The sequence below is a fragment of the Carcharodon carcharias genome, chromosome 7 (assembly GCF_017639515.1).
Source record: "Carcharodon carcharias isolate sCarCar2 chromosome 7, sCarCar2.pri, whole genome shotgun sequence".
In the NCBI taxonomy this organism is placed as follows: Eukaryota; Metazoa; Chordata; class Chondrichthyes; order Lamniformes; family Lamnidae; genus Carcharodon; species Carcharodon carcharias.
In genome coordinates this window covers 23,267,576-23,555,933 of record NC_054473.1, presented here as the reverse complement: position 1 = coordinate 23,555,933, position 288,358 = coordinate 23,267,576, and the positions used below count along the sequence as shown (strand labels likewise).

Here is a 288,358-nt window from a genome sequence, read left to right as displayed (position 1 = left end):
AGTCCAGTGACAATACCACTACACCATCACCTCCCCTTGTCATTAAGGTTAAGGATACACAGGTGAAGGACTTTGATTACTTAAGTAACTTGAGCACATATAAGGAGAGACCGCTTGGCTTAAATAGCCAAGTGGTTATGGTACTGGGCTTATAACCCCAAGATCAAGAGTTCAAATCTCACCATGGCAAATTATGAAACAATGTAATTTCATCTGAATAGGAACAGATGGAAACGTGTTTGTACTCAAAAGAGTTATAAGGAGAGACCACTAAGACACTGGGTTTTGGTTAGGGAGTTTTTGAGGCAGAAACTTGAAATGTTGCATTCTATAAATAAATATCATATTAAATAAAAGATTGGTATCTGGTTTTAGAAAATTTAATAGCTGCCATCCTAATTGGTCATTTAAATCAAAGAGTTAACAAGGCAAACAGCCGATTGATGCCCCTTGAAGACTTGACTTGGCCTGAAATCAGCAGAACTTTTAAAACAATAAATATTGAACTGCATAAGATAGCCGACATGCTTAATTCACTGTAAGAGGTGTCTTTGCAATTGACGCCTATGGCGATGACAAATGATTAGTGTCATTTGCCTGATATTAGGGTGGTTGTCCAGCATAAGCAGAGACGGTGTACATGGTGGGGACTGTAATAGAACCTTTGATGGGTACAGGATCTCAATTGTCATACTTGTATGGTGCATGCTGTGCACTTTAACTTTTCTCTGCATCTTTTAATAAAATGGTAATATGAAAAGCAGATTGTGCAAGGGTTTTTTTGATCATTGGGAGTGTTTTACTTTCTTGGTTGCTGAATGGTGGTGGATGTTTAAGTCAATACCCACATATGAAGTTCATTTATTTGCATTGTGAGTGTATGTAAAGCTTTTCCAAAAAATCTTGGAACCTTACAGCACTGAAGGGGGCCACTTGGCTCATTGTACCTTTTCCTACTCCTTGATAGAGCTATTTAATTATTACCGCTGCCCTGTTCTTTCCCCATAAATCTGCAATTTGTTTTCCTTTTCAATTATATATCCAATTCCCTTTTGAAAGTTATTCTTGAATCTGCTTCCAACTTTTCAGGCCAGACCGTAACAGCTCACCTCATTAAAAAATAATCTTCCTCTAGTCCCCTCTGTTTCTTTGCCAATTATCTCTAATACGCGTCCTTGCATTACTGACCCACCCACTAGAGGAAACAGCAGCTCCTTATTTACCCCAACAAATCCCTGATCCTGATAATTTTGAACAACTATATTACATCTCCCTTTAATCTTCTGTGCTCGAAGGAGAACACTTCAATCTCCTCTCACTGAAGCCCCTCATCCCTAAAATTGTTCTAGTGAATAATCTTTGCACCATCTCCAAGGCCTTGACATCCTTCCTAAAGTGTCATGCCCAGCCACAATATTCTAACTGGGGCCTAACCAGTGATTTAGGAGGATCTAGCGTAATCTGCTTGTTTTTATACTTTATGGAAGAAAACTTCATCTGCATAGGCCACGTAAAACGGCTTTACACAGCCCGATGATTCCCTGAGGCCCGACAGAGTCACGGGCTGCAACCTGTGCAGTGTGGTGCTTAGCAATGATATCAATGAGGAAACCTGCGTGGGTAGCAGCCCATGGTGCTGTCTGACCCCAGGGAGTCAATGAATGCAAACAAGCTTTCCCCCCCATGTCTCTGTTTAAAAAATCAAGGATCCTTTGTACTCTTTAACAGTTGTATCAACTTGTCCTGCCATTTGAAAGCTTTGTGTATGTGAATCCCCAAGTCTTTCAATTTCTGTCCTCCCTTTTAAAATGGTACCATTTTGATTTCAACTAAAACTGGTTGCATGTGGCTGGAACAGTGTTACTGTAGAAACATCTAAAACTCGTCAGGAATTCTTCTGCAATGGTTTTCCAACCTTTTTGGTTGAAGGACTTCTTTTCAAATGGATTAGTGTTCACTGCCCTCCATCTAAATTATAATATGAAATAATTCTCATAATAACTAGACAAACATATTTTTCTTTCTTTATGTCTAAGTAGTATGTCATATACACTAGTTAAATACTTAAAAAGTTCTCCTCTTTTAAACAAGGCTGAGCTCACCTGGTGGCCAGCAGCAGCCTTGGTAACTGTGGGTCTACTTGGCAATTTTCCTGCCTCTTGCTCTTCGCCCTCCTCTATGCATGCTCCCCTCTGAGGGGAGAGAGAGAGAGTCCACTCAGCATTGCCGTACCCCATTCCTGCCTCCCAGCTCACAAGAAGCCCGCCTCCAGCTACCACTCATTTGTGAACTTCATGACTGTTTCACAGACCACACCCCAACCCCCACACGGTCTCTTTGGACCTCCACCCCAACGGTGTCTGTGGATGACAACAGCATTCTAAATGTCTTAACTCGCGTATTTATTTTCCCCCTCAATGTAACAGCACTTCAAGAAAATGGTTTGTGGTTTTAAATCAGATTTCCCTGCAAGTACTGATTTGGGAAATTGAGTGGGGATACCAAGGCAAGTGTGTATTCCATTTAAATATAAAACAGAATCTACTCTTTAAAGTAAAAGTCTGACTTTTATCCTGTTCATGTTGGTCTTAACCATCTTGATCCAGGCTTACCCCTCACTTCAAAGTCATTACAATGCAATACTAACTGACAGTTTTCTCCCTTCAGGTATAGAGAAAGGAAATCTACAGCATTCAGAATCTGCGAGTTGACATATCTGTTGTGACAGTGTTTTCACAGCTGTGACCTCTCTGTATCAACACACAGTACATATTACACCTTCAGCAGAGAGCGGCGAAAGACACAGAAAATGTTATTCCACATCATTCTCCATCCTTTGTCATTCATTCCCAGAGATCAAAGCATCTTCACTGAACTGATCAGTGTGACTGACAGCGAGAGTAATTGTTGGGAAAACTCCATTCAAATCAGCAAAATTCCAGAATGCTTCCAACAAGCAAATAGAAACTCTCCAGTGGCCATTTTATCATTTCTTTTTTTAAAATGTCGTTTTCGAATGGTTGCTTGTGAAGTTGGTTGCTGTCAGAAAACTCCCCGGCTGCTTAAATGGGTAGCTTCACTCTGCGGCATGTCATGGAATCTTCCAGTCTCCAAATTAACCGCCCACCCACCATGTCCACATTGAGTGAACTGTTCTCCTCTGAGGTGCAAGTCAGGATGTTCCATTTATCTCTGCATTCACATGCTAGAGAGGGGAAGAATGCTCACTCTCCCCATGTTTGACTGTCTCATAGGAAATCAACAGAAGAGGAAGATCTTGCCTAATCAAGCTCCATGACATATTTTGTGTAAGAGACGTCCCAATTGTGAATTTGAGTAGAAAGGTCAGCACGCCCTGCAGAATTTTGCACCCGGGGAGAGGACTGATTGAAAACAAGTGTTGTTCATTTCTGTAATGAGGACAAGAGATTGAATGAGAGCCAGCATTAAGACAATAAAAGGGCCATCAGAGTTGACATTGAAAGAATGAAAAGACAATGAGATCTGGAACTGAAACAAAGGAAGGTAGACTTAAATCCAAAAGCTCTTCACACTGAGAGACCTTGGAATGCTTTGCCATAGGGATTAATTGAGATAGAGACAATTGCATCTTTTAAGAGAAAAGTGGATAAACATCAGAGGACGAAAGGGCTATGGGAAGAAAGCAGGGATGCGTGATTAATTTTGGACTGCTCCTGCAGAGCTGGCACAGAAACAAGGGGCTGAATTGCTTCCTTCTGTCCTGTAAACTTTAATAATTCTATATAGTGCATTATCACATCTTTCAGAAACATCCCAAAGCACTTCACATACAATGATATACTTCTGTATATCAATAATACAATTATTGCAGTTATGCAGGCAAGAACAGCAGCCATTGTACATACAGAAACATCCCATTAACAGCAAAGGGATAAGTGACCAGATAAAATTTTGTCCACGGTGTCATCTTAAAGTGCACAACTAGCTAGACTTTACAGAAAACTCACTGCTCTTCTTGAAATAGTGTCATGGAACTTGAACACTCGCCTGAACAGGCAGTCAAATTCTGAGGGTGGCAACTCCAACAAAACAGCACTGCCACAACTATGCCTAACTATTTGGCTGTCTAAGTCCTTCCTGGAGAACATGACCCGCAACTTTCTGACTCAGAGTGCTACCAACTAAGCCAAGTTGACATTCTTTGACACTTACTCCATGGATAGAGCTTTGTTAGCATTATTAAGTCATTCTGGTCTGAAGTATCTACTTAGTATGTATTTGGGATACCTGATTGGACTGTGTTTGGAACAGAATAGAGAAGGCAAGAAATGAAGAAAGTTTAAAAAAAAAATCAAGCATATGGACACAAGATAGTTTGCTATTATGTATAATGTACCAGGAATTATCAGGCAATAAGGATAATTATAAGAGCATTTTGCATTATAAAATCATAGAATGCATCACACGAGGAGACCATTTAGCTCATGCCAATTCTCTGCAAAGCAATCCAGCCAGTCCCACTCCCCTCACTTTCCACTTAGCCCTGCAGATTTTTTTCCTTCAAGTGCTTATCTGACTTTCTTTTTTGAAAGCCACAACTAAAGGCACCTCCATTGCACTGTCAGGCAGAGCATTCCAGATACTAAGCACTCGCTGCCTTAAAAAATAGCTTTTCCTCTTGTCACTGTTGATTTTTTTGCCAATCACCTTAAAACTGTGCCCTCTGGTTCTAGACCCGCTTGTCAATGTTTCTCTCAATTTAGACCCGTCATGATTTTGGGCACCTCAATCAACTATCCTCACAACCTTCTCAGCTCTAAGGAGATCAACAACACCTCTCCAATCTATCCTTGTACTGAAGTCCCTCATCCCTGAAAGAATTCTTGTAAATCTTTTCTGCACCTTGTCTAAAGCCTTCACAGACTTCCCAAAGTGTGGTGCTCAGAATTGTACACAATAATTCACTTGAGGCTGAACCAGTGTTTTAAAGAGGTTCATCACAACTTTGTTCTTTTTGTACCCAATGGACTGAATTTTCCTGACCCTGGCATACTTGGAGGCAGTGGGTCTAGGAGAATAGCACTGGGGAACTTCCCAGTGGTGGCCTGGGAAGCGAATCAGCTGCCTGCTCTAAGCAGGTGGCAGCCTATAACATAGTTAAGGCCCAATTATGCCGCCTCCCTGGCATTTTGTCAGCAGCGGAGCAGCTCCCATTGTGTGCAGAGATCACCAGCTCAATGGAGGTGGTCTCTCGAAGGTGCCTACCAACTTCACTCCTCTGAAATTTTTATTTAAATCTATGCCTCCGAGGAAGCCTCCAAGTTGAGACGCCCTCGCAGTCTCCAACCTGCCTCAGCAGCACCCATCTCTCCTGGTGGGACTGCCAAGGGTCTAGAGCTGCCGTTCCTCTGATTGGGAAACCTGGAAGCTTGCCTGCCACCCATAATAAGATGACATCTGCTGAGGCGGCCGATGAGGAGGCTGCATCTGGAAAGCTTGCACTGTCAGTCTCACTGTGGCAAGTGTGGGCTCAGAGCCCCTATTTGTTCCCGATGTTGGGATTCCAAAGCCCACAGGAAAATTCTGCCCTATGTCTCTATTTATAAAACTCAGAATGCCAAATACCTTATCAAGTATTTTCTCAACCTGCCCTGCCACCTACAATGAATTCAGATGTGCACAGCAAAAGTAAATGAGAAATCTCGAAAATGTGCCTGGAGAAAAAACATGAATTAGAAATCTTTCTATAGACTGAGCTGGGAGGCTTGGTTTCCAGACTCATTTCCTGATGCTTTTCTGAAACAAAAACCTTCATTTCCTTAATGACGTGAACTGACCATTCTCCAGAAGTAAGAAAACTCTTTCTTCCACTCCTTTCCATAGCTCAGCTTGTGATGATTTAATAGCAAACCTTGGTGTAATAATAAAAACGTAACATATTCAATTCATAGATGAAGTATGGGTTGTAAAAGGCAACTTTCAGTATATGTTGCAAAGCCCATAGCACAAATAAACTCAGATGCCAGTATCAGTTTAGTACCAAAAAGTAATTGAGCCCAGATCAGAAACATTTCCACATTTGGTCACCTTACCTCCTTTCACAATCCTACAGAGATAAGAGCATTTATCTCATTTCACAAAACAGTGCGAGTTTTTGCTCACAATCCTAAACAAGTAAAAACTCAACTTCACCATAATTCCAGACAGAAACATTCCTTCAGAATCCTGCAATAGCCAAGAGCTCCCTTCACAACCCTACAACAGGGACAAATGTATTTAGCTTATTCCCTAGTTCTATAAAAGCCAAGAACTCCTTTCACAATTCTACTCAGAGAAAAGAGTGCTCGGCTAGCTTCACAAACACAATGCGGGATTAGATCTTTATTGAGATATCATACTTCATAATTCCAGTATGAGTGTAGTATATAAAGTCTCGTTCTCACTTTTTATACGAATTCTACCTTTAGACTATAAATTGCATGCATATTACTAATAAATCATAGCAAAGCAAGTACAAGTATCAACAGAAAAACAACATGGAGCGAGCAAAATGCACTTAGCCCTTCTCAATCCATTCTAATCATCCCGTTATCATGGTTATACTGTGTTTTTAGGCTCTTCTCATTTTCTTATTACTATTGTTATACAGTCCTCACAAACTCTTTCCATTCCACATTAGCACAATTGACTAATCTAATATATTCCAGATCATCATAGGCACGGCTGAGTGACTATCATACATTCCGTCATGCTCTTTATGTTGAGAAGATAGCCTTGCCTTAAGCCCCCCAACATAACACTGCTTTAACTCATCATGTTCTGGTCCCACAGACAGCCCAAGACATCAAGGGACTCTGGTGGTGTGAACATTCATTCCCACAATCTGCTCCTTTCATAATCCTACAAGAGACAAGAGTATTCAGCTCCTTGCACAATCCAACAGAGGGAAAAGAGCGTTCCCATCCCTTCATGGTTCTCCAGGAATAGAAGAATTTAGTTCTATTTATAGTTCTACACAAGGACAAGAACATCCTGATCCATTCACAATCCTACAAGATGAACACGAGTCATTTCAGATAAAGTTTAGAAATGGGGTAATCGAACTCTGATCAGTACTGGTCCACTCAACTAAATGATGTGTGAGCAAGTGACTCAAAGGTGTCATTACCTTATCAGTTAAATCACCTAATTGTAAAACAAGTAAAACATTGTAGCAGTCAGTAGGAAAACCTTGAAAACAAATACCAACGTTGAAAATGGACGAATTTTTTTACATTGGTTTATAAATATGAAAGTGGCAAAGGCATCCATTAGAAAGTAATTAGTTCTAAGCACTCAAAACGATAATCTTGAGAAAATTAACAGGCAACTTAAATTATTGGGAAGAATTTCTGTACCTCCAAATGTGAGCCACCACCTTTTAAATCAAAGATGAGCATGCTACTAAGTTAAACTGAAAATGTATTCATGAATTTTACTCCAGGAACATGTTTTCTCCAGCATCTCCAGTTAGTGTCTCCATGGACAACAAGAAATAAAACAAAATAATGTAGGAGAAAAGGAAAATAAGAGGGTACTTGAGGCCAACAGCATTCATCAAACCCAGCAGCAATTGGTCCTTCCACATAAGGTTAGGATAGGGAGGGGGAGAAAAATAGCACAAAAAGAAAATAGAGAAATTATGAGATAAAAAAGGGAAAATGAGAAAGAAAGAGTGAGAAAAAAAACTGAGCGGTAAAGAGAGGGATGAGAGTAAGAAGGGAGAGCAAGTGAGAATAATAGAGGAGAGAGGAGGAAGAGACAGTACATGAGAGGAAAGAAAGATGAAGAGAGTGAGGGAGAGCAGCAAGAGAAAATATAAGGCAAGGGAGGGAACAATAATTTGCATTTATAGCAGCTTTAACATAGAAAAACCTTCTAAAGCTAAGGAAAAGCTTTGAAGGAAAATGAATGCTGAGCCAAAGAAGGAAAGATTGGGAGTCTTGGTCAATGTTTAAGGAAAGCTTTAAAGAAGAACAAGATAATGGAGGGTCAGCTGGATTAGGGAGGGGAATCCAGTGAGTGAGGCCTGGATGACAGAAGCCATGGCTGCCAATGGCAGGGCAAAGGGGGTAGGGATCCAGCAAAGGCCGCAGACAGAAGAATGGAGGATATGGGCAGGGATGGTTGTCGAGCTAAAAGAAGTTTAAGACATAGGTGGGGTGAAGCCATGGAGTGCCCCAAGCACAAGGATGAGAATACTAAATTTGAGGCAAGGGGTGACCAGGAGCCATTGTAGCCTAGCAAGTACAGGTGTAATAGGTAAGCAGGAATTACTGTGGGATAGGATACAGATGGCAGCATTTTAGAACTTGGTGAATGGATAGCTGGCCAGGCGAACGTCAAACTAACCAATTCTTGAGGTGACAAAAGCATGAATGAGGGTATTAGTGGAGGATGGACTGAACAAAGTTGAGGGCAGATGATATTAGGTGACATAGCCATGCAAACAACTTGTATTTACATATAACCTTTAATATAATAAAATGTCCCAAGACCCTGCACCGGAGCATTGTAAAACAAAGTATGACACCAAGCCACATAAGGAGGTGTTAGTATTGATGATCAAAAGCATGGTCAAAAAGGGAGGTTTCAAGGAGAAAAGTGTGGTAGAGATTTGGGGTGGAATCTTCTGGTCTGGTAGGTATAAGTTGGGAGGCAAGAGCGGAAGTGAGAGTGATTTCTGCTCGGGAGCGGGGAGGCTGGCCATGTACCATGGTCAGCTCATTAGATATGCATGTACGAGGAGCATGGTGAACCTTGCAGTGGGTGTAGGCAGGAAGTCGATGTCCCCTCCATTTCTTCTTCAGCTGGGCAATAGGTCATAGGAGTGAAGGGTTGCCTGGAGGCAGCATCATGTAAGCCTGAGGTGATCTGTGAACAAATTGCACTGATTCATCCAATTGGCATTTTCTTTGACATTGTCCCTCCAACCCAGAACATTTCAGCCAATGGGAAACCCTGTAGCTAGCATCTGTCCTCCCCTGGCCTCCCCTCATTGGGTGGATGAAGCGCATCCTGGGGATCCACAGATGTGTTCTCCTCTTGTTCATACATCCAGGTACATGGGGACTGCAGCATTGACCAGGGTAGTGAAAGCCATGTCCATGCACCCCCCCTTAAAAGCCATCACCCTCGAGTCACATTTCAGAGGCCCTTGCAATGCCATCACACAAGGACTACTCACCCCATTATTAGCCTTGGCCTTCTAGCCAGGATCCTCAAGGTTCTAAACTGGCATATTGGTGGGGTGGGTGATAGTGTAGTGGTATTGTTCCAGAGACCCAGGGTAATGCTCTGTGGACCCAGGTTTGAATCCCACCACGGCAGATGGTGAAGTTTGAAGTCTATAAAAATCTGAATTAAAAATCTCATGACCATGAAACCATTGCCAATTGTCAGAAAAACCCATCTGGTTCACTAATGTCCTTTAGGGAAGGAAATCTGCAGTCCTTACCTGGTCTGGCCTACATGTGACTCCAGACCCACAGCAATGTGGTTGACTCTCTAAACAAGGGCAAATGGGGATGGGCAATAAATCCCACATCCCATGAATGAATATTTAAAAATTGTTGAGGCCCTGTGCCTCAGGGGGTTAATCCATACCTCCTTCCCTCCTTCCCTTCCTCTGTTTATCAGCCCCCCACCTTGGTCAACTTGAGTTGCCCTTCAGCACAGTCTTTACTGAATCTTCTGAACTAACCGGGAGGGGGTGCAAAGGAGATTCACCAGGATGTTGCCTGGATGAAACATTTAAGTTATGAAGAAAAGTTGGATAGACTTGGGTTGTTTTTGTTGGAGCAGAGAGGACTGAGGGATGACCTGATCGAGGTGTACAAGATTATGAGGGGTATGGACAGGGTGGAGAAGGAACAGCTGTTCCCTTCAATTGAAGGGTCAGTCACGAGGGGACATAAGTTCAAAGTGAGGTGCAGGAGGTTTAGGGGGGCTATGAGGAAAAACTTTTTTACCCAGTGGGTGGTGACGGTCTGGAATGCACTGCCTGGGAGGGTGGTGGAGGCGGGTTGCCTCACACCCTTTAAAAAGTACCTCGATGAGCACTTGGCATGTCATAACATTCAAGGATATGTTCCAAGTGCTGGTAAATGGGATTAGGTAGGTAGGTCAGGTGCTTCTCACATGTCGGTGCAGACTCGAAGGGCCGAAGGGCCTCTTCTGCACACCGTGTGATTCTGTGATCCTGTGATCTTGATGTTATGACCCCCATGAGTCAGGGAGCAAGCCCGCTGCCATGTGGGCTTCAACATAGAGAGGAGAACACACCTGAGCATGGTTCTTATGCAGTTGACTCATGATTATTAGGGTGTCCCTTTAGTTGGCCAATTGTGCTCTTCTTTAACTCTACCCAACTGAAAAGACTCTCTTCCCACTTCAAGAATTTACACGTACAGAGTAACTGTGTTGTGAAGAACAGCCTTGAGAAAATGATGCGGATAACTTTCCAAACGGGCTCCACCACCATCTACCCTCCCCCTGTCACCCACCAACTTACCTCATCACCCTTGACCCACCCAATATAACCATTTGTCTCCCCTTTGTCACCCATGAAACTCCCTCCATTACCCTTGAGCCTATAACTATCAACTTCCACATGCCTTCTCTCGCCTCAGAGCCTATACCCGTTACCATCCCCATGCCCGCCCTGATCCCTCCCATTATCTGCACCACCTGTTTTGTCCATTTCTGTGATGCCACCCATCCCATGACATCATACTCCCTGACCATGGCCCTGGACTTGCCATCTTCCCGCATCCAACTACCCCTTCTTACTGTGACTGTTCCCTCCACTGCCCAGTACCTTCAGTTCAACCCCAAGACACCACCATTGACAGCATCAGTGCCACCCTTTAGGAATATCCTTCTCCCACCACACCTGCCTGGAACCTCACCCCCACGCCCCACGCCCACCCATTCACAGGGCCCTCACACCAAACATGCAAGGCCCTTCTCTCTCTCTCACATTCCTGCACCCTCGCCTTCCTTCCCTGGCTCCATCCCCGCTCTGGTATCCCTCCCTCCCTCTGCCAGCCTTCCCGCCCTGTGCCCCTTAGACTGCCACCAACCGATTATCGTATTGTTGAACAGCATTCCCCAAAGAGGAACAAAACTCACTCCAACTCCAGCAAGTTAAGTACCTCACCTACTGCACGCCGCTTACAGCAGTTGTAAATCTGAAAACATGTATTGCTTGCTCGCCGATAACTTATTTGGGAAGGGGAACTTAATTCTGGTGAGCTGGCTTTTTAATGAATATGCATGACATGCAGATGCATACAAATGCGCTTTCTGACGTTTGCCATCAGGAAGCTCAGCACACCTTCAAACTTCCCTGAATTTAATTGCAAAAGGTCATCCCGCTGTTGAGAAGCTGATTTTTGGCCTCCTGCTCAATTAAGTTCCTTTACCTGCATTGCTTTCCGCTCCCAGAAGCAGCACAAGATTCCACTTTTCTAGCGGGAATACCAGAGCTTCAGGCCCAGGCAGCTGAAGGCATAGCCATTCCAAATAGTCCAATTTAGCCTGAGACAGGAGTCAAGAATGGAGTCGTTAGCAAGGGTCAGGGTGGGGAGCAAAACCAGTCAATCTTCCCACTGTTTATGTCATGGTAGGTATGGCTCATTCAAGCCTAGATCTCAGACCAGCAGCCTGGTAGCACTTTGGCAGTTGAAGGGGTCAAGATATTTGATGGAGATTTAAAATTGGCTGTTATTGGAAATGTGGAATCCAGCTCAATGACTTTGAATGGCATCACCAATTGGCAATATGTAGGAGAAAGAGAAGGGGGGGCTATGGACGGATCTTTAGGAGACTCCCAATGGTGCACAGTGGACAGAGAAGACATTACTAGTAATTGTCTGGATAAGATCAAACAGGTAAGAGTTTAACTAAGTAAAGGTAATCCCATGGAGCTGGACCATGTAAGATTTGGAGGGCATATGATCAACTATGTCGAATGCTGGAAAGGTCAAAATGGATGAAGTGAAAATGCACCACAATCACCATCACTGAACAAGAGAGCAGGAAAAAGAGGAGAAAACATGAGAAGAGAAAAAAGGAAAGCAATTGGAAGAAAAAATGAAAAGGTTAGATTCAAAATAAGAGAACATAATAAAAAGGAGCGAACAGGCAAATGGAATGAATACAGGACTGTTTGGGAAGGGGTGAAGAATTGATGGACAGACTGAAAATGAATAATTTCCCCAATTCCTGAAGGATCTCAAGTTCTATTTAAAGAGGACCCCTCCCCTAAAGACCAATTCAAAATAAAGACGATGAATTGTGAGTGTTGAGGTAATTTCCCTGTATTATATTTGGAAAACATTGAGAGAAAGTAAAACTGCAGTTTATGTACAAATATTCCTACAGAAACCAAGTTATTTTGTAATAAGGAATTCTGGCAATAATATAAAGCTAGGATTTGGACTTCCTTCCACTCTCCTGTGCAGTTATGTGACCCGTGCCAGGGAGAAATGGGAGAACTTGCATTGAATGATGGAAAACCAGTAAAGTAAATTGCCCTAGTCAGCGCAACAGCAGGGCCTTGGAAACAAGTTTTCTGCTCTGGTCTACATTATATAAGCTACAGATTTTTCTCATCAAACCATCCAAACCTGCATTCCACTTTTGGGCCAATTGGCATGTTAAATTTATTTTCCATTTTCAAAACTTTTCTGTTTTTTATTATTTTTTGTGGCCACATTAAATTAGATTTCAGAAAATAATTACCTCTATAAAAACACATTACAAATTTAACCATTTTTAAATGGGACATTTGGATATTTTCTCAAAATTAAAAAAACAACTATTCAAAAGAATAATTATGCACAGAGTCAGAGCTGCTTGTGTTAAGTGCTCTTTTGCTCTGTTAGTGGTTCTAATACCTCAATTCTCACTCTAGGCTGTGGAGGATGTGAACCTTGCCTGGAAATGGCACACGCTGCTACTTTTTCATTTAGGCTGCATTTACATGACAGCTGTAGTGTCGTTGAGATGCAGTTAATGCAACCTCAATCTGGAATCAGTCTGATCTGTCATCAGAAGAAGGCATAAGGAACCTCAACAAATTCACTCCAGAATCAAAGAGGGCTTCAGCACCAGATTTAAATGGAAGTTCTGTAATTCTGGAATCTTAGGGAACACAGCCGAAGAATAACAACTACAATGTTGGAGCCCTATCTCCCTTCGATTATGCCTCCCAATTGGAAACATGCGATCTGACCTACATTTACACCTACACAGGTTTAGGCTCAGTGCAAAGCCAAAGTAATCTTTGCTCTGCTGCTAAATTTGTGAGGTTAGATTTTCCAATTCTGTGCTCTCAGGACTGAACCTCACCTGTCAGGAGTACATGGCAAAAAATTCCACGAGACAGCTGATGTTTTCCTATCCGTTGGAAATCATGGGCTGCATATGAGCAATTTCTCAATCAATGCTTCCAACTGAGAGCCAGAAGCCGCAATCTAAAAAACTGCATGTGACAAATAGCAACCAGTGTAAACCACTGCAACCAGTCTTGACGTCAATCTGTGTGAAGCACACTTTGCATTGCCTGTTGTGAGAAGTTACAAGTCCTTGTTTCCCCCTTTCTTAAATGTTTCAGAAGAATAGATGAATTACATTTGGTTGAGTTCAAGTTAACCTGGTTTGCATGACTGAATATTTCCATTCTGTAGAAACACATCTTTTATCGTCAAGGCCACAAAACATGGAGCAGCAGCAGCACAAAATACATTCCAATGCAATTCAGAATGGAATCCACAGAGCATGGAATACTAAGGCCCAGAGTTTTGTCCTGGGGTTGGGTGTGCAGAATCACGACATTTCCCAGCTCTGTGAACCCTACTTTTAAAGATGTCTGCCCACAGGTTGGATTTTTAGCTTGGGTGGGGTGGGGGAGAAGGGTTGGAAGTGGAAGGTTGAAATAGGAGTCAGGGAGGGCAACCCTGGAACTAGTGCAGAGGCTGCCAGGTGCAGAGATGGGCTGGGCACAAGGCCAACCTCTATGCACCAGCACTGTGTTTAAATAAATAAAAGAAAATATTAAAACAACAAACAGCTCTCACCCTCACACACACTTCCTATGTCCTATCCATACCAACCTATGCCTACCCATGCCCCCACTCACCACTCTTTGTCCTTACTCTCTCCATGCCAATTCACCTAGTACACTTGGATAAGTCCTTGACAGCTTTGACACTTCCTTGACAGCTTTGACAGTTTTGACAGTTCCTTGAAAGCTGGATAGTTCCTTGACAGCTGGACAGCTCCTTCACTGCTGGACAGTTCATTGAGAGTTCCTTGTCAGCTGGACAGTTCATTGTGACCTCTTTGTTAGATGGATAGTTCCTTGACAGTTGGACGGTTCTTTAACAGCTGGGATAGTTCCTTGACAATTGGACAGTTCCTTGACAGCTGAACAGTTCCATTAAGTTGGTGTGTAAAAAGTGCATGATCATGCTTAATTTTAACAATCCCAAAGGTTGCCTTACCCCCCCACCCACAAAGGGTGCCTTACCTCTTCCAAAGGGTGCCTTAACTCTCCCAAAGGTGTCCTTGCACCCTATCCAAAGGGGTACCTTACCTCTCCAAAGGGGTACCCTGGCTATCCAAACAAATTCACCAAGCCTAGACCTCCCCTTACTTGTTCTAATCTGCACATCCCAGATTCCACACTCCTGTTTTTCCAAAATCCCACTTCAATGGAGGCAGCTGGCAATTTAAATGACCAGTTGCCTCCATGAATCATGCATACACAAACCCCAGCGAGACTCCAGTCCTGTCCCCGTGAATATGGCAAGTGTTGGGTTTGGGGGCAGGACTTAGAATTTCCTGCCATTTCCAGGATTTTTGTCATAATGGCTAGCCTCCCCTCTCTCTTGTGATGAAAGTCAGGGCCAATGAATGCACATTTTATCTCAACTGAACTGTATCAACAGCCTCACAGGAGATAAATAAAGCTTTGGGAGAGGAGTTACATTTCGTAAAGCAGCAGGGCTGGGACAATTAGGACTTTATAACAGATAGAGAGTATAGTGGGAGAGGAAAGGCTTGTTTCCCATCTTGTTCGGCATCAGTTACATGCATTAAGTAGGATGTTTAACAGAAATTGAATAAGGTAGGGATTATCAGAGGCAAGGAGAAAAATATATGGAGGAATTCTTGATAGACAAAGTAGGCAGTTAAGAAAAAATTCTCTCTATCCCATTCAGGAATATTGCAAATTTATGAAAGGAACTAGAATCATGAATCATATGCAATATTGATATAGCAGCAATTACAGAAACCTAGTTGTGGCAAGGGCAAGATTAGAGGATGAACAATATGTAGGCTTGTCAGAAAAGGGGGAAAATGGAATAAGAGGGGATGACAGCATTCATAAAATATAATTATATAATAATATTGCACAAAGGAAGGAGCTGAATGAATGTAATCAGTAAGTGGAATCAGTATAAGCGCAGCTTAGGAGCAGGAAAGGATGTAAAGAGAATTTTTTACAGACCTTCTGACTGCGATGATTTAATAAAGGAATGTATCTTAATCAGTCCTGTAAGGCAAGTAAGAAGAAAATTTAATAATGGAAGATATTAATTTGCATATAGATTGGCAGATAAAGTGGAAAAAGAAATAAATTAAATGAGTGCATTTAACCCAACAAGAGAGATGATGATACTTTATTTAGTTCTGAGTAATCACAATGTTAATTAATGATTTGTTTAAAAGTGAATATCTTGGGAACTCAGAGGGGCAAAGCAGACAGCGACCTTGGGAATAGTGAAAGAATCATTCAGGCGAAGTGACACAGACCTGAAAAGTTAACTGTTTCCCTGTCTTTACAGGTGCTACCTGACCTGCTGAGTATTTTTGACATTTTCTGTTTATATTTAAGATTTCCAGCATCCACAGTCTTTTGCCTTTTTGACCATATTATGATAGAGTTCACAGCCCACTAATGGAATCTGATTAGTGGTTGATTGAATGGATCACAAAACAAACATATTTCTGAAATACATCATAGATACCTTTAACTTGTTATTATGGTCATCTATCAATGTGGCCAGGGCCAGTATTAAACAAAAGAAGGTTTCTGTAAGGACAAGAACAATGGAAAGAATGAAGATGGGACAGATTATAGGAACAAATAAAGGAGACCAAAGAAATAATAAAGGGCAGAAGCTGTAGGTTGTATCAAAGATAATAGCAATGCTTTACTCTTATAAAAGATCAGAAAAAAGGAGTAGCGCAACTGTTTTAATTTCATCACAGGATGTGACTGGCAAGGCCAGCATCTAATGCCCATCTGTATAAAACAGAATGGTTTGCCAGGCCATTCTAAAGGGCAACCACATTGCTGTGGGCCTGGATTCACATTTTGCCATAGAAACCAAGTAAGGACAGCAAATTTCCTTCCCTAAAGAACATTAGTGAACCAGAATCTGGTTAATGCATAAGTGCTAATGAACCAGATCTGGGAGTTTCATGGTCACCATTACCAACAACAGCTTTTTTGTTCCAGATTTTATCATTAACCAAGTCTAAGCCCTCCAAATGCTGTGGTGGGATTTGAACTCAGATCTCTAGACTGGATTCCTAGTCTAAGGAATAGTCACGATGCTACCTTCACCACTCTTGCAAAAGCTACTACAGAAAACAACTACTACAAGAAGAAAGGACAAACTAATTACTTCAAAGACATCACTGTGGGAGTTCCTCGGGGTAGTGTCCTAGGCCCAACAAGCTTCAGCCGCTTCATCAATGACCTTCCCTCCATCGTAAGGTCAGAAGTGTGGATGTTCACTGATGATTGCACAGTTTTCAGTACAATTCGCATCTCCTTGGAAACTGGGCAGTCTGTGTGAGCATGCCAGGAAAACATTCAGGCTTAGGCTGATAAGTGGCAAATAACATTTGTGCCACACAAATGCCAGGCAATGATAATCTCCAACAAGGGAGAATTTAACCTTCTCCCCTTGATGCTTAATGGCATTACCATCATTGAATTCCCCCACCACAACATCCTAAGGATTACCATTGAACAGAAATATAACTGGACCAGCCATATAAATATTGTGACTTCATGACCAGGTCAGTGGTTGAGAATTCTGCACTGAGTAACTTTGACTTGTCAGTGTCCATCCACCATCTGCAAAACACAAGTCAGGAATGTGTTGGAATGCCCTCCACTTGAGTGGATGAGTTTAACTCCAATAACACTCAAGAAGCATGACATCATTCAGGACAAAGCAGCCTGCTTAATCGGCACCCCATTTACCACTTTAAACAATAACTTCCTCCACCACCAATGCACAGTGGCAGCAGTGTGCACTATCTACTAGATGCACTAAAGCAACTCATCAAGGCTCCTTTGACAGCACCTTCTAAACCTGTAACCTCTACCACCCAGAACAACATAGCAGACATATGGGAACACTGCCACCTGCAAGTTCCCCTCCAAGCCACATACCATCCTGACTTGGAAATATAATGTGGTTCCTTCACTGCTGCTGGGTTAAATTACTGAAACTCCCTCCCTAACAGCACTGTAGGTGTACCTCCACCACATGGACTGCAGTGGTTCAAGAAGGCAGTTCACCACCACCTTCTGAAGGGTAATTAGGGATGAGCAATAAATGCTGGCCTTGCCGGTTATGCTCACAACCCAAGAACGAAGAAATAAAAAGGCTGGTATATTTGCCTTACTCTCTGATTTTTCAAAAAACTTCATTACATTCCGCATGGGAGATTCTTTAGGAAAAATGCTGCATTTCTTTTAAAAATTGTTCATTCTGTGATGCCTTAAATCACTTTGAAATAGATTATTGACTAAAATTTAACTGACTTCTTTGCAATTAAAATTATCCATGAGTCTCTGGGTGCCCTCCTCCACTTCCAAGGAAGACTTGCCAAATCTTTTATTCATGAAAATAGTGTCTCTTTAAATAGATGAAAATAGGGCCCACAAATCTTTTTTCAGAACACAAATCTATGGTTATGTCCTCTTTGACCACAGTATGGTTCTGCGCATAATGTATAATTTGTGGAAATTTGTGCCTGAAGCTCCTGCACTGAAGGGAATGATATGGAATCTTTCTGGATTCTCCTCAGAAGCAGTCCACCCTCAGCAAGCAGTAACTTTTCTGCACTGCAATTTTATTCTTTTCTCTGCAGAATTGTCCATGCTTTTTACGATGATGAGCTTCACAGCAAAAGTTGTCGGTGATGTTACATGCTCAAGAGGCCTTAGACAATTGATAAATTCTAGGAGACCCAATAACAGAGACTGTAATTCTTTGCACTGTGCCAATATATTCCATCCTTATTTAATGAAGATTGACATAGGAATGGTCTGTTCCAAACCATATCTGAATTGGAACAGCTGTGAATGGAGTTTGGAAACATAACCTCGGGGACTCATTGTTACCTCCTTAGGAATTCTATAGGAAGAAAAGATATTGTTGTAGCATGGATTAATAAAATATACGGCATTCCATTGTCCTTAATTTCATCACATGAAGCTCTCTCGGGGACACAAAAAAAAAATCTTTGGGTTGAAATATTCGTTCCTATCGATGATGGTTCTTTCCCGTTTCTATCATTGTAAAGTGAAATTCTCCTGGTGGAGATGTAATGATAATGGGCAGATGTTTTGCCTCCATCACCGCACAGCCAAACGGCAGCAGTGCACCTGAAGCACAGCCATCGAACTGCTGAAGTTAATAACATATAGGGAAAGATTTTACATCCCACAGGCGGGTGCATGCAAGACCTGATCGAGCGCAAAATAGCGGGCGATGAGGTCAGGCGAGTGTCCTAACATCATTGCGCACTCGCATGCTATTTCAGTCAGCGGGCATGTGCGAGAGATGGCAGCACATCTGCTGACAATTAAGAGGCCTATTAAGGCCATTACTCAATTAATTTAAACCTATTTTCCACTGCTTGTCTACCTTACGGTTAGCGGGTGGGCAAATCAGCCAGGTGGCCTTTGGATTTTTTAGGAAACCTCATCCTCGGGAGGGATGAAATTAATTTCTAAAAATAAAACATTTTTGACAGGATTTTTAAAATGTTTATGTTCATGTCAGTGAGTCCTTTGTGGGGACATGTTCAGAATCTTTATTTTTGATTTGAATTTACTTCAGCTCCCTGAGGCAGCTCCCTGCCCTCAGGAAGCTTTCAGTGTGCCTTCCCCCACGCATGCGCAGACTTTTGTGCTTGATCTACTCCCACCCTGAGCTCCTCAGCGCGCCTATCACTCTTGCTGGCCGTTAATTGGCCAGTCGGCGTGAAATCGCAGCCGGGGTCCGAATGTGGATGGTGGACTGCTTCCAAGCCACTCACGGGCCTGCTGGCCGTGCCCACCCGACAACCTGAAAATCCTGCCTATGGACAAAACTAAGTTATTTACACGGCCTTTGGCTATCTCGGCACAGGCACGGTTGTCCAGTGAGCCCTACTGCTCACACTATGGGTAGAAAATTCAGAGAAGCTGCCAATGGACATTGGCAGTCAGAAGGTTCCAATTTAAGTGAAGCAATTTGAATGGACGGACATCAGGTCTGTCTGCAAATCTCCAGCTTTCTCTGGGACCTTCATGGATCCACTTGCTGGCAGGGATCTAAGGTCAAGTTTTCTGGGTGGACCTACCCTAGGGCGTTCAGCAAGTGGGCAAACTGAACAATGAGATGAATGGCTGAGAAGACCCCATCCTGCCTCATTAATGCTACTTTCTTCCATTCCCTTCCCTGCCCCTCCATTCCAAGAAAAAAAGTTGGAAGTCCTGACACGCTGTCATTTCTCCTGATCTTAATTTTGGGGAAGTGGGTATGCCCTGGGGTCAAAGTCAGGAAAGTCCAGGCCCATATCACATGAAACAAAAATTTCAACATTTTACCCATGAGCCACTTATACCAGGTGTTGAGGGGGCTAACCAGAGATCCTTAAAGGAATTACTGAAAACAGCTCAGGAAATAGTCGAGAAAGCATTTAATTCTTTTTTTTGGTGGGCCTAGGAGGATCATGATCAAAACCTTCAGCCCACTGCCGACCTACTCAAGGCCATCTCTCAGAATTGTCTCACCCCACCTACCCACCCAGCACCCTCTAACCCCAACCTGTCAGCCAACACAGTATGTGAGCCAACTAATTTCCTGATTTATGCCAGATTCACTTTGGATTAAAGCTTGAATGGTCAATAAGGCTTCAGCATATTGAATAATTCAACAGAATAAAGAAAAATAGTTTTATTTCTCATCGCTTCTGTTATCATTACTGCACTTCCTTTGGATTCCTGCTCTATGTCACTCAAAAACTAATCAGCTGAGGCTCTGTTTAATTAGGGCATTCAACATTGCAGTATATTGAGTACTGAAATGAGCCAAATCTGACTACTGTATCTGAACATTGTGGCACACTAAAACTTTTCAAAAAAGGAGATTTCTACTAGTCGGTTGGTATACATTAGTCACAGGCTCCAACTGTGGTGTTAAACCAACAGAACAAACCAACGGTGCGTGGTTAAACAACGGCATTTGAACAACAACCAACAAATGTCTTCAAAGTGTTGATTGAGGGGTGAAAAATGGATTTAATGCAAAATGTATTTGATCAGATGGTTGTACCTAGCTCCACAGAATTCTGTATCCTCGCTGAGGGTCAAATCTAAAAAAATTGAATTATCTATTCAAGTTACAGAAAGTGATCTTGACATTTTTTTTCTCAACTGTGCCTTATCAGATTTTATGCTTATCCAAAGTCCTGGGGGCTTTCCTTTGTTTGGATTTTAAAGTTAAACATCTTAGATCTCTGCCTGGTGAACAGTTAAATGCTAGCATCAGTGACCCAAACACAGAGCTATCAGATAAGAACATTTTTTTCCACGGGCAGTTCCATTCTTCTTTCTTCCTAATAAAAATTGTTTATACAGATCAGCATACCATAACCTGAAAAATATTCACTTGAATGATCCAAAGGACCCAAGAGCCCTTCAAAAACACAAAAGCTGCTGAATACCAGAATACCTCCAGCCACTCTTCACATCTTATTACTCAGTAGCTATTTCTAATCAGCATAGATGATGTATAACTTATCAATGCATGAATTCTGCTCTTGTAAGATTACAGCAGTATAGTGTATATTAGTTTTATTTCTCATCGCTTCTGTTATCATTACTGCACTTCCTTTGGATTCCTGCTGCTATTGTACCGTATCCAAATCCAGACAGGATACATATCAGTTACTACATCTACCCCATTAGCTTCAGGTGTTGGCCAAGGAGAGTGAGCAAGCTGCCTGAAGTTTAGAAAGTTACATATTATCATTACATTGATCTTTTGTATGTTCTATTCTCTACAGGAGATTTCCAGTGTTTGTGTTTCTGCATAACTACAGCATTGTAGGCATATAAACACTGGCACCTTTCAACTAAAGCAGAACTTCTGGAGTATACCATCCTCCTTCCTAAGGACACAGATCAGTTCTTAATAGTTTATGGAAGATAAATCATAACTATTGCTAATTGAATATTCTGTGAAAACAAGTTCAAATCTAGAAACTTGAGCACATAATGTGGGCTGACACTCCACTGCAGTACGCAGGGTTTGCTGCACTGTTGGAGATGCAGTCTTTAGGATCAAAGTCCTGTCTGCCCTCTCAGTTGGCCTAAAAAGATCCCATCACACTATCTGAACAAGAGCAAGGGAATTCTCCCTAGTGACCTGGTCAATATTAATTCCTCCTCCTAAAAACAGATTATATCGCTATTTATCTCTGTTGTTTGTGAGACATTGTTGTGCACAAATTAACGAAAGTGCTCCTTACAACAGTGACTACACTTCAAAATTAATTTAAGTAAATTATATGTAGCCAGGGTATGTGATTTACAAAAATAAAAGCAGGTCTATCTTGATATAAAGATGCAGTGGTAGATCAATAAATCACATAAAATACTAAGTATAAACTACACAATATCAAATATCCAGAGCCATGTTAGCATGGTCTGTGGGCCTAGTGCCCAGGGACCCTGTGAACAGAGCTGAACAGTAACCCACCCACAAACGTAAACAATGCTGCGTATCCATCCTGCGAATTCCAGTAGGTAGAGATTGGAGCTAGTGTTGTGGTGCGGAGTAGCTGGTCAGATTTATCAGACTGTGGCTGGACCATTGCAACTGCACTTTGTACACCTGCACCTGGTCCCAGCAATGGAGAGATGGTTGAAGAAGATGTCAGTCTGTCAACAGACCAGGATCGCAGTGAAACCATAGAACACAAAATCAAGCAGCTTCACTTAACCATAGTATATAATGATATGATCTGCTATCTTATTAATGTTGTGTGCAAACATTCTATTTACATGCATCTTATTACACAATGTTTTATGGATGTTGGAGCTACATGGGGGTGGTGGGGGGGGGGGGTGCTGCCAGTGAGGGGTGGTTGTGGTTTGAGGGAGGGTGCGCAGGGCTGACCTGGGTTTTCTTGGTGCATTGACCCCAAGACTTATTAATGTGGCCCTGCCTGTTTCCATTGTATGTGTTGTGCCCATGTAACAAACCCAATGTACAGCTTAAATGTGTAGAAGATGCTGTTGAAAAATATAGAATCCTTGCATGCGTAAATCAAAACAGTCCTATTATGTTCTTAGTGTTCCATTTTAGAAAACAACCCTATAGCCACAAGAGGCTTGAATCTAAGTGCATCATCTATCCTGCCCTATGTCAATCATCGATCAAATTTAACATGATCTGAGAGGCAGGAATACCTAAGAAATGGAGCTAACTGTATAACCTCCTCATTCTCAATTAACTTCTGAATTTGCAATTCCCAAAGCAATTAATGCTTCGCATCACCAGCATGCAATTTAAAACTGCTCAGATTAGATTGTACGTAACTATCATTGAGATTTAGATTCCTGAACACTAAAGATTTAAACTTTATTATAAACTGCTTGCTCATGCTCCCGAGCAAATTATTAAGATCTAGTATTAAATTTGCAAGTAACTTGCTGTCTCTATCATGGAAATTGTCCTGTATATTGGCGGAAAAATACATGTGGTAGTAATTACATGTAAATAGCAGATATTTGCTACCGATTGTGAGTACAGTATGCTGCTCCATCATCGTGCATGGTAGTTCATTGCTGGAAGTGGATTAAGCCATTTAATGGTATGTTAGGTGCAATATTCTTTATATGCCACATTGACAACTGTAAATTTGGCATTTGATCTTTGAAAATGAACATGGTTTATAGCAAATAGGTAACAAAAGGTGTTGATCAAAACCGGGCGACATGTAGGAAGAAAGAATTGACCCAGTTTTTTGCATAAAAAGAAACACAAAATCCTGGACGAAATGCCGAAAACTGTGCAGCAAAGTAGCCAGACTAAGTTGAGCACAAAATTAATGTGAAATACTACCAAAGAGACCGAGTAATATTAGAAATGGCTGAAGGCTTTAAAAAGTAAGCTTGCACCAAAGGTCAGGAAATGAAGACCAACTGTGTTACTGTGAAACCCTAAATTGCTGGTCCTCTGTCGCTGAATCTGGTTTAAATATACGCAGATGCATATCTCTACCAAATTCTAAATTCCTGTATAAATCGAATTGTAAGAGCTGCAGTGTAAGTTGAAAATCTTTCCCACGTTATGCCTGTTGGGACCACACATGTAGGATTACAGTTTCTCTCACTCATATCCACTATATAAGTTCAGTGAATTGACCACCTCTCCTGTGTTACCAAATGCCACAGTAATTCATACCACAGACCCCAAAGGACGTGAAAGACATTGAATTCCAGCTCTGCTTTCTCTCCAAGTGCTGTAGAAAGTCTGAGAATTAACCTTGAGCCAAAATAAACCAATTCAAATCCTGAACTAGATCCCAGTCATCATGCCCTCACTATATTAAGCGCAAATTAAACATAGCGCAAAATCTTCATTAAAACTACCAGCTGTAAATCAAGTTTTCTGAGGCATGCACTCAGGGCTGCTGTTAGTCAATCACAAAGCGCTTGCCTTGTTTAAAATCTGCACTGTTTATTTTCTTATCCTCCTTTGCACCTATGCTGATAGATGTACAGTCAAAATAAATACAATGAAAGATTCCCTCAATCTTGAATTTATAACTCAATGTAAATATCAAAGCAATGGGGTCCTTTACTGGTACAAATATAGACTAGCGCAGTTGAAGAGCAATAGGGTTGGAACTCTCAGTGTTTCATGAACAATGATGTCCCAGGTATTCCTGATCCAATGCAACAACAGCTTGCATTTATATAGCACCTTTAATGCAATGGCATTGGTCACTTCTGGATTTCTGGTCGCTCTGTGGATAGGAGGTCTTGTGGCTCAGTAGGTAGTGCTGCTGCATCTGAGCCTCCAGGGTCAAGGCCTACTCCAAGACTTGTCAGCTATGGAAGGACTGTTGTTATGCCTGTGAATTTATGAAAAAATGGACACTTTACTTTTAAAAGCAGAATAGAAAATGGACAATTTAACTTGGAACAGGATGGAGTAAAGGGGTGTCAGGTGACCTCCCTCCTTGCCTGAAAATATAACATGAGATTGCCCAAGGCTGGAAGTAGCTTGCCTGTCTGGTCAGGATGTTAAAATTTAACAACCTTTCTGGGACATATTTCAGTGAAGAGACATTAAAACGCAACAGGTCTCTCCTGGGATGTTAACAACTACTGTTGTCCAAATGTCTACGTGATGAACAACAACCAACCAGACTTAGGCCTGGATTTTTGCTTCCAGGTCAGGAGCGCAGAGTCGGGGCATTTCTCAGCTCCGCAAATCTGACCTGGGAGAATGTGGCCTGGAAGGTCGGATTTTCATTTGAGGGTGCAGGTTCGCTGGGAGTCAGGCCAGGTGACCCTGGAATTAGTGTGGACGATGCTGGGTGCAGAGGGTCTGGGCAGAAGGTATGCCTTGGTGCTACAGCACTGGGTTGGATTTTAAGAAAAAAAGCCAGAAAAACATAAAAGAGCCCTTCAGCCCCCACCCCTCAAACCTGTTCACCCCAGCACATGCCAAATGCCCTATCCATGCCAGTTTATGCTACCTCATGCCTCCACCCACACCCCATGGTCCATATCCTCCATGCCAACCAATACACCCCTGCCCACCCCTATGGTCTCCATACCCTCAAGACAACCTATGCCCCTCTGCCCTCCCCATGGCCCCTCATGCCCTCTATGCCAACCTATGACCCCACCCAACTCCCATGGACCTTTATAGTCCCTATGCTAACTTAGTGCCATTTCATTTCAACCCATGCCCCTCCTCACCACCCTGTGCCTGTATACCTACCATGCCAACTCACCAAGTGTCCACCATGGGCAGACCTCAGGAACCATTCTGAGATAAAATAAAATAAAGGTCCGAATCTTCCGTTCAGACAAAAAGTACACATTTACCCTCCCCCTGATATTTCAGGGCAGTCTTACAATGAGGGATCCTTCCAAACGGACTCTGTGCAGGAAACCTCTGTGGGAGCAGTGGGGGGAATCTGTGCAGAAACCATGCCCCTTTTTTACAGTACTAGCTGCTTTATTTTGTAAGGAGAGTTTAAATGTCCCAAAGCTTCTTTGAAAAGCTGCAGAGAGAAAGTAAGTGGATAAGGGGGTAGGTAGAGTAAGGGGGTGGGTGGATAAGGTAAGTAGGAAAAGGGGTAGGGGTGAGGGGGTAGGATGGGTAAGGTAAATGGAAGACGGGGTGGCGTGGGTATGGTTAAGTGGGTAAGAGAGTAGGTTAAATGAGGGGTAGGATGGGTGAGGTTGTCGGTAAGAGGGTAGAGTGGGTGATGGGCTAGGATGGGTAAGGTAAGTGGGTAAGGGTGAGTGGGGTGGTAGGTGGGTCAGGTCAAGTCGAGTCGAGGGGGTGGAGTCAGGTGGCCAGTTGGGGGGTGAGGGGGTTAAGGGCTAGCCAGGTCAGGTCAGGGGGGGAGTTCAGGGGTGAGGGGCATGGGGATGGGGGGGGGTGGGTGTTTGTAGGGGGCTAGCCAGGTCAGTCAGAGTGAGTCATGGGGTTGGGAGGGAGTTGAGGGGTCAAGGACCAAGTCGCGAGATCAGTGTGAGTGATTGGGGGGGGAGGCGTTGTTGGTGGTGGTGGTGGTGGTGGTGGGGGGTGGCGGCAGTTGTATAGTACCCCAGGTGTTAAGCCAGGTTTTAATCTAACATTTCCTGCATATCTATTCAGGTAAGTAAGTCAGAACTGTCCAAAGTCTCTGAACCTAACTCAGAATTTTTTGGAGGGCCCCAGGAAGCAGGGGAATTGTCCATCAGAAATTCAAACTTCCCAGCCAATTCCCAAAAAGTCACTGTGCTGGGACTTCCAGGGGGTCCTGAAGCATGTCTTACCTCTCCCAAAGGGCACTTAACTGCCCCCAAAGGACACCTGACCTTCCCCAAAGGACACCTGACCTTCCCCAAAGGGCATCTGTCCTTCCCCAAAGGTGTCTCAAAGAGGTACCTTACCTCTCCAAAAGGGTCCTCTGCCCATCCAAATTAATCCACAAAGTTCAGACCTGCTCCTACCAGGTCTAATCTGCACTCATCAGATTTCAGACACCTCTCACACCAAAATCACACATGCTGTTTTTTATGGGCAGCTGCCTCCATGAAACATGCATGTGCAAATCCTGCCCTGGGTCATTCCTACCACCGCAAAAATGGCAGGTTCTATGTTCAGGGGCAAGACATCTGGATTTGGACCTCTTCTGCCATTTCTGTCGTGGAGAAAATTCAGGCCTTAGTGTCTGCAGATTGAAATTCCACAAAATGGGTGAGAAGAAAAACCATCTTCACACAAGAAGATGCAAATGGCCAAGATTCAAATCCCATTGTGTGTCAATGCTAACATCATCACTGACCATCTGTGTGGACAAGGGGAACACCAATACCATGGTCGCCTGACAGGAACCAGCTTATGAGAAGAAACATTTACTAACACACATCTTGAGCAGCAGTCTCATATCAGTCAGTCTGAGAGACAAAGAGACCACAGAGGGAGGAGATCCCACCCTAAAAAGGAGAAGGCCCTACCTAGAATCCTAACAGGCAGGGAAGTGAGGCTATCCTTTTACCTGCAGGTTTGCAGAACCAAGTCATATCATCAGAACAGGGGCTTGACTACAACTTCAACTAGAGCAAATCCAGAAACCTACTGTTGCAAGGAGTAGGTCACTCTGAATTCATAACAGAAACTTCCAACCTCCATTTTCTTCAGTAAACAAAAGGAAATCATCAGCCTGCAATGTTTCCAGCTTCCATCTCGAAGGACAATAGTATCGTGACTTTTTGGACTTTTCAAAACCCTAAGTGCGTGCTATCTCTTTTGTAATCACCTTTTATTGATTGTGTGCGTGTGTGAGTATTTGCACGTGTGTGTGTGTATGTGTCTCTTGAATGAGTAGGTGGGTGCTGTTGTGATTACGTTTTGGATGTTGAGAAAATAAACATTAATACTTTAATTTTTGAACTTACAAGAAAACCTGTCCTGTGTCTGTTCTTTAGAGTCACAGTGCTCAAGTGGTTAAAACACTTTTTTAAAATACATCTTGTCACGGTTGGGTGAGGGGTGGAAAAAAAGGGGGGACCATCCTACCATCTCTCCCCTGTCCGTAACATTGCTCATGACCTGGCCAAACCCGCTGATCCTTCTAACACACCCATGGTAGACAGTAAGAGGAGGAGAGATTCTTAGTCAGTCATACTGGATGCAGATTGGTGCCCCTCGAGCTATAACCATTTATTTCTCTCCAACAGAATGAAACTCTTACAGTTCCTCATGGACTTTGGCTAATTATGGATGGATGGAGTTGCTCTGAGCATTTTACAAGTTACATGCAGAGTGGTGAGTTCCCTTCTCTAAAAGTGATTTCTGTACCAATTGGGTTTTCACAGCTGCTGCTGGCCTGAAAATTACCCTGACTTACTGAATACTAGTTTGCCATGGTGGGATTTGGACATAAGAACATAGGAAGTAAGGACAGGATTAGGCCATTTGGCCCTTTCAGCCCGCTCTGCCATTCAATAGACAGTGGCTGATCTTCTATCTTGGCTACACCTTCCTGCACTATTCCCACATTCACTGATTCCCTTAATATCTAAGGGTTTTTCAGTTCCTGTCAGGGTCAGGGACAGAAGTGGGAGGGTGATAAAATTGGGACTGTTAGCTGGCATGCTGGTTCCCCAGTTCCAACTACTCTTGGACCATTCACCCAGAGGTGGGGTGGGGCTGGGCAGAGCTATCTGCCCATATACAGCAGGATTGACCCAACTGAAACAATTAAAGGTCTACTGAGGCCTACTGAAGGAGGCTGACTAGAATTTTGAAGTAGTTGCATGTAGCAGGGCACTGTCTGGAGGCAGCCACCCAACAGCAGACCAGGAGCCAGCACTCCAGGTATCCTTAGAGGCCTTTCCTGTCTGCTTGGGTTCAGCAGCAACTGCAGGCTGCTCTGTGGAGAGGTTCCCTTCTCACCACCACCCCACCCCCCAACCCCACCACAACACCCCCCCACAGTGGTGGCCCAGCTGCAAAGGCCTTGTTTACTAGAAATTTAAAAAGTTGCAGAAATGACCTCTGTTTTGGGGCGCCCTCTCTCTCTTACTTGCTTGTCATGGCATCCTGCTGCTGTTTTCAAACTGTAAGGTCTACTGACATCCCAGCTTCGAGAGCTTGTCCGCCATCCTTAATTGGACATCGAGCTTTCTCTCTGGTCAGGGTTCGGAAGCCCGCAGGAAAATCCTACCCCAATCATCTGCCTATCTCTGTATCAAATAACCTCAACAACTGAGCATCCACAGCTCACTTTGGTAAACAATTCCAAAGGTTCACAACCCTTTAAGTGAAGAAATTTGTCCACATTTCAGTCCTAAATGGCTGACCCCATGTTCTGAGACTGTGAACCCTGGTTCTAGACTATCTGGCTAAAGGAAACATTCTCCCAGCATTAACTGTGTCAAGCCCTTTAGGAATTATAATATATATATGTTTTATTTATCAATGAGAGCCATTTTTTTAAATTCTAGGAATTTTAGGATTAGTTTATTCAATTTGTATTCAGAGAACAATCCCCTAATCCCAGGAATCAGTCTAGTGAACCTTTGTTCTGCTGCCTCTAAGGCAAATATATCTTTCCTTAAGTAAGGAAACCAAACTGTACACAACATTCCAGGTTTGGTCCCATTAAGTCCTTATATAATTTCCATAAAACTCCTTTACCATTATACTCCAAGCTCTTTGTAATAAAGACTAACATACTATTTGCTTTCCTAATAGTTTGTGTACCTGCATGTTACCTTTCTGTGATTCATGTAAAAGTACAGCCAAATCCCTCTGAAACATCACCAGTCATCATCTGAAGAGAAAAAAAACTTGCAGGGTTGGAGGGAAAAGGCAGGGGAATGAGGCTGTGTCAGTTGCACTTGCAGAGATGCTAGTGCAGACACAATGGGTCGAGTGGCCTCCTTCTTGCTGTTACATTCTATGATTCTATGATTTCTCAGTCTCTACCAGTTAAAAAATACTCCAATTTCTACTATTCCTACCAAATGTTTCCACATTATATTCCATCTGCCACATTCTTGCCCACTTATTTAACCTGTCTAAATACTTTTGCAGCCACTTTGCATCCTCCTCCTTGACACCCACTTTCCCACTTACCTTTATACTATTTCCAAACTTAAATGCATTGAAGTCAGTCCCCTCATCTAAGTCATGAACTCATAAACTCTGGGCGATTAGTCCAATTCCAGAAGACTAGGCTCCTATATTTAATTCTCTCAGAGAACAGAATGACAAGAAGCAGGATTGTAACGTGGATGTGGAACTTGTTACAACATGGAATTGTTGAGGCAAAAGCATGTAGGGGAAGCTAGATGTTACATGAGGGAGGAAAGAATAGAAGGATATGCTAATAAGATAAGATAAGGTATTGTGGGAGGAGGCTTGTGAGGAGCATTAGACCAATTGGACCAAATAAACTGCTTCTGTGCTGTTAATTCTATGTAATTTTCTGTAATGGTAACAGAAAAAGAACAGTACAATCTATAAATAGCATAGACCTGTGAATGGACTTATACACTTATATATGTTCTTATCTCATAATTTTAAAGCTGAAACTCAGAAGGACTTGAATGGCAGGATGGTTGGAGTACAGCCTTGATGGTTCTTTCACAACTTGGTGTCATGTTCAGTCACGTCTTTACTGTAAGGTATAAATTTAGAACTAACTCAATATAAAACCAAAGCGCAAACATATAGAAATCTTTCACATGTGTATGCATGCACCCAGAGACAATAAACCTCTTTGCCATTGAAGGAAAACAATGATTCACACTGATAATCCTACTGCATATTGCAGAGATCTTATGGAACAAATACTGAAGTTTTATTTAAAGCCAGCATGGAACTACATTACAAGTCACCCAATCCAGCAGGCCAGAGTCAGCCCACAGGCCCCTATGATGTGGACCACCCACTCCAAGAAATGCCAACCTATAACATTGGAATTGAGTAGAAGGATTTTCAACTTCAGCCGTTCAGCCAAGCTGTTAAAGCAGAATAGAAGTAGTATCAGATTTAACATTGGACAAGAAGTACATAATATTCCAGTTTCTACATATGCCCCTTTATTTCTGCTTTTTTGGAGTTTTTTTTACCTTCTATTCAACATCCAGTCCAGATTGCATGGCTTGCTGTTTGATGTGTCTGGCTGTGTTAACCGCTGTTTGATCTACTGGTCTCCATTAATGACAGGACTGCAGATTCCTCTCTAATTAAAGGGAGCCATTCACTGTTCATTTCCTGACACATCTGCTGCTTAGTACAGAAATAAGTGCCACAAATTCTTCTCATTTTCAACAAAGGAAACAATGTAAAAGAGGAAGGTTTTTTGCTTTTTTTCAAAGTACAAAATTCTTTTTCTCATGGTGTCAGTAAAATGCACTGAAAGCTTCAATTTTATTTTAAAAATAGAGAGCAAAATAATTGATTGGGACATTCAGGCGGAAGCTGAAATATAAGCAATTTTTTTAAAAAGTCATTATTTTATTTTAAAACTATGTAAACTTTAGATCATCATGGAGAGATTTGATATTCCACAATTAAATAAAAATAGTTTTTCAGGGACGGTTGAGCTGTTCAGCAGTGATAATGAACTTAGCATGCTGTTTAAAAAGCCATAAGTTACACCTCATTCTACAAGGTGTAACCTTTACACAATTTTTTTACAGCAAGACTTAAAACGTAAAAGGATGAGTTGTGGTCAGTTCAGAGATATCTACTTGATTGCAGTCTGGGGATATTTTAGCAGTGCACCCTGAGGGGTAAGATCATTGACAGTGAAATAATGAAGACAAGCACTGACAGTTTCTTGCTATGATAAACTCTTGGTCAATGTATAAAGTTTAAAAAACAAATTACATGCCAAATTGTCCAAACTTTACAACCTCTATGATCCACCACGGAATTTTCAAAACAAAACTGATTCCGCTTGTCTTGTATGGCCCCCTGTGGTGCAATTGACCAGGATTGTCTATAATAGCTGTCACATGTCCTCTCCCACAATCTATGAAGAAATTAGCTCAGCCCTTCCGTGAGAATATGGGAAAGTCTTTTTTCAGAGGGATTAGTTACGACCACGTCTTTCTTTGATCTGAGAGTGACCCTGGGTGGTGTACTTAAAATGCAAAATGAAAATTGCAAGATGTGAGCACCTGAGCAAACATTCCGATTACTCTAAGTTAGCCCTTAGAACATTATAGTCAGTGTCTAGCTCCATTGTCTTTTGAAAATGAAACTCTCAGTCCTTAAATCATTGCATTGTCCTACTTGAAAATCATGATTTTGTCATGTGTCAAAATTATATTATTACTTTGACCACAATTGATTGGCAGCCCAATTTTCAAACAAGAGTTGGCTTCATAACTAGACAGAATCACAGAATTGCTGAATCTTTAGTGCAGAAGGAGGCCATTCAGCCCATCAAGTCTGCACTCGCTCTCTGAAAGTGCATTCTATCTAGTCCTACTCCTCTGCCTTATTCCCGTAACCTTGCACATCCTTTCTTTTCAGATAGCCTCCAATTCCCTTTTGAATACCTCAATTGAACCTGCATCTACCACCGTCTCAGGAAGTTCATTCCAGACTCCAACTACCCACTGGGTGAAAAAACTTTTCCTCACATCACTCTTATTCTTTTTGCCAACTATTTTGAATCTGTGCCTTTTGTTCTTGATGCTGTCTTGAGTGGGAACAGTTTCTCACTACTTACCCTGTCCATACCCCTCAGGATCTTGAATACCTCTTTCAAGTCTCCTCTCAGCCTTCTTTTCTCCAAGGAAAAGAGTCCCAATCTCTCCAATCTTTACTCAGAGCTACAGTTCTTTATCCCTGGAATTATTATTGTGAATCTTCTCGGAGTCTGGTAAATTGATTGCTTCATAAGTATAGACCTTTCCAGACTTGGCACAAAGCAGATGATTGGTGAGTGACAGATGAGTTATTATATTATACCAAACTCTAGTAAACACTTCATATGAAGATTAAGGTATGTCAGTGCAGCTCGGCCATGTTGAATGTGCATCCTGCAGGATGTGGGAAGTCATGCAGGCACAAAGTTCCCTCAATGACTGCATCTGCAGGAAGTGTCACCAGCTGCAAGAAACTTAAGCTATGGGTTGCAGAGCTCCAGTGGTGGCTGGAGTCACTGTGGTGCATCTGCAAGGCTGAGCATTACGTGGATAGCACATTTAAAGAGGTGGTCACACTGCATCTAAGAAGTACACAAGCAGAGAGGGAATGGATGACCACTGGAGTATCTGAGGGAAACAGGCAGTTAGTGCAGGAATCTCATGAGGCTGTCTCGCTCTCTAACCGCTTTTCCATTTTGGAAACTGGTCAGCAAGATGGTCCCTCAGAGGGCTGTAGCAAGAACCAAGCTCGTGGCACCACAGATGGCTGAGCTGCACAGGAGGGGAGGAGGAAAACTGGAAGAGCTATAGTGGTAGGGGATTCCATTGTTAGGGGAGCAGACAGGTGTTTCTGTGGTCATAGACGTGAATCCAGGATGGTATGTTGTTTCCCTGATGACAGGGTCAAGGATGTCACATAGCGGCTGCAGGGCATTCTTTGGGGAATGGTGACCAGCCAGAGGCCGTGGTCCATATTGGGATCAATGCCATAGATAGGAAAAGGGATGAGGTACTGAAAGCAGATTTTAGGGAGTAAGGAAGAGGATTGAAAAGCAGAACCTCAGGAGCAATAATCTCAGATTATTCCCAGTGCCACATGCTAGTAGCATAAGAAGAGGAAGATTGAGTTCAACATGTGGCTGGAGAAATGGGAAAGGAGGAAGGGCTGTAGATTTATGAGGCATTGTGGCTGGTTCTGGGGCAAATAGGACCTGTACAAGAAGGACAAATTGCATCTTAACAGGACTGGGGCCAATGTCTTCATGGGGAGATTTACTAGTCCTGTTGGGGAAGGTTTAAACAAGCTTGGCAGGGGTATAGGAACCTGAGGGAAAATTCAGAGTGGACAGGAGAAAACCTGTCATTGGGAAATAGAGAGGTATTAATTGATAAGGAGGATATATCAGAGCAGTATCAAAATTAATTGAATAATTGGAGAGTTTGATAGAATTGAAGAAGGCAATAGTAAATCATTAGATAGGGTCAGAGTAAGGGGGAAAGTAAAGACTAAATTAGGGTCAATGTGCATATATGTGAATGTATGGAGTGTGGTGAATAAGAATGGTGAACTACAGGCACAATTGACAAATGGAATTATGATATTATTGCTATAACAGGGAGCTGGCTCAAAGAAGGGCAGGCCTGAGCGTTAAATATTCCTGGCTGCAAGGTATTTAGGAGAGACAAGAAAGGAAGAAAATGGGGGGTGGGAGGTAGTGGCAGTATTGATTAAAGATGACATTACAGTACTGGAGAGAAAGGATGTTTCAGAGGGGTCAAGGACTGAAACTCTCTGGCTAGAGGTAAGGAATGAAAAAGGTGCAATAACATTGATCAATATAGTACATAGACCACCAGCTAGTGCAAGGGATATAGAGAAACAAATTTGCAAAGAAATTACAGGAAGGTGCAAGAATTATAGATTAATTATAATGGGGGGCTTCAATTATCCAAATATAGGCTGGAATAGGAGTAGTGCAAAGGGACAAGATGGGGGAGAGTTCCAGAGATGTATTCAAGATAATTTTCTGCTGCAGTATGTTTCTGGTCCAACGAGAGGGAATGCACTGTTGGACCTGGTTCTGAGGAATGAGTTGGCCTCAAGTGGATCAAATATCAGAGGGAGAGCATTTAGGGGACAGTGACCGTTGTATCATAAGGTTTAGGTTGGCCATGGAATAGGACAAAGAACAATCTAGAGCAGGGATAATTAACTGGGGAAATTCAATTTTGGTGGGATGAGAATGCATCTGAGTCGAGTGAGTTGGAATAAAATGTTGGCAGAAAAGATGGCAGCTAAGAAATGTGCCACCTTCAAAAAAAGGTATTGAACATGATGTCGAGGTATATTCCCTTGAAGGGAAAAAGTAGGACAAATAAATCCAAAACGCCCTGGAATGATGAGAGAGTTAGAGATGAAGATGAAAGGGAAGAAGTGCATGTACGACAGACGACAGGTAGAAAATACAATGGAGAATCAGACTGAATATAGAAGGACCAGATAGAAAGTGAAAAAACTAGTAAGAAAAGCAAGGAGAGAGCATGAAAAGAGACTGGCAGCTAACATTAGAGAGAATTCCAAGGTCTTCTATAAGCATATAAATAATAAAAGAATGGTAAAAGAAAGAGTAGGGCCAATTAAGGATAAAAAGGGGGCTTGCATGTGGAGGCAGGAGAAATAGCGAAGGTATCAAGCAAGTACTTTGCATCTGTCTTTACAAAGGAAGAAGATGCTGCCCAGGCTGAGGTGAGAGAGGAGGTGACAGGTGTTAGAAAGACTATCTTTACTTAAACTTGATAAGGTATCAGGACCAGATGAGATGCATCCAAGGGTGCTAAGGGAAGTGAGAGTGGAAATTGCAGAGGCACTCGTGATAATCTCCCAGTCTTCCTTAGACACAGGGGAGGTGCCAGAGGACTGGAGAATTGCGAATGTTATACCCTTGTTCAAAAAGGGGTGCAAGGATAAAAGTGACAACTACAGGCCAGTCAGTCTGACCTCAGTGATATGGAAACTTCTTGAATCAATAGTTAGGGACAAAATCAATAGTCGCTCAGACAAGTGCAGGATAATTAAGGAAAGCCATCATGGGTTCATTGAGGGAAAATCATGTTTAACCAGCTTGCTGGAGCCTTTTGAGGAGATAACAGAGAAGATTGACAAGGGCAACACTGATGACGTGATGTATGTGGGTTTTCAAAAGCATTTGATACAGTGCCACACGACAGGCTTGTAAGCAAAATTTTAGCTCATGAAATAAAAGGGAAAGTAGGCACTTGGATAATAAATTGGTGAGTGACAAATAACCTAGACCATAGTGTTCAGGGCATGATTTCAAAATTTGCAGATGATATGAAGATTGGAAATGTTGTTAACTGTGATGGGGATAGTCTTGAACTTCAAAAGGACATAGACATGTTGGTGGATAGGGCAGGCAAGTGGCAGATGAAGTTTAATGCAGAGAAGCATGAGGTGATCCATTTTGGCAGGAAGAATATGGAGAGACAGAGTATGAAATAAAGGGAGACACTCTAGAGGAGATGCTGGAACAAACGGACCTCAGTGTATATGTGCTTAAAACATTGAAGATGGCAGGGTATGTTGAGAGAGCAGTTAATAAAGCATATATTATCTTAGACTTTATTAATAGGGACATTGAGTACAACAGTAAGGAGGTCATGTTGAACTTGTATAAGACCCTAATTAGGCTTCACCTGGAGTACTGCATCCAGTTCTGGACACCATACTTGGCCTCAGTCTTAGCAGATAGAAGCAGTGTGTTAATATCAGAGTCCCCTATTTTATACTAATTTAACTTTGAATAATAATGAGTTTAAATAGAATCATACACTAGTTCATCCTCTGATGTGAACCATATAAGATTGAGTAAGACCGAGGGTAAGATACATGGATAAATACTAAAGTATCAATTGATGAATATAGAAACATAGAGGGAAGCTTTAACCTCAAAAACAGACAGGTTTAGGTAGGGTAGGAGATTAAATCCCATTCCCAATGTATCCACTTCTGGCTTTAATGGAGGAGGGATGAGGGTGGGGGGGGGGCAAACAAACAGCTCGCAGGAGTAAGGTTGGCAATTTAAATATTATAATGAGGCTGGCAGCCATGGGAAACCTGCTAGCTACAAGAAAGTGAGGGCTGCTGAATCCAGGAAGTAAGGGCAATTCCAAATCCCCCTCAACCCCTCTGATCTCCGCTCTGATCTCTGCAAGGGGCTTCTGATCTTACCCACAAGGCCTCTGATCTCACCATCCCCCATAATATGGTCTCTGGTCATACAAACCTCCGATTTCCAAGCACTCTCCCTTTGCCCTTACCTCCTCCATGCCTTCTTTGAATCCAACTTCTTCATAGGTGGAGACTAGGGCAGTAAAATGGACCCAGTTCAGTAGTGTGAAGCAGATAATAGCAAATCCGAAGCCCCTAATACTCCACACCAGTTTTTATTTTCCATTGACTTGAAAAACAGACTTTAAACTTCAAGTCCATTAAAATTGGCAGCGAAACTAATTGAGTCTCCAAAAAGAGGTCAACTATCAATCTAGGAACTTCAGTGGAAAGTAGATCAGGTACGGTGTGGAACTGGCTGCTGATTTGTATGCGCCCATTTTGGGTGCAGACCAATTTCTCCCCCCCCAACCCACTCCACCCCCGGGACCTGTGATGGGGCAAATTGATTTAGTTGTCCATCTACACAAATCATTAAAACCTAGAACACAAATACAAAAGCAATCAAAAAGCTGAATGGAATATTGGTATTTATCTCAAGAGAATTGAAATACAAAAGGAGGAATGATACTTCAGTTGTACAGAGCATTGGTCAATAGGGTCACCAACCCTGCAGGGCTGGCCTGGAGTCTCCATGAATTGAAGATCAATCTCCAGGACACTGCTGTGTGCAAATCTGGGGGAAAATCGTAGGCACATTAAAAATAATTTATTTTTTAATAATTTTCTTTGAACATTTCTCGTTACCAGATATAAAAATCAGGAAGCATTTTTTTCACATGTAGTGGAAATCTGGAACTCTGTCACATAAGGGTCAGTGGCTGTTTGGGGAGGTGGTGGCATAGTGGTATTGGCACTGGACTAATATTCCAGAGACCCAGGGTAATCCTCTGGGGACGTGGGTTTGAATCCCACCACAGCAGATGGTGAAATTTGAATTCAATAAAAATCTGAAATTAAAAGTCTGATGATGACCATGAAACTATTGTTGTAAAACACCCATCTGGTTCACTAATGTCCTTTAGGGAAGGAAATCTGCTGTCCTTACCTGGTCTGGCCTACATGTGACTCCAGACTCAGGGCAATGTGGTTGACTCTTAAATGCCCTCTGAGCAAGAGCAGTTAGGTATGGGCAATAAATGCTGACCTAGCCAGTGACACCCACATCCCATGAATGAATTTTTAAAGTCAATCAATCGATTGTTTTGTTAGGTATAGATATCAAGAGATGGAATGAAGGCAGACAAATGAAGTTGAGTTAAAGATCAACAATGATATTTAAAGAAAAGAAAACAAGTATTTACCTGCTGCTTTTCATGACTACCAAATGCTTCAAAGTGCTTTATAACCAAGTAAGTACTTTTGAAGTGTAGATACTGTTATAATATAGGACATTATACTTTCCCAACATTGAATTTATTTTGCCATAGTTTTAATCTGTTTCTTTGTCATTTCCTGCTCCTAATTTTACTGTACCATCTTATAACTTAATGTCATATGCAAACTTGGATAAACAGCTCTCTTTTCCTTCATCCAAGTCATTAATATATATATGGTGAAAAGTGAAAATCCCTGTAGAATACCACTTGTCAAATCCTGACAGTCAGAGAAAGTTCTATTTCGACAAACTCTGTCCCAATCAATTACCACCCCACATCACAAGGTTGCCTCCAATTCCATGCATTTTCATTTTTACTTATAATCTCTTGTGCGGGATTTATCAAATGCCTTCTGAAAATCCACACAGACAACATCCATAACAATCGACCATGCAAGTGACCTCAAAAAAATTCAACTAGATTACTCAGACATGACCTAGCCTTCACAAATCCAGGCTGACTCTTTAATCAGCTCATGCTTAATCAAGTGCTCAGTCATTCTATCCCTAATGATAAGATTCCAGTTAATTTCTCCACAAGAACCGATGTTAAACTGACAGATCTGTGGTTGCCAGTACTTAGTTTCTCTGTCCACCACCTCCCCACCCTCCCAACCCCCAATCTCAAAAGTAATAGTGACCTTTGCAATTTCCCAATTCATAACCACAGTACCTGAATCTAGAAAGCTAACAAAACGATGAATAAACTATCTTCAATTTTCTCTTTTATTTATTTTACTGCTCAGAGGGAGAAACTAGCAGGATGATGATGTATTTATCTTAAGTCTCATCATTTTCTCCATTACCTTATCTTTTACTGATATGTTCACTTCTATCTTTAAATTATCCCAAGATATAGAAAAGCATGTTTATACCAAACTCTTAGAAGCTACATTTGAAGTAGATTTAATCTGGTCACTCATTCGGCATTTTACAACATAAATAGAACAATATAGCGCTTTTAATGTAATAAAACATCCCAACTTCACAAGAACATTATAAAGCAAAATTTGACACCGAGTCACATAAGGCACAATTAGGGCAGATGGCCAAAAGCTTGGTTGAAACACATATGTTACTGGGGGTGGATAAAGCCATAATGCCCACAATATGCAAAGAATCTGGGCTTCAGATGCCCATGTCTGAACTACATTATGTCTTGTGTGCTTGGACCCAAGCCCACACTAAATAATGTCAATGGGGTGCTAGGGCTCATAAATTCCATTCCCAACACACTGAGTACACAAGGAAGCCTTTTCTCGCATTACACATGTAGAACAGCTAGTTTGCCAGAGTACTAAACTAACATTACTTGCTGAAGCATGAGAATACACACTAAGCATGTACTCCATATTATGAGTAAGCTTCACATATTTGGAGAAAAAGATGTGACATAAATAAGGACCAGTAGTAGATACTTAACTTGCTTTGTGTGCTATAACAACATTCTCTCCTATACTGCACAATGCTATGTCTGCAATCCATCCATTGGTGGGAGCCCTATGGACTGTTATTCAGGTTCAGCTGAGATTTCTGATGGATGAGGTTTAATCATTTATGTACTTAAGAAAAATCAAACATTCCCACTGTGTTTCCATGTATATAACAATTACTGTATCTTCTAGGAAAAGTAATCTTTATGAATAAAGGCAGAGGATAATTTGGAAAGATAATACACTGTCACCTCTCCAGTCTGAAAATCAATTGCTCTGGAACACAAGTTGTCCAGAAATTTTTTGAGAAATGTGCTAATGACCCTCAAAGTCAAGGCATCATTTTAATTCAGTAATTTGGGAGTGGAAACATGGAAGATACAGTATTTGAATAAGTTAAACAATTTTTATTATTGCTTTGTAATTTTTTATCATTGTCTTATGTTTCGAGTAAATATTTATATCTACGGTGCTTTCCAGTTCACACGCGTGTGCTTGGGCATTCTAACTTCATTCTATAATCCAGAAAATTCCAAAATCCAGAAATTGTTTGGCCCCAAACATTCTGGACTGGAGAGGTTACAGTGCAATTAGTGTAGGATAGATTACAGTGTAATTAGAATCAGATAGGTCAGTATTTTGTTGCTGCGCTCCATGTGTGATACATAACAAAACCATTGGATCTTCCATGTTAACATTAATAATACACTTAAGTTGAACTCTCGGCATAGGATGTCAACATCTTGGAACTCCTTTCCTAACAGCACTGTGGGTGTACAAGAAGGTTCAAGAAGGCAGCTCACCACCACCTTCTCCAGGGCAACTAGGGATGGGCAATAAATGCTGGCCTAGCCAGCGAAGTCCACATCTCGTGAATGAATTAAAAAAACACTGCTGGGAGTTTGCACTAGTGGAAGTCAGCATACTAGTGCTGTTATTGCTTTATGGCTGTTAGGTTAGGGCATGTAAGGGCACCAGCAGCCATTTAAACAGATGTAGGCAGTCAAAGGGAAGTGGCTGCATGTGGGCACGAATGTCTTTAAAGGTGTTAAGTATCAATGGAGGGCAAAAAGTCATAGGCAACAAAAAGAATTTGGAAGTAAAAAATGAAAGCTGCCAAAAGTTTATCCTAATGCTGCCAAACTCATAGTTATCTAATACTTAAGACCCTTTGTAACCCAATTCTAAGCAGGACTTAAACCCTGTCCACTCTTGTTACTTTACCAGTTTTAAAGGTTAAGATTGAGAAATGCTAAGAAAGCATTTTATGAAAATAATTCATTTACTTAAAGGTCTGCAGCTAAATCTTGGAATTAGAGACTAGGGTCTTATACAGTCTAGCATAAGCTCCCTATTCTTATATTCTGTCTCTGCTAATAAAGGAAAGTACCCCATGTGCTTTCTTAACTGCCTTATCTAACTGTCTTTCTACCTCAGGAATCTGCGAACATAATTCCAAAGTCCCTCTGTTCCTCTACACTTCTCAATATCCTACTATTTATTGTGTATTCTCTTGCTTTGTTTGTCTTCCCAAATGCATTATCTCACACTTCTCCAGGTTGAATTCCATTTGCCACTTTTCTCTCCAATTGACCAGTCCATGGATCTCTAACTGCAGTCAACAGCTTTCTTCCCCACTATCAAACACAAAACCAATTTCTACAGAGATTGCCTGGAACAGGCAATATCTATACAATGCTAACAAAGTGGTTAGGCTATAACGTCATCATATAAAATAGCCTTGAATAGTTCTAATCTTTTAATAGATACATCTATGTTTTACTAATTTTTGTACAAGCAAATAGTTAATATAGATTATGCCAGCTCATGAAATCATACTATGGAGCATTTTGGAGACTTGGTATGTTGAGTTTGGCAATAATGACCAGGTTACTAGGGACGGGCTTTTGCTGCCAAGCTTGAGTCAGGAAATTCCCAGACTTGGCAGACCTTCCTCAGTAGAATGGCCCCTGAAAGTCATGATCTTCATTCCAGAGAAGTGAGTGTGGCAGGGGTGGGGCGCAGGATGAAGCTGGACCTACCGACCCTGGAAGCAGGACAAAGGGGGCCGGGGGAGAGGGGTTGGCTTCTGAATGCCGAGGCAGGCTGATTGGAAGGCCCACCTCAGTTCTCTGGGACTTTGTTTCAGTTGCACTAAAGGCTATTAGGTCGCCTAGCCGTTATCCCTATCTCCCCACCCAGTGCCTATGCCACCTCAATGCCAACACATGGCCTTTCCAAGACCATTTAACCAGAATACTCTATGTACAGAACCAATGAGCCATATAGAAATAATAGCATGCATGGAATGGCTCAAAAAAATACCCATTCATAAATCTTCTTTTGGAAAACAACTGCTGCTCCTATAACCCTATAAAATTTCAATCAAACAGACCAGTAAAGTAGCAATAACAGCGTCTTCAAACATTTCACACCTCATAATATTGTCCAAATAAACATTGAGACATTGACAAAAGAAATCACAGAATGAACAACTTGTTATAACCACTTAAAGATGTCGATCAAGGAAAGTCAATGGTTCTCATCAGTTGTCAAAACAGAATCCCCTGCTGAGATAATCCTTTAATGTATCTGGGCTCTCAACAAGCATGGCAAATGAGACCATCCAGTTCTATGAAAGAGTTCTTACACCTGTATCGGCAATGCTGTGTCACCTCCTTTGGGTAAGGCCTGCTAGAATTAAGTGTCAAACAGGTACTTAAGCAGCGGGCCTTTCCTGATATTAAGTACCAGGTTGGGTTGGGGGGTGGGGGCAGGTGGTGGTGGCAGAGGTGGAAATTTCACACCACAGAATTGCCAGCCAATCAGAGGCTGGCAGCTGTCCACTGCTGGCAATGCCAACAGGAACAATGGCAGCTGCCAGCAATGCAGCCACCAGAGGCCTAGGATCACCAAGGGATCCAGGCCACAGGTGAATGAGGGCAGGATTGGGGCTCGTGAAAGGGGCGACAGCAGCAGCAACAGGGTGTGGCTTTCAGCAATGCCCCACTTCCCGATGTCGTGTCCCACAATCAGCCATTGTGCCTTTGAATAAGGGTGCCCTGACGGGGTTTGCTTTCCAGCCTTCCTGCATGGTGACTGCCCTGCCCGCCTGCAACAGACCAGTACCAATTATGTAAACTGTGTCACCCATTAGGTACACTGAGCCTGCAATAACTTCTATAATATAACTCTTGCCCTAACATTACACATTAGACAAAGATCTAGATCCATATTAGGAAGCACACTGCAGGCCAATTAAGCATGTTGAGCCCATGCCAACTTGGAACTAATGGGGACAATCAGATTTTACTCATGGTCCTTGGCAATTTCGCCTAAATCTGGTATGATTTCTTAACTAACTTTGAGAATGGGAAGTTTTTATGTTTATTCTTTCACAGGATGTGGGCATCATTGGCTAGGCCACCACTTGTTGCTCCTTCCTAGCTGCCCTTGAGAAGGTGGTGGTGAGCTGCCTTCTTGAACTGCTGCAGTCCATGTGGTGTAGGTACACCCACAGTGCTGAGATTTTTCAGGACTACATAGTGATTAGTGCTAGGGAGTTATAGAAGTGAAGATACAATACTGGAGAATATTCTTTCATCCCCTCACCCATAGAATATTATGTAAAGCGTATTCTAATCCTTCAGTTACCTTAATAAAAGGGTTATCCAATAATATCAACATGTAACAGGTGGTAAAATCTGGCACTTACATCAAATTCAGCAGCACCTACATTCTTCAAACCTCATTAGAAACAGATGTAGTTTCCTCATAAATGCTGTGATTGAGGCCCTGTTGTCTCTGTTAATAAAACTTAATTCTTCATGGCAAGACACATCTTGCCCTGGGATGAAACCTTGAATGGGTGTAGAGTTAGTATTTATTTCTCTCTACATTCTTATCAGGAATGTCCCTTGAGGCCAATTCTTCTTTTTGACTGGTGAGAATCTCTGAACTCCACATTCCGCAGTTATTAATATACAACACTCCAGAACCTGGTTTATTCTCTAACTAGTGCAATTCTGGGGTTCAATTGTAAAGTATGCGCCATTTCAAACCTCACCCTCCCACACCACAGCCAAAATGTTTTCAGGCTGGCCCTGTAATGGGGCTTCCCCCTCCACAATGGTGTTTTTAAAGTTTTTTTTAAAGTCTTCTGAGGAGCCTCCATCTTGAGGCGCCCTCTCTTTCCCTACCTACAGCTCCCAGCTCTGACAGTGGAACTGTTGAAATGTCAATCCTGGAGGGGTCTGCTATTGCATGGATAGGTAGACAGACAAAGAGATAGATATACAGCCTTCCCTACCTCAGGACAGGTTATCCCAAAGCCAATGAAGTTCTTCTGAAAGGTCATTGCTGTTGTAATGTGGGGAAATGTCAGATTTGCGTACCTCCGATGCCAAACTCAAACCTTCCTACCATCCTCTCCTGAACCTATTCTATGACCATTCTACATCACAGCTGGTTACATGGCAATAGGGGGTACCAAGAATTGATGCTATCCCAAACTCCTAAGCATTATTGAAGGAATCAGTATAATTTCACTTAAAGAAGAAAAAGGAGACGGTCCAGCCTATCTCTCTATTCCAAAGCAAGAATGAGAGGAAGCAGCAACAGTAAGAAGAGGGAGGTAAATGGAGAACCATGGAGCTGTGATTTGAAATAGGCTTTGGACAGAAGTCTTAGAGTGCGGCACAAATACAAAAGAAGCTGTTATCCTGTAGTCATGGAAGATGCAGATATAAAACATTAATACAAAGGAGATATGGCAGGTTGAAAAACAATAGATAGGGTAGAAAAAGTGGCCTGAGTCATTATCATTTTTACAATTGTAAAAAATCATCAGCTCTTTAGGAGCAGTTGATTTGTCCTACCTGCAGTGACATGCCAATAGAAGAGGTAATATGAGAATGTTGCTGAAAAAAAGCACGCTGTCAAAGCTTTTCGTCTTGCACTCAACAGGACAATTTGCAAGTACTACAAGAAAAAGGAAGTCTTGATACAATTGTATAGGGCTATGATCAAACCATACCTGGTTTCGGCTTTGGTCTCCATATTTAAGGTAAATATACCTGCGTTGGAGGCAATCCAATGAAGGTTCACTAGATTGTTTCCTGGAATAAGGAGGTTGTCCTATGATGAGAAGCTGAGTAAATTGGGCCTATATCATCTGGAGATTAGAAGAATGAAACGTAATCTAGTTGAAACATACAAGATTCTGAAAGGGCTTGACTAGGTAGACACTGAGAGGTTGTTTCTGCTGGCTGGGGAATCTAGAACATGGGGGCGCAGCCTCAGGATAACGGCTTGATCATTTAGGACTGAGATAGGGAGAACTTTCTTCACTCAGAGGCTTGTGAATCTTTGGAGTTGTCTACCCCAGAGGGTTGTGGATGCTCCATTGTTGAATATATTTAAGGTGAGGGTGATAATTTTTTGATCTCCCAGGGAATCAAGAGATATGGGGAGCAGGCAGGAAAGTGGAATTGAGGTAGAAGAGGGGTACAAACCAGAGAATGGCTGTCGCATATTTTGTTTAGTTGAAACAGGTGCAATGTGTGTATATGTTCTTTCTGTCACTGCTGGTGTGGTGCTAAGCATGTAGGCCATACGTCTCAAAGGCTGGTGGATTGTATCAAACATCAGGTCCTTTTGGCTGTTCGCAACAGGCAAGGTATCAGCCGTACCCAACCAGCCTGTGCTTGCAAAACTCAAATCACAATGTCCAACATTTGGTAAACAATCCTGAACATGCTAAAAATTACGTTGACTACTAATTTAAGATTATCAATCAAGCTTACAGTGTGACATGCTTACACGTGCTAGAAGCTACATATATTAATACACAGGGCCCTGTTCTTTGCAGATAGAAAGAGCATGTACAAACATTGTGCCTGTTTCAACTAACAAAATATGCGCTAGCTTTGACAATGTATCTTTTTTCAGCAATATATATTCTCTAGGGCAATGCCTTGACCGGAGTCAATATGCCAGGTTTTAATTTAAAACAAAGCTTGGCAGTTAACTATCAGTCATCAGTTAAATGGTGCATTCTCCATGGGAACACCTCAGCCAATCAGATTCCACTTGCCAACATATCAGCACTCTCTTCTCATGAAGTATAAAATGTTGAATGTCAGTGCATCAATTCTTAAGGAAAGAAAAAAAAGTACACTCACCAGTCATGCCATTTTTCAGCAGAATCAACCCTTATGACTCATCCATGAAAGACTGTGGCCAGCACATAGAGCATTTAGGTTTTTATTTCATGGTAAATGAAATAACAGCAGAGGAGAAGCAGAAAGCAATTATTTTAAGTGACTGTGGTAGCGAGACATATAGCCTCATCCGTAGTCTGACCGCCACAAACCCGCCCAATTCTAAATCTTTTAACGAGTTAGTAGACCTCATAAAGATGCATTTTCAGCCAAAAGCATCTGTAATTATGCAGAGGTTTAAGTTAAACTCCAGAGTAAGGGCCCTGGGTGAGTCCATCACAACTTATCATGAAGTTGAAACAATTGACTGAGCACTATGACTCCGGAGAATCATTCAACGTCATGTTGCAAGATCATTTGGTTTGACATTCAGCACCATTTACTTGCAGAGGTTAATATTGATTTGAAGCATACCATGGAAATAGTGCTATAGTGGAGAGTGCTGAGAGAGACTCACAGGCTTTGCAGAGTGCAACATAGTGCCATTCATCAGCTGGTGCGGGAGCCTACTGCTGGGCATGGCATGAAAACCAAAGAGACAGCGGAGAAGCAGAAGACAGTCTCTACGGCTCAAAAAAACAAAAAGGCATAGTGTAAACATCTCACCAGTGATTCAGAAATTAATCTGTTACCAATGTGGGGGTAACCATGTACCAAAACCCTGCAGAATTAAAGAGGCAGAATGCCACCACTGCCACAGAAAAGGGCATGTAATAAAACAATGCAGGGTGAAATCGAGACAGCAAATCAGACAGCAGATCCAGATGATTGAAATGTGTTGGAAGCAGTTCAGAGAAGGTTTACCATGCTAATACCTGGAATGGGTCGCTTGCGTTATGAGGAAAGTTTGGACAAACTAGGCTTGTATCCGCTAGAGTTTATACGAGTAAGAGGCAACCTGATTGAAACATATAAGATCGTGAGGGGTATTGACAGGGCAGATGTGGAGAGGATGCTTTCTCTTGTGGAAGAATCTAGAACAAGGGGTCTAGGAGTCACCCATTTAAAACAGAGATGAGGCCAAAAAAGTTTCACTCAGAGGGTCATGAGCTTTGGAACTCTCTTCCTGAAAAGGCAGTGGAAGCAGAGTCTTTGAATATTTTTAAGGCAGAGGTGGATAGATTCTTGGTAAGCAATGGGATGAGAGGTTACCAGCAGTAGATGGAATGCAGATTTCAGGTTACTATCAGATCAGCCATGACCTTATTAAATGGAATAGCAGGCTCGAGGGGCTGAATGGCCTACTCCTTCTCCTTGTTCGTATGTTCATAGTCCAATTTTTGGAATGGGCAGCACCCAAAATCCATGTGATGAAACCAGATCAAACTATTTGCATCAGCAGAGGCTACAAATTAACTGTGAACAAGGCTGCTAACTTAGATAAATATCCTATCCTGAGGATTGAAAGTTTGTACGTTAAGCTTGCTGGAGGAAAGTCCTACACAAAACTGCACATGAGCCATGCATACTAACAGCTACAGCTTAGTAGCACATCTGGAGGGTATGTAACCATCAACATGCACAAGGGCCTGTACTTTGGTGTATCATCTGCCTGTGCAATCTTCCAAAGGACCATGGAAAGCCTATTGCAAGGACTTCCCTACATAGTACTGCACCTGGATGATGTCCTGATCACAGGATCAATGGATGCTAAATATTTGGCCAACTTAGAAGAGGTTTTATGAAGATTTTTTGAAGCTGGTATACGACTGAAGAAAGAGAAGTGTACTTTCCAAGGGACAGAAGTCACTTACTTGGGTCATCGAGTGGATGCCCAGGGGCTGCATCCAGTAGAGGAGAAAGTCAGAGCAATCAAGGAGGCGCCCTTTCCTACCAGTGTTGTGTCACTGAGCACAAGGGCATGATAAATTATTACAATCGCTTCTTGTCAAACTTGACAACAGCGTTTGCACCGTTACACCTACTATTGAAAAAGAATCATTGTTGGTTATGTGCAACAAGAAGAAACCATCATAAAAGTCAAGAAGCTATTACACTCATCATGTCAACTTGTACATAATGACCCTGCAAAAGGATTAATATTAACTTGAGATTAGGAGTAGGAGCTACTATGGAGTAGGAGCTGTCTTGTCACACAAGATGGAAGATGGTTCCGAAAGGCCAGTCGGTTATGTCTCCAGAACCCTCTCTGCAGCTGAGAGGGGTTATTCACAACTTGAAAAGGAAGGTTTATCAGTAATATTTGGATTGAAGAAATGCCTTCAGTATCTGCATGGTCAACATTTCACCATGGTGTTGGATCATAAGCCACTCATGGGTTTATTTGGTGGAGATAAAGCCATTCCGCTGATAGCCTCAGCCAGAATTCAATGCTGGGTTTTGATTTTATCAGCATATGAGTACACCTTTATGCATCATCCTGATGCACACATTGCAAAAGCAGAAGCAGTCAGTTGTCTTCTGTTACCAGATAGCATTGAACATGCACCAGTGCCACAAGAAGTTGTGATTGTGTTGAATTTCTTGGACTCCTTTCCAGTCTCTGTGAAGCAAATAAGGAATTGGACAAACCAGGATCCAATTTTGTCAGAAGTCCAAGACCAGGTATTGCAAGGATGATCGAATTCACCAGTGTTCTGAAGAGATAAGACCATACTATGCCCATAAAACTGAGTTAAGTTGTCAAGATGGGATCTTGTTGTGGGAATCAAGAGTCATCGTTCATTCGCAAGGAAGAGAACCACTCTTGACAGAGCTTCAGAGCGTGCATCCAGGCATTTTGAAGGTAAGATGCTTGTGCGAAGCTATGTCTGGTGGCCAGGTATAGACAGTGATATAGAAAGAATAGTCAAGCACTGTCTCCAGTGTCAGCAACAACAGAAGTTGCCTGTTTTAGCATCTGTGGGAGTAGCCTAGTCGACTCTGGGTTAGACTGCGTATAGACTATGTAGGTCCATTTTTAGATGCCATGTTTTTATTGATCATCGAGGTGCATTCTAAGTGGATGGATGTGTATGAAGTTAGATCACTGACATTGTGTGAAACTAATGAAAAGTTGCATCAATGTTTGGTATACATGGCCTACCAGAAGTCATTGTTTCGGGTAACAGTACTGTAAGGACCATATCTTTTTATTTCTGTTGGACTGTTGTAAAGAACATATCTTTTTATTTTCTGTTGGACTGTGGAGTAAAATTACAATGGCTGCAGTTTGAAAGACATGTCCACTGGAACAGGATGAGAGATATATACAATGTTGCAGTCCTGGAACAGAGTGTGCCATGAAAGACAGGATAGTGCCAGAAAGGAATCCTGGATAAGGGGAGCTGCCTGGTAACAACATTTTAATTGGCTCCTGACCAGGTTTTCTGTGAAGGCAGTGCAGAAGAATAGCTCCTAGCCTGAAAAGAAAAAGACTTAAAAGCTCTTGCTCCTGTGTGTGGAAGATTCCAGTATTTCCACAATAATAACTAGCTGGCTTTTTCTCCTCATAAGTCTATGACCTGCTCTCTCTCTGAAAACCTCTCTCAAGAGGCAAAGGGGAAAATCACTGTTAGAGGCATTGAAAGACAAGTGCTCAACCAATGAATTAAATAATGAAGGTGCTGGAAGACCACCTCATGTCATCAACAAGAACTGAAAGGAATTTGGAAGATATCAATCAAAATCAACCCATCAAATCCTGTACTCCGGAATTGGTGCTAGTGAACTGTTTTATCCCAGGCTTAATATCTATGTTTTTTGTGTGTCTTATGTGTTTTGTATGTGTGTGTATAGGGATTTAAGAAGGGGTAGAGTTTAGGTTTTAGAGGTAGAAATTAACAGTTCATATTTCTTTCTCTTGCCACTGGTGAATGAATGTTTGTTCAATAGGCAGTTATTTACTTATTAAGTTTATGAACCTGGTACTCCTATTCTGTTAATCTAAATTAAACAGGTAGAATTGGGACAACCTGGTGGTTTAGTCAAACTTTTCACATTTGTCGTGGCTTGGAGAACAGTGGGGTTTCATATTACAGCGCACTATCCCCAGTCAGTCATGACAGTACAACCTTCACTAGTATGGAATTGCAGAAATCCATGAGTTTAAATGGAATTAAACATATTAAAACAGCACCATATCATCACTCACCAAATGGGTTAGCAGAAAGAGCAGTGCAAACTTGCAAATCAGGAATGAAGAAGTTATCCAAAGTTACCATTAGAAACTCGAATTTCCCATTTTCTTCTCAACTATCGTACGACTTCCCACGCAACACCATTTGAATTACTGATGAAACACCACCTTCGTACAAGGTTAAGCCTAGTGTTTCCAAATTTAGAGGGGAAGATAGAGAAGAACCAGAGCAATCAGAAACTGAATCATGATATGCATTGCAAAGCTGGAAAATTTACTGTGGGAGATGGATTTCATGTGGAATCTTGGAAATGGTCCTAGTTGGAATCTTGGTATAATTATTTCTGAAACTGGACCTTTGTCATACCAACTGGAAGTGGAAAAGTGGACTGTTTGAAAACATGTGGATATTTAAGAAATAGAGGGACATTCCAACAACCAGCTGTTCCGCCCGTAATTGATGTCGAACCTTTAATTCCTGTGGTGACAGATCAACCCAGAATAGACATACCTGACATCTCTGTTGAATTATCTAATACTGAACTGCCACATTCTAAGGATGTTTCTGATGCTGCAGTTCCTGACTGTGTCGATCCAGTGGGAGAATCTGATGCTGTAGAGCTACATCTCTCTAACCAAATCAGAAAACACCTCAGAGACTTAATCTTAAATTGCATGACCTGTGTATATATGTATATGTTATGGATTAAGATATTCTTTTAAATAAGGAATGTAAAAAAAAACTGAAGGGGGAGAGAATGTAGTGATTGTAGGGTAAAACTTTTCCAGCTGACCTTTAGGGTGTCACGTGATTGTACTCACGAATGAGCCCTAAGTGTGGGTAATCTTAGGGGTGGTGCTTTCTAGTCATGGACCTAGTTGAAACATGTGGCTTCTACAAGAGCCCTGTAATAAAGTTATCTGTTTCAAGTAAAAAAACCTGTCCGGTACATCAAGTTTATTACACCTATTGTCTGCTTCCTGTTCACAAATCAATCTGCCACCCATGCTAATATATGCCACGAGCTCTTATTGTCACGAAAGCCGACCTGATGTTGGAGTGAGAGTGACCTACAACCTACAACTTCACCATGAACATATTGAACTGTTTGAAGAAGACCTACGTTTTAAAGAAATATAAGAAAAGACACTGATCAAAAGATGGCTAATACTGTGAAGTGACCACTTTTTGGAAAATTCCTTTGTGGATTGTACTGACAGACCTGTCCTGAGAGGATATGGAATGTCACACTTGAAGAATGTCAAGGCCTACTTCAAACAGAAGCACTTAAAAGATGGCATGGAAAATGTAAAAGGCTGGACTTTAATCTTTTGTATTTGTGAGGACAATGGAAACTGTCCACCAGCCAGCTACATCCTATCAGACACACAAAATCATGTTGATTTATATCTCAGAATGTGTCAAAAACTTTCTGAGATGAAAGCAAAATGGCCTTTGGATGCAAGATATGCCTATTTCCCCTCCCAGGACTGCAAAGAGAAATGAATGAAAACTGACTCTGAAGACCGGTGTGGGCAGTGGCAGAGGAGAAGAAGGAGAACAGGATCTCTCTCTCTTACTGCAGGCAAATGTGCTTTAGCAGTGACAGACAACAAGCAGGAAGGAGCAGAACAGCCTCCTCAGTCATCTCTGAAGAGACAAGCAGCTTATCTTTCCCTATGGGAACAAGCCAACAAGTGTCTCCAACAGACTGCAAAACTGCCAAAGTCAGCTCCAGAGTTCTACCAAATCACCCAACTAATGGCTGCAACGAACCACCGTCTACTCCTCACGGTTAGCCAAATACTGATTTGCATATTCTTTTTAACTTTTATTTGGACTCTTACCTTTCTTATTTCTGATCTTTGTGTGTGTGTGTGAGTGAGTGCGTGTGTGTGTGTGATGCATCTTTTGTTATTTTTCCTTGGGTTTTAGTAACTAATAAATTTGCTCTTTCATTGACTCAGAAAACCTGTTTGAATTGGCTCCTTATTAAAAGGTACATACATTTGGATTGGGAAATGGTGTCGACAGGGAAGAATTTTAAGCCAACCTTTGTTGTGACTAACTGAGGGGGTTGAATAAAAAGGGGAGCAAGCTCATCCCCCTCACCCGGTCATAAGCTTATCTTGCATATTAACCTTCTTTGAACAGTGTGTTGATGATTGTAATTTATCCTCCTGCAATTCAAATTGACTGGTTTAATATATATGTGTGAGTGCAAGGCACAAGTCAGGGTTTTGTATCCCCAGAGAAGTTGAATTAGAACTAAAGCCATCTGTCAGTTTAAAGATAGCACATGAATGGCGCATTTGTATACGTGTAAATATCCATGTCGACATGTACACTGCTCTTAAACCCCTTGAGAGAAGTTCACAGGCGCCACCACCACTATCTCACAACTTGCGGTCAATCCAGCAACACCTGATGTGTTTAGGGGTAAAAGCAAAATCCCGCGCGGATGCTGGAAATCTGAAACAAAAACAGAAAATGCTGGAAAAACTCAGCAGGTCCAACAACATCTGTGGAGAAAAAAAAAAACAGTTAATGTTTTCAGTCCGTATGACTCTTCGTCAGAGCCAGGGGCACATTCGGCTGGTTGCAGCAGAGGCCATTTGCAGCTACACATAGTTTGGACATCACTGTGTCAACCAGCGGTCTCCACACCCGAGCCTCTCACTCCATAATAGGCAGGAATCCCAAAATAAAAGCAAAATCCTGCCAATGCTAGAAATCTGAAACAAAAACAGAAAATGCTGGAAAAACTAAGCATCCGTGGAGAGAAAAATAAACAGATTTAACATTTTGAGTCTATATGACTCTTCTTCAGAGCTCTGTCAGAAAAGTCATACAGACTCAAAACTTTAACTCTTTTTTTTCTCTCCTCAGATGCTTTTTTTTGGAAAAATATACTTTATTCATAAAATATCTGAAAGAACATTGCAAAACATTTCTAAATGGCCATCACAAAAAGTGCAATCAGATTCAACTTTTACACTAGATCACGAGGTGCTTCAGTACAATCAATTAATATTACAGTCATTTCAATATAGTCATTAGAGACAGTCAGACAATGCAATGGGATTGGAGTTATCAACATACATCATGTTGCACTCTGAGGTGCTTCAGTACAATTATAGTACAATTAGTGTTCAATGCATACATTTATTGTGAGCTTTACAGCCTGAGGGGTCTATATCTTTCCCAGCCCCTCGGTGCACTATGGCAGAGAGGTCTTAGACAGCAATCTTTCCCATTACGCCTTTGTGGCTGCTGCCCCGAGCTTTAGTGCGTCCCTCAGCACGCAGTCCTGGACCTTGGAATGTGCCACTCTGCAACACTCGGTCAAGGACAACTCTTTGCACTGGAAGACCTACAGATTTCGGGCAGACCAAAGAGCGTCTTTCACCGAGTTGATGATCCTCCAGCTGCAGTTGATGTTTGTCTCAGTGTGTGTCCCTGGGAACAGCTCATAGAGCACAGAGTCCTGTGTCACAGCACTGCTCGGGATGAACCTCGACAGAAACCACTGCATCTCTCTCTCCAGACCTTCTTTGCAAAGGCACAATCCACAACGAGTTAAACAACAGTCTCTTCCCCACTACAGCCAGCTTGAGGGCAACATGCAGAGGGGGTGAGACTCCTGGTGTGTTGGAAGGATCTGACAGGGACAGCCTTTATCACCACCAGCCAAGCTACATCTTGGTGCTTGTTGGAAAGTTCTGGCAATGAGACGTTCTGCTGGTTTTTTTTGAAAAATATACATTATTCATCTGGAAGAACATTACAAAAAAATTTCTAAATCGTCATCTGCTGTTAGATCTGCTGAATTTTTCCAGCATTTTCTGTTTTTGTTCCAGTCACCAAAGCCTGGGTTTGAGTGAGAGTGCACTGTTGTCACCTTATTATGAGACTTGCAAGGAGGATTTGCATAATAGTGCTATTAGTGTGTGCAAAACTCAGCTAACAGCTCAATCCCGCGGGGATTTTTGAGAGAATAGCTAATTATCTTGCAAGTACGATGTCGAACTGGGAGAGTGTGAGATGAATCTGGAAACACTTGTTTATTAACCACACGTCAGTGAAGGAGGCTCTTTCCTGTCTCGCTCTCAGTTTGATCCAGCACAGCACAATCAGGACCAGGCTTAATTTGGTAACGAAGTGAAGACGGAATAACGGGAGTTTTATTAAATGTTTTTACTTTGGGCTTCACTTCATCCAGTCAATCTTTGCTGCCCAGGAAAAATACAAAACGAGTTGATGTCGCCCAACAGCAGTTGTAGATACAGATATGACACATGCCGACCTTTGAAAGTTTTCTTAGAGACATGTTCCTATTTAAATTATACCAGCAATCCGAAAAACTGAATCCGGGTGTAAAATAGTAGGAGAAAGAGGAGCGTAAATAATTTGGGATTTTTTAAAAAATCAGTTTCACCCAAACCATGGCCACTCGACCAAACAGCTCAATAAAGACGCGAACATGAGGCAAGACTTGAAGAAAATACGACTGCCTGAAGGAGACTTCATACATGCTCAATTAAAAAAAGGCAGCCAGAGGTGAGGGGTAACGATCCCTCACGATGTTACACATCACCCTGCTGCTGTCTAAAACAATAAACCCTTCTCTCACTGAGGGCTGACCAGGAATTCCATTGTCTGGTCAAATTGCTTTTCCATTTAATGGCTGCTCAACTTTAAAACCAAACGATGATAAACCAAAGGAGATTATTTATAGTCTCTGAAGCGAGAAGGGATACCGGCGGCCACTGCCATTTGTTGCATGTCAGCTGGACTTTGGAAAATTCTAAATATCCTCGCGATAATATCTATTGGCCATCTATTCAGTGGCTCAAGACATTTCGACAGCTATCAATTTATAGCATTGATGGTGCTCCAATCTTATTTAAACCTTCCTTTAGTGCCTCAAAAGTTTGGGCAATGTACAATAGCCAAAAGCCATCTCCTTCAGAAAAGGTCGTAGGCACCACCAACATCTCACACCCCACTTATAATGGAGCATAAGGCGGGCTATTTAGGGGAGGAGAAACATTAACTCTATTTCTCTCTCCACAGATGATGTCAGATTCTGCCATTTCCAGCATTTTTTATTTTTATTTTTATTTCAGACTTTCAGCATCTGCAGCATTTTGCTTTTATATACATACCTTCTCAATTAATGTAGTGGAACCCTTTTACACTGCACAGTTTATCTGCGTGATATTCAATGGAATGATTATCTTTTAACAGAGAAATTGAAGTGATTACTACACTAATCATCATAAATTAATGAAATAATGTGATGGTACATGGGTTCTGGGTTTGGAAAACAAATTCTGATCATTTTAAGTGATGAGTATAGCAGGATTCTGCTGCAAATCTTTTAAAATTATATTTTCTGACACGGGGATTTTAACTACTCAAATATTAAATGGGATCATTTGTGCAAGGTATGGAGGGAGCAAAGTTCTTAAGTTCCATCCCGGAGAACTTCTGTAGCCAGTACATAGAAAGCCAAACAAGGGAGTGGGCAGTTCCGGACTTAATATTCAGAAATGGGCCTGGGCAGGAGGGAGGCATATCAGTAGGGGAGCATTTTGGAGATAGTGACCATAATTCAGTTAGATTTAGGATAGCTATAGAAAAGGATAAGGTTGGGCTGGGAATAAAAGTTCTAAACTGGGGAAAGTGGACTGGGAGCAGCTACTTGCAGATAAAACCATGTCAGAGCAGTGAGAGGCATCCAAGGAGGAAATAGCGAGAGAACTGGGAAAATATGTCCATATGTCCCCGTAAAGACAAAGGGCGGGGGGGGGGGGGTGGAGTGGGAAAGGGGGGTATCAAGCCTGGAGAACCCTGGATGTCAAGGGACATAAACGTTAGGATTAAGAAAATAGAGAAGCTTATGGCAGATACCGAGGGCTCAATACGGCAGAGTCCCTAGAGGAGTATAAAAATTGCAGGGGGGAACTTAAAAAGGAAATTAAGAAAGCTAGAAGAGTACATGAGAAAACATTTGTGGGTAGAATAAAGGAAAACCCAAAGGGTTTTATTAAATATGTAAAGAGCAATAAAATAACTAGAGAAAGAGTGAGGCCAATTAGGGACCATGGAGGTAATGTGTGTGTGGACCCAGAATAGTGGGTATAGTCCTCAACAAATACTTTGTGTCGGTCTTCACACTGGAAAAGGACAATGCAGGTATAAACATCAGGGTGGAGGACTGTGAAACATTAGAGGAAATTAACAGAAAGAAAGAAAGAGGAGGTACTAGCGGGTTTAGCAGCTTTAAAAGTGGATAAATCCACAGGCCCAGTTGAGATGTAACCCAGGCTGTTGAGGGAGGCAAAGGAGGAGATATCGGGGGCCTTGGCAGTAATTTTCAAATTCCCTCTGGCTACAGCTGAGGTGCCAGAGGACTGGAAGATTGCTAGCATTGTCCCATTATCAAAAAAAGGAAGGGATAGACCAGGAAATTACAGGCTAGTCAGTCTAAACTCACTGGTGGGGAAGTTACTAGAAAGAATTCTGAGGGACAGAATATATCTGCACTAGGAGAGACACAGATTAATCAGGGATAGTCAGCATGGATTTGTTAAGGGAATGTCGTGTTTGACAAATTTGACTGAATTTTTTGAGGAGGTAACCAGGACTGTTGATGAGGGTAATGTATATGATGTGGTTTACATGGACTTTGGCAAGGCTTATGGCAGACTGGTCAAGAAAGTAAGAGCCCATGGGATCCAAGGCAAAGTGGCACATTGGATCTAAAATTGGCTGAGAGGCAGGAAGCAGAAGGTGATGGTTGAGGAATGTTTCTGTGACTGGAAGTCTGTTTCCAGTGGGGTTCCACAGGGCTCGGTGCTAGGGCCCTTGCTGTTTGTGGTGCATATAAATTACTTAGACTTAAATGTAGGGGGTATGATCAAGAAGTTTGTGGATGACACAAAAATTGGTAGTGGTAAATAATGAGGAGGATACCATAAGCTGCAGGAGGATATCAATGGACTGGTCAGATGGACAGAGCAGTGGCAAATGGAATTCAACCCTGAAAAATGTGAGGTAATGCACTTGGGGAGGGCTAACAAGGCAAGGGATTACACTATGAATGGTAGGGCCCTGGAAAGTATTGAAGATCAGAGGAACCTTGATGTGCATATCCACAGATCCCTGAAGGTAGCAGGGCAGATAGATAAGGTGGTTAAGGCAGCATATGGGATACTTGCCTTTATTAGCCAACGCATAGAATACAAGAGCAGGGAGGTTATCCTGGAACAGTATAAAATGCTGGTTAGGCCACGACTGGAGTACTGCATGCAGTTCTGGTCACCACATTACAGGAATGCTGTGATTGCATTGGAGAGGGTGCAGTGGAGATTTACTAAGATGCCGCCTGTGCTGGAGGGTCTGAACTATGAGGAAAGATTGAATAGACTGGGGTTATTTTTCATGGAGCAGCAAAGGTTGAGGGGGACCTGATGGAGGTGTAAAAGATTATGAGGGGCATAGATAGGGTGGATAGGAAGGTACTTTTTCCATTAGTTAGAGGGGTTAATAACCAGGGGGCATAGATTTAAGTTAACAGGTAGAAGGCTAAGAGGCGAATTGAAGAGAAATTTTTTCACTCAGAGGGTGGCAGGAGTCTGGAACTCTGAAAGGATCAGAAACTCTCAATATTTAAGAAGTATTTTGACATTCACTTGTGTTGCCATAGCCTTCAGGGCTATGCGCCAAGCGCTGGAAAATGGGATTAGTGTAGTCAGATCCTTGTTGACTGGCATGGACACGATGGGCTGAAAGGTCTCCTTCTGTGCTGTAAACATCTATGAGTTTATGAGAGGCTCATCAATGTCTTTTTCAATACAGGATATACAATAGTCCAATCATAATAGCACTGGGATCACTTTAATCTATACAATTTCTTCTGGCCTGTAATATAATGCCCTTTAGATGCAACAAAAGACCTATTAATAATTGCCTCACTCTGATCAAATGCTTTCAGAGTATAGTCAATTATCATTCCCCAAACCTCTTTTCCCTATTTTTACCAATGGAGATCTTTTCATGTTCAACCACTAAGATTTCACATGTAATCATTATCATTTTTATGTAAGTTGCTTTGGTCAAACCTACTTTGTATTCTCTGAAAGTTTAATGGTATAACCCATTGGGGAGGGAGCTCTTAAAAACTCTGGGGTCGTCTTTAGTCAATTCACGATTTGCATGACCTACCTTAAAAACACATGCTTGAGCCATATAATTTTTTTGAAAAGCACAACAGGGAGGGGGTCAGGACAAGAATGGACTTTAGTGACATCAACAGTTTATTAGCATGGTGTCAACCTTCCATGCAGCCTGGCCCAGCCAATGGTCTGTTATTGCTGTCAAAACAAAGATAATGCAACTACTGCATTTACTGTACTACTGAAGAGACTCGCAGGCAGAAGGCATCTTTGATGTGGTGTACCTGAAAATATCAGTGAAATTTTACCTCCAGCTCTACAGCATGACAGCATTTCAACTGCTACATCAATCACATTAATTGGCAAGTGAATTGGTGCACCATGGAATGCTGAAAGATGCAACGTCTTACTGCAAACATTTTCCATCATTGTATTCATTGTTCAGGGACCTTCCTTTATTTCAGTACCTTAGAACTGTTGTGTTGCTTGGGAGGTTCTGGTTTTCTGCTGCTTTCAGATAAATGAAATGTGATACATCCCAACTACAGGCTTTTTTCATCTGATAGCGACTGGTGTTTACATTGCATTCAGCCTCATTTACAATTCATCTCAAATTCTTGGATTTCTGAGGCTTTTCTCCACACAGCCTGAGTTTACCTTCTATTACTCCCTTTCTCAGGGATTTAAAATATGGTCCATTAATGTTCATTATTCCACATTCATGGACAGCAACTGCATTAACCCATTACTCCCATCACCATCAGCAAACTGTTAGCATTTCCCAGGTGAACTGGATACACAAACGCTTTAAAATTAGGGTGGATAAGAATGCTGAAGAAGTGGCTGATGCTCAGTAAACAATCTACAATGTGACGGAAATAGGCACATGGCTCTTTTAGTGGAATTCCAAACATTTTTTTTTTGACATATGTGATGGATTTAAATGTGCTGCTTGAGGTTTGTTTCGTGATTGAAAGCAGTAGGCAGCAATGAGATGAATCAGATGGAGAGGGAGGAAGGCGGTGGACTTCTGTTATCAATGTATTTGCAGGGACTCTGATGCAAATTAAAACCAGTTTAGACAAAACATTCCCTTTATGTAAATAAAATAGTTCATGAAAGACTGATCAATTTAGACATAAAAGCACACCGAATACAGCAACAGCATGTGGAAAACAGAACCATAGGATGTGAGGTGGAATGAACAGGAAAATAACTACTTAAGCAGAGATATACATGGAGGTGGCGATGGGTGGAGGCGGGGTGGGGGTGGTGAGGGGAAGAGAGAAGATGGAGTTTTATAGTTCATTTACAAGACTGTAAGGGAGGAAAATAGAATAACTTAGCTGCTCTGCAAATAACATATAGAGTAACTAGGAGGTGATGGTAGGAAATCACTGCATTTAGGGGACAGGCTACAGGATGAGATACACAAACAAACATATCCACTTTAGCAACTCCTCAGATACTGAAATAGTTCATGTCCATGTTCAGCAAGATCTAGACAATATTCAGGCTTGGGCTGATAAGTGGCAAGAAACATTCGTGCCACACAAGTGCTGGGCAATGATCATCTCCAACAAGAGAGAATCTAACCATAACCCCATGACATTCAATGGCATTACCGTTGCTGAATCCCCCACTATCAACGCCCTGTGGGTTACACTTGACCAGAAACTAAACTGGGCCAGCCGTATAAATACTGTGACTATGAGCAGGTCAGAGGTGGGAATTCTGTGGTGAGTTACATACCTTTGTCTGTTCACCATCTACAAGGCACAAGTCAAGAGTGTGATGTAATACTCTCCACTTACCTAGGTAAGTGCAGCTCCAATAACTCTCAAGAAACTTGAAAAAGGATGAAGAGCCTGCTTGATTGGCAACCCATCCACCACCTTAAACATTCACTCCCTCCACCAATGACACACAGTGGCCATGATGTGCACCATATACAAGATTCACAGCAGCAACTCGTTAAGCCTCCTTTGACAGCACCTTCCAAACCCACAACCCTTGCCACCTGGAAGGACAAGAGCAGCAGATGCAGGGGAACACTACCACTTGCAACTTCCCCTCCAAGCCACACACCATCCTGATTGGGAAATATATCACCATTCCTTCACTGTTGCTGGGTCAAAATCCTGGAACTCCCTCCCTAACAGCACTCTGGGTGTGCCTACACCACACGGGCTGCAATGGTTCAAGAAGGCAGCTCACCACCACCTTCTCTGGGGCAACTGAGGATGGGCAATAAATGCTGGCCTAGCCAGCGATGCCCACATCCTGTGGAAATTATTATTTTTTTAAATCAGACTAACTAGATGACAAAAGATAGTGACTTTAAGAACTCTGTGAAATGTTACAAAGAAATGTTCTGAGTAGTATGGCTGCAAGGCATTCGACTTTAGGCTCTCAACTAGTTTAGTTCCAGAGAGCGTTGAAAGAGGTTCAGTCACAGGCAATCTGCCTGTCTAACCATCAATAGTAAACTGATACATTGGTCACATTGCTACTTCAGTTTTTTTAGTGCATAGAAGTCGTTGGCTAGCTGGATTGATTTCATTCAGGACTCTGATGCAACAGTGTCCAAGAGGCAATAAGCCACAAGGAAATCAGGCATCAAAGAACCCAGGAAAAGGAGGAAGGAGGTCTCAAAATTTGGTGGGATTATCTGCCCTAGATGAAGAAAACTTTGATGACAAAAGAAAGTGTTTGTGTAGGTACAAATAAATAAAATCAATAGCAGCATAATGCATTTATTCAGTGCCATTGACGGAGAAAGATGGGTTAAGCAGAATGAGTTGAGTCTTGAGGTCAGGAACAGCTTATATCCTTCTGGTGGCCACTTAATTATGGTGAAAGAGCAAGACAGTGATACTAATTGGTAGCTCTTTTAAAAACAAAAACAATCACCTGGAAAAACTCAGCAGGTCTGGCAGCATCGGCGGAGAAGAGTTGACGTTTCGAGTCCTCATGACCCTTCAACAGAACTGAGTGAATATTAGGAGAGGGGCGAAATATAAGCTGTTTTAAGGTGGGGGGAGAGAAGTGGGGACGTGTGGTTGTAGGGACAAGCAAGCAGTGATAGGAGCAGATAATCAAAAGATGTCACAGACAGAAGAACAAAGAGGTGTTGAAGGTGGTGATATTATCTAAACGAATGTGCTAATTAAGAATGGATGGCAGGACACTCAAGATACAGCTCTAGTGGGGGTGGGGTGGAAAGACTAATAGGGCATAAAAGATATAGATTTAAAAATAATGGAAATAGGTGGGAAAAGAAAAATCTATATAAATTATTGGAAAAAACAAAGGAAGGAGGAAGAAACGGAAAGGGGGTGGGGATGGAGGAGGGAGTTCAAGATCTAAAGTTGTTGAATTCAATATTCAGTCCAGAAGGCTGTAAAGTGCCTAATTGGAAGATGAAGTGCTGTTCCTCCAGTTTGCTTTGGGCTTCACTGGAACAATGTAGCAAGCCAAGTATAGATATGTAGGCAAGAGAGCAGGGTGGAGTGTTAAAATGGCAAGTGACAGGGAGGTTTGGGTCTTTCTTGCTGAAAGAGTGCAGGTGTTCTGCAAAGCGGTCGCCCAGTTTACGTTTGGTCTCTCCAATGTAGAGAAGACTGCATTGGGAGCAATGAATGCAGTAGACTAAGTCGGGGGAAATGCAAGTGAAATGCTGCTTCACTTGAAAGGAATGTTTGGGCCCTTGGACGGTGAGGAGAGAGCAAGTGAAGGGGCAGGTGTTACATCTTTTGCGTCGGCATGGGGAGGTGCCATAGGTGGGGGTTGAGGAGTAGGGGGTGATGGAGGAGTGGACCAGGGTGTCCCAGAGGGAACGATCCCTACGGAATGCCGCCAGGGGGGTGAAGGGAAGATGTGTTTGGTGGTGGCATCATGCTGGAGTTGGCGGAAATGGCGGAGGATGATCCTTTGAATGCGGGGATGATCCTTTGAATGCGGAGGCTGGTGGGCTGATAAGTGAGGACAAGGGGGACCCTATCATGTTTCTGGGAGGGAGAAGGCGTGAGGGCGGATGCGCGGGAGATGGGCTGGACACGGTTGAGGGCCCTGTCAACCACCGTGGGTGGAAAACCTCGCCTTGGGCAACTGCTTTGCAGAACACCTGCGGTCTGTCCGCAAGAAAGACCCAAACCTCCCTGTCGCTTGCCATTTTAACACTCCACCCTGTTCTCTTGCCCACATGTCTATCCTTGGCTTGCTGCATTGTTCCAGTGAAGCCCAACACAAACTGGAGGAACAGTACCTCATCTTCCGACTAGGCACTTTACAGCCTTCCGGACTAAATATTGAATTCAACAACTTTAGATCTTGAACTCCCTCCTCCATTCCCACTCCCTTTCTGTTTCTTCCCCCTTCCTTTTATTTTTTCCAATAATTTATATAGATTTTTCTTTTCCCACCTATTTCCATTATTTTTAAATCTATATATTTTATGCCCTGTTAGTCTTTCCACCCAACCCCGACAAGAGCTGTACCTTGAGTGTCCTGCCATCCATTCTTAATTAGCACATTCGTTTAGATAATATCACCACCTTCAACACCTCTTTGTTCTTTTGTCTGTGACATCTTTTGATTATCTACTCCTATCACTGCTTGCTTGTCCCTACAACCACATCCCCCCCACCACTTCTCTCCCCCCCCCCTCCTCCCCACCTTAAACCAGCTTATATTTCACCCCTTTCCTAATATTCACTCAGTTCTGTTGAAGGGTCATGAGGACTCGAAATGTCAACTCTTTTCTTCTTCGCTGATGCTGCCAGACCTGCCGAGTTTTTCCAGGTAATTCTGTTTTTGTTTTGGATTTCCAGCATCTGCAGTTTTTTGTTTTTAGCTCTTTTAAAGAGCTGGCACAGACACGATGGGCTGAGTGACCTTTTGTGATTCTGTAAAGCACCATGTTCGCATTCAAAGAGGCTGTTCATTAATATGTTTAGGGCCGGTTTAATGCTTTGGATATTTATGGCTGGTATGCTACAACCAGCTAATGGATGATTACATTCTTGGTGAAGTATTAATGACTACAATATAATCGTTAAGTTTATTAAATAGTTTGAAGTCAAAAATAAATAATACATATATAAAACTAGCAAATCACCCACACTTTCCTTGCTAGTCAAACGATATGCTTTTCATAAAGGACAAGAAAATTATACTATGTAAAACATAAAGGGGCATAATTTGCTGCCGTTTGGCACCTGTTAGTTGGACTTGCCCTTGCACATTTATAAGATGTTTTTTAAAACTGCTGAAAATGTGAGCTGGCATTATGTCAGTGAGGAAACAGGGCAACTGAGACCTGAGTGAACAAGGCAAGCAAATGTGCATTTCTGTAACCAATCAGATTGGAGGTTTGGGAAAGAAAGATTGTAAGGAATGAGAAGGAAACATACATTAGGGTGGGTGAATTCAATGTCAAATCAAGTGCAGAAAGAGGAGGGAGAGATAGAGAGATCCGATTGAGAGAGAAAAAAGGCAAATATAAATTTAAAATTTTACAATTTTAAATCTCCAACAAAAATTAAGACCTGAAGGAATGAGACTTCACCTTTGTAACAATGCATCTGGCCCTTGCTTGAAGTTGCCATATCATTTGAACATAAACAACAGCAAAAGCCATTAGCTTCACCATTATTTTGATAGCTGGTTGTGGCACATAAATGTACTATTCTGCTGCTAAAGTGTAGGAGTGTGTTTGATGATGAAAATTATTGTAATGAAGTGAATACTCATGTCGAGGAGGCATGAAGAAAAAAAAACTTGAAAGTGCTTCTCTTTCATTTTCAGGTTTAAACTTTTTTTTAAACAAAATGGACAATTGCTGGATTGACAAAATGGCCACAGTTGGTCACATGCTAATTGCCGTGGAAGATCCTAAGCCATTCCAATGGACAAAGGCTAACTCATCATCCTCCTGGAATGCGACAGCCCCTTTGCATTGTATGAACATTCCAGCCAAGCCAACACAAAGGACCTAGTAGATGAGACGCCTGCCCCAGCCAGCTCTAGACAAAGGCAGAGCTGTTTGTGACTCATCTCTAATATTGTGCTAATGATTCTACAGTTACCTGCTCAAAATACTATGGGGTTTCAACGAGAGTCCTTAAAGAACATCATTAGCTGAATGGTTCAACCCAAACCCACCCTGTCACATGATCAAAATTTGAGCTGTTTTAATTGCTTAATTACACAGCTTTACAATTCTGTTTTCAGTTTTGGTTTAACCTAAGAGAAAACCCAACTCCAGGATAGCAGCCTGCCTCTGACCTACATCTCTCTCAAAGTCTGATCTCCAGAAAGAACCCTGTGTTTTGCTTACATAATGAACTAATTCCCAAAATACAAGAATACTTTGCTGCATCTTCAACTGCCTTGACCAAGTTCCAAGGACAAAGGCCAGGAATTCTGCCATGCAAAGCCATCTGAAAGAACCTTCATTGGGCATTGTCTTACTGGACTCTACTCACATGAATTAATGTTAAGACCTTTTTGATTGTTTTTAAGTAACTCAACTTGTAATTCTCTTTCTTTCTCTGCCTTTCGGGCTTGAATGCCCGTGAGTATGAATGTGTGTCGCAATCCATCCCTCAGGTTTTGAATGTTAATAAATCCTAGTTTTGTTTCACCTTAAGAGAATTTTCTGTGGGGTTATTTTTAACATTGGATCTCATAAACCAGGGTTTGGGAAACACACCACGGCCCATTTCAACAAAGGAAAGGATACTAGGGGAACAAATCAAATTAGAAATTAAAACTATCGCTCTCATGGGCAAAAGGGGAGAACAGCAATAATAATTCAATTCACCTCACTGTGTTCATAACAATGCATTTAAATGCATGCCTGTTGTATACATACTTGATTGTGTATATAAATTGAAAATATCTTTTTAAAAGAATATCCCATCAACCTCACAGTATATCTTCTTAAAAACACACAAGTGATTTTTCATGGGTTATTGGTCTCCCTCATGTGCACTTGTGCTCATTTTAATCACTTCTAGGCTCAATTGGACTTGTCAAGGAAGCACTATGACCATATTAGTTGACTATCAGTACAGTTTTGGTGATTGAAACCATAAGGGTACTCATTTATGTTAAATGACTCACAACACCGGTGCATTTAGATACAAACAGGAGGGTAGACAAACAATTTTATTGATCGATAACAAATTTCAAAAAAGATACAAATCAATGGCTTCCATTAGCATAATCAATATTACCCACGATGCATTGCATCCATACCGAGAGCTCAGAACTGCTTACAGTTTAGTGCAGTCTTCATAAAAATTAGCAGAAAGAACACAACACAAGGACTTGCAAGGGAAGATGTTTGCTCAACATAACACAAATACCACACAACCTCTTCTCTCCCTATTTAAAAAATAGATTAAGCTTAACTATTAAGAATAAAAAGAGTACCAATAACAAGCAGCGAGTGACTTTTAATACATGTGTTGATTCAGTAATGAACAGGTAATATTGTGTCTAACTGCATGAATTCCCAGAACTCTTAAAGCTCACTACCCCACAGAATTTCCAGTCTATCCCCCCTACACTTAAAGTCTTGTAGCCTATTTTACTCTTATACTCCATTATGCATCACATTCATCAACCCACCACCCAAGGCAATCTACCATTATTCATCTTATATTGCCACTGCTTAATTCCCCCGTTTATTTGCAATATCAAGTATCTCCCATTTGGTAACTCAGTCCTTAATCACTCCAAATAGCTTTGTACTTACTCTGATTGTTCACTATCGCTTCCTGTATCAGTAAAATTCCAAATCATTTATGTACAATGTGAATGGTAGAGGCCTTAGCACTTATCCCCAATAATCACTTAATTCCATCTGAGGCAACTAGTATAAGGGTTACACACTGAGTATGTAGGTAAATTTTACACTCGTGTTTGATCGACTTTCAGAAAAGCAGTGCCACTTTGTCAGCTCCTCACGTGTACTAAGAGCAGTTATATAATGGCGGGAGAATCACAAAAGAAAACAAAGGTCTATATTTCTGCTGCCAGGTTATAGGATCTGATACATGGATGGTAATCTGAACAAATTAATTGCAATGTAAGAACTTCTTGCGTGAAGTTTGTGGCTGTTTACACAGTAAGAGTTCATTTGAATGCTTCACAGAATGTGCCTATAAGATAGATGAAACTGATGAGTTTCAAAGAAATTTAATTCTTCTATTACTAATTATAGTCTCAGAATACAGAAACATGAGATCCTCAAGGGGAAAATGCAGGAAAGGTACATCCGCTTACTTATTTAATCCATTTTTTTTGTTGTGAAACAACAGCGCTACAGATTCCATTAAAATGCTGCAGTTTTATGAACTATCAGGTCCTTACACTCACTACCAACATTGAGGCAGAGTTTCAGGAGCAGCTGCCTTTATGGACTTGTTATTGGCTTGTAACACTGTCTGGCATGCAGGCCTGTTACTGAAGCTTTCAACAATAATTCAATGCTACAAACTTTTTCGGTTTATCAACTATGTAACGAGCGTTCGCAAGTTCTTTTGTTATCTCATTGACAAGACCAACCGAACATGGATGCTCACCAACAGTCTGCCACGGAGGCACTCACGTTGGACTATTTCGACATCTTCTATAGAGTGGACACACCCTGCACCAGATCCCACAAGTTCATCTATGCCCATGACATAGTACTGCTGACGCAGGCATCAATGCTAGAGCAAGTGAGTAAGGTGCTCATTATTGGCCTGGACCTACTGAAAATGCTACTTCTGCAGTCCTGGCACCTCCACCCTAAGCCAGAAGACAGTTTTTCAGCATTCCATCAGAACAACGAAGGCATTGGGAAAGAATCCAACCCTTTCTTCTGAAGGAGGCGACTTGCCAATGCCTTCATCCAAAATACCCGGATGTCACTACAGACAGGATCCTCACCTATTCACCTCATCTCATCAGCACTGGCTAAAAAGTATAAACCAGGGTGAACCTGGTCCAGGAACTCACTGGACTGTCATGGGGGAGCACACCCAGAACACTTTGCACTGAACTGTGGTTCCATTCTATACTGCTGCAGAATACTGCTCTGCCTCATGGTCTTGAGGCTGCCATAAAGCAGTTAAGCACTGTCCTGGGGATGGGGTAAGGAATGCTTTTGCCCTCTCCAACTGAGTGGCTCCCAGTGAGAACCCCCACTGCCCAGCTTGCCATTCACTGCCATGTTATTCTGCTCGGAGAGATGGACAAAAAACATGAGCAACAGCGACCTTTCTATTCACAAAGACTTGAAACAACCCACCACTGCAAGTGCTTAAAATTGCACCAAGTATTTTTAGGAAACATCAGCTAATGTTCATACAGCTGGTATCAACGCACTATCCAAATGGACAGAATTGTGGGATGCATGCAGCATAAAGAAACAAGCTGTCATCACTGACCCAATAATAGAAGTCCCTGGTTTTGATCTCCCTTGAAGATAGCGCACAACTGAATCTGCATAGGGTGTGAGTGACATAGCCATCTACTCCACAAGTGGAAGATGAGGGACAACCTGAACTGCAACTGTGGCCATCCCATAAACCTGTCCACCAAGACCTGTGGTGGGACACACCTCATTTCTTTGCCTGGCATCTCAAGAGGCCATCGAATGGATAGGCAAACAAGACATCCCCTTATGAGCTATTCTCATCATTTAGTACGTATTAGATAGGTGGTTTCTATTATAAATGTGCACACTGAAATTTATAAGGTGCAAAAGTAGACAAAAATGTTACAGCAGGAAACATGGTTTTTGGAAGAACATTAATATATCATAAATGTTGGCAATGGTATCAGACTGCATAAAACTGACCATGCATTCTGGGAACCAGTACAGCCATAGTACTAAGGTGAAGTTACTACATAATGTCTAGTGCCTGTTCCTCTAGCGCTAGAAACACTGCTGACAGCCAAATAGCCATTTATAAACTAATATACTGCAAACTGAAGGATAGGATTGGAATCAATTAGCAAACCACGGTTAACAGCCCTTGCTGCAATGAATCAGTTTTTTGAATTATTGTATTTTTGGAATTAAAGTTATGTTTAGCGAGCATCTTCCTTCAAGTATTTTAACACAGAAAGCTGGAAATTTGCTGAAATATATTACAGCCCATCATGCAAAGAGCTGCCAAGTTCATACAATTTTTTAAAAATACAATGCGACTCCAGCTGTTACAACCACAGGACATGATACCTCAGACTGAGCGGTGGGCAGAAAGGAGAAGTGAATGCACTGCCAGCTGTTTCACAAGTAGAGATGGACTGAGGCTAACAGGACAGTCACTGTGAACACTGGTGAGCAAGGAAGCTGCTGTGACCCGGCACCCACCAACCCCTATCCCGAATACAAATTGCTGATTGTCAGCAAAACCCTTCCACACCATTATACTGTTATACACACCACTCTACTCAACATGACACAACACGAACAGCCTGTACAGAGGATCTACCATGATGCAGAGAGCATGATATTTAACCCGCCCATTTGGTGCACTGGGATATTCTATCAAATACACTGTGTGAACACAAATGCCAGTCACTAAAAGTCCGATCAACAGCTGAAAATGGAACGAAACATAAAAGGGTCAAACCAGCCTTTACCTTCCATTTTAAACTCTTGTTTAATTCTTTTATAAACGACTAAAATACCCTAGAGACTAATGTTGGGGACCCTATTATTTTCTTGTTAGAGCATCGGGTAATACATTCCATTTAATCATTGCTATTTCCTGTCTCGTCTCGAATCGATCTTCCAGAGTATCGCTCCACCTCAACCTCAAGATAATGAACTGACTTTACCATTCGCACTTTGCCCCGAGGTACCATTGCTTTCCTTGCTGCAATAAATGGTAATGGCTTAAATGCGCAGGATTTAGGCCCTGATAGGGGGTGAGAATGGAGGTGGGCAGGCATTTTCTGGTGCCAGTCGGCATGCTGGTTCCCTGCCCCAGTCCCAGCTCCTGGCCATTTTCTGGAGGCCAGGTCAGGCGTGGAACAGCTACCTAACAGCAAGCAGTGGGCCCTCCCTGCAGTGTCAGGAACATGGGAGATGCCCAGAGGCAGCCTCCCTGTAGCAGACAGAGGGCCCAGCGCACCAGGATCACCTCGAAGCTCTCCATCTCCCCACCGGCCTACCTGGCCACAGCTATATCTGCAGGTCACCCTGTGCCAGGGTGGTCCGGCAGCTGTGGTAAATATACCTTCTCTGCTAGAAGGCTTCTTATTGGCCCTCCAGCTTAGAGAGCTGCTCACCCACCACACACCCCCTCCCAAGCCAATTAGATGGCCTCTGGTCAATAATTGACCAATTCAGCAAAAATCAATGTCGGGTTAGTGCTCCTGACCTGGTGTGGTGTTGCGAACTGCATTTGATCCCAACCTAAAACTGAAATCCTGCCCAATATCCTAAATCAATGGCGTTATTATTTTTACCTGTAGTTTTATTCTCACTAACATCTATTGCTATCAACTGCACTCACTTTTTGTTTTAAGCTAGGGAGGGGTAGCTCAAGGCTGAATTTCAATAATTCAATAGCAAAATACCATGTTATTTACTGAAGTAAATCACCATATACTAGATGCAATGATAACAGCCTCTGAATGGTACTTTAATCGAGGCTTGCCAACAAACAGCAACAGTGGTCTTTGGAATAATACTGTTGCATTTTCTAGTATTGGCTTAGCCCTGCAGCCTGACACACATTGGCTTAATAGCCAAGGATCTGAAACAGAAGTCAACTTCAAAAGGCAGGAAATACAGCCACATCGCACTTTCACAAGTTGGTTCAATCCTTTGCTATGCCCCAAGGTGGGAAAAAGGGAATTCTTGACTGTCCTTTCCATTGAAACTACTTCCAAGGTGACCAGTTTTTCCCATGCCCCAGGAGTAAAAGAATGGGACAAGATATTGGAGTTTTGGGATTGGTGGAATGGATCTGAATTCTTATATTTGCTTTGCCAATTCTAAATAAACAAAGTTTCTAAGCCAGGCCACAGAAGGGATGCATAAGGTAGTGCAGTGGCTATATTACTGGGCTAGTAATCCAGAGAATGCAAGTTCAAATCTAGCCATGACAGTTTGAGAATTGAAATTTGGCTGTATATAAAAAAAATCTGCAAATAAAAAACCGCCAGCGGTTAAAATAAAAATGATCACAAAGCTATCAGGTTGTCATAGAAACACAACCGGTTCAGTAAAACCATTTAGGGAAGGACACCCGCTACCCTTAACCAGTCTGGCGATATATGTGACCTTAGGCTCCCATCAATCGGCCTGCTAACATGGCCTGACAAGGAACTCAGATGCATCAAACCATTACAGCAGCTCAAGTCTCATCACTCCGTTGTTAGGGGAACTAGGGATGGGCACTAAATGTTGGCCTCGCCAGGTGATGTCTTGTGAATGAATAAAAGTAAAAAGCAAATTTTTTTATTGATGTTTTCGAAACCACTGGGCACCGAACAACATTTTTTCCTTTTTATTCTGTCATGGGATGTGGGTGTCGCTGGCAGGGCCATCACTTGTTGCCCCTCCCCAATTGCCCTTGAACTGAATGACTTGCTAGGCTATTTCAGAGGGCAGTTAAGAGTCAACCACATTCTGGTGGGTCTGGAGTCACATGTAGGCTAGGCCAGACCAGGTAAGGATGGCAGATTTCCTTCCCTAAAGGACATTAGTGAACCAGATGGGTTTTTACAACAATTAATGATAGTTTCATGGTCACCCTTACTGATATTAGCTTTATATTCCAGAGTTTAATTAACAAAATTTAAATTCCACCAGCTGCCTTTGTGGGATTTGAACCCGTGTCCCCAGAGCATTAGCTTGGGCCTCTGGATTACTAGTGCAGTGACATTACCACTTTTTCCCCCATGACTGGTCCAAAATGTAGACAGGTCACAAAGGAAAACAGTTTAGCAGAGTTGGGAAACATTGGACTGAAGAAAGACACTAACCTGCAGTTTATAGTCCCAGTTAATTGATAAGAATAAAAAACAGAAAATATACAGCAGACCCAACAGAATAGAAAGGTCCGATTAACATCTGAGATGTAAAATCTTTGCAGCCATAACACTGGCTTCTGAAGAAGTGTCATCAACAGAAACCTTTCCTTATCATAGATGCTGTGGGCCTGCAGTGTATTTTTAGAATGTTCTGCTATATCGCAGGTTCCCAACAATCCAGTTTTTTCATTTCATTTCTACAGAATTCAAAATCTACCACAAAGTCAAATATCACGTTAATTTTGTATCACCTTAACATCATACGACCTGCCCAGAAATCCACTCGAATACAAGCAATTGGTTACCAGTACATAGCAGGCGGTTCAAAAAACCATGAGTCCAACCTACCAAAGTAAAATAGGACAAGCCATGACTGAAGCTGTAAAGCCAAAGAGTCCCAGACATTGATGTCACAGCTTTTGGTGATTAAACGAAACAGGATGAATGCCTCTTAACCCATAGTGTTGTAAGACTAATTTCCAACAGTACAATACTGGTTTGTACTAATTGGCATAACCAGCGATCATGCTCAGCATCTGAACAATGGAAGAATACTTCAGTTGTGATTGCAGTACTCAGGTTCTGCTTTCTTAGAGTAGGCTGACTAAATGACAGATTATCCCTCAATAAAGGATGTAGAAGTAGTTAAAAGTGGGAGATTGCCAGGCACCTCAGCATATAGGGAAGATCACACAACTGAGCTGTTTACAATGATATTCTGGTGAGACGTAACTTAAAGGTTACTCAAGCTCAAACCCAACAATCGCTTTGCTTTTGTACCCAAATTAAGTATCTAATTAGGACAAAAATCAAAGAGGGTTTAAATACCAATTTTAATGTGGGTGGAAAATTAGATGAAGCCCACATTACAACATCCATCCTAAAATCCAAATTTCCTAAGTAAACAGTTTACTATTTTATCTGACTTATGCTGGAGAATACACCCATTCGAATTTCCCCATTAGTTACCCTTACTAAATACCGATGGTCAGAATCTCCACTTATGCACCTCATGCCAGCGCTACAAATTGTGTGACATTACTGAATTTTAACTTTATTTGCTGACCAGTTGAGGGGCACAAGGCTAATAGATGGTGTTAAACATTCGATCAAATGTCAAACATTCTGAAATTTCAGGTAAAGACTTAGCTAAAGACTAATAGCTAATGGCAGCAAACCGAGAGAGTATGCACTGTAGAAAGCTTCACTGTTTTATCTTAACCTTAGGGCTTTTTTTTAAATTTATACTTCCAAAATCAGCTGTTTGCTGTCATTGGCTCATGAGCTCTACAATGTTAGATCGAATAGTTGCTTGGTAGTACAGAACTTGAATATTGCTGAACAAAAAAGACATGCTGTCAAAGTTTTTCATCTTGCACTCATCAGGACAGACACAAGAATGCCAAATTTCAAAGGGAACAATTTATATTGTATAAGAAAAGGGCATTGATTGGTTGATAAGTCAGCTCTGATTGGACAAGATGTTGCCATGGCCGAATAGTTTTTACGCTTGCTAGAAGTTACATATATTCACATGCAGGGATCTGTCCTCTTCAGGTAAAAGTAATATGTCCAGACATCACACCTTTTTTGAATGAACAAAAGCATGGAGGGTCAATAGCTCCCTGGTGCATTCACCATGGCAATGTCTCAGCAATCATTTGCCAACCAATCAGCACCCCTTTTCTCATGCAGTATAAATTACTTTCCCCTTTGAAATTTGGTATTCTTGCATCTGTCCTGAGGAGTGCAAGGCGAAAAGCTTTGACAGCATGTCTCTTTTTCAGCAATACTAATGTCAGATCACCACAGAATTGTAGAGAAGGCGCCTCACTCAATAATGAGATTCACATTTCACTTATTTGGAGCATTAGAGGGCAGGCACCCACCCATAAAACTGTATCCATTGGTTTAACTCATCTAAACAAAAAATATTTCACATTTTCTTTTCAATAGTTATTGGAGTCCTTTTTCTTAGCCCCTGAGCACCGTGGTAAAGCAGTAGTGTGACTGACATATTGTTGAGGCAGGCTGATGTACGGATGGCGCTTTACTTGAAGTGCAACTGAGTCACTCTGGCAGTGTTACTGAATGCCAACCTGGGCCAGAGAAACTCCTGGATTTATAGGTTTTAGAACACAAAACAAACTCAAAACCGAGTCCTCCGTTATCGACAGGATTCTCTTGGTTCTTAAGCACCAGCTCTTTTGCTGTGGCGAGAATCCAACTTCCCCAGTTAATAGCATTACCTAATGTAGGAGATGGCACTGGGATTTGCCAGAACTGTAGAGTTCCAAACATAAAGTGCATTGGGCCCCTTTACCCAGTGTGTACTTGTAGCTGTATCAGAACTGACAGATGGTCACAGTGCCAATATGACAGCAATCTATTCAGATCCATCAGCTGAGTCACATCATGGTAAGTGAGTCACCATCATAGAAGATATATGATTTACTAATTTGCAAGCAAGAAGTCCAATCCAGCATTTCACAGAGCAGAGATGATGACAGCTGCTTTCCAGAAGGACTGCACTGCAATCTCAGAACAAGGTTTTGGAAGGAAAGAAGTCAGTTTGAATAAGTAGAGAAACTGGAGTAGGCAATGAATGAAACCCCTCATATTACTGATGTTTCTTTCCCCAAAATTGATCCTACTAAAGAAAAACAGAGTAGGAAATAGTAATCCCGGTTACACCACATTGTATGTGCTTGCATGTACAAATTGGAAAGGAAGTTAAGACTGATTTTTATCTGTATAACTCTATGACTTAGCCCTTCTTAGTATTTCAAACCTGCAAACATGCAATTTCATCAACTGATTAGAATTAAAACCATGTTAAACAATGTAAAAATATTCCTGAGCTAGGCATCATGTAGCTTTAGGAAAGGATTAATTCTCATGGAAGCAAATATCAAATAATTAAAAACGGAATGTAACAAATGTCACTGAAGTCAACATCTGATCTAATGAAGAGCACCTAAACAATGGTTAACCTCTTTTTTATCACCTGTATTATAAAGGTGCAGCTGGAAATCTAGGGGCTCTGCAGCAGCCAATCATATTCTTCTCATACCTTATCCAACATTCAGCTACAAGGATTTCGGCCTATCAGGATTCTTAAATGGTGTGTTCTACTGGAGATCCATAAAAAGGAAAAGTACAAAAGGCCCAATAAAAGCCACTATTTTTCTGTCTAAAATCTTTGAACTGAAAAAATTCACTGAGTTAATCAAATGGTACTGGTTGGCAAGTTTGAATAATTCCTATAGCAGCACAATTTCAAACAACTGTTAAAATGGCTCCTCGATCTGAAGGAGCATTAGAAGCTGGACTTCAAAACTATCCATTTATCACACAACATTCTGGCTCTTGCAGTAGAGGTTCATGAAGCATTTCAAGTAAGGACAAAGCAATGATGATCCAATTACCCATTTGGGTTTAAAGGTTCTAAAAAAACAGATAAGGTGTGATCACAGACACTCAGATGGATCATTTGTGACAGTCCACAGTAATCAAGCTGGAAAATCTGATGGCGCAGGAATCCAGATGTCAATGTGGTGGGGCTTGGTCCCGCTATAAGAGATAATTTGACTAAATTCTTCATATTTATATATACATACTCTCACAAAACAGCCTCGATATCAGGTCAAACCTGTGTGGCACTTTGCACGATACCTGGAACAATCCTCTAGATATTACAAAGAGGATTCAAAGTATCATCAACATTAAAACAACAGTTATCTATAGGGTGACCTTTGTACAAGGAATCATCATATAAAGGGAGAGAATGCAGGGTCAAGCTCACCTGGCTATCAGTGTCTGAATTTATTGAGCCCTTTCTTACTGATTTTTTCTGTTTGCTTTTATTTTTAAAACATCTCAATTGGAAATTTAAAATATTTAGATTCCTGTCCCAGCTTTTTAGCTGTCACAAAGATTTGACGTCGAACTTATTCTGTATTATCTCTCTGATTCACAAGTAATCAGTTTCCAGCGATGAAATTTAAAATGCAGGCCCTGATCAAGTTCTTATCACTCCCGAGTATCACTTGCACCATTAGCTTGCCCGTAGCACCCCCCTCACACCCAGAAGTAATCATCACACCACAGGCAGCAGTTCTACTGGTTCGACATTCTGGGGAACAGGAAAGTTTAAGAGCATTCAGAAGAGGCCCCAAGCACAAGGCTCTCAGGTAATATGTACTGAGAATGGAATGATTGTTACATTTAAAATCTGCCTCTGAGCCCAGGCTACATCATCAATAACCAGCAATGTTGATGGTCTTCACTTGGACTTAGACCCGGTTAGAGTAGTGGCAACTGTGAGAATGGTTGGTCAGCAAGTTTTGTTCCGTTTGTACTGGCGAATGTGGTGAGGGAAGAGGGCATTCATCACAGGGTGAACCTTGGAAAATAAATAGGATACTGTTACGGTCAAATAAGACAGTAAATAACTTGTAAGAGACCAGAAACAGAACTGCACCATCATAAAAAAAGCATGCGTGCTTTGAAAGGCCAACTGCCAGACCACAGAAAATCTCATATACATAGACCTACGTGAAACATAATGTTGGTCCATAAAGCACAATATACATGTAGCCCCCGAAAAATTAAAACTGTTGTTTGCGGACTCCACTGCCACATGAATAGAGTTGGTATAGGCAAACAAGAAACCTTTGAGGCTGAGGTGGCTTCACGAGAAGTTTGGAACTAGGTGAACACTCTGGCAGATTTGGTAATCCTGTATCTGAAGCAGGCAGGTCTGCAGTATTGCAGGACACTCTAGACGCTTGGCCAGCCAGCACAATTACCTAATGTGAGCTGGGAACAGTAAACAAGCCATTATGACTTGAATTTTTCTTATACAGCCTCAGATAACTCTAGCAGCTAAACCCTGACAGGTAGGGTTTCTGTTGCTGGACGAGCAACAGGAAGCTAACCAGCGCTCCATGATGATAGGTACAGTTTTAGCTAGTTAAATTCAAACAGTACACCACCTCAATTGGACATTCCAAGACTTTGACTCTGCCAATCTGCAACAAAACTCCCTGGGTTTATGTAAGGTGTGTCGTATGGGGAACAGCACATCCTTTCCATATCTGTGCAGAGACTCAAACTTGGCTTTCCACATCCAGCTGACCAGAACAAAAAAACTAAAGGGTGGGACAAAAATCAATACAATAGGCAGGTCTACCATTAAAGGGGGTTTTAAATACAGGACTTCTTTCAAAAGAATGCATCATATAGTAGCAGGGATTTTGGTTTCTGCCAAGCTAGAATGCAACAAGGAGTTTAAGCTCTACCCAAATCGACTGGCTTTTCAAGAATAAAGAGTTTCCCATTGCAGTGACTGCCTGTTTAGATGTGGTGATATAGTTGGACACAGTCATTCTGTATTGCAGACCTCCAAATAATAAACTAAAGCACACAAATACTGCAAAAAAATGTTCATGCAGCACATTCAAGCACCTAAAAGCAGAACTCAAAAAAAAATCAGTCCCCAGGTATTTCCTTTTATTTTAAGTCCTAACAGAGATTTCATCCCGTCCTTGGATGAGGTTTCATCAAAAATGTAAAGTCCGTCTGACGATTGGCACGTCCGCCATCCTTGAGGTTTGATGGGCCACGAAAAATCACTTTCGATGGGGCTGTTAATAGGCTTAATTGCCTGCTTATTTGTCGGCGGGCACTCTTCCGACTTTTGCGCACGCCCACCAAGCAGGACATCACGCCAGTGCGCAATGACTTTGTGATGCTCGCCCGACGTCATCTCCTGCGTTTGGGTGGGGCACGCACCTGCTCGTGGGACGTAAAATTCTGGCCCATGATTTTTCAATGACCAAACATGCAAAGCCATTGGCTAGTCAGCAAATGCTGTAGAATCCATTCTCCAATATTAAGAGGGCACAGATAATGGAGGTGAATGAATTTCCAGAGGCTAGGCTATACCCCAACCACACCTCTCCCCAAAGCCTAAACAAGTTGGAGAAGTGTACCTGAGCACAGGCGCAATCTGCAGCACATTTCACGTACAGTATCACAGCCTCACAAATCCTTACCATTTTTTGAATCTTCCCCTGGTACCAGCAGTGTCCCATGGCATGGACTGGTTGGTGTGTTCTGCACTGACCCTTCCTGACTGGTACCCAGTTGTAGTTTCCTCATGTGACGTATAACAGCCGTGGCATTAAAAGCTTGCTGTTGGGAGACAATGGAAATATCTGAGTGTTAAAATGGCGTTGGAGGTTGGGGGGTGAGTGGGGAGAGACGAAGAGATAAAGAGGAAGACACAGACATGCTGAAGAACTATCCACGGGAGGGTGAGGAAGAGTATATGTATGCCGATGAATGAGAAAATGAATGCATAAAGATACAATGCTGCCCTCATTCAGGTAACTTTTTATTATATGCAGTACTGTCACAGGGATAGATTCAATGGGCTGAATGGTTTCCTGTGCCATAGTAACTCTGTGATAAGGGGGCTTCTTTTCATTAATATCCCTGCAGTAAAACGAAGACACTGAGGACAACGACTCCATTCCATGTAGCTACTGCACCTTCCTGGAAATCTCACTATCCTAATCAGATTTAAAAATGACTTCATGCTTTTGGATAGCCGCAGATGAGACAGAGGTTCTATTCTACACATCTGTACAACGTATGTCATGTCATGTCATGTCCAATAAAGGTTCTGGAGAATGAAGATTTCCTGTCAGAATTTTTTTTTTTGAGGCAGTGGATCCAAATGCCATAACAAGAGAAAATAAAAGACATTTCATTTAAATTGTTCATTTCTAATCAACGGCCTAGAGATATCATTCATGCTGCTGGGCACATATTGCGAGGCAACTGTAACCCAGAGTTAGCCTTAATGATTAGCAGCATGACCCCCAAGCTTAAAGGATCAGGGATTAAATCTGTATTTGATAAATTGCTGAGTGTTCTGCACTTAAGGGGATACTGCACAAATTCAAAACATACCAGCGCTCCCAGGCACCTACCTTCCATTTACTCTTTGCAAAGTTCTTTTTGATTTGGGCACTGACAGATTCGTGGATGTTCTTGTCTAATGCAGTATCACCAGCAATCCTGCAGGAGCAAAGACAAGGTCAGTGTAAGAGAACAAACCAATGCAAACTGATATCACATATAATACAGGAGTACAATTGTTCAATTACTAAATGAAGGGCAATTAATTGATCTCAAGTCATCTTGAACAGATTTGTATTGTATGGTCCATTCACTCCTTTAAAATCAGGTTCACATGAAGATAACTTACAAAATATATGTGATCACACCTACAGACCAGCAGTCAACTGCTTTACTGTAGGGTTTCTGGGCCCAGTATAACCATACAATGGAACACAAGAATAAAAGATGAGAATGAATGTTAGTTCATCTAGATCGCTGCGATTTGGGCCCATGTGCAGGACTCATTTAGCCTATTTTTTTAAATCTCTCTCCTGCTATAACAAAGTCCTTTCAACATTTAAGTCAGCAACCACCCAAAGCCCACACCCCCTCTCTGCATCTTTTTTTCTGTTGAACTCTATTTATAAACCTATCAATAGCAGAACGGTCAAACACAATGCAGGTCAAATCTTACCAGGGATGCTGCAAAGCTTGGTCACAGGTGTAGCGTTTATTTGGGTCCTTTTCCATCAGATGTTGAATAAAATCTTTGGCTGGATTGAAACCAAATAAAATCTTAATGTAAATAGCAGTTATAAGACTTTTCGTTGTCTGTAACCCAGCTAAACATTCCCCACGAACAAGCAAGCTCAGAAGTTTGAAGAAGGGCTTTGGTAGTCAACAGATTGGCCTCTGATTATGGAAGAGCTGGAAAGTACTGTCTAGGGCTAAACCCACACAGACACTGGCACAGCAAACTCACACCCCAGAAAGACTCTTTCCACAAACCACCCAAAGAGCTTCTGATTTCAGTTGTGCTGTCAGGAGCGAGGGCGAGTGGAGGATTGCTGCTTTCCCACAGAAAGGTGGGGGAATTGATGAATGAGCCCCCTGCAGGTTACACACCTGCACCTCTCAGTAATGGAGGCAAAGGATCGCTATATCTAGAAATGATTGGCATCATCGCCATAACTCATGGCGAAGGACAGGACAAAATCTGCCGGAGATAACATCTGGAATCAGCTAGGCTTTGACACATCAGATCCAGGTGGTCTGTATCCCAGTAAAAACAGTTGAGGAAGAAGTAGCAGATACACTAAATCTTAAATTCCTCTTTCCAAGGATGGCTGGATAATATGTAAAAGAACTGGACAGCGACAAATAGCACACTCCTGTTCAATAAAGGAGCATATTGTTACCTCAGTTAGATATGATTATGGCTCATTATTAATAGGATGAAATAAACAAATACTTAGAAAAGGTAATTAGTATGGTTAGAATAGTTTTATAAATGCCATGCCATGCATGACTGATGGTTATTCCACACACTAAATATATATGTGGGTATTTGGGAAGTGTTAGATAAAGCACCACAGAGTGATATCGATAAAACGAAAGCATTTGTATTAAAGGGAATGTGGTTGCATAGAGATGGATCAGAAATAGAAAGCAAAGGGTACAGATAAATGGAAGATTTTCCAGATGAATGGCTATGGATATTGGTTTGCTCAAGGATCTGGGATGAGATATTTTTTGGGTGAATTGCCCTCCCCTTTAATTTAGGCATAGAAGAGAAATGATGCCCAAGTTTGCAGATAGGGGGCATAGTAAGCTGTGAGGAAACTTTCCAGAGATTGCAGGAGACGACAGAGAGGTGACAGATACAGAAAATTGAGAAGCAGGGTAGAGATTAAAGGTTAAAGATGAAAGATTAAAAGGCAGTATAACCCAGGAATGAAACACGAGAGGGCTAGTGTTGCAGCTAACTTGATTTTTAAAGGTGGGAGCATGGGAAACAAAGGCTGTAAAAAGGCAACAGGGATTCCCGTTTTTAGACACTGGGGCAGGAAATATAAAAACAAAAGGAAGTGATGTTGAATTTGTATTTCACATTGGTTAGACCACAGTTGGAGGTCTGCAAGCAGTTCTTGGCACTCCATTACAAGAAGGATATTAAAGATGGGAAAAGATGGGGAAGATTCACCTGAATGATACCAGGAATGGAAAGTTACTACGAAAACAATCTCAAGAAATTAGGACTTTACCCCACCGGAATAGAGGAGTTCGAGATTACAGTGAAGCACTTTGGGATGTTTTTCCGCGTTACAATGTGCCATAAGACAGTTGTTGTTGTTGATCTAGTATAGAATTGCAAAATTGCAAAAGGTCTTGAGAGGGCAAACAAAAAACTGTTTCCACTAGCTGACAAAATCAATAAGCAGGGAGCATAAACTCAGAATTTTCCCCAGATTATTGAAGCAGAAAATTGAAAGCTTATAGGAAAATGTAATCCTGCACCACAAGTTGCTATTCAGCTGCAAACTCTGAGGTCATTTAAAATTGAATTGGTTAAGTATTTGAAAAGAAAGAGTAATTATTTTTTAATCCTTCCATGGGATGTGGTGGGGGGTGGGGGGGGTGTGTGTGTGTGTGTGTGTGTGGTGGTGGTGGTGGTGGTGGTGGGGTGGTGGTGGTGGGGGGGTCACTGGCCGTCCTTAACTGCCTTTGAATTGGGTGGCTTGTCAGATCATTTCAGAGGGTAGTTAAGAGTCAACCACATTGCTGCGGGTCTGGAGTCACATGCAGGCCAGACTGGGTAAGGATGGCCAATTTCCTTTTGAGAAGAATGTTGGCGAACCAGATGGGTTTTTACAATAGCTAAAGATAGTTTCATGGTCACCATTACTGAGACTAGCTTTATATTCCAGATTTTTATTCACTGAATTTAATTTTCACCCATGGCGGGATTTGAACCCATGTCCTCAGAGCATTAGTCTGAGCTTCCAGATCACTATCCCGGTAACATTAACGCTACACCACAATTTCCCCTGGGAAAGGATAGAGAATTAAGACTAGAGTATAAGGTCTAGTTGGAAAGCCAGCAGCAACATGATAAATCCATTGACCTCTTTCAGCGATTCCAGGACTCTCGGCACCTGGATTTCGATGGGAGCAGGGTCGGAGCAAGGGACGGGGCTTGTTCGGAGCTGGGGAATGACCTAGCATACTGGGAAGAATGGCAACGCTGCTACTTCATACTCTTGCGCTGATCTCATCTCAGAGGAGAAGCTGGTGGCTTTTTCTACACAAGTTCCATTGGTCTCAGCAAAATTGGCCCAGGAGCTAACATGAAGAAATCCAAATGCAACCTGTTCTCTCTCACTAGTAACGATGATACGTCACAAGCAGACATTTTGTGGTAAAGAAGTACAATGGATCATTATAAAGAAGGAGAGGGTGGGGTGACAGCTGCAAGGGAGGGAGGAAAATGAAATATCTGTGTAAGAGGGAGGTAAAAAACTGGAGCTAGCTTCCTGCAGAACAGAATGCAAACTGTTTTACTGCCCCACACGTATGCTCATTGGAGATAGTCCACTGAGTGAGTGGGAGAACCTGGGTACGTCAGGATAATGTAGTGACCAGAACGTACCCGAGTCTGAAATATCATCCCAGTATGGAGAATCAAATTCATATTCAGCCTTTAGAATCTGCTCAAAGAGCTTTGCATCATTTTCATCATAAAATGGAGGATAACCACACAACCTGCAGAAGACAGAGAAAAATAGCAAATGTCAAATGAACAACCTTCAGGAAGCCCACATGGTCACTAGGACCAGAACTCCAATGATATGGTGAGGAAGGAGAGTGACAGGTATGAAGATGCCCCTCCAGCACCTTTATTTTCTCTGAGCGTTTTGAACAGTAATAATTTTAAATTTAATCTGACAGTTCTAATGAATCTTTCCACTCATTGCAGCAAAAGATCCCAAGGCTGGTGAATGGAGCGTCACCTCCTATTATTAGGTACTCGAGCCAGCCGCAGAGTTAAAGTACTGTATTTCTCACCCACGTGTGTCTCCATCGTCAAAAAGTGCATCCCCAACTGCATTAGTTTCTCACACCAAACCTTGGACCCTCTCGGTAAGATTGATAATTTAGAGGCAAACTGGATAGTTTTTGGGAGCACAGAACTTCTGAACCAACTGGGTAATTGTCCCTGATCCACTCCTCAATCACCGCAGCCACCTCTTCCCTTCCCACAGTTCCTTAACTCTTCTCACCCTCCAAGGCCCCAAACACTCCTTCAAGGTGAAACGATGATTTAATTGGACTTCTTTCAACGTAGTGCACATTATTCACTGCTCACTATGCGGTCTGTTCTCCACTGGGGAGACTAAACACAGATCAGGTGATCACTTTGTGGAACACCTAAATTCAGCCCACAGGTATGACCCAAGGGCAGAATCTTTGGGTCAGCAAGCAGGGGCGGGGCCTGCTTGAGGAGTGATGTCAAGCGTGCATCCTGATGTCACTGCGCGAAAGCCTATAAAGCAATTAGCTGAACTGCCCGTCCAACCTTAAGGCTGGTGGTTTGGGGGGGGGGGGGCAGGTGAAGAGCCCAGGCGGCCTTTGCATTTTTCATGGAACCTCATCCACGGGCAGGATGAGGTTTCATGAATGTTTTTAAAGTGTTTGAAGCATTTTTATTAAAATTAATGGACATGTGACAGTTTCACATGAGGGGACATGTCCTTAAACTTTTTTTTAAACCGTTATTCAATGCTTCAGAAGTGAAAGTGATCGCCGAGGAACAGAGGTGTGTCAGCGCTCTTTCACGTGCATGCAGGAAAGAACGCACTCTCCGACTCAGGCAACCCCCCAACTCCCCCCCAGCCCCCGCACAGGGAACGCTCAGCCCTCCCACGTAAAATGGCGGCTCCCAGCCAATCGGCTACGCGCCTGTCCCTCACCCCCCGACAGGGAGAAAATTCTCCCCCAAGTTTCCGGTGTTCAGCCATTTCAATTCTCCACCTTGCTCTCGCGCTGACCTCTCTGTCCTTGGCCTGCTGCAGTGTTCCAATGAAGGTCAACCTAAGTTCAAGGACCAGAACCTCATCTTTTGATTAGACTCTTCTGGAATCAATATTGAGCTCAACAATTTCAGACCTTAATCTCTGCCCCATTTTGTTTCCTTTCCTTTGTATGGTCTGGTCTCATTGCTTTTTTGTTGTGTCTGCTCTCAGATGGCAACTATTCTGCCATTCACACCTCCTCTGGACAAGTCTTTTGTTTCTTTATTTGTTCCATTACCACTCCCTTTTGTCCTGTGCCACCAACTCTTTGGTCATTTAATCTCTCCTGTCTTCCAACCTCTCAGCCCTTTCCTTCTGTACTTTTTCCACCCTCCATCCTTTCACGATTATATTTTAACGATATCTGAGAGTTTCGAACAGTAATAATTTTAAATTTAATCTGACAATTCTAATGAATCTAACATTTTCACAATAACTTTCATCAGAACTAGGAAAATTTATCGACCTGAAATGTTAACTCTTTTTCTCGCTCCACAGATGCTGCCTGACCTGCTGAATATTCCCAGCACTTTCTGTTCTTATTTCCGATTTCCAGCATCTGCAGTAGTTCTCCTTCCTCACTTCCCATAGGACCTTCCAGCCAGGAACGCCAAGACATTCATCCCATTCATTTTGGTTTTAACCCTGATTCATATCCAAACCCTTCAGAGAAGATTCAAATCCTAATCTGTGCTGGATGAGTTTCTCTCAAGCCACCCTTAACCGATTTGTATTCCATGGTCCATTTACTTCTTTTCAAGATAAGATACTTACAAAATATAAGAGATCACGCCTATGGACCAGCAGTCAACTGCTTTGCTGTAGGGTTTCTGGGCCAGAACCTCAGGAGCTGAGAGAAAAATCAAAAGATAATGGATGAGCAGAACAGACAGCATGTCATCCCTCTGAGTGACTGCAGGCATAACTGACCCCTGGTGACAACACATCAAATCTAGCGCAAGTCTAAGCTCGTTTCTCATTCAAGCAACTTGCCCATTTCCATTAGTTCTGTTCTTGTGTGTTTGTCCTTTGTTAACAGTTTATTTCATTCATGGGATGTGGGTGACGCTGGCCAGGCCAGCATTTATTTCCCATCTCGAATTGACCTTGTTCAGAGGGCATTTAAGAGTCAGCCACATTGCTGTGTAGGCCGGGTGAGAACAGCAGGTTTCCTTCCCTAGAGGCCATTAGTGAACTTGATGGGTTTTTACAACAATCGGCAAAGGTTTCATGGACATTATTAGACTTTTAATTCAACTGAATTCAAATTCTACCATCTGCCATGGTGGGATTTGAACCCAGGTTGCCAGAGAATTACCCTGAGTCGCTGGAGTACTAGTCCAGCAACAATACTACTATGCCATTGCCTGAATTACATCTTAATGGAAATTCTTATGGATATGCAAAAGAAAAAGGTTTGGTCTATCCAAGGTAACCCTGTTATGTTTGTAGCTGTCTCACTCCACAACACAACACCCCTTCCCTGAGCCACACAGTTTACTGGAAAGTGGAGGGGAGGTAAAGAGAAGTGAAAATAAACCTTGGATTAATCTTCAGGTAAATTCTTCTCTGAGCCCTGAAGACAATCAAAAAAGCAGCAGGAAATCTCAGCAATTGGATAACTCATTCACCCTTCTTAAATACACAAATTCCCTGAATCTCAAATGGTTTTAATGCCTGACATACAACAATCCCTGGTGAAAATTTTTATAAATAGGAGTTTCTTTCCATTTGTTCCTTCCTTAAATTACAAATAAAATTCTCTTCTCACTTATTTTGGAAAGTTTTGAAGCTGCAGAAACTGCTGGTCTGAAGAAACTTGCTCCCCTCTGATATTCTGCCTTCCCTCTGAGCACCCACCAAGGCATCTTCCTGTTCCCACATCCCCACTACATTATAATCCATGTGGCACACCCACATCACACGTGGACCCTGTCTATCCTGCACTGCACATCATCTCTGTACAATGTTTAATAGCTAAAAGCTTTCATCAACTTAGTTTGTGCACTTGTGACTCTGTCCTGGTCTGAGCGCTGGCTCAAGTCGTATGATTTTCATACAATTGCATATGATTTGCATATGCTTCTGCACAGATTGCAACAATCCTGTCCATTCGGGCAATCCTGTTAAAGCCTTCATCCTGATAAAAAGAACTAAAAAACTAATTCCACAAACTCTTAATTCACATTTACTTCTGAAGGTAGGTTTGCAGAAGGGACCTTTGAACCAGTCCATAAATAGCAACTGTTTATTTCCCTTTGTTTCAACTGCTTCAGCCCAGTGCTCCAAACTCCATGCAGGTACTTCTTTATTGCTGCTACTCACTCTGCATCCTCCAAATGTCCCTTTATCTCTTCATTCAATGCGCCCCTCCCCCCCCCCCACCCCACTTGGCAAATGTAACGTTGACTTGGTCACCAGTGAATCTGCAGCACGTTCAATCCGATTCGCAGCAGTCATGTGGACTCACCCACGTATCCTGGTGTACCACACGCTGTTGACATAACACTCCCAGTCCCCTCGATTTTAGACAGGCCAAAATCACTGATCATTATTTTGGAATCTTCCTCGACACTGTAATACAGCAGATTCTCGGGCTGCAGGCAAAATGCAGAAAAACCAATCATTTCACTCACTGAATAGAGGGGCCTCTCTGTGGATCCAGGCACAGGTCAGCAAATGCAGAATGTCTGGTGTAATGTGCTGTGTTTCCTACATCACAACTCAACAAAGTACGTTGCTGGCTTTAAGGTGCTTTGCAATGCTCTGAGATTGCAAAACGTCCCAGTTAAACACAAGATGTGGATTGGACACCTGCATGTGTTTTACCTAAAGCTGCAAGACACTGAATGGGAAAAGTAAAGTTACTGATTCAAATCATTGGAAGCAGGACACCTGGAAATTTCTGTCTTGGTAGACACGTACCTTCAAGTCTCTGTGTACAATGCCCAGTTCATGCAGATAGGTGACAGCATCAAGGATTTGCTTAATCAACATGCTGGCATCTTTCTCTGTGTAGAAGCCCTTGTCCACTATCCTGTCAAACAGTTCACCACCAGACACCCTGGGAAAGACCAAAAGGAAACACAATGATAGTGACATGAAGCAAGGTTTGGCCTCAAGCTATCGCTCCTATAAAGCACAGTTCTTCACACAGATGAGGACAAGGCCCATGTTTAGGGTTATCAGAACAAACATTTAAGCTACATGGGCTCACAATCTAACCAGAGAGATTGACCTTCACCATGGAGCATTGTCACCAGGTAGAGTTGGAATTTTTCAATTTATTCTTTGATGGGATGTGGGCATCGTTGACAAGGCCAGCATTGGTTGCCCATCCCTAATTGCCCTTGAACTGAGTGACTTGCTTGGCCATTTCAGAGGGCCATTAAAAGTCAACCACCTTGCTGTGGGTCTGGTGTGACATGTAGGCCAGACCAGGTAAGGATGGCAGATTTCCTTCCCTAAAGGGCATTACTGAACCAGATGGGGATTTATGACGATCAATAATAGCTGCTGAGACTCGCTTTCAATTCCAGATTTTATTAATTGAATTTAACTTTTACCACCTGCCCTGGGTGGGATTTGACCCCATGTCCCTGGGTCTCTGGATTACTAGGCTGCTGACATTACCATTACACCAAGGTCCAAATACATTCCGTGAAAAATAAGCATACCAGCCTTCTTGTGTGATGGTCTTAATTCAACTGCCTTCCAGCATTACCACCAACAGTGAAAGACATGCACCTTCAGTGTTAAGATCAAAACACTCTCTCCATACACAACCCACCTTCAAACGGACAAGAATCTACAAGTCTTTTTTTCTAAACAGGACAGTTCCAAACAGCCACTGCTTGGTTTTGCTGAAATTGTGATGACAGATATAAAATGGACAGTGAAGCTCACAGCCCAGCCCAGCCACTATCATCAGTGCACAATGACACTTTCAGTCAGGCTTTGTCCCAGGACAGCTCCTCTTAAATCTTTCTTCGCATGACACTTTCCTGGCTGCAGGGAAAGCTCCAACATGATTCACCTACAATGCCGTTTGCAGATTTGAATCTACTACTATTGAAAGTAAAATTTAAATAATTCCTCACACCATACATGTACATCGCTGCCTGGGTCTCTACCTACAGGAAGTTAACAATGACAAGTTCCTTTACATTTCATTATCAGCGGAATCTCAACAATGGACGCTCCAGTAACAGGGAACGTCCCAACTACCAGGTTTTTAGCGATAATCTGGCAATAACGATTGTTAGCAAAACAAATAACTAGACCCTCAAGAATTTACAAATCATTCCATGAGACCTTGCAATGAAGAAGCTGCGGCACAGGACAAGAGCACAGGATAGTCAAGAGGCTGCAGAGTGGAGGATCACCTCCAGGCTAAGCAATCTAGCAAAACAAATCTTTCTGTATTGACTTACAACCTCAGTAAACATTCACCAGGGAATCAACATTGCACGCGATGTATCCGCTTGTAGGGCTGTCCAAAACTCAAGCTCATAAACCTAAGGTAGTCTTTAATAAATCCAATATGGAACTCAGGAGGAACATCTTTACCCAGAGAGTGTAGTTAGGATGTGGAACTCGCTGCCACGAGGAGTAGCTGAAATGATTAGCAAAGTTGCATTTAAACTGAAGCTAGCCAAGTGCTTGAGGGAAAAAGAAATAGCAGGATATACTGATGAAGTTAGAAGAAGTAAAGTGGGAGGATACTCATGTGGAGCATTAACATCAGCACTGACCAGTTGGGCCAAATGGCCTATTTTTTGATTTAAAATTTGATGTAATTCTGTGTAAAACTGCGGCTTAGAGAATAAAACATTAACGGATACATAGAACCATAGCACCACCTAGTGGCCTTAGTTAGGGAACCCATCCTGTGGTGTCATAGCACCATCTGCAGGACTCAACATGCATTTCTACAGCATTCCTCACGCAAAGTTGTTCGACACTATTTTAGAGAGTCATGGGCAAAATGGGATTAAGGAGCAAGCAGCTAACAGCAGGGTACGAGAGATGTGTTTTAAGTATATGTGTGACTACAGAGAGTGAGGTGGTAAAGCACTGCTGTTTTGGGAGGCAGTTGTAGACGGATGGGAAATAGTCACAAAAGAAGCAGTCACAGATGGTGAAACTCGCAAAGGTTGATATTTGTGACATGTTATGACCGTTACAAATGAGAAAAAGCTCAATTATCCTCCAATGACTTTTAACGGCATCACCATTACAGAGACCTCACCGTCAACATTTTGGAAGTCACCATTTTGGAGAAGCTGAACTGGAGCAGCCATACTTTGGCTGCAAGTTCAGGGGCAGAGGCCCTGTAACAAGCAGCCCACCTCCTGACCCCCTCAAAACCATTGTTATCTACAAGGCTCAAACGTGGATGGTGACAGCCACACAAAACTCAAGAAACTCGACAGCAGCTAGGAGCAGTTTACAAGAGTGGTGTCCCTGCCACTGGAAACAATACCCATGCCCTCCACCACTGGTGCACTGTGGTCACAGTGTGTACACTCTATGGGATGACCTGCAACAACTCACCAAGGCTACTTCAACAGCATCTCCCTCCACTGCGACCTCTAACACCGAGAAGCACAAGAGCAGCAATGCTGTGGAAGCATCAACACTTCCCAAGTTTCCCTCCCAAGACATAACAGCCTGACTTGGACATTTTTTTTGAAATTCACTCATGAGATGTGGGTGCCACAAGCAATGCCAGCATTAAATGCCCACCTCCAAATGCCCTCAAGAATATCACCATTCCTTCAGTATTACCAACGGAATTCGCTACACAACCCCATCGAAGGAGCAACATCCCCACAAGGAGAAGGTCAACCTCCACTTTCTCAGGGCAGTTAGGGATGGGCAATAAATGCTGGCCTTGCCAGTGATGCCCACACATTCAGGACAGAGTGAAGAAAAAGCTTCCCCACGCAATACAGTCTGCACAAAGGCAGATGAGCCTCACTTAACCTCTGGAGGCTGAAGTCTCTTCAGCCTGTGAATGCTTCCTATGGTTCACGTTAGCTGTCTGTGCATTTGGGGACTTGCACACAGTAGAAAAATAACAGAGGATGAGAAAAATCGCTACAATAAAACAATCTATTCTAAACTGAAGCATATCTGAAGGTACCAGTGTTAGAATTACTTTGCTAGTATTTCTGTTCTGGGGAGAAACCTCACTCATAAAAATAAAAGCAAAGCACATCTTATTCTCTCTACTCAGGTGTTGCATTAATTTTAGTGAAATATGAACAATAAGTAACGCTCGAGTTTATATAGCACCTTATCCTGGCATAGTGGAACACAGGAAAGGAGATTCAATCCAGTAAAAAGTTAACTTTTTACTATGACGGGCAGACTGGGTGGGAGCTGGCGCTGAGCTGATCGCCACCCGCAATTGTTGCTTGCCGCCATTTTACACGGGCGGGCTAATTAAGGCCTTTCCAGCCTAACTCAGCTCAGCGCTCCCTGTGCAGGCGGAGGGGAAGGAGGGAGAGTCGGGGCCAGCAAGAAAGGGCGCAACTATCTCCCTGAGGCACGGAGCTGCCTGAGGTAGACTGAATGGGTCACAAAACTTGTTAGTAAATAAAGTAAAAGTTTATTTAAACATGTCCTCTCATGTGACAGTGTCACACGAGCTGGGACATGTTTGTGAAGTTGGGTAATTTACTTATTTTATGAAAGCTTCAGGAAACCTCATCCCGCCCGTGGATGAGGTTTCCTGAAAAATGCAAAGATCGCTTGGGCTCTTCGCCTGTCTGCCAACCTTAAGGTTGGACGGGCGGCGTTCTTAACTAGTTTAATTACTTTTTCAGTGGCCTTACTAAATGATGTCGGGACGACATCACATCGGTGGGTCAGGCACGCCCCCGCTCGCCGACAGCAATATTCTGCCCACGAGGACTGAAAGAATATCCTCTGGAATTTAGAAAACATCACTGGCAAACAGGGCGAGGTTAGAAGGTCACATGGAATGAAGCATCATAGTTCACCAATCCACACTTGTAAAATCCAAAACAAAACGTCTACTGTTAGTTGTGACCCCACATTTGGGCAGCACTTGCTGAACAACCCTGAGTGCGCTAATAGCTACACTAACCACCAATTTAAGATAACAGGACACAAAGAATGGTAGGAAAGTAAATAGTGATGAGGATGAAAGGAGGCTACAAAGTGGCATAGGTAGGTTAAGTGAGAGGGCAAAGATCTGGCAAATGGAGTATAAAGTGGGCAAATGTGAAATCTTTCATTTTGGCAGGAAGAATAAAAAAAAAGCTCATTATCTAAATGGTGAGAGATTGCAGAGCTCCAAGGTTCAAAAGGATCTGGGTGTCATGGTGTATGAATCACAGAAGGTTAGTATGTAGGTACAGCAGGTAATTAGGAAAGCTAATTGAATGCTATCATTTATTGCAAGGGGAATCGATTACAAAAAGTAGGGAGGTTATGCTTCAGTTGTACAGGGCATTGGTCAGACCACACCTGGAGTATTGTGTACAGTACTGGTCTAGATGTAAACGCATTAGAAGCAGTTCAGAGAAGGTTTACTTGACAAATACCAGGAATGGGCGGATTGTCCTATGAGGAAAGGCTGGACAGGTTATGCCTATATCCACTGGAATTTAGATGAGTAAGAGGCGACTTAATTGAAATCTTTAAGATCCTGAGGAATCTTGATAGGGTGGATGTGAAAAGGATGTTTCCTCTTGTGGGAGAATCTAAAACTAGGGGCCACTGTTTAAAAATAAGGGGTCACTCAATTAAGGCAGAGATGAGGAGAAATTTTTTCTCAGGGTTGCGTGTCTTTGGAACTTTCTTCCTGGACAGGTGGTGGAAGCAGAGTCTTTGAATGTTTTTAAGGCAGAGGTGGATAGATTCTTGATCAACAAGGAGGTGAAAGGTTATTGGGGGGGGTGCAGGCAGGAATATGGCGCTGAGGTTACATTCAGATCAGCCATGATCTTATTGAATGGCAGAGCAGGCTCGAGGGGCTGAGTGGCCTACTCCTGCTCCTAATTCGTATGTTTGTATAATCAGTCAAGCTCGTAATGTGGCTCATTTATACTTGTTATAAACGAGATACACTCATACGCAGGGACCATTCTCTACAAACAAAATGAATATGTTCAGCATTGCATTTTTTATGAATTACCAGGGAGCTTGGGGAGCCTATAGTTCCCTGTTGCTTTCTCCATGGCAAAGCCTCGGCCAGAGTCGACTTGCCAACCAATCAGCACCCTTTTTGCCTGTAGTGATTGTTGTCATCATTTGAAATTTGGCATTCTTGTGTTTGTCCTGACAAGTACAAGATGAAAAGCTTCAGCAACAAGACTCTCTTTTCAGCCATATAGTTCATCTTGTTACTTCTGTAGCTGGAGTAAATGGAGGGACACTTCAGAATGCTATGGTACAGAGGGGTCTACTGTCTTTGCACATGCAGGTACAGCAAGACATTAGGAAGAAAATGGAATGTTGGCCTTTATTGCAAGGGGATGGAATAAAAAATTAGGGAAGTCTTTCTACAGTACAGCACATTGGAGAGACCACACTTGGAGTACTGCACACAGTTTTAGCCTCATTACTGAAGGAGGAATATACTTCCATTGCAGGCAGTTCAGAGAAGGGGTTGCTAGGTTGATTCCTGAGATGAATAGGTTGTCTTATGCGGAAAAGTTGAGCAGGTTGGACCGATATTCATTAGAATTTAGAAGGCTGAGAGGTGATCTTACTATAACATATAAAATTCTGAAGGGACTGGACAGGGTGGATGCTGAGAGTATGTTTCCCCTCATGGGGTGGGGGGGGGGGGATCTAGAAGTAGGAGGCACAGTTTTAAAATAAGGAGTCTCCCATTTAAGATGGAGGAGGAAATTCTTCTCTTGGAATTTTCTTTCATAGACTGCAGGGAAGGCAGGATCATTGAATATATTCAAGGCTGAGTTCGGTTTTTGATCTCCAAGAGAGTCAAAGGTTATGGTGGGGAAGACAGAAAAGCGGAGTTAAGGTCACAATCAGATGAACCACGATCGTATTGAAATGACGAAAGCTATAGAACAGTCTCAAGGGGCCAAGTGGTCTATTGTTGCTCCTATTTTTTGATATTTGATGAACAGAAAAATAATTTCATTAGTTCAAGGGCACTAAGCCAAGGAGTTACTCAGTAAATGATTGTAAACATTCAAGCTGCAAAAAGCCCTTGTATAACCAGGGCTGCAGTAAAAGCGACCAGCAGAACGGGACAGTGCTCTCCCACGGACTGAAATGCAACAAATTTATTGCTTTCGAGAGCCTCAGAATAACTGGACAAGATTTTTACTTGGGACAAGATTTCATAACAAATGCATCTTAAAATAACTTCTTTTTTTAATATAGATCTGAGACCTTTGGCCCTCACTGTGTTCCAAAGTAATACTCAAAAATCCTTCAGTGTAACCTTAACAGAGCAGATCACTGCAGAAAGCTGCTGACAATGTAAGCGATTAGAACTCTACAGTCTCAGAGCAGGATTAGTGCATTAGTAGCACCCAGAGTATTAAAAGGAATTTAAGCTACAAGGACTTTCCATGTAACCTTTTGAGGAAAAACCATCAAAATTTGTTTTCAATTTTCCCTGCACCTTATCTGAAGACAATGGGTCCTGCTTTGAACCCACGCCCCTTTCCATGGGATCTAGCAGCCATTTTAAACCTCATCATGGTGGCAGTACTCATGTGCCAGCTTGGACTGAGGGTGTTGGGGGCTGCCAACTGGGGAAGTGGCCTGGGGCTGGATTTTCACCATGGAAGCAGGAAACAGATTCAAATTAAGAGTTTCAACTGGGCGAGGCCTTCATTGGACTATTTAAGGGCGACAGACCGAGCTCTCAAAACTGGAGGGCCAACGAGAGGCCTTGCAGCTTCAGAGAGGCACCCGGTTGCAGCAGGAGCTAAGAAACTGGGAGGATGCTTCAGCAAGATGGTGCGCTCCCAGCCACTTCTTAAAAACTTTCATTTAAAATTCAGAAACAGTAGCCAGGCCACCGCTGTGGGGGAACGGTGGTTGGTGGTGGTGGTGGTGGCCAGCTGGAAAACCTGTCAGCTTCCTGCTTCAACAGGGCTGTTGGCGAGCTGAATTGACTGTCCACCCCATGGGGGCAGGCAGCCTTTCCTGGGCCCCAGGCTTGCTTCCTCCAAACTGCCCAGTGCTGAGAATGGCACCCTGAAACTCTCACGTTGCCTGGCACAGGTATTTTCAAGGTCCTCCCCCATCTACCCCCAAGTATTTTCATGATTCCCTTCCCCCCACCCCCACTTTTTTTCCAATAATTTATATAGATTTTTCTTTTCCCCCCTATTTCCATTATTTTTAAATGTATTTCCATCCATTGTTTTATCTCTACCTTTTAGCCTTTTTTGATTCCTTCCTCCCACCCCACCCCCACTAGGGCTGTCTGTACCTTGCTTGTCCTGCTTTCCACCCTTAATTAGCACATTCCTTAGATAATATCACCACCTTCAACACCTCTTTGTCCTTTTGTCGATGACATCTTTTGGTTATCTCCACCTATCACTGGCCCTCTATCCAGCTCTATTTGTCCCACCTCCCCTTAAACCAGCTTATATTTCACCCCTCTTCTATTTTTACTTAGTTCTGTTGAAGGGTCATTCGGATTCGAAACGTTAACCATGTTCCTCTCTGCAGATGCTGTCAGACCTGAGTTTTTCCAGGTATTTTTGTTTTTGTTTATGTCAAGAGTGGGTCTGGTGGTGAAAGCCACACTTCTTCCACTACAGTTAGGATGAGGATTTTATAGCCAAGCCCCAAGAAGGACTTTGTTGCAATGATTGGAATGGTCAACCTCTACCTGAAAAAGTGGTGCATGCAGATTCATAGCAACTTGCAAATCTACCTGGACACTTAAAAGGGAGAAACTTTCAGGGCAAAAGGTTCTGTCGAAGGGTCATGAGGACTCGAAACGTCAACTCTTTTCTTCTCCGCCGATGCTGCCAGACCTGCTGAGTTTTTCCAGGTAATTCTGTTTTTGTTTTGAGAAATTTTCAGGGTTGTGACCGTAGATCAGGAGTATCAGACATATTGGAGAGGATGTTCAAAGTCCCATCACAGGCAATAGTCTGAATGGGCTCCTTCTGCTCTAATTCTTTGCTTAGGACTCAGATAGTCACATCAAGGATGAGATGGTAGGTAACAGGTGCCTCATCTACAAGGGAGCAAGGGAAAAGTGAATGTGGGATGGACTGGCTGCAGCAACTAGTCTCGCTGTCTTGTCTTTCTTAAAGGTGCTTTATACCCAATCTCCTCTTCACACTGACTGCATGAACAGGCTGCATTTTCAGCCCCACTTGAAGATAATAGCCGTTCATCTTCATTAATCCAGGCTGCAGTTAAATTGTACTCATGAGAGCAGCACTCATTTAGTTGGAGCAGACAGACTTAATTGAATTATTAAAGACAGATTAATGGTTTACACCTGATCATAACTTCCAACACTCTGATAATTCGGCTCAATACAATATCTTTTAAACTACATACAATGTTGGGTTTTATTAATGTGAATGAGATTGCAAATTGATCCATGTCACCAAGAGCAGCGAGATCAGCTCAAAAGGTAATGGGAAAAACATTACTATAATAAGCAGTTAGCAATATCATAGACAAAATGCAATTGTTATTAAATTTACCAAAGCTGATGATTACAAAGTGATTTGTTTGGACAGGACCCATCCCACAGATTTCACTTGTGCTCACAAAGACAACAAAAATACTTCAAAAATCATTTTGCCAGCCTCCGCTCCCAGTGTGGAGCTTTGCTGCAGTCCCATCTCTACCACTGCCTTTGGAGGTTCTGTGCTGGAAGGGGAGTCAGAGAACATTATTCCCTTAATGCTTTTCCATTTTTCATCAGGTGGTGTCAGCATTATGTGCTCCCAGGTCTAGAGCAGCCTTCTTGGATGGTCCAGCTCCTCCAAAACCAACTAACAATCTCCCTCTCTAGAGAGTTTTATGCACTTTCTGCACCAGTCTTCCTTATGTCCTCCCTAAATGAGATAGCAACACCAATTGGTGTTACATCATAGGTAACATTCACTAGAAGCCCATACAATCACAGCTTGGTTTGAAGGAGATTGGAGAGGAATTTCCCAGGTTTCCTTTCCCATCACAAATTGACCCGGCATTTTAATCCGGTTTTTCGCTTCTTCCAAGAAATCAGAGTCTTGGGTGCACTGTGGAAGGTGTATAGATGGTTATCACAATGCTGTGGGAGAGACGGAATGAACCAGAGGATCATTTCCTGTCCATCATTATGTCTGTAGACTGCCCAAATTATTTTACACCACCAGGAGTAGCCTCTTGCACTTTCAGCCTGCATTATATTTGAATCCAGGTCAGGGGAAACAAAGGGCAGACCTTTAATGGCAAACCCACACAATTATAAAAACTTCAACCATAACTCAACTTTGCCAGCAATCAAAGAACAATACATTTAACCAACACTAGCATTAATAAAGGTGAGCTGATAAATTATCTCCAACTACATATAAAGAATAAGAGCTGAAAGTTGCCTTCAGCCCATACTCAGTAGGTAACATTATCACTTCCAAGGCCGAAAGCTGTAGTCAATTGCACTCCAAGTTTCAACCACAAAACTGAGATCACAGCGCAATGATGTACTGCGTGGAATCTCGAGGTGACGGGGGTCTTGGCCACCGGTTATAGCGCCGGCAAGAGTCCCATGTTGTCTCTTTTGGGAAGGCCAGCCACATCTTGCGCCATTCAGACACTTGACAGGCCAATGGTAGATCTTCCCCCAGGACCCTTGATCCTGGGAGCAGAAGTCCTAGCCTACCCTGAGCTGCCAGCCAAAGACCAGCAGCTCTGTTTCTACATGTCAAAGCCGAAGTGTGATGTCAAAGGAAAACAGGTAGGTGATTGGTGGGTATCTCTTCCATGTCTCTTTTGATTGGCCAAGTGTTTTAAATCAGGGGATGTTATTACAGCTGAAGAGTACAGTTAAGAAATTCATTTTTAAAATACTTAACATCCAAATTGATTAATTAAATGAAATAGAGATGGCTGGGCAGGCGATGTGTTGCAGCTGTGGTATCTGGGAGCTGGTGGACGCCGATGTGATCCACGGTGACCACATCCGCAGCAAGTGTTGGCTGTTCGAGGAACTTCGGCTCAGAGTTGATGAGCTGGAATCTGAGCTGCAGATACTGCGGCACATCAGGAAGGAGGAAAGAGTTACCTAGACACTATTTCAGGATACAGTCACATTCCTTAGATTAATTACATCAAATTTGGACCTTGGTCAGGGACAGGCGGGTGTGACCGTGAGTGAGGCAGGTATGGGGATCCAGAATTTAGCTCTGGAGGAGCCTCAGCCAATGCCCTTGCCCAATAGGTATGAGGTTCTTGCTCCCGGTGTGGACAAGGGCATAGACCACAGCACTGTGGTACAGAGAGCCATTCAAGTGAGGAGAGAAAAGAGAAATGTAGTAGTAATAGGGGATAGCATAGTTAGGGGAATATATACTGTTCTCTGCAGCCAAGACAGACTCCCGAAGGCTGTGTTTCCTATCTGGTGCCAAGGTGAAGGACATCTCTTCTGGGCTGGAGAGGAACTTGAAATGGGAGGGAAGGGAAGGATCCAGTTGTTGTGGTCCATACAGGTCCAATGACATAGATAGGACTAGGAAAGAGGCTCTGCTGAGGGACTGCGAACAGCTCAGGGCTAAGTTAAAAAGCAGAACCACAAAGATAATAATCTCCGGATTACTACCTGAGCCACATGCAAATTGGCATAGGGTAAATAAGATTAGAGAGGCAAACTTGTGACTCAAAGATTAGTGTGGGAGAAATGGGTTCCGATTCAAGGGGCAATGGCACCAGTACAGGGAAGGAGAGAGCTGTTCCACTGGGACAGGCTTCACTTGAACCATGCTGGGATCAGTGTCCTGGCAAATAGTATAACTAGGGCTGTAGATAGGACTTTAAACTCATTAATGGCAGGGAGGGTTCAGTTGAAGGGAAGATTAAAAAATCAAAAGGAAATGAGAGAGTAGATTGCAGGGTAGTGAAGGGGTGAACGATAATTAAAGTGTGACAGGAAGGAGCAGAAAATACAAGCAGATGATTGCAGCAGAAATTAGAACCAGAATGAGTAATAATAGCAAAAAGTCAAAGCTTAAGGCTCTTTATCTGAATGCACGCAGCATTTGTAACAAGATAAAAGAGATGATGGCACAAATAGAACTAAATGAATATGACTTGATAGCTATTACAGAAATGTGGTTGCAGGATGACCAAGATTGGGAACTCAATATTCAAGGGCGTTCAACATTCCAGAAAAAAATAGGCAAAAAGGAAAAAGAGGTGGGATAGCTTTGTTAATAAAGCAAGGTATCAGTGCGGTGGTGAGTAGTAATGTAGGTGCAATAGATCGTGATGTGGAATCAGTTTGGGTGGAAATAAGGAATAGCTAGGGGAAGATGTCACGGGTAGGAGTTGTCTATAGGCCCCCGAAGAGTTGCCTCACTATAGGACAAAGTGTAAATCAGGAAATAATGGAGGTGTATAAGAAGGGCACTACAATTGTCATGGGTGCATATTGGCTAGACAAATCAGATTGGCAGGGGTAACATGGAAGGCGAATTTGTAGAATGCATCAGGGTTTGTTTCTTAGAGCAATACATTGCAGAACCTACCCAGGAACAGGATATTTTAGATCTGGTAATGTGTAATGAGGTGGGATTAATAAGAGATGTCATAGTTAAGGACCGTCTAGGCGGTAGCAATCACAACATGGTAGAATTTTGAATTTAGTTTCAGGGCAAGCAGCTCGGGTCTCAAACCAGTATCCTCAACTTAAATGTGGGCAATTACAGAGGTATGAAGAAAGAGTTGTCTAAAGTGGGGTGGGAAAATAGACAAAGGAGAAGGCCAGTGGATGAGCAGTGGCAGACATTTAAGAAGATATTTCATAACACTCAGCAAAAATTTATCCTGGTTAAAAAGGACTCACTGAGAAGGATGAACCACTCGTGGTTAACAAAGGCGGTCAAGGAGAGTATCCAATCAAAACTAAGACATACAAAGTGGTGAAAATTAGTGGTAGGCCAGAGGATTGGGAATTTTTTTAGGAACCAGCAGCAGATAACTAAAAAGCTAATAAAGAGGGAGAAAATTGATTATGAAAGTAAATTGGCAAGAAATATAGAAACAAACAGCAAGAGCTTCTATGGGTATATGAAAAGAAGGAGTGGCTAAAGTCAGCATGGGAACCTTGGAGGATGCGACTGGAGAATTGATAATGGGGAACAGGGAAATGGCAGATAATTTAAACCAGTATTTTGCATCGGTCTTCACAGTGGAGGATACTATAAACATCCCAAAGATATCAGTTAAGCAAGGAACTAATGGGAGAAAAGATCTTGTAACAGCCTCTATCACAAGGTACAAAGTATTTGACAAACTAACAGAACATAAGAACATGGAGCAGGAGTAGGCAGTTCAGCCCCTCGAGACTGCCCCGCCATTCATTACGATCATGGCTGATCTCATTTCGGCCTCAACTCCAATTTCCCACCCTCTCCCCATAACCTTTCAACCCATTACTAATTAAAAATCTGTCTATCTCCTCCTTAATTTTATTCAGCGTCCGGGCATCTACTGCAATTCCACAGATTCATGACCCTTTGAGAAAAGTAAAAGTAAAACTAATGGGTCTAAAGGCAGACAAGTCGCCAGGACTTGATGGCTTGCATCCAAGGGTTTTAAAGGAAGTGGCTGCAGAGATAGTGGAGGCATTGGTCAAAATATTCCAGAACTCACGGGATTCCGGAGGGTCCCGGAGGATTGGAAAACTGCTAATGTGACACCCTTGTTCAAGAAGTGGGGGAGACAAAAAGCAGGAAACTATGGGCCAGTCAGCCTAACATCTGTCATTGGGAAATTGCTAGAGACCATTATTAAAGAAGAAATAGCAGGACATTTAGAAAAGCTTAACCCAATCAAATAGAGTCAACATGGTTTTGTGAAAGGAAAATCATGTTTGACAAATTTGCCTCAGCTCTTTGAAAATATAACAGGCAGAGTTGATAAAGGGGAACTGGTAGATGTAGTGTATTTGGATTTCTAGAAGGCATCCAATAAGGTGCCACATAAAAGGTTATTGCACAGATAAGAGCTCACAGTATTGGGGGTAACATATTAGCAGGGATTGAGGATTGGTTAACACACAGAAGACAGACAGTTGGGATTAATGGGTCTTTTTCAGGTTGGAAAGACATAACTAGTGGAGTGCCATGAAGATCAGTCCTATGGCTTCAATTATTTACTATCTATATTAATAACTTGAAGGAGGGGGCAGAGTGTAATGTATCCAATTTTGCTGACAATATAAAAATAGGCAGGAGAGCATGCTGTGATGAGGACCATAAGGAATCTGCAAGGGGGTATAGATAGGTTGAGTGAGCGAGAAAAAACTTGGCAGATGGAGTTTAATGTAGGAAAGTGTGAGGTCATGTGCCTTGGTAAGAAGAATCAAAAGGCAGACTATTATTTAAATGGAGAGAGACTCCAAAAAAGTGCAGCACAGAGGGATCTGGGTGTTCTTGTGCATGAAACACAAAACGTTAGCATGCAGGTACAGCCAGTAATTATAGTCTGTATCACTAGGGGGTTGGAGTTTAAAAATAGGGAAGTCTTGTCACATCTGTACAGGGTGTTGCTGAAGCCGCACCTCGAGTACAGTGTACAATTTTGGTCCCCGTATTTAAGGAAGGATATACTGGCAGTGGAGGCAGTTCAAAAGAGATTCACTAGGCTGATTCCTGGGATGAAGGTGTTGTCTTATCAAGAACGGCTAAACAGGTTAGGCCTTTATTCATTAGAGTTTAGGAGAATGAGGGTGATCTTATTGAAACATACAAGGTTCTGAGGGGGCTTGACAGGGTAGATTTTGAGAAGGTGATTCCACTAGTGGGGAAATCTCGAACTAGGGGACGTAATCACAGAATAAGGGAACACTCATTGAAAACTGAGATGCAAAGGAATTTCTTCTCTCATAGGGTGGTGAATGTCTGGAATTCTCTTCCCCAGAGAGTTGTGGAGGCTAGATTACTGGTACTTAGAGAGGAGGTAGATAGATTTTTGAAATATCGGGGAGTTGAGGGCTATGACAAGCAGGCACAAAAGAGGAGTTGAAGCCTAGGGCAGATCGGTCATGATCTTATTGAATGACGGGGCAGGCTGGAGGGGCCAAATGGCCTGCTCCTATTTCTTATGTCCTTCTTTACTCAGTAGCGTCACCCCAGAGGCAGTGGCTACAGATGGAACAACGTTCCCGCAAGGCCTAGGATTCTTGCTGGATCTGAGGGGAAGAGGTGAGTCATAGCAGGAGGGGTTTGTGAAGTAGGTGCCACTCGGGTGGAGTGGGGAGAGGGGTGTCAGCAGCAAGGGCAAGGGCGTAGCTCTCAACATGTCTCCCATCCCCACCACAATGCCAGTTTCCTCAATCAAGCATTGAATGCCTTTGAAAAAGGGGCCCCCACCCTGGAAGACTGCAAGCAGCCCCACACAGGTTTGTTGTGCTCACTGCATGATGAGTCCCTGCCCAGCGCTGGGTTGATAATCAGCCTACTTGTTTGCCTGAGTTGGCAGTGAGGTGGGAAGGCCGTCCACAGGCCTTCCTGCCACAGTCTTAATCGTTTGGAGGCAAGGTGGCAGTGGGGTTGCCACCTGCCCAATTCAATGCACCCCCCCACCTATGCTCATATATTCACCAAACTCACCACAGGGGAGGGCAGAAGATTCCACCCACTGAGTGGGCGTAATAGTGTCAGGTGACAATTTTGGATGCGATTATGAGCTCCTGTCTACCTATTATGTTAGCGTCAAAGAGTCCAAAATTCTAATTAATGCCATCCAAAGACACAAAGTGTGCGATAAATGAATCTACTTGTTACTATTTATTTTAAAGAAAGCTGCTCCTTTTCCCTTAAGAGCTCCAAAACCTCAATAAAGCAAATCATCACGAGCTGACATTCCTTCACTGCACCGAGGCCTTACAGGGTTAAAGAAGTAGTGTTTGTAAGCCTCCCTTTGGAAAGAGTCCTACTGAGATTACAAAACTCCATTGACGCATGTTTTTTTCCAGGGAACAAAGCTTCATATGAGCTGGTTCCTGAAAGAGTTAAAGGTGTTCCCTTAATTCCATGTTCGTCAAGGGTGAAAGATTCTTATTAGGAGAAAAAGTTGTAACTTATGTTGAAGCCTGTCAAAAAATGGCAAAAGCAAAACGTCAAAAGTAGGTTTTGCTTGATTCTGTTATGTCAATGGGGCCAATGACTCAAATGTCAACATGTACAGTACAGGTTGTCTACAGCTCCTTCTCCCACACTGTAATTAGTTGTCGGCAGCACTCACAAGCCAGCAGAGGTCATAGATTCCAACTTCCTCCCCGTGGAGCAGCACACAAGCAGACAACATCGACCCCCACCACCCAACCCACACACTCCTACAACATGAACAAACAGCCCATGAATATTACAGATCAGAGCTTTCCTAAGTACTTGAAGAGATCATATTATTCAAATTAACCTGCAAACAATATTAATGCAGGCCAGCTTCTTTCAAACTGTCGCTGGGTATGATGGTCATTGATTTTTAAGCATATGAACAATAAAACAGAAACTACAGCAACCCATTCGTGAGCCATTTACTATGCAACCTGGCTCAATCAAAGAGAGTTCAATGCAAAAGACACAGTAGGGACCAAGGTGGTCAACAAACTGCAGAAGAGCTTTTCTGAGGCACCATTCCCCCATTAGAGCTCCTGATCAATTGCCAACAGCAAACCAGTATGAGCTACAAGTCCATAAAAAAAGGGCCAGGTGCCGAGGATAATCATTGAAAAGGGTCTGAACCTGCAGGAGCCTCCTCAACCCAGCCAGCAGCTTTGTACCGAATGTTTACTGACAGTGGGGGTAAAATGAGTGGCAGAAGAGGAGTTGCGGAACTAGTTGCTGGATAGTACAGAACTGGAATATTGCTGGAAAAAGAGAGACATGCTGTTGAAGCTTTTCATCTCACACTCATCAGGATAAGTGCAAGAATGCTAAATTTCAAAGGGAACAACAATTTATACTGCCTGAGAAAAGGGGTGCTGATTGGTTGACAAGTTGGCTCTGATTGGTCAAGATACTGCCATGGTAAATGTGCCAGACAACTATTGTCCCCCATGCTTTTGTTTATTCAAAAAAAGGTACAATGTCTGGACATATTTCTTTTGCCTGCAGGGGACATGTCACTGTATATATGTAGCTTCTAGCAAGCTTAAGTAAGCTACATTGCGAACCCAACAGATCATCTTAAATTGTTTGTCAGTGTAATTCTTAGCACATTCAGTCTAATGAGCTCCCTTTCCTTGACGTGCTAGTTCAGAAATCCGCAATCAGGTTCTCTACAACAAGTCTACCTTCACTGCTCAATATACCTGTTGGAATGCTACAGCTCCAGCGCTAGAAGACTGGCCTTATCAGCAATCTCAAATAAAGCCCAATTTATTTACTCACCATGCAAATTTGACACTGAAATAGGGTGTACCAAAGTTATCTTGCGGGATAATGGCCACCGCAATCAGATCATTGCTCACTGTATATCGCGCATACTCATGCACGAGCCTAAGGTCACCACCACTTTTGGACCTGGAAAGGGCCCAGTCCACCTCAAATTACCCTGGAAGAGTAAAGTATCTTAAAAATTTGAACACAGGTGGAGCTAGCCTTTTCATGTTGCTACTATGCAATGGCAACACAAGTGGTGTTTTCCAGTAACAGGGTGCTGCCTTCAAGCCAAAAAGATGTTCTGCCTACCACACAAATGAGTGATGTGGTATATGAGTTTGAATGCCGGTACAATGCTAGGGACATGGATTGCATGCCTCAGCAACTGGTGGATCGTATCGATCAGCACTAATAGGCAGAGTACTGACCCTACATCAACCAACCCATGCTTGCAAAACGTGGGACATAATATCTAACGTTAGATGTGATTCCGCAATTGGGCAGCACTTGATGAACAACCCTGAGTATGCTAAGAATGACATTAACAACTAACTTAAGATTATCAGTTGTGGTGGCCATGAAGCTCACTTACGCTTGCTAGAAGCCTCATATATTCATATGCAGAGACCTGTCCTCTGCAGGAAAAAGGAATATGTCCAAATATTGCACCATTTTTAAATAAAGAAAAGCATGGGGGAACAATAATTCTCTGGTATATTTGCCATGGTAATGTTGCAACCAATCAAAGCTGACTTTCCAACCAATCAGAACCACTTTTCTCATGCAGCATAAATTATTGTTCCCTTTGAAATTTGGCATACTTGTGTCTGTCCTGATGAGTGCAAGATTAAAGGCTTTGACAACATGTCTCTTTTTTCAGCAATACGCAAGAAGCGGGCATGCCTACTCCATGCTCAGTGGGGATGATCTTGATTTTGTGTAATAGTGATTTTTATTTCCATTGAAGTCATTGCAAATTAAAAAAAACTCATCAGGAGTGATGTAAAGCGGGCTGCAGACTTGCTATCAACCATCATACACTATCACATAAAATCAAAATCTACCCAAATGGGTGCACGCACTCCAAAGCAGGTACAATGAAGATCACTCATACCTCAGATAATTTACAAAAGTCATATTTGTAAGGGCCCATCATATCCCATACCTCCTACACATTGCTACCATATCTGTAAACAGATCCTGTGGTAGCAAGGAGGGAAAAGAAGGGATGCTTATTTGAGGCAATTTTGTATTCCTGGAAACTGGCTTGGAGAGCCCATTAAGTTAGGTGGGTAGACCTGCAGCTCTTTGTGCTGAAGCTATATTAAAAATACAATAAAGTACAGGAAATATTGGAAATAATTCAGTAATACAAAGCCATAAAATGAATCCCATCACTATTAGTCTAATTATATGGTTCAGCAGCACTATAATCTACCATCATATGAAACCTGTTTGTCAGTATCATCACAATAATACTTCTTTCAAGCATGTGCACATTAATAAGATGAGCAAGATAGGAAACAAAGATGTTTCAATGATTCAGAGCATTATCCAGCCTCAATGTGATTCTGTCTTGTAGCACATTTCAGACTTGACATCACCCTATATATAATCTAGTTTACATAAATTATTTAAAATACATACCATGTTATAGTTCACATAGTTATTTTAAACCCTATCCTGGGAAAGATTGATACTTGCAATAAACATTCAGCACTGGAAAGATAGTTACATTTGCATTTTTGAGCCAATCTGTAATAGAGAGCTTGCACTAGATGGACCTTTACAGCCATATTTCCAGGACTATGCAGTATTGATATTTAGCACTGGATAAAAAATTATAGTTGTATCACTAGGTCCATGTACAATAAATAGCTAGTATTGAATGTGCAATACCACTTAGTGGATGGATAGTTACCTCTACACAGAAATTCAGTTGTATGAAATGTGCAATCAATACTTACAGTTGCATCACCAAATAGAGATGTGTTGGACTCTCATAAATATCTTCCAGTGACACAATGTTTGTGTGCTTGATTCTGAAAGGAGCAATAAAACTTAATTAGTGATAACCCTTTCCATTGTCCCTAAAGAATAAGTTAAAACATCAGCATGAAGCTCCCTGCTTCCCCCATGCATTACAAGCACTGGAGTGGATGCCTTCCGATTATAATTAATGGTTTTCTGTATTTACACCGGACATAGTTGCTATTGCTGTAGTCATGCAGGACACAGTCGGTTAAGTGCGCCAGATGTAAGGTTCAAGCACAGGTAGTCCAAATTCCAGCAGGAGGTTACTTACCAATAGCCTAATACTTGATGCTATCACTATATGGCCAGTTATTGAACAGAAGATACTTATTTTAACTCTTTCAACGCTGCTGACCTCGAGGAGAATTGCCTTTGCCTTTCTAATACTTATGCTTCATGCAGTCAAAGTGCTGCCTTTCTCCATAATGATGCAAATATAACCTGTAGCAGTTATAAAATCAACAGCAATTACGAATAAAATGACTTTCCAAACAGAGTCATACTTCCATTTCTCTCTGCTTGCTCGATCAAAAGCATAAGGCTGCTGCTCCTGCTGTGCAGAATGACTCTGGGAAGTCATTTTGTGTGTAATTGCTGTTGATTTCATAACTGCCCAGGTTATATTTGCATCATTATGGAGAAAGGCAGCATATTGACTTCACAAATGTTAAGTGTTAGAATGGTAGAGGTAATTCTCAAGAGTTCAGCATTGAAGGAGTTAAAATAATTTTTTTTAAACTGCAAATCAACAGCGCACCACACCGACTCACAGGCCCTGCAGCTTATATCATCCAATTTCTGACACCTGCCCACACAAAAATGCAGTCCCCAATTATGATCATTACTAACATAGCGAAGAATCAGAATCAAGACGAATCTTTGATAATGTACACAACTTTGAACAGACAAATTTCTCTTTGGAGTTGGTAAGGGGCGATTTCTGTTATAAAAGGCTGTTTGATTGTCAGGGGTTCAAAAGAGTGGAAGCAGAAAGCAGATTAAAAATTTTCTTTACCTTGCATCTGATTTTAAAAAGCGTTACACAACCCGCTACCTTTTTTTAAAAGCAATCTTATGCCAGTGAGTGGAGCATGTTACAGTAACCAGCTGTGATAACGTTCAATGGGTAGAAAGCCACAATGGAAAGAATGCCACAGTTGACATATTAATTGAATACACATTTGCTCACCAGCACAGGAGTGAACTTACAGAAACATAGGCACTATCAGGAAACCCAGTAGCACAATTACAATCTTGTGCAAGTTAAGGTAGGTTTTTTGTATCAAAGGGCTGTTTAAAACAGTAGATCTAGCATTAAGAACAGGTACATTAGTCCCAGCATCATTACCTCAGCAGCTTTATTCCAATGTGATATAATCGAGATCTTCCTGAAAATTCTTCACAGCTGAAGAAACTTTACACCTTGGTGTCAGGCATCAATAAAATACATGATCAATGTCCTATATACGGCCAGTTATTGAACAGAAGATAATTCATGATCAAAATTCTCAATCTTTCCATCATTAATTACACTATAACCGAGATGGAACTGGGCTCAGCAATACTACATAGGCGTTCCTGGCTAAAATGTCACTCAACCTTATGCTGCCCCTCCACTGATGTGAGACAGATATAAAACAATGTTGATGTTGAGAATTCAAGTGTCAAAGAAACCAACTGTGAATCAACAACAAAGCTTCTCACTGTTGTGCTTTTATCCTCAGTCTTTATTCGCACTCATAATGCAGTTCATTATTAAAGGACCCAAGTTTTAAATCTTTTGAAAACTTGCATCTTTACTGTAACTCCCATTGAAGCATAAGACTCACACATCTGGTATGGTTCATGTTTATCTTAATCAGTGCCTAGACACGTGCATGTACAATACAGGCCCATTAAAGGAGAACCAATTATTCAATTGAATATCGTTAGCATGCATCTCAGTGGCAATTCCAAGAGATGTAAAAAACAATGAGCAGACTTACATTAAATTTAGCACCTCATAACGTTTCAAAACACTTTGCACACAATAGCTTACTTTAGTGTAAACATTGTTGTTTTGCTGCAAATGCGGTTGTTAATTTGTACTTGACAAAGTCCCTCAATCAACAGATGAGATAAATGTCCAGCCAATCTGCTTTTAGTGGTTTTGGTCAAATGATGAACGTTGGCACGGATACCAAGACAATTCCCTGTTCATCTAACGCTGCCGTGGGATTGGTTACATCCATGTTAATAGGCAAATATTGGTTTGGTTTAACATCTCACCTGAAAGAGGGTACATCTGACAATGTAGAAATTCCTCCATTCTGCACTGAAATGTCGGTCTAGGTTGTGTGTTTAAGTCCTGGATCGAGTTTTAGTTCACAAACCCGTGACAAGGGATGACAATGCTACACTGAGCCAAGCGGACACTCTGTCAAACCGTATTTAGCAAAGTGGTTAAGTTTCATCCTCGCTGGCCCCACCTGCCCACAAGAAAAGTCGGTCGGAAAGCGACCGACTTTCCAACCCACTTTAAAAAAGGCCTGCCCCACAGCAATATCCTTAACAAGCAGAGGGTCAGACTTCCACCCCTCAGTGGAAGGTAGTCCCACCCTCGAGAGCTGCCAGCCAATTTGATTGGGGATGGTGGGCAGGGGGTTAGGGTTGGTGGTGGTTTGGAGGCCAGGCGGCGAAACACAAAGTGGGGAGGGGTACAGTCTTAGAAGGAGGGTGTTCCTGATGCACAAGGGGCACCCCCCTTCCTTCCTGTCTTTTCACCATGACCTTCGCACTCTTGCCCACCTGCCACAGTCCAGTGTATTCTGATAGTGGAGGTGGACTGAGCGTCTGAAGTGAGCAATAATTGGCCTCAATAGATCCAAGTTTGGGTGGGCTATTGGGCACCTTGCTCGCCCTGCCATATTATGGGGACAGGATTGGGGCTGGGCAGGAAAGCAGTGGTGCCAGTTTATGTGCCCTCCCCCAAACCCACTGAAAACATGCCCGGGGGGGGGGGGGGGGGGGGGGGGGGGGGGGGGGGGGGGGCAGTAAAATCCAGCCCATAGTAACCTACTGAATCAAGACACCTATCACAACCCTGTTCCCACACAATAGGAACTGATTGTGCAACAACACAGACCAATTTTACTTCTCTAACCCAAGTGTGCTTGGGCCAAAAGGGATACCCTCAACTGACATCCAGGCTGAAATCAGTTAGTTTAGCCTGGATCAGGGATTGAACCCAGCACTTGACTCAGCTATTATGCTAAGACAATGGCGTAAGGTAGCTAAAATGTGTACTCATCATGTCAGAAGAGTGGACATTTAGCAGGATGAACCATGCTAATGATGGTGTACCATCAACTATTACTACCATTTATATATTGCCTTCACTATAATAAAATGTCCCATGTATTTTTCAGAAGACGTAAGGAAAGCTGATGCCAATCCAAGAAAGGAGATATTAGGAGGGTATGATTAAAAACCTGATCAAAGAGATAGATTTTGGGGATATTTCTTTAAAGGAAAGATAAGGAGGTTTAAGGAAGGAATTATAGAGCGTTGAACGTTCTACCACCAGGGGTAGAGAACGAGGTGCTGAGGAGACCAGAATCAGAGAAGAGTGTGTTCAAGGTGAGGACTATAACACTGAACGAGGGCATAGGGGGAAGGATGGGGCAAGGCTGTAAGGGAATTAAACATGGGAACAAGGAATCAAAGGCACTAGGCAATGGGAAGCCAATGTAGTTCCATGAGGACCTGGGTGATGGACAACTGGGGATAAGTGTGTGATGGTAAATGTGCAGCAAAACCTGGACAGGTTGGAGTTTATGGAGGGCGGAGGAGAGAGACCAGCGAGGTGAGTATTAAGCAAGCAAGTCTGGAGTGACAAAGTGCCTAACATCACAGAGTAGCCCAGCAGTCAGGGAAGATCCATTATCTTACCTCAAATTATACATGAATGCAAGTACCATTTTGTCAGCCAGTCAGCAAAGGTGTTAAAGGTTCAAGTTTTCGGAGTACAAATGACCATTTTATGATAGTTATGTGGACAATATTTACATGTAATAGCACAATAAAAATTCTTTGTCTGTACACAACTAGAGCAAAATAGCTAACATTGCTGTTCTAGAACTAATGGGTTATAATGCTCCCAAATAAGAAAAAATAATATTGATAAACACTGCCATAAAAACCTACACCATCTTGTTATTAATATCTACCTCATGGTTCACGCTAATATTTTAGCGGTAATGTTAGTTCTAGGCAGATTGTTGTTGCGAAGGTAAGGTAACTAAAATGCTGGGCTTTAGGGATAGTCAGAACACCTAAAAGAAAATAGTTCAGAAGGTTGCCCACCTTTACTTAATAGAGTGAGAATAGATGAGATTGAGCCATAAAAAGCAGGTGGGCTTACTTAGCTGGAGAACTGGAGACATGGTGTCTACACTGCTTGCAAAGAAGTGCAGTCCAGAGAGATGTTTTGTTTTGGGAGTTAGAGCTAAATTAGTTTTAAAACAGTGAACCCTAAAAGGCTGCATCATCATGGAGATGGGCAGAGTTTAAGAAGGTTCTCTGGTTTCGATTTGTCCAATTGCTCTGCAGCAAGGGAAGGGGCTCCATACTGAAAAGCTGTGGCTATTTGCAGCCTCCAGGCAGTCATGGCTCAGAAGTGCATATTTACCTCAGTTCATTCTGAATGTTGAGTATAAGTTAGGTACTGTAACTTGTTTTACTTTTCTGATTTTGTATAGGAAAGTTTATTTTGTTTGTTTAACACTATGGAATCTTGTGATTTTATTCTCCTAGTGCGTAATTTCAACCTTTGACAACTTTAAACTAAAGTTACTGGTCCCAATTGTAACAGTCTGCAGTCAACATCTATCATAAAACCAAAAGGAAAACAAGGAGCGCGACTCAGTCAAGGAGGTAGAATTTTACTGAAAAAGTTATTTTGGTAAAAGATTGATAACTATGAGACTGCTTGAAGTCCCTTTACATTTTCCTGAGAGGGTTGCTAGGGTGGTTTGGGGTACAAGCCACAATTCATGAGTCTGACCACAGGAAAGACTTTTTCCTTCTTTAAAACCAGAGCTGAAGTTAAGGAATGTGTAAGCTGCACAAGTCCCATGTGTTAGGAACCTGGCGCAATGGTATTATTCCAGGATCAAAGTGAAAGCAACTTCAGCGAATAGCCCTGAAACTTAACTCATGCCAATACTCAAATGTCCTAGGTCACATCATCAGGTGATAAGATCACCATGTTAAATCTATGTAACGCACATAAATCTCAAGGTTATGGGTTAAACAGACGAAACTAAATTTTTTAATCAGTTACAAAGGTGAGCTTGGACTGTCAGTTTTATCTTCTGTACCATCAGTTGAAGCCAGAGTATATTTAGGCAAGTCAACAAAGTAAAGCTTTTTGAACTTATAACGGTTTTTGTAATCCAAGATTCAAAGAAAATAAATTACTTCATTAAAGCTTAATAAACATTACAAACAGTTCAGCCCTTGCTTGCAGAGCTCCCCCTTCGGCACTCTGACTAGAATAGTCAGGATCTAAATAGCACCATCAAATACTGTTTATTAAGGACATATCTCAAAATTACATTCACAAACGAAGCAATGTAATAAAAATAAAATACTGCAGATGCTGGAGCTCTGAAATAAAAACACAAAGCACTGGAAAAACTTAGCCAGAGTGGCAGCATCTGTGGAGAGAGAAACCGAGTTAATATTTCAAGTCCAACATGACTCATCAGAATATATAAAAGCAATATACCTTGGGCAGAGAGTGCTACACCATGTAGTGGCATCCCATAAAAACCTAAGCCATTTTAAAGATATCCTGGCAGCTTCTCCATTCTGAAACAAGCCAAAACTATTTTCCACATTATATACAGTGCCAAAGGCTGCAGTCCCTGTTTGACTCCTTGAACAGGCTGCTTCTTGACCTCAGTTACACTTTTCCACCTCCTGAGTGTTCATCTTGGGGAATCCAAGGCACGGAATAAGCAGATCAGAGCTTCTCCTCGTGGTCTTGTGAAACCCACCTTACTGAGGTCCAGGATGCACAAGGATTGCCATGGAAGGTTTCCCAGGCAACAATATGGTAGCAGGTCTGGCCTTTTACCATGTAATGTCTAAATATTGCTGGTCTTCCCAGCCAGCAGCCACGACAGGGCACTAGTTGTTTTTTTCTATTGATTTAAGGGATGTGAGCACTGCTGGCAAGGCCAGCATTTATTACTCATCCCTAATTTCTCTGGAGAAGTTGGTGGGGAGCTGCTTTTCTTGAACAACTGCCGTCCATGGGCTGGATTTTATGAGTCAGTGCTCTCCACCCATCTAACCACCCCACCCCACCACCCCTGCCAACTAAAAAGCTGGCCAGCTGCCCCACAGTCATTTTACATTTGTTGATGCATTAACTGGCTCGGGGCAAGATTCCCTCCCCCAACTGAGGAAGAAATCCTACCTTAGAGAACTGCCAGCCAACCTAGTCCCAGCAGCGCCAGGTTCAAGCAGTGGCCACTTCTGGGACTACAGCCAGTCCCTGAAGAGGAGGAGGTAATGGAGGTAAGTCTGGGACTTGGAGTATCTGCAGGCACTGCCTGGCTGGCAGGCAGCAAGAGGCGAGGTGGTGGAGGGCTGGATTTGAGAGACTGGTGGGGAGAGGAAAGGGGGCATTGTGACCATGGAGGGGGTGCCTATGATGGGCAATCGGGACCCCCAAAGGAGGTCCCCTCTCCTTGCCCAACACCAGCCTGCCCAATAAAAGCTGCCAAGCTAGCCACTTGGCATGGGTCTCCCCCTGCCGTGGGTAAAATAGCAGCAGGGGTGCGTTGAGGCACTTAAGTGGTCACCAATTGGTCAGTTAAGGGCTTCATTAGGTTCAAGGGCAGGCAGTAAAATGAGAGACAGGTCAGGGGCAAGCAGGTCACACGCTGCTTTTTAAAAGTCCATCACGCCTTCAAACCCACCAGCAGGAGAGCATAAAATCCAACCTCACAAGTTGTGGGTACACCAACAGTGCTGGTACAAAAGAGTCCCAGGTTTTGACCCAATAACAGTGAAAGAACAGTGATATAATTACAAGTCAGAATGCTGTGAGACCTGGAGGTGAACTTGCAGCTTGTGGTGTTTCCATGCATCTGCTGCCCTTGTCCTTCTAGATGGTAGAGGTCATGGATTTGGAAGGTGTTGTTGAAGGAGCCTCCTGCAGTACATCTCACACATGGTATATATTGCTGTCACTGTGTGCCAATGGTCTGGCGTTGAATGTTTAAAGTTGTGGGTGGGGTGATGATCAAGTGGGTTGCTTTGTTTTGAAAGGTATTGAGCTTCTTGAGTATCTTTGGAGCTGCACTCATCTAGGCATGTGCAGAGAATTCCATCACTCTCCTGACTTGCGCCTTGTAGATTACGCACAGGCTTGGGGAGTCAGGAGGTGAGCCAGTCACCACAAAACACCCAGCCTCTCACCCGCTCTTGCAGTCACATAATTCATATGGCTGGTCCAGTTCAGTTTCTAACCCAAGGTAATCCTCAGAATGTTGATAGTGGGAGATTTAGTAATAGTAATGCCATTGAGCGTCAAAAAGATGTGGTTAGATTTTCTCTTCTTGGAGATAGTCATTGCCTGGCACTTGTGTGGCACACAAGTTACTTGTCACTAATCAGCTCAAGTCTGAATGTTGTCCAGGTCTCCCTCAATGCAGGAATGGACTGCCCTAGTGTCTGAGGAGTTGTGAATGGTGCTGAACATTGTGCAATCATCAGCGAACGTTTCTATTTCTGAGCTTATGATGGAGGGAAGGTCATTGACGAAGCAGCTGAAGACGGTGGGGCCTAGGACACTATCCTGAGGAACAGCTGCAGTGATGTCCTGAGGCTGAATGGATTGGCCTCTGACAACCACAACAATCTCCCTTTGTGCTAGGCATGACTCCGACCAGTGGAGCGTGTTCCCCCTTATTCCCATGCACTTCATTTTTGCTAGGGCTCCTTTGATACCACACTCAGTCAAATGATGTCTTGATTCCAAGAGCAGTCACTCTGACCTCACCTCTTGGGTTCAGCTCTTAAGTCCATGTTTGGACCAAGGCCACAACGAGGTCAGAAGCTGAGTGGCCCTGGCTGGACCCAAAGTGAACATCAGTGGGTAAGTTATTGCTGAGTAAGTGCCACGCCACTTGATAGCTTCAATCTTTGCTGATGGTAAGAGTAAACTGATGAGATGACAATTGGCCAGACAGGACATAACTGTGAAATTTTTCACATTGTCAGGTAGATGCCAGTGTTGTAACTCTTTTGAGTCAACCAAATAAACTAAATTAACAAAATCAGGGACAAAGTAAAAAGCAGTCCCTTAAAGGGAAACTGCATAAACAAAGAAAATTTAAAGGAAACTTGCAAACATTAAACCAAATGTGATTAACAGGGTCAATAAAACACCCTAGTCCCAGCGGTGCCCACCAAGCACGGAAAGCCTCGACACTGCCAGCAAACGCCATGTGCTCCCTCTCCAGGGATACCCAGCCACAAACATAGCCGCAGAAGAGGGGCAGGCATCAGGTCCGACGACCCCCTCAATCACCCACTGCCTGGACCTGTTAATGGCCAGCTTGACCAGGCCCAGGGACAGGTTCACAAGGGGGTCCTCCTCCCTCCCGGCTCCCCACCGCACCGGGCGATGCCAATATTTTAGCTGTAATGGAACAGCTTGGCTAGGAGCGTGGCAAGTTCTGGAGCACAAGTCTTCAGTGCTACAAACTACTATTCACAGAATATCACAGTGCAGAAGAGGCCCTTCAGCCCATCGAGTCTGCACCGACACGTGAGAAACACCTGACCTACCTACCTAATCCTATTTACCAGCCCTTGGCCATAGCATTGAACGTTATGACATGCCAAGTGCTCATCCAGGTACTTTTTAAAGGATGTGAGGCAACCTGCCTCCACCACCCTCCCAGGCAGCGCATTCCAGACCATCACCACCCTCTGGGTAAAAATGATTTTCCTCACATCCCCCCTAAACCTCTTGCCCCTCACCTTGAACTTATGCCCCCTTGTGACTGACCCTTCAACTAAGGGGAACAGCTGCTGCTATCCACCCTGTCCATGCCCTTCATAATCTATTGATTAACAGACAGCGATTTCAAAATTAGGCTGCACCCAATGTCACTATCGACCAGCCTAATACAAAATAGAAAAATTAATAAAGTAAAGGAACATCTATGATACCTAGTATTGTAACTTCCATCCTAAAAGACGAATTTGTACAGGTTTATATACAAATATAATTATTTAGAATCCTTCCTCTTGTTCAGGTGTGCTCAGCCTTACTCATTATGTACGGGAATAGACTTGCATTTCTTGAACTAATATTTACTTTTGCATACTTGCAATAGAAACTACTGAGAGGCTGAGCACTGCCGGGGTGGAGGGCGAGCGCTGAAGTCAGCGTGGGCCCAGGGGAGCACACAATGAAAGCTTCCTAAACGCAGAGAGCTGAAGAATTTAAAACCATTAAATACAGATTTTAAAATACAGAAAAAAATGCTCACACATCGGACTCACTCACCTAAACATATCGATTATAAAAATTCTGCCCAGCCATTTTTATTTCTTTTTAATTAATATTCGAAACCCCATCCCGCCCTTGGATGAGGTTTCCTCAAAAATCCAAATGCCACCTAGCAGATTCGCCAGCCCGCCAATTGTAAGGTTGGATGGGCAGCGAAAAATCCAGGTCAATTAATACATTAATGGCCTTAATAGTCCTCTTAATTGTCAGTGGGCGCACTGCCAACTCTCACCCGCGTCCGCCGACCGAAATATTGTGCGCTATGTTACGCTCGGGCGTGTAGGGCACGCACCCATGCGCTGAGCGAAGAGTCCTGTCCTAGAAGTTCACATGATGATAGACTTGTTTTGTCTCTTAAACAATATTTTTTTTTAAAGCAAATGAGCAATGTTCTAATGCAATTTTCCAATACACAGCCTCCAATTATCATTTAACATCTATATGTCCCCTGCCCCTCAAATTATTTGTGCCAATTATTTATGTATGCTTTTTGGAATTACAATTAAAGAGGCTGAGGAAGTATAACTCAGGGACACGCTAGGATGTGCTTGGATTTTAAAAGTTTCGGATTAACTTCCAGCAACTTCAAAGCCTACCCTCTGGTTCCTCTTTGGATGAGCCCTCCATCATGCATTAAAGTGTGAATGCCATCAATGTGGTCACGTATCATTTGGACGGTTTTACGGTATTGAAGCAGTAACAGAGCAACTCAGAGAACTTTCTATAGGAATACTGAATGCAGAAAATTGTGATTTCCTTCATCTAGTTGCAGTGGCCAAAACTTGAGGAAACTTCAAAAATTGCATTAACAAACTCTCATCCTAATTTTATCAAACTGGAAGCTTAAAATGCTCCCTTTTAATTCCACTGTTTAAGTTTCTGGGATGCAAATAAATTTGCAATTTACCATCTCTAAAAGAAAATTCATTAATTATTAATGAGTTCGCTCATTTTGGCGATTGATTCATCTTTTTATGACATTTAAGTCCTCCATTCTTTCATGTGCACATTTTAAATTATCCCTGCAGTGCAACTGGTGGTTTTCAGGCTGGGTGTGCAATCCAATGCTTTAACTAGGAACATGAACTACTCCAATAGTCCTTGCCCTTTGGAGTCTTCCCTGCAAGTACTCTTTTCAGAAGATCCAGTTTCTTACAGCGCATAACCCTAAATTGGCTGTTCATCATTTGGTACCATTAACATTGTGAACTCATATTCGGTGCCCTTATATGCATGCTGGCTACACAGCTTCCTTTAATTGGTATGTCTCATACCAAATATCCCATCACTTTTATTTTGAATTACTTCAAGTTGTGCTATACGGTAATCTTGCTCAGTTGAACTTCTGTTTAAATCCTGACTGATTCTCAACTGACTAAGGGTAGATCTAGTGTCTACATTTTCCCAAAGGTTGGGCGACTTTTAGAGCTGCATTCCAAAGTCCGGACAATGTTCAATTCCTCCTGTTGCTTAATCTTGATGGACCAATTTTCTTGATGGCTCATATGATCATTTCCTTCATTATCGACTATTGCTTTATTGGCTTCATTCCTCACACTGCAGATTATTGTCTGCTCTTGGATAGTTTGGACTGTTGTACGAATCTAGGCTGGTTTCTTTACCATCAGATTTCCCTCCACTAGCAGTCACTCAGAGAACTAATCCACAGTGATTCTGCCCAATACCAGCGATCCAGTTAGTTTACCAAATTCAGATGCTTTACTGTAAATCCAGAATTTAAATAAAAACTGGTCAATGGTTTCTTTTCCTCTACAAGCAAAACATCCATACCTTTCCTATGTCACGTTTTGCGTACATACTCATTATTACAGCCAGTCGTGGATTCTTTCATTCCTCAGTTGAAATTGTTATAATTGCCTCTAAACATGAATGAAAATGGATGCTTTCATCTTTTCCAATAGTTATTAACCATTCAAACTGTGCTTTAAATCATTTTCAATTTTCTGCTAGGTTTCCAAACACCTGGCAGAAAATAAAAACTGGAAGTAATCTCAGCAGGTCTGGCAGCTTCTGTGGAGAGAGAAAAACAGAGTTAACGTCAAGTCCGATATGATTCTCTCTCAGAAACCGGCAGGAGTAGCGCCATTTTCAGCGGTGCGATGCAGGCTTGCGTTGAATCCCAGGCAGCAGACAGCATCGGCAGGCGGTACCCACGTAGCCCATGCAGGTTTCTCTGTTGATATTGTCAGATGTTGCATGTGCCCTTAGGTAGCAACTTTAGGGCGCTCAGGAAATTGGCACCATCTACACAGTGCTGCTTACTCTTCCCCAGTGAAGTCTCAGGGAAGATCACAATTTCTCCATTTAGTTCTTGCTTTATAGCACCAGGGCGTTTCCACCCAATGCAGTGATTCATGGCTGTGCTCTTTGTCATTCAACCCTATTCTGACACCAACTAATGTTCTTACTGTGAAACTTGTTTCAGGGTTCTTCTTAATTTAGGACTGAATGAGAAGTAATAACTTCATTAGATTGAAAAGCAACCTTGCAGTTCAACTTTTGCTAACACAGCGCCTTCCTTAATCCTATAGGAAGGGAAGCCTGTCTTAAGCCGATGCTGATTGTTACAAGAGCACTAGATGAGGAAGGACATTCAGCCCATCTTAATTCATCCTAGCAGAAGGACGGCATATTCCCCATATTGCAACATCTAATTGTTTCTTAAATGATTCCTGCTTTGTATAAAACCTATTGTGTGCGCTGATTTCTCCTTTGAACTTCTTAGTATAATCTTAAATTTGCTTAATACTAGTTTGAGCTTTGTTCCCACATCTTACTCAAAATAGAACAATAGAAAGCATCATCTTTTCCTTAACTTTAAGGTATCTTTGTACACCCCTGTAAGATCAACACTGAAAATACCAGGGATTGATTTTTGTCTAGCTCAGTGTTAAACATTTCTCAAACATTTCGCAGAAAGGAAAATCTAAGGCGAGGGATCGCAGGCCTCTTACAAAATCCATCAGAATTTCCTTCCATTGTAACAAGTGGAAGGAAATCCAAAGGATTCTATAACAAGCATGCTTTTTCCTTTTTACACACCGCCCAGGAGATGCTCAACAATCAGGCATCGACAGGTTGCAGCTTACAATCGACTGGAAAGCACCCTTCTCAAACCAGATGAGGTAGGAGTCAACATCAGCTTTCAGTGCTTGGTGTTGAGTATTGGCTGGTGTAACAGTAAATAAATCAATTTGACACTAACATCTTCTTACAAACAATCATCCGAATCACAGGCCTCAGAATGATTCAATCTGTGGGTTTTAACGGAAAAGCAAAAAAAAAACCATGAGATTCTTCAAAAAAAATAGCTCAACTGGCAACTTCCACATGCCAGAAAAATTGTGGCATCAATGGAAGCACAGTTTACATAGGAACATAGGACTTAGGAAGAGTAGGCCATTCAGCCCTTTGAGCCTGCTCCACCATTCGGTAAGATTGTGGGCTCAACTCCATTTTCCTGTCTGCCCCCCGTAACCCTGGACTCCCTCGTCTATCAAAAATCTGTCTAACTCTGCCTTGAATCCATTCAATGACCCAGCCTCCACTGCTTTCTGGGGAAGAGAATTCCACTGACTAATGACCCTCAGAAAAAAAAATTCTCCTCATCTACATCTTGAAAGGGAGACCTCTTATTTTAAACTGTGTCCCCTGGTTCTAGTCTCCCCTACAAGTGGAAACAACCTCCTGGTACCTACCCTATAAGTCCCCTCAGGACCTTATGTTTCAATAAGATCACCATTCTTCTAAACGCCAATGGGTATGGGCCCAACCTGTTCAACCTTTCTTCATAAGATAAGCCCTTCAGCCTAGGAATGAATTGAGGAATGAACCTTCTCTGAACTGCTTCTAGTTCATTTAAATAGTATACTGCTTTTCTATTCTTCCAGCCAAAGTGGACAAGTTCATATTTTTCCACATTATACTCCATGTGTCAAATTTTTTGCCCACACACTTAACCTGTCCGTATCCCATTGCAAACTTGCTATCTCCACTCGACCTCTCCTTACTTAGCGAATAAAAAGAAACACGCTATTACAGATGACTATTCAAATAGAAACTAACTCAACTCAGCATTCCAGTTCTAGTTATTGTTCAGGCACATATCAGGAGGCTTCACCACTACACTGAGGTCAGGGAGGAAGAAACCATCAGACACATGCAGAGGAGAATCACTACTGTTCAAGACCAAACAGCACATCAAGGATTTGGGAATATTACATACATACATTCATAAGCTGAGTTCCTGGGTGTCAGATCCAAAGGGGAATCTGAGCTGATTTGAAATTTAACATTCCAGGGGTGGGATGAAAGGGCAAGTTGATGCCAAAGGGTGGCAGGGATCATCTGACTGAGTGAGGTAATTGTCAACAATGAGGCATTTTGCAATCTTAATGACTTATTTTTAAATTAAGTTTTAAAATACATATGTTACACACAACTACTGCTGAGAGAGACACACAGAGAGGAAGCTATGCTTGCTACACGTCAGAATGAAATGTAGAACAGGGTCAGTGCAATAGTTAGTTCAGCCAGCATATGAACTGGAAGGTCATCACAGTTGGTTACCGGACACATCACATGAACACAATGGTTATTTTGGCAACTCAATTTAAGCAGCTGCAGTTGGAGTTGGAAAATCAGGCACTAAGGGGGTGCTATTGTTGCAAAACTAGGTAGCCAGTTCTATGATCATCAAAGCACTGGTTGCCATTAGACATACCAGCCCTTCCCTGGCAATGACAGGAACATAGCCCAGGGGAAAACAGTGTCATTAAATTGTGAAGGCACCTGCTACAGCCATATTTTAGCTGTCAAGGAGTTGTCATTGTTATGATCCTTGTTGCCTGGCTCCCTGTAGCTCTGCCCAGCCTAGTATTCTTGCCTAGCTACTGTGGGTGGTTAAAGTTTGCAGCAAAACAATCAGTTCACCATTAATGCTGCTGCATCTTGATAACCCAGCACAATGCAGCAGCATTGAGACGGAGTGGCTGGTGTGAAGACAAACCGAAAAGTGATACGAGGGCAGTGGACAGGAAAGAGAAACTCTTAAGGATTAGTGTTTTTTTTTTTGTAACTGTTGTTATATTTTCTTACATAGTCTTTCTGGACCAATAGTAGGCACCACAGTATGCACCTCTCAGATATGCAACTGTGAGAAATTGAACACTGATTAGTGTAAGTGCTTGTTTTAGCAAGTGCTTTGTATGTGAGGTGTGTGGCGTACATGTTTACGGCTTGTGACTGTTGTCAAGTGAGGTTCCTCAGAAGGGATATAGAAGGGTAGTGGTTATATTACTGGACTAAACCCACAGGTCTGGACTAATAGTCCAAAGAATGAGAGTTTATATGCCACCATGGCAGTTTGAGGGTTTCAATTATATTTCTTTTTGGATGGAGTCATGGAAAAGGTTGCTGAGAAAAGTGCTGTTCATATCGTGTATAAAGACTCTCAAAAGTACCACGCAAGGGACTTGTTAGCAAATTTGAAGCCATAAGGTTAACGGAGCAGTGACTGCATGGATACAAAATTAGCTAAGGGATAGAAAGAAAAGAGTTAATGGTGAATGTTGGTTTTGGTGCACTCCTGGAATCAAGCATGGCTTGGTATTCTCTTTGGTGCTAGATATTCACTGCTGACTGGACATCCCTGGGTTTCTAGATAGCACTCAATTTTCTGGTCTCATACTCTGTTGGTTAACTGTTGAATACTGGAGAACAGTTCTGGTGAGTAAGATGTTTTGGGACTAATAATAAAAAGGCTCTTCTCTGTTAAAAATAACCTAAGTCATAAATGTTCTACTCTGTGCTTACCTAACACTTTAAACTTCCTTTTCTTGGCAATTGTTGCCTCATCTCTGTAGAATTTGTCCCCTAAAACGTTGACAGGTTTTAGTCAGTAGTGATGGAAGGCGATGATGGGCAGGTGCAAGAGCGAATGTGTCTCTTGCCAGAACATTTACCTTCACCCTTCTCACACCTTTTACACTCAAAACAACTTCTGTACACAAGTCTGACTTTTAGTCAAATGGTGGCTTGAAGTGAAAATTGCTCAAGTAAAAGGGCACCAACTGCAATCTGTGATAAGCAGATTAGGAAAGCACAACCGATCGACTCAAAAAGCATGCTGCACTTATCTGACAATGACTTTCTGCTCTAGCTCTCCCTTTGCTGTTTTATATGTACATACTCATCAAGATAATCCACAAGCTTTTTCAGATGCAGTGCAAGAAATTACTCGGTGGCAATGCAAACATCACTCAGAATGACTCCCACCCTCTGAAACCTTTCCCTTCTTCCAAGATTGTAAACTAATTTTCAGGACTAAACCTGCATCTTTTCATAGTGTGCAGCAATGAACACACACTGCCACTGCACTTCACCTTTATAATAACTATAACACAATTCCTGTCAGGGTACATGTAACACAATCACTCATCCTTTCATTTCTGAGCTCAGATTAAACAACTAAAATCCACTTAGGAAATAATAGAATCATAGAGTTATATAGCACAGAAACAGGCCCTTCAGCCCATCGTGTCCATGCCGATCATCGAGCACCTATCTATTCTAAACCCATTTTCCAGTGATTGGCCTGAAGCCCTGTAGGCTATGGCGTTTCAAGTGCTCATATAAATGCTTCTTAAATGCTGTGAGGGTTCCTGCCTCTCAGGCAGTGTGTTCCAGATTCCAACCACCCTCTGGGTGAAAAAGGTTTTCCTCAAATCCCCTCTAAACCTCCTGCCCCTTACCTTAAATCTATGCCCCCTGGTTATTGATGCCTCCTCTAGGGGGGAAAGTTTCTTCCTATCTACCCTATCTATGCCCCTCATAATTTTGTATACCTCTATCAGATCCCCCCTCAGCCTCCTCTGCTCTAACGAAAACAACCCTAGCCTATCCAGTCTTTCTTCATAGCTGAAACACTCCAGCCCAGGCAACATCCTGGTGAATCTCTTCTGCACCCTCTCCAGTGCAATCACATCCTTCCTATGGTGTGGCGACCAGAACTGCACACAGTACTCCAGCTGTGGCCAACTAGCGTTTTATACAGCTCCAACATAACCTCCCTGCTCTTTTATTCTATGCCTCCACTAATAAAGACAAGTATCCCATATGCCTTCTTAACCACCTTATCGACCTGTGCTGTTGCTTTCAGGGATCTATGGACATGTACACCAAGGCCCCTCTGATCCTCTGTACTTCCTAGAGTCCTACCATTCATTGTGTATTCCCTTACTGTGTTAGTCCTCCCAAAATGCATCACCTCACACTTCTCAGGATTAAATTCCATCTGTCACCGCTCTGCCCATCTTACCAGCCTATCTATGTCATCCTGTATTCTAAGGCATTCCTCCTCATTATTTAGGACACCAATTTTCATGTCATCTGCGAACTTACTGATCATAACTCCTATATTCACATCTAAATCATTAATGTACATTACAAACAGCAAGGGTCCCAGCATCGATCCCTGCGGTACACCACTTGTCACAGGCTTCCAATTGCAAAAGCAACCTTTGACTCCTGCCTCCTTAGTGCCTCCTGCCACTAAGCCAATTTTGGATCCAATTTGCCAAATTGTCTGGATCCCTTGGGTTCTTACCTTCTTGACCATTCTCCCACATGGGACCTTGTCAAAAGCCTTACTGAAGTCCATGTAGACCACACATCAGCTGCATTACCCTCATCTACACAATTAGTCACCTCCTCGAAAAATTCAATCAAATTTGTTAGACATGATCTCCCCCTGACAAAGCCATGCTGACTATCCCTGATTAATCCCTACCTCGCCAAGTGGAGATTAATCCTGTCCCTCAGAATTGTTTCCAATAGTTTCCCAACCATGGATGTTAGGCTCACTGGCCTGTAATTACCTTGTTTATCCCTACCACCCTTCTTGAATACTGGTACCACATTCGCTATCCGCCAGTCCTCTGACACCTCCCCTGTGGCCAGAGAGGATTTGAAAATTAGTGTCAGAGCCCCTGCCTCACATAGCAGCCTGGGATACATCTCATCTGGGCCTGGGGATTTAACCACTTTTAAGCCCGCTAAAACCGCTAATACCTCCTCCCTTTCAATGCTAATTTGTTCAAGTATATCACAGTCCCCCTCCCTGATTTCGACACCTACATCGTCCTTTTCCATAGCGAACACAGATAAAAAGTAATCATTTAAAACATCACCTACGTCCTCTGGCTCCATGCCCAGATTGCCATTTTGGTCCCTAACAGGCCCTATTCTTCCCTGGTCCTATTCTTCTCTTGCCCTGAATATATTTCTAAAATGCCTTGGGATTTTCATTCATCTTGCACGCCAGTGATTTTTCATGCTCCCTGTTTGCTCTCCTAATTACTTTAAGTATCCCCCTACACTTTCTATACTCCTCTAGGGCTTCCGCTGTTTTCAACCCTCTGTATCTGCCATGAACCTCCTTTTTTTCCTTATCCAATCCTCTATATCCCTTGACATCCAGAGTACCCGGGACTTGTTGGTCCTACTCTTCATCTTTACAGGAACATGTTGGCTCTGAACTTTCACTATTTCCTTTTTGAATGACTCCCACTGTTCTGATGTAGACTTTCCTACAAGTAGCTGCTCCAAGGCAACTTTGGCCAGATCCTGTCTTATCATATTGAAATTGGCATTCCCCCATTTCAGGAACTTTATTTCCAGGCCATCTTTGTTTATTTCCATAACTACCTTAAATCTTAAAGTTATGATCACTATCCCCAAAATGATCCCCCACTGACACTTCTACCACTTTCCCAGCTTCACACCGTAAGATTGCTCCCCCACTGACATTTCTACCACTTGACCGGTTTCATTCCCTAAAATAAGTCCAGTACCACACCACCTCTTGTAGGATTTTCTATGTTCTGGCTCAAAAAACTCTCCTGATGCACTTTAAGAATTCTGCCCCCTCTAAGCCTTTCACACTAAGACTATCCCAGTTAATATTGGGGAAGTTGAAATGCCCTACTATTATTACCCTATTATTTTTACACTTCTGAGATTTGCCTACATATCTGCTCCTGTATCTCCCCCTGTTTGGAGGCCTTTGGCTCCCTCCCAGCAAAGTGATTGCCCCCTTTTTAAGTTCTGCCCATGTGGCCTCATTTGAGGAGTCTTCTAAGATATCATCCCTTCTTACTGCAGTAATTGACTCCTCGATCAATAGTGCAAATGCCACCTCCTCTTTTACCACCCACTCCCCCCTGCCCTGTCTTGCCTGAAGATTCTATACCCGGGGATATTGGGCTGCCAGCCCTGCCCTTCCCTCAACCATGTCTCTGTGATAGCATCAATATCATATTCCCATGTGTTAATCAACACCCTCAATTCATCTGCCTCACTTGTAAGACTCCTCGAGTTAAAATAGGGGCAACCCAGTCTTGCATTATTCCCTGTGCCTTTACAGGCCTATATTTGCTCTGCCTTCCAGACTGACTTAGTTTCTCTTCTATATTTGGCTATGCAATAACCCTGGCTGTACCATATTTCTGTATCCCACCCCCCTTCCAAATTAGTTTAAACCCCCCCCAACACTAGCAAACCTCCTTGCAAGGATGTTGGTCCAATTCCGGTTCAGGTGCAACCCATCCAACTTGTACAGCCCCCACTTTCACCAGAAACAGACCCAATGATCCAGGAAGATAAAGCCCTCCCTCCTGCACCATCTCTTCAGCCACACATTCATCCTCTCTATCCTCATATTCCCATATTCACCAGCACATGGCACAGGGAGTAATCAAGAGATTACAACCCTTGAGGTCCTGCTTTTTAATCTACTACCTAGCTCTCTAAATTCTTGTTGCAGGACCTCATCCCTCTTTCTACCCATGTCGTTCGTACCAATGTGAACCACAACCTCTTAACTATTCGCCCTCCCACTTTAGAATGCCCTGCAGATGTTCTGTGACATCCTTGACCATGGCACCAGGGAGGCAACACACTAACCTGGAGTCACAGAAACGCCTGTCTGCGCCCCTCACTATTGAGTCTCCTAACCCTATTCCTCTTACAGTCTTACTCCTCCTCCCCCCTTGTGCAGCTGAGCCACCCATAGTGCCATGCACTTGCCTCTGGCAGCACTCTCCAAAGGAACCTTCACCCTCACCATTTTCCAACACAGGAAAAACAGTTCTTGAGTGAAATGCACTCTGGGGCTTTCCTGACTACCTGCCTGCCTCCCTGCTTCTGACTGGTGGTCACCCATTCCCTCTCTCACTGCATTGCCTTAAGCTGCAGAGCGACCACATCTAAAACCATGCTATCCATGTAACCCTCAGCTTCATGGATGCCGCACTGTGTCTCCAGCTGGCGCTCAAGCTCTGAAACCCATTGCTCAAACTGGTCAAGCCGGTGAAATTCCTGCACGTGTTCATCCAGACTGCAAGGAGTGCCTAAGAATTCCCACATGCTGCAGGCCATACAACACACGGGACTGAGCTATCTTGCCATACATTTTGTTTGTTTTTAAATAAAAGACTATTTCCTTAAATATAAGCCAAGTAGAAAACAATTTAGTTTTTCTTAAGAAAAAGAAAATGCTGAGACTCTTACCTTCTGTAACGTCATTTTAAAGTGCGAAGAAAAAGACTAACCCCCGTTACCTACGAATCAGCTCTCTCCCTTGTCCTGACGTTACTCCTTCCGAATTCCAGTGCCACCAAGTGTCAGGCTGAGAACTGGCTCTCTCACAGGTAAACTCTGCTCCGCTCTTTATACAGTCACTCCGCTCTCTCACAGGTAAACTCTGCTCCGCTCTTTATACAGTCGCTCCGCTCTCTCACAGGTAAACTCTGCTCCGCTCTTTATACAGTCGCTCCGCTCCCTCACAGGTAAACTCTGCTCCGCTCTTTATACAGTCGCTCCGCTCCCTCACAGGTAAACTCTGCTCCGCTCTTTATACAGTCGCTCCGCTCCCTCACAGGTAAACTCTGCTCCGCTCTTTATACAGTCGCTCCGCTCCCTCACAGGTAAACTCTGCTCCGCTCTTTATACAGTCACTCCGCTCCCTCACAGGTAAACTCTGCTCCGCTCTTTATACAGTCACTCTGCTCCCTCACAGGTAAACTCCGCTCCGCTCTTTATACAGTCGCTCCGCTCCCTCACAGGTAAACTCTGCACCGCTCTTTATACAGTCGCTCACTCCCTCACAGGTAAACTCTGCTCCGCTCTTTATACAGTCACTCCGCTCCCTCACAGGTAAACTCTGCTCCGCTCTTTATACAGTCACTCCGCTCTCTCACAGGTAAACTCTGCTCCGCTCTTTATACAGTCGCTCCGCTCTCTCACAGGTAAACTCTGCTCCGCTCTTTATACAGTCGCTCCGCTCCCTCACAGGTAAACTCTGCTCCGCTATTTATACAGTCACTCCGCTCCCTCACAGGTAAACTCTGCTCCGCTCTTTATACAGTCGCTCCGCTCCCTCACAGGTAAACTCTGCTCCGCTCTTTATACAGTCACTCCGCTCCCTCACAGGTAAACTCTGCTCCGCTCTTTATACAGTCACTCCGCTCCCTCACAGGTAAACTCTGCTCCGCTCTTTATACAGTCGCTCCGCTCCCTCACAGGTAAACTCTGCTCCGCTCTTTATACAGTCGCTCCGCTCCCTCACAGGTAAACTCTGCTCCGCTCTTTATACAGTCACTCCGCTCCCTCACAGGTAAACTCTGCTCCGCTCTTTATACAGTCGCTCCGCTCCCTCACAGGTAAACTCCGCTCCGCTCTTTATACAGTCGCTCCGCTCCCTCACAGATAAACTCTGCTCCGCTCTTTATACAGTCGCTCCGCTCCCTCACAGGTAAACTCTGCTCCGCTCTTTATACAGTCACTCCGCTCCCTCACAGGTAAACTCTGCTCCGCTCTTTATACAGTCGCTCCGCTCCCTCACAGGTAAACTCCGCTCCGCTCTTTATACAGTCGCTCCGCTCCCTCACAGGTAAACTCTGCACCGCTCTTTATACAGTCGCTCCGCTCCCTCACAGGTAAACTCTGCTCCGCTCTTTATACAGTCGCTCCGCTCCCTCACAGGTAAACTCTGCTCCGCTCTTTATACAGTCACTCTGCTCCCTCACAGGTAAACTCCGCTCCGCTCTTTATACACTCTGCTCCCTCACAGGTAAACTCTGCTCCGCTCTTCACACAGCTGCTCTGCACTCTCTTTTTTGGTGTTTTACCTTTATTATTTATTTAATTTCTCCCTATCCTTAAGTTGCTAATTTAATAATAAGCAACAAGTGATAGTTACTCAGCTGTTAATTTAATTCTAAAACAAAGCTAAAAGCTGAAACTCTCACCAGCCAATCACCGGCCTTCCCACCTGTGACATCACTATTTTGTCAGTGTTGGTTTGAATCACCGTTTGGGGCCTCTGTCTCTCTCACCCACTCTTTAGTCACTCTCTCTGTGTGCTGTTTTCACCCAAGGCCGCTCTCGCCCCTGCCACTGATAGTGAAGCCTCTGTCTCACCCACTCTTTAGTCACTCTCTCTGTGTGCTGTTTTCACCCAAGGCCGCTCTCGCTCCTGCCGCTGATAGTGGGGCCTCTGTCTCTCTCTCTCCCACTCTTTGGTCACTCTCTCTGTGTGCTGTTTACCCCCAAGGCCGCTCTCGCTCCTGCTGCTGATAGTGAATACTGAAAAGTAACTAGGATCAGGCCTTTGGGTCAGAGGCAAATAGTTCTACAAACACACGTCAGCAGTGCAAGCAGATTATCACCAGCTCCATAAACGCAATTTTGATTTCTATTTGCTACGAGGCTAAGCTAGTCAGAAATGGCATCAATATTTGATTAAACTAACAAAGAAAATGAACCTGACCCCCGAGATGAGAACAAAAACCATTGAATCAGTAGGAAGAGGTCACTTGTTTGTCACACCTATGCAGGCTTTTCACAAGAGCTGTCCAAATAGTTCCATTCTCCTGTTCTTTCCTCACAGCCTGGCAATTTTTCCTTTCATGTACGGTCAGGACTGACTGGGGACAGTGCGCTATAACATCAAACCCCACTGTTCCCCGAGCCACGACAAATGTGAAAAAGTTTGATGAAACCACCAGATTGCCCCAGTTCTACCTAACTGTTTAATTTAGGTTAACAGAATACCAGCACCAGGTTTGTAAACTTAATAACTAAATAACTGTTTATTGAACAAACGTCGTTAACCATTGGCAAAAGAAAGAAGCATGAACTGCTAATTTCTAAAACTAATTTAAAGTCTAACCCCTTCTTAAATCCCTATATACATACATACAAGACACATAAGATGCACAAAAACATGGATATTAAGGCTGGGATAAAACAGTTCACTAGCACCAATTCCAGAGTACAGGATTCGATGGGTTGATTTTGATCGATATCTTCCAAATTCCTTTCAGTTCTTGTTGATGACATGAGGTGGTCTTCCAGCACTTTCAGTATTTAGTTCACTGGTTGAACATTTGTCTTTCAATATCTCTAACAGTAACTTTCCCCTTTGTTTCTTGACAGCGGTTTTCAGAGAGAGAGAGCACGTTATAGAGATATGTTATGGGGAGGGAAAAAGCCAGCTAGCTATTATTTATTTTTATTAATTCATGGGATGTGGGCTTCGCTAGCTGGACTAGCAGTTATTGCCCATCCTTCGTTGTCCTTGAGCAGGTGGTGGTGGGCTGCCTTCTTGAACTGCTGTGGTCCACATTGTGTATGTATACCCACATACTGGGTATACCCTGTTAGAAAGGGAGTTCCAGGACTTTGACCCAGCGACAGTGAAGGAACAGCGATATATTTCCAAGGCAGGATGGTGAGGGGAACTTCCAGGTGGTGGTGTTCCCATCCATCTGCTGCCCTTGTCCTTTTAGATGGTAGCGGTCATGGGTTTGGAAGGTGTTGTCGAAGAAGCCTTGGTCAATTCTTGCAGTGCATCTTGTAGATGGCACATACTGTTGCTACTGTGCGTTGATGGTGGAGGGAGTGAATATTTGTGGATGTGGTGCCAATCAAGCGGGCTGCTTTGTCCTGAACGGTATTAAGCTTCTTGAGTGTTGTTGAAGCTGCACTCGTCCAGGCAAGTGGGGAGTATTCCATCACACTCCTGACTTGTGCTTTGTAGACAGTGGACAGGCTTTGGGGAGTCAGGAGGTGAGTTACTCGTCGCACGATTCCTAGCCCCTGACCGGCTCTTGTAGCCACCGTATTTATATGGCTATTCCAGTTCAGTCGTGGAATTACTGGAATCTTCCACACACGGGTTTTAGGTCTTGTTCCTTTCAGGCCAGGAGCCATTCAGCTGGACTGCTTCTCACATAAAACCTGGTCGCCTGGCCAGGAGTCCTTTCCAGCACCATCCTGTCTTTCATGGTACACTCTATTCCAGGACTGCAGCATTGTACATATCTCTCATCCTGTTCCAGTGGACATGTCTTTCAACCTGCAGCTATTGTAATTTTACCACAGTCCAACAGAAAAATAAAAAGTTATGTTCCTTACAGTATATATCCTTTTGAAAGATACGACTATCTGCTCCCACCAGATTGAAACTCAGGTTGGAAACTGGATTTCAGCCAGTCACGAGGTTTAACAAAGTGAACGTGCTCTGTTGACTTATGATAGATAATCTGCATTCCAACTTTGAAGATTAAGCTTCCCAAGCTCAACGTTTGTGCAGGAGTTTGTGCTCAGCTCTGCCTGCAGCAAATTGATGCCTGGGACTGACCTGAAGAATATTGTGGGCTCAACACAGATTCAAAGGATAAAAGTTAAACTGAGGCTGGGTTATTTCAGGGAATCCTTTATGGCTGAATTCAAATACATTTATTTATCAAATAGATAATATTTCCAATAAACTGAATTAACCTGGTGACAATACTTTGCATCATGAATGTCTTTAGGTTCCAGCAGGATATTCTAACTATCTGCCAAAGGCTCAGACTCTCGCCCAATCTTAACCTAACACAGGACAAATCATCATAAAACAAATCATTGTGTTAGCAGACTTTGGTTAGGCCTCATTTAGAATACTGACCCCAGCTGTGGTCCCCTCAAATGGTAGGTGATTTTGATAGTTTGGAAATGGTGCAAAGGAGGGTCACAACATTGCTCCTAATTTAAATACCTTAGTTGCTGGGATAGGTTTATAAAGATGGATCTCTATCTGGTGAAGTGTAGACTCAGGAGGTTTAATCAAGGTTTACAAAATAATGATGAGACTAGATTTCGCAGACAAATTATTTAAACAGACCAAGTTAGCAAGGTTCAGGTCTCGTATTTACAAGTTACACAACAGCAGGACTAGATTGGATGTTAGCCCATCCTCCTTTTGCCAAAGGAAGCAGAACCATGGATCAGATTGCTGGCTCAATCGATGGATGCTAATTTTCTGTGCGCCTTCAAGAGAGACCTGTTTCTGGCTGGGATGGTGATCCCATCATACAAGAGGTAGATATACAGTAACTAAATCAAGGTTAACGCAGTCACCTGGACTAGTTTCGATCATTGAAAGGGGTCGGAAAGGAATTTTCCAGATTTTTTTTCCCTAATTGTTCTCGGATTTTGTTTTTTTGCTTCTCCTGGGAGATTACCTGGCTCTGTGTAGGCAGTGGTTATCTGAATCACGGGGAGGCAATGGCATAGTGGTATTGTCACTGGACTAGTAATCCAGAGACCCAGGGTAGTGGTCTGGGGGCCCGGGTTCGAATTTGAATTCAATAAAAATCTGGAATTGAAAGTCTAATGATGACCATGAAACCATTGTCGATTGTTGTAAAAACCCATCTGGTTCACTAATGCCCTTTAGGGAAGGAAATCTGCCGTCCTTACCTGGTCTGGCCTATATGTGACTCCAGACCCACAGCAATTTGGTTGACTCTTAAATGCCCTCCGAACTAGGGCAACTAGGGATGGGTAACAAATGCTGGCCAATGAAATCTCATGAACGAAAAAAAACGCATCACAGTATATAGGACAGGCTAGATAGATCAGTGCTCTGTTGATTACATTCTAGTCGATATTCAGTCCATTGTCTCCAAAGAAACTGGAAATCAAGTTGGGTGTAAATCAGATGTATAACCCGAAAGCACTGGTTCTCACTGGGCATATCAGGGTGTATTCAGCAACAACAACCCCCCCCCACCCCCGGCCCCAAACCAATTGTTCCCTGTCTCAATCCCACTGACGTTCCAATACATTCAGGATAAATTATGGCATGAAAAAGCTTAAAGACAGTTCTGGAGGGAATATTGTCAGCAAATATACAAATTAAGTATCGCTGCGGGGGTGTGTCTTTACAAACATCACAAGAGAAGGCCAACACATAAGAAGCATGTCCAACGTAATCCACGTGTCTGTACTGAAGAGCATCCTTTATGGAAACCTTCATCACTATTTTCTAAAAATGAGGTTAATTACTTTATTGCTACTTTCCACACAATGATACACTGAGAAAGCTATGACAGTAAGTCAATAATTCAGCTCCAAAGACATCCCTCCCATTTGCATGCCTCAGTTGGTAAATGCACCAAATGATGAGGTATTCAGCCTTTCAAGCCAACTTATGTTGACATTGAACCTTCACAGTATCCTCGGGCTCCAAGCTCCTCGTCACTATGAGCTATAGAAGTGTGTGGTCATTACGCAAGTACAGGGCCAGGCTCTTTTGTCTCAGGATTCTGCTGAAAATGTCCAAGTTCATACTTCAAGGCCGATCACTTGGCCGAAATAATGGAGGGCCACCATCACCGGTGAAATTGTACCAAATGAGCTCCTTGAGAAGTGGAGGGGAGCAGCAACGAGGGAAACAATAGGAGGAGGAAAATGAGGGATGCAAATATTTAACAAAATGTTAGAGGCTGAGCTGGTTTAGCCTTGTTTACATTAGATGTTAACAAAGGTGTATTTTTTCTTTGTAAGCTAATGATTTGAAGAACATCCTGCTGCTGTTGTACTGTAAACACTGGACAAGACATCACCCAGTGACTTATGCTCCACTAAGCTAATCAGAATGGGCACTGTATATTCAAACAATGGAAAATCTGCTATCTCACAGGCCTGGAAGTGCTGTGATCCTGGCAGACCAGCCTAACAGTCATCATGCCCCTCCTATCATCACTGGAAAACAAAACATGGTGTCAGACATCTGTCATCCTACTCCTCAACCCCCTCCTATGGCACCACCCCATGCCCACGCAAAAGATGCAACACCTGCCCCTTCACTTCCTCTCTCCTCACCGTCCAAGGACCCAAACACTCCTTTCAAGTGAAGCAGCATTTCACTTGCATTTCCCCCAACTTAGTCTACTGCATTCGTTGCTCCCAATGTGGTCTCCTCTACATTGGAGAGACCAAACGTAAACTGGGCGACCGCTTTGCAGAACACCTGCGGTCTGTCCGCAAGAATGACCCAAACCTCCCTGTCACTTGCCATTTTAACACTCCACCCTGCTCTCTTGCCCACGTCTGTCCTTGGCTTGCTGCATTGTTCCAGTGAAGCCCAACGCAAACTGGAGGAACAACACCTCATCTTCCGACTAGGGACTTTACAGCCTTCCGGACTGAATATTGAATTCAACAACTTTAGGTCGTGAGCTCCCTCCCCCATCCCCGCCCCCTTTCTGTTTCCCCCTTCCTTTTTTTTTCCAAAAAATTATAAAGATTTTCCTTTTCCCACCTATTTCCATTATAAAAAAAAACCCCACTAGAGCTATATCTTCAGTGCCCTACCATCCATTCTTAATTAGCACATTCGTTTAGATAATATCACCAACTTTAACTGTAACACCTATGTGTTCTATTGTACTATTGTCGTTGACATCTTTTGATGATCTGCTTCTATCACTGCTTGTTTGTCCCTACAACCACACCCCCCCCTCCACCTGTCTGTCTCTCTATCTCTCCGCCCCCCACACACACACCTTAAACCAGCTTATATTTCAGCTCTTTCTTGGACTCGAACTCAAGTTCTGTCGAAGGGTCATGAGGACTCGAAACGTCAACTCTTTTCTTCTCCGCCGATGCTGCCAGACCTGCTGAGTTTTTCCAGGTAATTCTGCTTTTGATCTGTCATCGCATGTCTGTCCACTTCCCCCACAGTCAATAGACAGATCATATTTCAATGCAACATTATGTTAGTGTGACAAGCAAAATTTGGGGTTTGAAATGTGTCGTTGTTTATTTGTCTTGTTCTGAGTGGTTGGAGAGCATTTGAATATTTTATTCATGTGCATCCATGTTTTTCTGAGAGAGAACATGAGAACAGGAGATGAAGGATGAAAGGAGGAAATCCTTTACCATAATTCGACTAAGGGAGGGAGGACTAGCTGTAAAGTTCTAAATATAGATATGGTACTCAAATGGCTGGAGAAAGATCCTTGCAATCAACTAGCAGAATAGAGTCCCCAACACAGAAATGCTACAGTTTTCTAACTCAGATAATATCCTGGCAATGCTCAATCAACATTGACTATGACGGCTAGGCCATGTCATTAAAATGGATGATGGTCAACTACGTAAGATGCACTTGTATGGAGAGCTTGATGGTGCCTGTGGACCCATTGGGCAGCCAAAACTAAGATACAAGCATTCATGCAAATGAGACATCATTTCTGACTTCAACATCTAGGACCAAAGCACTAGGCCTGACGTCTCCACACTGGAACATGGGAACTTAAAGAACGATGTCTTCAGACTGCCATAGAAAAGCACCGTCACAAGGAGGAGCATGCTGCTGTAGCCCCTGCATCAGCGAATGACGAATAACCATGTCCCCACTGCAATGACAACGCCTTGCTCAAATTGGACCGTACTCCCACTTGAGAACTCACAACAGATGAACAGCATTTCTGAATCATCGGCAATGATGCAAAGCCAAGGAGAAGAGAGACACAAGTGGAACTCTTTGGTAACAAGTAGCACAGAGGTGCTGAGCAAAGGAAGGTTGCAGGCTATTTTCTTATGTTCAAACAAGAAAATATACTCACTACAGTTTGATACAAATCTGTGTAGTCCAAAATTAGAGACAATTGGTTCAACTTTTCTCTTTGAAAGGTATCACAATTTGTATTAATTTTGTTACTAATTTTGTACTGTGCATCCCTAGTCAAGCAGGAGTCATGGAAAGAATTCTCAAACAGAGACATTTGGTTTGCGGAGTTTGGTTCCTAGCAGTCTGATTGTTTTACAATTGTTCTGATGAAGGATCTGTACCTAAAGCATTAACTGAGGTTGGGATAGGGTGACATAATTGGACCTCAAATCAATATCTTGAAGAGAAGAAAAAAAGGCACGTTACGTACGTTGAGTTAAGAAATACTAAAGGATCTGATGTTGGGATAGATTATAGAACACTACATAGCGCAAAAGAAAGGAGGAAGGCTTAGAAAGGGAATCTACCAGGACCAATTCCTTACTCGGTATGATATGTGACCAATAAGGAAGGATAATATTATTAAATCCAGTTCTGGGTTACAAGGTAAAGTAATTGAGCTCAAAGTAGGAAAACATCGGGAAATTATGGACCTAAACCTAATTAAGCTCACATTGAAAATGAAAGGAGTCATTGATAAAAATGCGGGATTGCAAATGAACAAATTTCAGTGGTACGGAAGGTAGCGTCGGCCAGATGAACTGATATGGAAAAAGAATGACAGTTCAGGCAAAGGATCAGACAGGTAAAATGCAAGGTAAATATATTTTGATTAGGAATAAGACAGAGGCTCTCTTAATTGAGAGTGGGGGAAGAAATAAAGCTCAACCAGGGCATATGATAAACACAGAGAAAATGAAAGAAAACAATAATTATGATAAGAATGGAGAGGAGCAAATAAAAAGATTGGGAGAGGCTGGAGAGCATGAAAGGTTTGTGGGAGTCAACATAAAAGGAAATAGTAAGTAAAATAATAGAGAGAAATAGGATGACTTGGAGATTGTATGAGAGTGGCAGAGATGCTTAATTAGCTTAGTTTTTAAGGCACAAGATGAAAGAATGAGTGTAGAGATACTGGAGGAGGATGTGGAAGAGCCACAGAAATACTCAAAAAGGCATCATTTAAAAAAATTTAATGGGGCTAAAAATAGAAATTCCACCAGGCTCAGAATGTATGCATTGCAGAGGGAGAATGGGAAAGAGATTATGGAGGCACTAACTTCAATTCTCAAAAAATCTTTGGAGATAAGAATTGCCACTGAACAAAAAGTTTATTTTTATTCTTTCATGAGATGTGGGCATCGCTGGTTAGGCCAGCATTTATTGTCCATCCCTCCACAAGGTGGTGGTGGGCCGCCTTCTTGAACTGCTGCAGTCCATGTGGTGTTGAAGGCAGCAGCAAATATTATACCAGGGGAGCAAAAGGATAAACTAGTAAATTTTAGGACAATTAATTTTAACTTGTTTGTGCGTAAATTTAAAGTTAATTCTGCAAGTGGATCCCCAAGACACAGATTGTAGAATATACAGGATGGATTTTATCAATGTAGAATTACATTAGTGAACACAGACAGGACAGAGAGCTTGGATTTAAGGGCAGGTTGTCTTTGACTAATGAAAAACTAAAGTACACGGCATTAAAGCAAATGTAGCTGTATGGATAGATTGATGGCTAGAGGACAGACTGCTAGGAGTAAAGATAAATAAATATTTTTCGGCAGGATTATACCCCAGGGAGCTGTGCTGGGACATCTTTTATATAAATGATGTGGACACAGGAAATAGGGTAGTGATATTGAAATTTGTTGATAATACTAAATTATGGGAATGATAAGGCATGAGGAAGAATGTCAGAGCCTGCCAGGTGACAGACAGATTAACAAAGTGTGCAGATAGATGGCAGATATAAGATTAAATGCAAGAGATTTAGATCAGAAAGGAAGGGAAACATTTTATAAAAGCAGAGAGCTGAGGGTCTGCACAATGCTTAAATCACTGACTTCAGTAATGTAAAGACATTGTCAACATTTAAGAATAGGTTAGTAAGGTGGTAATGAGACAAGGAGAACAGGAAAAACACATGGAATTCAGACTGGTGGAGAATAAACACAAATAAGGACTGCTTGGGCTAAGCAGCCCGTTTCCATTTGTAATTTTGATCCAACTCTATACAACTACAATTCATTGCAGAGAAATGGTAGAATTGGGGGAAAAACAGCACAAGGAAATAGACCCTAAGCTATAAGACCCTTTTGATAGAGTGGAGGAAGTTAGGGACTTAAGGGAGTGCAGGTACTTAGGTAGTTAAAACACAGAACATCAGTTGACATTTTTTGTAACCCACACTCCCAGTTTTAAGCACAAGGCCATTAACTATAAAATGTTGAATTGATATAAGACATGGCTTAGACCACATCTGGAATATTGAGAGAAATTCAGGGCACCTCATTAGAGTCATGGAAATGCTTACTGTAAAGATTGACGAGAAAGGTAACAAAGAGAAAGAGAGGGATTTCAAAAACATTGAAGGTTCAAAGATGTTTATAAAAACATGAAACATTTTGGGAGGAATAATGATGGCTTTGCCATTGATTGGCAAATTTGGTAGCAAGGCAGTAAAGAATCAATATCATAAGAATGAAGGGGCAATTTGAAGAGTTTCTTTTGCACTGGGCTTTGAAAACATGGAATGTTTTCATACAAGTGGACACTGAGACAGAGTCTATAACCTCATTCAAAATGGAACTAGGTTTGTAAAGGAGGAATACAGATACAGAAACTGTAATGTAGTAAAACTGCAATATAGGTCCTCTTGAAAGGCTCGATGGACGAAATCCTTTTGTGCTGTAAATTCCATCATTCTAATTGGCTGTTTGACACAAAAAGCCATTCACATTTCTCAATTTAATTATCTTTTCTGAAGTTTGCCAAATAGAATGCTTGAAATGTTGTCAACATTTTCAAATTTCCCTGTATTTGCAATTCATGTGAAATGCAGTAATTTTCAAGAATTCTTCCAGCATAAGGTAAAAACAATGAACCTCTCCTGGTCCTGCTTTGACATTTGTAACTCTTGACTGGATGCTGAATCGAGACACTCGATGAAGGTTGCAAAGTTTGGCTACTCAGAATTCAGCTGCAGAACTAAAGTTCCAATAATCTTAGCCCTACGTAAGTAAATAGAGGAGGAAAAGTCATTTACCCAGCAATAGGGCTCAGCTGTTGCTAAACAGCTCCAATAAGCCATAAAAATAATCATTCCAAGTAATGAAAGATAGGCACATTGGGAATGCTTTGTCAATGCTGACAAAATGGATTGTGCATGTCCCTGCAAATTTGGTTTGCAAAAATCTTCCTCTTTCGCTTCACTCCGCACTGTTCCCTACCCCTATCCCCCCCCGGCTCCCTTCAAAACAAATGTTCAGTAAAACAGAACATTCTTCTGGCAGATAGCCTAACTCACTAATCACAAGAACATTAATTCTCCTTTCTCAAACACTTAAGGGGAATTTAAAGAATAAATAAATTTATAAATTAAATCCACTTTAACCTGGTGTTGGAAGGTTACTTCATCAGAACTAAATAATTACAATGATCCATTCCCTTCTGAGGAATGCAAACAGGACCCATTTTATCCCACCCCCACCCCGTCTTAAACCAGCTTATATTTCATCCCCTTCCTATTTTTACTTCGTTCTGTGGAAGGGTCATGAGGACTCGAAACGTCAACTGTGCTCTTCTCCGCCGATGATGCCAGACCTGCTGAGTTTTTCCAGGTATTTCTGTTTTTGATTTCCAGCATCCGCAGTTCTTTGCTTTTATCTCATTTCACATGCATATTCTACCTGCCCTGATATTCAACATTCTCAACTTGGAGGTTATATTTAAAGCAGCATAACTATTAAAAATGTGTTTTCATGTTTTTTTAAGCTATGTAAAGAAATGACTAGGGCACCACCTTAAAGCTAACTGATGCTGTTCACAGACAGGTTGTCCCTGAAGTCGACATTCTTTGTTGAAGAGCAGAATTTCAATAGCCTGCTATTCCACACAAAACAGAGTATTCAGCATTGCAGCTCCAACTCACTGGCTTGGGGCAGCTGCCACAAAGGCGCAATGGGGAAGGGTCGCTGTCTAAGACCTTTCTGCCACAGTGCACCGAGGGACTGGGAACTGTATAGAGCCCCTCAGGCTGTACAGCTCAAAATGAACGTCTGCAAATGATTGTAATATTCATTGATTGTATTGATGCACCTCGTGATACACGTTGTAAAAGTTGAACCTGATTGTACTTTTATGATGGTGATTTTGAAATGGTTTGGAATGTTCTTCCAGATATTTTATGAATAAAGTATATTTTTCCAAAGAAAAAAACTCACTGGAAGCTCAGTGCTGTTGTTTCAGCAGGAGTGTGCGATGCTGCACCTCAGCCCCTACAGGCAATGGTCATGATGGTGGTCCCATGGGCCATCGATCTGGTCAGGAGTAAACGACTCTTGTTCCTCCGGCCTGGGTATTCTGCTGTGGGGAGGCAACTTCACCGTCTCCGAGGTTAAGGAGATGGTGGGCGGGCGCCTCCTCGTAGCAGACGTAATGTACAAGAATGCTCCACTCCGGTTAATTAACGTGTACGCCCCAGCTCAACAGGCCGAGCGGCTGGCGGCCTTCCAGCAGCTCCCACTGCTGCTGGCGACCTCCAGGCCGGTCATTCTGGGTGGCGACTTCAACTGCATCATCGATGTGGCTGGACGATCCGGCAGGGCCAAGAGCAGATTGGACGCTCTGACCACTGCATCCTACTGGCTGACTGTCACTTACAGGAAGACCAGAGGGTGGGCAGGGGGGCATGGAAGCTAAACGTGCAACTGCTGACCCCAGAGAACATTGAGGAGCTCAAGAGGAATTACAAAGGTTGGAGAACCGTGAAACCCCTCTGAGTCCCTAACACACCGGTGGGAAGTGATCAAGGGAAACATCAAGAGGTTTTTTATGCTCAAAGGCGCCCAGAAAACTAGAAAGGAGGGAAATGTCCCGACTCCAGAAAAACACACAGAACCTGCTCCGGCTGCAGTCGATGGGGCTCGATGTCAAGGAGGAACTCCAAGAGGTGAAGAGCCGGCAAGCCTCGCTCTTTGCCTCGGAGGCCTCCAAGATCATCTTCCGTTCCAGGGTCCACTCCGTGGAGCAGGATGAGACGTGTTCACATTTCTTCTTCCAAAAGGAACACAGAGAGAGCTCTGTGATCAACAGCCTGAAGGAAGAAGACGGCTCAGTAAAGTCATCGCAGTCCGACATTTTGAGGATCAGCAAATCCTTTTATGCCGGATTGTATGACGTGAAGCCCACAAATAGCCGGCCTCCCAGTCCTCTATCACGGAGGCCTTAGACGACAGTACTCGGGAGAGCCTGGACAAACCGCTAACTCATGACGAACTGACTAAGGCCCTTGAGTCCTTCAAGAAGAGTAAGACTCCCGGAAGTAACAGCTTGCCGGCTGAGTTGTAATCGGCTCTGTGGGACTGGATCGGCCCAGACCTACTAGAAGTGTACGAGAGTATGCTCCTGGCCGGCAGCGTGTCAGAATCCATGAGGAAAGGCATCATCACCCTCATTTACAAGCACAAGGGGGAAAGGGAGGAAATTAGAAATTGGTGACCCATCTCACTATTGAATGTGGACTATAAGATTCTGTCCAAGGTTATCGCCAAGCAGGTCACTCTGGAATTGGTGATCCACCCTGACCAGACCTGCGCTTCACCTGGCAGGAAGATTTCTGAGAGCCTCGTGCTGCTCAGGGATACGATTGCCCATGTGCAGGACAGGGGTGTGGATACCTGCCTCATCAGCCTGGATCAGGAGAAGGCCTTTGACAGAATATCACACACCTACATGGTGGATGTGCTCTCCAAAATGGAGTTCGGGGAGGGAATTCACAATTGGATCCAACTGCTCTACACTAACATCAGTAGCGCAGTCTCAATCAATGGGTGGGAATCAGATAGCTTTCCTATTAAATCTGGAGTCAGGCAGGGCTGCCCTCTCTCCCCTGTCCTATTTGTGTGTTTCATAGAACCCTTTGCTGAGTCCATCAGGAAGGATCTGGGCACAAGTGGAGTGACGATCCCAGGCAGTGGAGGCACTCAGGTCAAAGCCTCCCTGTACATGGACGATGTCGCCATCTTCTGCTCGGACCCGCTGTCGGTGCACAGACTGATCCACATCTGCGACCAGTTCGAACTGGCCTCGGGAGCTAAGGTAAATCGTGGCAAGAGCGAGGCCATGTTCTTTGGGAACTGGGCTGACCGATCATTTGTCCCCTTCACCGTCAGGGATGACGGCCTGAAGGTGCTGGGGATATGGTTCGGAGGGACCTGGGCATGCGTTAGAAACTGGAAGGAGCGAGTGGCTATGGTGAAAAGGAAACTGGGCATGTGGGAGCGACGCTCCCTCTCCATTGCGGGTAAGAACCTGGTCATCAGGTGTGAGGCACTCTCGCTGTTGCTGTACGTGACGCAGGTCTGGCCCATTCCAGACTCCTGTGCGATGGTGATCACCCGAGCTATATTTTGCTTTATCTGAAGGTCGAAAATGGATTGTGTCCTCAGGGACGCGATGTACATGCCTCTAGATAAAGGGGGAAAAAACGTGCCCAACATCGCCCTCATCCTGATGGTCACCTTTGTGTGTGGCTGCATCAAGCTGTGTGTAGAACCTCAGTATGCAAACACCATGTCACTACATGCTGAGGTTCTACCTGTCCCTGGTGTTGCGAAGGATGGGTCTGGTCACGCTGCCGCGGAACGCTCCAAGTAGTTGGACTGAGCTGTACCACCTGTCCCTCATGGAAAATTTATGCAGAGAAACATCTTTGACCACAAGTCCATCAGGCAGTGGTCGGCATGTTACGTCTTAGAGACCCTGCGGGAATAGGAGAGGGTGGATCCTGTGGAATGGTTCCCCAAGCAGACTGTCAAAGTCATTTGGCAGAATGCCTCATCGCCAGAACTTTCCAACAAACACCAAGACGTAGCTTGGCTGGTGGTGAGAAAGGCCCTCCCTGTCAGATAATTCCAACACGCCAGGAGTCTCACCCCCTCTGCACGTTGCCCTCGAGGTGGCTGTGGTGGGGAAGAGACCATTGTTCACCTCCTTGCAGATTGTGCCTTTGCAAAGAAGGTCTGGAGAGAGATGCAGTGGTTTCTGTCGAGGTTCATCCCGAGCAGTTCTGTGACACAGGACTCTGTGCTCTACGGGCTGTTCCCAGGGACACACACCGAGCCAAACATCAACTGCAGCTGCAGGATTATCAACTCGGTGAAAGACACTCTTTGGTCTGCCCGAAACTTGTTGGTCTTCCAGTGCAAAGAGTTGTCTCCGACCGAATGTTACAGACTGGCGCATTCCAAGGTCCAGGACTACATGCTGAGGGACACAGTTAAGCTTGGGGCAGCCGCCACAAAGGCGCAATGGGGAAGGGTCGCTGTCTAAGACCTTTCTGCCACAGTGCACCGAGGGACTGGGAAATTATTTAGAGTCCCTCGGGCTGTACAGCTCACAATAAATGTCTGCATTGCATACTAATTGTATTATAATTGTATTGAAGCACCTCAGAGTGCAACATGATGTATGTTGATAACTCCAATACCATCGTCTGATTGTCTGCATTGACCATATTGAAATGATTGTAATATTCATTGATTGTATTGATGCACCTTGTGATCCATGTGTAAAAGTTGAATCTGATTGTACTTTTGTTATGGTGAGTTTGAACTGTTTTGAAATATTTTTGCAGGTACTTTATGAATAAAGTATATTTTTAAAAAAAAACTCACTGGAAGCTCAGTCCAACAGAGCTAACTCAACGTTAAGTATCCCCAATCACAGAACCTGCTTCCTAGAGTTCATTATGCCAAGATTTAGGTGAAAGGAGACATCACTTGACCTTTGCCTTAAGCACATTCATCGTTTGAACCTTTCGCCACCACATAAGCCTGTCGTACGATGGCAAAACATTTTAAAAGACAAACTACAAGCTTCATGACAATATCATCAACAACTTGTGTTTATATCGTGGCTTTAATGCAGCAACACACCCCAAGGTGCTTCACGGGAGCATTATAAAACTAAATTTCATATCGAGCTACTTAAGAAGATATTAGGACAGGTGACCAAACACTTAGGATGGGACTTTCCAGTCCCGCCGAGAGTCAATGGACTTTTGGCTGACCCGCTGCATCCCCCAAGGTGGTTTCCACCATGGCAAGGCAGGAAAATCCCAGCCTTAATCAAAGAGGAGAGTCGTCAAAGAAAAGGTCGAGGGGGTTGGAGAGGTTGAAGGAGGGAATTGGACAGCTTCAGGCCTCAACAACTGAAAGCACAGCTGCCAATGATGGTGCGATTAAAATTTGGGATGCGCAAAATGCCAGAATTGGAATGGTGCAGAGGTCTGAGGGCTGAGGGCTGCAGGAAGTTACAGAAATAGGGAGGGGTGAGGCCATTCCTTTGAAAACAAGGATGAAAATTTTAAAATCGAACTAGGATTGAACACAACGGTAATGAATGAACGGAACATTAAATGAGTTATGACATGGGCTCAAGTTTAAGGAGGAAGGCTCAAAGAAGGGAGGCCAGTCAGGGAAGTACTGAAGCCTTCATGAAGGTTTCAGCAGCAAATGAGCGGAGGTGGGGACCGAGAGGGACAACACTACTGTGGTGGAAGCAGGCAGTCTTGGTGAGAGCAAGGATACATGGTCAGAAATTCATCTTGGAGTCAGATATGACATGATCTGATTCAACCTTAGGACAGTTGCCAGGGACGGGGATAAAATCAGTGGATAGGGAACAGAATCTCCAAAATAGCTTTGGTCTTCTCAGTATTTAGCTGGAAGAGATTTCTACTTATCTGGTACTGGATATCGGCCAAGCAATGTGACAGATCAGAGACTCTGGAGGGGAAACATATTTGTCTACATTTAAAGTACAAATCAATACCACCATTCATGACGGCCGGAGAAACATTTGTCCCAGTAAGTGCCTTCTGCCTCACTGTCAGTCATTGATCAATTGCTAAATAGTCTGTAAATCAGTAAGGATCCAAAACTGCTGATATTCCTATTCCTCGTTATTCTGTTCTTCATAGGGCTAATCCATGAATCTCATCATTGCAAGTACTTGCCACCTCCTGCTGCAATGGCGTCAATTTGACTTTTGCACATTGAAACCTGCAGAACTCCAAAAAGCTAAAGAATGTGCCCAAACTTAAACTAGAAAAGAACAGTTGTTCCAAAGCACTCCAGATGGTAGGAGTGTATCTGCAACCTTTTACCACATTCATTCTTACCAGCTCTCAAGACGACGTAATGGAGAAGAAGTCTATTACAAGAACTGAGAAATTGGGCCAGATTTTCACGGAGGCAGCGGGAAAGCTGAGTAGAAGTTCCTGACTCGGCAGACCTGTCTCCTTTAAAAAGGTCCCCTCCAGCCATATTTTCATTCTGGGTAGGTGGGGGTGAGATGAGGTCAGACCCGCCATCTCCAGTGGCAGCCCTAGAGCAGCAACAGAGGTGGGTAGATGGCAAGGCCTGCAGGTTAGAATGCCTATCTCCATTTACTGAGGTATCAGGCTACTTGTAATGAATGTAAGGCCCATAAATTGTCAGCCCTCAAACACCCCCACCCCCATGCCCCTTACACAATATCTACTATGGACAGACCTTAGGAACCATATCTTTGAGATGGGCATGAAAAAAATTAAACTTCTAATAATCTAATAGTGCTGACAAAAATATTCAGAGCCAATCAAAAAAGTTATAACCCCTCAAGTGTTAAATCTGTTGTAAAAACAAACATCTATTCAGTAACAACATCAAAGAAATAATCCTCTAATAACCTTTTAAAACTGCCAAACTGTCCACACAATCCTGTTGATACAAGTGGTTCTGCAGCTTCTGAAACTCAGTCAAGCATTCATAATGGCCTTAGCTGTCAAAACAAACCATTGGGAAGCCAAACAATGCAGCCTATTGAAACTACAAGAACAGGTGGCTATGCTTTTTATCTAAACTACGCCAGGTAGCCTGTCAATCAACGCAATCCTGGAGCATTTTTTTTTCTCAGTGAAAACTGCAGATCAATTTATTTTCAAATTCAAAGCACAGTGGACATTTAAATCACTTCATATCATGACATTTAAGAATTCCCAAGTACTGTTTTCTTCAGTTTTGAATGCATAATAGCACTTTTCCCAGTGGGAGGGGTGTTTTAATGTATTTCAACACTTACATAATGCTGATCAATGCAATGCAACAGTCAACTTAGCTTTGCATGACAGAACCTTATGATCACATCGCAGTGAAACCACATCTGACTCACAATAGAGCATCTAACTATTGAAACTGATAGAACGGGTTTTTATTGTATTTCAAAGAATTCCAGGAACAGGAATTGTTTTTTTCCATTCCTCACTTGGGCTTGGGGTTCCCCTGTGGTTCACAACTTCTCTGAGGCGTCATGAACCACTTATACTTACGGAAGAAGTCCGACTTCACAAAACCTGCGGGGAAGCGGAGGCTGGGTTTGAACTGCAATTGAGCCAGCAAGGGTGAGAGTGCTGTATGTGGCAAAAATTGGCAGAAACGGGAATGGGGCAGGAATCCTGGTGTCGGGCCCCATCCCAGTGAAAATCCAGGTTGATAAATTGCTCATAACACATTACCTTTTCTAAGGCAAGATGCTCATCATTAGTGTGCAAGATCACCTAACCCCAAACAAAATGCTTTTCACAGCTTGGCAAGTATTGTAACTTTTACAGGACAGACCTGACTCAATCTTTGCCTTCAAAGTGTGGAATGTAAACATCCACCTGCCGACTCTACAACTTAGATCCAGCGACTCTCTCCAAAATCTTCAGGGCTTTCCCTTCTAGAAAAACATTCCTTCTCACCCACTTAACAATCATACACCCTCTAGGGTAGGTATACTCTTCTACCACTCACTCCCTCGTTATTTACCATTTCCACTTATGAAGCCTGAATTTTTAAGGTATCCAATTGAGCGCAATAGAGGTGGGATTTTCTAATCTTGCCAGATGTTCTGCGCTTTAGGGAATGTACAAGATCAGAAATCGCCATCGTAAAATTTCAGCCAAATATTTGTGGTTGGAATGTGTGCACCATCCGCCCCCCCCAACCCTAACCCTAACCCCTCCACCCCGCCCCCCACCAAGTAGAGTTAGGTGGACCAGACAATAGTTTATGGAGGAATTCACCATCTGTGGAAATAGGTAACAGAGGAATCCTGACTGTGGTTGGATGGGAATCAGAGAAGGCTTATGGCACGGGAAGAGGCCACTTGGCCCATCGTGTCTGCGCCAGCCAATAAACAAGTCAGCCAGCCTAATCCCACTTTCCAGCATTTGGTCCATTGCCCTGCGGGTTACGGCACTTGAGGTACACATCCAGACACCTTTTAAATGAGTCAAGGGTTTCTGCCTCTACTAATCTTTCAGGCAGTGAGTTCCAAACCCCACAACCCTTTGGGTGGTGAAAAACAATCCTCATCTCCTCTCTAAACTTTCCACCAATCACTTGAAACCTATGCCTGCTAGTCACTGACATCACTGCTAAAGTAAATAGGCCCTTCCTATCTCATGTCCAAAGTTAAGCAACTAAGTTTAACAGGTGGCCACATTGAGTACACAAGACAAATAATTATGTCACAAACACCTAATTTTAGTTCTCCATTCTTTATGCAGGTACCAATGGGAAATAATAAATCCTCCTTATGCTGTATTCTTTCCTAAAAGTTTGGGTGAAAATCCTGAAATTCCCTCTCATTGTGGGAGCATCATCACCACAAGGATTCCAGTGGTTCAAAGAAAAGGCCCATCCAGAGCAACCTGTAAGGATGCACAATAAATGCAGCCTTAACACCTTTAATGTAGAAAATGCTCTGCACACTTAGTATTAATCTGGTCCTTTATGGCCTTGAAAGACTGTTGCAAGAACAATGGTATCAGCTATGATCTCTTACAAAACACACTGAACAACAAAAGGAACATTGGACCATTGGATGCCACAACGTAACAGGGCACAGTTATCTCTATAATAAAAGCAAAATACTGTGGATGCTGGAAATCTGAAACAAAAACAGAAAATACTGGAAAAACTCAGCAGGTCTAACAGCATCTCTGAAGATGAAAAAAAACAGAATTAACATTTCGAGTCCTTATAACTCTTCTTCAGAGCTAAAGAGAAGTAAAAATGTAATGCAATTTATACTGTTTAAGGGGGGAGGGGAAGGGAGGGAGCGGCAGAGCAGGTGAAGTTGGATAGAAGGCCAGTGATAGGTGGAGGCAAAGGAGAGATTGCCAGAGATGTTATGGACAAAAGGACAAAGGGGGTGTTAATGATAGTGGTACTGACTAAAGGAGGTGCTGATGGTGGCATTAAGGTCAGAAAGCAGAATGTGGTAATAGCAGGACAAGGGTAAGCACTCTGAAAAGAACAACATGAACAAGTAAAAGAAGGCCCTTGTGGGGGTGGGGTAGGATGGAGGGGACAGTGGTTTGGAAAAAAAGATCGAAAATAGGATAAAAGGTGGGGATACAACAATGAATAAAAATGAAAATAAATAAAAATAAAAATAAGTGGATAAAAAATAAAAATGAAAAAATATAAATTTAAAAATGAAAATGAATATTGTAAAAAAAGGGGATTAAAAAAGGGGTGAGGATGGAGGAGAGAGTTCATGGTCTGAAGTTGTTGAACTCAATGTTAAGTCCGGAAGGCTGTAAAGTGCCTAGTCGGAAGATGAGGTGCTGTTCCTCCAGTTTGCGTTGGGCTTCACTGGAACACTGCAGCAGGCCAAGGACAGACATGCGGGCATGAGAGCAGGGTGGTGTGTTGAAATGGCCAGCGACAGGGAGGTCTGGGTCATGCTTGCGGACAGACCGAAGGTGTTCCGCAAAGCGGTCACCCAGTCTGCATCTGGTCTCTCCAATGTAGAGGAGACCGCATTGGGAACGGCGAATGCCAAATTCAAGGTGGTGCAAGTGAAGCCCTGCTTCACCTGAAAGGAATGTTTGGGCCCTTGGATGGTGAGGAGGGAGAAGGTAAAGGGGCAGTTATTGCACCTTCTGCGATTGCATGGGAAGGTGCCGTGGGAGGGGGATGAGGTGTCCAGGGTGTCTTGGAGGGAATGGTCCCTACGTGATGCCGATAGTGGGGGTGAAGGGAAGTTGTGTTTAGTGGTGGCATCATGCTGGAGTTGGCGGAAATGGCAGAGGATGATCCTTTGAGTGCGGAGGCTGGTGGGGTAAAAAGTGAAGACAAGGGGGACTCTATCATAGTTCTGGGAGGGAGGGGAAGGTGTGAGGGCAGAGGCGCAGGAGATGGGTCAGACACAGCAGTTATTTCTGCACCATCTGCAACACCCATACTTTTATAGTTATGCCAAAATCGCTAGACCTACATTGCAACAGATACAGTACGTGTGCTGGTAAATTGACAGTTAGCTGAGGGAAACTGAACCACATTTTGACAACATGACTGATGATCAATACGCTTTACAACAAGGGTGAGATCCACTAAATGAGATACAGAGAAATAGAAATGTGCTACCTGCTCATTCTGTGTAAAATGTGTTGCAACTGACTCCCTCCATACCAAAGCACTCCTCTGGTAAGGTTGACAAATATCTTTGTCTAAATATCTATTTGCAACGCTGAGCAAATTAATCAGCAGTAAACTGTCTGGAATAACCCTGCGGCTCTCCAATATAGAAACATGCTAAAATGCCATCTTTAACTTAGCTGAATGAAAGCAGACAGGTTTAGGCGATGTAATCCTAATAAATGTACAAAATGACTAATATGGCAAGATTTTCCATACTTGGAACAAAATTATAATCAGCAGAGGAATACATTTTGCTCAACTGGACTTAATTGGAGACAGATCATTCCATCAGCATCCACCATTTCATTTTCACTTACACATTCCTCACTACTTACTTCCTAAGGACAGCAATCTCATTCTCAATGTTGTTTTCCTTTCCCTCCAGAGCTTTTTTGGGGATACACTTAATAGCAACCAATTTCTGAGTCCGCTTCTCCTCGGCGAGAACCACTTCAGAGAATGCACCCCTGAAAAAAAAAGGCAGACAGACAGATTAGCATTTTACTGCTATACAGCATCAATCACTCATTCTTTGACACACTATTGCATTATGGGACAAAATAAAAAGACTGAATCCAAAAAACCTAATTAGCCAACCAGCCAAAAGAAAACTCATCCAATCATGAGGCACGAGTGTTACGTTTAAGCAGGGGTGCATAAGCAGCATTATCAAGTACGCGATTCATGAAGGATGCTCGGCACTCTGTTGCTAGAGGTATCAGGCACTGCTCAAGTGCACTATTAACGTGACAGGAAATCTCCTGTGGAAAGTCTAAAAGTTAGGTGACAAGCTGTATCCACTGGCAGCAGGTGAAGTTTGGTTTTATATACACTGTAAACACATGCGAGTTGTAATGATCTGGAACACACTGCCTGAAAGAATGGTGGAAGCAGATTCAATTACTTCCAAAAAGATGGTGGATGTATACTTGAAAAAGAATCATTTGCAGGGCCGTAGGGAAAAAGGAGCAGAGGAATGAGACTAAATGTTTAGCTCTATCAAAGAGCTAACACAGGCACAATGGGCCAAATGGCCTCCTTCTGCACTCTATGATTCTATTGAAACATCCCTGCAGCTGGTGGGCTCAGTGAATAGCGGAAGCTGCTGCAAGCTGTAATGTCCCGCCCAAAACAAAAACAAAATTACCTGGAAAAACTCAGCAGATCTGGCAGCATCTGCGGAGAGGAACACAGTTAACGTTGGGTCCGAATGACCCTTCAACAGAACTAAGTAAAAATAGAAAAGAGGTGAAATATAAGCTGGTTTAAAGGGGGGTGGGACAAGTAGAGCTGGATAAAGGGCCAGTGATAGGTGGAGATAACCAAAAGATGTCACAGACAAAAGGATAAAGAGGTGTTGAAGGTGGTGATATTATCTAAGGAATGTGCTAATTAAGTGTAGAAAACAGGACAAGCAAGATACAGATAGCCCTAGTCGGGGTGGGGTGAAGGGAAGGGATCGAAAAAGGCTAAAAGGTAGAGATAAAACAATGGATGGAAATACATTTAAAAATAATGGAAATAGGTGGGAAAAGGAAAATCTATATCAATTATTGGAAAAAAAAGGACGGGGGGGGGAAATTGGAAAGAGGGTGGGGATGGAGGAGAGAGTTCATGATCTAAAATTGTTGAACTCAATATTCAGTCCGGAAGGCTGTAAAGTGCCTAGTCGGAAGATGAGGTGCTGTTCCTCAAGTTTGTGTAGAGCTTCACTGGAACAATACAGCAGGCCAAGGACGGACATGTGGGCATGACTGCAGGGTGGAGTGTTGAAATGGCAAGTGACAGGGAGGTCTGGGTAATGCTTGTGGACAGACCGAAGGTGTTCTGCAAAGCGGTCACCCAGTCTGCGTTTGGTCTCTCCAATGTAGAGTAAACCGCATTGGGAGCAATGAATGCAGCAGACTAAATTGAGGGAAGTGCAAGTGAAATGCTGCTTCACTTGAAAGGAGTGTTTGGGCCCTTGGACAGTAAGGAGAGGGGAAGTGAAGGGGCAGGTGTTACACCTTCTGCGGTTGAATGGGATGATGCCGTGGGAGGGGGTTGAAGTGATGGAGGAGTGGACCAGGGTGTCTCAGAGGGAACGATCCCTGCGGAATGCCACCAGGTGGGGTGGGTGAAGGGAAGATGTGTTTGGTGGTGGCATCCTGCTGGAGTTGGCAGAAATGGCGCAGGATTATCCTTTGAATGCAGAGGCTGGTGGGGTGATAAGTGAGGACAAGGGGGACCCTATCATGTTTTTGGGAAGGAGGAGAAGGCGTGAGGGCGGATGCACGGGAGAAACGGTTGAGGGCCCTGTCAACCACCGTGGGTGGAAAGCCTCGGTTAAGGAAGAAGGAAGACATGTCAGAGGAACTGTTTTTGAAAGTGGCATCATCAGAACAGATGCGACGGAGGTGAAGGAACTGAGAGAATGGGATGGAGTCCTTACAAGACCATTTGTTGCCATTTCAACACTCCACCCTGCTCTCATGCCCACATGTCTGTCCTTGGCCTGCTGCATTGTTCCAGTGAAGCTCAACGCAAACTGGAGGAACAGCACCTCATCTTCTGACTAGGCACTTTACAGCCTTCCAGACTGAATATTGAGTTCAACAATTTTAGATCATGAACTCTCTCCTCCATCCCCACCCTCTTTCGAATTTCCCCCCACCCCCCACTTTTTTTTAAATAATTTATATAGATTTTTCTTTTCCCACCTATTTCCATTATTTTTAAATGTATTTCCACCCATTGTTTGATCTCTACCTTTTAGCCTTTTTCGATTCCTTCACCCCACCCCTCACTAGAGCTATCTGTACCTTGCTCGTCCTGTTTTCTACGCTTAATTAGCACATTCCTTAGATAAAATCACCACCTTCAACACCTCTTTATCCTTTTGTCTGTGACATCTTTTGGTTATCTCCACCTATCACTGGCCCTTTATCCAGCTCTACTTGTCGTCGTCCACCCCCCCCGCCCCAACCAGCTTATATTTCACCTCTTTTCTATTTTTCCTTAGTTCTGTTAAAGGGTCATTCGGACCCGAAATGTTAACTGTGTTCCTCTCCGCAGATGCTGTCAGACCTGCTGAGTTTTTCCAGGTATTTTTGTTTTTGTTTTTGTTTTGGATTTCCAGCATCCAGAGTTTTTTGCTTTTATCTCTGTAATGTCCCCCCATCCCCGTCTTACAAGGCCTAATTCTATAGAGAGGTTTAAATGCCGTGCTGGTGGGGGTCACCAGTGCTCCAGTAGGTAAGTAGAGTAGGAAATATGGAAGAAAAACACCTAGCCCTGATTACTGCATTGACAAGTATATTTGTATGAATGCTAGGCGATCGGGTTGTTATGACATTCCACAGCTGAACAGCCCAAAGACACCAAATGTCCATTCACAGATTACAAAAAGGTTGTTTGGGTGGGGCAGCAGAGCTGGTGGAACCCATCATGTGACAGCACCTTCAGTCTTTAAAATAATACCAATTTGGGTTTACTTTTGCATGTTCATATACCAAAAGTGTCAAAGAGGATTTACCCAACTTCCTACAGTTGCGTAAACAAAAGATAGCTGCCCAACTATCGCTGTGACAGTAGGAGATGCATAGCTAAGATAGAGGCATGGAAATTACTGTTTGGTGATATTAGCAGATAAACAGTAATCGACAGAGAAATGTCATAAAAGGGCACTGGCTTTTCATATACGAACATTGCAGGCTGTAAATTCTACTCTGTTTATAATATATAGGTACAGCAAACAATCAGGAAAGCAAATGGCTTTATTACAAAGGGATTGTCATATAAGAGTAAAGTCTTACGACAATCAAATAGGCTTTGGCGAGTCCACATCTGTGGCACTGTGAATCAGTCTCCTTACCCAAGGATATATTTACCTTAGACCGAGTGCAACAAAGGTTCATTAGACTGGCTTTTGGAATGAGGGGTTTGGCCTGTGAGAATCAAATGAGTAGATTAATCCTGTATTCCCTAGAGTTTAGAAGAATGAGAGGTGACCTCATTGAAACATAAAATTCTTGAGGGGCTTGGCAGGTTAAATGCTGGGGGAATGTCTCTCCTGGCTGGTCAATCTAGAACAAGTGCACACAAGCTCTGAAAAAGAGGTTGACCATTTTGGACTGAGATGAAGAGAAATTTCTTCACTCAAAGGGTTGTCAACCTTAGTAAATCTCTACTGCAGAGGGCTGCGGATATTCAGTTGCTGATCAAGTCAGAGATTGACAGACTTTTAAAGGAATTAAAGGATTTGGGGATAATGTGGGAAGGTGCAGCTGAGGTTGAAGATCCATCATGAACTTACTGAAATGACAGAGCAGGCTCGAAGGGCCTACTCTTGCTCCTATTTCTTCAATCTTGGAATCAGGCAAACTGATCAATGCAACTCTGCTGCACCAACATAGTCTGCATTGCATTAGCAGAGAAATAATTGTCGAGGAGCAATCATGTTGATTGAGAAAGTGGGCATTGCTGCACAGCTGTAGATCAAGTTTAGAAGTAGCACAAGTCTTGCATGAATTTTCACACACAATGCCCGCTCCCATTAATGTTTTTCCCATTTAGTAATAGTTACAAATCACTCATATCTACGTCTTGTGTTGAAGTGAGCTACGACTTTGCTTCACTGCAGCATAAAACATTCTGCAATGCTCATTATAAACTAACAAGTGTCTTCTGCAGTAATATCCATAATCTATACCAATCATTAAAAAGCACCTCCTGGCTCTTTGTGACAGACTGGAATTAAAAGTAGACAACAAAGCTGTCAGTGCCGAGAAAGATTAAGCTGATGTGTAACACAAGAAAAGTGGCAATGGATTTGTTAACTTTCGGAAAATACTTGGGCCTCAGGTTTATTCACCAAGTAGGACTGGCTTTTCCCAAGGGCGCGACCCCTTCTGCCAAAGGAAAATTCCAGTCGTAAAAGAGCCTGGTCAGTCTTTGGTAGGTGCTGGATGAATCTTCTCTGCTCTGGGATAAAGAAAACCTGTTTATAACAAACTATCAACCTCGTGCATTTAAAGACAGGGGATAGGGGAAAGAAGTTTAGGTGTGGTTTTTAAACCCTCCTTCACAGCTGAACAGCATCTGGCCAATTTCATTCAATTTCCCTCTGACCTGAAACAAACGTGCTTTCCGCTTTAATCGGGGATCAGCCGACAGCAATTGCCTTCCTGCTGCACAGTGGTAATGATAGGGGAAGAACCGTTGGGTGAATAGCTTTAAATAGAAAAAGTAATTAATTTGAGGAAAGTGGGATTGAATGTGACATCATCATTTCAGGCAGCATACACAATGCTGTCCGTTTATTATTCTGCAAGAAGATAAATTCCTAGGCTAAAGCCAATAAAATCCAACCAATTGCAGTTCTGATACTGTAACTGTGGCTGTTTCCAAATTGGCACAGGTAGCAAAGATCTGCTCTTCAATGCAGTTGCATCACATAACACACCTTCAGTTAAAAAGATCACACGGACAACTAAGCAGAGCTCTGTTGTCAGTGATCAATGGGTATTTGAGCTTCTTATACCATTCTATATTCTGAAAACGGTCCAAAAGGCATTCATTTACTTAAAATATTCAATTTGCTCTAACCAAAATGATTTTGCTGATTATACTCCAAGATTTTTTTTTATTACAAATATTGTGTTTCACTTTAGATCTGAACTCAGGGCTGAGGGGCAGGGGGTGTAAAATTCAGCAACTCCCCCCTCCAACGAAATAAATCATACAATCTGGATGTCAATTGCTCTCGATGGACTAGATTAGATTGCTGTTGGATGTCCTCTCGTTTGCGCTGATCTTAAAACACCAATTCAGTTACCTGACCCACAGCAAGTTTCACATTTCCAGCTGTACATCGGAGAAGATAAATATTTCAGATGCGTAAGTACACAAGGTAACCTGGTCATGTACGGTCAAATTCAGATGGTTTTACCACACAGCAGTACAAAGGTGGATTTGCTTACAAAGTCTGCACTGCACACACAGCTGCACCAAAAATTGATAGACTTTAGTTACAGTTAAGAGCACCAAGGACTACAGGATCAAGGCAGGTAGGCAGAGTTAAGATACAGATCAGCCATGGCCTCACTGACCAGGAAGAGGGTGGGGGGGGGGTTGTTGAATAGCCTATTCCTCTTATTAAGTTCTTAGTATCCTTTGTAGGATGCCTCAGAAACATGGGTTTGAGATAAAATATCGCCCTGTAGCTTCCGAGATCCAGGGCAGCGTATCTGAGGGAGCTAAATTGGACAGTACCCAAAAAAAAGGACACGGCAAACTTCAGATGGTTCTGACTGTGTTACAGCAATAGTTACCCTGAAAAAGTTAGAAGAATTAAAATTAGTTAGTTTCTGACTAACTACTGTACCGACTACACTCCAGTTCACCTCCCATGACCACCCCCCCCCCCCCCCCCCCCCCCCCCCCCCCCCGCCCCCATGACCCCCCAGGGGACTTCCCCACCCCCACAGAATGCCCCATCCCCTGACCTACACAGGACACCCCCCCCAAAAAAAAACTATACTGCCCCTCCACAACTGCTTCCCCTGACTCCACAACCCCCCGGCTTGACCTCCCCACCCAACTGCAGCACTGTACCCCCACCCCCCCCACCACCACCACCACCAACAGGGACCCCACCAGATCCCCCCCAAACTGGACCAACGTATCTCCCAAAACCCTGACCACCCCACCACCCTCCCCTCCCAATCCTGCCCACTTACCTTCTCCATGGATTCTCAGTGACTGGACCTAGTGCTGTAAAAATGAGGGCGTGGATTCCTTACCTCTAACTGAGCTGCCCTCGAGTGTAGGCCTCGGGAGGCCACTGCGCTGGAGTGATCCCGCCCAGTCTGAGGAAGCAGGTCGGACAAGATAGGAGCGGCTGGATTTCAAGGTAAGTAATTACAAGTGGAGTGGCAATCCAATTCAATTGATTTTTGGATACTAAGGGAATCAGGCCTATAGGGATAGTACAGGAAGGTGGAATTGAGGTAAAAGGTCAACCATGATCCTAGTGAATGTGAAAGCTGGCTCGAAGGGGCGAGTGGTTGACTATTTCCTATATTTTGAATGAAGTGGAGGGGGAGGTCTTCAGGCTTGCTCCACCTTGCATTGCTCCAGGAAGAGATCAAATGCCAAAGCAGTAAAACGTATTGCACACCAGTGATGCAAAGAAACTCTAGTCCACAGATATGGGCAGAGTTGGTTATCTCAGGCCGGCAATTCAAGATGTGCAATGAGAGGAGCTGCTTCAAGCCACCTTGATAATATTCTATCCACCTCTGTCAGAGTGAGGAACGAAACAGCTGGGGAAATCTGTTTCTAGCATACAAATCAATAAACCCGCTGGTCTCATTTCACACATAGGATCACGCAGATATATTGACTCTCCAAATCGATACTGATCCCAACTGATCACTTCACTGATTTAGGTCATTTGGAGCAGTCAATGGGAATGCTTCATAAAATAGCAGCATCCTTTATCCACAAATACTAACACATAACGAGCTACTTATTGTATGTTTTCCCCAATTACTCAAATATCTTGGTTCTGAAAGTGAAACTCCATTATAATCCAACCATCATTTTTTTCATAGAGAGTTTTGTATTTGGCTGCAACACTCTAAGGAAGTGTCGATGCCAAAGAGATTACTGCTCCATTCCTGCCCTAACAAGGCTGTGTGGGAGGAATGTACATTTCTGGCTCTTCAAAATAGATTCTGTCCTTAAAAAAAGAACTACAACTCTCTCAAATGCACTTCCAAAACTTTCATAGAACCTAATCTTTATGTCTGCTGAAGGAACTCTAATTGTCGAAATGAAAGTGTTACAACATCTTTCATGACACACAACGTTACGCAGAACACAACAGCATTTTGAATTGTGTAGGGGGATCAGAGAAACCTGGAGGATTCAAACTGAACAACACAAGGTCAAGCTGCAGGTCTGAATTTGAAGAAGTCACACTGAAGCGATGTGGCATCGTTAAAATTAACAAGGTGTCTGTTCATTTGATAAGTAAAGAATTCGGTGTGCCAGTGGGGGAGGGACAGGGGTGAGAGGAGCTAAATTGGACAGTCACCAAAAAAAAGGGCATGGGGATCGTGATGCTCAATTAACCCCCGCCTGTAATGCAGGCAACATGTCAGGTTCATGTTGCCTGATCATTTAAATTATTGCTGTGGTAGGCCAGAGCCTACCAAATAGCTGCAGTCACCTGCAGGGGCACAAAACTAACTTGCTGGCACCTCTTAAAGCTAGCCTGCATTGCTTAAACGCGAGGTGGTTTGTGGTTGCAGCAGCTGCTGGTAGTCATGCAGGATGTGAAGCTGACCTGAGAAACACTTAAGAATGGCTCCAAAGCTTTTGAACTGGAGGCCTCTCGATGGAGGTGGTGAAAGCGAGAGGTGATGTTCTTTCTCCGCGGGAGACGTCAGAAGGCCCTCCGGGCATGTTCAAAAGGCAGTGGGGAGCCAATAGCTGTGGAGCTCATTGCCAGGAATTAAGCTCTGAGGATTGGATGCAGTGCTGCAAGAAATTCAATGACCTGACATGGTCAAGTTCCATGAAAGCATTTTCTAAAGTCATATCTCACAATCAGTGCCACTAGCCTCAGTTGCTGTTCAAATCACCCAGACTGCCATTCACTCAGCTACCGACAATCTCTATCCATCTAGATTCCTATCTAACATTCATATGCTTCAATCATGCTGCAAGCTCACAAACCACATCTCACACACTGCCAGCTATTCAATCATAAAAGCCGCACATTTCAAATAGATTTCACAACATGCTGACACATTTTTCTCTTGTAGGACAAGGTGACACACAACCAGCGAAAGAAGCACCTAACCAGAGGGGAACAAGCACGTCTCCATGTCCTAATCGTCCGCTCCCCATGGAGGAGGCACTGTTGACTATTATTTAGGCTCTCTTTCCTAATGCCAGAGCCAACTATGGGGATGAAATCATAGATGATGTCAGTATCCTCACACCTAATTCTCCAACTCACTTCCCACGTTCCCCTCAGCCCCTGATCTCTTCTGACGTGCGAGCTGCGGACAGTGCAAGCACGTACCACTTACATTCTCCACTTACCCGCAGCACAACCCTGCCCTTGTGCCTTTTTCCTTTCACTTAGCCAAGAGGTGTAACCTAGGCAGCCATGGACACCAAGAAGGGGGTAGAGATGACGCAACACTCTCTCTCAATTTCACACACACAACTACAAGCTTAGAAGTTGACATTGCCTATAATCTAAAGGATCGCAGACACGATGGGCTGAGTGGCCTCTTTCTGCAGCATAAGTTTCCTAGGGTTCTAGGATAGATTAAAGGCAGATCTACATGTGCTGAGTGACACTGGGCATGAATGCTGTGCCACCAGAGCATGGCACAAGGTTAGTGGAGGTGCCAGTTGGCTTGAGGGCGAGGTTGCGAATGGTTTCCTCTGCTGAGAACTGAGATGAGTGCTTTGAGGGAGAAGCCTATAGAGGAATACTGATGGGGGCGGACAATGGAATGTTTGATCCATTGGGAATCTTGCCAATCAATGGCTCGGAGCATGGAGGAAGTCAGCACCAACTTGGTACAGGGCTTTGCGCAAAGCTTGCTGGACATCTTTTCCAGCATAGCAGGGGTGGCCAATTCCATTTGCATACTGTGGACCCAACAACGATGCAACATCCACTAGCCGATGTCACAGCTTTCATTACAGCATAAGCAAAGACACTTAATATCTGAGACTTGCTGCAGCTCAGATTACTGCCAGACAGCTGTGGATTGCAGTACACAAAGGGACTTGGAAGGCATCACAGCAGCTCAGCAGATTACTAGGATTGGTGAGACACCACCGCAGGAGTGCAGCAGTGCTTCCATGGAGCACCAATTTGCTCTCCTCTCTTAAGAGGAGGTATCCCACCCCTGCTTTTTAAAAAAAAAAATTCATTCCCAGGCCAGGATTTATTGCCCACCCCATTGCCCTCTAGAAGGTGTTGGTGAGTTGCCTTCTTGAACCACTGCAGACCATGTGGTGTAGGTACACCCACGGTGCTGTTAGGGAGGGAGTTCCAGGATTTTGACCCAGTGACAGTGAAGGAACAGCGATATATTTCCAAGTCAGGATGGTGGGTGACTTGGAGGGGAACTTCCAGGTGGTGGTGTTCCCATATTCCGTGCTACTCTGCCAGTGCTCTTACTGTTGGCCGTCAGTCAGTGACACCCATGCCAAGATGATGCAGTCCACAGCCAGGCCTTCTAAGGCCAGCTGCTTAAGAACATCCTCCAAGTTTATCTGTATTCTCCTCCACTGCAAGTCAGCAGTTATCCACCAGCCATGCTGCAGCCACTGGGGCAAAACTGCATCGCAGCAATAAGACAGGCAAAGGAACCCAAGAGACAAGCACTAAGGAATGCAACAGGGTGATTAGTTGTTTTTTGTATGCAACATGGAATGATTTCATTTATAAATCTGATTTAAAATGTTCATTTTTTTAGTGGCTTTTATTTTTGCATTATGGTGAGACAGACACTGTGATGATCAGTGATGGAGGAAGGTGTGGAATTGTTGGTGAATGGGGAATTAGAACTGCAGCTACTGCTAGTGCATTCTGATGAGTTCTTCATGGACAGCCCAGGCAGAAAGGGGCTGCCAAAGGTTGCTGCTTCCCATCCTCAGTTGTTCTCGGTATAACTGATGTTAAGGGTTGTCCCCTCATGATGAAGAGGCTGTGCAGCATGGAGCCGACGCATCTTGACTCCCACTCTTCTGAGTTCCGTGGGGCTTCTCTTGAGGTGTGCAGGCAGCACCAATGGTCCGCTCTAACCTATTTCACATGCTGTGCATTTGTGTGTGGGCCATACACCAGAGTCATCAACCATGTCATCAGTGGATAGCCCCCATCACCCAGCAGCTTCCCTTCTCATGGTGGCTCCAATGCAGCTGGCACAATGGAATGCCACAGACTGATGGCATCATGGCTGCTGCTGGGATACCAGGCACTATCCTGTTGCCTATGATCACAAATACCAGCTGCGCCTCGATTACACAACAATAGGCGGAAAACTGCAAGATATTGCAAATATATCCAGCTCCAGCCTGGAAGGAGTCAGACATATAAAAAATTAATTGCCATGGCCACCTTCATAACTGACAATGCAGTCCTTATGTAGCTCTGAAATCGAGATGCTGCTCCAGTAAGGTGGCAGATTTCAGTGAGGACATTCTTATGGAAGCACAGACATACAGACGTCCCATACATTGTTCCTCACTGAGTTAAGGTAGAAGAATTGCTCCCTGAACACCCAGGGTGGAAATAGCTGCTGGCTGAGAGTCCTCCTCCCTCTTCCAGCAGCCTGTTCTGTTCTGCATGACCTCTGTTCATTCTCCAAATCATGCTCAATTCCAGGGGGAAGGCCTACTACTGCATCTATGTCTGGAAGCAACTGGTTTGTAAAGCAGCCATGAAGTCAGCAAAATTCCTTCAACAACTACCACATCACTCATTACAGACATTTGCAATTCAAATCAACTACAGGAAGCACAAAACATTTGTAGAATCATAACAACCAGGATAAATCAACCAACAGCTAATCTGCAAGTAGTTTATAATCCCTTTTATTGGCACCATTGGAGTGTCCTTTCTGCCGCTGAACGCATGTTAACTAATGCAAGGCAATGAAAATGAGAGTGGTGAGCCTGTGGAATTCGCTACCACAGGAAGTAGTTGAGGCCAAAACATTGTATGTTTTCAAGGGGGAATTAGATATAGTTCTTGTGGCAAAAGGGATCAAAGGATATGGGGAGAAAGCAGGAGCAGGCTATTGAGTTGGATGATCAGCCATGATCATAATGAATGGCAGAGCAGGCTTGAAGGGCCAAATGGCCTACTCCAGCTCCTGTTTTCTATATTTCTATGGAAGGACTTTAGCTGGAGCACTGAGCGCCAAAATGTACCAATGGCATCAAATTAATGTGCCATGATCTGCCTGCTCTGCATATTTCCAGCGAACATTCACAGGGCACATGTTAATGCCTTCACCAATAATGGCATCTGGCACAATTCACCCACAAGTGTGCAAATGCACTGCAGATATCATTTTGCAATGCTGAGAGCACTCAGTGATTAAAAACAGGCGCAAACGAGCCCAATTCTTCACCCTTGGTATCCCCAGAAATGAATTTGATTAAAGTAGTTTACCAAATGAACAGTCAGAAGGAACTAACACAAAGGATTTTGGTTACATACATGATGGAAATACATCAGGGAGGATATATTTAGAAGTACTGTATGTCTATAACATTGTCCAGTTTTGGGTGTCCCTCATTCAGCACTTGCATCCGAGTGTAGGGGCGGGGTGTGAGAAAATTAAATTGAGAGGAAGGGTGAGAATAAAAGTGAGAGAATCTGAATGAGATAATTAATTGAGAGAGAGGAAATGAATGAAATGAGAGAGAATGAGAATGGCAGACGGTCAGACAGACAGAATGGCATAAATGGCACAGGCAGAAACAAAATGACTATACTCAAGCATATGCACTGGTATAGATATGCATGAGAAAGACATACATGTACTGCGCTAGTGCTACAAATAATGACATAAGATGAAAGCATTAATCAGAGGTGTTGCTGCCACATCATCCTTCAGATCTCAGCTGTGCAAACTTCATAAGAAAACATCCCCAGGCTGCTGGAATAATCGAATTCTAGAGCTAATTATTTTAACATTGATGCTGAATTATATAACATACCACTCAACTTGTGACAGTAGTGCTATTGTTAAGAGAAGTAGCTTTCCAATGTCATTTTTTTCTTTCCGTGGTCAGCCAGGTTAAGGATCCCTTATCTGAATAAGATCAACTGTCCTACAAATAGGTAGGTACTTAGAAGTGAATTTCTCTAAATATTTAAGTAGGCAATTAAGCATAACACTTAAATAGAGAAATAGGCAAAACTGATCGTAAAAGGCCAGGCTAGGCTTTAATCTAATCAGGCAAAAATGTCAGGGAAAGGTTACATCAATAAGAATAAGAAACTAGAAGAGAGGAGATTTCTTACTGTATATTTAATTGGATTTTATTGCTGCCACACAGTCCATTATTTGATTCTGGGGTATGACTTTTGATACTTACATAATAGCCAAATACTAGGACATTGGGCACCATGGTTGCTGCTTTTGGTCTAATTTTTCCCTGACCCCGTTTATTTTTGATCATCCAACCCTCAGGACGAGGAGCATTTAAAAAAACACTCGGATGTGCACTTGAGGTGCCGAAACCTACAGGGCTATCGACCAAGAGCAGGAAGGTGGGAGTAGGCTAGATAGCTCTTTCTCGGCCAGCACTAACTCAGTGGGCCAAAGGCCTCCTTCTGTGCCTTCTATGGATCTAAGATCTGAAGACCTACTACAGGCCATCTGTTATTATGCCCAGGATGCCCAGCGGGTGATCACTGAGCACCAACAGGCAGTATGCAGTTCCAGTTCACTGAATTTATTTTTGGAATTATTCATTCATGGGATGTAGGCATCACTGACTATCACTGTATGTGGTACAGTCCATGCCTTCTTGTGATCACTGCACACTGCATGGAACTTTTATTCTGATTTTTCCGCTTTCATTCCTTTCGTTATTCTAGTTCATTTAAAAAAAATATTGGGTGGAATTTTACACCGATGGGATTTTACGGTCCTGCCGATGTCAATGGTCTTTTGAGTGGCTCGCCGGGTTTTTTTTTTTTTACAGCCCCGCCCCCAATGGGGCCATAAAATTCCGCCCACATAGTTTGTTTGAGTCACACGCACACACACCCACCCCACCCCCCTCAAAAAATAATTAGTGGTAGTATACCTATAAAAGAAGACACTTGATTACTTTTCTGAGATGTTATGCTACGTGTTTAAACTGAACCATCAGGAAATGGGACTGTGGGTGCTGCGTTGAGGCGGACAGTGGTTGAAGCAGAGCCAAATGCATCTTTTAAGGGATGAATAACATGATGAAGAACATCAGAACTTACAGGGCTGCATGAATGATAATGAGAAGCGGCACAGATCAATTATCTTCTGTAATGTAAAGTTCCGCCTTTCCCTGACATCAAAGACTAGAAAGTTATGAAACATGGTTCTGGAGGTGGATGGAGTGGGTTAGTCAGAGAGAACACAAGAGCAATGAAGCAGTCTGAGGATGGTGGAGGAAGAAAGATCGTTCGTGAATAGCATCAAGAAAAGGCAACAAGGTTGCACTGGCTAAATTCTAAGGCATGAGAAGCCGCTGAAGGAAGGTTAGGGGATGCAGACCAAGAGGGAGAAAGCAAATAATGATGTTAGACAACTTGAAATTGATATCAATGGATTTTATTTGTGCTCTTTCCACAGATTTTCCCATGGATAACAGCCATTCCTTTGTGTGTCGGTTCAGTATTCTCTCCCACTTGATTGTTTTAGCTGCAAAACAAGGACCTGTAGATTTTTTTTTGTCAACAAATTATCTTATGCCTGTTCCCTCTCCATACTAGTCACCTTGTGCATCCATTTTATTGGAGGTGCACTGTGTATAATGTTGCCACATGCACTGATAAATGGCTTTGACCACAGAAAATCAGTACAAAGGACTTTTCCCCATGTGGCTGATATGGTGCGGGGATCAGAGCTTCGAGAGCTGATGAACCTACTTCTAGTGATAAAAGCGTATAACAGCAAGTGTGGCTGTGTGTCACAGAATAGTGATATCCAAGTAAGGAATGTGTGGCATACATTGCTAGTTTCATATATTACAAAAAGAGACAGGAGACAGAATTTTATGCGACCTCTGCAATATTATTCAACGAGTGTCTGTCTCTCCTGGCCATATACAAAAAAACTGAAACTAGACTTCAAAGAAAAAGTGGAGACTAAAGAGGAGATTTTTAAAAATCACACCAGACATCAACTACGTAGATTGATCTGCAGATTGAAGGCACTTTTGACAGCTCCCATTCAGTTGGAATAAAGATAAATTGATTGTTCAGTGTTGCCAAAAGGTTTCCTACTTCCACACATCACTTATTAATTGTTTTTGATTAAATGTTGTTAAGGATACACATGCGATGGGCATTGTTTGATTAAGGACTAGAATCATTTGTTTAATTGTAACACTCAAAAGAGTATAAAGAGGAAAAGCTGGGACACTGGGATAGTAGTTAGGAAGCAGAGATCTGTAAGGCTGCATCCTGTGAATAAACCTACTATCAACAAAATAATTGTGTCTTGTTTCATACTTCACCATCTGGCTTGGATCCTTTTAACATCACTCATTGCTTAAAAAGATACCAAGGGCAGATCTGGAATTTGTCTGATTATATACAACAGGTTACAGTGAATTGGCAGCTCATTTTCAATTGGGAGAGATAAGGGAATGCTGATCCAATGTCAATCATTGCAAGCCATCTTCGATTCCTTTCTCTTTCACTTGTCCTCCCCTTAAATGTAACTACACCATTCACCTTTAAGACCCTTTCAAAGCAAGGAAGATAGGTAGCAAGGCAGAAGAGTTTAGAGAAGCTATTTCATAGGGTACAGGTAAGAAAGACAAAGGCTTTAGCACTAAGGAGAAATAGAGCTTGAGAGGATGCAAAAAAGCGAGGAGCAGCCAGAACACACCAGGGAAAAGGTAGGAAAGGGCAAGGCTGTGGAGAACATTTTTAAATCCGGACTTTGAATTCATTGCAGGACGGCGATGTGAAACACAGGGAGCAAAGGAGGCTGGCAAGAGGGTGTGAGGGGAACAGAAATGATGTAGAGAGCCAATTCTTGGACAGCTTGTTCATGTGGGGCAGTATTTGTAGGAAGTAATAAGATCTTTGGAGAATTCGAGCTTGGAGGTGATGTAAACAAAAGAGGCTTTCCACAGCATTCAGGTAAAGTAAGTGATGGAATAGTCCTGTGATGAATTGGTTGTAAAGTCTGAAGATCAGCAAAACATAGGTACTGTTGGTTTAAGGTTGAAGAAACATTCAGGAAGGATGATGGAATGGTGAGCCATGCTTGAATTGCTACAGAATGGATTTTTTTTTTTTGGCTTGTTTTAACATTTTTTGTTGTCAATTAAGGTAAATAATTTAAGGATTCAGGGGATTGAACACTTTGCATTTAAAGCATTGGAGTTATGGGTAATAAGAAAAAGCTGGCCAAGCCAGCAATGCCCATTTCCAGTTAAAGAATTTTTTTTAAATGAAGCAATTTATGTCAGGTACATCACATTAAATGCTGACTAAAGCTTTATCCATTGTGCCCTAATAACATGCCTTCAACATTGCCTTAGATGAGTAACTTGCTCTACACAAAAGTGAAATTTCTTAGGCATTGTTTTGGCCTGACGGAGACTCCATTCAGTACAAAATTAGAGATAGCTTTGTATTTTGGATCCACATCTACCAGAAAATAGGTTGAGACCATCTGCAATTGTAGCTATAGTACAAATGTAGTGTGAATCTGAAGGAGGTCCTAACTCAGCACCAGAACGAAGTAAAGGGAGTCTCCCTTGAAGAGGGGAACTCACTGTACTCTGCCTTGGAGCCAGTTCAGGCATTGACACCCGATCTACAACACACCAATTTAGCACTGACATAAAACCAAAATTGTTTTGCTAATGCTAAAAGCAGCTTGAATTAATTTCATAGAAGCCCCTTTCAAACTCCTTCAGTCTGTGGGAGATTCAAACCCAGATCTGCAACATAAAAGGATAGTGCACAAATCCACTGCATCACTCCCTACTCCAATACTGCTAAATCTGATCGCTGCTCCCATTTCACCATCATATGATCCGCTTTGAGTGCAAAAGCCAAATTAATTTTACTAAACTATCTCCAATAATAAAAATTGCTTTTATGGTTGTCAACACTTCTCAAACATTCCTTGCCCCTAAAACATTTGTGAAAACTGTTGACACAAGATCCCAAACCTTCACTGTGGCTGTCTCTTTAGAACATGTAAGCAAGTGCTTTCAAGTTCTATCCAATTGTAGATATCCACCTACATGCTGAGTTCATTAACATATTCACTATGTGTTCAATTACAGACGTTCCTGAATATCACCTCTGGATCTTGAATGTAATATTAATGCGGCAAGGCTTCAACCTCACTTCACAGCACCTGCAATCGTTCAAGAGACAAAACAGTGGTGTAAATGGCTCCTCTCATGCCAGCTCTGGAACAATGGAAACAAAAGCAAAACTTCAACTAGGGTGGTGTGGAAAATATTCTGTTGTATTCCACGTGAATGTGAGATTGTTGAGTGAAAGCGAGACTGAACTTCACCACAAATGGGCAGCTTGTGCAGCTGTCCCAGTAGTTCTTTGCACAGTAAGTTGATCAGTGAAACTCCTTTCTTTTCTTTCTGTGTGGGAACAAACAGTCTTACCTAACCACAATTTCATTCTGACTTTAAAATACTATCCAAAATGGAGCTCCTTTTCACTGCAACATGGCTCCAGCATGTGAATTCAAACAACTATAGATTGTGATCTTAAGACCTACACCATGTGAATGAGTTATGACGAAGCTTCACTTTAGCCAAAAGAATAAGAATAGAAATGCTTAGTCGGTTCTATTTTAATCTGATTAAGCAATCGAAATTGAAAACAAGCACGTAAATCGACTTTTCTAAATAAAATACCATTGACCCAGGCTTCACGACCTGCAAAAAACAGCATATGATAAGTAACAGGCTTTCCTGGAAACCAATATTATGACAACCACAAGCCATCCCCAAGGAGAGCTGGACACAATAAATAATTCCTTTGCATGGAATATTGCCAAAGTAATACACTGGATAGAACTTTAACCCTGGTTTATTCCATCATGCACCACAATAGGGGTTGCCAACTCTGATTTGACATATTCCTGGAGGTTTGATCGTGGAACATTTTATTACATGATGTTTAATCACGTGCCATTTACCACTGCTTGCAAATGTTATTATTACAAACATATGAACTAGGAGTAGGTCACTCACCCCCCTCAGGCCTGCTCCACCATTCAATAAGATCATGACTGATCTGACTGTAACCTCAACTCCACATTCCAACCTACCCCCATAACCTCTCACCCTCTTGTTTATCAAGAATATATCTACCTCTGCCTTAAAAATATTCAAAAACCTGACTTCCACTGGCTTGAGGAAGGGAGTTCCAAAGACTCACGGCCCTCAGATAAAAATCTCTCACCTCTGTCCTAAATGGGTGACCCCTTATTTTTAAACAATGGCCCCTAGTTCTAGATTCTCCCACAGAGGATACTCTCCACAAGCACCCTGTCAAGACCCCTCAGGATTTTATGTGTTTCAATCAAGTCGCCTCTTACTCTTCTAAACTCCAGTGGATAGAAGCCTAGCCTGTCCTACCTTTCCTCATTAGACAACCCTCCCATTCCTGGTATTAGTCCACTGTAATTACCTTAGCTCAGCTGCTAGATGGTTAGCATGTGGTTCAGAATAACGTCAACAGTGCTCAATTCTTGTTCCAGCTGAGGTTGACTTGGGACCTGTCTCTTCACCCTGCCCCTAAGAGTAGCAAACCTCCAGAAACGAAAACTGTTAAGATGTTGGTTCAGGATGAAGCACCAACAGACAGTAGGCCAAGGACCTGCCTTAGGCCTCAGCCTCATTATCACCAAGCCCCAAATAAAGTTGGACTTACTGTCTTATAAATAGAATGAATAACAATTTATAAAATCAGAGAAAGATTAGAAAGATTTAAGGATAGTTGATCATTAAATGAAAACTACTGCTGTGATGTTTCTGCTATGAGAATTGAGCAAATACAACAGATTCAACAAAGTATTGTTGATGTAAGTAACCTCCAACTAAACTTTTTGTGCAAATTTCTGACTTTTTAACGAAACAAAAGTAATAAACAAAACCAAAACGCCCCCAGCTTAATTTTGTTCTGTGCTTCCCACACCCCAGTGCTGCAGCACAGCTTCAGGGAGGTGAGGATCAGGTCTCGGGGAAGCACCAGAGCTGCCAGACTATAGGAACAAAGCACATTATACAACAGTGCACATCACAGACTGACATCAACTCTTGCTCCCTATAATTTGTGTTCCTCTCTCCCTTTCTCTCAGTTGGTCTGTCAGGACACACGGAGTTCCCAGTCAATTTTCAGTGGCCCCAATGTTGCTATCCTTGCAATCAATAATGAAGCACTGTGCTCCCAAATATTGGAGTGGCCAGAATTCAGATAATGCAGTTTGGTTGTAGGCCACGAAAGCCAGGGTACCATGAAGTTTGCATACAAGGGGCCATCCTCCACTAAGCCTCGACCTTTATCTCTGTATTGTGCTCCAGCTTTGTGACAACACTGCGTTCATCTGACATTGGCCTCTTGTTCATTCCCCGTGACTGCTGCCCATGCCTTCAGCTATCTAGGCTCTAAGCTTTGGAATCCCCTCTCTAAACCTTTCCACCTCTCCCTTCTCTTAAAAGACTCTTCTCAATTGCTTTAACCAAGCGTTTGATCACCTGTCCTAATGCCGCCTCCTTCTTTGGCTCAATGGCAATTTTTGTCTAATTACAACCCTGTGAAGCACTTTAGGATCTTTTATTATGTTAAAGGCGCTATATAAATGCAAGCTGTTAGAATGTACTCCAGCACAAGGAGGAACAGAAACAAAGGCGAGGTGGTGAAGAAAATCTGAAAGATCTGCTGTTGCTTCATCAAGAAGCCAAGTCAAAGTACCTGGCACATCATCACTTCTATGATATAATGTTGGCTCTACTACATTACACCAAATTGGGAAAACAGACATTCAACAGCTTCCAAGATGCATCTGGGCAGACAGCCCATAATAAAAGGTTCCAGGGTAACTTACACAAAACCGCTGTTCTTCATTATCATAGACCCCATTGCTAAGCACCTATTCTTAGCAAATCCTGTCTCTAAAAAGTAGGGAATGATGTTTAACACTGAACTAGGAAATGGTTATTGTAATACTGCTCATATATGATCAGTAGGTATTATGGAAGTGATTATTGAGCACAGAGCCATATTTCATAATCCCATTTACAAAGCTCTAGAAAAACTGTTAAATATGTTCCAATGTGTACATTTAAAAGTAAATTTAAACAGTTTGTTTGCCTTGAGAAACAATAGTCAATAAGATACTCAAATGTATCTGCTTATATTTGCACAAACTTCATTATTCAGGCACAACAGAAAGGAAAGAAAAAGTGTGAATTTAATTAGCACCTTTCACAACCACAAGACATCCCAAAGTACCTTACGCTTGAAATATTTTTGAAATGTAGTCACTGTTACAAGGTAGGGCATGTAGCACTCAACTTGCGCACAGCAAGGTCCCACAAAGAACAATGTGATAATGAGTCTAATCTGTTCTTGGTTGTGTTGGTTTTTAACAGTGTCATGGGATCTTTCATGCCCATTTATGGGGACTTCTATTCATCTGATAGATGGCACCGCTGACAGTGAAGCACTCTCTCAGAACCACACAGGAGTGCTGGCCTAGGTTTTAGTTTTCTTTTATTCATTTACGGGATGTGGGCATTACTGGCTACACCAGCATTTATTTCCCATCCCCAATTGCCCTTCAGAAGGTGGCGGTGAGCTGCCTTCTTGAACCGCTGCAGTCCATATGGTGCAGTCACACCCACAGTGCTGTTAGGGAAGGAGTTCCAGGATTTTGACCCAACGACATCGAAGAAACGGTGATATATTTCTAAATCAGGATGGGGAGTGACTTGGAGAGCAATTTCCAGATGGTGGTGTTCCCATCTATCTGCTGTCCTTGTCCTTCAAGATGGTAGTGGTCATGGGTTTGGAAGGTGCTGCCTAAGAAGCCTTGGTGAGTTTCTACAGTGCATTTAGTGTATGGTACACACTGCTGCTACTGTTTGTTGGTAGTGGAGGGAGTGAATGTTCGTGGAAGGGGTGTCAGTCAAGCGGGCTGCTTTGTCCCGGATGATGTCAAGCTTCTGGAGTGTTTTGGAGCTGCATTCATCCAGGCAAGTGGGAAGTATTCCACCATACTCCTGACTTGTGCCTTGTAAATAAATGGTTGACAGGCTTTGGGGAGTCAGAAGGTGAGTTACTCGCCACAGGATTCCTAGCCTCCGATCTGTTCTTGTAGCCACAGCATTGGTATGGCTAGTCCATTTCATTTTCTGGTCAATGGTAACCCCAGTGGGGATTCAGTGATGGCAATGCCATTAAGCATCAGGGGGCAACGGTTAGATTCTCTCTTGCTGGGGATGGTTATTGCCTGTACTTGCATGGCACGAATGTTACTTGCTACTTGTCAGCCCAAGCCTGGATATTGTCCAGGTCTTGCTGCAGTTGGACATGAACCGCTTCGGTATCTAAGGGGTTGTGAATGGTGAACATTGTACAATCATCAGCGAACATCCCCGCTTCTGACCTTATGATAGAAGAAAGGCCATTGAATTGGCTGCTGAAGATGGTTGAGCCTAGGACGCTACTCTGAGGAACTCCTGCAGTGATGTCCTGGAACAGAGGTGATTGTATAACAACCACAGCCATCTTCCTTTGTGCTAGGCAAGGCCCCAACGAGTGGAGAGTTTTCCCCCAATTCCCACTGACTCCAGTTTTGCCAGAACTCCTTGATGCCGCACTCGATCAAATGCTGCCTTCATGTCAAGGGCAGTCACTCTCACCTCAACTCGCAGGTTCAGCTCTTTTGTCCATGTTTGAATCAAGGCTGTAATGAGGTCAGAAGCTGAGTGACCCTTTCAGAATCCAAACTGAGGATCGGTAAACAGATTATTGCTAAGCAAATGCCACTTAATAGCACTGTTGATGACTCCTTCCATCACTTTTCTGATGATCAAGAGTAAACTGATGGGGCAGTGATCAGCTGGGTTGGACTTGTTCTGCTTTTTGCATACAGGACATACCTGAGCAATTTTCCATTTTGCTGGGTAGATGCCAGTGTTGTAGCTGTACTGGAACAGCTTGGCCAGGGATGCAGCAAGTTCTAGAGCACAAGTCTTCAAGTACTATTGCCGGAATATTATCAGGGTCCATAGCCTTTCCAGCATCCAGCACCTTTAGCTGTTTCTTGATATCACGTGGAATGAATTGAATTGGCTGAAGACTGGCATCTGTGATACTGGGAAGCTCCGGAGGAGGCAGAGATGAATCATCCGCTCAGCACTTCTGGCTGAAGATTGGTGTGAGTGCTTCAGCCTTATCTTTTGCACTGATGTGCTGGGCTCCTCCATCATCGAAGATGGGGATATTTGTGGAGCCCCTTCCTCCAGTGAGTTGTTTAATTGTCCACTATCATTCACAACTGGATGTGGCAGGACTGCAGAACTTAGATTTGTTGAATCACTTAGCTATGTCTATCACTTGCTACTTATGCTGTTTGGCCTGTAGGTAGACCTACATGCTTCACCGAGTTGACACCACATTTTTAGGTATGCCTGGTGCTGCGCCTGGCATGCCCTCCTGCACTCTTCATTGAACCAGGGTTGATCCCCTGGCTCGGTGGTAATGGTAGAGTTGGAGATATGTCGGGCCATGAGGTTACAAATCGTGATCGAGTACAATTCTACTGCTGTTGCTAATGGTCCACAGTGCCTCATGGATGCCCAGTCTTGACTTGCTAGATTTGTTCTAAATTTATCCCATTTAGCACAGTGGTAGTGCCACACACTACGATGGAGGATATTCTGAATGTGAAGACGGGACTTAGTCTCCATTAGGACTGTGCGGTGGTCAATCCTATTGATATTGCCATGGACAGCTGCATCTGCGGCTGGCAGTTTGGTGAGGATGAGTTCAAGTATGTTTTTTCCTCTTGTGGCTTCCCTCACCACTTGCTGCAGCTAGCAGCTATGTCCTTTAAGGACTCAACCAGCTCGGTCAGAAGTGATGCTACCAAGCCATTCTTGGTGATGGACATTGAAGCCTCCACCCAGGGTACATTCTGCGTCCTTGTCACCTTCAGTGCTTCCTCCAAGTGGTGTTCAACATGGAAGAACCATGGCTGACAAGTGTTCAAAATAGTCTGATGTAGAAACACACATTTGGAAATAGCTTGAACTTTTATGTGCAGAACTAAGGTTGAAAGTGATAGTAGAGATTAGTAGCACTCTACCCCAACCCCCTCTTCCCCAGCCAAATATCGGTCACATCGAAAACAGTCCTAGCAAAAGAAATTAATTCTGAGGAATGATTTTCAATCTAAAGTTTCAATTGACTGACTTCTGTTTCTCCACAGATGATGCCTGGTCGCTAAGTATTTCCAGTAGTTTTAGCAAGGTTGCAGAAATGAGAACAGACTCAGATATCCGCAAGATCATGAGAAATAAAAGAGCAGGGGTGGGCCATTTGGCCCATTGAGCCAGCTCTGCCATTCAGTAAGGTCAAGGCTGATCTGACTGTGGCCTTAACCCCACCTTCCTGCCTCCCCTACATCCCCACCATAACCCTCGACTCCGTGTTTGATCAAAAACATGTCGGACTCAGTCTTGAATATATTTAGTGACCCAGCCTCCAATTCATTCACTATGGAACAGAATTCCAAAGACTAACAACCCTCGGAAGAAATTCTTCATCTCCATCTTAAACGTGAGAACCCTTATTTTAAACAGTGCCTCCTTGTTCTAGAATCCCCCCATCTCCCTGCAGGGGGGGGGCATCCTCTCAGCATCTAACCCAAGGACCAATGACAGTGCTTCACATGGCTCGATTCTTCTTGTGGCAATGGGACTAAGCAAAGCATTGGTAGAAGTATTAGGTTAGAAAGGACAGATCAGTTGTAGAACTCAGCCAGAAGTGGGAACATGGGAAGGATAGATAAACTCGCATTTTGCCGGATGGGATTTAGGAAATCAGGGAGTGTTTGGACAGCATCTTTATTCAGGAGATTAGGCAGCTGCTGTCGTCTCTAAGAATAATTACACATGTTTGGGAAACAACATGGATTGAATGATTTTTTTTTAAACTTCATGCTTCTCCCCAGATGCAGAGGCCTCAACAGCTGCTGCAGCTGAAACCTGTCAATACAGCATAGACTGGGAATCGAATCTTGGGCCTTCATGCTCTGTTATGATTTGTCTACTCACTGTCTTAATCCCAGGAGAACCATTGTGAAAACCTGGCATAGTGACTATGCTTATGTGAACATTTAGACTATTTAAAAAGTGTAGACTATTTAATAGCTTTATTATTCACCAGTTCCTTGCATAAGTTATTTAAATATGCAAGTCTTGACAAGTCCCAATCACCCATAACCATCACAGTTCTTACTCCGAGAACTATATTTTAATAACTTGTCACACTGCTTCTCAATTTCTATCTCTGACATAGACATCCTGCGAATTATAAAAATATGCTAAACTCAGCAGATGGTTAGAAACTGAAGCTGGATGAGTATCCCAGCCACTTGTGTTTGGCACCGCGCACACATGCCAGAACTAGGAGTGAAAAAAAAAACTATTTCAATTCTTCCAATAATTAAAAGTTAGATGGATTAAAAATGTAAACAAGTGGCACTTAGAGCTGTTAAAACAAATGCATCGTGCACTCTCTTATTTGATAACCACTGCTAGAACATCACACCAGGGAAGAAAGAAAATAAGTCAGAGCTTCCAATCCTCATCGCTGAAGTACATGTGTCTGACTGCCAGATGAAGAGGATCAGACTTGGCTGCAACATTGGTATTTCAGAGTTAACACAGTCTGTATTCATACACACAGTAGATCAAACACAGCTTGGATTCACAAATGAAGAACTGTTTATTTTGGCAAGATATGAAGAAGGGCACAAGTGTCTTTGGAACCACACCCCAACATTAGAGGAGGTGATGAGAGAAACCTGGAAGAAATTTACATCAGATATGCAGAATCTCCATTTCTACTCTGAAGTGAAAATGCTATGGCAGCTGCATATTTGGCTGTACATGCCTGCACATGCGGTGAATGTATGTTCCTCCATACAATTGAGAGAGCAGGCCAGTTTCACATACAAAGTGCTAACACGTTACAATGCAGCATTTAGTGATTGCTCAAGACCATTAAGGTAGCAAGTAGCCACTTTGGTAAGAAGTCACAAGTAGCCACAACAGTCCATCTTGTATAAGTTAATTCATTAAATGGAACATTACTGATCCTAGGGACATTCTTGAATATAAGTTTCTTTCCAATCCGCTCCAACATTCTCCTCTTCTTTCACTGAAGGTATTGACCTATGAAGGTGTATAATTTCAGAGGCACAATCAGCCCTTCTGTAAATTGACCAAATAGTAATTTACTTTACACAAGTCAAGACAGCAAGAGTCAGGTTATTTTGTGATAAAGGACTTAGAATGGAGTTCATTGAGCACAACACTCAAACTACTGAAATCAGCAAACAGACTAAACATTGAACTGATGAACCTTGCAGCCAGTCTTACTTAATAGAGCACAGAGCAAGGCACACCATTCAGCAAGCCATTGAGGACAGGTGGGGATGGGGTACACTTTACCACAGCTATCTTCAATGCTCTTAGCATTTACGCCATATTGCTGATCAACAGAACCAGGATCGGATAATCTTCTAGAAGTGTTTGCTGCATTCATTTACGCCATATTGCTGATCAACAGAACCAGGATAGGATAATCTTCTAGAAGTGTTTGCTGCATTCATTAACAAGATGTAGAAGGAGGTAACTGCTGAAGAGCTGAGATAGTCCCATTGGTCACTTTTCAAACACTTCCCACTTTTGTTTTCAAATTATGTATCTCAGGGGAGAGAATGAACAAAAGAAACAGTCAGAACAAGCCTTACGTCTGCAATAATAAACTGTCTACAACGTGGTGGACAAACTTTGGAGCAAGCAAGCAGGAAACAATCTGGCTAAGAACACAAGCAACTGAAGCATATCTGCAATTTTAGAAAAATAGCTTGTTCATGCTCATTCCCGTGCAAATAACAGGAGCGTTCTCAACCTGTAGCCATAGGAAACAGAGAGAGACAGATGCTTAACCAACTCTCATTTTGAATTTCAGTCACGAAGGCTTAATCATCTAGGTGGAACCAAGCCCAGCCTTCAACAAAGGCTGCTATGATTTACAATGGAAATATATAAAATTCCACCCTGACATTTTCCATTTAATCTGCATGAGCAGCAATAACCATGGAAACATCTGCTTTCATCGCTGCTATAAATCCTGTTGATTTATGAAATCAAATTTCCATCAAGTCCATTTATAACTGCTTGGAGTCAGAACAGCTCCAGGAGTATGCAGGATCCATTGGCAGTTTTCACCTGCACCAAATAGTGGCTAGCTGTGTATATAACATAGTAACAGCCACTTCACCATCAGGCTTAAAAACAGCCTGGATGGAAAAAGTTGGTGTTTCTGAGGATGGGAGCCCAGCAAGGAGAGCAACAGAATCATTTATTATGGAGAAGACAAAGACATGTAGAAAGTTTTCAATAAAAAAAGGTCAGCTGGAGAAACCAGTCAGGCTAATTTTATGCTGGAAGTAAGTAATCTTAGTAATGAATAGAATGTGGAGTTTAAAATGCAATTCATGGTCAAATGGTACACCAAAGGTTAGAAAGTCAATTGAGGGTCGGGAGCCAGGCCACTGAAACAGTTCCAGGTCGTGACCCCACATCACAGTCGCCTCACTGATGCGATGCAAATTCCAAAAGGATATTACCTAATTGGCCTGGGGGCAAGTTCAGCACTCAATCGACAATGCCAAAAGCGACCTGAAGACGAGAGAGACAGTACAGTCACTGAGGGCCCTTTGAAAAGGTGAGCAGCAGCAAGGACCATAGTGGAGATGCTGGCACAAGGAGAAGGATGGAATCAGGGCTGGCTCTACCAGGGACAGGCAGGCATAGGGAGCCCCCAGATTTTCTGATGCCTTCTTGGAGGTCCTCACCAAAGCTGTGACGTGAGGCAGCAAATTGTCTCCACTGAATCTGGCCAGAAACTTTCTGCAGTGCATCTTGTAAATGGTACACACTGCTGCTACTGTTCGTCGGTGGTGGTGGAGAGAGTGAATCTTTGTGGAAGGGGTGCCAATCAAGCGGGCTGCTTTGTCCTGCATGGTGTCAAGCTTCTTGAGTGTTGTAGGAGCTGCACTCATCCAGGCAACTGGAGAGTATTCCATCACACTGCTGATTTGTCTGGGAGATGATGGACAGGCTTTGGCGAGTCAGGCGGTGAGTTACTTGCCACAGGATTCCTAGCCTCTGACCTGCTCTTCTAGCCATGGTATTTATGTAGCTAGTCCAGTTCAGTTTCTGGTCAATGGTAACCCCCCAGGATGTTGATAGTGGAGGATTCAGCAATGGTAACGCCATTGAATGTCAAGGTGGGATTGTTAGATTATCTCTTGTTAGAGATAGTCGTTGCCTGGCACTTGTGTGGCATGAATATTTACTGCTACTTATCAGCCCAAGCCTGGGTACTGTCCAGGTCTTGCTGCAGTTGGACATGGACTGCTTCAGTATCTGAGGAGATATGAATGCTGAACATTGTGCAATCATCAGTGAACATTCCCACTTCTGACCTTATGATGGAGGAAAGATCATTGATGAAGTCGCTGAAGATAGTTGAGCCTAGGACATGACCCTGAGGAACTCCTGTAGTGATGTCCTGGAACTGGGATGATTGACCTCCAACAACCACAACCATTTTCCTTTTGCGTTAGATATGACTCCAAGCAGTGGAGAGTTTTCCTCCCGATTCCCATTGACTCTAGTTTTGCTAGGGCTACTTGATGCCACATTCGATCAAATGCTGCCTTCATGTCAAGGGCAGTCACTCTCACCTCACCTAGGGAGTTCAGCTCTTGTCCATGTTTGAAACAAGGCTTTTATGAGGTCAGGAGCTGAGTGGCGCTGGTGAAACCCGAAGTGGGTATCAGTGATCAGGTTATTGCTATTCAAGCGCTGCTTGATAGCACTGAAGATCAAGAGTAGACTGATAGGGCAGTAATTAGCCAGGTTGGATTTGTTCTGCTTTTTGTGTACAGGACATACCTGGGTAATTTTCCATATTGCTGGGTAGATGCCAGTGTTGTAGCTGTACAGGAACAGCTTGGCTAGGAGCAAGTTCTGGAGCACAAGTCTTCAGTACTATTGCCGGAATATTGTCAGGACCCATAGCCTTTGCCATATCCAGTGTCTTTAGCCGTTGCTTGACATCACGTGGTGTGAATCGAATTGGCTGAAGACTGGCATCTGTGATGCTGCGAACCTGCGAAGGAGGCCGAGATGGATCATCCATTCGGCACTTCTGGCTAAAGATTGCTGAGAATGCTTCAGCCTTATCTTTTGCACTGATGTGCTGGGCCCCTCCATCATTGAGGATGGGGAGTTTTTGTGGAGCCTCCAACCCCAGCGAATTGTTCAATTGTCCACCACCATTCACCAGGACTGCAGAGCTTTGATCTGATCCTTTGGTGGAAGAATTGCTTAGCTCGATCTCGCACTTACTGCTTCTGCTGTTTTGCACGCAAATAGTCCTGTGTTGTAGCTTCACCAGATTGACACCTAATTTTTAGGTATGCCTGGTGCTACTCCTGGCACACCCTTCTGCACTCTTCATTGAACCAGGGTTGATCCCCTGGCTTGATGGTAATGACAGAGTGAGTGATATGCCGGGCCATGAGGTTACAGATTATGTTCGAGCACAATTCTGCTGCTGATGGCCCACAAGCGCCTCATGCATGTCAAGTCTCAAGTTGCTAGATCTGTTCAAAATTTATCCCATTTAGCATGGTGGAAGTGCCACACAACACGATGGAGTGTATCCTCAATGTGTGGGCAGGACTTCATCTCCACAAGGACTGTACAGTGGTTACTCCTAACGATACTGTCATGGACAGATGCATCTGCGGCAGACAGGTTGATGAGGATGAGGTCAAGTATGTTTTTCCCTCTCGTTGGTTCCCTCACCACCTGCCACAGACCCTATCTAACAGCTATGTCATTTAGGGCTCAGCCAGCTCGGTCAGTAGTGGTGCTACAGAGCCACTCTTGGTGACGGACATTGAAGCCACCGCCTAGAGTACATTCTGCACCCTTGCCACCCTCAGTGCTTCCTCCAAGTGGTGTTCAACATGGAGGAGCACTGATTCATCAGCTGGAGTTGGGGGGAGTGTGAGGATATGTGGTAATCTGGAGGTTTCCTTGTCCATGTTTGACCTGATGCCACGAAACTTCACGGGTCTGGAGTCAATGTTGAAGACTCCCTGGAAACTCCCTCCCGACTGTATACCACTGTGTCACCACCTCTGTTGGGTCTGTCCTGCCAGTGGGACAGGACATACCCAGGGATGGTGATGGAGGAGTCTGGGATATCGTCTGTAAGGTATGATTCCATGAGGATGACTATGTCAGGCTGTTCCCCCAGATGTTAGTAAAGCGACAGACAACGGATCAACAGGGTCGGGTTTGCCGTTAACGTTTCCGGTGCCTAGGTCGACGCCGGGTGGACCCTCCAGTTTCATTCCTTTTTATTGACTTTTTGGAGATTTGATACAGCTAAGTGGCTTGCTAGGCCATTTCAGACAGCAGTTAAGAATCAACCACATTGCCACAGATCTGGAGTCACACGTAGGTGACACCAGCAGATTTCCTTCCCTAAAGTGAACCAGATGCGTTTTTATGACAATCAACAATTGTTTCATGGTCATCATGAGAATTTTAATTCCATATTTTTATTGAACCCGGGTCCCCAGAACATTAGCCTAGGACTCTGAATTGCCAGTCCAATGACAATACCACTATGCCACCACCTCCCCCTCATGTATCATTATCTTCTCATCTTACAAGACAAGGGCACACACACTAGCTGGGAGATGGTATGGACAGGAGGCAGACCTGCACAAACTCATGGCATGGAGAAAGTGGCAGTGGACATTGCACACGCCAGGCCATCAGCTGAATGCGTGCCAGGGTCAGCCTGAGCAGTCACTGCAGGTTCCCTGCTCCTGCTGATTGAAAATTCCAAACTGACCCAGTGAGATCTTTCAATTGGCTCCACAAGTACCTTAAAAGTCACTTAATTGGTGGTATGGTGGGTGACACCTCCCCCAAACCCCCCCCACCCACACCGCTTCCCCCCCCCCCCCCAAACCACCGCCCCCCCACACCGCTCCCCCCCCAAACCGCCCCCCCCCCCCCCCAAACCCCCCCCCCCCCACCCACACCGCTCCCCCCCCCCCCCCCCCAAACCCCTTCTGTCCTCCCATTCAAAATTGCATTGCATTCTAGAGGTGACAGGATCAAATGCCACCCTCTGGTACCCACACCTGTCCCCACCGGCAATCGAATATCTGGCCCCAAGATTACGAATAGCCTTATCCAGCCTGCGAGCATGGCCAGAGAGGATAATGGAATTAATGCAAGAGCTAGAATACATGGAAAAGGAGTCTATGACAGACAGTGGCTTTGGTCTTCCAGTATTGAGCTGAAGAGAGTTTTGAATCATCAACAACTTGATGTTTGGATATTAAATCTGACCACAAGGAAGTATGAACAGAAGTGTTGAAAAGGTAGAGCTGAATATCATCAAGATACATGTGAATGGTGGCCAGTGCCTGTGGATGTTTACTGAGGAACAGCATGTGGACAGATACCAAGTATTCCAAGGAGAAGTGGGGCAGGGGGTGCTGGTGAGGGAACAAGAGCTGTGCTTGTTATGATTAGGTGAATAGGAAATCAACAATAGAGAGTGCCATGTATCTGGATGATGAATGCGGCGCATTGGAGGATGACGAAGATATGCCCAATTATATCAAAGGTTTTAGAGAATCAAGAATAAAGCATAATGTGTCACAAGCATTCAAAATACTGCACATTCCCTCCAGTTTGCAATAAGCATATGCATCATTACTCTTTACCCAGTTTATGTGAAAACCTCTTAACACAACTTAAGGTGTAGGATTCTTGCAGCCTGTATGAAATTGGTGCACTTTAGTGATTTTTCATTATATAAAATTTTCCCGGTTCTTGGTAACCATTCAGGCAGCTCAGTGCCTTAACTAACTTTGAAAAATGTCATAAATAACTAAATCTAATTTCTAGTGTTAAATCTGTCTAGACTCTCATATCATGGGTCATAAATTAGAATAATAAATTCTAAGAGTTTATTCGAACATGTACACATACAATTAAGGAAGATACAGAATCACTGTTATGGTTCAGAATCGGAGACAAATAACAATTCTCCACAGTTCAGTTGTTAGACTCCTGATGGTTTTCAATTGTATTTAAGTATCCTTATCTGTTGATAGGAAGGATTAATTGGATTGTTCATGCCTGGCTGAATATGCTCCCTCAGAAAAGACAATCCCCAGGTGATTTGAATCAAATCCAGAAAGCAAAGTAATAACATAGAAATAAAAGCAGGACACCTCCTGACTCCTGAAACTCTTTCCAACATAAAAAAAGCACAAGTCAGGAGTGTGATGGAATACTCCCCATTTGCCTAGATGAGTGCGGCTGCAACAACACTCAAGAAACTCAACACCAGTTAGGAAAAAGCAGCCTACTTGATCAATATCCCATCCACCTCTTCCTTAAACATTCACTCCCTCCACCATTGGCGCACAATGGCAGCAGTGTGTATTGTATGCGCTGCAGCATCTCACCAAGGCACCTTCGATAGCGCCTTCCAAACCTGTAACTTCTACCTAGAAGGACAAGGGCAGCAGGTGGATGGGAAAACCACCACATACAAGTTTCCCTCCAAAGCACACACCATTCTAAGTGGAATTATATTGTTATTCCATCACGGTTGCTGAGCCAAAAACCTGGAATTCCCTCCCTAACAGGACTATGGCTGTACATACATCACATAGACTGCAGCGGTTCAAGGCGGCAGCTCATCACCACCTCCTCAAGGGCAATTAGGGATGCGCAATAAATGGCCTCCTACCAACGACGTTGACATTCCATGAAATAAAATAAGTAGGTCATTCAGCCCTTTGAGCTTGCTCCACTACTAAATGATCTATAAAATCATGGCTGATCTTCTATATCAACTACATCTCCTCACAATTTCCCCATATCCCTAGAATACCTTGGTATACAAAAATCTATCAATCTCTGAATATACTCAACAAATGAGCATCCAGTTCTCTGCACAGTGAAATCAAAGTTTCACAACCCTTTGAGTGAAGAAACTTTTCTTTGTCTCAGTCCTGAATGACTACCCGTTATCCTGAGACTGTGACTGTCCCAGTTCTGGACTCCACGGCCTCCCAGCACCTATCCTGTCAAGCCCTGTAAAAATATTGTTTCAGTTAGATTACCTCTCATTCTTCTAAATGCTCTGGATTTTGGGCTGCATCTGTCAAATCGCTCTATGTAGGACAAGCTTCTCTCCTCAGGGATTAGCTCAGTAACCTCTGCTGCACTCCCTCCAAGGCAAGTATATCCTCCTTTATGTAAAAAGGCAAAATTGCAAGGTTTTCCTTTGTCAAGGGCAATTAGGAGTGGGCAATAAATACTGGTCTATCCAGCAACGCCCGCATCCTCCTTTATGTAAAAAGGCAAAAATGCAAGGTTTTCCTTTGTCAAGGGCAATTAGGAGTGGGCAATAAATACTGGTCTATCCAGCAACGCCCGCATCCTGTGAATGAATAAATGCATAAAATACTCAAGGTTTAGTCTCACTAAGGCCCTATACAATTGCAGTAAGGCTTCTTTATTCTTATACTTCAATCCTTTTGTAAGGGTAGCACACTGTTTACTTTCCTGTGTGTTGTATCTGTGTGTTAACCCTGTGACTCCCTGAAAGACCAAAAATCTGTCCATCTCAGCCTTTAAGTCAATGATGGAGCATCCACAATCTTCTGGGATGGAGAATTCAAAAGATTCAGAACCCTCTGAGTGAAGAAATTTCTCATTATCTCAGTATTAAATGATCGATCCCTTACCCTGAGAATCAGTGTTTGATTCCCCAGCCAGTGGAAACCGGGTCTACCCTGTGTTGTGGTACAGTAAATAAGGATCAGTCAATACTTCATATTTTTAAAAGCCGAACAAAAGACTGTAAAAGGTGGATCACCTGACTTCTTTTATGTATTGAAATCACTCCTCTGTCTCAAGAGGGAAACAAAAGGAACACTCCAGACTTATACTGTATCAAAACAAAAACAGAATTACCTGGAAAAACTCAGCAGGTCTGACAGCATCGGCGGAGAAGAAAAGAGTTGACGTTTCGAGTCCTCATGACATTATATCAATGTCTTTCTAAAACTAATTCAAAAGGATAATTTCAAATTAAATGGGTGATTCAAACACAAAGGCATTGGCTGTCTCAAACTGTCAAGTTGTCAAAGGACAACACAGGATGGTTGGAATAAACAGACACATACCCTTTGTTTGAAAAGAGGACTTTGAACTTGTGGAAGTCACATAATGAGGAAATCATTTTGGTTGACTACTTTTAAACCAGAAACTGCTTGCAGACAGAGAGAAATCCAATGAAAGCCATTAAACCAACTGCAAGTCATCCAAGCAGTCAAGGTAATAAACAACAATATCTTGTAAGTGGGAGAAGGACACTCCCAACCTGTTCCAACTTCGAGTTTGCCCAAAAGCCAACCTCCTGGAAATTCGACTACAAGAAATCTCACAACTTACTGAGAATCCTTAGATTTACCAGAATTTCACTTCAATTTTAAAGCAGCACCTCCAGCTAAGAAACTACAGATCTGCCACAAAAGAGACTGAGATAATTTGCTTTACCTTCATCTGTACCTAATCTTTGAGTGTTTGAGAATGCATGTGACATGACTGAGTGAGACTTTGTGTTTTAAAATCCAGGGCAAGTGTGTGATAATAAATAACCTCCTTTATTGTTTTAACTCACAAAAAGCTTGCTGCTGGAATAATTTAATTGGGATTCTCACTCTGAGGGTAAGAAAACACACCACTCTTACACAAACGTACTGATCACAGGCAGCAAAAAGAAACACAAACTCTGTGGCACCTGTCAAGTCCCTTCAGAATCTTGTGCATTTCAATCAGATCGTCTCTCATTCTTTAAATGCCAGAGCATAGAGGGCCAATTTATTCAGCCCATCATAGGACAACCCTCTCAACTCAGGAACCAAATTAGTGGAACCTTTGCTGTACCACCTCCAATGCAAGTACATCCTTCCTTACATATGGAGACAAAAACCGCACACAGTATTTCAGGTGCAGTCTCACCAAAGCCCTCTAGGATTGTAGCAAGACTTCTTTATTCCTGTACTCCAATCCTCTTTCACTAAAGGCCAAAATTCCATTTGCCTTCTTAATTGCTTGCTGTACCTGCGTGCTAACTTGAGCTCCTTGTATGAGCACACCCAAGTGTCTCTGAACATCAACATATACAAGTTTCATGCCTTTTAAACATATATTTTTTTTCTATTCTTATGACCAAACTAAACAATCTCACACTTCCCCCCGCATTATACTCCAGCTGCCATCTTGTAGCCCACTCACTTAACATGTCTATAACTCTTTGCAACCTGTGTCCTCCTCACAGCTTACATTTCCACCTAACTTTGTATTATCAGCAAAATTACTCCCTGTCTCTTCATCTAAGTCATTAATTTAGATTGTAAATAGCTGAGGCCCCAGCACTTGATCCTTGCAGTACTCCAATCGTCACAGCCTGCCAACTGAAAATTCCCCATTTTTGCCTACTCATTGCTCCCTGTCCATTAACCAATCCTCTATCCATGCTAATATATTACCCCCGACTCCATGAGCCCTTATTTTGCTTACTAACCTTTTGTATGGCACCTTATTGAATCTAGGGAGTTTTTGAAAACCATAGCCAGAGAATCCACTATCTTTTCAGCTATCTCTTTTAGAATCCTAGGATGTAAGACATCAGATCCTAGGGATAAAAACAAAAAAACTGCGGATGCTGGAAATCCAAAACAAAAACAGAAATACCTGGAAAAACTCAGCAGGTCTGGCAGCATCGGCGGAGAAGAAAAGAGTTGACGTTTCGAGTCCTCATGACCCTTCGACAGAACTTGAGTTCGAGTCCAAGAAAGAGCTGAAATATAAGCTGGTTTAAGGTGTGTGTGTGGGGGGCGGAGAGATAGAGAGACAGAGAGGTGGAGGGGGGGGGTTGTGGTTGTAGGGACAAACAAGCAGTGATAGAAGCAGATCATCAAAAGATGTCAACGACAATAGTACAATAGAACACATAGGTGTTAAAGTTGGTGATATTATCTAAACGAATGTGCTAATTAAGAATGGATGGTAGGGCACTCAAGGTATAGCTCTAGTGGGGTTTTTGTTTTTATAATGGAAATAGGTGGGAAAAGGAAAATCTTTATAATTTATTGGAAAAAAAAAGGAAGGGGGAAACAGAAAGGGGGTGGGGATGGGGGAGGGAGCTCACGACCTAAAGTTGTTAAATTCAATATTCAGTCCGGAAGGCTGTAAAGTCCCTAGTCGGAAGATGAGGTGTTGTTCCTCCAGTTTGCGTTGGGCTTCGCTGGAACAATGCAGCAAGCCAAGGACAGACATGTGGGCAAGAGAGCAGGGTGGAGTGTTAAAATGGCAAGCGACAGGGAGGTTTGGGTCATTCTTGCGGACAGACCGCAGGTGTTCTGCAAAGCGGTCGCCCAGTTTACGTTTGGTCTCTCCAATGTAGAGGAGACCACATTGGGAGCAACGAATGCAGTAGACTAAGTTGGGGGAAATGCAAGTGAAATGCTGCTTCACTTGAAAGGAGTGTTTGGGTCCTTGGACGGTGAGGAGAGAGGAAGTGAAGGGGCAGGTGTTGCATCTTTTGCGTGGGCATGGGGTTGTGCCATAGGAGGGGGTTGAGGAGTAGGGGGTGATGAAGGAGTGGACCAGGGTGTCCCGGAGGGAGCGATCCCTACGGAATGCCGATAAGGGGGGTGAAGGGAAGATGTGTTTGGTGGTGGCATCATGCTGGAGTTGGCGGAAATGGCGGAGGATGATCCTTTGAATGCGGAGGCTGGTGGGGTGATAAGTGAGGACAAGGGGGACACTATCATGTTTCTGGGAGGGAGGAGAAGGCGTGAGGGCAGATGCGCGGGAGATGGGCCGGACACGGTTGAGGGCCCTGTCAACAACCGTGGGTGGAAAACCTCGGTTACGGAAGAAGGAGGACATGTCAGAGGAACTGTTTTTGAATGTAGCATCATCGGAACAGATGCGACGGAGGCGAAGGAACTGAGAGAATGGGATGGAGTCCTTACAGGAAGCAGGGTGTGAGGAGCTGTAGTCAAGGTAGCTGTGGGAGTCGGTGGGTTTGTAATGGATATTGGTGGACAGTCTACCACCAGAGATTGAGACAGAGAGGTCAAGGAAGGGAAGGGAAGTGTCAGAGATGGACCACGTGAAAATGATGGAGGGGTGGAGATTGGAAGCAAAATTAATAAATTTTTCCAAGTCCTGACGAGAGCATGAAGCGGCACCGAAGTAATCATCGATGTACCGGAGAAAGAGTTGTGGAAGGGGGCCGGAGTAGGACTGCAACAAGGAATGTTCCACATACCCCATAAAGAGACAGGCATAGCTGGGGCCCATGTGGGTACCCATAGCCACACCTTTTATTTGGAGGAATTGAGAGGAGTTGAAGGAGAAATTGTTCAGCGTGAGAACAAGTTCAGCCAGACGGAGGAGAGTAGTGGTGGATGGGGATTGTTCGGGCCTCTGTTCGAGGAAGAAGCTAAGGGCCCTCAGACCATCCTGGTGGGGGATGGAGGTGTAGAGGGATTTGTCAAATTTTAATTCATTAAGTTTCCCCAGTACTACTTCTCTGCTGGTATTAAATTTCTTCATCCTTTTTTAGCCCCTAGATTATCTTCTATATCTGGTGTGCAACTTGTGTCTTCTACCATGAAAACAGACACAAATATGTGTTCAATGTCTCTGCCATTTCCTCATTCCCAATGATAATTCCTCCCATCTCTGCTTCTAAGGGATCAACGTTAACTTTAGTTATACTCTTCCTTTTTACATACTTGTAAAACTTCTTACAATCTGTTTTTATATTCCTGGCTAGTTTGCTCTCATATTCTATTTTATCCCTTTTTAAATTTTTGGTGACGCTTTGCTGGTTTCTAAAACACTCCCAATCCTGAGCATTTGCCAGAAATGGATCTCTCTTGCTGAGTTTTTGCTTTTCAATTGAATGCATTTTTGTTGAACATTTTGACTTGTTTCTTCAAATGTTTATTTATGGACATACCTTTTTGTCTATTTACCCATTCAACATTAGCCAATTCCCCCCATCATACCTAAGTGATTGGCTTTGTTCAGGTTTTAGATTCGGATTTGTAATTGGACTATGTCACTTTCAAACTTAATAAGAACTTAACATAATTACATTATGATCACTAGTTCCCAGTGGATCTTTTACTGTGACTACTAATTAACTCTGCTTCTTTATCCAATTTAGATCGAAGATAGTTTTATCTCTAGTTGGTTCCACAACGTATTAGTCCAGGAAACAGTCACAAAAATATTTTACAAACTCATCTTCTAGGCTACCCTTGCCAATTTGATTGGTCCTGTTTATATGAAGGTTAAAGTCCCCCACAATCATCACATTGCTATAGTTACACACTCCAATAATTTCTGGTTTAATGCTCTGTCCAATAGTATAACTACTGTTAGGGGGCCAAAAACTACTCCCACCTTCGTTTCCGAATCATGCAATTCCTAATCTCCATCCATATTAATTCTACTTCATGATCTTCATAGCCAAGATCCTTCCTCACTAATGTCTGATGTCATTTTTTACTATCAGGGCTACTCCTCCTCCTTTGCCATTCTGCCTATCTTTTCGAAATGCTGTGTACCTTGGAATATTTATTTCCAAACCTTGGTCACCATGTAATGACGATTAGGGCCCAGATCTTCCGCTCTCTGGATTGTCAGAGACCTGAACCGGAAAATGCACCAAGAGACCCCTTGAAAGCTCCAACGCAGTGACTCCATGAGAATTGCCCATGAAGTTTCAACTTCTGATGGGCAATCCCACTGCTCCCTGGGATACTCCAAAAAGTCTCAAATCTGATTTAGAGTTGGAGAACTCAGACAACTCCAACTCACTTACCTGAAGTTACTCGGGAAATGTTAGGCAGACTAAAGCCTAGTCTACTATCTGGGTAACTAACGAACTGATCCCCCCAATCACTCAAACTGACCCCCGACGTTCCCCCCCTCCCAACCACCGCAACCCACAAATCGCCCCCAACCTGATCTGATTATCCCCAACCACCTGAATCCCCCTGACCTGACCCAACCTAACCATCCAACTCCCCCTTCCTGACCCGTCTCCCCTGCTGACACAACCTGACTAGCCCCCAACCTCACTAACCCCCGACCCACCTGCCACCCTAACCCTTTACCCACTTACCTTACCCACCCTACAGCCTCACCTACCCTATCCCCCACCCAACCTATGCTCTCACCCACTTACCTTACCCACCCTCCCCCTCACTCACAAGCCTTACCAACACTAACTCCTTACACACTTACCCTTCTCTCCTTGGCTTTCCAAAGCAGCTTTGGGAAATTTAAATGCTTTACTTCCAGAATACGGTAGCTCGTACCGTAAAAACATGATGTGGTTTCTTCGTGGATTCTTTCTGCTGCTCCCTCTGAGGTTTCCAGCACAGAGTCAGTTTGGAAGGATCCTCCATTAGTAAACTGCCCTGAGATACTGGGGGAGGGTGAGTTTGGATCTTTTTTGTCTGTTCAGGGTCAGAAATAGGGGTTCTGACCCTGAACAGAAGATCCTGGCCCAGGTCAAAATCATTTCTCTCTTTTTGTGCCACTAGTTCATCCATCTTATTGCGGATCCTTTGAGCATTCAGATAAAGAGCCTTGGCTTTCATTTTTTTTTTTTACTACTATTGCATGGAACTTACTCTGATGCACAATTACTGTTAAACTCTTGGTTCCTGCCTGTCTCACTACATCGCTGTCCTATTCTGTTGCCTCGACTTTTCTCTTCGGATTTCTCCCTTTACCTGAACCCTCCCTCACACCCACCATTAGCTTAAAGCCCTTTCGATAACCCTAGTCATATGATTCACCAGGACACTATCTCAACCTATATTTCAGATTCTATTATCCAACCTTCAAAATCCATTGCTAATCCACCATTTATTCCACTGCGCTGCTTTTTTCTTATTTAGTTTCCTCAATGATGCAACAAAATAGAAGATTTCTATAAATAATATTTTATATGAATTTAAATAGACATAATGAATTTGATTTCAAAATTTGCTTCAGCCAGTTCATCTCTGGCCAAAGTACATTATTGCAATGACAGGGGGTTATCAATATACAGAACTGACCAGACCCATCAGCACATACTATATGAAGAATTCTTGCTAGAAAGATTTTCCTTTGCTGGTATCGGAAATTAAGTCACACTTTGCGAGATGTCTACTGTATTCTCTAAAATGCTCATTTAGGTATGTGGATGGATGGAGCAAAGGAATCAAAATTCAATCTTTTTGATGGGTGAAGCCTTAATAGAAATGTTTGAGAGGATGGCAGCAATGTTTGACATTTTTCTTCAAGATTAAGGGTAATGTAGCAGGGTAGGCAGTGATAGATTGTTCCCCTTGGTTGCTGAGATGAGAGCAAGAGGTACAAATGAAAGATAACCACAAAAGGAATTAAGGGAAAGGTTTAAAATTTACTGAAAATGGCTAGAATGTGCAATTCCCTGCCAGAAACCATTGATGAATTAGGAAGTTATTTGAAAGTGAGGAGCTTCTGGGGATTGAACAGTAAATTGGGGTTGAATCAACTGTCTGGTATGGAGAAAATGCAAAGAACATAGCTTTTTATTTCTGTTGGACTGTAGATTAAAATTATAATGGCTGCAATTTGAAACACATGTCTACTGGAATAACGTGAGGAATATATACTATGTTACTGTCCTGGAACAGAGTGTGTCATGAAAGACAGGATGGTGGTGAGGAGGAGCTTGGTCTAATGGGGAACTGCCTGGCAACAACATTTTAATCCGCTCCTAACCAGGTGACCAGGTTTTTTTTTATTCATTCATGGGATGTGGGCTTTGCTGGCTAAGCCAGCATTTATTACCCATTCCTAATTGCCTTTGAGAAGGTGGTGGTGAGCTACCTTCTTGAACCGCTGCAGTCCATGTGTTGTAGGTACACCCACATTGCTGTTAGGAAGGGAGTTCCAGGATTTTGACCCAGTGACAGTGAAGGAACGGCAATATATTTCCAAGTTAGGATGGCGAGTGACTTGGTGGTGGTGTTCCCATCTATCAGCTGCCCTTGTCCTTCTAGATGGTAGTGGGGTTTGGAAGTTGCTGTCGAAGGAGCCTTGGTGAATTCCTGCAGTGCATCTTGTAGATGGTACATACTGCTGCTACTGTGCGTTGGTGGTGGAGGGAGTGAATCTTTGTGGATGTGGTGTCAATCAAACGGGCTGCTTTGTCCTAGATGGTGTCAAGCTTCTTGTTGCAGGAACTGCACTCATCCAGGCAAGTGGGGAGTATTCCATCACACTCCTGACTTGTGCCTTCTAGATGCTAGACAGGCTTTGGGGAGTCAGGTGCTGAGTTAATCATCACAGGATTCCTAGCCTCTGACCTGCTCTTGTAGCCACTGTGTTTATATGGCTAGTCCAGTTCCGTTTCCGGTCAATGGTAAACCCCAGGATGTTGATAATGGTGGGATTCAGTGATGGTAATGTCATTGAACATCAAGGGGTGATGGTTGGATTCTCTCTTGTTGGAGATGGTCATTGTCTGGCACTTCTGTGGCACGAATGTTACTTGCCACTTGTCAGTCAAAGCCTGGATATTGTCCAGGTCTTGCTGCAATTGGACATGGACTGCTTCAGCATCTGAGGAATTACAAATTGTGCAACCATCAGCGAACATCCCCACTTTTGATCTTATGACAAAAGAAAGGTAATTGGTAAAGCAGCTGAAGATGGTTAGTCCGAGGACGCTACCTGAGAAACTCTTGCAGTGATGCAGGAAACTCTGGAGCTGAGATGACTGACCAACAACCACAACCATCTTCCTTTGTGTTACGGATGACTCCAAGCAGCCAAGATCCGCCCCCCTCCTCACCTGATTCCCAATGACTCCAGTTCTGCTAGGGCTCCTTGATGCCACACTCAATCAAATGCTGCCTTGATGTCGAGGGCAGTCACTCTCACCTCACTTCGGGAACTCAGCTCTTTTGTCCATGTTTGAACCAAGGCTGTAATGAGGTCAGGAGCTAAATGGCCTTGGCGGAACCCAAACTGGGTATCAGTGAGCAGGTTATTGCCAAGCAAGTGCCACTTGATGGCACTGTTAATGACCCCTTCCATTACTTTATTGTTTGTGTGAGAGCAGTGCAACAGGGGCATAAAGCTCCTAGCCTGAAAAGAGAGAAGGCTAAAACATCTCTTTCTCCTGTGTGTATAAGATTCCAGTAATCCTACAATAATAGCTGATTTTTTTTGATTTTCCTCATATCTCTATAACCTGTTCTCTCTCTGAAAAAACCCCTGTTGAGAAGAAAAGGGAAAAACCACCGTTAGAGACATTGAAAAGCAAGTGCTCAACCAATGAACTAAAGACTGAAAATGCTGGAAGACCATCTCATGGCATCAAAGAACTGAAAAGAAGTTAGAAGACATCGATCAAAGTCAACCCATCAAATCCCATTCTCCAGAATTGGTGCTATTGAACTGTTTTATCCCATCCTTAAAATCCATGTTTTTGTGTGTCTTATGTGTCTAGTAGATGTGTGCATTGGGATTTAAGGAGGGGTACAGTTTAGTTAATAGAGTTGGAAATTAATAGTTCATATTTTTCTTTTGCCACTGGTTAAAGATAAATTGTTCAAAAAAGTTATTTACTTATTAAGTTTACAAACCTGGAGCTCGTATTCCGTTAACCTAAATTAAACAATTAGGTGGTTTGATCAAACCTTTCACATTTGTAGCAGCTCAGGAGCAGTGGGGCTTGTTATTGCAGTGCATTATCCCCAGTGAGCCGTGACAAAAGTATCAGGGGAGTTGATGGACCAAGTAGCCTATTGACAGAGCTGCCATCTTCTATCCTTCTATGTCAGGCCCTTGCCTGCCACTTCAAAACTTCCCAGCAGCAATAGCAATGGCTAAATTTACATACGTCTGCATTATTCCCATTGATCGTTGACCTCCCGGGATAGACAAACAGAATTGTCTTTGCACAAAATCGAATTGACACTAGGATGAGACAAGTTGGCTTCTTTAACTGCCAGAAACAATTACGGTGAAACCATGCAATGTGGCAGCTTTAAATTAAAGATCTCGAAAGTCCCAACTGCAATAGAATATTACTTGTCAGACTCACTATAGTTAATTCATCCAACTAGTGAAATGTCACTTCTGCCAGAACATGAAGTCTGAAATAGCGATTTAATTATCCACTGCTTTATATGAATTTATCCAGGAAATACACTGGATATACCGGAATGGATATTGAAATATGAAATCGGTGATATTCCCTGAGTTAAATAAATCTCAACATCAAATGGTGCCAAAGCTCTTGGGATGATGATATCAGTGCTGATCAAACTGTGTGCCTGAACTGTAGATTCCCATCATTTGACACTAAGTCTTCGTGACATCATTCGATCCAAAAAAGTGGAATATAGTTTTAAAAATAGATATCACTAAACATATTAAATAATGAATTAAAAACATCAGTGTGCACTTGTCAACACCTCCACTGGTAGGAGGATATAATTATAATGTGTTAAGTTTAAAATAATCAGTTTCCATTATAAATGGGATCATAGGAAGAAAGGAAAAAGGTTGACACTGGAAATGGACAGATGCTTCTGATATATTTAGATATTATGCATCACATATGCATCATCCACATTTATTACAATAGTGTGCCTCTGTCTGATACATTGCAGATAACATGTCTTGAGCTTGTTTTTAATTTGGATGTGACCATCCCTAATTGCCCTTGGCAAGGTGGTGGTGAGCCACCTTGTTGAACTGCTGCAGTCTCTGCTGTGTAGGTACTCCCACAGTACTGTTAGGGGAATAATTTCCAGGGTTCTGACCCAGCGACAGAGAAGAAACGGTTGATAAAAAGTTCCAAGTCAGGATGGTGTGTGACTTGGAGGGGAACTTGCAGGTGGCGGTATTTCCATGAGCCTGCTGCCCTGGTCCTTCTAGGTGGTAGAGATTACAGGTTCAAAAGGTGTTATCAAAGGAGCCCGGCTGAGTTGCTGCAGTGCATCTTGCAGATGGTGCATCTTGCTGTCACTGTCACTCCCTCCAGCAGTGGAGGGAGTCAACATTTGAGGATACCAATCAAGCAGCTGCTTTGTCTTGGATGATGTCGAGCTTGAGTGTTTTTGGAGTTGCACTCAACCAGGCAAGTGGAGAGTGTTCCATCACATTCCTGACATGTGCCTTGTAGATCATGGACAGGCTTTGGGGAGTTGGGGCAAGTTACTTGTTGCAAAATTTCCATCCTTTGATCTGCTCTTGTAGCCACAGTTTTTATGTTGCTGGTCCAGTTCAGTTTCTGGTCAATGGTGACCTCCAGGATGTTGATGGTAGGGGATTCAGTGATGGCATAGTCACTGAGTATCAAGCGGAGGTGGTTAGATTCTCTATTGTTGTAGATGGTCATCTCATGGCATTTCTGTGGCATGAACATTACTTGCCACTTACCATCCCAAGCCTAAGTGTTGTCCAGGTCCAGATACACATGGGAATAGGTGGCTTCATTATCTGAGGAGTTGCAAATGGCATCTGTAGTTGATGTGACACCTTTTAAGACTAATCAGCATCAAACAAAATTGAGCAAAGCACATCCATTATACCTTGTGGCCTCTAAGGGGTGCAGCATATTGCACAGAGATAGACTTTTAGTAAAAGGTACATTGTGCATTACATGTTATAATGATCTTGACATTATTAAACATCCTGCAATAAGCAATGACTCTTCTGAGCCACTGACATATTATTTTTGGAACTATATTAGTAAATCTTACATCGTACATGGTCCCTCTGTCCACTTCTTTCTATTATAAAATTTCCAAATACACAATTGTAATGGAAGCGGCCTTTATAATTGCTCATGCAGTACGTAAACCCTCCCATCAGCAGGGGCACCTTAGCAGTTCAATCTTGCACCTTCAAGCTCCTCAGTACTTAGCTCCAAAGAGCTTCAAAGCACCAACCGAAGCCGCTTCTTTGTTTCCCAAATTGATGGTTTGTTTACTTAACTTAGGATTAGCAACACAAAATCAAGTATCATATCAAAACAAGGATAAATGTATGGTTTCACAATGAAAACTGAATTCCCTGGCTCAATTATTGCCCATCATTTAAACCTGTGTTATCATAAGATTACACTTGGAGCTGAATTTTTCCACATGCTTCAGGACCCTGGCATTGGTACCAAATGGGAATCCCCAAGCTGCAACTGTTGGCAGCAGAACTCACTCAGCCATTTTACTAAAGGTGGCCTCCAGACCCACCACCCATTCAGAGGGTCAGCAACACCAAGGGGAGGTGGGCACCGCTGTGGCAGGCCAGACACCTTTGGACACAGTGATTCCAAATTTTTTAAAAATGAGGTGGCCATGGGCAAATCGGGCTCACCGATGGGAGGGGATGCCCTCTCTGGGCATCGTTAGGGTCACGGGAGCAGCCTTTCCTCCCTGCTGCCCCCTCTTGGGGCCATGGTGTCTCTAGCTCAGACTGCCCCCATGGGTTGCTGTAGGGAGGATGCCTCCTCGTGAAGCGAGATACGAGTGATAAAGCCCCAACAGCTGCTTGATGATAAAGTCCAAAACTGACTTCTTCAGAATTTTATACTGCTGCATAAAACTCTACAGTTTCCTTGTCTCACCTGTTTTCCCGTTTTATACATACCAAATGGGCTCTTAGCTTGTTAACCAATGATTATCATTTAAACTCCTAGAGAGTTAACTGTTTCCCTCCCCAACAACGTGCGGCCGACTTACATCAGCCCACACAGGGAAACCTCCCCAGCAGCGGGACTGCATCAGGGAGCAGTCCCAACATGGTTCCCCTGTGTTTATTTTCCCCTCCCCCACCTCTGTTCCTGCTACACAGGGGCGAGTAAAATGCAGCCTTTAATCTTTACTCCCCATTTACAATCTTGTGGGAGATTGGCTAATGATGTATTAAAAATGGCACATTCGTGCACAACTTCACCTTCAAAATTCAGTCCATCAAATTTCCTCATTGTATTCATCATACTTTCTCATATGTAAATTTATTAAAGTTGGTTCACTCAAATTTCACAATCAGATCAAAAGAAAACTCTGCAATTATGAATTGTGAGGAAATTCTACCCATAAATTTGGTAAAAACTAAACAAAACAAATATTTTTTTTCTATAGCTTTTTCAGCCATTACTTTTTCTTCAGTCATACAAGTAGACAGGAGAAAGTATTGTTAATATATTGGACATATTAGCACATTAGCGTGGATAGAAGTTTGGCTGGCTGGCAGAAAACAGAGGGTATGCATAAATGGGTCTTTTTCTGACTGGCAGGATGTGCCGAGTGGAGTCCCGCAGAGGTGTGTGCTGGGGCCTCAACTTTTTACAATTTATATCAATGATTTCGATGAGGGGAGTGAAGGCAGCGCAGCTAAATTTACAGATGACACAAAGATAGGTAGGAAAGTTTGTTGTGAAGAGGACACAAGGAGCTTGTGGTCGGATAGATAGGTTGAGTGAGTGGGCAAAAATCTGGTAGAGTATAATGTGGGCAAATGTGAAACTGTTCACTTTGGCAGGAAGAATAAAAATATAATGACTGCAGAATTCTGAGGTGCAGGGGGATCTAGGTGTTCTAATGCATGAGTCATAAAAAGTTATTATGCAGGTACAGGAAATAATTAAGGCAGCTAATGGAATGCTATCCTTTGTTACGAGAGGAATTGAACATAAAAGTAAGGATGTATGCTTCAGTCATACAGGCATTGGTGCGACCACATCTCAAATTGGAGGTGTTTCAGAGGAGGTTTACTAGATTGATACCTGGAATGAGTGGGCTGTCTTATGAGGAAAAGTTGGACAGACTGGACTTGTTTCCACTGGAGTTTAGATGAGTGAGGGGTGACTTGATTAAAGTATATAAGATCCTAAATGGCAAGGACAAGGCAGATGTGGAAAGGATGTTTCCTCTTGTGGGTGAGTGCAGAACTAGGAGGCACTATTTTAAAATTAGGGGGTCGCCCTTTTGGTACAGACTTGAGGGGAAATTTTTTCGGAGGGTTGTACAACTTCGGAATTCTCTGCCTCAGAAGGTGGTGGAGGTGGGGTCATTGAATATTTTCAAGGCAGAGATTCTTGTTGGGCAAGGGAATCAAAGGTTATCGGGGGTAGATGGGAATCTGGAATTTGAAACTCAAACAGATCAGCCATGATCTTATTAAATGGTGGAGCAGGCTCAAATGGCCTACTTCTGCTCCGATTTCATATGTTCGAGACATGAAACCATATATTTCACTATAACTTGACTCAACTTATCCATAAGAACATGATACCCATCCTGGCCAGAATTTAGATGGATTATGAGGACAGGCTGCATAAATTTCACTTGTATTCCCTAGAGTTTAGAAGGTCGAGGGGTTATTTAACTGAGGTATTTAACATGATTAAGTGATCCAACAGAATAAACTATTTCCTCTGCCAGGGAAATCCCAGACAGGGATCATATTTTTACAGTGAGGAACTAGGCCATTTAGGGATGAAATTAGAAAGCATTATTTCACACAAAGGATAGTGGAATTCTGGAGCTCACTGCCCTAAAAAGGCTCTGATTGTTAAGTCATTCGAAATGTTCACGCTTAAGAGTGATCCATATGTTAGGTTAGGCTTTCAAGGGATTTGGAATGAAGGTGGGTCAATGGATTTGATGTAACAGTCAACCATGTTCTAACTGAATGATGGAACTGTCCCGAGGAGCAGAATGGCTCACTGCCGTTCCTATGATAAACTCCTGTTCCATAGTCCTCCTATGTTGAGTGCTTTCACCCACGTGTCATTCAGGAACCTCAAGTTCTCCAAAAAGATAAGGGTTTGAATGGATTTTTTCCACTGTCTGAAAAGTTAACAACTGCACCAGTGTCTGCAATTCTCAAATGGCCACACTTTGTGCATGGGCACTTGCAGAATCTTCCAGTCTGCGTCGGCACAAACTTCGGGTATAAAGTGCACTTTTCCACCTGCTGACAGTAATTATGAATTTATTCTACCAAACAATTGCAAAACAAGCTGGAATATTGACTTTACATCCTTTTTAGAGAGGGAAGCTTTGATGGGAAAAGCACAGATTTTTTGCTAAGTAGTTAAACCACCTGTCTTTTTTTGCTCGTACTCAGAATTGGAAAACAATTCCTCATACAACAGGTTTATTTATGCACCGGTGGAATCTATTTATTCTAACCGCAGGGGATGAGGAAAATAATTATTATTCTCCAGGAACCAATCCAAACACTCTTATTTCATTGTCCCTCTGCAAAATTTTTACAACCATCTTTCTAAATTACTTTAATTGAAATGGTTACCCTTCCCCTTACACCTTTGTCTTGGTCTCAAATGGGCCCAATTTTAACTGTGCGTAAGTGAATGGGTTTTGAGCGAGTTAAAATCTCACTCATTAATGACAGCAATGACATAAAGATGTACAGGAATAGAATATATAGAGCAAGTCTTGCATCTAACGTGTATGCATTACCTTCTAGACATCTCAGTTACAGATGCAAACCTTACCAACTGACCTCGAATTTACAGCAGCTACAACTGCTTTATGGGTAGTCCTCAGACTTCCAACAAACCGCATCTTAAGTCAAAATGCCATAACTCGGAACCGATTTTCTCATAAGAACAATGTTACAAATAGGGGATTGGTTCCTGAACCAAGGCCTGATACCCTGTTTTCATCAAAGTAACCCAGAAATTGGTACACAATTATAGACAAGTAATATCGCAACATTAATGTTTATGTTGTAACTAGCAATCATATTGACGTAAAAAACATAATAGGCTAAAAATAGATATTGAAATATAATACAATACTGTACTAATGGCGATGGGACAGCAACTGAGCATCTTGAGTCAGGGAGATGGGCTGTGCAGAATGTCAATGTGCACGTATGAACGTTTGAACTTATTCACTGGTGTGGTGTCAAGGTCAAAAACGACGTGGGAAAGTCAAAACAAAGGTCAATTGATAAATGTCATAAGTGCCATTCATAGTAATTCAAACATTGTAAAGTCAATGACTGCCTGTATATGTGTCTAACATAAAACCTTAGAATAAAAGGAGCCCCATCAAGCCTGTGCCATAAAACAATCCCATTCATCCCATTTCCCTTCTAATTGGTAAGTTTCTACTGAATTTGCTGCCACCACACTTCATGACATAACAACTTGCTGCATAAAAAAAATTCTGCTCATCTCGCCTCAGGTTCAGACAATTTTCCCAAGGGGAGAATTTGAACAGCGGCATTGAAAGAGGCAGGTCAGCAGGGCTTCAGACCCCAGGTGTTATGACTCAGCCGATGGTAAATGCTGAGCTGTTCAAATCCCAGAGGGAAACTTAAAACAACTGCCACAACTAATGTTCAATTTGTATAAATTTCTAGATGTGTGTCTTGAATTCGATAGAAATAGGACAACCAAGTCTTATAGGTTTTTATAAAACTAGATTAAACATTTATTAATAAGAGAAATGATTTTAAGTACATACATAGATCTACTAATTACTACGATAACTTCTAAATCCCCTAATCAATCTAACTCCCAGTTACACTTTTGTTAAGGCAACAGTAAGACACAGATTTTAAAAGGCCCAAAGAAACACGATACTTAGAAGTCGACTTGTTCAGGGTGAGAAACAAAAACAAAAACAGAAATACCTGGAAAAACTCAGCAGGTCTGGCAGCATCGGCAGAGGAGAGCACAGTCCTCCGCTGATGCTGCCAGACCTGCTGAGTTTTTCCAGGTATTTCTGTTTCTGTTTTTGTTTTGGATTTCCAGCATCCGCAGTTTTTTGCTTTTACCACTTTGTTCAGGGTGAGTTTCCTTAACTTCAGTCCTTTGAAGACAGCAGCTTGAGGCATAGATGCTGAAGGCTTTTCACACTCTTGTAAAATCTTAAAAACATCTTCCCTTATACACAGCCCTTGCTCCTTCTTTATACACATCTTTCTCTTTGAATGCAAATACCCATTGTTTCACTATGTGGACTTTATCTCCCTGATAATAAAACCGTCTTGCGGCGCTACGTTTTACCAGGAACCTCTGGGAAAAATAAACATACGGTTTCTAAACTTCACCTGGCTAGGTGACAAATTTCACCCCTCCTTTGAAAACAATCTAGTCTGGTTTATTTCAAAATGCAAATGTTTCCTTGATGCCTATGTTTAAACTTCCCCATGTTTACTTAATTAACATTTCAAACCTAACCTCTCTTCTTAGATCAAAGCACCTAGACCTAATTCAATTAAGTCTCTCTCTCATGCACATACACACACATATATGCATCCCACTATTACTCTATTTTACAATAAATTCCAGTAACATTATGGAGAATTATTATATCTTCTTGACACCAGATTTCCCACAAGCACTGCCGAAAGAGATCTATTGTACTGGCAATGTGCAAGATAGCACAGTCCAGAGCATGTTGCAAGGCAGCAATATACAGAGTTCAGATGGCTTTGATACATTGCACAATTTTAAGAAAACCATCGACTGCACTCCAGACTCTGGTGCAGGCACAAATTATTGATAACAGAAGGTCCACAAAGTCAATTGTGAAACTCAAAAAATTGAACCTCACTGCTGGAAATTCAGTGCAACTGATTAGTAAAAACCAGTATTAACAGCAGCTTTCACAGGCATTAAAATGCACATCTAGCGTGTCTAGTAAAGCAGTGGCCCCAAAAAGGCAATGATCTAAAACTGCTGCATAATTTAGAAAACACAGCAGTTACACACAGCTGTATAGTTTTTGTAAGCAATTCAGTACTCCACAATACAGAGTGGAGCCCTGAGGCTCTGAAGGAAGTTCTAGCTACAATGTCTCTATAATACATTTAAATTATTCCACAGCAATTGTTTCTTTGCATCATAAATTGGATTCAAACAAACAGTTACTTTCATCCATGATCAAGGAAAATATTCTGAGTAGGCTCAGCAATGTACTACAGAACAGGAGAGGAGGAGGTGGTGATGTGGTTTTGTTGCTGAACTGGTAATCCAAAGGTAATGCTCTGGAGAATTTGTTGAATTCAGTTAAAAAATCTGGAATTAAAAGTCCATGATGTCCATGATGCCATTGTCATAAAAACCCATCTAGTTCATTGATGTCCTAAGGAAGGAAATCTGCCATCCTCAACTAATCTGGCCTACATGTGACTTCAGATCCACAGCAATGTGGTTGATTCTTAAAATGCCCTCTGAAATGGCCTAGCAAGCCACTCAGTTGTATCAAACTGCTAAAAAAAAAAGGACTGCAGCGGTTCAAGGCACTTGCGATGCCATGGCATACAAGGTTATGGGCCTTGTGCTGGAAAATGGGACTGGAATAGTTAGGTACTTGTTTAACTGGTACATACTCGATGGGCCGAAGGGCCTTTTTCTGTGCTGTAGACCTCTGACTTTATAAGGCAGCAGCTCACCAACACTTTCTCAAGGGCAATTAGGGATGGGCAATAAATGCTGGCCTAGCCAGCAATGCCCACATCTCATGAATGAAGTTTCAAAAAGAAGCATGCAGTAAGTGAAAGGGCTATACCATTAGCAATTTCATCTATGAAAGTTACCCTTCCAGAGTTTCAAACTTAAAACACAAGCTTGAAATTAGAACAACTGAGCAGAAATGGCTGACATTTTTAAAAGAGAAAATCCCTTCCTTATCCCCAAAGAGGGGCAAGTATCAATATCTGCCACAAGTGCACTTTGTTAGATAATGGAGAATGCCCACCAAAGTGGGGAGGGAGACAGAAATGTGCTTCAAATAATTTACATGAGCTTCATGCAGTCCAGTTCCCTTTACTCTTTTCAAACAATGTATCCCAATCACAACCTCAGAAAATCAGACCCAATATTTAAAAAAGTTTCACAACTATATCTGTACTTTTATTTAACTGTGACAGCCAATTAAAGTAAAATTATAGGGATAAAAGCAAAAAACTGCGGATGCTGGAAATCCAAAACAAAAATAAAAATACCTGGAAAAACTCAGCAGGTCTGATAGCATCTGCGGAGAGGAACACAGTTAAACGTTTCGAGTCCGTATGACTCTTCAACAGAACTAAGGAAAAATAGAAAAGAGGTGAAATATAAGCTGGTTTAAGGGGGGGGGGGGTGGTGTGGGACAGATAGAGCTGGATAGAGGGCCAGTGATAGGTGGAGATAGCCAAAAGATGTCATAGACAAAAGGACAAAGCAGTGTTGAAGGTGGTGATATTATATAAGGAATGTGCTAATAGGTGACATTAAGGGTAGAAAGCAGGACGAACAAGGTACAAGATAGCCCTAGTGGGGGTGGGGTGGAGTTGGGGGAAGGGATTGAAATAGGCTATAGGTAGAGATAAAACAATGGATGGAAATACATTTAAAAATAATGGAAATAGGTGGGAAAAGAAAAATCTATATAAATGATTGGAAAAAAGGGGGTTCGGAAAGGGGGTGGGAGTTTGACATAATTGAATGACACCTATTAAATAGTGGATTAAGACTACACAAAGTCCTTTTCACATTAAACTCCTGCAATCAGTAGAAAATAGAAAGTGTGGATTTGAGACCAGAAGCTAGGGTGGAAAGCCAGTCCTTTAATCCAATATCCATTTCCTCACGTTCTGTTCATCATTTAAATTCAGGCTACCTTTGGACACCAAGAAACCAGTCACCGGCATTTGAAGGAAAATGAACATAACTTTCAAAAACAGCCCTGGGCAAAGAGGGAACCAAATTTGCAAGGAGGTACCTGGGACTCCCTCAGCAATATTTGTACATTTTCTCACTGCCTAGATTGTTGTGTCACTGCAGTCTCAAGTTGGTTCAATACTACAGACACTCTTGAAAGATATTTCACAAATTTCTCTTTAGGAAAGAGAACAAAAGAGAAAATTAGTCACAAATCTTAAAACCAAAAATTAGAAAAGAAACATAGTTGTCAAATAAAGCAAAACTAAAATGATTTATCCTGTAAATTCTGGCGCTAACTGGGTTCAACTCCCAAAACAGCAGGCAGGACGCACATATTGATGGCCAGGATTGTGCTGCCTGTTATATCAGCTAAGGGAAAACAAAAGGTGTGCAGGGCTCATGCCTCCAAATCGAAGGAATCTAATAACTTTTTGTTTGAGGTCTGCACAAGATTGGTTTGTCTGAAGCAAGTGTCCACCTGCTACTGAAAAGGCAACTTTTTCAAATTTGCTTACCTGAACGTGAAACAGGGAAGGGCTGCCGTGTTCCCCCTGAGCCCACTATTTAAAATATGCGGGCTGCTGCTTCCCGGTCACTGTCCTCCGATCCTCATCCTCCAGGCCACACACCAGAGGCCTAGGCACACAATCTGGGCTGACAGTGCAGCATGGAGAAAGTGTCATACTGTCACTCCTTCAGGCAAGTTATTCAACTGAGGTGCCAACTGGCCTGACGCATGGATGTAAAAGATCCCATGGCACTAAGAGGAGCAGATGAGTTCTCTTGGTGTCCTGGTCAATAATTAGCCTTCAAACCAATATCAGTAACACTGTCTCCTACCAATGCAAGATGGCCACACAAGATGGCAGCCCTTTTCTGTCTATTCATGTGCAGGAAACCAATGGTGCCATTGATGGGAGACACAGTGCTAGCAAAGCCAGTCTTTAAAAAAAAAATGTGATAGAGGGGAGTGTGATATTAAAACAGAGAAACTTTGTTTTACCTTCCCTATTGCATAATCAAAAAGTTAACAAAAAACTCTGAATGACACGGTCTATGTACATAACTGCTGCAGCAAGCCTTGAACTGAGTTGCCTTGAGCTGACTTAGAGATCAAGGGGAAAGTAGCATTTGTGCCTAGTTTCTGGCTCACATTTAACTTTCTGTGTCAAGTTTTTTTTTTGGAAACTTATTTCTGTTAAACTGTGTGCATCCTTTTACTTTGGAAAATTGTTTTAATTCTTTTTTGTTTTGATTCTGATCTCTGTTGCTCACAGTGACGTCAGAGTAAAATGGTACAACGGAACATGCACCACGTTGGCAGCAAACTCAGCCGATCAGTAAAGCAGGTTATCTGGCCATTTATCTCATCGCTGTTGGTTGGGCTTTGCTGTGCACAGATTGGTCACTACCTTCGACAACACTGACTATGCTTCACAAGTATTTAATTGACCATTAAGCACATTGGAATGTCCTGAGGTCATGTAAAGTGCTGCATAATTGCAAGTACTTTTTTCTCCATCTGAGCATGTACAAGGCTGCAGGCTTTGGTTCACAGGAGACTCAAATCTGTTTATCATTAGGCCACTGCATACAAAGTTTAAAAAATTGTTAGATTACACTCCTGTTCCAGGATACGTTTTGCACCATCAATCGTTTCAGCCTTTTATTAGCCCTTTGTTTCAATCATTCATCACCCAATGTGGCCTAGGTATTGCAGTCCTTGCTATTGGAATAGAAGCCGGTATATGCACACTGACCCTAATCTATTCATGTTCATTTGATCAGCAGATATAAATGGTCTCCCTACCATAACCTATCCTACCTGCATCCATTCTTTTGAAGGAGCTTATTTTGAAGACAGTGATAAAAGCAGCAGGATTCTAAAACCCACCACATTTCAACTTCTCTTCAGCTTTGAAGAAGAGTCATACGCACGCAAATCGTTAACTCTGTTTCTCTCTCCACAGATGCTGCCAGAGCTGCTGAGTTTTTCCAGTATTTTCTGTTTTTATTTCTTCCCCATATTATTTGTCTTCAGGGTTCCACACTTCAACTCAGGTTTGTGTTTTTTTGGTAAAAGAGAACAACACTTACAAATTCAAGGGTGGATTGAAGGGAGGACTAGAAAGACTCAGCCCCAAAAGTGACACGTATTAAAAAAATATGTGCATTTATATAACACTTTTCACGAACACTGGACATTTCAAAATACTTCACAGCTGATGAAGGGACTGTTCTTTTGAAATGTAGTCACTGTTGAGATGTAGGAAACTGGGCAGCCAATTTACACCTAACAAGCTCCCACAAACAACAAAGTGATTAAGACCAGATAAAGGATAACTCCCTTGCTCTTTTTCAAAATGGTGCCATGGGATTTATGTCCACCCAAGCAGGCAAAGGACACCCCCAGCTACGCAACGTTCCCTCAGTACCGTACTGGATTATCAGCCTCTATTTTGTGCTCAAGCCCTGTGGTGGGGCTTGAACCCAGGACCTTGTTATTCAGAGGAGCATGCTACTAACTGAGCCACAGCTGACATTAACACAATCAATCCTGTTTTTTCCAACATCAACTGCTGCTCACTTGTCTACATTCACAACAAAAAATACTTCTGCCTCCATTCCTTTTTTAAAAATAATATCCACAGTTTTGCCAATTGCTGCTTCTCAAGGCTGCAGTTAACACCAGTGTTTTTCAACAGAGCAGTGAGTAGGGCTCAGAACCTCATTAAGGTCTCTCATCACACCCTAGAAAACAAGAAAATCCAGTTGTGCTGCCGAATTCTCCAAGGAAAAAGATGGGCGATATTCACAAATCCCTCCCAGTAAAAGAAAATTGAGAAATGCACATAACTATTGCTCAAACCTAAGGATGCAAGAAAATTGGATACTTGGCATCACATGGAGCTGAGCTATTCAAATTCTCCCTGCTAAAATAATCAACCTCTGCTCCCCAATTTGCCATTTACAGCTATTTCCGGATTTTACTTGTGTTGTATTTAAGACATAAATTCTAGGCTTCGATAATTTTGTGAGGCCAGGGCCCAGATTTGCACCATGATGGGGCGAAAATGGCAGAAGATGCAGAAAATCATTAAACCCACCTCTTAACACGGCACTTCCCGTTTTCACAGAGGCGGGAATGTATGCGTGGAGCATTCCGTGCCTGCGTGTTTTATGGTGGTAGCTGGCCATATCAATCATCAGCTACCTCCACTGAAGAGGGATTTTGGTAACCTTGTAGCGTGAAACCCTAAGCGTGCAGATGAGACCCAGTAACAGTACATCTGAACTTCGTGGATTCATTTGGATTGCCAGGGTACTTCTTTGGATGGGCAAGGTCCCTCTTTGGTTCTGGTCCTGGGATGCTGTTGGGGGGGGGGGGTATGGTGCGCTTTGGTGGAGGTCCAGTGCCATTTGCGGGAGGTCCAGTGCCATTTGGAATTGTTAAAAGTAGGCATAAAAGTATGTAAAAATAGTTCATAACCTCTTTACTGTCAAGCTCATTGGAACGTCAACAGACCTGTCAAAATCAACTACCGAAACTTTCGGAAACACCCGTCAAAGAGAGTGGTCAAGGCATTGAAAAGTCCTGCCCTTTAAATCTTTGAACATATGTCTGGAACGTTAAAAAGAAATGACTGCTTATTATTTAATTATGCCTGTTGGCATAAACATGGACGATTCCATTACTGGGCAATGAATGCCCAGTTAAGGGCCTCATCCCACTGCCACTGTTTTTTTATTCTTTGATGGGATGTGGGTAAGGTCAGCATTTGTTGCCCATGAACTGAGTGGCTTGCAGCCATTTCAGAGGGCAGTTCAGAGTCAACCACATTGCTGTGGATCTGCAGTAACATGTAGGCCAGACCCGGTAAGGACAGCAGATTTCCTTCCCTAGAGGACATTAGTGAAGCAGATGGATTTTTTACTACAATTGACAATAGTTTCTTGGTTATCATTAGGCTTTTAATTCCAGATTAAAGTGGGGGGTGCGGGGTGCGGGGGAGGAAGTGTAAAGAGGAGTTTTGCCATGCAAGGTGCATCACAAGTAAACTCTGGCACATTTGTTTGATGGGGGGTGGGGAAGTCCATCATTCAAAGGTACTTAGTGCCTGATCAAGCATTGGGAAGGGGGTGGGTGCTGAAAGCCACGCCCACTGTCCTTGCTGCCGATACAAGGCCTTAGGTGGGTGTCATACCAACAGCAGTCACCACCTCTCTGCTGGCACTGCTGAGTACAGAAGAGCTGCTGGCCTCTGATTGGTTAATAGCACTGGACAGACCAGACTCCAACCCTAGGATCAAGGATGACCTGCTGCTGGCCTGTCAGATGCCTGAGTGGCGTAAGATGTGGCGAGCCTTCTCAAGCAACATGGGGACAGGGGTCTTCCTGGATCTCCAGCTGGGGACTGAGACCCTTCACCCCCACAAGATTCACCTGTCAATGCAGCTCAGCAAATGTGTGATTTGGGGAGTTTTTTTTACCAATTATGTGCTGAAAATATTTAATTTTAATGAACTGCTAACATGTCGAGGGAAAAAAAAACATGTTTCTAACTAGGAAGACCATTGTTGAACACATTACTGCAGTAAGCCTGCCCTCAAATTCATTTTATGTCCACTGTGCACAATAATAACTCCAGGTACAGGAATTCATAATGAAAAGTTCAAAGTTTACCCCATTTCAAATAAACTGCAGTAGACAAGCAGGAGCTCTTCCAAAACAGAAAGCATTTATATTTGGATGTGAAAAATAAAGTTCAGGAACAGACATCAAGTACAATAAAGTAAAGCAGACCAACATCCCACCAGACAAATGCCCTTTACATGCCCATGTCATCTCTACCTCTCCCGATCCCTCACCAAGACAGGCTTCCCTGACATTATGTAATCTAGTGACACTAATATCCCAAGCAGTTAATTTCCAAGACGACTTTGACCTGGTAGACAAAGAGCTAAGCAGTTTATTCAGGCGTATAGCAATATTCACCAGGCGCACAAGTCCATTTGCAAGTGCCAGTGGCTAGATGCTTGTCCGCAAATATACCTTAATGTGTGTCTGCAAGTACTGAATAACCTGATTATTCAATCTTCACATTACTGTTCTTCTAACTACATGACTTTTGAACAAGTTCCAGTATAAGCAGTCAATACTGGAGGTTAGTTTTTCCATGTACATAATTCAAACATCCATCACCCACACTGTCCCAAGGAGTAAAAACTTTGTCTAGCAGATCTTGCTACAGTTGTAAAAACATAGCCTAAATCCAGAGACATTCAGACTTGTAGCTGTAGACCCACCATTGTGCTTTGTGGCCACACCTTACTAGAATTTTCTGGATAATTCAATAAAGTGCTGCTGAGTAAATAATATTTTAATGAAACACAGACTAATAACAAAACTTTGTCAAGCTGACAGCACTGTGGATTTCAAGATAAATCACCATTTCATTACAGATTCAGAGTAGACTCTGTTGACCTTTCCCTGCCTGAATCTGAGGTAAGCTCCACTAATCCCAGAATTCCACCCAAGCCTCCACTTCCCACTCTCAGCACTAACAGCCAGAAACTGTTCCAGTCACGTGCACAGTGCAACCTTAACACACCAGCTAGGTCGCATGTCATCCAATTCGAACTGCGGGGAAAATAAAATGGATCATTTAATTCCTTTAACTTTGGTCAGTTCCTAGTGAAAGAGAAAGTGAAAGGAGAAATGCAGATCAAGCAAAAACTGGGCTTATAAAATAATTCCAATTCCATCGAAGCTCCTCTCACCTCTTTGTCAAGGCCCTTTGAACCCTAATGCCTCTCACCCATGCTTCCCTCTGTCCCCGCTCTGATCTCACACTTCTTTCCACACCCAATTTCCTTCAGGTACTTCAGTTCTCAGCCCTTCTTTCCATCTCTCCCTTAATTCTGCTGCATTTTCTTCCAGTCTTAGCTTCCTCTCAGTTTCTCTGTGTACATCCCTCGGGCTTTCTTTCCCTCCATTTGTACTGATCCCCTTCTGACTGCCACTTCCTTCACATCACTATATGCCAGTCAGTCCACTGAAATATTTAATGGAAATGTACAGGAGGACACGCGAGGAAAACATTCAATAGAAGAAATCCTTTTCCATAACTCAAACAGGCATACATCATTACAACCAAGTGAAACCACTCAGGATCAAAACACAATTCAAATTACTTAAGAAAATCTGTTTGGTTAGGAATAAAAGGCTTCACTCAATCTTATCATTACATATCTGAGCTGAAGTACTGCACTGCTTGATCTACCAGCCTTTCTCCCCAGTCATTCTAACGGGGCTCAGAGCTGTTTGATGGACCAGGATCTTCAGTCAGACTTAAGAGACTGCTTTGAGGTTTTTGCAGAAGATGAGTGATGTAAAGCTGCTCTAAAAACAGCCACCATTGACGCATGAGCCTTGCTCATCTGACTGAAAGTGCCATCAAATGAGCATTAGTAGTGTGTCATTGTACATCGGGTCACTATGGAACAAACATCAAGTCACAAAAAATGTTGCCTTGCAGAGCTTCATTAATTTTGAAACTGCTGAATGATGTGGTTGAGATAAGTTACGTGACAGATGGCTCACAGATTTTATAAATAGTTATAGATAGGTGGGAAATTCTCCCATAGCTGAATTGTTACAAAGTCCTTTGTGTGTCTGTCTGCCCACTAAAAGACAAAAATATACCGACAAAGGGAAGTAATTATTTCTATGACTAATAGGGCTCCTGTGGTGTTGCTCAAATAAGTTGGACATAAGGGCCAAATATTATGCCAAATAGTAGTACCAGGAATCAACACTGGATGTGAGAACATTCAGAAGGAGGCCAAGGATCCAGCAGTACTCGAATGCTGTCTCATCGTCTAAGAGCATCAGTCCAGGGATCTGGGAGCGCTGGAAGATGAGTCCAGGGAAATCTGGAGATTCAGGTTCCTTGTAAACGTGGGCATGTCTTAGGACCTGGAATCACTAGGAGAGAGGACCTGCGATCTCAGAATTGTTCCAAGATCAGAAAGCAATAGAAAAGCAGGCTTTGCGTTTGGGTGAAAACAAGTCCTGGAGTCCAAGGCTTGGATTCCGCGCTTTTCGGGTGCACAAAGTGGGCAGGCCTGGGAGCAGATGTAGAATCTGCTCGCGGATGAGATTGCTTTGTCCACGCTATTTCATGCTGGGTGGCCAATTAAGGTCTGCCCAGCATGCAATGTGTCCTTGGGTAGGCCGGAAGAAGCGGGCAGGGATGAATCAGGCGCCAGGTCCAATGGCGACCTGACAGGCAGCGTCCTGAAAGCTGCCAGGTGTCGTGGGGAAGGCTGCTGGAGCATTCTGCACAGGATCAAAGAAGAAATATCGGCATCTGGTGGGCACAGAAAGCGAGAGGGCAAGTCTGTTGGGCAATCTGGCCCCTGTTTCACAGACGAGTGCCTGGGTATCCTCATAGAGGGGGTCAGGGCCAGGCGCGACACCCCTCATGCCCACAGATGGGAAGAGGCTGCCGCCGCATGTCACAAAGGCGGCATGGGCAGAGGTGGCTGCCCAGGCCAGTGTGCAAGACATGGTGCACCGAGCGTGGATCCAGTGCCGCAAAAGGTTCAACGATCTTCAATGTTTGGCACGGGTGTGTACAGAGTTGGCATGGAAATGTGCATTTGGCTGTCCCTCATCAGCCTCAATGTGTAAGTAGTGTGTGTGTGCCAACTTGCACTGTAGCCTGTCCCAGCTAGGGCTGGGAGGTCTGCCCGCTTGGCCAAGTGCATTGAAGGGCGGGGTGTGCCACTCTGCCACACCCCACAACCTGTTTCTTTGGTGGGGGAGTGGGATGGTTCAGGCTGGAATGGTGCTGCAAGGAGAATGAGCACTAATGATGAAATCTGTTCTTCCCTTTCAGGAGAAGGGAAGCCATAATGCGGCAGAGCACCGAAGAACAGACGGTGGGGAGCCACTTCGAGATGGGTGCTCCGGAGCTGGAATGCCACCACGGAGCTTGTTCCACCGGACATGGTGAGGTAGGGGTCTCTGAGGAAGATGCACAGATGCGAGAGTAGCGGGGAGAGCAAAAATCATAGGACCTCTCAGCTGAAATGGAGATGTCAAAGTATCAGTGCTCATTGATCCTCCAATCAAGATGGCACCATGCTGGAAAAGGTGAAATTATTCACTTTGGCAGGAAGAATAAAAAAAAGCAGAGTATTACTTAAATGGAGAACAACTGCAGAATTCTGAGGGGCAGAAGGATTTAGGTGTTCTCGTTTATGAGTCACAAAAAGTTAGTATGCAGGTACAGCAAGTAATTAATGGAATGCTATCCTTCCTTACAAGAGGAATTGAACATAAAAGTGAGGATGTTATGCTTCAGTTATACAGGGCATTGGTGAGATGGCATCTCAAATACTGTGTGCAGTTTTGGTCTTCTTATTTAAGGAAGGATGTAAATGTATTGGAGGCGGTTCAAAGGAGGTTTACTGGATTGATACCTGGAATGAGTGGGTTGTCTTATGAGGAAAGGTTGGACAGACCGAGCTTCTTTCCATTGGAGATTAGAAGAGTGAGGGGTGATTTGATTGAAATATACAAGATCCTGAACAGCCTTGACAAGGTGTACATGGAAAGGATGTTTCCTCTTGTGGGTGAGTCCAGAACTAGGGGTTTTAAAATTAGAGGTCACCCTTTTAGGATGGAGATGAGGAGAACTATTTTTTCTCTCAGAGGTTTGTGCAAATTTGGAACTCTCTGCCTCAGAAGGCAGTGAAAGTGGGGTCATCGAATATTTTTAAGGCAGAAGTAAATTGATTCCCTTGCCTAACAAGAATCTAAGGTTATCAGGGGTAGATGGGAATGTAGAACATGAAACACAATCAGCCAGAATCTTATTGAATGCTGGAGCAGGTTCAAGGGGCCAAATGGCCTACTTCTGCTCCTATTTTGTATGTTCGTATGCTCATTTGTTCATATGCAGTTCTCTATTGTCTCAAGAGTCTGCCTAGCTGCACATTAACTATATGATGATTGAACGTACTAACATGTTCTCTTCCTCCCCAGATACCCCATCCACAAGAGACTCACAGGACCCTGAGGCCCCACCACCACTTTAACCTCAGAGGAGAACACACACACACCTGCACCCACGTCACACCCTTCCTGAACCAGGCACCAGCGCAAGAGACTAGCACGTCAGTGGCTAATGTTTGTCAGCTCCTGTGGTAGTGTACCGTGGGGAGGCCACAGCTCGCTCGCATGAGGAGTGGAAGCCCTTTCTATTCATGAGGGCCACGTGAGTGCAGTCTATGGCACCCTGGATATGGGGAACCCAGCAATAGCTGCAAAGCCTCTGGCTCTTTCAGCCTGGTTGGCTTTGGTCCATCGGGTAATTTATCCTGCGCTTGGATGAGGAAAGTGACAAAACGAGTTGGCTGCCTAACCACACGACGAGTGCAAAATCACACAGGCAACGTAAAATTTTATTCCATTGAACTTTTAAATGCCTTAAGTGGCTTAATAATTATCGGTGGGCACACTTCTGCATCCCGCACATGCCCGCCGACCACAGTATCGGGCGAGTGCGCGATGGCGTCAGGGCACACACCCGACATCTTCCCACAATATTTTATGCTCTTATGGGTCAGGTAAGCGCCTGTTATTAGCATGTAAAATTCTGACCCAGGAGCTGAGGGGAGAGGGGGAAAGAGCTCAGAACAATGGGAACCAAACTGCTCTTGGTCCCTTTCAAACAGTAGGCTCACTCCTAGCCACATTCCTGCCAATAAACTCCATTCCCAAACTTGTCCACAGACCTCTATGACACCAGCTATGGCTGCACCATCATTATTTTCAGCAAACTTATGTTCCTACCTCAAAGCCTTTAAAAAAGCTATTTCTTTTGAATCAGGTGTTTGATGGGCAGCGAAACATAGGTCGGAAGTCCACATTCCGTGGATATGGACTCCTGTTAGCACCTGAAGCACAGAAGCAAATGCCTTAGCCTTTAATGCATTATTAGTACATTTGCTCACCTGTACAGCTTCCATTAAATTTCCAAAAAAAATGCAAGTCATAAAACACTCACTAACTCAGTAGTTACAGTTTCCAAGATTTTGCATGTAAACAAATTGTTAAGCAGTAGAAATTTTTATTTAACTGAATATACAGCTAAAATAGCAGGCTGCCTAAAATCCATCTATATTGTTTGAAAACAGTATCAAAGAAACCAAGGTCTCAAATGCTGCTGATCCAGAAGCACTATCTATCTGAACATAACTTAACAGAAAACAAAGTTTATAAAAGTATTTGCTTGAAATTAAACATTGAGAATTCAATCTCCAGTTTCTTTCAAAGTCGTTTCCAAGAAGCTCTCTAGTTCTCACATGCTGCGATAATATAACATACAAGTATACGAAGTAGGGGCAGGAGTAGGCCGTTCAGCCCCTCAAGCCAGTTCCATCATTCAGTAAGATCATTATTGATCTGTATGTGTTTCAAATTCCACATTCCCATCTACCCCTGATAACCTTTGATTTCCTTGCCCAACAAGAATCTATCTCTGCCTTAAAAATATTCAATGACCCTACTTCCACTGCCTTCTGAGGCAGAGTTCCAAAGTTCCAAACCCTCAGCAAATACTTATCTACACTTCTGTCCGAAAAGAGCAACCCCTAATTTTAAAACAGTGCCCCCCTAGTTCTGGACTCACCCACAAGAGGAAACATCCTTTCCATGTCCACCTTGTCAAGGCTGTTCAGGATCTTGTATACTTCAATCAAATCACCCGTCAATCTTCTAAACTCCAGTGGAAACAAGCCCAGTCTGTCCAGCCTTTCCTCATAAGACAGCCCACTCATTCCAGGTGTCAACCTAGTAAACCTTTTTATCTTCCAAAACCTGCTGATGCATAGATTACATACTGGGCAACCCAGAATGCAGAGGCATAACTAAATGCTCTCTTCAATTGTTGAATACAGCGAAGAGCCATGTTATTAAGCTGATCCCTTGAAGTAACTTTAAAGTTTAAAAAGACACAAAGTCAATTCATTGAGTAAATTTAACTTTCATTGTGATTTACATATTTTTTTATTTTCCTTATTTTAGACACTAGGGCCTGGATTTTCACTCCCAAGTTGGGTTCGCAGAGCCAGTACCAGCACTGTGGTGAAGTTATTGGGGGTAAAAAACAAAAAACAGCCCTCCAGCCCTCACTCCTCACACCCACACATACCCCCATACCCCATCCATGTCAAACCAACTCACCTAATGGCTCCCCACCCACCCTCTGTAGCCCCTCACCCTCCACACCAACCTATGCTCCTCTACCCATACCCTATGGCTCCTCATACTTCCAATGCCAGCCCATGCTCTCCACTCATCCCTATGGCCCTTTATAGCCCCTATGCCAACTCATGCGCCCTACCCCCTTAACTCCATGCCAACTTACCTAGTATCCACCATGGACAAACCTTTCTGTTCACGCAGGCACCCAGCTGACCTGCTGGCACCTTGATGGCCACATGAGTGCAGTCTATGGCACCCTGGATGTAGGGGAAGCCAGCAATCGCTGCAAAGCCAGTGGCTCACTCAGCCTGGCGGGCTTGGTCCATCTGATAATGAATGAATGGAGAGAACCTGTCTGAGCAGAGGATCTGTGACAGACCTGACAACTGTGGACAGCTGATTGGGACACTCCACACAGATCTCCAACTGACCCCCTGAAAAGATCCGGATATTGAGAGTTGCTGTGACCAGCACCATGATCTTATCAAATGGCAGAGCAGGCTCAAGGGGCCGAATGGCCTACTCCTGCTCCTTGTTCTTATGTTCGTATGGCCTTCAGAGCCACTGGCATTGGGTGCCCACACACAGTTGGAGGTGATCTCTGGCCCAGTCACCTGGCATATTGATATTGCTACACCACTAGAGAGGAGGGGCCTCTTGCGGCACTGGACCTTAGACATGCTGAGGTAGCTGGATCACTCTCTGTACACTCCGGCAGCAGGATAGGGCCGTCCTCTTTGGCGCTCTCCCTGCTGGCCATGCTAACATAAAATAAAGTTGCGTTTATTGATGACGTTACTACTAAAAAAAAAAGTGACAAAAATCATTCAATACAGTGAAATTTCTTTTCTACAACCACTTGGAGCTGTGAATCAAATTGCTCACTTAGCAGGCACCCCACTGTGTTAATGTTAGGTTGTAAAATCAATCATGCAGCACAAATGAAACCATTGCCGACTGTCATTAAAAAACCCATCTGGTTCACTAATGTCCATTAGGGAAGGAAATCTGCCATCCTTACCTGGTGTGGCCTATATGTGACTCCAGACCCACAGCAAGGTGGTTGACTCTTAAATACCCTCTGAACAAGGGCAATTGGGGATGGGCAATAAATGCTGGCCAAGTCAGCGAAACCTACATCCCATGAATAAATAAAAAAATCTTATAATGATAACCCTCAGGTTTATGTCAACAGACAGACTGAAATATCAAACACTGATTTTTTAAACTCCACTTTTAAAAAATTTACAGCCTTGTGAGTTAAATCCCTTAATAGTTTTGACAGTTCTTTGACAGCTTGATGGTTCCAATGAGCTTATACACTTCTTATGCACAATCATGTCTACTTTTAACAATCCCAAAGGGCACCTGACCACCCAAAGGGTGCCTTACCTCTCCCAAAGGTTTCCTGGAATCATATCCAAAAGGTACTCTAGCTATCCAAACAAATCCACAAGGTTCAGACCTGCTCCTACCATGTCTAACCTGCATACTTAGGGTTTCAGGCACCACTTCATCAAAATCACATAGGAATGGAGGCAGCTACTGATTTATATGGGCAGCTGCCACCATGAGCCATGTGTGGGCGATTTATAACCTACCCCCATTCCTTGCAAAATTGGCAGAGGCTGGATTTGGAGGCAGGGCTTTCAGAACGGAGTCTCTGCCGGCATATTCGGGTAGACGGAGCCAGTACCAGCGCTGTGGTGAATTTATTGGGAAAAAAAGAACAAAACAAAATTCTCCACCTGTGCAAAAATTCAGGCCTAGAAATTTCAGCTGATCGGGAAAAACAGCAAATGAAAATGTTTTCGGAAAACAAGTGCAAGTGATTTGAACGGTTCATCAATACACCATTAAAGGCAATTATTTCCATCACATTTTTCCCCATTAGATGTTTACATAAGGCCTCACATGTTAGCACAAAATGTTGCATAGAATTTTATAGACAATACAACACAGAAACAGGTTATCCAGCCTAATGTGTCCATGACAGTGTTTCTGTTCCACACAAGTCTCCTCCCACCCCTCCCTTATCAGCACGACCTGCAGGAAGCATTGGCTGTTGACAGGAAATGTGCACCATACACAAAGATTTGTTTTTAAGCAATATATAGATAAATATAGTGTAAGGAAGGAATTTAAAAGAGGAACTCAATGTGAACACAAGGACTTCCTCATAAGAAAAACAATGGCTACAAGTAACAAGGACAAATGATAAGATAACAAGCATTCTAAGCAGTGCTCTGCCCCATGGACTTTCTAAAGCCTGAAAGAAGCAATTCCAACTAATTAGGAATATCATAACTGTCGTGGGGAGATGGTGGTGTAGTGGTAATGTCACTGGACTAGTAATCTAAAAGGCCAGGCTGTGGGGACCAGATTCAAATCCCATCAGGGCAGCGGTTGGAATTTAAATTCAATTAACAAATCTGGCATTGAAAGCTAATCTCAGTAATGGTGACCATGAAACTGTTGTCGATTGTCATAAAAACCCACCTGGTTCACTATGCCCTTTAGGGAAGGAAAGCTGCCGTTCTTAGCTGGTCTGGACTACATGTGACTCCTGACCCACAACAATTTGGTTGACTCTTAACTGCCCTCTGAAATGGCCTAGCAAGTCATTCAGTTCAAGAGTAATTAGGGATTGGCAACAAATGCCGGTTGCCAGTAATCCCCACACCCACCCCATATCGTACAAAAGAATATCAACCACCAGGTGAAAACTGCCCAATCCCATAGGTTGGCACCTGTCCTAAAATAGTGCATGCAAACACTCAGCTGGTTAACTCACTCAAGATCCCCTTGTCTCTCCCACATTTGTAATGGCTTTGTGAAAATGCCACGACGTGGGCTCGGGTTACCTAATAGGAGGATTTTATACAAGGTAATAGAGAACTTGGTTCCCAATTACAATAGCTTGCAATCCAATTAAAATTCCAAACATTCCCAGATAAAATCATCAACCCTGAGATCTGACAATGCTATAGGCCTATCTAATTCTAAATGCATAGGGGAAGCAGAGAAAGGTTGAAATAAACAGCTACTGCAGTCAGTAAAGTAGACTGCAACTGAAACCTGATGCACTGTTTTGCCAGTTTGGTTGAGACAGTGAAGGGAAGGCAAATTCTCCAACTGCTGGAACATCATGTCACTATAGCAACACATTACTTGGATCACAGCTTCCATTGTGTTTCTCAAAAGTGCTTCATTGAAAGAAAAGCCCCAGAAATAGGTTCTACATTGCCCATACTCTCAACAATTGTGGCAAATATCTCCCATTTCTAATTTCTTTCAAAAAGAAATTTATAAGGTCATTTGTAAAAGAAAGTAACAACTCATATTGCATAACTAGGGCAGTGGTGTTTGATTAATATGAAAACTGAGAATGTTGCAAAACCGAAAACGAAACAGCAGAAGCAGGGAATATCCAGCAGGTCCATCGTCAACTGTGAATAGAAAAGATAGATTGACATCTCTGTGGTACACTTGTTTTTACAAAGGTTGGAGACTCCCAAGTGCTGGCCTGTTATTTTGTAGCAGCTAAATTGACTGCTACCAATTTCCAGCACTTACTTCAGGGCTGCCATTCATGTGATTCCCTAACACTGGGTATGGAAAACACAACAATTCTCTTTTTGGCTTCGAATCCCGGCATGCTCTGCAGCTCCACTGACAGCAACACATCATACAGCATGTTGTGCCTGCAGCTGTCAACCAGCTATAAGAAACCTACGGACTCATCCTGAAATATTCTTTTGAAGTCAGTCATGTCAATCAGGATAGTTCTGTGGTTTTCAGCAACAGAGCCATAGAAAGGCAGGCACAAAGAAAACGTGATTACAGATTTATGTTTCACTCAGAGAGGAGGTGGTGGCAAGGGAGGTTTCTCAAATCAATATGAAAGACTTATTTAGGACAAATTTTAAAAGCGAAACAAGTGTTTAAATAAAATGTTTATGATGCTATACAAACATTATGATGGCTGAGTTTCTAATGCTAACGCATCAGATAGCTGTGAAACCCATGCGCACATTTACAGCCTTCAATCCAGCCTGTTTAATATCAGGATCTGCAACCTGCTTCAGTGCTACTGCATGTCTTATGATGTATGAAGATTTAATTATCTGGCTGGTCACATGATCACAAGCCACCACAGCCTATTCAAACCACACAGCCAAATGGTTTCCTGAGCAATTCTGATGCAAACAAATGTTGTGAAAAACAAAACTACTTTTTAAAATATCAGGCAGCATAGTGCCTTATATTTTTACCAGATGCTAAATATCTATCCCCAGTATCTCAGATATGAGCAATGTGGTAGTCTGGACATCAGGTTCAAGAAAAGGCCAGACTTCTAATGGCCGCATGCTATTGAAGACTGGACAGAGGCCACTGGAAAGAGGGGAAAAAAATTGATAAAGCAGAAAGACACAGCCAAATGCAATAAATGTTAAGTATTTCAAAGTTCCACTCTTCCTTAAAACCCAAAACGTTGTAGCTACCGGCATATTCTCATCGTTCCCTGCATTGCCAGCCTACTTCATTCTTCTACATTCCACCTGATTCTGGCATTACAGTTTTTCTCAAGTCCACACTTTTTCCTCCAATCCCACACAAATTTCTTCCCTCTCCCCTTCCTCTTGAAGGCAACGATTGAACAGGCACCAGCCACCCTTTGGTACTTCGTCCAAGTGGTTATATGTAAGCTTGGAGAGTGAATGGGTAAGATAGTCGAACACTGAAGGCATCACTAACTAAACAAAAACCTATTCCCACCTAATATCAACACAAGCACAATCAAGGCAGGGCTCATTGCATGTTAGAGCCTGCATGGAAGCCTGTTAATATTTTAACAAGATTGCAAATTAACAAAGGCACAACAGATTTTAGCAAACAACAATAATTAGCATCTGAACTGAAGGTCCTGGGTTACAGTTGATAGTTACTGTGCTGAATCAACAGTGCAGCTGTGTTAACCACACCATTTCAAAAATTCCTGATGCTTGTTGTCTGTTGTACACCTGCAGCATTTCTTTAGCAGGGAGGGGGGGAATGGCACACATATTAAAGAAGTGACAGTTTGATGGCTCATCAACGGAGTGTTCACGGACAAGGTTCTCCCTTTAGGACCCTGGAGCATTTCGCTTTTGCAAAGTGTCACCCATCAACATATTGTGTGAAGTGTTTCACTATAGTCATCATTCTTAGCAGCTATAGCACTTGGGTTACATCTCTAAATAGTATTTTTAAAATACTGACCTATTACTGTTCACTCTGTTATCATGGAAGGTGATAAGGGAGAATTATAGACCAGTTAACCAAACATCTATTATTGGGAAATTGCAAGAGTCTATAATTAATGGTAGGGTGGCTAAGCACCTTGTTCAGATCAGAGAGAGCCATCATGGCTTTATGAAGAAAATAAAAACAAAATACTGCAAATGCTGGAAATCGGAAATAAAAACAGCAAATGCTAGAAAAACTCAGAAGACCTGACAGCATCTGTGGAGAGAGAAACAGAGTTGACGTTTCATGTCCTTAGGACTCTTCTTCAAAGCTGAAGAGAAGTAGCAATCTTACCTTTATGACATTATCAGCACAATTCTTTAGTCTTTAAACACTACATTAACACTCCTTTTGTCCTGTGTCCATGACATCTTTGTCAATCTCCCCTGAGCTCCCACCTTTCCACGGCCTTCGATTTTTTTCCACCTGCTCCACCCCCTCTTAAACAGTATAAAACCCATCACATTTCCATTTCTCTTTAGTTCTGAAGACGACTCATATGGACTCAAAGCGTCAACTCTGCTTCTCTCTCCACAGGTGCTGCCAGACCTGCTGAGTTTTTCCATCATTTTCTGTTATTACAGATTTATTACGGTCATGTCTGACAAATCTGATAGATTTTTTTTGATGAGATGGCTAAAGTAGTAGACACGGAAATGTCTATGGATATTATTTATATGCAAATAAAAATACATAAGTCCCTCATAATAGACTGTTAGCTAAAGTTAAAGTTCATGGACTTGAAGGCAAATTTTTGTTAGGAAATTGGCTGAATGGAAGGAGACAGAGAGTAGGGACAATGACCAGGTATTCTAATGGGCTGGGTATGAATTAGTGGTATCCCACAAGGATCTATATTGGGCGCCAAGTGATTCATCATGTTTATGAACAACTTAGGTAATGGGATAGAAAGCCATGTATCTAAATTTCTTTTATTTGTTCATGGGATGTGAGCATCGCTGGTTAGCTGGTGTCCCTAATTGCCCTCATCAGAAGGCAAATTAAGAATTAACCACATTGCTTCCCTAAAGGACACTAGTGAACCAGATGGGTTCTTCAAATTTCACCATCTGCCATGGCAGGATTTGAACCCGGGTCCCCAGAGCGTTACCTTGGGTCTCTGGAATACTAGTCCAGTGACAACACCACTATGCCACCACCCTCCCATGGGGGCAGTACAACAAAGATAGGTGACATTGTAAGCATTGTCGATGGATAAACAAAAATTACAAGAGATATTGATAGATTAAGTGAATGGGCAAAACTGTGGAAAACTAATTAAAACATGGGGAAATGTGGGGTCATCCACTTTGGACCCATAAAGGATAAAACAGGTATTTTCTAAATGGCGAAAAGTTGAGCAACATTGGAAGTCCAAAGAGACTTGGGGGTCCAGGTACACAGATCATTTAAATGCCATGAACAGGCCCAGAAAGTAATCAAAGGGTCAAATGAAATGCTGCCTTTATATCTCGAGGAACAGAGTATAACAGGGGAGAAGTCATGAGTCAGCTAAACAAAGCCCTGGTTTGACTATGCCTGGAACATTCCGAGCAGTTCTTGGCACCACATCATACAAAAAATATACTGGCTTTGGAGGGAATACAGTATAGATTTATACAGTATAGATTTAATAGAATAATAGTTGAGCTTCAAGGGTTAAGTAACAAGGAGAGATTACACAAACTCAGCTCTGAAGAAGAGTCATACGGACTTGAAATGTTAACTCTGTCTTTCTCTCCACAGATGCTGTCAGGCCTGTTGAGCCTTTCCAGCATTTTTTGCTTTTGTTTCAGATTTCCAGCATCTGCAGTATTTGCCTTTACACAAGCTATGTTGCATTCCCTGGAATTTCAAAGGTTAAGGGATGATTTGATCAAAGTTTTCAAGATGTCAATGGGAGCAGGTGCTATAGCTTGGGAGTTAGAGTCTTGGATTTCGAGGCATTGCCTAAACATCAGAGCCAGATCTTTCAGGAGTGAAATTAGGAAACACTTCGATACGTAAAGGGTGGTAGACGTTTGGAACTCTCTTCCGCAATCAGCAATCGATGATCATTCCAAAATTAACAATTAAACTAAGGTTGATAGATTTTTAGTTCACCAAGGGTATTAAGGGATATGGGGCAAAGACAAGAATATGGAATTAGGTCACAGGTCAGTTATGATCTTATTGAATAATGGAACGGATTCAAGGGGTTAAACGGCATACTACAGTTTCTATGGTTCCGCTCATAATTCCAGCATTACACTGCCTGCATAGACACCCCCTCCTCTGCCAGCAGTCACCTCTGATGCACCCCAGGGATCCATCCTTCATTCCCTTCTCGCCAACATTTTTTAGCAATATCATGCACAGGAATGGATCAACATCCACATATATGCTGACTGCATCTAATGCTACATTTCCACCTCCTATAATGATCCAAAGGATGATGCTACTATCTGACCAACATCAAGATTTGGAAGCCAAAATTTCTATTGACTTAACATTGGCAAACCAAGACCACTTTCTCCAACCTCTGAAACTTTGCCCACCTGTGTTAATTCTGCCTCCTCACTTGAACAGTCTTGGCCAATGCAGGTTCTCAAATTATCACCTCGAGGCTCAACTTGTCCAACACTCCCCTAGATGGCTTCTCTACTTCAATCCTCCATAAGTTGTACCTCATTCAAAATGTCACAGTCCATATCCTCACCCTCAAAAGTCCCGTCACCCCTTTCTCCAAGTTTCATTAGCTCCCTATGCCCCAACATGTTATTTCCAAAATTCAAATCACACTGTCATTTCATCTTGCATGATACTATCTAAATGATCTCCTCCAGACTGAACTCTGGCAACACATCCATCACTCAACACCAGACTACTCTTTGTACCTCACTCTACCCACTCCTTCACTGGTCAATCCTTATTCAGCTATTACGCTGCCCAATTCCCTCTGTCCTCCTGCCTTAGTTCTTTCAAAACCTCCTAAAATCTCTTCAACAAAGCCTTCAACCTCCAGCTGAACCATATTTTTCACCTTTTCCCTATGTCCCCACATATAATGAGCATGAGAAAATGCAAGTTGCTAATGTGTTGCAGCCAATGCCAATTCCAGGATGCACTTAGCTGCTCAAAAACAGAACCTGTTCTCCACAGGATAATCCAGGACACTCCTTTCTCCTTGGTCATTTTTCATTACGGCAAACACTTGTAGCTGATGCTGAACACAGGAAGCAGATTTATTTTTTCCATTCCCTTAATAACTTCTAATATTAGTGTATTTACATGCTGCGCATTCACAGGGATCATAGTTCTCTTCTTCGCCCCTCCTCCATTCACTGCATCAACATCATGGGTCTCTTAATCCTTTACCTTAATGCTCCAAAGTCCCACCGCCTAATTAGGCAGTAGCACTTTTGTTCTTTGATAGGGCATTCAAGCCATTTTGCTAAGATAAAAGTAAAAAACTGCGGATGCTGGAAATCCAAAACAAAAACAAAAATACCTGGAAAAACTCAGCAGGTCTGGCAGAATCTGCAGACAGGAGCACAGTTAAACATTTCAAGTCTGAATGACCCTTCAACAAAACTAAATAAAAATAGAAGAGAGGTGAAATATAAGCTGGTTTAAGGGGGGGGGGTGGTGGGACAAGTAGAGCTGGATAAAGGGCCAGTGATAGGTGGAGATAACCAAAAGATGTCACAGACAAAAGAACAAAGAGGTGTTGAAGGTGGTGATATTATCGAAGGAATGTGCTAATTAAGGTTGGAAGCAGGACAAGCAAGGTACAGATAGCCCTTGTGGGGGCGGGTGGGGTGAAGGAACCAAAAAAGGCTGAAAGCATTATCCAGACCTCCCTGTCGCTTGCCATTTTAACACTCCACCCTGCTCTCATGCCCACATGTCTGTCCTTGGCTTGCTGCATTGTTCCAGTGAAGCTCAACGCAAACTGGAGGAACAGCACCTCATCTTCCGACTAGGCACTTTACAGCCTTCCGGACTGAATATTGAGTTCAACAATTTTAGATCATGAACTCTCTCCTCCATCCCCATCCCCTTTCCGATTCTAACCCCCTTTTTTTTCCCAATAATTGATATAGATTTTTCTTTTCCCACCTATTTCCATTATTTTTAAATGTATTTCCATCCATTGTCTTATCTCTTCTACCTTTTAGCCTAATTCGATTCCTTCACCCCACCCCCACTAGGGCTATCTGTACCTTGCTTGTCCTGCTTTCTACCCTTAATTAGCACATTCCTTTAGATAATATCACCACCTTCAACACCTCTTTGTCCTTTTGTCTGTGACATCTTTTGGTTGTCTCCACCTATCACTGGCCCTTTAGCCAGCTCTACTTGTCCCACCACCCCAACCCTCCCCCAACCCCCGCTTAAACTAGCTTATATTTCACCTCTCTTCTATTTTTATTTTTCCAGGTATTTTTGTTTTTGTTTTGAAGCTATTTTGCTAATTCAGCTTCAAACAATGTTGAGTATTTGTCACTTTTCCAGGTATTATAAAAACCCAGTAAAGACTGCAGTATCCTTTCATTTTCAAAATGTTAGCAGCCATATACATGCACAATCTTCATTTCTTATTATTTATTAACTAGATTGTGAGAATTAACTTAGTTAATCATTTATAATCATCTATTGATTACCATTCCATCCCAGTTCATATCATCTGCCTCCGAGCAATGCAGAAGTCTTGCTCCATAGCAATAAAACGATGCAATCATTAAAATTCCCTGGGAGTACATATTCCACTGTATTACTGTTTCACTTGAAGATGGAGCAAGAATAAACTCAACATACAAAATGCATTCAGTAAGAGCGGCTGACATTATTTTGTTAGATCCAATAACACCACAGTAGCTAACCTTTCGAGCCCAAGTCTGAAAGGCAAAATGGAGGAAAATTAATTGTACAGGTAGAATACAATAGAGAGCATCATGACTCCACAAGGCCTGTCCACAAGTCAGGAGTCCATTTGCCTGCAAGTCCAGCTCCAACAACACTTAAGAAGCTTGATGCCATCCAGGACAAAGCAGCCCACTTGATTGGCACACCCTCCACCACCGATGCACAGAGGCAGCAGTGTGTACCGTCTACAAGTTGCACTGCAGGAACTCACCAAGGTTCCTTAGACAGCACCTTCCAAACCCATGCCTGCTACTATCTAAAAGGACAAGGGCAGCAGATACATGGGAACACCACCACCTGGAGGTTCCCTTCCAATTCTCTCACCATCCTGACTTGTAAATATATCGCCGTTCCTTCACTGTCGCTGGGTCAAAATCCTGGAACTCCCTCCCTAACAGCACTGTGGCTGTGCCTACACCACATGGACTGCAGCGATTCAAGACAGCAGCTTGCCACCACCTTCTCAAGGGCAACTAGGGACAGGCATTAAATGCTGGCTGTGAAAGAATTTTTAAAAACATGTAAATCATAGCATCACGCTTCACAATCCACTAAGTAAGGCTATTGGACAGTTCAATGTGTTAGCACACCATGTCTTCACATCTGATTCCAGGTTTGAAACTAACTTAGAACAAAGGGATAAAAGTTAGATAAATACATAGAAGTTATAACATTGAAATAGGCCATTCAACTCAACTAGTCTGTGTCAGCATTTACCCCAGCATTCCCAAACATTTCTAATGAAATTTACCCATGCTAATTTCATATCCCTTCAACCCTTTTTCCTTTATGACCTCTCCAATCTAATTTGACTGTCGATGTAGTTTCTGCCTTAACCACTAACCATGGACAGAATTTAATCCAGACAATGGGGATCTTGCCCATAGAGCCCCACGTTTCCTCCTTTGAGGAAGACCCACCTTGCTAGTCAGGCTCTAAGCAACCAGCCGTGGGCCTTCTCCAGGATCAAGGACCCTGGGGGCGGAAATTCCACACCCCAAAAGCTGTTGGTCAGAAGCCGACAGCTCCTCATTGTTGTCAGTGCCAGCGGGGGAGCGGTGGTAGCTGCCAGCCGTACATCCATCAGAGGCCCAGGATCAGCAAAGGCCCAGGTAACAGCTGAGTGAAAGCGGGTTGGGGGTCACGGGGACAGGACTACAGCCTTGCAGGGTGGGGGGGGGGGGGGGGGGAGGAGAATTGGGGGAAGGGGCAGGGAATGGTTCTCACCAGGCTCCACCTACCCCAATGCTGGGGCCCTCGATCAGGCACTGAATGCCACCAACCCCCTCCACCCCCAAAATCACCCCCGTAACCCAGGAGCCTGCAAGTGAACTTGACAAGCTTTGCTTTTTGGGCTTCCCATGTGGCGAGTGCCCTGCTTGCCACTGGTTGAATATCAGCAGCAATGGGATGAGGCTCTGAAAGCCCTCCTGGCCCAGACTTGATCAGGCCAGAGGCAGGAAGGTGACAGGATCCTTACCTGGCACCTTCCATCCCGATTAAATGCCCCCGCCTCCCACCCCACCAAACTTGCCTCAGGGCATGGCATTAAATTCTGTCCAATGAAAGTGAATTCTACACCATCTCTCTCCAGATAAAGAAACCTGATTTATGTTCTCAATCTACACTTGTGCCCTCTGTCCTAACTCTCCTCTCTGTAGGTTGTGAAGGCTTGATGTGAACTCCGTGCAATATCAGCCCAAAAGTTGATACATGGTGTGGATACAGGCTACATCTCACTATAACATGGCTCAACTCAAGACTGAACTGACAGTAAAATCAGGAGTACATCCGATTTAGGTACTTTAGGTACCTGAACCTTGCATCCAACTTTGCTATGCCTGACCTGCTGACATCCCTCCCCTTCATTTGTGTAGAAATTAAATAAAACAATCACAACACAGAAATAATGCACCACACTCACCCCTACATTAGCAAAATAAATAAGTAACTTTCCTACAGCGCACACTCGGGAAATCGAACCTCTCACTGGATCATTTCAGTGGAAGGCCTCTTGAGCAGTTTACTTCCCATCCCCTTAGTCCCTCAAATTTAGTATCATACAGCACATAGGTTTCTCAGACAGCACATGGCGAGGCAGAGAACTTTTATCACTGCTCTGCCAATGCTCATTTATAATCAAGGTCCAAAGCAGTCAAGGTTGGAAATTTGTAATGCAGGTATTTGGTCCTGCTCCACCACACCACAGTCTACCAATACTCCAGGCCAATGCACCACACAGGTTAAATCAATATGGCAGGGCAGCTTCCATATCTATTTTACAAATCAGGATTTGGCAAAATAAATCATACTGAAAAAAGGAAAGAAGGGAAAGGAGTTTGGTTTTAATTATTCCAACAAAGTCAAGTTTGAATACTGATTAAAGATTAAAAACAACCAGGGACTTTTGTTCAACTTCTGATGCTGTTTTATCATCAGACCACAAGCCAGCATGTGACAAAGGAGGCAAGCGGGAGCTCAGAGACAGTTATTAAAATAGAATGGATGAGCGTGTCTCGAACCAGACAAGCAGCACTGGTGAGGATGAAAATTTATTCGCTGCATCTTTCATTAAACTTTCCGATGGACCAATTCAAGAAGTTCAAGTAACCTCAGCCAAAATAGAGTGGGCTCACCATTCATCACAGTACAAGGGTCAACACAGAGAGAATGCAAAGCTGACAGGTAACTCCCTATTTCCAAGTATGTGCTCCAGGAAGCTAGCTGTATTTTAAAACAATATACACGTAAGCACATGAGGGCCAATTAGAGGAGCAATCATAAATATTCCAAGAGTAATTAACTGGCAAGAAATTAGCAAGAAAAAAAGATTATGATCACGGCACTATTGCACAATAAAACAATGACCAGTTTAGTAACGTGCCTGCAAGCTGTATACTTCGTGCTAAGGAAGAGGAGGAGGAGTTCGGTCATTGAACTAAGAAGCCAACAGTCACATGGGATAATATGGTCAAGTGGCCAATAGCAAACCATCTACGCACCCTGCAACGTGTTTATTAGTATATCACATAGTATATTACAATGTATATTTCAGCATTGTGCATGTGTTTGGATTAATTCATAAAATCATTCTGTGATGGAAGAACAAGATTGCTGATCTAACCAAGAAAGTAACTTGGAAGGGCCAATTTTAAACATTCTGTCCTTCAGACAACTTCAAGTTCCAAAAAGCTAACTATTTCAGTCCCTTTGCCTGCCTGCCCTTTCATAAGAACATACAAATCTTGGGAAAGTGGTCATTTGGTCCAAAAATATCTTTTTCCTCAGATTCCAAACCACAGATCTTTTGTGTTCCAGGTGATCTTTCAAAACACAGCCAACATGTGTCATGGCAGAAGACAGTGGCCGAGTTAGATACAAGTTAGCAGCAAATGCAAATGTATAACAAGGGAACAACCACCTCCTCCCAGTGGCTAAGAAACTCCTTCCAGAATCATAGTGCAGTCTTCTCACATCAAGAGGCACCTTGGTATGGTTTTCACTGCATAGCAAATTCAAGAAAAATTGGAAAAAAAAGCTGCTTTTCTATATGGCCTTTCTCAACCTCACAAAAGCCTTTGACTCTGTTAACTATAAAAGGCTTATGGAGTATCCTCCTCCAATTTGGCTGCCCTCAGAAATTTGCCACTATCCTCCTTCTACTCCATGATGACATGCAGGCTGTGATCCTCACCAACAGAACCATGGCAAACCCTATTTCAGTGAAAACTGGTCAAACAAGGCTATGTGATTGCACCAACTCTCCTTATTACAAGCTCACCTCCAGCAAATTACCCACAGTCATGGAGATGATGTACAGAACCGACAGGAAACTGTCCAACCTACACTGCCTTCAATTCAAAATCACTCCAACCCCAGTCATTGAGCTGACGCTTGTGTAGATGACGCTCGTGTGTACACACAATCAAAACCTGAGCTCCAAGTCATTATTGACTCCTACTTCAAAGCACATGAGAGAACAGGCCTTACACTAAACACCCAAAAAACTAAGTTCCTTGGAAACCGTCACAACAACTCCCCTTATCAATTAAGATCCACAGCGAGATCCTGGAAAATTATACCCAAAACTTGGGTAACTCCTCCTGATGAAGGAAGGTCATGAAATTCATTATCGCTTCCAATGTGCCAGCTCAGCCTTCGACTGAGTGAGGAAAGGAGAATTTGAGAACCAGGATTTCGAACCAAAGACTAAGCTCATCGTTTACCAGGCAGCTGTGATCCCTGCATTGCTATATGCTTCGGAGACTTGGACAAACTACACCTCAAAGCACTGCAGAAGTACCATCAGCAGTGCCTTCGCAAAATGCAAAATCCACCAAATCCAGTGACAACAAAGGCGGTCCAACAGCAGTGTCCTCCCCCAAGCCAACTTGCCCAGCATCGATGCACTAGCCGCTCAAAACCAGGTCTGCTGGGCGGGGCATGTCATTCGTATGCTTGACACCAGACTCCCAAAGCAACTGCACTGCTCAAACCTCAGTTACACATGGGTCTCCCGGGGACAGAGGAAACACTTCAGGGATGTCCTCAAAGCATCCTTGAAGGGGTCAAACATACCCACTGACACATGGAAGACCCTGGCTTGTGACCAAACAAAATGAAGAAGGCTCATTCAGGAAGGCACCAGACACATCAAGACACTTTGTTGGGAATGTGCAGAGGTGAAGTCAAGGTGTGGGAGGGAGCAAACAAACCTCCAAACAACCCATCTACCCAACACTTCAAGCACCACCTGTCCCACATGTGGCAGAATCTGCAGATTGCGCATTGGACTTATCAACCATTTCAGAACCCATCAAACCGGAGTGGAAGCAAGTCATCCTCGATCCCAAGGGATCGTAAGAAGGTGATAACAAGAGAATCACTTCATTCTTAAATACACCTGAAGTGCAATGGTGCAAAAATAATTGTTTCTACCCTAGGCTTATTACATGACAACAGTATTGTATTTGCTGTGCAATATCCACCACACTTTTACAAGCATCTCCTGAACTGGACATCATCTCCAGCATATGGTTCGGTATGGCTCCCAAAGCTTTCAGTTAATTATCATGCTATTTTAGTAAATGGTTAGTCAAGTGGTGCCCTTAAGTGACCGTTATTTGAGGATACTTAAGGTATAAAAGGTGAAGGCAACAACATCTCACTATACTGCATTTGCTCAAGTCACTAACACAGTGTAGTCAACAACTGACCAGGTCAAAATATTGGGTTTTTTGAGGGATCCTCTGGGGATTTTCATGAGGCCACTTCTTGGTTTTCAGGGGCTCCTTTTCATTCTCATTAACTCCTTTATTAGGCGATGCAGTCACGTAGTAACATTACCTTCTGTATTTTTGTTGACATATGGGGTATTTGAAGTCACAGAAGCAGAATTAGAAGTAGTCATCAATACCCTCAATGATCATCACTCTTCCATTAAACTTAAACCACAACACACAAGGGAAGCATTAATTCCCAAGACACCTCAATATTCAAATTGGCTCATGAGAACCACAAGCGTAAGCTAGCAAAAGTTTTTTCAAAATAATTGACACACACTTCTACACACAAAAAGCCATCACCTTATAAAAGCCTTCTGTGGACCAACGGGTCACAGCTAATGCATTTTCATTACATTAGCACAAAGCTGAAAGATTTTAACCAGACTCCTGACTCACTACCCTTTTTACTGCATATCAGATCTTAAACTCGGATTTAAGTTTAACAAGTGATCTAGCATTGATATTCATTCAGCATGATTGCAGTTTGCAGACAAGCAAGCATTCCAAACTTACACCACCCTCTGTATGTAGAAGTGTTTCGCCATTTCACTCCTGAAAGATCAGATTCTAATTTTAAAATTATGCTCCCCAGCCCTAGACTCCCCTAAATTAATTGATAATTTATCTCATACATTTCCTTCATTACAACAGCGACTACACTCCCAAAGTTGACTGTAAAGCACTTTGTTAGCACTTATTCATAAAAAGCACAACAAAAATGCAAGTCATTCATTACTGTTTGGGATCTTAGTATATGCGTAATGGTTGCACGCTTGTTTCGAATACAGTCACTGTACCTCAAGTACTTCACAGTATGTGAAACGCTTTAAGATGTGATAACACAAATGCAAACCTTTCTGAAATAAAACTATTTGGTATTAAAATTATCCATTTAACAGTATCCTTTACAATAGCATCCATTCCATTTTCTTGCCCCCATACAGCAGCTCTTGAAGCTAGACACCCCAGACATTCATTTGCAAGGAATTCATTAACTCAGTGACTTCAAGTTTTCCTGGCTCCCAGTTAGCTGAGTATTCATTTGCTGACAGGTTTAAAAACTGTTCTTTTGAGATTAGTTAAAGTGGAAAGGTTGGTGGTGATTCCCCAGTTTCTCATTAACCTACAATTACTTGCTTTTTCCAGATATTTGTGTTAACTGTCTGCCCTGTCAAAGCAAAAATGGAAGACCAGAAGTTATTGCAACTGGAAGCAAAGCCCAGAAATCTATGTCATTATTCTGCTTAGAGTTCTACAGTTGGATGGATAGAAGAGAAAAGGCCACATTTTCAGAACAAGGTCACAGAGAAAAGGCCAAGAGGTATAGTTTGGTCTAGATTGCATCTCAATATGAACCAGGGCTACTCTTTTTGAGGTGCCTGATGTGTTGAAGATAGCTAGTCTCTGCAAAAGCAGTGGAAAGAAGAATTTAGGTGGACACTTTCCCCATTTGTATTCGTATGTGTCAATCTCCAAAGGCTGATCATGGCCTTTGACTAGGTAGCAGTGAACCTGATCTCAACTTTGCCTGTTGGATGCTACTCATGACCTGTGCAGACAAAAGTGGGATTTTCCTCTGGGTTGAAGAAAAATCCACCAAAACAACAGAAAAAACACAATCAAATGAAGCTAAAGAAACACTCCCATCTTCCTTTAGCATTTGCCTTCCTGCCTGGTTCAACCGAACACTCTCTCTCTAACCACAGGCTCCTTGCACCCCCTCTCCGTCACAGCCCCTCTTCCTGTTGCGCCACCATGCACCTTCCTGCTGTTCCTCCAAACATAAGCTGTCTCTCTCCCACATTTGCTGCTGATAGGCTCAGTTGCATCTCAGTAGTGAGCCTATCAGCAGCAAATGTGGGAGAGACACAGCCTGTGATTGGAGGAGCCACTCCTCTCAGATTCTGTCACTTCCACGTACAGGGCAACTTTTCTCTCAATGGTCACCACCCGTGAATGAATTTTCCTGGGCTTTCTGGGGGCTTGAGGGTCAATTCACCCCCCCCACATCTCTGAATGTTGAATGCTGCAACTGACCCTAAGGCTGCTAGTTTCAAAAGAGCATACGCATACAAATCAGCTGTCACTGGCATTTCTGATAACAAATGTACACAGCATTTAAGTTCAGGCCCTATAATCTTGTGACCCAGTTTAATGGCACTGACCAATTTAGACAAACCCACAGGGCACTCGAGAAGAATTCTGTTTCATTTTAATGCACAGCTGCGCAAAAGAGAAAGAGGGGAAAGAGGGGTGAAGGGGGCACTTGGGGAGAAATTCTAGTTATCATTTTATTGAAGTCTAAATCAGACTGCACCCAAAATCAGTTACAATACAAAATCTTTCAGTGTCCTGTGAGAAGCAATCCCAAATTAAAGATAGTCCTGGTCACAGTTGATGGTTCATAGAGGTCAGACCTCATAAATCCTGCTTGTGCTGGAATATCGCCCTTATCAGAAACCACATAAAAAGGTGATGGTTACTCAAAGAGTACCACTGGAACATAACTTTATAAGCTAAAAGCAAAAAACTGCGGACGCTGGAAATCCAAAACAAAAACAGAAATACCTGGAAAAACTCAGCAGGTCTGGCAGCATCGGCGGAGGAGAGCACAGTTAACGTTTCGAGTCCTCATGACCTGTTCTGTTAAAGGGTCATGAGGACTCGAAACGTCAAATGTGCTCTCCTCCGCCGATGCTGCCAGACCTGCTGAGTTTTTCCAGGTATTTCTGTTTCTGTTTTAATTTTATAAGCTGCCTGCCCAGACCGGAGCCATACTTCAAATGCAAGGCCAGTGAGGGTCACCAAGCCATTTATAAATTAACAGGAGGCAACAAAGCCAAGATATCTATCTGATCCTCAACAGATATCTACACACATTCACTTTCCAACACAGGTACTTGGGCATTGATTGGGATTGAAAACTCTGACTGGGAGAGAATAAACATTTCTCCCAGGCACACTGACACAAATCATATCAGCAGCAGAATAACTTAGGGTTGCTTTACTCCAAAAGTGGTATCAGAAGGAGGATTATAATCCCAAGTCAAAAGACAAAACAGAACAGGGCTATTCTGGTTGAACTGTGGTATCTCAGAGAAAGCAAGTTCAACTCCATCACATTTCTTACAGAACTAGTTTTACATCGCCAGTAACTGCATTCGTGTCCAAATGGGTTTATGGTTAAATTCCCTACCAGATACTTTAGAGATAAAAATGACCTCAGGTTGCCCCAGAGCACTTTACATGAAGTACTTCTGAATGTAGTTACTGCTGTCATCTAGGAAACGCTACTTCAATACCAGTTTGAAGGAAAAAAAGAGAAAAGACCACACTCAGACCTTCACATTTTCATTTATTTTCCTCTTCCTCCTTCAGGTACCATGCCCTAGGAGGGTATTGCGACCATGGACTTCCATTGGATTGGTCCATGATTATGTGGGCAAAGTACAACCGTGATCTGCCACTGCTTTCTGCAATATGGCCAAAGAACTCTCCCATTCTTACCGTCTGCCATCAGGCATATTGGAATGATTTACAGGCCAGTAAACAACCCGTTTGGCCACGTTATGAACTCACCTTTCATGGCCATCAAGTCCTGAAAGTGGGACTTGAATCAGGAGCTTCTGGTTCAGAGTGGGGGGGGGGGGGACACTACCACTGCGCCACAAGACCTCCCCCTCTTATCTTTTAATAGAGGATAGAATAAACAAGGCGTATTGTTAAAAAGTAATGCACACATTTCGTCGATAAAAAAGTAAAATTTAGACAACTCAAAGATGCCAAGCATTGGTGCGCTAGTTGGATTGATGCCTGTCTCCATTCCCTAAATACTTTGTTTTACAAAAAATAAAAATGGTATTCTTACAGGCATGACTTCAAAAACATTTTCAAGAATTATCACCCATATCCTAGAGCCCATATTCATAACAAAACTTAGTACAGGGTTCCCTTCAGAATGAACTCTTCTCAGGAAAACATATCAGTCATGCATAAAGTGCAGGTAACCAAGGTCCTCATGGTTTCACAGCCAGGCCAAAGTTAGAACTTTCTCAAACTGAACCTCAAAATGTTCCCAATTTTGTTATGGTAAAATTTCTTCAATGTTCAGGTTCAAGTCTTAATCCTTACAGGGAGGTATCTGATTGGAGCTTGGTGAGGAATGATGTTCAGAGATGAGAGTGGGTGTTAATCTGGTTCTTGTCTCACTGGGATCTTCCTTCACCACTTCTTTTTCATGCAATTTCAAAAGTTGGCTTTAATCCATTGCTATTTGGTCTCACCAGGTTATGAAGTTGTTTGTGGGACTTTGCTGCTGTGTTTCCTACATTATAACAGTGACTGTACATCAAAAATACTTAGGTACGAAGTGATTTATGACATTCTAAAGCCAAGAAAGGGCAATATAAAATTATATGTTCTCTCTTTTCCCTATTTCTAGATATTCTACCTTTTATTAAGTTTCCACCTGTACCTGTCCACCTTGTTTCAGGGTAATGTCAGGAAATTTCCACGTTAAATGGAATGCATACTGCCACCACCACAAAGTGATAACAAATAACTTTGGTAAAGTGCTTTTAAAATCTCATTTGGCCGTGGGCCAGAAAAATCTACAGTAATTTCCACTTGCTGAGTTGATTTCAGCTAACTCCCTTCAACAACTAAAAATTGCTGCAGTGGGATTTCATTTACAGTGACAGCTAATCGGAGACGTCTCGTAAAAGAAATCTGGTGAAAAGAAAGTGCAAAAATAATTTATGAGAGTGTTCCCAGAATTAAGCATGTGCAAGCATGAGGAAAGGCTGAACAGACTGGGGGCTCTTCCTTTAGAAAAATGAAGACCGAGAGGTGACCTGATCAAGCTCTTTAAAATGAGAAAGTGCTTCAACAGGGTAGATGTAGGGCAAATGTGGAAATGTCCACCAAACCCAGAGGTTATAATATGTTGGACTACCCTCCAGGATTGGCCAGGAGTCTCCAGGAATTGAAGATCAATCTGCAGGACAGCATGTGCAATCCTGGAGAAAAATCATCGGGATATGAAAAAAGATTATTCTTTGGCATTTTCTTTGAACATCTCTCTTTACCAGATATAAAAATATTGAAAGTGGGGAGGGTGGCGGGGGGAGAAGGCCTCTTGGCTCACAGTTGAGCATCATCCAACTGAGCAATGAGTCTTTTTTGCTTTCCAATTGGTGTAGGGAGGCAGTCCGCCACAAGGATGGATGTGTTGGCCATCTAATAACTGGATTGTGGGGGAAAGTCATGTGATGAAATCTCCAGGAATACATTAAAAGCACAGTTGGCAACCCCAGGTCATAAAGATAAAATATTACTAACAAATCCAATGAGGAATTCAGGAAAAATTTCTCTCCTCCAGAGTGTAAGGAGTATGTGGACCTCACTATCCCATAAAGCTGCTGAGGCAAACACCATAGATACATTTAAGGGGAAGCTAGATAAGCACAAGGGAAATAAGAAAAGAAGGAATTCAAGTGGAAAATTATGGAAATATTCAGCAGGTCAAGCTGCATCTGTGGAAAGAAAAACAGAATTAATGTTATAGGTCGATGACCTTTCATCAGAACTGAGAGCCGCTGAAGAGCTTGCCAGTGTCTACCGAAAGAAAAAACATGCATGACAGGAGTGGAATTAAATATTCACAACAATATTTATACAGCACTTTTAACATAATGAAATATCCCAAGATGCTTCACAGAAATGTCATAAAATGAAGTACAACACTGCGCCAGGTAAGGAGATATCTGACCAGATGATCAAAAGCTTGGTCAATGCAGTAGGTTTTAAAGAGAGTGTGTCTTAAAAGAGGAAGGCGGGGTAGAGAGGCAGAGAGGTTTGGGGGGTATTCCAGAGCCTGGGGCCTAGTCAACTGAACACACAGCCACTAATAGTACGGCAATTTAAATAGGGATTGCATGAGACCAGAATTTGAGGGGCATAGTTATCTTGGACAGTTGTGGGGCTGGAGTGGATTACAGAGATAGAGAGGGGCAGTAAAATAAAAGACAGTGAACAATGGTAACCCTGTTACTGTGGAATAGCCTTCTGAATCCATCTCAAAACTGGGAAGCCACTAAATAAGTAAAATTCATGGTGTTTTCCCCAGTTTTGATAACTCTTTCAAGAGGAAGAGAAACAAGTTATACCAGGGAAGTTGCAGAGTCAGGGATTGTGAACACAACCAAGTGACTGAAGGGATATAGGGAACAGATGGACTGATTGATTCATTCATAACAGGAAGTAGACTGACAGGGCAAAACTGCAAGAAGAGCTTTTTCTGTACACAAAGTATGGAAGCCACTCTTATTTTAAAACAGAATTAAAACACTGTGAAAAGGGAAGTATTGTTCAGCTCTCAAGTTCTTCTAACCTTCAGCATTAAGTATTTGCAATTCATGTGCAATGAATGCACGACATACATCATCAAACGTATTAAACTGTTTCAATATTCAACAAAACATCCAATTCCCCAACACACAAACAGCCCAGCCCTTCTCTAGCAAAATCAGCTTTGTGCTAAAATAAAAATAAATAAAAGCAAAAAACTGCGGATGCTGGAAATCGAAAACAAAAACAAAAATACCTGGAAAAACTCAGCAGGTCTGGCAGCATCTGTCAAAGGGAGCACAGTTAACGTTTCGAGTCCACATGACCCTTGTGCTGTCAGGTCTCCAACTGATTGCAGGAAACAAAAGCACTGCAGACGCAGAATCCATTCACCAGGATTTAGCAGATGTCCCTGTAGTGTTAAGGCCTCTAAGTGGCTCTTTAGTTTTTTTTCAGTATTGCAAGGAATCCATTAATTATTAATTTTCAGCTCAGAATTTCACTCCTAATCCTGTCAGCTTGGCTCAGTTGGTAGTTCTCTCGCTTCAGAGTCAGCGGATTATGGGTTCAAGCCCCACACCTGGACTTGCGCACAAAAAAAAAATCAAGGCTGACCCCAGTGTAGTACTCTGGAACAAAAACAAAAATTGCTGGAAAAACTCAGCAGGTCTGACAGCGTCTGTGGAGAGGAAGACAGAGTTAACGTTTCGAGTCTGTATGATTCTTCTTCAGAACCCGGTTCTCAATACTCAGGTGCTACACAGCCAGATGAGCCAATAAACCGAGGCCCTGTTTGGCCCGTTAGGTGGACATAAAAAGTCTCATTGCACTATTTTGTCAAAGAGCAGGGGAGTTATCCCCATGCCCTGGTCTATATTTATCTCTCAATCGAAATCACGAGAAACAGATTCTCTGGTCATTATCACATTGCCGCTGTGGGAGCTTGCTGTGCGTATACTGGCTGCCATTTTTACTGCACTTCAAGAAATACTTCATTGGCTGTAACGTGCTTTGGGACATCCTACAGTCGTGAAAGGCGCTTTATAAAAATGCAAGTTGTCTGTTTAAATCAGACAATGCAAATTTAGGCACAAGTATGAGATTAAGAGAAGGCCACTCAGCCCCTCAAGCCTGCTAATTTAATTGGATCTATTTTGATCTGTTGCCCAATTCCATTTACCTGCTTTATCCATATCCCTTTAGTCCCTTGTCTAACAAAAATGTCTCCATCCCAGTTTGAAAATTTCCAATGACTCAATACCCTCAACCTTTTAGGGAAGATAATTACACAATTCTACTATTCTTCAAGTGTAAAGTGCTTCCTGATTTCACACCTGTAAAGCCTGGTTGTAATTTTAAGCTTATGATCCATTGTTCTGGACCCCAACAACAGGGAACAGTCCCTTTGTATCTACTCTGTTGAATCCATTTTATCACGTTATTTGTTTCAATTAGATCACCTCTCAACCCCCTAAGCTCAAGGGAATACCAACCCTAGGTTTATATAAATGTGCTCATAACTTAACCTTTGAAATCGGTACTGTACCCCTCCAAGCCGATATATCCTTTCTGAAGTACAATGCCCAGAATTAAAATCAAGACTCGAGATAATGACATCTGACAAAGACGCTTTACAACTGAAGCATAATTACCTCCCTTTGTATTTCAATCCTCGAGATAAAGGCCAACATTCCATTCACCTTTTGATTACTTGTCATGCCTGTGTACTAGTTTTTAGTAATCTGCATATCCAGCCACCAAAATCCTTTTGGTCCATTGTTTCTAGTCTCTTTTTACTTTGAAAATGCCTTGATTTGTCTTTCATGGATCCCAAGTTCCTCACACTTCTCCACACTGAGCTCCACCTGCCACTTTTGCCCATCCACTCCATCCATCTATATCCCTTTGGAGCATCCCACCCCCATTTACATAACTTACTGTTCCTCCTAACCTAATGCCAACTCTCCTTTATCATATGAGATATATAATGAAAATCAGAGGCCCTAGAACAGTTCCGTGGAGAACATCATTTATCACATTCTGCCAATCAGAATGCACTCCCTTGAGCTGCCTCCTAAAACCCAACCAACTTTAAACTCATGACCTAAGCTTATCTCCACTTCAATGCACTCTCATTTATGCTAATAATCTCTTGTACAGAACGTAATCAAATGTCTTTGGAAATTCATAAAGATAACATCACCTAGTCAGTGACTACCACAGAAGAAACTAATTAGATTACTTAGAATTGACCTACCCTTCACAAATCCATGGTAATTTATCAGCTAATATTTGCTCAACCCCTTAGTCATTCTGTCCGAGGATAAGTTCCTGTAACTTTCTTACAACAGATGTTAAACCAACAGGTCTGTAGTTTCTGGTTTCTCCCTCCTTCGTCTCTTCAATAACAGAGGTTCACAGGATCATGATGTACAAACCTCTAGATAAAAGGGGAAAAAACATGCCTATTACCCTAATCCTGATGGCCACCTTTTTGTGTGGCTACATCAAGCTGTGCCTGGACCCTTGGTACACTCACCAAGTGTTGAGGTTCTACCTGTCCCCGGTGTTGCAAAAGTGAGTCTGGCCACGCTGCTGCAGAATGCTCCAAGTAGCTGTACCACCTACCCCTTGAAAGAGTGGGGAAAACACCACTACAAGTCCATTAGGCAGTGGTTTATACATAACATCTTAGAGGCCCTGCAGGAAAAAGAGACGGTGAATCCTGTGGGATGGTTCCCTGAGCAGATTGTCAAAGTCATTTGGCAGAATGCCTCATCACCCAAACTGTCTAACAAGTACCAAGACGTAGCTTGGCTGGTGATGAGAAAGGCCCATCTTTCCTACACGCCGAGTCACACCCCCTCCACACGTTGTCCACAAACTGGCTGTGGTGCGGGAGAGACCGTTGTCCACCTCCTCTTGGAATGTGTTTTTACTGAGAAGGTCTAGAGAGAGATGTACTGGTTTTTGTTGAGGTTCATCCCGGGCAGCTCAGTGAGACAGGACTCTGTGCTCTACGGGCTGTTCCCAGGGACACATACCAAGACAAACATCAACTGCAGCTGGAGGATCATCAACTCGGTGAAAGACACTCATTGGTCTGCCCGAAACCTGGTCGCGAAATGCAGTGAGTTGTCCCCAGCCGAGTGTTGCAAATTAGCACATTCCAAGGTCCAGGACTACATGCTGAGGGGAGCACTAAAGCTCAGGGCGGCCAGCGCAAAGGTACTATGGGAAAATATCACTGGCTAAGGCCTTTCAGCCATACTGCACCGAGGGGCTGGGAAGTGTATAGACCCCTCGGGCTGCATGACTCACACTGAATGTATACAGTAAATGTTACATGCATCACCATTGTATTGAAGCACTTCAGAGTGCAACATGATCTACATAGACAATTTGAGTATCATTGCATTATAACAGCCATTTTGAAATGTTTTGTAATGTTCTTTTAAATATTTAATGAACAAACTTCTTTTTTGCAACAACAAAAAAATAGCAGGGTGACATTCCAATCCAAGAGTGATGGTGTGCGTCACTCAAGGAGTCCGAGTAGCTGTGCCAACATAGACTTTCACATGCATGTTGTGGCCTGGAGCTATGGATAGTGATGATAGAGGCTCCAATTTCTTACCATCACATGGCTGACAAGGAATTTGTCCTGCTCTTACCTCCTGCCATTGGCACATGTTGGAACGATTTGCAGATTAATACACAACCTGTTTGGCCACATTATGAATGCATCCTCCTTCACCTTCAAGTCCTGGGGTGGGACTCGGGCCTAGAGCTTCTGGCTCAGAGGCAGGGACACTACACTGCCACAAGGTCACCATAATCCAAGAGTACAATTCCCAAATCTAAAGAGTATTTCGATGCCCTGCCCTAGTACTAACCTCTGCTTCGTTCACTAAAGCTGATGCTGCACTGATGAATGGAATTGGCTCCAGCCCAGACTTTCTCAGAGAAAAAAATACACACTCAAAATAGTGATTATCATCACTTCCTCTCCATAAGTTGGCTTTCCCTTATCTGCCAGTATAATTAGTTTTCTGGTAAAAGAGGTAATTAGTGTCAATTGCCATGAACGTAAATACTTTGAATAGCAGCTATTTCAAACATTTTGCCTTTTTAGCTGACACTTTATGCTTGGCCTGCTTAGGTGAATCCTCAATAAATCCCCATTTCTCCTCTCAAAAAAAACATCCACATCAACCTTTACCAAAGTCAAAAGCATCGCCTGGGGAAGGACCAAGGCTGAGGTTCCTCAGTGTTGCAGCGTAACGCAAAGTTACCACGCACATACATTCTGAAAGTTCAAGCCCCGACATATGGAAGAAAACTTTATAGACACAGTGGCTCTGATATTTAGGAACCAGGAAGAGAGTGGGGGTGGGGGTGGGAGTGGGGGTGGGGAGAGAGGTGGTAAGAGCTTCTAACGGGAAAAATGGAAAGTGACAGTTTCCCAGGTGTCCTGAGGAAAATTGACCGCAGGGTGTCTTTTACATTTTTTCAACACACCCAACAGCCAGGCAGTTTGACAGGCTGGTTATCCAGTGGGAAAGCAGCTGAGGTGCAGATGCCAATTAAGTTGAACATCAAGTGGTTGGAAGGGGGCACGGTGGTAGTGAATCTGACATTGCATAGGGTGGGGGAGGAGGAGGATGGCCGACTGCAGAGTCCAATCATGTGGAGGTCAAGCTTGTTAGGCCTGGGGGAGGGCTGAGTGTGAAGGGAAAGTGTGTATTCCCCTGGCACACAAGCAGCGCAAAGGGGCACTTGCCTCATGGAAGTGGGTCGTCCCCTATTCCAGAGGCTCCATGTTTTTAATCATAAAAATGCTGTTAAAATGGAGGCAACCAGCCTGAGATATTTGCTGATATTGAGGGTTGGAAAGGCACCACAACTCCCATGAGCTCACTTACACTCGAATCTGGCAGTTGCAGTATGTCAGAAAGGGCTCAGGGGCCAATGATCCTTCTAGACCCTCTCAGTCAGGAACTTTAGCTCTTGGCCCTAGATTTACAGCTGCTCCCTAGCCTATATTCTACAGCACAGTGAGCCTGGGGTGCAAATGAAGTTCAGCAGCAGGAATCAAGTGATCTCCTTTATCTTGATGGTGTCAGGTGTGGTTACAACTTCACCTTTCCAGGTGGGTGGCGAACATTCCATCATTCTCCTGCCTTGAATCTTGTACATGGTTCACAGGCTCTGAGAAGTCAGATCAGGGTACCCAGCTCTGCTCTTGTAGCCACATTGTTGACGTGGTTGGTCTAGTTAATCTTCTGGTCAATGATGGCCCCCGCTCCGTCCTCCTAAAGTGCTAACAACAGGGGAGCTCCACAATAGTGGTGCTCTTGGAAAGTTAGTGGAAATGGATAGACTTTTTCTTGCTCAAGGAGGTTTATTACTGAACACTTACATGATACAAAAGGTTACTAGTCACTTGTCAGTCCAAGTTAGATGTTATCCAAGTTCTATTGCAGACAGGCACAGGTTGTTTCATTATCAAAGGAGTTGGGAATGGGAGCTGAACATTCTGGAGTCTTTAGCAAGCAGTTGAATTTGACAGAGCAAAAGCTATTGAAGCAGCTGAACACGACGAGGCCAATGATACATCCCTGAGGATCTCTTGCAGTGAGATCCTGGCGTCCCGATGACTGCTGTCATGGCTACATTATCTATCTTTGTGTCCGATATGATTCCAGCCTCCCAGTGCCCTCAGTTTTGCTAGTTAAATGTTGCCTTGAACTCCAGGGCATACAGCTGTTGTGACCGTGCTTGGTTAAAGGCAGGGATGAGGTCTTCAAATGGGTGGGTTTGGTGGAAGCTGAATTAAGCATCAATGAGCAAGTCACTCAATAGAACTATGGATTGTTTTATCATTCAGCTGATAATCAGAGGAAACTGATAGGGTGGTAATTGACTGGATTAAACAATCCTTTTTTTGTGGATAGGACTTGCCAAGGCAATCTTCGATAATGTTGGGAAAATGCCAGTGTCACAGTTGTACTGGCATCAGTTAGCTCAGTGAGTGGCTCCCTCTATCTAGTTTGCAGGTCTTTAGAACTGCGACTGGTTGTGAGGTTATAGCTTTTATTCTGTTCAGTGTAATCAGTGACTTCTTAATGTCATATGAAATGAACCAAATTGACTGAATATTGCCATCCATGATGGTGGATGTAGAGAACAGGAAAATAACTCGCATTTATCATAGGATAGGGTGGCCACTGATGGAGGCCAGGAATGCCAGACACAGACCAAGTCTCTGGCCTGCCAAGCCCCGCACCCACACATGTGCAAAAATGGCTATGAGCTTAAGGCCTGTCAATATTAAAACCAACCTGGCACAGAGCACTGCTATAATTGGAAGTGATTACATTTAAGTAATAATTACCAATAATAACTGTACTAATAACTAATATGTAATATAATAATAACCAATATATATGACAACACCTGGAAATGATTTTGAATGACTGGCATCTGTATTAGCCAATGAGGCTTGTAGGACAACATCGCATAATGTTGAGGCAGCATCATAAGGATACATGACAGGTATCCACGGGCACACTCACCAACCTGGAAGTGACCATGACTGGCATTTAGCCAATTAGGCTGGGAGGGTGACCATTTAGAACCATCCAGCCTCCAATTGTTTGGATTATGATATCATTTACTTTTGAAACATCTCCAGATTGGTCAGCAAGTGGCCATGAAAGAACAGACCCCAAAGCTGGTCAATGGCGTTGTGAACAGTACAAGCTTCAAAATACCAGATTCAAAGGTGTCCATTACCAGAATGGGGCAGGTTGCATTGAAATCTGGACTGTCCAGTACTAATCTGGGCACCCAGCCACCCTACTATAGGATTGTCCACTGGGCACGTTTTGTCTGAATGTGATTGGAAATGCTTCAGCCTTATCTCTTGTACTCGCATGTTAGGACTCGCCATAGTCGAGAATGGAGCACATCAAGGACCTTTCCCTTCCTATTAACTAGTTACCACCCACATTTCTTAACAAGTGAAGAGGGCACTCAGTGGAGCACATACCTCCATCATGCTGTGTTGACTCAATTTATGCAACTCTTCCTTGAGAGTTTTCCCTGTCTAGTTGATGCTCTGTAACTACAAAACTGAGAAAAGAAATCTTTTTATTAAGAGCTTCAATCTCACTGAGGTGGTTTCAGACCAATCCACATTCAACAACCTACTCTGAAAACCCTGCTCACATTTTGACAGCTGTAACAAATTCCACCATAGCAACTGGGACAATCCATAACATTCTAAAAAAACATTCGAAATAGAACAACCCACAACATTCTAAAAAGTCAATTCTCCCAATGTTAACGGATCTAAAAACTCCTTTCCTAACAGCACTGTGGGTGTACCTATACCACATACACTGCAGTGGTTCAAGAAGACAGCTCACTGCCACCATCTCAAGGACAATTATAGACGGGCAATAAAAATGCTGGCCTAGTCACCAATGCCCACATCCCATGAAAGAACATTAAAAAAAAATCTTCGCCCAAAACTAAATCAGTTCTTCCTTGGGCCATGCTCTTGTGTATCAAATTTTGCTGAAATCCATCCATTAGTTTTTGAGATATATTGTTTACAGGTAAATAGGCTAACAACAGGAGCAAAAACATTACCCCACACACATTCAGTGACAAAGGTCATTAGGGTGATAGAGCTTTTCTCTTATCTGTTGGCTATGGGTCCTACTGTTCTTGGTATTGAACATGTACATTGCCCTCAGTACTAACTTCATTACATGGTATCTCATTCCAAGGTAACCTTGGTGCCACTCCTGGTATGGTCTTGTACACTATACAGTAAAGCAGTGCTAGTCTCCCATCTTGAAGATTGAGAGGTGTGCAAACCATAAGGTTACAAATTATGGTGACACACAATTCTGTTGCTGCTGAATGCTCATAACAGCTCATGGATGCCCAGGTTTTGGCTGCTAGATTTGTCTTTAGTCATATATCAGTTTGCACAGTTCCCACATTTTTCTTTTGGGCCAATTTTCAGATGCATGGAAGACATAGCTTATTTCAGCTCAAATTCAAGTTTACCCGAACAGCCAGGGAGCTAAAGAGCAAGAAAGGAAAATCGCCCAGATTCCTGCTCCTGATGACTGACCAGTGACACTCATTGGAAATAAGGATTAAGTTTAACTATAATGTCTTTTGCATTCAAGTAGCCAATGGCATTCACCATCTGGGTTCACAAATCAGGAATGACCACTTGGACAAGGTAGCAGAGAGATGCCAGGATCCATAGAACCATACCCCAGTAAAATTGGAAACTTGCAGATCTTATAAATACATCGGGTCCAGCTACTTAAGAATTTAAACATCTCTGCTTGTAAGAATAATCACAGCCCACTACTTTCAGCATGATTGACCTCCGACAACCACAATCATTTTCCTTTGCTCTAGGTAAGACTCCAACCAACACAGAATGTTTTCCTCCTGATTCCAAGTGACTCCAGTTTTGCTAGGGCTCCTTGATGCCACACTCGGTCAAATGCTGCCTTGATGTCAAGGGGAGTCACTCTCATCTCAGCTCAGGAGTTCAGCTCTTTTGTCCATTTTTGAACCAAGGCTGTAATGAGGTGAGGAGCTGAGTGGCCCTGGCGGAACCCAAACTGGGTGTCAGTGAGCAGGTTATTGCTAAGCAAGTGCCGCTTGATAGCACTGTTGATGTCCTATTTCATTACTTTACTGATGATCAAGAGTAGACTGATGGGGCAGTAATTGGCCGGATTGGATTTGTCCAGCTTTTTGTATAATCACCTGAACAGGCTAGTTGGGCCAAATGTTCTACGTAATCCAACTATTAGCAGAGATTAGCTGTTTTTCTATAGATTGGCATATCACAGCTATGTCCAAATCTGCCTTCGCCTGATATGCTCTCAGAAAGATTCTAACAATTGTCAAGCAATACTCAAGTTACAATATCATTACTGATAAACTGCTTTGATAGCCCTTGAAGAGTTGAATTTCCTCCTTTGGACTGTTATATGATTTAGAGACGTCAGGACTGAATACTATGATATTCCAGTCTACTTCTGTTCAAGTTTAAATTTAGGAAATAAGATCCACAGGGAAATCTCAAAAGGGCATAAGGTAATCAAATTTATATCATCCTGTACTGTGTGTGAGGGCGGCGGTGGGGGGGGGGGGGGGGGGGGGGTTGCTTGGAGAGGAGGCTCTGTTAATTGAATATACTATATATTTAATTGTATGCAGATAGTGAGTATTAGCTGTGCCCCACAAAAGGGAATATACCAAAATTGTAGATTTTGAGTGAGGAAGTGCATGTTTGTAATGTGCATCTCTATAAATAAATGTGTAAATATTGGCTCCAGTTCTACTCTTCATCATTGGCTTTCTGGGTATATTACAGGGACAGACTTGTGCTTGTATAGTATTTTAAGATATCCCGAAACACTTGACAGCGAATGAAAAGCTTTGGAAGTATAGTCACTGTTGTCATGCAGGAAAGAAAATGTGACAGCCAATTTGTACACAGCAAGGCCCCACATTATCTCAAGAATAATAATAGCCATGACATCAGAAGAAATATTCTGCCTTGTGATATTTTACACCTGAGAGGACAGACAAGGTTTGGATTTAACATCTCATCTGAAAGGCTGAAATCTAATTTTCCCCCACCCTTTTTTTTTTGATACTGCATGCTAATAAAAATATATCGTTTTTGCAATGATCGTCAGGAAAGAGATTCACTGGGAAGATGTCAATTTGGCAGGGAATCCCCGAAAGCTTCATAAAGAGCATAACAGCATACATAAAAACAATGACTTCTTGAAATAAAAGTGAATGAAAGTGAATGACTGCCAGATTTCTGTTCTTGCCACTGACTTCCAGACCACTGCGCATCTCAGCATCAGAGCACAGGCAAAAGAAGCCTTTGCACAGAAGCTATTCCCACTGCCCCCAGTCCCTGCATCCTTAGTCTTTGTCAGTTGATCTTAGGCTTCAATTTTGGCACATTTAGACTAAGCAAGAACTCGGTGCAAAGCTGGCACATGTTAAAACACTGACAAAAATGAATTATGTATTAAAGAAGCACAAGAACAATATAAGAAACAAACTGGTCTCTAAGGTAAAACCTATCAGCGTCCACCTGGCCCTTTAACTGAAGGCCTGTTTTGCCATATATCATACATCAAAATGGTTTCCTGTACAATCTTACAGGGAAGTCCATCATTTTGTTCATCATACAGCACACCCTCATGTGAAATCCCTCATTCTTAGTTTGCACCTGGTATTTTGGGGCTGGTTTGTTATTAAGTACGAGTTATGAAAGAGCTTCAACCCTAGAGACACACACTGGCAGTCATTCATTCACCCGCAATCAGTGGCACAGAAGTGCCTGTGGAATTTATATGTAACACCAGCAGAGAACTACAACAACAACAACAACTTGTATTTGTGCATCACCTTTAATGTAATAAAGTATCCCAAGGCGCTTCACAGGAGCATTATATAACAAAATATGACATCCAACATTAGGGCAGATGGCTAAAAACTTGGTCAATGGTAGGTTGCGAGGAGTCTCTTAAAGTAGGAAAGAGCGGTAGAGGGGTGGAGAGGTTTAGAGAGAGAATTCTACAGCCTGGGGCACAGTCACCAGTGACGGAGCGATTAAAATTGGGCATGCTCAAGAAACAAGAATCGATGGCGTGAAGGCATTTCAGAGGGTTGTCGGGCTGGAAGAGATTACAGAGATAGTGAGCTGCAAGACCAGGGCGATTTGAAAACATTTGAAAGCTGCTCAAATTAAAAACAAACAACGTCTTGTCCACAACACACACAAGCTCTGCTTTTGAAACTGAACAACTCCGTGCACCCACTGGGATCGAAAACAGGTGACAAGTTCCAAAGTGTGAAGTTAAATGAAAAAACAAACACAAGGGGCTGGATTTTCCTGTGGGGTCGCGAAAACCTGACCCACGTACTTTTGCGGCTTCTGAAATGCACACCTCGCCCAGGTGTGACTCTGCCTGGGACATTTTGCCTTTTCAAACAGAGAGCAAGCTCATAGTGCATTTTGCAAGCCACGATGGAGTGTGAGAGCAATGTGGTGCAGAGGCCGACCAGTTGGAAAACTTGCCTCTAGTCTGCAGATCCCAACCCCATTTAAAAACCCTCAAACATCACCCGCCACCCACCCCCATGCCAAACATACCCCCTCAGGTTTTCCATACTCCCTTACCCCACTCACCCGCTACTCATGCCACACCATACCCTCTTGGTTTACCTATGCCACCTCCATCCCCACCCATCCCCCTCCCCCTGCCGCCCAAAGCCCCGCAGATCATCCATGCCACATCTGGTCCCTCATAGTCACTCACCCAGTATGCACTGTTAACAGTCCTCAGGAGCCTTGCAATAGCGATGGAAATTATTTTAAAATCATTGGAAAAAGTTAAACGTCTAACAATCTAATAAAACCCTGAATTCAAACCCATCATCATTGATACTGGAAATTAAAACAAACTACTCCAAAACTATAATCTATTAGGTTTGCAAACAAAAGAATAATCCTTTAAGTGCCTATTAAATTGGTAAACAAACAAGAAGCCACATCAAAGGCATATTCTTAGAACTGTTTCTTAGAACTGTCAATCATTCTTGACTCAATAGCTCAGCCGCTGAGCTGAAGCCGTTAGCAGCTTTTGAAACCTAACCAAGAATTCATAATGGCTACTGCTGTCAAAACAAAAACTTGCAGCTACATTGCCTGAAACTAATTGAACAGAATGGTGTCCCATTTTCACCTCAAAGCTACGTGCCTGCAAATCAATGGAGAAGGTTGGACCAGAGATTTCTTTCAATTTTGAAAATCAGTTTCTTTTAAAAAAAGGTCAGAGCTGTCGGTTGATTTAAATTAGGGCATAGAAAATGACAGCAGAGGCTAGTAGGACTTTTTAAAATGCATTATTGTACTTCTTTCAAATGGAAAAATCACTACAACACTTACACAATAAGGAACAACTTACTTTTGCAGGACAAATCCCTATGATGAACCACTGCATTAAAAACACATCTACGTTACAATACAGCAACCAATAGTGACATTTGAAGGTGTCAAAATATTTAACACTTACCCGTCAGAATGTTCCCAACTCCTCAGCAGGTTTCCCCCAGTCATCACAAACTCTCAAAGAAGGTGCATTTTTTATGGTTTCCAAAGCCCAAGTCAGCACGTGAATATTGTGTGCGGGAGGGAATGAAGTTTTCCTGTGGTTCTCACTATGAGGGACCCCAAGTTTAGAAGAGGTGAGTGTGCATTTTGCACTCAGGACCTTCCTCACCCGCACAGAAAATGCTGTAGGGTCGGGAAGGCAGAAGAAAGTTGCTTCTCTGACAAAGAAAACTAAGTTCATTGTTTTCGCAATCCGATTCGCAACTCCACTGGGAGGCGAAAATCTGGCCCAAGGCCACCCCAGTTCAGATGTGTAACTAAACTGGGCTCTAACTGCATGGAAGAGAGCTTAACTCCTGATGAAAACCGTAACAAATGGCTGCGCAGAAACTGCGCTTTACGAAAAAGTGACACTAGAAGTTTCCTGGCAGTCAAGATTATAACTGGGACAATCTCAAAAGGACTGAAAGTTAATGATCAAAATTGCTATGGAAAGGCAGAGACAGAATCGAGCCAGTTATAACTTGCTGATGATCTTCCGCAGTTCAAGTAAAACCACTGGCCTTGGGTTATTTCTGGCTCCTCTGTCTCGCCTATGAGATTACATGATTAAGTGGGCAGGGCTGGGGTGGTGGGGAGGAGGAGGAGGAAGGTATTGGGAGGTGGGTGGGGTGCGGAAAGAGGTGTTTAGCCATGGGGATCTGGCCATCATGGTGTGAGGCAAGCTCGATAGAAAAGGCTGGAAAGACCAGTTGCTCCATGTGTGTATGTATCAGCATGACTGTTAAAACTAAATGGAGTGCTGGGATAGGGGAGAGAGATCACAGTCCCTCCATTAACTGGAAGTGGGCAAATTGGGATTGAGTTTTAAGTTTTCTAAAATTTTAACATCACACCCTTACTCAATTCTCATATTGTGGGTGTTAAAATGACCCCCCCATACTTCTTTCATTAAATCCATCGATCTTGAGCCAATGAGACAACTATTTTTATAATCAAAAACAGAATTACCTGGAAAAACTCAGCAGGTCTGGCAGCATCGGCGGAGAAGAAAAGAGTTGACGTTTCGAGTCCTCATGACCCTTCAGCAGAAAAGGGAGAAATCTTAGCCAGGTCGCCAGGGAGAACTCCTCTGCTCTTCTTCAAAGTAATGGCATCTGGTCTTTTGCATCCATACAAGAAGCCTAACGTCACATCCAAAAGCATTCCTTTAGTAGTGCACTGAATGGTTAGCTCAGATTGTGTGTTCCAAATGGGGCTTGAACCCACAACCTTCTGACTACCACTGAACCACGGTTGACACTTTGAATGTATGAGCCTCAAATGTCAATGTTGACAACCGATTAGATTATAACTTGTATTATGCAAGTGGATGTGGGCACCGTTAAGCTATGTATTTTCCCTCTTGTCGAGTCCAGGGCATTGCAGCCAATTGCCCAAAGTGAGATCTATTAGCTTATTATAAACCAGTAATCAAAGCTGGGACTTTTCTGGTGTCAGCTCAGTAACAACCACACTGCAAATACAGCCTAAGAGTTAACAGACTTCTAAGTAAGCGAGATCTTTAGTGTTCTAAGTGCTAACAGAAATCATTAGTGTAGAAATGACTGCCAAGCTTGAATTCTCAATGCCTTCAACCATTCATTTTCTATTTAAACTGTGCCTCTCTCAAAATCTAAACGATCATGAGGTAGGATTTCTGCAAGCGGTGTTCTCCTGATCTTCCACCATAACCACAGTGAAAGATCAGTGGAAACTTCAAAGAAACTAAATAAACTGCCATTCCTCCAGGATTTCTAGGCATGCCTCTGAAGCGACAGGGGCAAGTTCAGAAAAAGCCCATGGAACCCCTATCCCTTGAGTGGAAGATGGCAACCTCCACAAGCTACAATGTTTCTATGATGCAGGTTTGAACAACCCCAAATAATCCAAAATTCTGAGTTCCATCCAGCCATTCAGGCTCCAATTCTGAACCAAAGAACCAGTCTTACGTTGAAGTTGTCACAGCTTCACGATTTTTAAACTAGATTTTTTTTTGGAAAAATATACTTTATTCATAAAATATCTGAAAGGACATGACATTTCTAAATGGCCAACACAAAATGTGCAATCAAATTCACATTTCCAACATGGATCACGAGGTGCTTCAATACAATCAATGAACATTATAGACATTTCATCATGGTCGATTACAGACAGTCAGACTGTGCAATGGGAGGAATTATCGACACATATCATGTTACACTCTGAGGTGCTTCAGTACAATTATGATACAATGTATGTAGTGAAAACTAAATGTGAGTTGTACAGCCCGAGAGGTCGATACAGTTCCCAGTCCCTCGGTGCACTGTGGCAGAAAGGTCTTAGACAGCGACCCTTCCCCATTGTGCCTTTGCGGCGGCTGCCCCAAGCTTTAGTGCGCCCCTCAGCACATAGTCCTGGATCTTGGAATGTGCCAGTCTGCAACACTCGGTCAGGGACAACTCTTTGCACTGGAAGATCAACAAGTTTCAGGCAGACCAGAGAGTGTCTTTCATCGAGTTGATGATCCTCCAGCTGCAGTTGATGTTTGTCTCAGTGTGTGTCCCTGGGAACAGCCTGTAGAGCACAGAGTCCTGTGTCACAGAACTGCTCAGGATGAACCTCGACAGAAACCACTGCATCTCTCTCCAGACCTTCTTGCAAAGGCACAATCCACAAGGAGGTGAACAACGGTCTCTTCCCCACCACAGCCACCTCGAGGGCAACGTGCGGAAGGGGCTGAGACTCCTGGGGTGTAGGAAGGATCTTACAGGGAGGGCCTTTCTCACCACCAGCCAAGCTACATCTTGGTGTTTGTTGGAAAGTTCTGGCAATGAGGCATTCTGCCAAATGACTTTGACAGTCTGCTCGGGGAGCCATCCCACAGGATCCACCCTCTCCTTTTCCCGCAGGGCCTCTAAGACGTTACATGCCAACCACTGCCTGATGGACTTGTGGTTGAAGGTGTTTCTCTGCATAAATTTTCCCACGAGGGACAGGTGGTACGGCACAGTCCAACTACTTGGAGCGTTCCGCGGCAGCGTGGCCAGACCCATCCTTCGTAACACTGGGGACAGGTAGAACCTCAGCATGTAGTGACACTTGGTGTTTGCATACTGAGGGTCTACGCACAGCTTGATGCAGCCGCACAAAAAGGTGACCATCAGGATGAGGGCAATGTTGGGCACATTTTTTCCCCCTTTATCTAGAGGTTTGTACATCGCGTCCCTGTGAACATGATCCATTTTCGACCTCCAGATAAAGACAGCTCGGGTGATCACCATCGCACAGGAGTCTGGAATGGGCCAGACCTGTGTCACGTACAGCATAAGTGAGAGTGCCTCACACCTGATAACCAGGTTCTTACCCGCAATGGAGAGGGAGCGTCGCTCCCACATGCCCAGTTTCCTTTTCACCACAGACACTCGCTCCTTCCAGTTTCTAACGCATGCCCAGGTCCCTCCGAACCATATCCCCAGCACCCTCAGGCCGTCTGACCCGACGGTAAAGGGGACAAAGAATCGGTCAGCCCAGTTCCCAAAGAACATGGCCTCGCTCTTGCCACGATTTACCTTGGCCCCCGAGGCCAGTTCAAACTGGTCGCAGATGTGGATCAGTCTGCGCACCGACTGATTGCCTGACTCCAGATTTAATAGGAAAGCTTTCTGATTCCCACCCATTGATTGAGACTGCGCTACTGATGTTAGTGTAGAGCAGTTGGATCCAGTTGCGGATTCCCTCCCCAAACCCCATTTTGGAGAGCACATCCACCATGTAGGTGTGCGACACTCTGTCAAAGGCCTTCTCCTGATCCAGACTGATGAGGCAGGTGTCCACACCCCTGTTTCGTACATGGGCAAACATATTCCTGACTAGCGTCAGGGATCCTCCTGCTGGGTACAGTGCTGGTCTGGTCAGGGTGGACCACCTACTCCAGAGCAGACCTGACCCGATTGGCGATGATCTTGGACAGAATCTTATAGTCACATTCAACAGTGAGATGGGTCGCCAATTTCTAATTTCTTCCCTTTCCCCCTTTCCCCCTTCCGTTTGTAGATGAGAGCGATGATGCCTTTCCTCATGAATTCTGACATGCTGCCGGCCAGGAGCATACTCTCGTACACTTCTAGCAGGTCTGGGCCGATCCAGTCCCACCGAGCCGAATACAACTCAGCCGGTAAGCTGTCACTTCCGTGAATCTTACTCTTCTTGAAGGACTCAAGGGCCTCAGTCAGCTCGTCAGGAGTTAGCGGTTTGTCCAGGCTCTCCCGAGTACTGTCGTCTAAGGCCTCCGTGATAGAGGACAGGAAGGACAGGGAGGCCGGGTTGTCTGTGGGCTTCACGTCATACAATCCGGCATAAAAGGATTTGCTGATCCTCAAAATGTCAGACTGCGATGACTTTACTGAGCCGTCTTCTTCCTTCAGGCTGCTGATCACAGAGCTCTCTCTGTGTTCCTTTTGAAAGAAGAAACGTGAACACGTCTCATCCTGCTCTACAGAGCAGACTCTGGAACGGAAGGTGATCTTGGAGGCCTCTGAGGCAAAGAGCGAGGCTTGCTGGCTCTTCACCTCTTGGAGTTCCTCCTTGACATCGACTGCAGCAGCGGCAGGTTCTGCGTGTTTTTCTGCAGTCAGGGCATTTCCCTCTGTTACTTTCTAGCTTTCTGGACACCTTGGAGGATGAAAAACTTCTTGATGTTCTCCTTGATCGCTTCCCACCGGTGTGTCAAGGACTCAGAGGGGTTTCACTGTTCTCCAATCTTTGTAATCTCGAGTTCCCCAATGTTCTCTGGGGTCAGCTGTTACACATTAAGCTTCCATGTCCCCCTGCAAACCCCAGGTTTTCTTGTAAGTGACAGTCAGCCAGTAGGTGGCAGTGGTCAGAGAAGAACACTGGCTTATCGTTGGTGGATCTGTCTGTGAACGCACGGGACACAAACAGGAAGTCTATCCTGGAATGGACAGACCCGTCTGGCTGCAAACAGGTGTATCTACGCTGTGCTCCGTCTGCAGGGCTGCTGAAGACATCGTGCAGCTTGGCATCCTTTACTGTTTCCATCAGGAATCTGCTTCAAGGAGGCGTGCGCCCACCATCTCCTTATCCTCGGAGATGGTGAAGTTGCTTCCCCACAGCAGAATACCCAGGCCGGAGGAAAGCGAGTCATTTCCTCATGACCAGATCGATGGCCCATGGGACCACCATCGTGACCACTGCCTGTTGGAGCTGAGGTGCAGCATCACACACTCCTGCAGAAACAGGTCAGCTTTGACCTTGGCAAGGTAATCCAAGGTCACAACACATCACATAGTAGATTTAACACCACGCACGTTAACGGATACAGTCTTTATCCCCATTTTTAAAGCATTTTGTGGCTTACCAAACCTGTTGTCTTTGAGAGTTTCAGAACTTTGCTCTGCTCCTGCATGCCCATTGTGTTAGCAAAGTGTCTCACTTTGGATGGGTTGAGGAAACCATCCTGAACCGCCCCATTGGAGATGTTGCACTCAGGTGGCATTGGGGGGGTTTGTGCAAGAAGTGAGGTTTGAATTGTTCTCTGTTGGATCCATTCCCCCTCCAGGTCTCTGATCCATTCCCCCTCCGAGGCGTTGCTACTCCTGGCTTCCCGGAAGTAGGGTGCGCTGAGCACTTAACTTGAAGAGGCCAGCACACCCCAGCCCAGGAAGCTGGGAGCAGTGGAGTGTGAAGTTGGGATGCACTGGTCTCTTCATTGTCTCCAATGTTCTGGTGCTCGGGTGTCTTGTCCTCCAGCTCCCTAGAGCTTTGCCCCTTCTTCAGTTGGTGCCGCCCTTGCCCTTCTTCGTCCGAAGAGCAGCAGCCCTTGTCATCCATGTCGGATGGGAGATGTCTCTTGCCACTCATCTGGGATCTGGCTTGGTCTCTTCTTAGCCCCTTCTAATTGGCCCTCTTCACCAGCTGCCACTCCCCTGGTTGATTTTCCGCTGGTTCCTCCTCCATTATTCGCTCTGCTGAGCAGTGGGAGGTTCAGGGAGCGGTGCAGTTGTCTTGCCGTCTGCTGCCTCAATGTTACCCTTCACCTTGTCTCTCTCTGTGCCCTCCTTTGTCCCATTGTGCTCACTGGAGGCCATGGTGGGTGGAGGTTTGCAAGTGTCCTTAGCAGTAGAGACACTGACCATGTCATCTGCTTGCCCCTCATTGGTGCAGGCTGTCTGTGCACAAGTGAGGCAGCATTTAGGGCAGGTCTTATAGAGGTGGCCTGCCTTGCCACACAGGTTGCAGCACTTAGCCTGTTTGCAGTCCTTTGTCTGGTGCACTTTCTGCTTGCAATTCTTGCAGAGGACAGCGCTGCAGGTAGCCGCCACATGACCAGATTTGCCACATGAGCAGCAAAAAGTTTGGGCTGCCCAGCGTAGACAAGGTAGCTACAGCTTCCCCGATAGCAAAGCTAGAAGGAGGATGGAGGATTGCTCCTTTATCATCCGTCTTGAATGTGACCTTGACCTGGCATTTGCTGGTCCAAGTTGATGTTCTCCATTGGTTCAAGATGTTTGGCCAGTGCTGCGAATGGATGTTAAATCTTCAATAGAGCGTGCGCTTATTTGAACAACATCTAGATAAATGTAACAAGACTGGGAATAGAACTTAGAAACATTGGCACAGTACTCTGAGTTCCCAGAATACATCACGATTTCCTCAAATTCATAAAAAAAGAAATTATACATGACATGCACACGTGCGCACACGGCACGTGTGTACACAATCAGACCAAAGCGCAGCCAATAATCTAATAGACAAATAAATAGTATTCAGTGCAAATCAGGGCATTTACAGTAAATACAAACTTTACTAATCTCCTCCTTGGAATACACAACATTTAATACCAATACAATATTCTACCCATTCAGCCAAGCCAACATTCAATTTTCTCTACAGCTAAACCATTGAAGGGCATAACCCAGATTGTGCATTGGAATGTAAACAGTGCTATACCTATCCTGATTTAATCATATCCTAAGGTACAGGATACAGAGACCCTGGCCTTGTTGCAGCATGTTAGCTTAACAGCTTTTAGTTTTATATCGTTGCTGTACAGCATATTTCTATTCTCATGATAGTACATAAAAAAAATCAATATTCTTCTGAATGAAAGCTGATGCTGAATTATTGATTGTACACAGACATTTGTCCCATTCAGCTGTTCTCTTCCCAGGTTCCCACATATAAAATATTCAAACTCATGTCTATTCAAGCTCAATGGATTCCCCATTTTGGTCCTAAAAGCAGGCAATATGGGGAGAAATAGAACCTCAGACATTAATGCACTTCAACTTACAGGGAGCTGAGAGGGGTGTGCAGTCATTATGGTTAGCCTTTAGATTTAGAATTATATACACATGTACACACAGAGACAGATTCATAAAAGTGCCACTGATCCAGCCATCAATAAACCAATGCAATTTCTGATCACCACAGGTAGCAGCACATAATCTCCTCTTTCATTTTCTAACTTGATGCAAAAAGTTATAAATTATTCAACACGTGGTTTCCTGGCCTCCATTTATTAATAGTTCACAGATCTGTGAAATAAACATTAGTGAACGCAGACACTCCACAGCACTCCTCCCAGTTCTATACTTAAATGCCAGTTACCTATGTTGGCAAACTTGGAAGTCTCTCAATGAAATAATGCCAAACAATCAAACTGTTCCAAATATTTCTTAGGCATTTTACATTTCACAGCCAGGGAAGATTGGTTTGAGAGGGGTGGTGGTTTGCTATGAAGCCTGATGCTTTGCAACAGAAGTTACAAAGTGAAATAAGATCTTCAATGAGTGTGGGGAAAGCAGATGGAGATTGCTGCTGTGCCAGTAAACCAGAGGTCAGGGAAACAAATGAATTACAGAATACAAAAAAGAAAATGTCAAAACTGGAGCATCGAGCCAAAAAAAGGTGATTTTTTTGCTATATAAGGAATTGACCAAATATCAGGAATATTATGTGCTGTTCTGGTCAACTAAGGGTACAGAGCCAAGTGATGATTCTGAATATCAGGAATTTGAGTAAAGGTTAAGGAAGTTGGACTCGCTTTCTTTAGAGAAGACAAGGACTCAAGGTGACTTAATTAAAGCCTCCAGCTTATGAAGAGAATCGACCCGAGCAAACCGTTCCATTCGAATGAAGGTTCAAATGCCGGAGAACACAAGCAAAAAGTAAGAAGTTATGATCAAGATAGGAAGTCAGGCAAAACCATCACCCTCACACCTTCCTCTCCCTCCCAGAAACATGATAGGGTCCCCCTTGTCCTCACTTATCACCCCACCAGCCTCTGCATTCGAAGGATCATCCTCCGCCATTTCCGCCAACTCCAGCATGATGCCACCACCAAACACATCTTCCCTTCACCCCCCCGGCGGCATTCCGCAGAGATCGTTCCCTCTGGGACACCCTTCATCATCCCCTACACATCAACCTCCTCCCACAGCACCTTCCCATGCAACCGCAGAAGGTGTAACACCTGCCCTTTCACTTCCCCTCTCCGTCCAAAGGCCCAAACACTCCTTGCAAGTGAAGCAGCATTTCACTTGCACTTCCCTCAATTTAGTCTGCTGCATTCGTTGCTCCCAATGCAGTTTTCTCTACATTGGAGAGACCAAACGCAGACTGAGTGACCGCTTTGCAGAACACCTGCAGTCTGTCCGCAAGCATTACCCAGACCTCCCTGTTGCTTGCCATTTCAACACTCCACCCTGCTCTCATGCCCACATGTCCATCCTTGGCTTGCTGCATTGTTCCAATAAAGCTCAACGCAAACTGGAGGAACAGCACCTCATCTTCCGACTAGGCACTTTACAGCCTTCCGGACTGAATATTGAGTTCAACAATTTTAGATCATGAACTCTCTCATCCATCCCCACCCCCTTTCTGATGTCCCCCCACTTTTTTTCTAATAATTTATATAGACTTTTCTTTTCCCACCTATCTCCATTATTTTTAAATGTATTTCCATCCATTGTTTTATCTCTACCTTTCAGCCTTTTTCAATTCCTTCACCCCACCCCACCCCCCCTAGGGCTATCGGTACCTTGCTTGTCCTGCTTTCTACCCTTAACTAGCACATTCCTTAGATAATATCACCACCTTCAACACCTCTTTGTCCTTTTGTCCGTGATATCTTTTGATTATCTCCAACTATCACGGCCCTTTATCCAGCTCTACTTGTCCCACCCCCCCATAAACCAGCTTATATTTCACCTCTTTTCTATTTTTACTTAGTTCTGTTGAAGGGTCATTCAGACTCGAAACGTTAACTGTGTTCCTCTCCGCAGATGCTGCCAGACCTGCTGAGTTTTTCCAGGTATTTTTTGGATTTGCAGCATCCGCAGTTTTTTGCTTTTATAAAACCATTGTTTGATAAGTTAACTATGCTGCTGTTCTGTGTTGAGACAGGTATATTGTTGGGACAAAGTAGAGTCAGTTTCACTTCTAACAATGCCATATCTGACCCAGGAGTGTTTGATGTTAATACCAAGTGGAAAAATGGAAAATGCTTCATTCCTCAGCACCAAGATCAATCGCTTTGATGAAGACACACAATTCACCAAACAATTAAATGATTGTATAACCCAACCTGTTCTATTTAAATCAGAGATTATACTCAAGAAACACAAGCTCAGGGTGCTCACATTTTGTTGTTAAATCACTCTTACAACTGATCCACCACCTAGTGATGTCCCCCCAAATATTACAGCTTCGGAGATTCCCCACACACTGAGGTCTAAATGGAAAGTTCATCTATGCTGAAAGTTCACCAATTGTTTCTGCCCTTATAGTCAGGCAATACTGCTACAAATTGACAAGTTACAATATTTCATCTTCACATTCCACTGGTCAAAATTCATTTTCAACAATGCAAATTCTACCCAGTCACTAAAACAATACAGAAATCAATTTGGCCCCTCACATTTGACATCACAATACCACTTGAACCAAGTTAAATGTGCCCACTGGTCCTTAAAAAGATCAGAGTGTTTCTGGAATACTAAATAAAAAAGGAAAACATTGATCATGTCCAGTTTCATTCACCTATTAAACAAACCTTCAAACCAATCAGACATTTTTTTAATCTGGTAAATGCATGAGAGCAAAATTTAAATGGCCACCACATGAGGGAAAAGGTTCAAATCCATTAAACTGCTTACTTTGTAATCTTAGCCCAGCTGGAAGAATTATCATCTGGGAATCAAACCATGTTAAATTGCGTTCTCTCTTATTAAAGGTCTTCAGATCCATTCAACAAACAGCTGCTACTGCCCATTTGGACTTGTGTCTAGGCCCCAAGGAAGAGCTATACTGGCTTCAGAAAGGAAATATAATTAAGATAACAACTGCACATGTTCAATGAATGGATATTTCTAATGGTTACAGTCAAAAGCTCGGGACATACATTCTGTTTTTCAATCACTCTTACGGCGACCAATCCATAAGAAACAGCTCTCCAAATGTGAAAGCTTAGACAATGAATAAGCTCAAATTAAATAACAGCTTTGAATCTTCAATAGGTTCATTTATATTCAGTGATGCAGGTTCTCACCAAGCAAGTACTTAAGTAAATATTAATAATAATTCACTAGCTATAGCTCTCTTTAAATTGAAACTCTGTTGATTTACATTGAACACAATATTCTCCAAGGCAGGTGAAGATTGTTGGGTCATAAAGTTGGTACAATGTGAGTTCAGCATGGATTTCTCCCATGTCAGCTTTGGGGTGCACCAACCAAAGACCCTCGCCTCACTCTGAAAGGAAGTCATTCATAATCAGGGGTCATTTCAATACACCTCCTATGCACAGGGTTACATACATTGGTTAACCTGGGAACAGTCAACACCCTGAGACAGTGTGTAGCACAGGATTACCAAGAAATCAGAACAGGAGAAAACCAGCTCAAACAGCAATCAAAAATGAAATGGAAATTGGACCCTCTGGAGACACGTTACAATAACATAGCACCTGAAATCTTACTTTGCCCTCAGCACACAGCAAAGTAACTGGGGATCATTTTGGATACTAACTTAAACAGAAAGGAAGAAAGGCCTTCTGCTTAAACTATTCCCTCAAATGCATGCTGTAAAACAGTTTAAAAATAATTTGTTGAAGGATCTGGTTAAACACAACTCAAGTTCAAATGTAAAACGTTGCAAGTTGTATTTAATACTAGTTGCACAATCTCTGGGCTTGTGCAGTCCGATAAAAAATCTGATCTATTCGAGTTTGTTTTTTTTTGTGGAAGTTGTTATTTCTTCCCGGGTGGTTTCCAGAATGTTCTTGTATCAATTACCTACATGCAGCATGTCTGCATCTTTAAAAACCTGACTGAAACTGCCTGCCAGCTACAATATTCATAGATACAGCAGAGGCTTCCATCCCACACTCCTGCTCCAAGTGCTCTGAAAGTAGAAAGCAAAGGCCTGAATCAGACCAAAAGGAAAACAAAGGTACTTTTTACAAAATGTACTCATGGCGCCTTTTCCAATAGTAATTGGTCCCTCTGGAATCAATTAACATTTGCCGTCCCCACTGTAGACCCAACTTAAAGCCCAGAATGGCGCCTATACCTTCTCTCAGCAGACCTGGGTCCCAAGAGACTCAATGGAGGCCCCACAGACAGAATGTCAAGGACTTTTCCCCATCACATTTATTTGTTCTGATGCCTTGATGGCAACTTCTAAGTTAACTAAGGCCCTTGCAAACAGAAATATGCCTCTTTATTCCCTGACATATATTGGATAGCCTGTTTAACAATTTTATCATAATGGTGTATTGCTCCCTGGAAAGTACATGGGATGTGTTACAGTGTCAGTCCCCTCCCAACATTCTTGCTCAGAATAAAATAGGCAATTTCTATAATCAGACTCCAAGCCCAAATACTAAATGCACAATTTTGGGCAGAGCATGAATGAGATGACAAGCAACAAGGTTATGAATTACCCTTACACAATAGCATCATGTCTCACTTATCCAGTTTCAAAAGGACATTATCAGGCCATTGTGTCCAGGCTAAAGCTAATAATAGTTCTGGAATCAATGCACTGTATCCAAGAATATTACTCTGGAAATATATTCCCAGGAATTTCTGCTACCTGTTGGTCTTGATCCTTACATCCTCTGTACTGGATACAGGGGCTCTGATCTTGTTGCAGTGTGTTTGCTTAACAACTTGTAGTTTTATACCATCATTGCTACATTACAACAGTGACTACACCTCAAAAGTACTGAATTGGCTGTAAAACGCCCATGAATTCAGGAGAAGTGTTGTATAAATAGGAGTCTTTCTTTCCTTTTTTTTTGCAAACAGCCGTAACAGTCCACAAAGTTCAGCACCATTTGCGACTCCTCAGATACTGAAGCAGTCCATGTCCAAATGCAGCAAAACCTGGACAATATCCAGGGTTGGGCTGATAAGTGGCAAGTAACATCCACACCACACAAGTATCAGGCAATGACAACTTCCAACAAGAGAGGATCCAACCATCGTCCCTTGACGTTCAATGATATTACAGCATCACTGAATCCCCCACTATCAACATCCTGGGGGGTTACCATTGACCAGAAACTGAACTGGACTAGCCATATAAATACGGTGGCTACAAGAGCAGGTCAGAGGCTAGGAATCATGCAACGAGTAACTCATCTCCTGACTCCCCAAAGCATGTCTACCATCTACAAGGCACAAGTCAGGAGTGTGATGGAATATTCCCCATTTGCCTGGATGAGTGCAGCTCCTACAACATTCATGAAGCTTGACACCATCCAGGACAAAGCAGCCCGCTTGATTGGCACCCCATCCACAAACATTCACTCCCTCCATCACCGACAAAGCTAACACCATTACTCAAGAAAAAGGAGGGAGATAGAAAGCAGGAAATTATAAGCCAGTTTAACCTAACATCTGTCATTATGAAAATTCTGGAATCCACTAGTAAGGAAGTAGTAGCAGGACATTTAGAAAATCATAATGCAAGCAGAGACAACATGGTTTTATGAAAGGAAAAATGTGTTTGACAAGTTGATTAGAGTTCTTTGAGGATATAACAAGCAGGGTGGATAAAGGGGAACCGGCAGATGTTGTATTTGAATTTCCAAAAAAGCAATTAACAGGGTTCCACATCAAAAATTACTACATGAGATAAGAACTCATGGTATAGGAGGTGATATGTTAGCATGGATGGAGGATTGACTAACTAACAGGAATCATAAAGTCAGGATAAATAGGTAATTTTCAGGTTGGCAAACTAACTAGTGGAGTACCAAGGCAATCAGTGCTGAGGTCTCAACTATTTACAATCTATATTAATGGCTTGGATGAAGTGAGAGTATTGTAGCCAAACGTGATGATACAAAGATAGCTAGAAAAGCAAGTTGTGAGGAAGGTACAAAGATTCTACAAAGAGATACAGATAAGTTAAATGAATGGGCAAAAATTTGACAGATGGAGTATAATGAGGTTGTCCACCTTGGGCAGAAGAACAGAAAAGCAGAATAATACTTAAATGGAGAAAGGCTACAAAATGCTGTGGTACCATGGGATCTGTGTCCTCATACATGAATCACAAGACATTAGTACGTAGGTACCACAAGTAATTAAGAAGGCAAATGGAATGTTGGCCTTTATTGCAAGGGGGATGGAGTACCAAAGAGGGGAAATCTTGCTACAACCATACAGGCCATTGGTCAGACCACACCAGCAGCGTTACACACAGTTTTGGCTTCATTTAAGGAATATACTTACATTTGAGGCTGCTCAGACATGGTTCATAAGGTTGATTCCTGGGATGAAGGAGTTGTCTTATGAGGAAAGGTTGAGCAGTTTGGGCCTTTATTCATTGGAGTTCATAACAATGGGAGGTAATTTTATTGAAATGTATAAGATTCTGAGGGTAGATGCAGAGAGGATGTTTTCTCTCATGGCAGAATCTAGAACTGGGGGCACAGTTTCAGAATAAGGGGTCACGCATTCAAGACAAAGATGAGCAGGAATTTCTTCTCTCAGAGGGTCATTAATCTTTGAAATTATCTACCCCAAAGAGCAATGGAGGCTGAGCCACTGAAGCTGAATTAGACAGATTTTTGATCTTCAAGGGAGTCAAGGGTTATAGGGAACAGGCAAGAAAGTGGAGTTAAGGCTACAATCAAGTCAGCCATGATCTTATTGATTGGCAGAGCAGGCTCAATGGGCAGAATGGCCTACTCCTGCTCTTATTTCTTATGTTATGTTGCTATTTAGGTTCATATTCAAGATCTCCTTGGACCACCATCATTCTCCTCCCGCCTAAATCAAGAACTCTCAATTTCTGCCCATTTAGATACATCCAAACTCATGTCTCTGAATTACAAATCAAGCTTTGCAATATAAACTGGTTGCCATTTCTCTTCCCTGCCCACTTGTACCATTTTCTAAGCCCATGGACAATTGTAAATCTTTTTATAAATTGAGGCTAAACTATGGTATAATAAATTATAGTAAAACACGCACTTACTAACCCTTGAAAGAAGCTGTTTATAATTAATTTGTTGTTTCTCATCACAACGAATGGGGCTGAACTGACAGTTATGCTCAATGAATAAGCTAAACACTTAACTGGTTTAAGTGGCTATAGCTGTTTTTGTGTAGTGCAACCCAGAGGCCAACAAAAGGACAGGCTTTCAGAGAGGTGCAGAATGACTGTAATCCAGAGAGACAGGCACACACCAAATGCAATATCCAGTCTAAGAACCAACACAATGTAAAGGAGTCTTGTTAGATTGATCATCATCTGAAGTGGTCAGTTGCTTATAAACAACAAAATTTAATTTTCCACACGCCAATCCCATCTGACGCTATGTTATTGCAATCATTAACAGTGATCAGTGTTCAGCTGTCATGGTTACTTTAGACGGCTCCCCATTGTTGTAAGACAATTGGCCCAGCTGTATCATCATAATTAGCACAAGAATGGATAACGATACTAATGAGCTGCTCTTTATCCTTAATTGGTTAACTGTTAAAAAGATCCCATGGAAGTCTTTATGACTGCACTATTGAGCTCCGCTCCTCAAAATTCACCAGGACTTTAAACAGCTGTGTAACACTCCACTCAACACTCACATGGGTTCAAGAGCAACAAATATAACAAAACCAAAGGAATACCACCTTTTCTCCAGCAACAACATTCTGGAGAAGAGGCCGAGCAGCAATTTAAACAATTGTTTAAGAAAATTTATGTAGCAACTTTCACCAGCTCAAGATGTCCTGAAGTGCTTTACAGCCAATGAACTACTTTTGAAGTGCAGTCACTGTTCTAATGTAGGAAACGGGACAGCCAATTTGTGCACAGCAAGCCCCCACAACCAGCAATGAGATACTGGCCAGATAATCTGCTTTTATGATTTTGACTGAGGGATAAATATTGGCCAGAATATGGTGGAAAACTTCCCTGCTCTCTGGCCAAATAGTGCCACAGGCTCGACTAAGAGTAGACAGGACCTTTAATATCTCATCTGAAAGACACTGCCTCCAATAGGGCTAACATTCCCTCAGTACCATACTGGAATGTCAACCTAGGTTTTCATGATCAAGTCTCTGGACTGGGACTTGAACTCAAAACATTCTGATTTAGAGGCAAGAGTGCAACCCATTGCGCCTCAGTTGACACACAAGTGCTGGCAAGTTCCAAACAGCCAATCAGGAGATCCACAATAGAGGGGATTGCTAGCTTCAAATGTACTGGTCAGTTAAATCCAATTGTGCATCGTACAGCACAAAAATTACCTTGGGGGTGCCCATCTTTTTCTCCTGTTCCTATTCTCCAAGCAGTCTTTGTTTACATGGTCTCTAGTAATACAGTATATAATTTGCTCTAAATATACTAATTCCTTCTGACCTTGTGGGACAAGCAGGCTAGTATCAATTCCATGACAACCACTAAACCTTGTCTGAAGAATAATTGGTATTTTACAGCAAAGGCCTGTCTCCAACACAGATGCCTTACAGAGATAAAAAGAAAAAACTGCGGATGCTGGAAATCCAAAACAAAAACAGAATTACCTGGAATAACTCAGCAGGTCTGGCAGCATCGGTGGAGAAGAAAAGAGTTGACGTTTCGAGTCCTCATGACCCTTCAACAGAACGGGTTGAAGGGTCATGAGGACTTGAAACGTCAACTCTTTTCTTCTCTGCCGATGCTGCCGGACCTGCTGAGTTTTTACAGATGCTTTACAGCTCATTCCTAACTGTACAACAATCTACCAGTTCTGAAGTGGCATTGCTAACCATGTATGTTTAAAACAATATATTCAAACTGCTGTTTTAATAATTACATCACATTTGGTTATAAAACAAATTAGTATTTTATTTGAATAGGTTTAATATAAGTATGTGTGTATAAATACATATGAAAAAAGTGAGAATGGTGACTGTAGTGCAAAAATAGCTTCAAATATACATCAGCTCAAATGTCATCATTTCAGTCCAGTTCATCCAGAAATGCACATAGACATATATACACATATTTTATATGCATATTAATATAATATATATAGATGCTGCATAATAAGCATTTCTAGCATTTTCTGTTTATAATTTAGATTTTATTATTTTTATGTAACATCCTTTTAAAATTGAGCTATTTTTAAACTTACCCTCCAGGAATTTCACAATGTATTAGAAAGAACAACACACCTCACAACTGACAATGGGACACTCATCTGTTGTGACTCAAGTGCATCATGCAGAACTCATAAGTCCTTTATATAGCTTCTGTCGCTGACTGAGACCCTCACCCCAACACACTCTGCTCAAATCCCAAACCTTCTGGTGTATTGGATAGAAGATTCTTTACTCAGTTAATTGTTAATGTAGAAAAATGCACAGCATAATGGGGAAGATGTTCATTTTGAATTCTCTTCCATTTCCATGACAGATTGAATGGTTACTTTTGAAGAAAATTATTCTTGCTGGGTGGCACTAGAATTTAGAAAAGTTTAAACTTGAACCAAGTGCTTCAACCATCTAAAAAAAAGGGGGGGGTGGAATCATGCCTGATTGTTCATCGCAAGTAGCTTTGTGTGCTTTTACCAAGTTAAAGCAACTGGCTCAAATACATTACTCCTTGCGTTTCATGCACCTATGGATCTACCCCAGCACCTTAGAAATGAGAGCCACCATTTTATTAATAACCCAATGCAGAGTCTTCAATAAATCCACTAGCACTGATTCCACTGAGTTTCTGAATCGATAGGCTGTAGCTTGCCGGAATTGTCTCTGTGAAATGAGCTCAATAATTCATTTAAAAGACAGGCTTCCCTCCTCGCAGGAATGTTCATGCACACCTCCAGATCAGGTCACCATGCATAACACACCAGTTACAATTAATAATAAAACATTTCTTCAATCCCAACCCCACCTCAAAAAAAGGTATCTGAATGCAGGGTGCCAGTGATCTAGAAACCAGCTGCAAGCCAACAGAAAATGGAATTGCAAAGTCGTAATGCGAACTGAAAATGCCACTACCTTGCTGTCAGTCCGAAACCCAACATTGCCTTGAGCAACAGTAAAGTGCAGGTAATAAGCAATTTAACCTACCGGAGCAGAACTTTACATACATTATTCTATCACTTAAACAAAATATGGAGTGGTATTGAGAGAGTATGACATCTCTTTCTGCTGGTCTGTAGAGGACTTTAGCGGATACACACACAGAACATCTTGACATTGTGAAAGTGGCCATATAAACACAAATATTCCTTTAGTGATTTATGAAACCAACAGAATAGAATACAGAAATGACCCAATGCTCTTTAGGTTTCACAAGTAATGACAGATTGTAACTGGTGGTTGACAGTGGCTTGCAAGGCACCACTGGGAAATAAACTAAACATGTGAACTAATAACAAACATCAAGTCCCTGGGTGTTATATGAAATAATGAAGAGAATTGTACATTAATAAGGCTCCCTTTACGCTAATCTCCATCAAATCTATATACAGGAAATAAAAATCAATTGCCAAAGAAAGCAGGGAGCTGTTGGTTAGAACAAATTTTTTGCAATTAAAACAACAGCATTAAGGCCCTGTTACAATCATGAGCTATATATTATGAGAAATATGTGTTTATAATGATTTTCTGATCAGGTCAGAAGGTAAGTAGATTACATAAGTTGCAACAATCACCTCAGGTTTCAATTTTACAATTCATGTGATTTTATTTTAAGCTAATTGCCTCCTTTAGTACTTGGTTTATGAATCTTATGCATGCACAGGAAATCGGATCAGAGTTCAAAAGCAGGGCAATGTCCGTGACAGAGATTTATCACTAAAATATTGATCAAAGTGTAAACAAGATTATTCCAAATGCATATGTATCAAAATTCAAATTGGTCAGGGTGGTGCACTACTGCTCAATTGCACATTGCAGAATGGTGAAGATACTAGATGGATGTCTGGTCAACATGCTGGAACAGAGAGTGAGTTGTTGCCTGGCTGTTCCCATATTCTTCCTGGCGGCTAGCCAAAGAGCAGAGATGCCAATAGCCAGAGAGGACAACTTCAGAAGCAGTGTTTGGGTGCCTAAGCTCAGCAAGACCCAAGCAATCAGAAAAGAAAAAAATCCTTAAAAATTATCAGATGCCCTCACTAAATAAACATCAGATTCTGTTTTGGACTATACTGGCCTCCTATACACTGTTCTTTCAAAAAAAAACTCATGGGACTATTACTTGGTCTATTTTGGGATAGAGTGCACGTGACAGAGAGAACAGTGGTGGGGTGGGGGGGTGGGGGGGGCAGAGAGAACAAGGAAAGGAGGGAGAAAGAGAGACAGGGAATGAGAGAGAAATTCTTTTTTTAAGTTACAGATTTAAGAATATGGACATGACGTGGATCAAGTGAAACATTTCCTATTTTTACAGAGATATGATCTAAATAAAAGGAATTTTGGAAACATTTGGCACTGGGTAAGGCAAAGAGAATCTATTATTGTACTTAGCAGTCTTTCACATTTAACAAATTACCCAAGTAAACATTCCCAGTGAGAATGAAATTATTGAAAACATTCTTTTTGCTCCAGATTCTGACTTCTTACTTGCAAGAGAAGTTTCCCAAGCTAATGCCTGGGTACAAGAAAAATGCATACGTGCTTTCAATACATAACACAATACAATACATAACCTCTAACCATAATGGCACATGTGGGTTTAGCTGCATAGCTACGTTTTAATTTAAGCTTTGCTGTCCGTTTGCAGGTCATTAATATCAACTGTTTCCATCAAGCAAAGGCAGAAACTAATTTAAAAATAAACTCACAAAGCACATCTGTGGTTCTCAACTAGCAATTTCTAACATTTTGATCAGATTTAAATCTAGCTTTTTTCATGCATACTAGGATTTTCATCTTAACCCAACATCTAAGAGATGATAAACAATGACGATTCAACTAAAATCGCTGGCAAGTTTGCTTCTAGCATATCCTAGGTGGGACGTTGTTTTTAGATCAAATTGCCCACTTTTTAACCAAATTACATACTTGTAAATACCACATTAAGAGTTCAGTAGATTATAGACTTCAGTAGAAAAGCTTTTTTCCTACATGTACTGAAAAGCTTTTTAACTTGGTTACATTAAAAAATATTTATAACACTTTTGTTTTTAAACTTAAAGCTTCTTTTTAAAAGCTTTAAAATTGGTTGTTCTCAAGACTACCAAATTTCAACGCTAAAAACAGTTCTAAATTATTTGCAGCAATAACTCCACCACATGAAACTTATTTCCAGATTCAGTGATAGGTTGTTGTTACAACCTAAGTCCTATCAAAGTGCCATTCAAAGGTACAAATTGACCGGAATTTTTTGGCCCCTACCACCAGCAGAACCTTCTGGTCTCACCGAAGTCAACAAACGTTTTAATGGCTTGCCGCATCCATCAGTGCGAACATGTATGGCAGGGCCGGAAAATCCCGGCCAAGGAGTTCCTCAAAGGAGCACAGAATTTTATTTGAAAAGGCTATTTCTCTAGTCAGCATGCTTTTCTTTCAGTGTTCATTTCACCTTTCTGGGGCTCCTTTAGTCGTTGTTATGTTAATTTAAAAAGACAAATAGTATTTTGTATTGGTCAATCAAATCAGAAATCTTGTGATGTCTGGCTGATTCATGGAATAGGTTGCTTATGGAATATACTTGCTGGGCTGGATCTGCAAATCTCTTAGACAAAGGAGTTTACAGTACCCTAGAACACCACCACCTGGCGGTTCCCCTCCAAGCCATTTGCCATCCTGAGCTGGAACAATATCGCTGTTCCTTCACTGTCGCTGGGTCAAAATCCTGGAACTCCCTTCCTAACAGCACTGTGGGTGTAACTACACCACAGGTACTGCAGCAGCTGTTCAAGAAGGCAGCTCACCATCACCATCTGAAGGGCGATTATGGATGGGCAATAAATGCTGATCCAGCCAGCAATGCCTCACATCGCATTAACAAAACAAGAAGAGCCTACCAGAAGCTTGGCGGTGATTTCACTTTGTACATTTCTTGGAAAGTCTGAAACTTGAATCTGTGGGTGTGACAGGTGATTAAATGACAGGCAAAAGATAACTTGATTAGATGCAGCCAAGTACAATAAACCCAGGTTAGGAAAATAGCAAATATAGGAACATAGGCTAGCAGGAAAAAAATCCATCTTTTTTTCCACCAATACTCAGGCTCTGTACTATCAAACGACTATTTGCATATCAGTTATGTTCAGTTACCACATCTGTTTGAAAGGATTTTTTTCCTGCTAGCCTATGTTCCTATATTTGCTATGTTCCTAACCTGGGTTTATTGTACTTGGCTGCATTTAATCAAGTTACCTGTTGCCTGTCATTCAATCACCTGTCACACCAACAGGTACAAATTTCAGACTTACCAAGCAACATACAAAGTGAAATCACCCCCAAGCTTTAGGCAGGCTCTTGTTCCGAAATCCTGCCCACAAACACAGCACCCACCATGTACACGGGAACAGGAGTGGGGGTGGGTTGAGTTTCATGTATATGCATTTTTCAGAATCAGCTGCCCATAAAAATCAGCAGCTGCCTCCACTGAGGTCTAACTTTGCTGACCCGGATGTGTGTACCACAATGTGTGTAGGTTAGACCTAGTAGGAGCAGGTCTGAACTTTGTGAAGTCCTTTGGAAAATTGGGGTACCCCTTTGGATATGCTCCCCGTAGACCTTTGGGGGCAGTCAGATGCCCCTTGGGAAAGCTAAGGGCCCTTAGGATAGTTAGAAGTAGGCATGAATGTGTGTAAAAAGTGTATAAATTAATTAACTGTCAAGCTCATTGGAACTGTCAAAAGTGTCCAAATGAACTGTCAGAAGGCAATTGTATAAAACTCATGCGCTTTAAAATTTGAAATAAAAAATGCCGCAATGTTTAAAAAAGTCATTGCTTGCTATTTCACTCTATCTGATGGCAAAGGCCTGAGGGCTTCAATAACTGGATCAATGCTGCATGACTGAGTTCACAACCATCTATTATCATTAAACTGGCAGGCACCATACTCAGTTTGACTGACAGCTCCAAGTGGTTATAGACTTTCAAGTGGGACTATCAATTCCAATGCTATTATAAGGGATGTGCTTGAATGAAATATTTGTTCTTAAAAAGGATTTTGTAGTTGAAGGAACGTGAATGTGTTTTTATGAATGAGAGTGGTTCTTCAAAACAGGATCTGCAAAAGAAAGTTAGGGTTTTGTATTATTTCATCTTAGCATGGATCCGGAGGTCTGCCAAGGTATTTAGTTGGTGAGTCCGCATGGTAGGTATAAGGGCAAAGGGTGCTGGTGAGGGGCAAGAGCAGGCATGAATGGAGCATGGGGGATGTGTGGAGGAGTGAAATTTATGAAGAAAGAGAAGGGGGGGAGCAAGAAAGAGAGAGCGAGAGCACGGGGTGGGCCAGAAATAGAGAGAGCGCACGGGGGGGGGGCCGCGAGGGAGAGAGAGCGCACGGGGGGGGGGGGGGGGGGGGGGGGGGGGCGAGGGAGAGAGAGAGCGCGGGGGGGGGGGGGGGCGAGGGAGAGAGAGAGCGCGGGGGGGGGCGAGGGAGAGAGAGAGCGCGGGGGCGAGCACGAGGCGGGGTGAGCGCGAGCGAGCGCGAGGCGAGGGGGGGCGAGCGCGAGGCGAGGGGGGCGAGCGCGAGGCGAGGGGGGCGAGCGCGAGGCGAGGGGGGCGAGCGCGAGGCGAGGGGGGCGAGCGCGAGGCGAGGGGGGCGAGCGCGAGGCGAGGGGGCGAGCGCGAGGCGAGGGGGGAGAGCGCGAGGCGAGGGGGGAGAGCGCGAGGCGAGGGGGGAGAGCGCGAGGCGAGGGGGAGAGCGCGAGGCGAGGGGGAGAGCGCGAGGCGAGGGGGGAGAGCGCGAGGGCGACGAGGGCGAGGGGGCCAGCGCGAGGCGAAAGCGAGGGGGGGGGGCCAGCGCGAGGCGAAAGCGAGGGGGGGGGGCCAGCGCGAGGCGAAAGCGAGGGGGGGGGCCAGCGCGAGGCGAAAGCGAGGGGGGGGGGCCAGCGCGGGGGGGGGGGGGGGGGGTGCCAGCGCGAGGCGAAAGCGAGGGGGGGGGGCCAGCGCGAGGCGAAAGCGAGGGGGGGGGGCCAGCGCGAGGCGAAAGCGAGGGGGGGGGCCAGCGCGAGGCGAAAGCGAGGGGGGGGGGCCAGCGCGAGGCGAAAGCGAGGGGGGGGGCCAGCGCGAGGCGAAAGCGAGGGGGGGGGCCAGCGCGAGGCGAAAGCGAGGGGGGGGGGGCCAGCGCGAGGCGAAAGCGAGGGGGGGGGGCCAGCGCGAGGCAAAAGCGAGGGGGGGGGGGCCAGCGCGAGGCAAAAGCGAGGGGGGGGGCCAGCGCGAGGCAAAAGCGAGGGGGGGGGCCAGCGCGAGGCAAAAGCGAGGGGGGGGGGCCAGCGCGAGAGCGAGGGGGGGGCCAGCGCGAGAGCGAGGGGGGGGCCAGCGCGAGAGCGAGGGGGGGGCCAGCGCGAGAGCGAGGGGGGGGCCAGCGCGAGAGCGAGGGGGGGGCCAGCGCGAGAGCGAGGGGGGGGCCAGCGCGAGAGCGAGGGGGGGGCCAGCGCGAGAGCGAGGGGGGGGCCAGCGCGAGTGCGAGGGGGGGGGCCAGCGCGAGAGCGAGGGGGGGGCCAGCGCGAGAGCGAGGGGGGGGGCCAGCGCGAGAGCGAGGGGGGGGCCAGCGCGAGAGCGAGGGGGGGGGCCAGCGCGAGAGCGAGGGAGGGGCGAGCGCGAGAGCGAGGGAGGGGCGAGCGCGAGATCGAGGGGGGGCGAGCGCGAGATCGAGGGGGGGCGAGCGCGAGATCGAGGGGGGGCGAGCGCGAGATCGAGGGGGGGCGAGCGCGAGATCGAGGGGGGGGCGAGCGCGAGATCGAGGGGGGGCGAGCGCGAGATCGAGGGGGGGGGCGAATGCGAGATCGAAGGGGGCCGAACGCGAGAGTGAGGGTGGCCGAACGCGAGAGCGAGGGGGGCGAACGCGAGAGCGAGGGGGGCGAACGCGAGAGCGAGGGGGGCGAACGCGAGAGCGAGGGGGGCGAACGCGAGAGCGAGGGGGGCGAACGCGAGAGCGAGGGGGGGCGAACGCGAGAGCGAGGGGGGGCGAACGCGAGAGCGAGGGGGGGCGAACGCGAGAGTGGGCGAAGAGAGCGAGAGAAAAAGAGGAGGATTTGGTAACCGTGTCAAAGGCCACTTACAGATCGAGCAGAATAAGGAGGGATAGTTTACCATAAATGCAGAGTGAGGAAGGGACATTTCACCATAGATGCATAGGATGTTGTGACTTCGATAAGGGCTGATTCAAAGCTGTGACGGGCAGAAACTTGTTTGGAATCATTCAAACATGGAGCTGCTGGAAAGATTAGCAACAATTTGGGAGACAGCAAAAATGATTAGGTCAAAAAATCCAAACCTAGCATTGGAATGAGCTCTCCAGTTCATATTTGTTTTTATTGGTTCATGGGACATGGGCTTCGCTGGCTAGACCAGCATTTATTGCCCCATCACTAATTGCCCTTGATAAGATGGTAAGTACACCCTCAGTGCTGGAAGGAAGGGAGTACAAGGATTTTGACCCAGCGACAGTGAAGGAATGAGGATATATTTCCATGTTAGGATGGTGAGTGGCTTGGAGGGGAACTTCCAGGTGGTGATGTTCCATCAGGTTACAAATGATTAAAAATATAACAAAAGCTATAAAGATCTAATGCATATTGTAAACTTGAAACTCTTCAATTGATATTTGGGTAAGCATACCATTGTGCAGACTAACAGACCAGTAAAATACAATTTTCTTTGCCTGTTCACCCAGCCTCAACCATATCAATGCTGGGTGCTAGACTCGCCTCTGCATCTCGGTGCTAGGGTTCCTGCGCTGATTGTGTCCTGGGAGCCGTGCAGCATGCAGTGTGTAGATGCTGGATGAGAACTTGATCAGGTTCTGTTATAATGTCCTAACGCTAGTTACTTAGGTTTACACAAAGAATTACTAAAGACCCTATGGAACCATACCTCAGAGTGAGCATCCCAAAGAAATGGCAAGGGGTGTGAAGTATAAAAGGCACACGAGGTAGGAATCAACAAGTTAATGTATCATCACTCAAATAATGGATTATGCAGATAAAGTGATCATCATATACAATAAAAGTTCCAATATTCTCAAACATTTTGGTAATATACCCTGAAGCCATGGAAAACATTCTTAATCATCCACAGCAGGGTTTATTGAAGATCTCCTAGAAGTAACACTTCAAAAACTAAGCTTCTTTTCATATTTCTTATTCAAAAGACAGTATGGCATAGTCCTCTTATAACTGGTTACTACTCAGGAGAGGTATGCCGCTACAGATCTGGGGATGTCCCTTGTTACCTCCTTTACCGCATGCAATTACTTTCACAAGTGTATCTCCTTCAGATTTAAGTCGTTAAGCACCAAAATGAGTATGAAGTGCTCATCCCAAGCCATCAGGCCACCAGAATTTGCATTTTTAAGAAATGCCATCTTGGGAATCAATTCAGATCTCGGCGTGTCGTCCTGATCTTCGCCAACAAACAGAATCAGTTCCCAGAGGGGAGAAAACACCGACATATACTGATCGTACTTACGTTCCCAGGACTTCTCTGAACTCGTACGCCAGTTTAATTTCCTCCTTCTTTTTCCATGTTTTGTCCATCTCTCCTAGAGGCATCCTATCCTATATATTTTCAGAGTGCAGCTTCTTCCACTGGCTAGCTGGCTGGCTGGCTGGCGGGCGTGGGGGGGAAACAGAGAGGAGAATCACGTTGGCTTTACTTTCGATGCATAAAAAATCCGCCTCAAAGCAGCAACAGCGAGCGGTTCAGCATTAAGATCAAGTCTGCCTGGGTGTCAATCACGAACGTCCAAAGCAAAGGACGAACAAAAAAACACTACAGTCTCGCTTTAAGTGATACACAAAAAGATGATTTAGGCAATAATTTTCTTTCAAGAAACGATGCAAATGAGCATCGTCAAGATTCACTCATTGTAAGAGACTAGACAGAAGATATCGTGATCGTTAATGAAAACCACGACCCAAAACAGAGTCCAAAAGCTGCCTTGTCCCTTACCTGGTTGCGTGTGTGTGTGTGTGTGTGAGAGAGAGAGAGATTTACGGTGTGACTGCTTGCAACCTGGTTCCTTCTGTATGTGTGTCCAGGTCTCTGTCTATGGAAGAGTTTCTGGGTGTCTCTACCGCTCTCGCTACATTCAACACTTGCATTCGGCAGCTGCCGCATTGACGTCAACGCCCCACCAGAAGTGGGTGGGGTCTCACTGCCCGCTCTCCACCAATCGGAGACAACCGAGGGGACGGTTTCTGGCGGCAGCTCCGTCGAATGGTGAGCTGAGTGAGGCGGGCCTCCGTCGGGGGCTGGCCAATGGAAAGAGAGGGAGGGAGCAGCTGCCACCCCCCCCCCCCCCCCCCCCCCCCCCCCCAACTACTCGGAATGAAATCGATCGTTGAGAGTCTCATTCATGAATCTTTTCCCAGTTTTCACCAACGTTCATGGGCCTGAACTGTTAACTCTTGTTTCTCTGCGGATGCTGCATGACCTGCTGAGTATTGCCTGCATTTTCTGCTTTTATTTCAGATTGCTCTAAAAATCCCCAGGAACAAGGATTCCACAGCAAAAGACAATCCTGCGTTCATTGCACAAAGCAGCCTACTTGATCGGCATCCCCATCCACCAACTTAAACATTCATTTCCCCCAACAGTGGCAGCAGTGTGTGCAATCTACAAGATGCACTGCAGCAACTCGTCAAGCCTCCTTCAGCAGCACTTTCCAAACCTGTGGCCCCTACCATCGAGAAAAACAAGGGCAGCGGACACATGGAGACACCACCACATGGAAGTTCCCCTCCAAGCTACACACCATCCTGACTTGGAACTATAACGCCGTTTCTTCATCGTCGCTGGGTCAAAATCCTGGAAATCCATCCCTGACAGCACTGTGGGTGTACCTACACCACGTGTACTGCAGCGGTTCAAGATGACAGCTCACCATCTTCTCAAGGGCAATTAATGGACAATAAATGCTGGCCTCGCCAGCAACCCCAACATCCCATGAATAATTAGAAGTCTTAGTCTGCAAGTATGAGTAGAAATACATTGGAATGATCGATATTCAGTAACTAGTGGTTTGCTTTGGTTTTACTGTTTGCTTTGGTGTCACTACTTTTCCAGGAATTCCCACCTTGAAGAAGTTCTACCTTTCCCAGTTGTTTAAACCTATTTCATCTCTAACTTTTCCCAGTTCTGATGAAAGCTTTTCAAGTTGAAACATTAACTCTGATTCTCCAATGATGCTGCCTGACTTCCTGAGTATCTCCAGCATTTCCTGCTTTGACTTCAGATTTCAAGCATCTGCAGTATTTTTGGATTTTTTAAAATATCCTTATCGTTTTAAGTTAGTGTATTCCCTTCCCCTTAATGTTAATCCAGCTCGTGTGGTATGATGACAGGTAGCCTGACCGTGGTGACGCATTTAACTGATCACTCAAACAGTGCAAGTAGTTCTGCAATAACTGTCACCTGTACAGTTCCACCCTTCCAACTGGAAACAGCAGCCCCATTTTCTTAATTCATTCACGGGGTGTGCCTTGACATCAAGGCAGCATTTAACAGAGTGTGGCATCAAGGAACCTGGGCAAAACTGGAGTCAATGGGATTCAAGGGGAAAACTCTCCACTGGTTGGATTCATACCTAGCACAATGGAAGATGACTGTGGTTGTTGGAGGTCAGTCATCTCAGCTCCAGGATATCACCGCAGGAGTTGCTCAGGCTAATGTCCTCGGCCCAACCAAATGCTGGCTAGGTCAGCATTTATTGCCCATCCTTAGTTGCCCTTGAGAAGGTGGTGGTGAGCTGACTTCTTGAACTGCTGCAGTCCCTGTGGTGTAGGTTCACCCCCAGTTCTGTTAGCAAGGGAGTTCCAGGATTTTAACTCAGTGATAGTGATGGAACGGCGATATATTTCCAAGTCAGGATGGTGAGTCACTTGGAGGGGAACTTCCAGGTGGTGGTATTCCCATCTATTTGATTCCCTTGCCCTTGTAGATGGTAGTGGTCATGGGTTTGGAAGGTGCTGTCTGAGGAGCCTTGAGGTGAATTCCTGCAGTACATCTTATAGATGGTACACACTGCTGTTACTGTGCATCAGTGGTAGAGGGAGTGAACGTTTGTGGATGTGGTGCCAGTCAAGCAGGCTGCTTTGATCTGGACGGTGTCAAGCTTCTTGAATGTTGTGGGAGCTGCACTCATCCAGGCAAGTATTCCTTCACACCCCTGACTTGTGCCTTGTAGAGATGGTGGACAGGCTTTGGGGAGTCAGGAGGTGAGTTACTTGTCACAGGATTCCTAGCCTCTGACCTGCTCTTGAAGCCACAGTATTTATGTGGCTAGTCCAGTTCAGTTTCTGGTCAATGGTAACCCCTGGGATGTTGATAGTGGGGGCTTCAGTGATGGTAATGCCATTGAACATCAAGGGCCGATGGTTAGATTCTCTCTTGTTGGCGAAGGTCATTGCCTGGCACTTTTGTGGCACGAACGTTAATGCCACTTCTCAGCCAAAGCCTCGATATTGTCCAGGTCTTGCTACATTTGGACATAGACTACTTCAGTATTTGAAGAGTCACGAATGGTGCTGGACATTGTGCAATCATCAGCGAACATCCCTGTCACTGACTTTATGATGGAAGGAAGGTCATTGATGAAACAGCTGAAGATGGTTGGGCCGAGGACACTACCCTAAGGAATCTCTGTGGTGATGTCCTTGAGCTGAGCTGACTGACCTCCAACAACCACAACCATCTTCCTTTGTGCTAGGTATGAATCTAACCAGTGGAGAGTTTTCCACTGATTCCCATTGACGCCAGTTTTGCTAGGGCTCCTTGATGCCATATTTGGTCAAATGCAGCCTTGATGTCAAGGGCAGTCACTCTAACCTCACCTCTGGAGTTCAGCTCTTTTGTCCATTTTTGAACCAAGGCTGTAATGAGGTGAAGAGCTGACTGGCCCTGGCGGAACCCAAACTGTGTGTCAGTGAGCAGGTTATTGCTAAGCAAGTGCCACTTGATAGCACTGTTGATGATCCCTTCTGTTATTTTACTGGTGATCAAGAGTAGACTGGTGGGGCGGTAATTGGCCGGGTTGGATTTGTCCTGCTTTTTGTGTACAGGACATACCTGGGCAATTTTCCACATAGCCAGGTAGATGTCAGTGTTGTAGCTGTACTGGAACAGCTTGGCTAGGGGTGCAGTAAGTTCTGGAGTACAAGACTTCAGTATTATTGCCGGAATATTGTCAGGGCCCATAGCCTTTGCACTATGCAGTGCCTTCAGCCATTTCTTGATATCACGTGGAGTGAATCGAATTGGCTGAAGACTAGCATCTGAGATGCTGGGGACCTCCGGAGGAGGCTGAGATGGATCATCCACTCAGCACTTCTGGCTGAAGGTTCTTCAGCATTATCTTTTGCACTGATGTCCTAGGCTCCCCTATCATTGAAGATGGGGATATTAGTGGACCCTCCCCCTCCAGTGAGCTGTTTAATTGTCCACCACCATTCAGGATTGGATATGGCTTAGATCTGATCCATTGGCTGTGGGATTGCTTAGCTCTGTCTATCACTTGCTGCTTATGCTGTGCTGTAGCTTCACCAGGTTGACACCTAATTTTTAGTTATGTCTGGTGCTGCTCCTGGCATGCCCTCTTGTGCTCCTTATTGAACCAGGGTTGATCCCCTGGCTTAAGGGTAATGGTAGAGCGGGAGATCTGCCATGAGGTTACAGATTATGTTCAAGTACAATCCTGCTGCTGCTGATGGCCCACAGCACTCAGTCTTGAGTTGCTAGATCTGTTTGAAATCTATCCAATTTAGCACAGTGGTAGTGCCACACAACACGATGAAAGGTATCCTCAATGTGAAGACAGGACTTTGGTGGTCATTCATGTAAAGATCACCTGCATTTGATTATGTGTTCATAAAATGCATAGCCAGACAGAAACCTGTATATAAGTAACACCCACAGAGAGGTCACTAATTGTAACTGGCACCCAGAGAACTTATTTAGTGCCTACATCCTCCTGAGATATGGGAGAGGTGCCAGAAGACTGGACAATTGCAAATGTTATAACCCTGTTCAAAAAAAGGGCATGGGATAAAGTTGACAATAATGGCCAGTCAGTTTAATATCAGCAGTGGGTAAATATTTAGAAGCATCAATCCCCAATGAAATGAATTGGCACTTGGAAAAATATGGGTAAATAAATAAAAGCCAGTCTGTACTTTTAAGGACAAACCATGTTTGAGTGAGTTCTTTGATGAAGGAAAGAGTGGAGGAGGGTAGCATGGTTGATGCTGCATATATGGAATTTCAAAAGACGTTTGATGAAGTGCCACATACCAGTCCTGCTGGCAGAATTGAAGCACGTGGTATTAAAGGATCAGTGGCTGTGTGGTCATGAAATTGGCCAAGGAACAGGAAGCAAGGAGTAGTGGTGAACAGTTGTATTTCAGACTGGATAAGTGGTGTTCCCCAGAGGTTGGTGTCAGGATCACTGCTTTTTTTGATATATATTATTGACCTGGTCTTGGGTACACAGAGCATAACTTTAAAGTCTGCAGATGAAACAAAACTTAGAAATGTAGTAAACAGTGAGGAAAACAATCAGGAAAGTATGTACTGGCAAAATGAGAGGATGCATGGCAGATGAATGTTAATGCAGAAAAGCGTGAAGTAATTCAATTTGGTGGGAAGATTGGCGAGAGATAATATAAACCAAATATCTGAAATTTAAAGGATGTACAGAAATTGATAAAGAGAGGGCCTGTGGTGCATCCATAATTCTGACCCAGGAACTGAGTCCCACCCCAGGACTTAATGGCCATAGAAGGTATATTTGAGGCATGGCCAAGCAGGTTGATATTCAACATGTAAATCCTTCCAATATGGCAAGCAGGAGAGTTTCCAGAACTGTGTGGTAGCTGCAGCACATCCCTACACTAAAAGACTGCATGCACAAGAAGTGCTCTCTTTGCTTCAAGCGACTGTTAGAGAAAGGAATCAAGAGACCTGAGGGTGTACATACACAATTCTTTGAAGGTGGCAGGGCAAATTGAGAAGGCTGAGCAAAGGAAGTTATGCCATACCTCTTTAGAAAACCGAATAGACCCCAGCTAGAATATTGTGGTCAATTCATGGTAGTCACTGCCTGTAAGGAGCAGCAGTGCACAGACCACTTAATGTAGGTAGTACCTACACATAGACCACACTCTGCAAGGTATATCTAAGCACCAACCACCACAAAGAAGAATATCTACACAATTCCCTGTCTATAAATAGCACCTGCACAGGCACTACTGTCTATAAGGAGCAGTTACACAGGCACTTTCTACAGGACTAGTTACACATGGCTCTTGTCTGTAAACAGCATCTGCACAGATACCAATCTCTTTAACTAGCACCTGAATCATTCTTCCTAGTTCTAATTTACCTCACTCCCTGATCTTTATTACACTAACTGCCAGGTATCTAGCAATCTATACATATCTCATTCCCAGGTTTCTATTATTTTCTGTATATCTCACTCCCAGGTATCTGTTATTTTCTATGCATCGTTTTCCCAGATTTCCATTATTCTATATCAAGCTCTGTACATTACATTCCCAGTAGATATTATCCTCTGTGAATCTCAATCCCACATGTCTATTATTATATATGTGATTAACCCTTAGGTATTAACAAGCAAGACACAGAGGACCTAAATGAGAATAAGTACCAAGCTTTCATAGGCTAGGAACTTCCCCAAGTCTCAAGAGAAAAGCAGCAGCCCCACAGGTGGCTGAAGGCAATAATACAGCCCAACCCACAAAATAAAGAACAAATTCTCCAAGGTTCTGCAACTTTAGAATTGAGTACATACTTAGGAGTTTGGTGAATGGGCGAGTTTAAAATGTTAATCTTGTTCTTGAAAATCTAGTTTGGTCTGTAATTAGCAGTAACTGGAAGGTACGGTGTAAGTAGACCAAGTTTCTTTCTTTCTTCCTGCCTTAGGCAGAGTAAACACACTCTGCTGAGAGAGAGCTGAGTAGTTAATTAGCTAACTGGTCGAATTTGGTTTCTCTAGCTCCAGTTCAGTTTATTATAAATTCAGAGTTCTTTAGTGCAGCTTAGGCAAATAAGTGCAGCTTTGGATCTGAGTGCGTGCTTGGGAGGTTGGTGAGTGGGGTGTTCCTTTCCTTTTGCATTTTATACCTTTTTTTCACCCTGTAGGAGCTGGGCCTTACTCTACTACAGAGAATGGAGCGAACTGTTTGCTGAGTAGCTGGTAAGTGGTTAAGGTCTATTCCAGTCCTAAGGTTTAAAATAGTTTATAAACTGGTGGTAAGGTTAATAAAATATATCAAAAAGGGAAATAATAAGTGAATAATATAATTAAATAATGAATTAAAACACATTAAGGATGGCAGTGAAAGGTGGTGTGTCAAGGCTGCAGCATGTGGGAGCTCCTGGCTGCCAGTGTGATCCAGAGAAAACATGTCTGCAGTAAGTGTTTGACTGGAGGCTGAGCTGCAGACACTGCGACACATCAGAGAGGAGAAGAGTTACTTGGATGCTTTGTACCAGGAGGCAGTTACACCACTTAGGATAGGATCCTCTGATTTGGTTAGTGGTCAGGGGCAGAAGGCTGTGACTGCAAGCGAGGCAGGTAAGGGGACCCAGAGGACAGGAGTGTCAGCCTCTACAATTGTCCAATAGGTTTGAGGTCCTCTCAGCTTGTTTGGATGAGAGTGGGCTCTGCAGGGTGGGTGAGCAAACTGACCATGGCGCTGTGGTACAGGAAGCCATTCAAGTGGGCGGAGCAAAAAAGAATGCAATGGTTGTAAGGGACAGTATAGTGAGGGGGATTGACACTGTTCTCTGCAGCAAAGATTGAGAGTCTAGATGGCTGTGCAGTCTGCCCGGTGCCAGGGTTTGGAACAGGGTTCAGGGAGGAACTTGCAGAGGGAGGGGGAGGATCCAGTTGTCATGGTCCATGTAGGTAGCAACAATGTAGGTAGAACTGGGAAAGAGGTTCTGCATAGAGAGTATCAGGAGCTACTAAAATACAAAGCAGGACCTCAAAGGTGGTGATCTCTTGATTATTACCTGAGCAACATGCAACTTGGCATAGGATACATAAAATTAGAGAGATGAATATGTGGCTCAAAGACTGGTGTGGGAGAAGTGGGTTCCAGTTGGTGAGGCACTGGCACCAGGACTGGGGAAATTGGGGGCTGTACCATTGGGATAATCTATACCTGACCTGTGCTGGGACTGGCATTCTAGCAAGCCGCATAATTAGGGAAGTAGAGAGTGTTTTAAACTAAATACTGGGGGCAAGGTGTGAAATGTGAGAAGATGAGATAAATCAAAGAGTAGAGAAAAGGAAAGGCAAGAGAGAAAGGTATTCATGTGGGAAATGGTAAACAGATCATGACAGGAAGGGACAGAGAGTACAGGGAGTAAAAATCCAAGAGTAAATCAGCAGATAAGGCTAGAGATCACAAAAATAATAAAAGGACAAAACTAAAGGTTCTGCATTTGAATGCATGTAGTATTTGAAAGGAAACAGATGAACTGAAAGCACAAATAGAAATAAATAAGTACGATCTGATAGCCATTCCAGAGACATGGCTGCAGGATGACAGATTGGGACCTAAATATTGAAGGGTATGTGACATTTAGGAAGGACAGAAAGTTAGGAAAAGGCTGAGTGGTGGCTCTGTTAATTAACAACAGTATTGTCCTCACTTTTCACCCCACCAGCCCCCACGTTCAAAGGATCATCCTCCAACATTTCCGCCAACTCCAGCATGATGCCACCACCAAACACATATTCCCCTCACCTCCCCTGTCAGCACTACACAGGGACTGTTCCCTCTGGGACACCCTGGTCCACTCCTCCATCACCCCCAACACCTCGTCCCCCCTCCCACGACACCTTCCCATGCAATCGCAGAAGGTGCAACACCTGCCACTTTACCTCCTCCCTCCTCACCATCCAAGGGCCCAAACACTCATTTCAGGTGAAGCAACGCTTCACTTGGACCTCCTTCAATTTGGTCACTGCTCCCAATACGATCTCCTCTACATTGGAAAGACCAATTGCAAAACTGGATGACTGCTTTGTGGAACACCTTCAGTCTGTCTGCAAGCATGACCCAGACATTCCTGTTGCTTGCCATTTCAACACACTGTCCTGCTCTCATGTCCACATGTCCATCCTTGGCCTGGCCTGCTGCAATGTCCCAGTAAAGCTCATCGCAAACTGGAGGAACAGCACCTCATCTTCCGATTAGGCACTTTACAGCCTCCCGGACTTAACATTGAGTTCAACAACTTCAGACCATGAACTCCCTCCTCCATCCTCACCCCTTTTTCATCCCTTTTTTCAAAATTCATTTCTATTTTTTATCCACTTATTTTTATTTATTTTTATTTTTTTAATTTGTATTATTCTTTTATTCATTGTTTTATCCCCTTTTTTATCCCATTTTGACCCTTTTTCCCCACCACCGGTCCCTCCTCCCACCCACCCCCACAAGGGCCATCTGCTACTTGTTCATGTTGTTCTTTCCAGAGTGCTTACCCCTGTTCTGCTAATATCACATTCTGCTTTTTTACCTTTGCCACTATCAGCACCTTTTTTGGCTCTCACCACTACCTTTAACACTCTCTTTGTCCTTTTGTTTATGACATCTTTGTCTATCTCTCCTTTGCTCCCACCCTGTCACTAGCCTTCTATCCAGCTTCACCTGCTCAACCCCCTTAAACAGTATAAATTTCATCACATTTCTACTTCTCTTTAGCACTGAAGAAGTGTCATACAGACTGGAAACATCCACTCTGTTTCTCTCCCCACAGATGCTGTTCAACCTGCTGAGTTTTTCCAGCATTTTATGTTGCTGTGGATGTACTGTATTTAGATTTTCAGAAGGCATTTGATAAGGTGTCACATTAAAGATTATTGCAAAAAATAAAAGCCCATGTTGTAGGGGGTAACACATGGCATGGATAGAAGATTGGCTAGTTAACAGGAAACAGAGGGTAGCCATAAATGGGGCCTCAGCTTTTTACAATTTATATAAATGACTTGGATGAAGGGACCAAAGGTATGGTTGCTAAATTTGCTGATGACAGAAAGATAGACAGGATAGGAAGGTATAAAGAAGATACAAGAAGGCTACAAAGGGATATGGATAGGCTAAGTGAGTGGGCAAAGACTTGGCAAATGTGATGAAGTGTGAAATTGTCCATTTTGGCAGGAAGAATAAAAAAGCATATTATATAAATAGTGAGAGATTGCAGAGCTCTGAGAGGTGAGGGATCTAGGTGTCCTAGTGCATGAGTAGCTAAAGGCAAGCATGCAGATACAGCATATGTTCTCATTTATTCCAAGGAGAATTGAATACAAAAGTAGGGAAGTTATGCTTCAGTTATATAAGGCACTGGTGAGACCACGTCTGGAGTACTGTGTACAGGATTGGTCACCTTATATAAGAAAGGATATAAATGCATTGGAAGCAGTTCAGAGAAGATTTACTAAGCTAATACCTAGATTGGGTGGGTTATTTTATGAGGAGAGGTTGGACAGGGTAGCTTGTATCCACTGGAGTTTAGAAGTTAATGGCTTTAGGGAAGGAAATCTGCAGTCCTTACCTGGTCTGGCCTACATGTGATTCCTGACACACAGCAATGTGGTTGGCTCTTAAATGCCCTCGAAAATGGGCTAGCAAGCCACTCAGTTGTATCAAACAACTAAAAACAAGTCAATAAGGAATGAAACTGGAGAAACCAAGAGGCATTGACCTAGGCACTGGAAATGACACTGGCAAACTCAACCCTGTCAACTCTGCAAAGTCCTCCTTACTAACATCGGGGGGCCTGTGCCAAAATTGGGAGAGCTGTCTCACAGACTAGTCAAGCGACAGCCTGACATAGTCATACTCACAGAATCAGAGCTTACAGATTGTCCCACCGGCAGGACAAACCCAGCAGAGGTGGCAGCACAGTGGTATACAGTCAGGAGGAACTTGTCCTGGGAGTCCTCAACATTGACTCCAGACCCCATAAAGTCTCATGGCATCAGGTCAAATATGGGCAAGGAAACCTCCTGATGATCACCATGTACTGCCCTCCCTCAACTGATGAATCAGTACTCCTCCATGTTGAACACCACTTAGGAGAAGCATTGAAGGTGACAAGGGCTCAGAATGTACTCTGAATGGGAAACTTCAATGTCCACTACCGAGTGTGGTTCAGTAGCAGCACTACTGACTGAGCTGGCCTAGACCTAAAGAACACAGCTGCTTGACTGGGTCTGCAGAAGGTGGTGAGGAAACCAACAAGAGGGAAAAACATACTTGACCTCATCCTCACCAACCTGCCTGCTGCAGATGCATCTGTCCATGACAGTATTGGTAGGAGTGACCATTGCACAGTCCTTGTGGAGACGAAGACCCATCTTCACATGGAGGATACCCTCCATCGTGTTGTGTGGCACAACCACCTTGCTATATGGGATAGATTTCGAACAGATCCAGCAACTCAAGACTGGGCAACCATGAGGCGCTGTGGGCCATCAGCAGCAGCAGAGTTGTACTTAACCACAATCTGAGACCTCATGGCCTGGTATATCCCCGACTTTACCATTACCACCAAGCCAGGGGATCAACTCTGGTTCAATGAAGAGAGCAATAGGACATGGCAGGAGCAGCACCAGGCATACCTAAAAATGAGGTGTCAACCTGGTGAAGCTACAGCACAGGACTACTTTCGTGCCAAACAGCATAAGCAGCAAGTGATAGACAGGACTAAGCAATCCCACAACCAACGGATCAGATCTAAGCTCTGCAGATCTGCCACATCTAGTCGTGAACAATGGTGGACAATTAAACAACTCACTGGAGCAGGAAGCCCCACAAATATCCCCACCCTCAATGATGGAGGAGCCCAGCACATCAAGACAAAAGATAAGGCTGAAGCATTTTCAACAATCTTCAACCAGAAGTGCCAAGTGTATGATCCATCTCGGCCTCCTTCAGAGCTCCCCAGTATCACAGATGCCAGTCTCCAACCAATCCAATTCACTCCAGGTGATATCAAGAAATGGCTGAAGGCACTGGATACTGCAAAGGCTATGGGCCCTGACAATATTCAGGTAATAGCACTGAAGACTTGTGCTCCAGAACTTGTTGCACACCTAGTCAAGGGGTTCAAATACAGCTACAGCACTGGCATCTACCCAGCTGTGTGGAAAATTGCATAGGTATGTCGTGTACACAAAAAGCAGGACAAATCCAACCTAGCCAACTACCACCTCATCAGTCTAACCTCGATCATCAATAAAGTAGTGGAATGGGTCATCAACAGTCCTATCAAGCAGCATTTGTTTAGCATTAAACTGCTCACTGACATCCAGTTTGGGTTCCGCCAGGGCCACTCAGCTGCTGACCGATTTACCAATCGCCCTTTGACATTCAATGGCATTACCATCGCTGAATCACGTACTATCAACATCCTGCGGGTTACCATTGACCAGAAAATGAACTGGACTAGCCATATAAATCCTGTGGTTACAGGTTCAGGTCAGATGCTAGGAATCCTGTGGCAAGTAACTCACCTCCTGACTCCCCAAAGCCAGTCCGCCATCTACAAGGCACAAGTCAGGAGTGTGATGGAATACTCTCCACTTGCCTGGATGGGTGCAGCTCCAACAACATCAAGAAGCTTGACACCATCAAGGCAGCCCGCTTGATTGGCTCCACATCCACAAACATTCAGCCCCTCTGCCACCGACGCACAGTAGCAGCAGTGTTTACTATATACAAATCTCCTTAGACAGCACCTTCCAAACCCATGACCACAACCATCCAGAAGGACAAGAGCAGCAGATAGATGGGAACACCGCCACCTGGAAGTTCCCCTCCAAGCCACACACCATCCTGATCTTGGAAATATATCACCATCCCTTCACTGTTGCTGGGTCAAAATCCTGAACTCCCTTCCTAACAGCATTGTGGGTGTACCTACACCACATGGGCTGCAGCAATTCAAGAAGGCAGCTCACCACCACTTCTCAAGGGCAATTAGGGATGGACAATAAATTCTGGCCTAGCCAGTGAAGCCCCCATCCCATGAATGAACAAAAAAAAAAAGAAGCAACTTAATTGAAATATATAAGATCCTGAGGGGTCTTAACAGGGTCGATGTGGAGACGATGTTTCTTCTTGTGGAAGAATCCAGTATTAGGGGTTGCTATTTAAAAATAAGAGGTCACTCATTTAGGACAAAGATGAGGAGAAATCTTTTCTCTCAAATGGTTGTGAGTCTTTGGAACTTTTTCTCAAAAGGCGGTGGAAGTAGAGCCTTTGAACATTTTTAACCTAGAGGTAGATAGTTTCTTGATAAGCAAAGGCTATTGGGGCTAGCCAGGACTGTGGAGTTGAGGTTACAATCGGATCAGCCACAATCTTATTGAACGGTAGAGCAGGCTTGAAGGGCCATATGGCCTTCTCCTGTTCTAGATTCGTATGTTTGTAAATGGTGATTAGAAAGGGCGCAGGAGATCCAACAACTCACGGACACCAATGACATGTGCAGTTCCTTCATTGCTGTCAAAGCGATCTATGACAAAACACTCAAGGGCTCACAACACTGAGAGCCAAGCATGGAGGGGAGCTCATCAGGGACAGGGAGGCAGTCACCACTCGCTGGATGGGATGTTTTGAAGAACTCCTCAACTAAAACTCTGTCTTCGACTTCAACATCCTCAATTCCATCCTTCAGTATCCCATCTGGCTTGGTCTGGTTGCTACATTTGTCCAGAGCGGAATTGTAAAAGCCACTCAACAGCTGAGAAACGAAAAGACCACTGGCACAGATTGAATACATGCTGAAATTCTGAAGCATGGCAGAGATACACTCCTGTTGTGGCTGCAAAAGCTCATGTCCCTCAGCTGGGAAGAGGAACACATGCACATGATCTCAGAAACACTGTGATTGTGACTACATACAAGAAGAGAGAAAAGTCCGATTGCAGTAAGTACAGAGGAGTCTCAAAGCTGTCTGCCAGAAAAGATCACTGAAGGATTCTCCTCAATTGTCACCTCAGTAACTGAAGATTTCCTTCCAGAGATCGGTGCAGTTTTCACCCATTGAGAGATAACACAAATATGATTTTCCCTTCGTGGAAGATTCTATAAAAATGCAAGGATCATCATCAATCACTGTACATGACCTTTCTCAACTTCAGAAAAAGCCTTTGACTGTCAAACATGAAGACCTATGATGTATGTGGACCTTTTTCCATATCTTGGGAATTTCCTCATGATGAAGACAGACACAGATGATGAAATTCATCATCATCTCTAATCTACCCACTCAGCCTTTGGCCAACTGAGGAAAAGAGTTTTTGAGGACAAGAATCTCAAACCCAAGACTAAGGTCAGGGTTTAACAGGCAGCAGTGATTCCCCGTGCTCCTATATGCTTTGGAGACTTGGACAACCTACAGCAAGCACCTCAAAGCACTGGAGAAGTACCAACAGCGGCACCTTCACAAGATCCTCCAAATCCAGTGGCAAGAAAAGCAGCATCCTCTTCTAAGCCAACTTGCCCAGAATCGTTATGCTAATCACTCAACACCAGTTCCACAGGGCAGGTCATGCCTTTTGTACGCCTGACAAGACTGTCGATGCAATGGCTCTTCTCAGCACTCAGTTGCGGCAGAAGACTCCCAGCAGGACAGTGGAAATGCTTTAGGGATATCCTCAAAAGCATCCCTGAAGAGGTCAAACATCCTTGACAACTCATGGGAGATCCTGGCTTGAGACTGACCAAAATGGAGAAGGTTTATTTGGAAGGCACCGAACGCATTGAGAGACTTGTTGGGAGCACACCAAGTCAAAGTCAAGGTTTCAGAGAGAGCGCACAAACCTCCAATCACCTCGAGCACCGCCTGCCCCACATGCGGCAGAATCCACAGATCATGCATTGGATTTATCAGCCAAATCAGAACCCATCGAAACAGAGTGGAAGCACGTCATTCTCAATCTCGGGGGACTGCTGAAAAAGAAGGATTAATCCTTACATCTTATTATTCTTCATCCACTAACTTGAGTATCTGCTTTTCTTGACTGAACAAGCTTATTACAGTAATTTAGCCAAATCTTGTTTTAATTTTGTTAAAACTTGCCCTCATTTTATTCTCAATTTGCTTGTTTCAGATGCAGAGATGTTAATTTTCATACTCCCACACTTATCAACTCGCTGACCCTAAAATTGGCAGCTTGATCACGAAGAAATGTTGCCGTTCCACATATATTAGAGCACAAATCCCACACAATAACCCGGAAACCTAGCGGAACCAAAAATAGCCCCATAATCCAGGCTGACATCACTTATATCAATCAAACTTGTTCCAGCCTACACTTGAATCAAGTTGCACAATACACAATAATTTTGTGATTATGTCTTCCTTAACTAGTTTTACATGACTTTTTGAATAAACATATACTTTTGTATGCATCATACAATTAAGTGGGAAGATCTATAACTGCTGCATCTTAATTGTGATCCATTGATCACATTTACTCATATATCATTACTGCTAAATCAGTCTCATTTGGGGAGGTAATGCCAATGACACATGGTTACATAAAAGGTGTGAATCATTTAGCATTGGTACAAAATGGAAATTGCTTCTCAGCAAGCCCTTTCCCCAATGACTGACATTGCAGGGCATCAGTTTCCCCACCCAAAGATACTTCATTCATAAAATTTATAAAAGTGCATTCCACATGACTGTTCAAAGTTGACATAAAGTGTAAGCCAAAGCAGTGTATGTTGCTACATTTATAATTACAATGAAAAGATTCATTCCATCAAACATACAGCCTGAGGGGTTTTACTCAGTTTCCAGCCTTCTGGCTGAAAGGCCTTGGACATTAGCTGAAAATTGAAAAATTATGATCCAAACCTGTTACCTTTAGATTGGATGGGTTATACAGCACAAACCTTCTCTAGTGACTCCTCTTCCAAAAGGTTGCTTGCTGGCATTTTGGCATGTCAATTCCAAATTTGCTAACTGGCCTGAAACCAATATGAATCTTCTGTGTGAACATTTAACATTTTTATATACCTTGATGGCAGGTGGAAGGGAAACTTAATTTCATGTGACCGGTATTTAGCTTGAAGTAATTGCGTCCTGAGTTAAATGCTTGCGCCCAGGCTGCTGCATTTATTACTGGTTTGCTCCTTCGGATGTCTATTCCGGAAGACCCTGATAGCTAAAAGCAAAATACTGCGGATGCTGGAAATCTGAAATAAAAACAGGAAAATTGCTGGATAAACTCTGCAGGTCTGGCAGCATCTGTGGAGAGAGAAACAAGAGTTAACGTTTCAAGTGCCTATGACTGACCCTGATAGCTGCTGTTACTTCTGTAATATCACTGGAGTTGGCACTTACAATGACACCTTTTCCTGCTCGAAACTGAATCTAATTAGATGAACGGGGTGAAATCATTTTCTTTAGTCGGGATTTCAAAGGGGTGAACTTAAACCTGCCACATGTTTAGATAGGAGGCAGGTTCACACTCCGATTGGACGGCCTTTAGCCAATCAGACCCCAGCCGGCGGTAACCCTTACCCCATTCCATGTCAGGACTTTTTTTTTGAATGAAATGTTGCGATTTGCAGCCGGGCGCCCCCTGCTGGAAACTGTCTGAAATTACCTGGGGAGGAAGCAGTAATTTCAATTTTTCACACTCACTCCACTCAGGCTGGAGCAACGGGACTGCACTCAGTGCAAGGGCTTCCCCGCTCTTGCCTTTGAGTGCTTTATTTTACTGATCTGCTGTCTAAACCGATTCTCTTTCAGATTGACCAAGGGGCAAATGACGCTTGCGGTGAAGGTCAGACAAATATCTGACCAGATTCGCACTGACCCAAAATATTCCGGAGCGGGGGGGGCGGGGGGGGGTCGAGACGATGTCAGCTGCAGAATGCCAAACCCAGAAAAATTTATTTATTTATTTTTTTTTGTAATTAGATAGTTGTCTTTATATAAATTGGTACCGACTACTTCCTGTATCGGCTCGTTGGTCTAGGGGTATGATTCTCGCTTTGGGTGCGAGAGGTCCCGGGTTCAAATCCCGGACGAGCCCTTTTTTTCCTCTTTCCCCCACCCCGCCTCTCCCTTGTCTCAATGGCTCCACATTTTACTGGTCGTCAGTCTGAAACTTTTTCATTTTGTGCTGCTCTTCTTCTCGTGCGTTCGAAGTTCCCAAAAGATTTAAGTCGATGGTTCACAAGCAAACACACTGTTAACCCAAAAAGAATCTCCAAATTAAACACTGTATCAAAAATGGGGCTCGTCCGGGATTTGAACCCGGGACCTCTCGCACCCAAAGCGAGAATCATACCCCTAGACCAACGAGCCAGGCGAAAACTGAACCCGCGACAGCTTATATGAAGTCAATTATAGTTTTTAAAAATGCGTTTGTTGTTTGGGACGTCAAGTCCCCCAACCCCACGACTACTTCCTCCCCACTCTTTGATATCCCCAAATCATCGGGTTTGGAACGGGCGACAAACACCGACATCGATTTCATCAAATATTTCTCCTGCGATTAAAAGTAGGGCTCGTCCGGGATTTGAACCCGGGACCTCTCGCACCCAAAGCGAGAATCATACCCCTAGACCAACGAGCCACTGTGACAAAATCGGTCAAAGATTACGTATTCCATTCTCGGTACCATTTTCAATGAACGTTTTGTTCTCAGGATTGAGTGTGGTTCCATATATAGTTTTATTCTGAGACACTCCTTCCCTTCATCACTGACATACACCTCAGGAATTATTGGAACGTATAGGGTGCCGACAAGACTGATTTCCTTGTTTTCCCTATTAACTGTCAACAGAATAATGCAAAAAGGAGGAAGCAGGTGGAGAAAAAAAAAGGAGAAAATGCATTATAAGTTAAATGCTAGGTTAACAAATCATAGAATGGTCAATAACAACAAAAAAAAGCTGGAAAACCTCAGCAGAGCTGACAGCATCTGTGAAGAGGAGCACAGTTAATGTTTCAAGTCTGTATGACTCTTCATCAGTCATTTGGACTCGAAACGTTAACTGTATCCCTCTCCGCAGCTGCTGTCAGACCTGCTGAGTTTTTGCAGCTGTTTTTATTTTTGTTTCAGGTTTCCAGCATCCGCAGTATTTTGCTTTCATAGGATGGTCAGTGTCTATAAGACCATGTAGATGGTGGACAGGCTTTGGGGAGTCATTCATCGGCTAGAAATCGTGCGACAAATAACTCGCCTCTTGACTCCCCAAAGTCAGTCCACCATCTGCAAGGCACAAGTCAGGAGCGTGATGGAATACTGTGCACTTGCCAGGATGAGTGCAGCTCCTACAACACTCAAGAAGCTGGACACCGTCCAGCACAAAGCAGTCTGCTTGATTGACACCACATCCATAAACATTCACTCTGTCCACCACCGATGCACAGTAGCAGCAGCGTGTACAATCTAAAAGAAACACTGCAGGAATTCACCAAGGCTCCTTTGACAGCACCTTCCAAGCCCATGACCACTGCCACTTAGAAGGACAAGGGCTACAGATAAATGGGAACACCACCACTTGGAAGTTCCCCTCCAAGTCACTCACTGTCCTAACTTGGAAATATATTGCCACTCCTTCACTGTCACTGGGTCAAAATCCTGGAACTCCCTTCCTAACAGCACTGTGGGTGTACCTACAACATATGAACTATAGCGGTTCAAGAAGGCAGCTCACTACCACCTTCTGAAGGGCAACTAGGGATGGGCAATAAATGCTGGCCCACCCAACAAAGTCTACATCCCATAAATTAATTTTTTTAAAAGGAGAAAATGCATTAAAACTTAAATGCTAGGTAAACAGGTCATAGAATGGGCAGTGTCTATAAGACCATAAGACATAGGAGCAGAAGTAGGCCTTTCGGCCAATCAAATCTGCTCCGCTTTGCAATGAGATCATGGTTTATCTGATAATCCTCAACTTCACTTTCTTGCCTTTTCCCAATAACCATTGATTCCCTTCCTGATTAAAAATCTCTCCATCTCAGCCTTGAATATACTTAATGATCCAGCCTCTACAGCCCTCTGCAGTAAAGAATTCCACAGGTTGAATACCCGCTGAGAGAAGAAATTCCTCCTCATTTCTGTTTTAAATGGGCGCTCCCTTACTCTGAGATTATGCCCTCTGGTCCTGGACTACTCAACAAGGGGAAACAATCTTTCAGCATCTACCCTGTCAAGCCCCCTAAGAATCTTATATGTTTCAATAAGGTCACCTCTCATTCTTGTAAATTCCAACGAGTACAGACCCAACCAACTGAACCTCTCCTCATAAGAAAATCCTCCCATACCCTGGATCAAGCTAGTGAACCTTCTCTGGACTGCCTCCAATGCCAGTATATCTTTCCTTAGATAAGGAGACCAAAACTGTTCATAGCATTCTAGGTGTGGTACCTTGTATAGTTTTAGCAAGACTTCATTATTTTCATACTCCATTCCTTTTGAAGTAATAACCAACATTCCATTTGCCTTCCCTATTACCTGCTGAACTTGTATGCTAGTTTTTTTGGGATTAATGCACGATGACCCCCAAATCCCTCTGTGCTGCAACTTTCTTCAGTCTTTCTCTATTTAAATAATATTCAGCTCCTCTATTCTTCCTGCCAAAGTGCATAACCTCACACTTTCCCACGTTATATTCCATCTGCCACATTTTTGCCCACTCACTTAACCTGTCTATATCCCTCTGTAGACTCTTTGTGTCATCCTCACCACTTGCCTTCCCACCTATTTTTGTATCATCTACAAACTTGGCGATGGTACATTCATTTCCCTCATCCAGGTCAT

The 288,358-nt window shown here is 43.2% G+C and overlaps 1 protein-coding gene and 3 non-coding genes across 4 annotated transcripts; 1 reads left to right on the top strand and 3 right to left on the bottom strand.

The window, feature by feature from the left end:
• Positions 1–70,578: 70,578 nt before the first annotated feature.
• On the bottom strand, positions 70,579–269,615 carry LOC121280523 (calcium/calmodulin-dependent protein kinase type 1-like). Its single transcript, XM_041192610.1, has 12 exons — positions 269,476–269,615; positions 268,993–269,131; positions 146,947–147,078; positions 104,367–104,441; positions 85,742–85,880; positions 85,287–85,413; positions 83,591–83,666; positions 81,394–81,506; positions 78,439–78,517; positions 77,834–77,921; positions 76,892–77,030; positions 70,579–75,237 (listed from the first exon to the last, which is right to left on the bottom strand). The coding sequence occupies exons 2-12, from the start codon at positions 269,073–269,075 to the stop codon at positions 75,128–75,130; spliced, it is 1,161 nt and encodes a 386-aa protein (XP_041048544.1). The 5' UTR covers positions 269,076–269,131; positions 269,476–269,615; the 3' UTR covers positions 70,579–75,127.
• A 15,929-nt stretch (positions 269,616–285,544) lies between these two features.
• On the top strand, positions 285,545–285,616 carry trnap-ugg. Its single transcript has one exon. It is a non-coding gene; the product is annotated as a tRNA-Pro (tRNA).
• Positions 285,617–285,819: 203 nt separating this feature from the next.
• On the bottom strand, positions 285,820–285,891 carry trnap-ugg. Its single transcript has one exon. It is a non-coding gene; the product is annotated as a tRNA-Pro (tRNA).
• A 199-nt stretch (positions 285,892–286,090) lies between these two features.
• trnap-ugg lies at positions 286,091–286,162 on the bottom strand. Its single transcript has one exon. It is a non-coding gene; the product is annotated as a tRNA-Pro (tRNA).
• Positions 286,163–288,358: the final 2,196 nt, after the last annotated feature.

What these genes read in the sequence shown, in the direction of transcription:
- LOC121280523 (XM_041192610.1), bottom strand. Translation starts at nt 269,075, where the DNA reads ATGCCTCTAGGAGAGATGGACAAAACATGGAAAAAGAAGGAGGAAATT. An exon ending in CTCTATTTGGTGATGCAACT is followed by an intron (nt 85,881 to 104,366) that starts GTAAGTATTGAT and finishes GGTCTTTCCCAG; the next exon opens with GGTGTCTGGTGGTGAACTGT. An exon ending in CAAGCTTTGCAGCATCCCTG is followed by an intron (nt 77,922 to 78,438) that starts GTAAGATTTGAC and finishes TTGCTCCTGCAG; the next exon opens with GATTGCTGGTGATACTGCAT.